The 281,500-nt window shown below is 38.4% G+C and overlaps 2 protein-coding genes and 1 long non-coding RNA gene across 13 annotated transcripts; 2 read left to right on the forward strand and 1 right to left on the reverse strand.

The window, feature by feature from the left end:
• The first annotated feature begins 1,115 nt into the window (after positions 1–1,115).
• On the forward strand, positions 1,116–4,335 carry rabl2 (RAB, member of RAS oncogene family-like 2). 2 transcript variants are annotated; one of them, XM_023955924.2, is made up of 9 exons: positions 1,116–1,198; positions 1,666–1,738; positions 1,854–1,883; positions 1,982–2,061; positions 2,348–2,427; positions 2,721–2,832; positions 2,970–3,067; positions 3,308–3,391; positions 3,495–4,335. In XM_023955924.2, exons 3-9 carry the CDS (start codon positions 1,858–1,860, stop codon positions 3,567–3,569), a joined length of 555 nt encoding a protein of 184 aa, XP_023811692.1. In that variant the 5' UTR covers positions 1,116–1,198; positions 1,666–1,738; positions 1,854–1,857; the 3' UTR covers positions 3,570–4,335. The 2 variants fall into 2 exon arrangements, with proteins under 2 accessions (XP_023811692.1, XP_004069734.1); XM_004069686.5 differs by having other exon boundaries at positions 1,169–1,738.
• Positions 4,336–6,913: 2,578 nt separating this feature from the next.
• shank3a (SH3 and multiple ankyrin repeat domains 3a) lies at positions 6,914–217,788 on the reverse strand. Of its 9 annotated transcripts, XR_002873416.2 has the most exons (30): positions 217,380–217,788; positions 133,000–133,203; positions 128,153–128,224; positions 99,457–99,565; positions 98,872–99,023; positions 97,462–97,629; positions 90,619–90,735; positions 83,069–83,146; positions 82,897–82,963; positions 81,349–81,596; positions 81,078–81,247; positions 72,393–72,574; positions 71,894–71,917; positions 70,097–70,135; positions 68,538–68,564; positions 68,018–68,080; positions 53,718–53,831; positions 30,539–30,614; positions 28,006–28,088; positions 26,104–26,228; positions 25,721–25,856; positions 21,962–22,042; positions 21,760–21,783; positions 21,336–21,463; positions 21,020–21,125; positions 19,140–19,666; positions 16,940–19,038; positions 16,564–16,611; positions 12,072–12,106; positions 8,226–9,785 (listed from the first exon to the last, which is right to left on the reverse strand). XR_002873416.2 is itself a non-coding variant. In XM_023955923.2 (29 exons), exons 1-29 carry the CDS (start codon positions 217,662–217,664, stop codon positions 9,765–9,767), a joined length of 5,019 nt encoding a protein of 1,672 aa, XP_023811691.1. In that variant the 5' UTR covers positions 217,665–217,788; the 3' UTR covers positions 8,226–9,764. The 9 variants fall into 9 exon arrangements, 8 of the variants coding, with proteins under 8 accessions (XP_023811686.1, XP_023811687.1, XP_023811688.1 ...); XM_023955923.2 differs by lacking the exon at positions 16,564–16,611 and having other exon boundaries at positions 17,481–19,038; XM_023955922.2 differs by lacking the exon at positions 16,564–16,611.
• A 19,514-nt stretch (positions 217,789–237,302) lies between these two features.
• LOC144992460 (uncharacterized) lies at positions 237,303–238,409 on the forward strand. 2 transcript variants are annotated; one of them, XR_013656433.1, is made up of 3 exons: positions 237,303–237,393; positions 237,819–237,933; positions 238,014–238,409. It is a non-coding gene; the product is annotated as an uncharacterized LOC144992460 (long non-coding RNA). The 2 variants fall into 2 exon arrangements; XR_013656434.1 differs by lacking the exon at positions 237,303–237,393 and adding an exon at positions 237,505–237,618 and having other exon boundaries at positions 238,014–238,152.
• The last annotated feature ends 43,091 nt before the right edge of the window (positions 238,410–281,500 follow it).

Here is a 281,500-nt window from a genome sequence, read left to right on the forward strand (position 1 = left end):
CCACTTAACCATAATGCAGCTTCTTTGATGTTATTATTATATTTAAGCTTAACTTCAAGTTTTTCAAAAGTGACTAAATGGAAGATGCTTAGATTTGGTGCATTTATTTTGAAAGCTCCACAAAGGCGTCAGCAAACCACTCAGTGTGAAAGCTGAGCCTTTTTTGATGAACACAGAGTTGATATTCTGGTGATAATAAATATTTTTAGATCATAGAAAATTAATAATTTCCCACAACACACCTGCCCCAAGTAATACAAATGTCTCCTTTTTGTTCTCTCAAGTGGCTAACTACTGCCCTCAGGACGTCCCCTGTGTGAATCAGTTACCTGTGTGTTGGAACCTCGCTGCCAATGTAGGGTCTGATTCTAACTGGTTTATCTAACCCTTGTGCTATCCTAGGCACTTTACCATTGGGAGTAGGGTCATCTAGACCCACTGGACATTGCGTTGAAGCTTTTTTCTTCAATGATTTGTGAGTTTCACTGGTGTACATGAAATCTTTCCACCTTTATCCACCTTTGTCATGGTAGGGAGAACACGTCAATGTAAGGGTGGGGTCATCTAAGATAGAACAAGGGTTATGGTGTAATGTGAGCTGCAGTGGTGTGTCTGCAGCTGGATGCAAAAAAGCATTAGGGAGGGGTCAGAAGGTCAATCTTTTTTCACTAAAAGTTACAGAATTAATGCAAAACTATGTTCTTTCACAGCTAAATTTCAAACAAGATTCATTTTACTGAAGGTTTGAACATAATTTATTAGGACTCCCTGCGTTAAAGGTGGGGTCAGAAAGGGGACCCACCTTTCCTTACGAGGAAGACATGTATTGAATACCTCATAGGAAAATAAAAATAATATTAAATACATAAAACGAAACAAAATAAAATAAAATAGTTTGTTGGCAAAGTGAAAGTATAGGTCCATAAAAAGAAATCACATGCTATCTGTTGCAAAGAACTAATAACTGGAATTCTTAAAATACTCTACTACTGCAAATATTTTTACGATACTGTAATACGTTGTTTTTACTTCCAACAACGACAATAATACACCATTTATTTTTTTATTGAAAATATCACTGTACGGTTTGACAATTATTTTAGACAGGCAACGAAAAGAACACCAAAAACTAAGGAGGGGTCCCGCAAGCGTCCCCGTTGCATAGAAACGCAAACTGGATCCTGGAGATTTTTCAAAGGTTCAGTGTTTACTTGCTTAGATAATTGAAGGATTTCGTTTTGTCCCTTTCCTTTTAATTAGGCAGAGTACACGCAGTTACTATTCACTATAACAGCACGCTACAGGAAAGGCTAATTCTTTTAGCGGCTATAAGTATCTGTTGTCCCGTTTTCAAAAATGAACCGTCACAGCACCGATTGATGAACAAACGCTAACAAACGACGAAATTATTGTTGTTTTCAGATTCAATTAAGGTCCAATTCTTTGATTTTAGTGTTTGATCGAGCTGTTGAGTAAGAGAATTCACAAAAAAGGCGAGCCACACGATGCTAATGTTAGCTAACCGGTGGCAAACTTGCTAACGCTCCTGCCGTCGGCAGCAAAACCCGCGGGGAGCGGGACTAGACCGTTCTCCGGTGCTTCTCCGAGAAATTTCCATGGAAACTGAGGAAATGGCTGGCGATGTTGACCATACTTTTGATTTAGAGAAAAAGAAATACGACGCAGAGGAAAACGTGAAGATAATATGTCTGGGAGACAGTGCAGTCGGTAAATCCAAGTGAGTATTAGTGATTCAACAGTGCTTTTAATTTGAATAAATAATTAAATATAATAATAATAATAATTAACATTTAAGTTTAGATTGACGGAATCTGTATTTTCTCTTTCCGCAGGTTGATGGAAAGGTTTCTCATGGACGAATAGTATCCTTCAGCAGCTTTAAGGATGCACATGGATGGAGCTTTTCTGCATTTCATTTGTCAAAAGGTCTGTTAGATAGTATCCTTAACACTTTTCTCAGTCGTCCTCAGCAGATGTCAACATATGCATTGACACTCTACAAGCACACTACTACTCTAGGGAATAAGAAAGTACTGGTTGGTAAGTATAACATGATGAGGCTGTCACATGGCACAATGGAGTATTCTTACAAATAAATCAGCATAAACCACAACTATGTGGTTATCGCTCTTTTATTTTGGCAATCCATGCAAAAATATGTTAAATAAAGACCAAAATGGGTACAGAATTTGTTGGCTGTAGCATCCCAGAATGTTATTGTTCTCTAGCACTCACCTTACCCTCACCTTATCTTATTTTCCAGAGGGAATTGGTTTATCCTGTTGGAAATATCACACATGACATTTCATCTGTTTTTCATCTACAGATTTCTGGGATACTGCTGGCCAGGAAAGGTTTCAGAGCATGCATCCTTCCTACTACCACAACGCACATGCATGCATCATGGTAAAGTCTTATCCACTTGTTAAGTTAGGGCAATCTAATCATGGATTCCCACATAAACATTTCAGGGTTGTTAAGCAATTTGGAGTATCTTGACTTCAAACCACCTGCTTTAGACATTTATTCTGATACTTCCTGCTGAAGATGAGGTGATATTGACGTCTGAACAATATATTGTTAATCAGTATGAAGGTATTTAAAAACAAATTGTTTATTTGGTGCTGACTTCTACTTGTGGAAATGATGGTTTACTGTGCTTTTAACACTTACGACCAAACTCACGTTTTTCCCCACAGGTTTTCGATGTTCAAAGGAAAATCACCTATAAGAATTTATCCAACTGGTTTAAGGAGTTAAGGGAGTACAGACCTGAGATACCCTGCTGTGTGGTTGCCAACAAAATTGATGGTTAGTGTGTCTTTGACACAAAACAAAAAAAATGTTATTTTCACATCTGTGTGTATGTGTGACTTTATTTTTTCAGGTTTTTACTTTAACTTCATGCTAATTGATCTGGGTGATTAAGCTGTATTTTTCACTTGCAGCTGACTTGAAAATAACTCAAAGAAGCTTCAACTTTGCAAAGAAACACGGGCTGCCATTCTACTTTGTCTCAGCAGCTGATGGGACCAATGTAGTTAAGGTTTGAGTGAAATGTTTCCTTTACTTTGATGTCAGAATTCACTTTTTTTATTTGGCAGGATTTCATTCATTTCATTTCATTTATTTATTTGTTCCTTTCATGAAAATTATTTATGCCCAAATGTTTACATGTTTGTTTTACCTATTAATAAGGATAAAAAAAACAATGTTATAAAACTCAAAAATCATCTATTAATATTACTAAAATGCTTTCAAATTTGTCTGTTTTTTGTCACCTAAGATGTTCAGAGAAATGATCAACAGAGCGTTGGAGTACAAACAAAACCCCAGCGACTTCATGGATGAAGTCATGCAAGAGCTGGAGGTACGTTGCTCTATTTTCAGATTTCTGTTTTCGATTACATTCATTATGTATATGTTTTCATATGATGACGTGTAATTAACCTTCCACTGTCCCCCACTTGCAGAATTTTGACCTGGAGAAAAAAGAGGAGAACTCGGATGAGGATGGACTGAAAGCAGAGAATTTAGAGTTGGTTTGAATGTTTACACAAAATAATTTTTCATTTTATAAAAAAAAATACATTTTACAGATTAATTTCAGCATCATACAGCTCTGACAGATAGTTAAAAATGATTTTTTTTCAATGTTTGGATTTGGATTCTCCTGCAGTACATTCTTGTAAGCATGTTTTATACACTTTATTTATCCAGTGACAGTAGGAGAGAAAAAACAGACTTTGTAATAATTAGTTTGTCTTGTTTATCAGGTAAACTGTTGATCTTTTTTTATCTATACTCTGGAACACAAGTCTGCTATCTTAAGAGTGCAATGTTTTCCCCAATGTGGAAAAAAAACAACTTTGTCTTATAATGTGAAGAATGAAATGCTGAGACATGACATAACATAACATGTGATTCCAACACATTTCCTGCTGTTGCCAGTGATTGTATGTGTCGTGTGCAGTTTGAGCAGGGAGCTGCATTGGTTAGCTGCTTTACTTGCAATAATTTTGTTAATTCTTTTTTTTAGCACTATTACAAATTAAAGCCTGATGTACAGAATGCCCAGCATTTATGGTGACTCCTTCTAACTTTCTGTGCTTTAGCAAAGTCTGCTAACTGTAAACATGAAATATTTGTTGAGAGTTCTCTAACAAAGTCACAGGTAATTCAGTTGTTTAGTTGCTCACCCCTTCAGGATTCCTGAATCCTTACAAAAAAAACTAAATGGAAATGGATTCCATAATTCTCTGTTAGCTGACTGTTATACAGTTTTTCCTCCAAATAAACAGTTAAAAACCGTCAGCTTGGATGTGCTTCCAATATTCATCTGGTCTGCCTTTTTACTTAGTCATTTCAGAAATGTGTCAATGGGATTTTTGTTTTGTTTTTTCATTAATTTTAGTCTGTCTCTCTAAAAGATGGTGAGCTAAAAACATACAGGGTTTCCAAAATCTCCGACATTTAGAGAAAAAAATATCATATTTTGGCAACACTATAGCTAAAACATGTTAAAATAGGGGCAGGGTACTTTTTGTAACAGCCGAGTGGACAGCCATTACAAATGAAAGGATGAAAACTATGTGCTTTTTCATTCATAATAAACAGAAATTCCTTTAGCTAAGGTACTAATGCTTGAAGAAGCTTGTATTGAGGATTTCTTAATTTTTGTCAATAATTTTACTAATATTGACGGTAAAAAATGAGGGGACAACGTTTTTTGCTGGGAAAAAAACTGCTGCCCCACGTAGCCCCACCCCTGTGCCGAGGCCTGCGGGATGATTGACTTTGAGTTTTTGCTGTTTTAACCACATAAAGACTGAATCTAAGATAACTACATAAAGTTAACCTGATTGATTTCCAAATCTAAATATTAATTTGCTTTTCACAGAATTAAAATGCAAATCGACAACTGTTCTACATTATAGTTAATGTGATTGTGCTGAAGAACAAAGAAATAAGAACCAAGTCATGATGAAAAAGCAGCACGTAGAAAATGTAAAGAAGGATTTTCTGTCTGGAACAAAACTCCACAGAGTACAGATTCTATGAATGAGAGAAAAATGGGACTCACTTCATGTTTTAATAATAAATTTATTACATAAGGTAACAAACATATATCTCTGTCGTAGACATATCCTGGGCAACATCTCAGATCTTGCCTCAACCTCTGTGATCACCTTTCAACTGTTTGAGTTGACGTCAGTTTTAATACATTTTTAATAAAACATGGTTTCAGTTTTAGGTTTTTAGAGAAATATCACAGAGGCGCCCAGTTTACTCATGAGACAAGGCTGAGGTGTTGCAGTGATATGTCCACCGTTTGAAACTTCACAGTGCAAACAAGGAAAAAAATTAAATAAAAACAATAACAACAAAAGAAAAATCTTTGATGATAAGATCACTGGTTCCGGTGGGTCGCTGGTACCAGTGTTTTTTTTTTTTTAGAAAGATCACACTCTTCCTCCTACGTTTTGTAGATTGTGCTTTGTTGATTAAGAAATACGACTGGAGATAAACCCTCCTCTGAAACAAACTGATGTGTATGTCTGTTACACACTGCTCATTTGTCCTGTTTGTCTGTAGAAAGCTTACACACCAATCCAAGCAAGATTCACTACAGAGCTGATTCCTCCAACCAGGCCAGCCTGTGTCTGAGATCAGACCGTACTTTTCTCTCTGGGAACAATAATCAAATCAAGCTACTGAGTTACTATAGAAATGTAAATGCAAGTAGATATACGCAGGCTATATATATGTTCATAAATATCTAGAGACATGCATATAGCCTGCTTCTTTACAAAGAAACAACAATGACTGCAGTTCTGCCTGCAGAAGGATGTAACAAATGTCTGTTCTTCTCAAGATTTCCAGGAGATGGCACCATATTGTCATAGTATCTAACAGCATAAGAAGGCTGCAACTAAGATAGTCCTAAAGCAAAGACAAATATACATTGGAAAGTTACGTTACTTTTTGGCACATTTTTCATTTGTTATGTTTGTTCCTCATTAAATCAGCTAATATAGCGTATTCAAAACTCAGAAACTGAATGTCTGAAAAAGGAAAAAGGAGTGCTGCCGAACAGATTTTGGAGGATAGGGAGCGCATCTGGGAATGGATGTACAGAAGAGCGACACCACATGCACGCTTAAAAAGTGAGTTTTTCTTTTTTTTTGTCCCTCATTTTTTTTAATGTAAGGTTTAAAATAAAAGCATTATTCTGAAAGTTCTTATCTAATTTCATTCTGATTCTCGCAGAAAAATTCACTTTTTCTAGATCTCACTATACTAAACTAGACTCCAGAATGATAAAGTCTTTGATTAAACTGACGTGTACACTTTTTTTCTGTTTGTGTGTAAATATGTGTGTTGTAACACAGCAACAACCGGCAATCTCTGATGGTACAGTAAGGCTATATTGGACTAACTCCTAAGATGTAAACCCTAACAACTAACCACACGCTCACTGTTTTCACGCGATCTCATTGTCTCTTCCAAACAAATACACAAAAATAGAAACAAACAAGCTTTTGCACACGTGGACCCGCAGCCATACATGTGTCGAAAAGGAAAAACCACACCGAAAGATTAGGGGAATCCAGATGCATGCATGCGCTTGGACGATGAGTGGCTTTTTATGTTAGCACCTTGTCACCTTGTTTTTGTGCAAATCATCCCCTAGTTCATTGTTCAGAGTTCAAAAGTTCAAGAGTTCATAGAAAGAATAAAATCTGCTCACCTTTTCCATAGGTGGTTAACTATGCATATATGCCAAACATTCATATATAGATCTATATACTTTTAGTTTTTCAAAAATTTATATGAAATCTATTATATTTACATTGCTTGTGATAAAAAACAAATATCATAAGTTTGTTCATTCTTCTTCTTTTTTTTTTTTTTTTTTTTACAAGTGTAGTAAGTATGTTCAGAACAAACAATATTTTTCTGTCATATTTTTTCCCCCCGTCACTCTAAAATTCGGAACAGATTTAGATTTCACGTTCTACACGCTACAAAATCTACCCAAGTGGATGAGGGTAGCGGGTCAGCAACAACAACAAAAGATAAATATCAACCAAAAGTTCACATAAATCCACGAAACAAAACACTGAAGTCAAAAAGTAAAATAATCAGTGAGGTCACAGTGAGGCAGTGATTGCTATTCCTACAACCCAGATAATAGCGATTTGTTCACCACCCGCTTTAAAACTGCAAAGAAACCAAACCAAACCAAAACAAAAGAAATTAAGCTTTAACTCTTTTTTTTTTTGCCACCCCTTGGCATTCTGACTGAAGGCTCCTGCTGAGCAGAAGTTTTCGAGGGTTTCAGAGATTTTATGGCATCCTGTCAAAAAAACAGTTCATGCCAAAATGCTTTGTTTTTACGCAAATAAAACTGTTTATTACTGCCAGCAGAGGCTACTCAACACTGAATACAATTACTGATTTCTATTGTTCAAGGAAAACTCCTTGTTTCATTTCAGAACCTGGTTCTCATTGTTAGTGCGCCAGTTGCCCTTGTTTCTGATAATATTTCAACTCACTGTGACAATGGCAGAGATAAAGGGAAGCAGCGCCCAGTGAGGCTGTAAAATACTCATTTTTTCTCTTTTTTTTTTAAAGGAACTTACAGTAGCTTTCCCATCCCCACAGCCTGAGTGAGAAACAATGTCCATATCCTGCAGGTCGTTTCACTTTTCTCACAACCTATCTGCTATTTGACTGCTATCAATAACAGAAATTGTGCATCTTGCTCAAGAAATCCTCATACCGGGTCACAGGGATGGAAATTTTACTAGCTGTGGAACATTTTCTAAAATAATTGTTGCCAAAGATGATTATTGAAACAGCCACCAATCTTTCCCGGCCCAAGTTTCCATCCCTGAGTATAAACAAGCCAACAATGAAAGAGCCCCTTTTAAAGCAAGTAGCTGGCTTTGTTAGCGGCGCTCGCAGGATATTGTGAGATGATGGGATCTGTAGCTGAGACAGTGGGGATAGGTGTCAGCTGGGTCACATTTTTCGCGTCACATTATAGGATACCTTTTAGAGTAACGGAAGACCGTATAGGTAAAGCAAAAAAACAAAACAGACAAACTGCCCAAAAACTATGCAACTAGTCATGCTACCGTTAAAGAAGGGGAGAAAATTGAGTACACATGGCAGATAACAAACAAACAAACAAAAAATGCTGAATCCATACACTTTTTCTTTTAAATATAAATATGTATCTACAGTATAATTATATGAACTGATACAAATTAGTAAACTATTGGCTGAATAACAATTTTCTGTCTATACTAAACTCCAAATACAACTGCAGATTTATGTTTTCCTTTATTTGTTTATTCTCTGCAACTCAGACTTTTTTGCTGTAATAATCTATATTTAGATACATATATATTGTAAATATTTAGATACATATAAACAGTTATATCTGTGATAAATCTATATCTATATATAGATATATATAGATATAGATATTTGTGTATATATAAAGCATTTAATTATTTATATATAACTCCCTTTAGAAAAAAAACAAAGAAATTTAATATGAAAAAAGCCACGAGTGTTGGTTAAACATTCTCCAAATATGTTAGATAGCACAGTCTGGGTACCAAGGCAGATGGGTTTTCTCCTTCTGTGGAGCTCCACCTCAAGTCTCCAGTTTAGAACTGACAGCAGGTATACAGCAGGCACACCTTGTTAGAGCCGTGCCGGTACTTTTTCCGTTGCAGTGTTTCTCACTGTGGATTTCTTAATAAATTATTTTCAAAGGCAACTGAGCTTTGTGTTTGAATCAGAAACACATACTCCTGCTCTTTTGCTTCAACTGCTTAAAGCTTGGAGGGCCTTTGTCTGAGTGGGTGAGAGATAAAAATGGTCAAATGAAAAAGAAAATAGCCAATTTTCAAGCAGCCAATCTTCTCAAGTAAACTGATCATATCAGACAATTTGATTCCTTTAAAAATATCCATATTTCAATTTTCAGCTTTGAACTAAATGTTATGTTAAGTGTTAAGCAGAGCATTAATGCAGAGTGACAATGTAAAAGTCTTTCATACTAAACATAAAAGCAGCTGGAGCAAAAGAGGAGCAGTCTGTACTGTTTTTCTCATTTTTTTCAGCTCTACACCTCCCCATCTTTCTTTTCTCCAACTGTTGCTCTGTCTCAGGGCAGGGGTCAGCTTTCCAGCAGCTGCTTTAGTGCTCGTTCGATGTTCATGCGGTGTCCAACTCGTGTTACTCCCAACTCTGCAAAGTCATCCTTGGTCAAAGCTGGGAGGTGAGAGCCTTCAATCTCGTGTTCCTGAAACCCTGCTCTGTGCTCCCCTAGATTGATGCTCTCCAGCCAGTCTCCGACGTCATACTTGTTCCAAAGGTGGAGGGGTTTCTGGTGGAAGGGTCGAAGTGCTAAAAGGGGCGAGCCTAACCCCGGGGAATGGGACGGGGATGGGGAGCGAGAGCGCGACCGAGCGCTTGAGCTCCTCATGACAAATCGCACCTCTTTGGGCTCCTGTGGTAAGCTGAGGCTGGAGGACTTGAGGATGGTTTGTGGTGGTGTCGTTGGTGATGTTGGAAGGCCATAGCCTGAAAATCGTCCAAGGGGATCACCCCGGTCAGGTGAGCCCGAGCTTGGGCTGGGGGTACGTCGCGTGACGGGGTAGCGGCTACCAGGGCGGATGGTGAATGTGGTTCCATAGCTTCTCTGAGAAATGGTGTGGAGTTCACCTAAGCTGCTGAAAAGTCTGTTAAAAACACACAGATTGTTTTGGAAATGTCAACAAAGAATACAAATGTGATCAAGTGAAGAAGAAGAAAAAGGAAAAAGTTTAGTATTTTATGTAAGCGTTAGAGCAAAGTAGCCCAACATTGAGCCGCACACATCCATGGATGTGAATAACATCTAAGGTTTTATCAGTGCATCAATTTAATGCATAATATTTCACACTCATGAATAATTGTCCTCATATATGAACATTATATGACAAGCACAGCATAGATTTCTACTTGTTAATAAAGTAAAAGTTCCTAATCGTTTTTTACTTATGAGAGAAAACAAGGTCTTGTGGTAATCATCTTTACAGTAGCATTTATGCCACCACCTTTTGCTCAATATCACTCTTTTGTGAGTTCAAAATTTTTGTGCCCCACAAATTTGTTTTAGTTTACAACAGTGTTAAGAAACATTCTCATTTATACTTTAGATACTTCGTAATTGAAATCATACGACTACAAATTAAAATAAACATTTAATCAAGCTTACAGATAGTCTTTGGTTTAAAACTGGATGCACAGTATTTTAACTAATAAAGAAAAGCTGTCAAATAAACTGAAAATGTGTGGAAAATATGATCTCAGTGATACAATAACAATGAAAATATGAAAAAAAAGGTTAATTGGAAGGTGAAATCCTGTTTTGAAGATATATTGTGTGCCGCAGTTAGTACCCATTACAAAAAGATGTATTAAAGTTACCCCCCCCCCCAATATCTACATAAAGATAAAACTTATGATAAAAGTGAAAATAAAGTTAAATCAATGCCCAAGAAGACAAATAGACTGAAAACCACAATAATCTCTGGCGTGCCCAAAATAATTCCATCCTTTATGGAATCCAGCGACACATGTTCAGAATAATCGAACAAAGAAAGATTTCATAATAAAATTTAGATTTGTGTTCAGCAAAACAGAAACCTAAAAGCCTTTTGGTTAATCAAAGTACATGTGTGAGAAAACTAAAAAATAAATAAAAGACTAAAGTAAAGGACTATTGTGGTTTTATAAAAGAAAAAAATAAATTGAATAAAATCGGACACCACCAAGAGTTTTTACCTTATGAATAGTTCGCTTTACGCGTTTTTGCCGATCAGGTGTTCCTAAATACCAAATTAAAGTGCTACAATAATAAATCTGAATCTTAACTATACAAAATAGCAATCTAAGCATCCAAGAAAAAAAACATGGAAAGTGTAATTCAATTTTTCCTGCTTAAAAGATCCAATACGAACAGCTTCTAAACTTTTAAAAGCGTGCTGAGTGGTTCAATTTTTTAAACCAAAATCAAAAAGCCTGTGTTGTTTTTTTCGTTTATGCAGAGCGGCAATAGTTCATTGGAAATTCGCCTCTTAGTTGTGGGGGGGGACTTTTGGCACAGAGGAGCAATCCCACCCCCTTCCCCCTCCCCGCTGCCGAGAAGTCGCAGCGGGGTGCTTGTGACCCGCCCATCTTATTTTCTACGTTACAAACAAGCTCTTTTTCAGACTGCATTTTTTAATCTGCTCCTGATTCACCACAATTTAAATAAATATTCAAAAATACAATTTTGAGCTGAATTTTCTTAATATATATGCCCTCCATCATGAGAAAATGCCACAATTTTATGCTTAAAAAAACAAAGAAACATGTTTTTTTTCTGAGGGAGTCTTTAAAACATTTAGGAAATGAAAAACTTTTAGAAACTGAAGACAAATCAAATGTTGAAGTACATTTAATTTTTCACCGGTTAAAGTTGAATTTTAATCAGATCAAATGCATTTAGAGAACTAGAGGTTTAGAACACTAATGTTCAGGTGACTTAATGTACCATTAAGTCTCAAATGCATAACAATAAGAACTAAGATGAGCTTACATTTCAAAACAAATTTAGAAGAAAGATGTTAAACCAGCTAACTTAAAGTTACTTGATTTTAAAATTTTATACTGGCATATAATGAGAATGCTTCTTTAGAATAGGTTCTTTTTTCAGCATTCTTTCTACTAGCTGAACTTAGAAATAAAAAGTGAAAAGCTATTTATGAAAAGAAGGGTATGCAGGTAATAGAACGATGACAGAAAAATGTAATATAGGAGTTTGTCTAGCTAGCAAAGCTGAGGCCTGAATGTGGTAAATGGTAGTATTAAAGGCTTCAGGTTTATTGTAAGTGTTGAAAACTTTTGACGTGAGGTGAAATTAGGACTAGAATATACACAGGCTGGAGAAAAATGATCTACAAGAAGCCAACAGATATGAGATGAGCTCTATGCACACTTACACAGTAGTCCTGCCCTCCTGGGCGCACAGGCAGTGCTAGACCAATCAGATCAGAGCAGCAGGGCGGAGCATGCAAGGTGAGCAGAGAGAGAGCAATGGGAGAGAATGTTAGCATCACTCCATGAGACGCAGTCTGCCAACCAGACTCAACATCTGCCTCAACCAACACTGCTGTCCCCGACACGCTCATTTGCATGATGTAAATGTGTCACTTGCACTGTGCTGATGTGCTTGCATGGCAAAGACAGCAGGGCAGGTTTCAGCATTGCTGGAAGGTCCGACCGGTGAGCTACATGAGAAAGAAATGAACACACTCTTCACATACTGCACAAAACAAATGAACAAATGAAGAAATATAAGGTCGGCATACGTCTCTGACCTTTAAAGCTGGGATTGTACTTCCTTTAATACATACAAATACATGAATAGAGTTTATGGTGATGTATGGACTGCACTGTATCCAAAGGAGGTTCATAAAATACACAACTACGATGTGCTCTGTTTAAAATACAGGTTACTAGATCTAAAGGGTCATCTAAGCAACACATTCAGGGACAATGTCTATCCTTATCACACAGAAAAATAAAACGTGATTTGAACAAATTTGTACAAACAACAGTTAACAAAACCAAATAAGAAACACGTTTCAAACCACTCAAAGTTGTCACACAAAGCAAGGTGGATACAAAAGACACGCAAAAGCTCTGAGGTATTGACGGAGGTTTGGAAGTATCGGATCTTAATGGAAGAAGGGATTGAATGATCAAGCATTACAATGAAGAGTGCTGGGCTTCCTATGGCACAGGTGAAATGCTGCACAAGGTGAGGAGAAACAAATACAGATGCAGTGAAACACACAGAGAAATAATGGTGTGAATGATCATCTTTGTCACAGCCAAACACAATTGACCATCAGGATGGTAACGAGAGTATGAGCCCAATCAGAGCTGTGTGTCAGATGGTATGTTATGTTCTCATTTCTTATTGTGGAACAAAGACTGATCCCTGAATTTCATTAAAAAAAAAAGGATTGTTGTCTTTTTTTGTCCACAACACTTAAATAACTGATAGGTCAAGTTGATTAATTACTGTTCCAAACACTGTTCTACCTAGAAACCTTGGAAATTTACGAATGTGTTGGTATTGCACTGAAAGCCCATCCATGCAGCTGGCAGTGCCATTTAAAAAATTAAAAAGATGTATCTAAATGGGACACTTAACCCGAGTTTGTGTAATGTGGGAACCCAAATAGTGGCTTACAGAACCAGAAGACTAAGAAGGTCCAATATTTTTCCCATATTTTTCCCACTACACATAACAATGTATGGTCAGCAAGGCCGACCATTGTAGACCAAGATTTACACATTGCTACTCTAGGTATGCTGTCTTATTGTTGATGATTGTTTAACTCTGACTGTAGTGGAATCCTCTTTTTTAACAAACAAACAAACTTTAGAGGTAACAGCTATACCAGGTCTGCAACCTGAGGCTCTGGAGCCACTTGTGGCTCTTTTACCCTTCCACTGTAACGCTCTGGTTAAAGAAAAATCGAAAGTCTACTTTGAAAATTAACTGTTAAAAAAGGGAAGTAAACAAAATTGAACTTAATTCAACTTGTTCACAAACAACTGAGAGATACGTATCACTCCACAAGATTCCTGACTATGTTTCAGAAAATCTCTAAAAATTTATCCATCCTTCCTAGTTGACCAAAGTTGTACCAAAACACTGAGATTTTTTATTTCAGTGTATCACAGAAAGTCTATCCGAGGTCATTAAGAACAACCATAATTCAAACCTAAGGGGCACCAGATTATAAAGCAGATTTTTTAGATTTTAAGATTATGATCCCACTAATACAGCAGGAGTCATTATATCAGCTCTGATTTAATATGAGTTTGTTTTCTGAATTAGTGGCTTGAGTTGCAACGCAAATAAACCTGTTATTTTTATCATTATTGCTGACAACACAATACCTACTTTTTTGCATTACGATGATCCTATGTGGCACAAAGTGTACCGATATTTTATTTTGAAAAGGAGTCATAGTAATAGCAACATGATACAAATTTGTGACTTTCTAAAGGGTGAAATAAGACTTTGTGGCTCCTACTGGGTTATGGTCAGTGAGAAATTGACTTGAATGGCTCTTTAAGGGTTGAAGGCTGAAGACCCCTGAGTTATACAAAGGAACAGCATACAAAGTTTCCAACAATGAGATAAAACGGAGATAACTTTTTTTTTTTGTTAAACGGGGACAACTGAACGGTAGTTTCACGTGTGGAGTTAGTTTCCATCTCCAGCAGATGCAAAATTTAATACTTTTCTAACATTGTCACTCAGCTTTGACACCTTAAAACAAAATTTAAAATGTAAATATGTGATTTCATGTTAAAAAATTGCCAGTCACAAAAAAATATAAATAAACAAAGTCGTCAAAAACTAAGAGAAAACCATCCAACATTTGGTTAGAGCTTGTTACGTACGTTAACAAGGCTGTTAATGCAAAGATCACGGCAGGAACATTTTTACACACCATTATGTTCAAATACTGTTACAGCTACATCCTTATATCTTTGAAGTCATCACTGATAACCTTATAATGAGTGATGGGCAGAAAACTGTTTTATGACGTTACTTTCAGTGATGACTGCAAAGGGTTTTGGAAAAGGAGATGCAGTGTATTTGAACTCTGGGGAAAGATTGCTTCAGCAGGGTCAAAGGTTAGAACTCAAACATGACTATGTGAAAGAAATGAGGAGAGTCTTTCAGGAAATGTGTGCCTTAAGCAACATCACCTTGTTTGCATCGGCAGATAATCTACACAATCTTGCATGGATGCGGTCATGTGAAAAATGAATGCACTGTGAATTTAATTTAAAGAGAAATTTTTGAATGAAATATCTTGGAATAATTTTGTATTTGGACCTAAAACATGCTCAAAAATATCAAAAATTGCAGCTTTCCATGTATACATTTGTCATTGCTTTCCCCCAAACTCTCTGGAATGACCTAGATTGGATTCAGCTGAACCCTTGATGGCTGAATCCCTGATGAATTTTTAGACTGTGGTAAGCCAAGCAGAGCACAGAAGGCGGCAGGGAATGTTGTCTGAGAATTCACCTGGTAAAATATTTGAGTCCGCTATACTTAGTTTGACCTTACAGAGAAGAGTGAGCGACCTTGGGAGCATTTTGGGCAGACAACTCGAGCAGAGCGTTTTAACTGGTTACTCCTCCCTAGGGCGGTTCAGTCAAACAACTCACCTGTTCAGTGTCCTATTTAATTCCATGCGTGCATGTCCATGCCTTCTCTTCCTTTACCGCAAGCGTTGCGTTCATCAACCCACTCCCCTCCCCAGCTTCCACCTGTGAGCTCCGTTAAAGGTAGTTTATTACCCAAACGTTTTATGGAGATATTGTCTTATGTAATTGAACGGAGCTTATGCCAAACTTAAAGAATGGGAAAATAAATTTCTTTACTGCATGAGTTGTCTGACTGAAATGTTTTTGGTGGACAGTGGAACATTTTCACATAGTCAAAGAATATTTGGATTGAGAGGCAATTTCCAAACTTTATGTACAAAACAAGCAGCCAAGTTACATCAGGCTGAACTGGCAGCGATATATGAGTCGTGTCCCTTTTAATTCACAGAAGTGCCAACCATCTGAAAATTGATCATGGAAGATAAGAGAACTGCGGTTCCTGCCCGGTTAGAGTTATATGACGGCAAGTCTTTTAGATATGGAGAAAGATTTGCGAGAATATCACTGGTTCGACATTTCGCACCAAGCCTTTTCCAACTGTAGGTGCCAGGCATGCGCTAGTAAACAGTAGAAAAAGAACAAGAAGAAGAGTTTCCTCCCTGCTTGTCCAATGCGAACACCATGGGCTAAACAATTTAACAATAGCACAATTTTAATGTCTGCAGTAGAAACATCTCTTAGTCATTTTGCAATAACTGTCCGCGTGGTTTGCCCCCTTTTTATATGTCATGCATCTGAATTTAGATACTTTAAGGAAATACTTAATGATTTTTTAACATTCAATTATTTTATTTTGTTCATGGATGTTAAATTTTTGAAAGAGTGCATCCTCTTTTCACATGACTTCATGCATAATCAGATTGAACAACTAGATTTATTGACTTCTGTTGTCTACAGCTAACAAAGACAAAGATTTATTAGTAGGACAAGAAATATGACCGTGACAAAGAGCAGTCTTGACCAAAGACCGGAGCCATCATTTATCTGCAGTGAGAGTTCTACACCCAATCCTTTCTCTAATGCACTGTGCTATAAATCCTGCTTTAAAAGATCGCCTAAGTAGCACTAAAGGAATGACACGATGCAAACAAGGTAACATTTTACATTTAAAGGAAAACACAAGAAAGGAGATGTATTTGAGGGATTTATATATTTCAAAGAGATTAGTTTGTAGGTTTTGTTAAGGAAAACCATTTATTTATTAAATAAAAAAAAGCTTTGGTTTACCCCTATGGTCTATAACTTTAGGGTTTGCTTTCTTCAGTGTCCTCACATCTGCAGAAATATATAGAGGGTTTTATTGTATTTTCAAGAGTTGGCTTTAAAAAAGAATCCCACAGATAAGAACAAAAACCAGTACTGTGCAAAAGATTGAAAAGATAAAATTGGAGCTCACTAGTGTTAAGTATTTTAATCCACTACTACAAATGATGGTTACCTCTGATTAATATTTTACATTTTACAGTGTAAATAAAAATAACTTTCCAAACATAAAACAGAACACATTTTTAAATAGCTGTTTTTTTAAATGAAAAATATTCCAAGTTTAGATAAAATGAGAGGACAGTTAAAACTTCATCTTAGGCATGCAACTCTGTCTTACCTGGCCCCTGTTACAGGTGACTTCCTCCCTGGGTCAAGTGATGTTCCCAGTGGCTCCTCACCCAGTGACCTAGTGTCTTTATTTAACTGCTGTAGACGTGAACTTAGCTCCCCTATTACAGAAGGTTTTGTACCTTCATCTGCACCCAGCCCAAGTCCCAGTCCACCAAGATTGCCCAAACTTCCAATGCTTAGCCCCACCCCTGGGCCTCGAGGCTCCACTGGGTCCCCCCACAGCTTGGACCTCCTTTGGAAGAGGTAGCGAGGCTTGGTGGGGCCTAGACCAGTCACAGAGGCAGAACCTCCTGCAGGGAGCCCAGCTCCTCCAGCTGCAGCAGCAGCCAGGGCAGCAGCCTGTTGTTGGGATAGCAGCTCACTGTCGGAGCTCTGCTTCAGTAGAGGGTCCCTGAAGGTGACGGGGCCTTTACTCCCTCCTATCTGGGACTTGAGTCGGGGCTTAGGAGGCACTGGTGGCTTGTCGAAAACAAATGTCTGCCCGTCGGCATAGGAGGTGTGCGTGGTGTGTGTGTCAGCAGGCTCACCGCTTTCTGACGACAGTGTGGACATGCTGGAAACCGTGGAGACAGTGCTGGTGGTCTCAAGATGATGATCTCTTTCTCGGTCACTTGAGCTACGTGTGTCAGCCTCCTCCACGCCTGAGTCAGCCGCAGAGCCAGACTCACCCACTGGTGGGGGCTCCAGAGGGTCAGATGGTTTCCCTGAGACAGCTGCAGCACTGTGTAGACGTGAGGGCTGCTGAGGCTGAGGCTGGGTGGGAGTCACAATAGGGGTTAACAGGGTTGAGGGAGTTTGGGGTGTTGGTGTTGTTGGGGTTCCAGGAGAGGTGGAAGCCTTAGCAGGGGATGCTGGCGTTGGATGTGCCTGTGCCAGCAACCCATTTGCAAACTCGTCTGGAGGAGGAACTACTCCGATCTTTCGTAGCTCTTCTCTTGTTTCCTCATCGCTGGAGGATAAAACAGCAGGGGGCAAAGTGACTGTGTATGTGTCCGCATCCTCCTCTGAACTTCCCTGAGCCAAACTCTTCTCTTGGCAAGGGGTGGCAGGATGCTGAGTTTGAGGTAAGACCTGGGACTGGGGTACAGTGGGACTAAGAGGTTTAGCCTGCGGACTTGGTGTTTTGCTGGGCTCCATCGAAGCAAGCACTGGTATCTGTTCAAGTTCTGAACCCATTCCAGCAGCTTGACCATTATTGGTGGCATGTACCATGATCAGTCCTGCTGTCTTCTGTTGTGATGTGTCCATAATGCTAATCAACATGCTCTTTTTATCCTCTAGTCTCTTTTCTTCTCTCCTTTCCTCTACTCTTGCTTCCATCTCTTGACGGAATGATATAGGCGATGGTGATGGTGCCAACTGAGGCTTGGTGGGCTGAGGAGCTAAAACAGATGCAAGGGAAGATCCAACTTCATATCCAGCTGCCTTGCTGCTTTTAGGTGAAAATGGAGGAGAACTAGTTGCACCATCACCTCGAGGAGACTCTTTGGTCTGAATGTCAATAAACATTACTCCCTGACCGACTCGGTCCTGTTTAGTCCGAGGTTCTGGGCTGCCAGTTGGAGACTGGCTCTGGGAGGTTAGTGCCCTTTCTCTTGCAGCCAGCGCAAGAGCCAGTGGAGAATTTGGGTCAAGAGGCTTTCCTGTAAGTGGATGGATAAAGGTGGTCCCACTAGGAGAGGGGCTAAGAGCCAAGGCAGGGGGAGGAAGCTGTCCCAGCTCTCGAGTCAGTATTCTTTCATCTATAGAATGAGACTGAGTCAAAGAAGGGGAATCAGGGCTTGTTGATGAGCCCTCCAGGGTCCCGACAGATAGGAAGACAGTGGATTTCCTTCTTTCTTCTAGACGCCGCTCACGATCTTTCACAGCTCCAGCAATTGCTGCAGCAAAGGGGCCCTTACCCTGAAAAATCATCTCTCCTTGGGCCCGCAAACGCTCCCGCTCAATCATCAGCTGCTGCTGGTAGTAATCTGCACGGCTGGTGTTAGTGTGCCCGTGGGTATGTGGGTGTCTTCCTGAGGGTGAGCTCTCTCGTGAGTGGGCAGCAGCTAAGGCTAAACTAGCTTTTTCTTGTGCATCTTCTACCTGAAGTGGACAAAATACATGAAGATAAATGCCACAAGCTTGACATACTGCAGAGAGAATAAAAAAACAAGACAACAAATCCACCCTAACTTGTAACGTACCTGCAGTTGTTTTACCAGAGGACTCTTTTTTCTTTGTGGTTTGGTGGGCGTGTACAATCCAATGCTAAACTGACCCACATTTGCGTAAGGGTTGTCAATAATCCGACCCTTTCTTTTTATCCGCTCAGGTGGCGTAGCAGCACAGGGACGAGGGATTTCTGTCGGCTCTACAGGTTGATGGGAAGAATCCTGCAGGATAATCATTGAGCAAGCTTTTTTCTGTCTCTCAATGTGAGTGGCCTGCCGCTGAGCGGCCTCATAAGGCAAGTCCAAGGAGGACGGCTTAAAGCTAGAACGTCCTCCGGGCTCATGGCTCTGACTCTGGGTCCTAGATGGGGGAGGAGGAGGGCAGAAAGGTGGAGGAGGACCCGTGTCTAGGTAGTAGGGAGGAGGGGGAGGCGCCGTTTGGGGAGGTGGAGGGATTGGATGGCCCTGTGAGTGGTCCCGGAGGCTGTCTGTCATTGAGGAACTACGGGGAAATCTGTGCTCGCCTGCAAGGGCAGATAGTCGATCCTCCTCAGTTGCACCTGAAGAGTAGAGGGAAACATCAGCCATGAGAATGAAACATTTTTCAACCTACATTAGTGCAGCACAAATATACAATGGAGCACATCCATTTGTTAAATTTGCCCTTTCTTAATCCCAGTGATTTTTATTAAAAAATACATATATGTTGAATTAAGATCAGGGGCTCAGTTACCTATGTTTATGTTTCATTGGTCCTCAGCCAAACAAAAGCTGTCATTGTGGAACCTAATTTGGATTCAGAGGTAATACGGAGGAGGATAACTAAACTAGTATGATGAAAGGTGGGGAGGCATTGCGCATATAACTTAAAAAAATAAGCAGCAAAAATTGTTTACATTAAAAATGTAAAGATTATCAGCTGACTTGATCAAATATGGCAGATTTGATAAAAATAGACAGTTTGGTAAAACGTAAAATTAAATAATGCTTTGGTGGGGGCATAAACAAGCAGCTTAACAGCGAGCGTGTCTTTGAAGTCTCATTCCAACCATCTTTTGTTGCCATTTTTAGTCAAAATCAAAAAACTTGTCCCTTTCTAGGACAGAGTTTCTGCAAAGCGGCAGGAGTAGCTCGCCCAGCGAATTTTCTACATAAATACGCTCTTTGTCAAACCGCACTTTTTTGTCTGCTCCTGATTCACAAGTTGAATAAAGAAATACTCAGAAACGAATTTTGAGCTTAATTTTCTTGATATATGTCCTCCATCATCAGAAAAATACCTAAAGAACTTGTTAAAAACACTAAAAACACAATTGTCATTGTCGTGGGTCCTTTACATGTCTGCTTCCATCTTCCAATAATGGCACAAACAAACCTAATGTTTCATTCAGTCTAGTATTACAGTTACAGAGAGGAAAAAATGTTCTCAGATTTTAATATTTAAAAAACGTGCACACCAAAAAGTTTGTAATAAAAAATGTTTCATCTATTACTATAAAATTGAATGTTAGAGCATAACAACACTATTAAATGTAATGATTAACTATAGCTGTGTGTTGGCAGTGGCATTTAGCCATGTTTTGACAAGCTTGCTTCCAATTCTCTTAGCAGATGCTAGGACAAGCAAAAGTTGGCATATATATCAAATGATTAGTCCAATTTTTTGCAAGTCCTTTCTGAAAAAATATGTGTTCAAATTATTTCCAAATTCTGCACATTTTTCTTTATCCAAAGACTTGGCTTGGGAATAACCAATATAGACATATCTTTTTTTGTGTAGATCATTATAATATTTGACTTTTCAAGTTTTAATATCCTCTACTGATCACATTTTCATGTTAATTCTTCTTGGAGGTTTAATATCATTTTATCACATTTGTTTTATATCTGGGCAGACTGGATGCATGTTTTACCAAAAGACTTGGTCCTGGACATTCCCTTTGGTAGTGGTATGTGACCTCTCTCAATCCCTGGGTGAAGAGCTCCATGGAAAGTCATCCCTTGTCTCTCAAAGAGTGACTGCAACACAAATTCCCCAATCACACATTTGACATGTGCTAAAAAAACAACAAAAATGACACCAAACTGATAATATATTAAAAAGTATCTCATTGTACATGTAGATTAGCTACGATGGTGAGTGAGCCAGGCTTTCTTGAGTATGCTGTGTATCAGACCAGGCTGTTATGTGTGCCAGCATGGTGCCATGTACTGAGTAGGTGCACTCACACTGATCTCTGCTGGTGTGATTCTCCTGCTGGTAGGCCGTTGTTTGACAGTAGCTGCTCTGTAATCTGCCTCGGAGGGCTGTGAACGCATCATAGATTCTTGCGATGCCAACATCTCATCTAGTCTTTCTGTGAAGAAAAATGGGCCAGAACTAAATACCCAGACATAGGATTGTAGAAATGTGTCATTATGACTGTTATGGACATTAAGGGCACAATAAAAAAGACACATTTATAATGTAACTACAGACAGCATTGTTAAATAGTGCGTTGTAGTGCCAAACTAAATCATGGTCTCAAAAAAAAGAAAAAGAGATGAACAGAAAAAAACAGAACAGAAAGAGTTCATGCGTCTGAATGTTTCTGTTGTAATGAATCTTCATTAAGATGCTCACAGATTTATCAGTTTCTTGTCTCACACTCACCTCCCCTTTTCCGCCGAGCAGAAGCTTTGTAAGAGAAAGATAGCATCAGCAGAGGAGGGAAAATGACAAGAACAAGCCAACACAAGTGACTACTCTAAAAGTCTGTAGATACAGCTGGTTTCAAGGACAAAGTAAATGCAGAACACTGACAGGAAAGGAGTAAGGAAGATCTACGTTTTTATGCCAGTTGTTTGGCACTCACCCAGTTCTTCAAGCTCAGCGGTCATGGACTTGGAGCGCAGAGTCAGGGTTGTGCTGGGAGCTCTTTTTGGTGGTGGGGGAGCTGTGGGGAAAAGGCAAGGAGTTGAGGAGGAAGTTGAGGGGGCTGAAAATCCTTTGGCTCTGCGGTTCAGTGCTCTCCTGGCACACTCCAGGCGACCAGCCCATCCCATCTTCACAGCTTTGACTTGGACAAATTCGGTTGAACTTGATGTCTCGCATTTACCCAAGACCTTACTCAGAGCACGGTCAGAGCCCAGCTTCTTCATGGTTCGTTTTCACTTTGTGTGACGACTGATCAGTAAGTCAGTGCGCCTTCAGGACTTTCATTTCTGCAGTCTTTATGATGCACCAGAATAATTCCACAGAGCAAAAGGGCAGCAAATGAACAAACAATCTTCTTTGTAGCATTGCTGTCTTTTTTTAGTTCACCACTTCAGCACAGAGCAGCATAATTTATTCCCAGCAGAAGCCAAAATGAGTAAAGCAAGTATTTAGTGGGAGACACTAATCTATCCTACCTTCATTATACCGTCTGTCTGGAGTTTAGCAAATGTACATCATACAGAAATGCAACACTTTGCTTTAACGCGCTCAATTATCTTTACTCAGAGAAAACCCCCCTAGGGAGCAGACACTGGCATGTGGGTTGACAGATTAAGAGAAGACAGTGAATCTAAAAAGTAAGAAAAATTATAAACTGCAGGCTTCTAGAGCACATCGGAGCCTTCCGATCCTTCTGCACTTACACAGCATCTGGGCTGTCACCATCCCAGTTCAGAGCAATAAAGCAGAAACTGCATGCTTCCAGAAAAACAAATAAAACAACAATCAGAAGCTTCAAAAAGACTGAAAAAACACTGACATCAATCCTACTGAAATAATATTGCTATTGTGATGTTTAATTTGCAGCAACAGTAAAAATGCCATGCATCAGAACAGTTATGATAAAGCCGCAGTCAGCAGTGGTCTCCACACGCTAGCCAAGTTTCCAGACAATATCCCAAAAGAGAGCTCCCGCTGCCTTAGATCAACCAGCAAACACTCAATGCACCACTGTGGAGCGATGGGTCTCTAAAGCCCACAAATGCCCCAGTGCCTTACTAGAGCATAACTACCAGGCTGTGGCCAGAAGCTGCACATCTGGTGTACATACGCCATCCTGGGTACTGTCCATATCAGACATCTTCATTTTCTCTCCAAGTTGCACATTGTGCTACAGAAGAAAGAGGGCTGAGGAGATGGAGGAGGATGGGAAAAGAGAGAGGAGCAGAGACTCTCTCAGATGGAGAGAGAGTGTTGCTGCTGCTGTAATGTAATGCTTAATTCAAACATGCAGTGTAGTCACCATGGCAACGGTGGCAGTAGTGAGGCCACGCATGGTGCAGAGAGTGTGTTTGCTTGAGAGTCTCTGTGTCAGCATGTACTTTTGTATAAAGGTAAGTGCAACACGCAGGGCTTGTCCCACCGGAGGTGCACGCGGTGCTCTACAACAGCCATGGATTCAAAGAAAAAATGAAGGAGGAGTTTGGACAAAGAGAATTGGGTTGTCTTTGAGCGCTGCAAAAGCAGCCACACCTCATCTACAGTAGTCTTCAACTCAGTCTGCTATGTGAGTCAAAAAAAAACTACAGGAATCTAACCAGCAAATGTTTTTCTCTAATCCTTTTATTTTCAAACACTAAATAAAATAGTTAAAAAAAAAACATGATAAACAAAAGAGTGGGTAGAAGAAAAATTTTAAATTCCTCCATTCTTCTATATATCCTCTATTCTATGAACTATTCTGCTGATGGTCATTTAAAATATTCAATTTTTTTTTTACATCAGGCTCAATTCTTTAGCCAATAGAAGTGTTAGTTAGCTTTGCTTCTGTCTATCATGTCTAAAAGAGAATTTTTATAAAACATAGAAACATGATAAATAAGGATTTTAACTGCACTCAAAGCAGTAATTTGAGGCATTAACAAAAATATTATACCAATTATGACAGCTGAGATTAAACTACTGAGACTTTTATTTTTAATCAAAACCTCTTTTTGTAACCAGAACAACCTTTTATTTTTAATGGTTATGGCTGGAGACTCAAAAAACAATTTGGTAAACATGAGTTTTAGTTACATAAGACACTATGAAAACAGAAGGTAGCTCTGAAATATACAATAGAAACAGTAGCCTTTTATTATACTTCACGCTTGAGTCAGACTGGGAAATGTATCTTGCTTGAGCTCCCAACTCCGGCTTGAGATAATGTTAGAAGAACATGTGGTGTCAAAAACCAATACATCACCTTAGTGGAAAATGTTTTCACAAAAGGTAAATATATAAATAAAACATTAACAGTTTTATGTAACTTATTTCAACATTTAAAATTCCAAATTGTCTGCAATCTGAAAGTGTGAACAATTGTAAAATTGCGCTATTAATGCAAGTTTTAAATACTTATCCCTGTATTTACTCATTTATTTAAATAGAAGCTTCAGTTGTGTTGAACTCATGTTGGTAACTCAAAAGTTGGAGACGGTAATCATCTGAAGGTCACAATGTGAAGCAAAACAAGAAATTCTGACTTTAGATACATCTTTGGTATTTAGTTGGCCAGGATTTTCAGAAGCGATAAAGAATTAAAATATATATCCTAAAATAAAATAAGAAGGACGCGTGCAGGAGTCAACTGAATGAAGGAGAGCTTTAACTTGAGAGCAAAACTGGAAGCAAGTCACACAGTCGTGATCTCTCCGGCAGCGAAGTGAAAAACAAAGGATCTTGCTCCCTGACTCAAATTGCATCTGCTTGATGAAAATACCAAGTACTACTAAATCTAAAATCATGTGTTGCTGCAAAAAATTTCAACAAATAAAAAGACATTGGATAAAAATCTCAATCTTGCTTGGAAAAAGAACTTCCTGGTATTTAATACGCAGAATTCTCCTAAAATGTTTCCCTTTTAGTCGCTTAGAAAGACTTGGTTTACCTGCAGTGACAGCTTTCCTGACAAACTTACATAAAATATTCATTTAACTATAGTGAGACACCCTGCTGTCTCCCAAAACACCTATAAACAGTGGACTGCAATGTTAGAAGATGCTCTTTTTCCTGTAGCACAGCTGCACGTGTATATCCCTTAATCCAGTCACAGGGGCTGATGTTTGATCCAGCCAGACTGAGAAAGAGAAGGTCAACAAACATGTTTTATGAAAAGGAAATGCACACAAGGGTCTTGTGGGGTCCCTTTGCCTGGACTCTTACATTTATGTTCACTGCTCTGTGAGACAAGCACAGACAGAAAGGAAGTAGCTGCTGGGATTCAGTTGATGGGATGCTGTCCCAATGAAACTCGGTCAGACTCATTTGTCTCTGGCTTTGTAACTCCATTACAATAGACGTGCACACACTATTGTGTCTATTTCAACGCACACAGCTGTACATGTCACTGTTCCATGCCTGTGTGGGAGATAACTAATGGTGAAATGTGGTTGACATGGAAACTACATGAGTTCACAAAAACTAGTAGAAATTCAAGGAAAAAAAATAAACACCCATTTTTCTTTCTTGATTAAACCAACTTACATGTTTTCATTACACAAATAAAGGAACACGCTCCATTTTAATTAAAGACTGAAATAACACGAATGCAAAGTAAAAAAGTTTCCATTTATTTCTTTTACATCATACAAGGACATCTGGTAATTTAAAGTAAAACCATTTTAAAAAGGAAGAATGCAAAAACAATGAAGTTTACCTTTTTTTCGAACAGCTTCTTCAGATTCTGGTTTGCGTGTGACAGAAACAACCTTCATCAGCAGTCTGCTGCCTCCTTGCCGGATCAAAGAAACTACCTGCTTATGGCCCACCTTCACCACATTCACCCCATTTACCTGCACACAACACACCAAGACAAAACGCAAACCTCTTATTTAATTAACAGCAATTGAAAGCATCCAAATATAACCACTTAGTCATTCATTCATTTATATGAAAGACTGTAAGTAAACAATAATAAACAAAATGTCAAAACCCTTAAAAAACTTTGCTTAGATCTGGAGTATTTCTCTTTCTGTGCTAAACAAGATCACCTAAATGTTCAACGATGACAAATAAAGAAGCAAGAATCTCTCTGATCACCTCAATCAAGAAGTCCCCCGTTCTGAGACCAGCCCTCCAGGCCACTCCCTCCACGTCCACTGACTCCAGATACTGTAGGGCCGGGAACGCTGGGGTGGGCGTGAACTCTTCAATGGGAGTCTCAGCTAAAACGAAAGACTGAAATTTTACAAACACCCTGAACAGCAAAACAAGACGTCCAGCTTTATTTTATTACCTTTACAGTGATTGAAATCACAAGTGAAAACAAAAAATAATTTGTATGGCTTTACAACAGGCAAAAGTTGTCTTTAGCCTTCCAGGCCCTAAAAGTGTCTTGTGCACCCCTGGGCAACCTTCCAGTTGTTCCAATGGTAAATTTGTACTTGGGAGGGGTGGAGCTAACACAATGACTGTATATGAGAATTGGACTGAGTGACCAATCTCCCCTGGCGTTCCAAATAAGAAGTACTCCCAAGAAGCCAAAATCCCATAGACTACTGTTGAGAAATAAACAGCTGTCAGTCATCATATATGTGTTGTTGCTAATCCTTTTTTTTATTTATATTGTTCATTTAGTGCAAGATATATAAGTTATAAACTGGCCAATCAGATAGCTCAACAAAAGTATGTGGTGCCCGCTGGCCTCCAAGGTTCGAAACGCTTGATTGACACATTTTTACATATGCAATTCGTCTGGCTCCAATATGGTGGCGCTCATATTGGGAAAGAATTACGACTAAATTGACACCATTGCATTTGAGCCAGAAGTGAGCCATTTCCTAGGGGTGATTTCATTCTCACTCGGTCCAGTTCTTATATTAGCTAACACCATTTGGAGGACACTACAGCAGCAGTACCATTATATGGATGTCTTGCTTTAGGTTGAAATCATCATAAGTTTTAAAATCTTTTGTTCCAAAGCTGACATTTCTTTGGACTGAAACCTTTTTTTTTGTCAATAATGCTTCTGTTAGTTGGTTTAAGTGTGAATTCTGCCTACTGACCAAAGTCTCCTTGATGTATGGTACAGTGTAGTGACTGTCATGAATACATTGCACACAAACATGTTTGTATGAAAAAAAGACATACAAGCACCTACAGTCTGGAATCTTGCAGGGATAAGTAAGGGCAGTTTTACAAACTCCATTTAATCTGGGCTGGACTTCAGCTCACGCACTGACACATGAGAGATCTCGGAGGACCACCAAGTGATCTGCAGTGGTGTGTGTGTCTGTGTGAGAGAGAGAGTGTTCAAGGATATTGGGGAGTAAACGACTGACTGAAAAAGAGAGTGGGGTGAGCCAAGATTCATAGTAGTGAGTGATGGAGCAGTAAAGCGCACTCAGACTTCCGCAAGCGGCCTGAGGGGAGTTGCCATGGAAACCAACCCGAGAAGAGAGTTGGCACATGCAAGAGTAAAATGAATTTGTGGTGAAGGAGACAAGCTGAAAGGCAATTTTAACTAAAAAAAAAAAAAGAACGGGAAAAAAAGCGGAAGGTATAAGAATGAAGATATTACACAGGAAGAACAGGTAAAGATGAAGAAAGGAGAAAAGAAGAACAAAGCAAGGAGGGAAGTGTAAAAAGATGAAAAAAAGTGAGGAAGGTAGAGAGAAGTGTTTTCTACTAAAGCTCAAAGCCATGTGTGAGGAACAGATGGGATAGCTAGCTGACAGCTCAGCCAAGGATGACGCCAAGAGAGGGGCTAAGTGCCCCCCCCCCCCCCCCCCCCCACGTGCACACACACGCCTGAGTACATCTGAATAAATAAGCTGAGTGTTGACCAAAGCTGGTTTTGTTGTTGACTCAAAAAGTGATAACGCCAGCTGAGCTGAGTTCAGTGACTCAGATCTTCTTGCAACTTATGAGATCAGAGCGCCTGAACACACTGAAATCAAAGATGCAATAAATGTTTTGGCAATGGCACAGTGCGTCGCTCACCTTTGGCTCCCCGAAGGACAAAACCAAAACCCTCATTTTCTTTCTTGTGTAAAACAGCGTTCTTCTCCTCTATGATGTAGTCACTGTCAAGGAAAGAGCAGAAGAGGTAAGACTCTACCGGCATCCCACACAGATTGAGTATGCGTGTGTGTGTGTGTGTGTGTGTGTGTGTGTGAGATAAAGAGACCCGCACTGAGATACACACTTGGCCCTTCTTAGAATTTTCTCAAGACCTCCTGTCATTATCAGGACATAAGTCATGTCAGGATTTCTAGACACTGTATATCAGGCATGTCCAAAGTCCGGCCCAAATGCAGTCCGTGTTCAAATTAATAATATTTGGCTCACAGCACTTTTTGAACCAATGTATATGATTTTTTGATAAAGGTTGGATAAATAATGCTTCAAGCCATCTTAAACACTGTTGTGTGACTCTTTTGTAACACTTTCTGGCTCATTTTTTAAATGTCCACTGGAAATAAACAAAAAAAAAAAGTTAACAGCAGGGGCTACCACTTCCAGGACAAGTGGAAATTGGCATATTTTTTGAGTGAAATATTAAACAACTGTGTCGGCTCAACATGCCAAGAGATTGTGGCTGTTTTCAAAGAGTTCAATATCAAGAGGCACTACCAGACGAGACATGCTATAGACGACAATTTTACTGGGAATGAACAGTGCAAAAAATTAATAAATTCACAATTTTGGTAAAAACGTATTTAGATGTTTTTGTTTTATATATGAACAAACGAAAAGTAGGTCAGTACAATGATATGTTTATTAACTAGTTAATTTGCATTGAATGGTATTAAAATAGTTCAAAGAATGTGAGGTTGGCCCTCATGCAGTTTCACCTCACCCAATCTGGCCCTTTCTAGAGACCCCTGCTGGAGATCAAAAACACACAAATAGTAAAAGGAATAAGATTAAGTGTGTGAGAAAATGATTGGGAGGAAGTAATTTTTCAGACAGAGGGATGAGCTGGAGAAGGTTATTAATTTCTGTTTGTAGTGGAATTTCTATCATAAAAGCGTCTTGGAAGATGTAAATTAATTTGACAGGAATGACGTGCAATGCTTCAAATGCAGGATTAATGCAGCAATTTGAAAAAGCAAAGCAAATGTCTGGTTTTTGGTTTCAAAAACTGCTCTTTTACTACCGCTAGTCATTTGAACTTGAAGCTGTATAATAAAGGTAGATATATTAAAAATCGATCGTAATAAAAAGTAAACAATCCTTTATTATTCCTGGTAGGTCTACAAATGTGGCATTTACTTAACTTATAAAAAAGAAGAAAAGTGGTTAAAAAAATGACAGCTTCCAAAAAAAAAGGCGCACGTTTTGTTTGAAATATAACAACAGTTTTAGCATTAATAGTCATATCATTTTACACATATCAAGAGCCGCTGTTTGACTTAATCAGTAGAATTCATTCATTCACCCAACACACAAAACCAACAGAGATCTTGGAGACCCCAATCTAACATTTAGTAAGAATTGGTGGAGTCGGGGGGCATTTTTGGCTTTTATAGATATTATTTAATCTATCTTAAAAATCTTAAAAACAGCATTAATTAAGTTTAATTAACTTAATGCTTTTATAAAAAAAAACAAAAACCTTGATCTATGGTCATATTAATGCAGCCTTAATATATTAAGTTCACTGGAGAACTTACTGTACCTTAAAAGCACCAAAGGGAATTTTCCACTTTACTGTAGTAGTTGAGTATGCTTTGTGCTTTGACAGTTGTGTTGCTCATACTCTGTAGTATTCAGCCCCCATGCACTTATCTTGGATTTCTTCTTTTTTTCCAGAATCCGTTTTTTGTTAAGAGTTTTTCCTTACCGCGAAGGAGGGTCAAAGGGCAGGGATGACCAGTTTAGTTTAGCCTGTTTAGTTGGTTCAGTTTAGAATTTTCCTATTGAATTCTATGTATTCATCATCCTTATGATTTTATGTTCAATTTACAATTACCGGAACGAAGCCCACTGAGACGACTGTTGTTGTGATTTCTGGGTATATAAATATAATTGAATTGAATTGAATTGAATAAAATAAATAAAATAAAAAAAGAACCATAAATGTTGAAGAAGCTTAAAGAATTTGTAACATGGTAAATACAAATCTTTGTCTTCAACTAATTAAGTGAGCAACACTGTCAGCTTTAGTTACATTACTATAAACTCAGTTTATTCACTGTTCTATTTAGACCACTAATGAGTTTTATTTTCAACAAATAAAAAACTTAAATTCCCTTCTTGAAGAAGAGACTGTGGCTGCATATGCACATCGTGTGTGTGTCACTCATCAGTCTGCACAGTTCACAGATGAAGACTTAAGTTTCCATCTGCATATTAGAATCTGCACTGACTGCAAAGGCAGTTTGGTTCCTTTAGATGGCAGCAGCATCACTGCACATCATCACCTTTCCAAAGGAACTTTTTAAAGCAAAAGAAAGTGGTACATTACACCTTCAGATTTGACTGTCACACCATATGTGGGTTATATAATGTGGTAACTCTGAGGCTGTACCTGTATGAGGTGAAGTTGTCGTAAGATCCCACAGTGTAGTGTCTGAACAGTCTTTTGTTGCGATCCTCCCGACTCTCTGCAAAAGAGACCAAAGAGCCTTTTATTCCAACAAGAAAAGACTAGAAATCCGAAGAGTACTTAATTGTAAGCTGACACTAGGCCTTGAATTTGAAAGAATACCTGTAATTTTTTTACAGAGCTGATAAAACTACATCAAGACTGGAGGTTAGTTATCCATTTTTTACAACCGATTTTGTTTTTGTAATTTACAGCTTCACTCAACAGTAAACGCATGAGCAACCTCAGCATCTTATTGTGTTTTACTTTAATTTGACACATGAAGGTCAGGATTTAAAGGTGAGGTTAGCCAACGTTTGTCTGCTGATTGGATTCAAGTAGCATTTGCAGGAATTAAATGTCTCAAAAAGGCAGTTTAGGAAGCTGTCAGATGTTTTTATTTTTTACCATCATAATGCCAGGGGTGCATCTGCCCCAGTTTTTTAGCACGTCAGTACAAAAATGCCAGTAATAATCGAATTCAGTGAGCAGAGAGGGGGAATAAGCTGGCATGAAGAAGCAATTATCATTAGCATGCTTCATTTATCATAACATATGAGAGTGTAATTGTACCGTGGTAATTCTTTTGAAACTGTAAAATATTGCACAAAGGCTTTTAAATCACTTTTTTCTTTCACTAACAGATGAGTTGGACACCAAAGCAGTGTTAGTTTCAGAGTACAGTGTGTGTGTGGTTAAAGTCAGCATGTGGATTTATCCCATGTGAGTGCTGATAGAGATCGATGCCATCTCTAATGCAGGCTGCATCTACGCTAAACAGTAACCTGCTGACAAAGCACCACATGACCTTTTGAAGTCACACAGCAACTCTTAATTGGAAGAGCTGTGAGTGCAGGAGCTTTGTGGTGGGGATATGAGATTCGCTGCATGTTGCTATAAAAATTGGTAATAAGTCCACCTTTGTTTCAGCTTTTTGGCTTTTTTCTGGATTCTGCAAGTGTAAAGCTTTTTTTGATTATTCAAAGAGTATTAAGAGTCAATTGTTTCTTCCAAACTTAAAAAAAAATCACATAGAAGATTGATGAAAATAAAAACAACTAAACAGGGGCGCTGTACTAAATCGACAGAATCAGCGAGTAAAAAATGTACCTGTCATCTATGTGCATTTGCTTAGTCTATTAGCAAAACAATCATCAATCATCCCCAAACTGGCAGGAATCAAAGTTAACACTGAGGAAGTCAATTACAGGAACTTTTACAGAGTAAAACCTGTAGAAAGATGAGGAGGCTGTGAGGAGGAAGAGCTGATAAAAGGCTAAAGAAACAACTTATACTGGTTTGTGGGGATTAAAAGACACACCTGGACTTTTTACTTAATCATAAAGGTATATGCTTGAAACTATTGAGCTTGCGTAATGACATAAAGATAACTTAAAACTTTAAAGTCCCACTCTGATCATCTTTTTAACTATTGTAAAAGCATTCCCAGTGGTCTTTTAATTATGATTGTGCTGATTGTAGCCAAAATTCAAAAAGCCAGCATTGTTTTTTAGGACATAATTTCTGCAGGAGTTTAGTAGAAATTCCCCTCTGACTTGTGACGCAGAGTAATCCCATCCCTGTGTACTATCATCCCTTTGTTTACCCTCTCTTCTGCTAGCTTACAGCTCCTCACAACCCCAACCTAACATTACTGGTGCAACAAAAATGGCGAGCAATATCGGAGCTATCCAGCCTTACAGGTTGGAGCCAGATTCCAGCTCAGATGGTAAAATGAAGACTTACATGGATCTAGTTGTCTACAAGTGCATGCATCAGAATGAAGCAGAGCAGGGAGCTTATGGCTCACCGACTGTAGTAACAATGTCACTGTTACAGGCTTTTTTCCAACTGCATTTTTTGTCTGCTCCTGATTCACAACAATTTGATTCAAGAAATACTCAGAAATGCAATTTTGCACTTAATTTTCTTTATATATGTCCTCCATCATGAAAAAAATGGCAAATACATGATTTTCATTGGAGTGGGTCATTAAGGCCTCAAAATGATGATCTACCACTTTAATATTTTTTGCGCTGCTTTCTTTACATGTAGTGTTTTCCAATAAATAAAACTGTAGCTATAGATTGTGAAGTTTAGGGGGTAACACAATGTTCATGTTAGTGTTCATATTTTTTTAAACTCTGTTATATAATCTTAAAGTTCTCACGTTTGCTCCAATTCATCTTCATATTACACACATCTAAAAGCCAAAATCTGAAATTCATTCATCCATTCATCAACTCAGACACAATGTTGTTCCTCTCATCCTCTTCGGCTGCCTTCACATTATAATTTTGTTTATGTGTTTATCATTTCCCTATCTTCAGCAACAATGAGTGACACTCAAACCCTTGGATTCCGAGATTAAATTTTTACAGCATGAAAGGTTGGCCATTCTTTTTCCATCGCCGAGCAAGCCGGTCTGACTGTCGGGACAGGCTAAAAATCTTTCTGGATGTCATTTCCAATTCAGGTGAGTAATAAGAGGAAAATTTGTAAGTTTTTCATTTGCTCCTTCTTTTGGATGAGGCAGATTTCTCTGGCTTTCACTGATGCTTTGAGCAAGCATGCACTTTAGATTTGAGGAGTGTTGAGGAGGAAGAAAAAGGTGACAACTGGGGAGACATTACAATGGAAAGGTCATCTATGGAGTTGAGATGGTGGACGCGTTTTAAATTCCTTCTTTTTTGCAGGTTTTAACTTTCCCAAAAATATTAAGAAAAACAGCAAATGAACAGAAAAGCTTTGAAGCGACAGAGGCGATATAAGATTAAAGCATATTGTGAGGGTTACCCTTTTGTTTGGTTTTTGTCAGTTATATCATGGTTTTGGTCATGTTGGGCTTTAAATGTCAATCAGTCACCAGTTTCATGTTTTATAATGAAAAACAGCTGTCTACATTTTAGTCATTTACCCTCAGTTAGTGTCTGGTTTTCAGTTCTTCCTCATCAGGTGATCTGCTCTGTTTTGTTCTGTCCCTCCTTGTTGCTCCCAGGGTTTTGCCATGTTTCAGTTCATTTATTAGATATTTTAAGTTACAGCCACCCTCTCCTGCATTTGAGGTCCTACACCACCCAAACTTGCAGTGCATAAGTACCTTTATTTAAATTGTGTAATCAAGCATGGATTTACACAACAGAGTCAATCCCCTTAAAAAATAAAAAGAACTGCTTAAAAAAGACTTATTCATAGAAAGGTATTTAGTTTCTGAGTGTCAACATGGATTCAGAATAAATCAATAAGACTATGAATAAAATAAGATATATTTGATTAAATGAGTGGAATTCTTCTTTATGGTCTGTTTTATGTAAAATAAGTGTTTTGTTCATATTATTTCTTTTATTTTTTTGGTGGGTGTTGTTTTACTTAAACTTTTCTTTTCTTTATCAATATCTTCATCAATTACATTTCTAACCCTCTAAAATAATGCACTACTGTTTTAATTATAGTCAACAATTTAAATCAATAAGTTGAAAATGTAGAAAATGAAAAAAGAAATCGTTTGAAACTGAAGTAAATGTAAAATTATTGAGTGTGGTTTTTTTTTGTCTTTTTATAAGACCATATTTTAATATAAAACATTGACGATTGAAAGCAATTTCATATTTTACATGTTATACTGAGATGGGATGTAACATACAATAATTGCACAGAGTATATTTTACATGAGCAATGTAATACTTTTAACCATAAACTTTGAATGAGAGGTCATCTTTTTGTAGTACTGGAGCATTTGTGTAAAAAGTTTAGTCTGAAGTCAGAACACAAATTGAAAATTATTTCTTTGAAAACGAACAAACAAAAATATATCTATTTGTACATACGTCTATAAAACGGATTTATTTGATATATTAGCTGAGGACTTTACTAAATAGCAAACTATAGTCTTGCAAAAGAATTGTTCTAATTTAGAAATGATATATAGAGACATGTGCAGATTTACTGTTACACGTCAATGCCTAGATCTGCCCATTATCGTGCACATGTGTATGCATGCTCAGAGTGATACCAGATACCATCCAAAAGGCTGAAATGAGGCTCGTTCATCACAACTGTCATGTATTTTGTCCTGCCCAAGAGCATCTATAGGCAAGACCCTGATAGCACAGATAACCTCAACTTTGCTTCCATCCATCACTTTCTCACTGGCACATGCACACACCCACACACACACGCACACACAACAGCAGGTTACAAGATGCTATAAGTAGGTTAGTGACAAGCATTATTACACCTTCTTCAGCTGATCTGAGTTAAAGAAACAAAGTTAGCTTTCTGCTAAATAAAGATATAAAGGAATAAAAAAAATCAAATGTCTAATGGTGATGCTGTTTGATTGCTTTACAGGTAAATAAAATGGTAAAACTTTATTTCTCAAACTTTAATGGAAAAAGGGCAATGCCTGATCTTCAAATACAATATTAGAAGATCCACTGAAAAAAAATATTTTCCGTTATCTGCAATAATTCATCCATGAAATTGATATGATGAATAAATTGTTTGTTGCTTTTTTCCAGGGAAGATGTGAGCCAGAACCGAAATGAAAGCATATTTAGCACGCCAAGCTGTGTGTCACGCTTGACATCACCCTCTCAACAGGTGACATTTCTGAGAGTTCAGCCTCACATACCTCGTTTTCACACCAAATGCTCTAAAAGAACTCATCCATATGTGAATTTACTTTTTTAACTCAATGACAGAAACTGCACTTGGGAAGTGTGTGATCCTCTCAGATCTGGTGGATCACAGGCAGCAAAGAGGGCAAAGTAAGCCTGGAACACAGTTTTTTAATTATCAGAACAATCCAGGGCTCTCTGGTTAAACATCAGTAGAGTCTCAAGTCTCTTCTCTGCCTCCAACTATTTGAACATGGAGCAGCTTCTTAGTTTTACCATCCACCATCACACAATTCCAGCCCTGGCTTTGTTCAACTGGCCTTCTGTTTGATTTAGATGTAGATAATTTAGATGTCTTTAAATTTAAATGTTTGGGAATTACAGCAAACAAAGTAGGGCTGGATGATAAGAGGGAACATCGCAATTTGCGATATTAATGATCAATATTGCGATGACGATAAAGCTTGTGATACATAAAACAAATAGTAAAGCAACCAAAAATATAATTTCCATTTCACTGCAACAGTGTAATTATATAAGAATCAACATAACTTAAATTATAATTCAAATGAAGCTAGTCTGCATAGGAGGCGAGCATCTAACATGAAAGGGCTCCATCCGATTGGTCAACAATGTGAAAGAGTCCATCCGATTGTTTAAATGCATAAATGGATTGATCTGATCCATTAAATACGTAAAAATGCCATGAGATTGTTTTAGTAGATTTAAGATGACCATTTTTTACATTTTGCTGACTTTTGCGATATGCGTATAGCATAGCTTGATATCGCGATAACGATACATTTGTGATTTATTGTGTAGGCCTAAAATAAAACATGCATGAGCATTTTTAAGCACTTCTTAAGCCGTATCATTACAGATAGGCTATCATGTCATTATAACCATTGAATATTATTATATACTATAATTTTAATATATCATATTATATCTTTCTGAGTATGTTCGTAACTTTAAGTTTTAAAAAACATACTATACAAATAAAACTAGCAGGTTTTTTAATTATTAATTATTCTCAATTTTTAAGAAAAAATGTGTCTTTGTTTGGTCACCTTCTGTAAAAAACACAAGTATAGAGACGTTTTTGTTGATAAAAAAAACTTTGCTTTAGTGCATCAAGTAATCAGAGCATTATGTCTGGAAATATATCTTTTAAGTGCAATTATACAAAATCTGACATAAACTTGTCATGTCAGACACTACTTTGTTCTTCTTAACATCAAATAGGCCTTTTATCACCAAACCACACAAGAAAATGTTGAACTGCTGACGCAATTGTTGAACCCTGACTACTTGTTCTACACAAAGTTTAAAATACAGCTTTTGTTTCCAATTTTTTTCTGACATTAAAAAAAAAATTCTTTACACAGACAGTACAGAACCCAAATATGGCAAATACATCAGAGGAATGAGCCGGAGAAGCATTTATTACCTTCATCTCTTTATCTAAATAAGGATAGTTCCCATTTGAAACAAAAAGTTATAAAAAAAACAAACACATCAATCTAACTGCTCACCACATCTTTTAAGATACAGCTTTATACTTTAAACAATCGTATCTGCAATAATCCCTGTGACTTGAAAAGTCACTTCATATCATTTTCCATTACATTTCACATGTAACTCCAGAAATAGAGATTTCACTACAAAGGTAAGAATAAAAAAAAAACTTATGTGAAGGCAGAGCTTGATAGACCTGATGCATATAAACCTAATGCCTTCTTTTTAGTTTGGGTATTCAGTCTAACAAGGTGCTTTGATCTAAGCCAATGATACGGCAGTAACATTGCAGATACCAGTGGTTCATTAAAGAGACAAGCTCTCAATATAATAGAACAGGAGACCTAACTCAATAATGCCTGCACTAAAAAAGCAGAGTTTATTAAAGCCATTAAGAGTGAGAGCTGAAGCCTTCCCCAAACCTTATGAGTCAAAACGTCTGATATGCTTGAGTCATTTTAGAACAATGGAGGATTGCTGGAGTAATGGGACAGATTCAGAACTCATGACATTTCCAATCGAGTGGAAAATCAGAGTGACTCTTGACTAACTTGGTAATCTGCGTTTCCACACTTGTGCCTGTTTCTGAAAATACATTTTGTCTTTATTTTTTTGTGGCTTTAAGTTAACACATAAAAATAATGTATTTCTTAATAGCCGTTAAAATTGAGTTCAAAGAAAACATGTTAGTGTAGGGGGTTTTCTGCAACAAAAAATGTCAAACTTGGTAAGTTAATAATGGTTCTAAAATGTCCGGTTGTTCAATTTCTTTGATACACTGATAACCAGCATGCATCAAAACGTCTGCAGTGTAAACAGTTAGAAAAACGACTTAGACCACAAAATACAACTGCCAGTGTTTTCAGAACAGAGATCAGATTAAGATCAGGATAATGTGAGGCTCATAAATAATGTGGTAAAGAACAACATTATTTCATCCCCACATCTGAAGCAGACTGACCTAAAGAGACATCCTTCAAAAAAAACCTAAGCAGAGGATATTCACACAAATATCTCACTACTGGCAATCACAACAGGTAAGGGGAGGGGAGGATTTGGAGCATTCTGCTAAATGAACTAATGTTTATTAAAAGTGTTTTGGGAACAAATGAGATAATATAGGTCTGATGACCAAAGCATGGCTGACACTGCAAATTCAGAAGTACAACAATTGCAATCACATGATGAGCAAAACAGATAAACAAGAGACAATAAAATAATTAATGTTGTAGTAAGTGTTCAAACTAAATTTAGGTTTAAAGCTGCTTCTATGGAGCTAGAAGAGAGCTGTACATAAACTGAATGGTCCAAACTTAAATGCACCTTTATGAATGGCAAAGAAGTCCTTCACATTATTGTGAAAGACTCATAACGTCATGTATATGAAAAAAAAATAAAAATAAAGAACAACACTGTCATAGTTTGTGCACATCTGCAAAAATGTTATTTATGATTAAAAAAGTTGTATTCACCTTTAAAAAATCCTGTGGGGGCGTGTTTACTTGCAAAACATGGAAAACGATGTCTGTTCTTGTGAACATTGCAGTATAGCTAAACAGATGAATCCAGTTTAAATAAAGATTTGTACTTTTGAATTCACTACCCGTCATCACAAAAGAGAAGTTTTAAAACTATCAATAAAGTTAAAAGCAAAGCAAAAAAACAAAAACAAAAACAGCAGATACTAATTCCGGTAGTTAAATATATAAATGTGATGAGTTTGGATTGAAGTTAAAAACCAAATCTATAACTATAAATAGCTAATAACTAACTAAGTAAATTGTTAAAATCTGTCATAAAGGTGTGGTGGTGATCATTCTCGCCTTCTAAACATGGAAATGTCTCAACACTGGCAGACAGAAGCTAAATTACTCCTCAGGCTGGATGATTTTTTTAAGTTAGTCATATTTATAAAAACAAGATTAGGTCAATTTTGGCTATTTGAACAATAAAATGTTTAATTTATAAAAAAACATCAATGTGTTTGTTTCAAATGGACTTAACAAGCTTCAAATTTCAAAACTGAAAAGATCAGCTGTCCACTCCATCAATCCTGCTGCAAATCACAGGCAGGATTGACACCAACTGTCCATTTTAGAGAACTCTTTCCGCTTTCTCTCTAGTTTTCATAAAAAATACTTTTTTGTTCTTGCTACTAGTCCATCTCTGAGCATAAATTCTTCAGACGACGGTTTCTCTTACATCTTCGCGTTGAGAGAATTAAAAGAACTCCTCAAAGGTGCCGTTTTGTAGCAGGCAGCCAACAAAAGGGGGGAAAAAATCCTCAGTACCATTTTTCTTATTTTTCTCATTCTCAGTGTGAGAACTATGTGTCACTGCCTCTGGCCTTAACATCCAATTCTGTTTCAGCCTCAAGCAAACAGCTCCATCACATAATTCATATCTCTGCTCTGTTTTGCTGCCCCTCTTTTTCCACACCTGCTTGGCTTTACAATGAACTTCCAAAGATCTTGTCTTTGTATTGCCAAAGCCGATAAAGATGTAAAGAAACAAAGAAAAAACATTGAGCTTGTCACTGTATCTCTGACTCTTTTCCATTAGTGCTTTGAGTTGCACTACAAAAAAAAAAGATTTAAAATTAATGTATCTTTACAGTTTATATAAAACTGCAACTCACAACATTATCAAATGTGACATAAAAAGATGTAAATGATTAACACAATATTTTATTGCTTGTGGGTCATTTGACGTACTGTTGTAGAAATAACTTTATTGCAGCTTAAAGGAGTTATGTCTGAACAGAATTCACTTGTTTTCAGCCAAAGATTAGAGCGATCTAAATGTTGCACGCTGTAATCTAGACCTCAGATGTGGAAAAAAGCCCTGCATGATGCCTTATTGTTCCTCTGTATCTCTTTATCACTGCAGAATTTTCCCAGATGGTAGAAATTAGTTATCAGTCCAGAGCAAGGCTACAGAAAAGACCCCCGGCCAATGTGAGGTGAGGATGATAAGAAAATATAGCAGTTCTGGTTTGTATGTGTCGCTGGAGCTTCTTTTATCAGGGCTGGCTTTAAAACTGCTTTTGACTTTTGGCTAAATCTATTAGCACAAAGAAGTCATTTTTATTTTTTTACTCTACAATGGTTTCACTTATGTATTTGCTTACAGAGTAAAGACGTTTGAAGCAGCAAACCTTTAAATTCACATTTAAGACTTAAGGAGGAGTTCCACTAAAGTGGAAAAGTAGATTGATAAAATTACACAATAAAGGTTCATCCTATTCAGGATTTAAAGTCATTCACCAAGTGAGCCAAACGTTTCCAAAAAAATGATGAAATAGGAGCCAACATGTGTCTATGGCATAATGTTATTATTCTGGTGAAACTGACCTAAAAAAACGTTGGAAGAGGAAACGGACTGCAGTAAAAAAGATGACAAATATGCAAATGTGGTTAGAGGTAACAAGATACATTTTAAAGAAAACAAGCTGACTGCAAATATATTGAACACTGGGCTTACATTATAAGAGCATGGAGCTGTAACAATAACTGCTTAAGCCACATTATTTGTATCTGGGTGTCTGAACAATTGATTCCAGGGAAAGCACATTTCCAAAAAAGAAAAAAAAAAAGCTCTTTTCAAGGAGTGACTATCTTTCGTTCTGCTTTTTTTTACCTGCAGAATTAATCTTGCAGGTAAAAAATCTAAAATGAGTGGATTATGATTTTAGTTCTATTTTTAGTTCCGGTGATGCTACAGGAAACAAAGACATGGAGCAGCTACTGGTTAACTCACTAAACTATAACTAAACGAAGCACATCATATAGTAAAAATGAATAAAAAATTAGTAAAATACGTTTTTGCAATTACAGTAATAACAACCTGTACCCTCACAAGACATGTTTTTAAATTACAATCAAACTGAACTGGTCAGCAATCAGTAGGGGATTTTAGTTTGTGAATTAGTGATTCAATTGAATTGCACTAAAATTCAAATCTCTGTAAAATCCTTAATTTTCTGAATCCTGAATCTCACAAAGGGACCATGTGGAAAATGTAGTTTGAAGTAAAGAAAGTGCAGACTGTAACATTTGTGTCACATATGTCATTGTGTTGTTTGGAAGAATCCTGACAGTTATCAAAAGTGGAAGTTTCAAACAGGACCACAGAACAAAGAAAATAGTACAGTTTTGACGATAACATAAATAAACTCATCTTATCTGAATCTGATGTCAAGATTATTTTATTTTAAAATTTCCACAAAAGCAGATATCTATAATTAGAGTTGCAAGAATTTGTAATTTACTTTTAAATTAGAGCTTAGCGATGCATGGCTTTAGTGTTTTACTTCATAGGATACTCTATTTAAAATGAAGGAATGACTGAGATCAATCAGATTATTCTCTTATCATTAAAAACACCCTCCAAGAAAAATCGTGTGTGTGTTTATATATATATATATATATATATATATATATATATATATATATATATATATATATATATATATATATATATATATATATATATATATATATATATATATATATATATATATATAAAACTAAGCTTAAAATTACATTTCTGAGTATTTCTTTATTCAGAATGTTGTGAATCAAGGGTAGATGAAAAGATGCCATTTGAAAAGCCAATAACGACAGTTGGGGCGCCACAAGCTCCCTGCTCCGCTCCATTTCGATGCATCCACTTACAGACAATAGATCCATGTACGTCTTTGTTTTCGTCATCTGAGCTGGAATCTGGCTCAGATCTGTACAACTAGATAGCTCCAAAATCGCTCGCTATTTTTGTTGCACCAGTTATGTTCCGTTGCGAGGGGTTGTGAGCTAGCAGGAAAGAGTGTAAACAAAGGGATGAGGTGCAATGAGGGAAGGTTTGCGCCACCAGTCCCACAATTTAGAGGCAAATTTCTAATGAACTAATGTCACTTTGCAGAGATTATGTCTTAGAATACAAAAGGTTTTTTCCTTTTGGCTAAAAAACAGCACAATCATAATTAAACTACCACTGGGAACCCTTTTCAGTCGATCAAAAGTTGATTGGAGTGTGACTTTAAAGCCTTCATTCATGTTCTTTTGAAAAGTGAGTGCCTTCACTTGACACAGTGGCACTCAGCAGCATGGAAACTTCAACAATAAGGTACAACACTGCAGAATGACAGGCAAGCACACATAGGCCTACAGCCTACCTGCCACAGCTGTCATGGCAGCAAAGGAGTTCATGCACACACAGAGATCCATCAAACTGTGTCTACACATGACTTGAAAGAACTACCGGTGAACATTGTCTGAAAGAACTCATGACACCGTAAAACAGACTGTGCAACCTGCCCACAAGCTTTAATATTCTTTGCGCTTGTGTGGAAGTGACCTCCCGTCCTCCAGTGCAGCCCCCACTGGAGGACGCTTCACTGTGAGACCTGCTTCAGCTTTGATTCTTTGCTCCTACAGTCCTGCCATCCATTACATTCTGATATAAATCTGTCTCCCACGGAGAGATGGCTCAGCAGACTTGACTGATTTTGATAAAAGGTGCAAGTAAGGCCATTAGTCAATGACAAACAAAGAAACAAAACCCACATCCACATGGAGAATATGTCACTCTATGACAATGCATATTTCTTCACAGGGTGATAGAGCAGGGCATACCTTGTTCTGTGAGTTTATAACACTGACTCAGCTAAACTTTAACACCAAAGACATGTTGTGCTCTCTTTTCCTTTCTCTCTTTCTCTTTCTAATAAAATGGATTAGTCGGCTATGCTAATCTATGTGCTGACTCCACACAGAAAATATATACAGTACAATAACTCAACTCTCTGCATGTGTAGAAGCACAGAGCTACATAAACGCCTTGGTATTTGTATACACATGCACCCTTTAGCGATGTTAGAATTTGCATACTCCCTTTGCATTTCCCCTGTCAGCACTGGAAAGTTACTTAGCGTTTAACGACTTTCTGCCTTTATTCAAAACTGACTCATAAATGTAAAGCTACAAAGAAGGCGTGCAAATATTTGTTTGGAGCTAAATGCTTGATGTTTACAGCCAATGTCCAAGCTTCCTCAAGTTTTTCTTTTGCAATGCCAACATGTAGGATAAATATTTTACTGTGTGAGTAAATTCAATTATAAAGCATGTCCGCTGTCATTTGCAGGTAGAGCTCAAGCTACATGTTTTTTCAGGGCTGATACGATACATATTGTTAGTATTCAATAAGGCCAATAACAGAAATTTTCATGTTAAGTCAACGATACAGCATATTTCTTATGATGGAGGACATAAATATATACATAAAAATTAATCTAAAGTATTTATTCAGGAGCAGACGGAAAAATGCTGTCTGATAAAAAGCATATTTGTGACATAGAAAATATGCTGGGCGGGCCATAAGCTCCCTGCTCTGCCCCATTTTGATTCATCCACATGTAGAAAACTCGATCCATGTTCGTCTTTGTTTTCCTCATCTGAACAGCCATTTGCTTAAAAACTGTACAGCTGGATAGCTCCCGTGTTGCTTGCCATTTTTGTTGCACCAGTAATGTTAGGTTGGGGTTGTGAGGGGCTGTAAATGAGCAGGAGATCATGTAAATAGATGGATGATGGGATGTGGGGGAGGCTTACTCCATGGCAACAGTCCTGCCAACAAATCAGAGGCCAATTTCTGATTAACTAATGCCGCTCTGCAGAAACAGATTTTTCGATTTTGGCTAAAAACAGCATAATCAAAACTGGTAACACTTTTGAAAAAGATCAAAATGTAATTGTATCGGGCCTTTAAACGCCTCATAACTATTTTACTATCCTATTTGTCTCTTTTATGATAGATTCTAGTCTGGACTGATAATCATAAACCTTCCTCACCACCAAGGTCAGCTGTGCATTTCCATTCACAAGAGCTGTCAAATTGTATTTGATTGGTGAAATTAAAAGTAAAGTTCAAGTAATTGAGCTTGTCAGATTTTCAAAATGTTTCAAATGGAGAGAATACCTTTACATTTTCTCAAATTTAAATCCAGATTTTGTTTTTAAAAAGTGTGTTTGCACAGAAGAACTTTTGAAACACTGTCTGACCATGAAGGTATTCCAGGTGACATTACCTTGGCTTCCAGTGCTGCTGTAAGGAATTTATGATTTAAGAGCTTCATTGCTTCATCTAAAACCTCTTTTTAGCCTAAGACCCACAGTGTTTATAAAAATGTAGAACATGGAGACTCCAAAGTGAAAACAAAAATGATTTGATAGGACAAAGGTTCCGTCTTAAAGTAACCAAAATAACACTTAACATTTACTATTCCTCGTCAGAGTGGCATCAAATCTACGAAGGGTAAATCTGCCCTTGAAATGTTGATAACATGAAAAAGCAAAAAAAAGAAAACACAGGAAGAGAGATACAAGATAAGAGAGGAGATAAGATAAGTAAAACAAAAGAAAATTAAAAGAAGATAGCAATTTCAAAAACTAAGAAGCGAACACTGTGATAAGAGCTAAAGCTTTTGATATTTAGGGGATATTTGAATATTTAGGAATATTCTCTTTTATGACAACCCTTACAAAACATGTCCAGTGTCCTAATCTTCCCTCATACATTCATACACATTTCCTTAAATAAAATAAATAAATAAAAACACTGTAATGATGGATGATTACACACCAGGAAACATATTTCCTGTCTAGTAGTATCTATTCGCTCCCACTACATCCTGTATCACAAAACTATTCAAACTAGTCAGCCAATTATGTATTTGAAGTGCACATGTATGTGCTTTAAAGGAGTTTCGGCTTTAAACAAACATTTTTGACACCAACTAGAACTTATAAACACAATTTTACGTCCAGGCTTTTATCAAATATAATGCAATACAAAACTCAATAGATATTGCTTTTTGGTTTCCTTTTATCTTCAAGTATTCTTCTGCGGTTTCCTGTTCTGGAGGACTTTCGGAACATGTAGCAGTCCCTTTTTCCGGGATATCCTTTGTTCATTTCTGTGCACTAGTGCTCCAGAAACACTCAGCTCCCAAAATGACATGATTCATTAATGATTCAGTCCTTTCATATTTCATCAAGCGAATTCATCACTCAATCATGAATCATTGCTAAATGTGTACAGATTCATCTGCAGTTCAGATTCGGGTATTTTAGTTTGAAGCTGACTGGTTTTCTTATGAGAATAAGACCTTCTTTTACTTGGACCATTCCTAAAAACTCACATATGGCTTTTATGTTCACTTTTTTGTTTAAAATGTTGTTACGGTGTGGCGCACAAAAAAAAAAGTTAACTAAAGTTTATAATGCCAAGAGATATATTACATTTATAAATCCACTGGATTTACAGTTTTCACGGGGGTCTAGAGACTCCCACGAATCCACAGAATCTGTGAATATGGAGAACTAACCTCCATACAAGTGTCTTGAGTTGTCTGAGCTTTTGTGATTAGTGCTGGGTCATGCTCGAAAGCAGTGATTCTAAGAACCGCAGCCTGGTACGGAGTCGGAAGCGTTGACTCTCAAATGATGGAATCCCATTCTTGACTTTGTTTTTGCTGCATGCTCTCTGCCTGTGTGTTCACATCAAACGTGGCTCGCGCATAAGGGGCGTCAAGTTTCAATGTTAAGTCAATGGTACAGATGGGATCTGAGGTCCTGCGGAGCATTTTTAGTGCCAGGCACGGCGTGTAATTTGAGCGGCGCAGCGAGAGTTCAAATATCTGAAATTTGGCCAGGTTGCCGCATCGCATCGACCAATCAGGGACTCGGCTTTGGGCATGTGACGCATTCAGTGACTCGATCAGCGGGTGATGGACATGGTTGATCTATCCAAGTGTTTTCATCCTGAACTGTGATACATTTTCTTATTCCGCCGTATTGGGGCATGTAATGGAATAAAAACAAGAAAATTGGCAATTCTAAGGCTTCTCGTGAATACACTACACATTAAAAAATTTTTAACATAAAAATTATTATTTTATGCAAAGTTATGATAAAAGAAAGGCTAGAAAAAAATAATTTGTAAAGAGTCGAGAGTTGAGAGTCGAAAGGGCCGATTCTTTACCGGGAGGCGAATTGAAAGAATCGGCTCCCGGGAACGAATCAAAGTGCTCGTCAGAATTTGTGAAGAACCCGAGTCATAAGACTGAAAAAAACAAATCAGCGAATATTGAAATGTGATAAAACGGGGAACACTGTATTACAACTGGACTACATTTTATCCATGCATTCTTCAATTTTCAAACAATGTTCCAATTAAATAAACAGTCACTTCATGTGAAATTAAAATATCTGATATAAACTTGAAATATAACTTTAAAACTACCAAATGTACTAAAACATCTCAGAATCACAAAGAAATTTAATATTAGGGTTATCATAGCTTTCAGGATCAATTTTTATAACTACTAGGCTAAATGTGCCCCAAGTTTCAGTTTAAAATTAAATGAGATATTAATCTTGGCAAAACCCCTCAGGTTGGTTTTAATCAATTCGGTGTAATTGTGTTTCTAGTCATTATTTTATTTATTTTTTTGTTAAAATTGGTCCAATTTAGCTTTTCTTTTTTTTGTTTGTTCTATTTGAGTTAAGTTTTTTTCAGTCTTTCTCTGTTTATCAGTTTTTGTTAAAAACTGTATTTTGGGCCCTCCATTAAAAATTTAATAATGACACCTCCTACAAGAAAGCATAAGGGAACTAATAATAATTAACCAAGTTGCAATGGAAGTCATCTATCAAACATTTATCAAAAAGAGCCAATATCTTCTTAGTATTTCTAAATTCTTCTGGGCTACAACACATTTTTTCTGCTACAGGGGTAACTAGAAAAGAGAAGACAAAATTGTAAATTCTTGTAAGAAATATCTATTAAAGGCAATCTAGTCGCACAGCAAACAGGTTAGCCCTTTGAAAACTAAATGATAAAATATACAGTGACATGTAGATATTTTATTTGGCTGTTATGGTGTCTACAGCATCAACTTATGAAGTTGTGAAGAAGATGTAGTATTTTTAAGGAGGACGGCTCGGACGGGTTTGCAGCTTTGCAGTTCCAGTGAATCAAACCACAGATTTCCCCCAAGCTACCATGGCTCATCATTCATGTGGTTAAGGATGCGGCTATTTAAATCATACTACTTTCCCAATTTTACTGGACCACAGCAAATGCATTTAGAAGTAAAGATTTATGTCCCCATGTGCAGATAAAAAGTGCAATGTGTCTTTTTGTCTTGATTTAGTGCAGAGTTTTACCACTTTGCCAAGACTTTCATCTCATGATGTTACAGAACCTGTTTTCCATGCAGAATGACACACTTTTGCAGTTTTTATTCAGGATCTCCCATTTTCTTTCACTGTTGTTCTTGGAGTTCATTTGTTTGCACCAATGCACTTTAATCTCCACCAAATAAATCATATCTCCTTTCAGAAGGATCTGACTGCAAAATACTAATATATGTTTTGGTTTTGGAAACAAGAATGTGAATTACAGTAAAAGGACAAGCAGGGTGAACCTGGATCAGTTTGTGCTCTAAATGTCCAGTATTCCAAAGTGCAGGTATCATTTTTACAGCCAGGACATGCAATAACGTTTTACCCTGTTTTACTTTCTGTCTCCATTACAATTCTGGATGAATCAGCTCTATCTTTGCATTTCTGGAAACATCCTGCACACTTCAAGTGGTTTCATTTCACATGTAATTTTTTCCTCAAATGCAATACAGATGTCCCCTAAAACATATTTTGTCAGTTATGATTTTTAACTTTTATGTACATTAATACTTGTGAAACAGACCTGAAAATACCTTATTATGTGGAAAATATATCCCAGTTCCTAAAGGAGTGAAACTGTCATTTCAGCTATAAATTAACTTTTTGCAAATATCCTGAGCTGTGAACAGTAAATAACATGAAAAATACCCAGAGATGATAATGTGCATTCAGGCACAAAGATAACTGTTGAGGGATCTTATTTTATGCACTAAAGTTGAATATGTGATTTGTGTATTGTTGCCAAATGAGATACAATGTTTGATTTTTGACACTAGCATGTGTTGGTTTGGAGGTCATTGTGTTCATGTTTATTGGAAGGATTGTTTGCTATATAGGAAGCTTTTTGTTCTTAATAAATCTACCAAGAGGTTAAAGATTATTTCCTCCACCACATTTTTCCCTTTGAGTTCATCGCTGGTGAAGCTGCATAGCTCAACAATAACACAGCTTTAGAAATCCAGCATCTTTTGCAGAATCTTGAAAAGCAAACGTAATGTAAAAAAAAAAAAAGATGTATAATTGAAAATCTATTAAAGAAGCTCAGTCTGGTCGATTAGATAGTAGGAAAAAATTACCTGTCAGCAATTTGGTTTTGTATTTTGCCAGACGTCGTCCAGTATTGTACTTAGAGATGTTATTTTTTAGGACGAAAGAAAAGTAAAAAGCTGAAGTGGAAATTAATTTCCTGTTCTGACACAATTCTAGCTGGTCCTCACTTAAAAGAGTGGAGTTTTTTCTTTGTGAATTACATGCAGGTCCAAAACTGTAACATTTGAAATGGCGGTCTACACTAAAGAACGAAAGAAGAGGCCACAGGAGGGAGAATGGCATCTTAATTATCTTTTCTATTGCTCTTAGTAATGGGATAATGGGGGGGGGGGGTTGTTTAGCATGATTTCTTCCTCCATTTAATCCCAGTTTGTTTGTATAAAGCAAATGTTAAAGTTTAAAGAAACTGTGCCAATAAGCAATGTAGAGCCCAAAATGGTGTTTCTGTTTATTGTATTGCGTCAATTTCTCTGTTGGGCTCAAATGTGGTAAGAAGGCAACAAAAGTCTCCAATATGGCTGACCCAAAATCAATTTAAGGATTACTGGTATGTCTTAAAGACACCTCAGCTCTCTTAAACCAGATGTAGCCAACTGTTAACACTAATGCTCTGTTTGCACCGGGCATGAAACGCGCGCTAAGTGCATTCTTTAACATGCGCTTAGCATAAGTTGTTTACTCTCACTACCTAATACTAGCGCATGTCTGCTACCAATAGCTGGAAGAGGCTTGGTGCAAAATGTTGAAAAGTTCCAAATCTTGTGAATATTGCTCCAGGTATTTTCTTTCACAGCTCTATTCCAATATTTGAAAGACTTGCTGTCATATAATTCCAGCTTGGCACAAACCGCAATTATTCTTTTTTTCCCTCCATATTCAATTTTCAAACGGTTGACACTAGAGTAAATAAAAAATAAAATAAAAAGCCATATATGCGTCACTACTAAATCCGAGTCCCTTATTGATCAAAGTTCAACTTGGTTTAATATTCAACACACATCCAATGTATGTGGGTTTTGTACATAGAGCCCAAAAATGGTCGTAGAAACTTGTGTAGTGATGCCTGAATGCAAGTCCATAAACGAGCATTTACGTGTGTTTACACATTTTTTATTGAAAATGATCGCATCAACGAAGCTTTAGGTTTTACTCCCATCTGATCCCCCAAAACAGTAGTGTACTAGTTCGAAGAGGACAGAGATCACGGCTGACTCTGAAATCGTACGTTTCTGGTGTCATTGAAAAAAGTGAGAACAGTCAGAACTCCATCACAATGTTAGACAAACTACATTCTGCACTCATTGTGCTCATAGACACACCGTCGAGGCAGAACGCTTGTATTTCCTACACAAAGTTGTATCCTGATAGCACAGGTACGTAAAAGCCATTTCTATTTATTGACAAATGATGAATATCAAAAATGCCTACTGCCATCTACTGGATCAACACTCCAGCATGGGTCAAGAAAGCAGAGAGTCTGTGGGTTGAGTAATTAAAAACCTATTGGGCCATCTGTGGCTAATATGAGGTCACCAAAAAACTTGACTGTTACAATTGCCCACCACAAAAATGTGTTACCACAAAAATGCGTTGCCCACTTTAGACAGTAAAAAAAAAGAAAAAATTGAGAAAAATTGCTATTTCTCAGCTGTACAAAAATGACATAACGGTACATACTTTATAAAACTAGAAATCAAAAAATCCCCAAACTCATCATATTGCAAAAGAGAATTTCAGAAGACCAGCTGATCTTCATGAGAAAGAAAGCAGGACTGGTGCAGAGCAGCAGAGGACAAAACCTGGCCCAGCAGCTGGATTGTTTCGTCTCCTGACAGTCCAATTACTTGACTGGCTGACCTTGTAAAGATTTAGGTTGCACCAAAAACCAGACAGGAAACAAAGGCAATTTTATGTTTTAAAATCTGACTCTTGCCAAAACTTGGTGAGTACATGTTTTATAAAGATTGTAAGCAAACAAATCCTACAGTTAATTAACTCATTAAAATAATTTCAATATCAGTAGTTAAAGAAAACAGAGTGCATAATGGTGTATATCACTCAACCTACAAAGTATTAAACAATGATGTTCATTTAATGTGTGAGATAATTAAATGAATTCGTATCGGTAACAGAAGTATACAATGAGCTGGCTGGTCATAAGTAGCAAAGATAAAAGCTAAGAGAATATTTGAAATTGTCTTAATAGTTCTACATTTGACTTTTTTTTGATCCCTCTATTGTGTCATCTTCCTACACTCGTCGTGCTTTTCTGCTTCCCTCCCCTCCAAAACGCTCTGTTCATGTCTGTCTCGGCTGCTGCAGCAACACTGATGCTTAAGCATTCAAGGGGAGTGCAGACACACTCCAAAACTTCTTAATGGACAGGCTAAAAATAGCCCAGGCTGGATCTGACTGGGCTGTTCATGCAGCTGTGAGTCATTCAAGTGCGCTGCGATGTGAGGAGAGTAAGGGAATGGATTAAACAAACTCAAAGGGAAAAAAAAGTTTGGATGGTTGTTTAGATATGAACACAAAGAATTTTAGGCGCCACTTTTTATGACAAAAAAAAGGTATTGTATGAGCGTGACTGATTGAATGCTCTTAAAGGACATTCTACCCTTCAGGACACTTAAAACTAAGAACAGCTGAGGGTGTTAACACAGAAATGTTAGCGTTTTTTTCATCTGATTATTTAAAGTTGTGTAGGTTTAGAAGAAAATGCTGGAAAACTACAGGTATCTGGAATAAAACAATCTTTTCAATTTAGCATCAACAGTTCTAATAGATTGGAACAACAGTGGCTTTTCTGGAAATGAGTGACACTGTAATTTGTTTGCATCATTAGAAAGGGAAGAGCAGTTCATACTCACATCATTATCCCCTCCATTACCATGAGTAAACATCTCCTATTAGCTCCCAGATACAGGCGCAGCAGCATGTGTGCTGTGTGCATATGTGTCAGGGAGTGTTAACAGAGTGGCTGAAGATACGTAGCATAACTGTGACAAGTACAGACCTTCTGTACATCACAAATGTAATAACATGTATTCCTGACCCTCTGCATGTGCTGCTTTGTCTTTTTAAACCCTAAACACTGAGGTGAATTTTAATAACTTGGATGCTGCGCACTCTATTAACACATATCAGTGCAATCCACATTGCTTTCCTAATGAATTCAATCAAGAGTCTTTGATGTGTGGCCTCATTTTCCATATCAGTGGCTTGTGTTTTTATTGTTTTGGTTTTAATTCAGTACTAAACTTTGTCTTTGTTTCCTCTCCTGTTTTCTGTCCCCTCGATCTGTGGCTGCAGATGAACTTCAGACTGAGAATGGCTCTGGCTGTGCTGGGTGGTAGCTTGAGGACATTCATGGTGACAGATAAGCACCAAGACAGTCAGTTTTGCTCAGTTTGTTTGTTTGGTCTTTTTTTTTTACCTTCTCTGTCTCTGAATGAAAAAGTGTTTTTTTTTTTTTTTTTTTTACTACAACCAGTACCCCATCATTCATACAATCCCATGTTATTTAAAGAAAACTAAAATTGAAAACCATGTTTAGCCTTACTTTTTGAGTCCCTGCGCCGATCCTTTTCCACAAAAAGCTCTATGACCCTGTTGTAAAAGTCTTCCTTATTTGCCTTTAGTTTAATGAGTCTCTACCTCTCAATGGAGATTATGGCCAATGAAGAAATACGTCCTTGGTCAGCTGTCAGCTCACGTCTGCCCCCTGCTGACGAGGCCCACCCGACCAGCAGCTTTTACTCCGCCCTTACAGTCAACACTCTGACCGCACATCATTGTTAAAATTGAGTCCTGCAGTCAGACATGAGGTGAAGGGTTCCAGAGCCTCACCCGGAGTTTCCGCTCCGTATATGATCGCGCAACACTCAAATTCAGCGGTTTTAACCTCAGAAACTGTGGAAAACGTGTCGAGTCAACTGAAAATGTATCTTTAACACGGATCAGTGGAAAATAATATTTACTCAATGTACGTTTTTCTATTTTATCACAATGACAGGTGAAGCCGAGCCTCATGTTGCATGCATGCGTGGGTTTTCTCCGGGGACTGCGGCCTCCTCCCACTGTCATAAAAAACATGCTTCATAGATCAATTGGTTACATACTGTAGGTGTAAATGTAAGTGTGCATAGGTGTGTGATTGTGGCCCTGCGACAGACTGCCTTCACCTGCAAGTGGTGATGATAGGGTCCGGCATCCCCGTGACCCCAAAAGTGAACAGACAGATTAGAAGATGTAAAAAAAAAAGAATTTATACAGTAAAGTGCTGACGACTTTTGATCATTTTTTGTAGATTTAATTCTCTGGCAAACTGTAAGACACAGAACGGTTTGCATCATAAAAACACGTGAGAGTTTAGTATTTTGTACCCCTTGATACATGTTGATCCAAATATCCATTGAACCACTTCTGCTCCAAATTTACCCTAATTTAGCATCGACTTGAAAGCCAAAATATAAGTGATTTGTTTTTAAATCATAGCTGGAAATAAATTCAGGCGTCAGGGGTTTAGATTTATGAGTTAGTGAGCTTCAGTATCACAATGATCTTTCCTAGCCCTCCCACCTTTGTAATTTTTTTTTTTACTCTGCCTTTTTGAAAGACGTGGACTACCATCTGAACTTTGCCGTCTCTTAGATTATGGCCCACCATCCATCTTTGTTACTATCACACCCTTTCCTTTTGCCATCTGAACCTTTGTCTTTATTCCTTTCCTTATCTTCTTCTGACAGTGCATTTAAATAGAGTATTTTCAGATTGTGGATCTCCTCACGGCTTCACACTCAGGTGACCCCTATACTTCAACGTTCATCTGAACCAGGACAATGCTCCCTAAATACACACAAGATTTCTGATATAAACACGAGCTGTAGGATACTTTAAAAGGTTTTCCCAGAGGTTGGTCACATGATTTTTAAGGACTTGGTAAAAGTGGTGCTTCACAAGTTGAAAAACTTCTTTAAGAAGACTTGATTCCCTAATTTAGACAACTCAAAAAAGTTGGTGTGGCATTTAAATTTTGTCAGCCAGTAAGTGTTTAAAAATTGTCCACCTCTGCAGTCTCTGTCTACATGTTCACAACCCAAGCTAAAAAGTTCGACCTTTCCGGTGCACCTGCATTTAATTACATTCTAATTAATTGCATTTAAAAGCTTGGCGAGAAACTCAAGACAGCCGGCATGAAGGCAAATGTCACCGGATAAAAGCAGGAAGCATGAATCCTGAGCGGGGCTGAATTCTTTTTATTTGCTTTTCTTAAAAATGGAAAACATTAGATGTGACTGTAGAAATGCTTTGCTGATAATAGAACAATTTTTGCTTCAAAAAGACACAGAGCTTTGTTCAATTTTCAAACTGATTTTATGAAAGTTTTGATATATTGAGTTATTTTTAACATTTTGTGAAATGACAGATAAAAGGTGAGTTTAAAACATTTGATTATTCAAAGCTTGAACAATAAACAGAGCATTTAACTAATTAGTGACCATCCATGGCTACGTGTATTTAAAATACTTTTAATGTCTGACCCCTTGGAGATGCAATATGCAACTTTCGAGACAAACTGAACCCAAGTGAGATTTCTGACGGTTTTCGTGAACAAAACATTTCAACAAAATCAAAAAGTCAAAACAGTATGCACTTGTTTGTGTGTCAGTGTGCATTCAGACACCTTACCTAGCCGTGGGTCATACTGCCTCATCTGAACTTCCTCCACACAGTCTGCTGGGAACCAGCCTGTCCTCCCTTTCACTGAGCCTTCCCAGAAACCTCCTTCACCTATGCTCAGCACTGACAGAGGGAGACAGAAGAGTCTTCATTAATAGAGTGCTGTAATGAAACAAAAGTGACTGTCATCAGATATTCTGTTGGCAAGATGCAGGAAAAAATGTCAAGATTAAAGATAAAAGCTTAATAAATTCTTTACTGCTTACATAGTAAAGTTGAAAAACATAAGTAGCAGAGAGAACAGGAAGTAAAAAAGTTACTTTGCATGCTCACACAATGTATGAAACAGAAAAGTCTTCAGGGTGTAGAGAAAAATATTTCAACTTTTTCTTTAAAATATAACCAAGAAATTCCTGAAAATTCCTTTAAAAAGGGAAAGTTTAAACATTGTCATAGTTTAGTTCATATTGATCCTTCCTACAGGAATAATCCACTACTTATTTTTCCTGCATTTATCTGTTTTCCCAGTAAGCTAACAGACACACCCACTCACACACTCCTCAGATATCACCAGCTGGAGCTGAGGTTTTACATGAGAGAGCCTCTCTTCTAAACTGGTTGCTAGGATACGCCAGTGTGATGTTGCAGCCAGCAGACAGCCTGTTAAATGATGTACTCTACTTCCTTTAGGCTATACTTCAAATCTGGCATGGAAACATTTCTAAGTGATGTGACCTGAGGCAGTGTGCAAACATCTTACTTTCATTCAAATTAAAAGATCAGAGAAAAGAGAATGTTGTATGGATATGAAAAAATAATAACAGTTCCTAACAAAGTAGATGTTCTTAATGTCCTATTTCAAACATCATCTGTTTCTCAAACCACATGCTTTGTTGACAGTGAGCGCTCAAGTTTCTCCTGGTAACGGAAACTTAACCTTTAACCTTAAAGTCAATTATCAGGTTCAAAGATGGTGCCTTTGTAATACATTTTTTTTCCACAGTGTTGCTCAATAACATGGATGACTTAATGTAAATTAAAAATATTTACATTCATGCTGCCTGATTAGAAATTACCCAAATTCAAATGTAGTTAGCTCCAAAATCCAGATGGATGTCTAAACAAATTACTTTTCTGATCATTTCATTCAGGCTCTGTGAAAAGAAGCTTTCTTAATGTCACACAGCAACGTCAGTCAGCTCTCCCAAAACATAAAATACTACACACCAAGAAATCAGGTTTATAGCTAATCTTCTACTCTAGTCAAAATCAAACCTGGTTTTCTTTCCTTTACCAGCCCATGTCAGCCACCTACTGTACAGTTGGAGAGTGCCAAATGTCTTAATGTGCTAAATTTAGCAAATTTCTCCTCCATGATCAATTTTCTATCCCTCGGGCCTTCCATAAATTAAATGGGATGTCATCCCCAGCCAGCAAGGTCATGTGGGCCCCATATGGTTTACAAGTGGGCAGAAAAGGCGGGCCCTGAATGGGTTCGTCTGCAGTTTCTGTGGTGGCCCCACCTGTCTTTGCCCACACTGGCCCTACTATATGAGTAGGGAGCCGACCATATAGGTTTAAACCACCCATGCCTCACTACCAAATCCGGTTCACTGATTGGTAAAATTCATCTGCTTTACCTTCAAACGCACATCAGTGTTCATGCGTATTGTGTGTAGAGCCGATAACAGTCGTAGAAACTTGCGTAGCTACACGTGAGCGCGAGAGTTTTAAATGTGGAAGCCCAAAATGTACATTTACATAGACTTCTTATTAAAAGTGGTCACTTGAACGCGGATTGCCGAGGGCCGTGTAAACGTAGCTTTAGGCAGAATCTGAATTCTTCCCCTACCCCTCCGGCTCTGACTTAGTGCAAAGTTTAGCACTTAGTTCTTCGGCAAGGGTAATATATATTTTTTAAAAATATCATGTTTTGTCCCAATTCTCTGACCTGGCTTCATACATTTAAAGGTTAGAAGAGGTGTTGTTTGTATGTTTGAAAATGAAGTCTTTATGAAATAAATGTCTGCGTTTAGGAGTAGTATTATAATCACCAGATCACCAGACGTGAGTCTGGCTACACATGTTTACAGTGAAATTGTTTTCCATTTGTCACAAGCTGCGTTTTTATATTGACTATGAAATCGTGCAAATTGGATTTGCGATAATAAAGTCGGCTAATGGCAACACGACGATTTTGAAAAAACTTGCATTTATTGAAAAAAAAGAAAGCTTTTTTGCCGCTACCATCGTACCGACTTTAAAAAGCTTCACTTGCAAATAGAAGTTGTGTAAAGTTGCCTACATCCAAGTAAAAAATTTAACAATGGTTTGGTTGGGATGGAGTGAATTGTTAAAAATAAATTCTTCCTTATTTAATTTTGTTCAAGGGCAAAGGTTTGTTTAAACACGCTACTAAAAACCCAAATTGTTTACTTTGCTATGTAGCACTGTCATTCTGGGGTGAATAAAGTGAGAGTGGAGTTCATATGGCAATCAACACCTCAGCTGGACAGCAGCGTTTAACAACACAGCCTGCAATTAATCATGCTGGGGTGTAATCACCTTCACAGGGAAGCAGGGTTTAACAAAGATTTAGCACAAGCTGACATGCATTCATACACAAAATCACACACAAAGTCTCACATGAAAACAACTCTTGGGCAAATGTTTCCACTGAGGAGATTCAGGCGTTTTTTGATATGGAGCAGCTCATTCGTTATGAGTGAATAAACTAAAGACTAAACTCTACAAAATTAATATTTAAGGGTGATGATAAGCAACTTTTCTTCACAATGAGTTTATGTTCAGCTTAAGAGATACATGAGACACTAATTCAGCGCTGCAACAGCATGCAATGTTTACTAATGAAACTTCATATCCAGTGATTTATGTAGCATGTTTTTTTGTTTTTGTTTTTAATGTGAAAGAATAGCGACAGCTAAATAAAAGAAATGCAGCATTTATCAAAACATTTTACATCTAAGTAGTCAGCATTGGTGAAATTTTGCGTCATCTTCAAAGTTATCTAGTAACAAAGATGGAGGTTTAGTCCACCCATCCATCCATCTTAGCCCGCTGTATCCCTTTTGGGGTGACTGGAGCCAACCCAAAAGCTGTTGAGTAAAGGTGGGATACACCCTGAACAGGTCACAGGTCCATTGCAGGGCCACACACTCATATGCACACAAATGTGCAATGAAGAGTTAGCAATTAACTTATAAAGCGTGCTTTTGGACTGTGGGAGACGGCTAGTATGTATGGGGGAACTCGCAAACTTCACACAGAAAGGTCAGAGCCGGGTTTCAAACTAGGGACTTCTTACGCTAACCACTGTTCCACTAGTTCGTTGGAGCTTTAGTGACTACTTAAAGGATATTTTATCACAATTTTAAAGGCTTTATAGCAAATAAACAACGAATCAACACATACTGACATCTGACATGGATATATTGTTATGGATCCGCCCATTCTTTTAACACTCACAAATCGGTCACATTAAAAAAAGAAAAAAACTATGTAAATCTATGTAGATGTTGTAAATTAACACTGCATGCTGATGTAGCACTGGATCATTTCTTTTTAGCTAAACATAAACCAATCACATTAAAAACAGTTAAGAAATAGACTCTTAATGTTTTTATATACATAAATGTGTGATAGATACTCAGCCCTTTGCTTCTCACACCCTGAGGATGAGCTGCTCCTTGTCGGCTCCACCTAGATGAATCCTTTCCATCAATGGTGTGTTCATGGTGTGATTTTTTGTGTAGGAATATATAAGCATATCAACATGTGGTAAATCTTTTTAGAAAAGGAAATTTAAAAAGTTAAAGAAGAAAAAACAGCAGATTTTTTTAATTAGTCAAATTAATTCGTTCAAGAAACAAAAAAAAAAGATGAGATGGAATAGTTTGGAATAAATTGACTCAACTAAGCATGACCACATTTGCAAATGTAAAGTGGATTAAAGCTCTTCATCTAAGAAAACTGTTAGGAGTTTCTCTTATTTTTATACTTTTTGACCATTTCGGATCAAAGGAACATAACAGATGCATTTTGAATGTACCTAGTGATGAATTTATCTGCATGATAAAGAAACAAATAAACCTACATCTATTTACATGTATTTTGCATAACAAGCTAAGGCCTCATTCACAAAAAGACATTGTGTGGGTTGCAACAGTGCAACAGTAAATCCGTGTTCTGCACACAAGCAGTACCTGGGAGTTTTCACGGACACCAAATGTAACGATTTTGTTTAAACCAAATATTTGAACATTTTTATTTATGCAAACAGAAAAAAAAACATTAAAACACTTCTTTTCCTGTGAGCTTTTACAGAAATGACAGTGAAGGGATGCATTTAAAATGCAAACACGCACAGCATACAGGGTACTTTCTGTCTTTGAAAGCCTCGCAAATTCTGTTGGAAACAGCTTGTTTCCCGCGGTTGACTGTTCAACATCTCACAGACCCATTAGAGGAAATGACACATGTTCCAAGCACAAGGTATGATCAGAAAGGGATGGAAGCATTACTGAATGAGACAAAGGGAACACAGCAAAAAGAGGCTCCCATTCAAGCGCTGACAGAGGGAGAGAAGAGAATCAGAGAGATACACAGACACAGCTGACAAAGGGAGAGATGTGTTTCAACAGATGCCTGGTTATTCATGACTTATCAAGACGCCAGCTGTCTTCCGAACAGTCTAGTACAGCATTGTTCTGTACCTGTGTGTTACTTCTTTGCCTTGCCCTTGCTTCAATCAGTCACAACTCCTGGTCTATAAATAGCATCAGTGAGGATGCAGAGCTATTTATACTCCTGGCACGCCCCGCCTGCACGCTTGGATGCTTGCTTGGATTTGAGTCCTTCATTCAATTTTCCCTTCTATCCGCACACAGAGCAGCTACACACAAACACACATGGGGATGACAACTGTCATCAATGAATAAATGACAGCTGCAGAGGAGAGGAGTCAACTTTTCCTAACTCACACCAGCACAGCAAAGCGCAGATGCATCAAACGCTCTTTGTTTGCCAGCAGACATGGAGACTAAAAGAAAAAGAAAAAAAAAAGGCTCTACCGAAAAAGTTTCATGGCTTTTTGCCACTGATGCACTCACACTGATTCAGGCAGAACAGCCATGGAAAATTTGCCAAATGCAGCTTAATTTCCACAAACTGCCATGAAAGGATTACTGCATATTGGAAATGCCGCAAGAAACACAGGGAAGCTGTGATGTGTCTGCTGCTATAATTAATGATTAATTACCCAGTGACAAATTTGCACTGCTAAAAGAAAACAATAATTTTTATTTAAAGAGTTTTAGAGACCACAAAATGCTTTAGCTAGTGGTGATATGTCTTTCTTCTCAATCTAAAAGGTATTTTGACACAAATTTTCCATCCAATAAAATTCTATTCTGGATATTTTGTTTGCCATAGTTTACAGTTAGTAACATTAACACTAAGGATGCTACAATTCTTGATTTAAAACTGAACCACATGTTACACCATGAAACCGAACCGTGTGGAAAGGGAACCATTGCATTTCTACTAGTATGCTTACATTTAAAGTGTCACGCGCGTATTGTGTTATTATTCATTGTTTCATTACATTACAGCAGGCTAAGTAGGCCAGTGCTTCTCAAATAGTGGGGCGCCGATGCCAGGGGGGACGCGCGGTAGTGGCGGTTTTAGACACAGGTAATACAGGCAATTGTCCGGTGCAAAAATTTAACGTGGGGGCGGTGGTGACAGCGGCTCAGTGCTTGGGAAAAAATCTGTGCCACTATTCGGTTCCTATTGTCTGTTAAATCACAGAGTTTGTAACAGCCTGAAACCTGTGAATTCCTGTCTCCTGTCACACGCGCGGCTGCGTGTGTGAGAACGAAAGGGGAGGGGAAGTGTGGGCTCAGTCTGCCAGGTGAAACAGGGCACGCGGAGCACTGCAAGCGCTGCCTGTTGCCCAACACCAGGATCACCGCGTGCCTTATGAGGACTCAACTCATGCTAATAATGTCATTCTTTATGAACTATTGTAGACATTTTGATGACGTGTCTTTATTTTCTACAAATGTATTCTTTGTCTGCTTGTGGTTTAGTTGGTGTCAGTATTTGACATAAAGACAGCAGGTAAAGCAGGAAAACAGCTGCACTTTATGAAATCATAAGTAAACAATCCATAATTTAGAAAAAAAATCAGCACAATGTTTTTACCTATTTCTTCAGACTAAAACGTTAAATATATTGGTGCTGCTGTGTTAATGTTTCAGACCAATTTACATTAAATATTTTTTATTGACTGAATTATTTTTCTCAGCATCAAATAGTTGGTCAAAATGTTTCTAGTTTAAATAAGGAATGACAGATTTTTTTATTTCAGGCACTTTAAGATTCTTTTCTGTTATAGACAAGAACAGCGTTTCTGTGGCTAAATAAAGTTCAGATTTGTTGAAAGTGGATTTATATTGCTTTTTTCTTTTGTTAATGTTAATAGATACAATTTTAGGCATACTTACACAATTTTTATAGATACTTACCTAATATATTGTCACCGCGCGAGTGTGTTTTTGGGTAGGGGTGGGGGTAGGGGGGCGCAGAACATTTCCTTTTTAATCGGAAGGGCCTGGCAAAAATTAATTGAGAGGCACTGGTATAGGCCATCTCAATGGTTTTTCTTAATTGTTACTTGTTTATTAGCAAATTAAAAAATGATTTTCCTGATTTTATTGTTTACTGTTGTTGTTGTTTTATAATACACAAATTATATGTTGAGCCAAAACAAAACTGGGACCCAGAAACTGAGGTTTAAAAGTGAAGAAAGTGCATCATTGCATCCCTGATAAACACTGTAGAAAATAATTTTCAAATATTTTTCAAATGACTAAAGCATATATTTACAAATGGACCAACGCATATGGTCGAGTATTTGTGCCCCCATTCAGTTGCTGCTGCTTTTCCCATTAATGCATAATATCCCCTTTCATCTGTCTCTTAGAAGTGTTCAACACAAGTATTCTCACTGAAAGCATTTAGTGATTATTCCAATAATATAAAAACTTAATTGACAAGTATTCCTTCTTTTAAACAGGAATGTGCAAACCTTTACAAAAATGCACCACAGCCTTATAAGGAATGTAATATTTTAATCTCACCTTAAAATAATTTAGAATAGAAAAATCTTTTTTTTTTTAAACCATCAGATTGTGCTTTTAGCATCTTTAAATTCATTACATAATTGATGTATTTGTTCATCTATTCAAACTGTTGCTATATTTAAATCTAAACTTAAACCATTCTTCTTTTCTACTGCTGTTGTTTAAAATACTGCACTCTCATTGTTTAATTTAGCACACTTCCATTCATTTTTATTTTTTCTCCTTTCATTCATTTCAATGCATTTATTCTTTATTTAATTTTCCTGTATCTTGTAAAGCCCATATAAAACTATTTTGCCATAATAAAAACATGGGGTGTCAGCTGCACCTACAGTGTGATGCAACACATGCAACTGTACAGAGGGAGAAATGTCAAGTAAATATTTTGTGAAAACAGAAATATATTAGCCTGCATATGAGTGTTAGTGTGTGTGCGCGGGAGAAGGGTTTAACACAAAGTGTGAGAAGGTGAGTGAGAGCATTGCAATAAGCAGAGTGCAGTTGTTATTAGATTTGGATCTCCGTAGTCCTTATTAAACCCCAGTTCAACTCAGTGTAATAGAGAGAGCAGTTGTTGGATCTTTATGAAATACTGTATAAACTGGTGACATGATAGCAGCTGTCGACACACACACAATAAAAAAGGGCGAACTATGTGCCTTTCATTCGATGCAACTAATGATGGTACAGCAAAGAAAACAGGAGAACGACAGAGTCCTCTACCATATCTAAACCCAACACTTCCCCCCCCAATCGTAGATATATAAAATGATTCATCAATTAATCATTACACCCTTAGTAAAAACCTATTTCCTTTTCATTAAAGTTCATTTCCCCACCTATTTTGCCTTGATTTAGAGTGAATTACTTTAATAACTCTTTTTGTCAAATTTTACTTTATATATTTTATGAGTGTCTTTTCTTTCCCTAGCTGGTTTATTTTACTACAACATAAAAACAACCAAGTGCATCTGAGCAGACAACACACGTGACGCCGCAAAATGTTATCAAGCCATCATTCCTGTCAAATGTGTGGAAACACTTTGAATTTTACAAAGACATGTGACCAGTGTGGTAGAATATTCTGATAATGTTTGTATTATTTTGATGTGGAAAAACACAACAGTAAGGCCCGTACACACCGGGACGAATATTCGCCAGCCGTTATTCGCCAGCATTTTTCAACACATTTTTTGTGTTCACACCCACTCGATTTTCGCTGACGATGAGCCAAGCGAACATGCAATTTCATTCCCTGACATGAGATGGTGCTTAATGTAAATCAGAAATACCCCTGTACACAAGGTGGCGCTGCGCAACTTTACGCTTCTTAAAGTCGCTTTTCACTCAGAAGAAGAGAGCAAGTATTTACGCGCTTGTCAGAATCAAACAAAGAAAACATGAATATTACCAGCACCAGTAGCTCTAGCTCCAGTTCCAGCGATGAAGAAATTATTGTTCTGTTGAATGATGAAAGACGCCGGAAAAGACGCCGATTTTGGGTACATCCCATAGTTACGAGAAGAGAAGAACATGGGGAGTAGTACTGGTACAAGAGCTGAAAATGTATCATGAGCGTTTTCGGGGATATTTTAGAATGTCTGTCAGTGAGTGCATCTTCTTCGTCTTATTTCTTCGGGGAAGTGTAGACGCTACTTGGCGTATATCTTCTTCGCCGTGATCTATGTGTGCTCAGCAAGACAGTTTTGTGTTTGAGCGCCCCCAAGTTGTGTTTTACTGTAACTTCAGAAGCTCCAGACACGTGTGCAAAAGCACCATTCTCATTGGTCGTATAGTTTTTGACACGGCGCGTCAAACCAAAAAAACAAACCCGAGGCGTTTTTACAAAAATGACGCTTTTAGATGCGGCGTTTTTCGTGTCGGTGTGCACACTCACATTGGTGCCCTTTGTTTAGTCACTAGCCGTTAAAAGTCGGCGAATATCGCGCGCGAAATTCGTCCAGGTGTGTACAGGCCTGTAAGCTGAACTTTGGGAAACGAAAATGTAAATTAATTTGCCATTCAATTTTGTTTGTACACATATTGAATTCACATTTGATTATCTTGCAAGAAATACAAGAAATCCGGAAAGCCTCACATGAACTGTTCAGTACCCAGGTATTTATCTCTGAGTCATACTGGTTGAAGTTTTGGCAAAAGATGCCCCGAATCGATTTTAGATCAGAAAATCAGATCAAATCGGATCGTTCAAAATGAATCAATATCGTCTATGAATCTTATCAGCAACCAAAAATTAGGATATGAATCAAATTGTAACCCCTAATTTATAATGAAAAGGGGAACTAAGGTGACAAGCAATTGATAAGTCTAGGTTGAAAAGGGCAAGAGGACTCCAGACACAAGACTGATGTACCCACATACCCGATACAAAAACAAGGAGGAGGAGCAATCTTATTACTCTAAGTCAAGTATGTACTGGGGATTTCTGCACGCTCATCTTCGAAAGAACGCCTTCAGTTAAAAGCGAGGGAGGGAGTGGTGCAGTCCCTGCCTCATCAGTATTCCAGTGAGAGAGAGAGTCAAATGAAAGGAGGAAACCTGAAGAAAAGAAGGCCTAACAAGGAAAAAAACAAAACAATGAGAGAGCTTTTTCTTTATGAACATCAAAGTCTAATGGAAAAAAGGAAGTGGAACAAAGAAAAATGCTAGTGGTGAAGAATAAGAGAAGGAAGAAGGGGCGTGGATGCTGTAAATTACAGTGAATGGAGGAGGAGGAGGCTGCGGGGGGAAACCTACGAGGCTGACTCATAGGATTCCCTTTTCACTTTTCATCTCGTTTCCTCCCTTCCTGCATCTTTACAGACTTGAGGGAAGCTACCCTACATTCCACTTCCTTTAATCCACTTTTGCCTTTTTAATCTGACTCGCCATTTATGCTTTTTAGGTCTTTCTTCCTTTACTAATTCTTATATTTTCCTTTTTCTTTTCCTTTACTAATTCTTAAGTGAACACTAAAAAATATTTTCTCACAATTTTCATCACAAGAAGCTTTGATTGAGCCTTTTTTAAAATCTTGGCAAGATAGCTAATCCACTGAGCAGCAGTAAACATTCTAAAAACCTTTTCCATTAAAGAAAGGCGTTGACTAATAGGTTTGACAAAGGAATCAATATCATGTCGCTGTTGCAGATAAGTTGGTTTAGAAATATCAATGTCAAATGAACGTTGATGGATTATTCTTTATTGTTTAAGTCTCACACCAATTATCGTTCAATCTTTTTTTGAAGCATTGCCAGTGGTCTTTTAATTAAGATTATGCTGTTTATAGCCAAAATAAAGAAACCTGTATTGTTTTCTAGGACATAGTTTCTGCAGAACGGCAGTAGTTCATTAATTACTTAGTTCATTAGAAGTTTGCCTCTGATTTGTGGGCAGGACTGTTGGCATGGAGTGAGCCTCTTCTCATTTTCCTTTGTCAACACTCACTCCTGCTAGCTTATAGCCCCTCACAACCCCAACATAACATTACCAGTGCCACAAAAATACTAAGTACTATTTAAGTTATCCAGCGGTACAGTTCAGACCCAGATGCCAACTATGATGAGGAAAACCAAGACGTGTATGGATCCACGTGTCTTCAAATAGAAGGAGTGGAGAGGGAAGCTTGTGGCCAGCCAACTGTAGCACTTATGTCAAAACTACAGGCTTTTTCCAACATAATTTTTTCCTCTGCTCCTGATTCACACGATTTGAATAAATACATACTCAGAAACACAATTTTAAGCTTAATTTGTTTTATATCCTCCATCAAGAGCAAAATGCTACAAGAACATCTTAAACACAACAAAAACATGATTTTTATTTGAGTGGGTCTCTAAGAATATCAATGTTAAATGAATGTTGATGTTGAAGGATACTTCTTAATTGTTTAATAAAAGGGTTGTTTGACATATTGTACAGCTGGTTAAGAACACTATCTTGCCCACAGACTATAATAGTTACTTATTAATAATAATATTATTACACTTGCCTTTTTTTAACTAAGAAACTTATGAGTGTTGGAAAAGCGAAAGTGCATTTTTGTTACAGTGAAAAGATACTTAAAGTAAGAAAGTCAGACCTTCATAAAGGATCAGCTCAGCCGTGTTACGACACAAGCTTTATCGCATTTGCTAGAATCCTTTTTTCGCTACCACATCACCATTCCAGACCAAACTTTAAGTACAAGGCTGCAAAAGAAAGCGGCAGAGAATGCCCGTTGCAAACACTCATCTGAACAGTTCAGGTCAAAAATTGTCCGTCCTTTTGTACCCAAAAGAACAATTGTTAGTCAGAAGCATTTTGGGGCTTCTGTTGCATAATTACCGGGTATCTGTATCACTTAGTGGGTACCGTTTATGCAGCTGTGTTGCTGTTCATGTTTATTCATACGATGATTAATTCCACAACTGCTGTGTCTACTGTGTTTCTAATTAGCACTTTGTATGACGCTACAGCTCAGTTAAGTTAAATGCATGCTAACTAAACACTGCATTTATCTTTGAAGAGAAACAAAAAACAAGCAAAATAAGAACAGGTGGTGTGGTCAGCATGGAGCAGGTAGATGTGTGGGCAGGACTCTGCACCCCGCTGCGACTCTGATTGGACAACAGTGTCCTTGCCTGAGGCCTGTGACCCTGTCCAGTATCAATAATGCAGTTTTGGGAATTGATAATTATCTTAAAAACCTTGAACCAAAAATATTCCTTTAAAAAAGGCCAATCACTCAGTTTTAGAAAGCGAGTTTGAAATGCAACATCAAGACCATTAGAAAAAGGGTGAAGCAGAAAAATCCACATTTTTGACACTTTACTGAGTACATAGATCTGGGAGGAAATTCAATAACTCAGCAAGAAGCTTCAAGGTGGGTCCTTGTGCCAAATTTAGACTTTAATCAAAAACTGACAATTTTATTGTTGGAATTTGAACAAATAACTTAGTTTATATTATGTTTTAATGTTTAATCTCTTTTAATAAATTTTAATACCTGATACATAATTGAAACATGGATTTTAAAAAGCTAGGATTTTTCCAACCAGAACTCGTCAGTAATCTCGTCACCAAAAGATCTGGGGGGAAATTAAATTAATAATCTCTTAAATAAACAACTCGCTCATTTATAGAACATTTAAGAAGGTTTAAGAAACAATACAAAGCTGTGGAATTGGAAATAATACTATTGGATGACATATTAATATCCGATCTCAAATCTATCTACAATATCAGTACCAAAAAACAACTCCCCCCCCCAAAAAAAATCAAAAACAACAAAAAAACATTTTATTTACATAATAATTGGTTTTCATCCATCTCTAAATAACAGAAAACTCCATAATAGTAATATAAACTAAAACAACAGTATATTTATATATAAGGTAGTGACACGACAGCAAGACAAATGTTAAAAATTGTTTTCAAATAATATTTTTTCATTCACAAAGGCAGAATTTCATCAAGGGAAATGTTGGAGCTTTAGCACCTGTTGCTTGGCAACGAATGGATGCATGTACAGTACATGACAGAGTAAACAGTAGCAATTGTTGTTATTAAAGACCGCTGAGAAAAAGAATAAAATAAAACACAACAATGTATAGGTTTACTTTCAACTGTTTTGCAAAAGAAAATTTTAAAACAAGAAAAAAATTTTACTTAATGGTTTCAACTCTTTGAATGAGCCGCTAACAACAACAGACACTCCCTAAGCATGTGCACATCTGTAAACCTTGGTCCTAATAGCTGGTCCAGGTATGCTCTATTTGCCACTGAGCTGTTAATATTCCACACATACCGGTTGCAGCCAAACACCATTAATCATGTTTGTGAATGTCTAATCTCAACATTACTTGCACTGGTTTCATTTTCATGGCTGTCTGCAAGATTTATAATGGCGTTTGGTGAGGGCATATGTGGTGTGTGTGTGTGGGTGGGGGACACACACACACACACAACGACTATAATACACCGTTATGGAAGCACGCTCTCAAGTGTGTTACCTTGTTGAGGAGGGAAAAAATCCCAATCCAGCAGTTAATAGCTCTCATATGGTGGGAAGGGAGGGCATGCTGACATCCACATCTGATCATTTATGTTTTTTCACATGTGAACCTGAATTTGTGAGTTTCCACAAGTTCATGTAATATGTAGTTTTTTATGTGTATGACAGGGAGTGTATTGTGTGTCTGTATGATTGCACACAAGTGGGCAAAGAACTTGACCTAATTAAGGTGGCATGTGTCCTTATTTGTTACCATGGCAACAAAAAGTGGACTCTGAAGAGATGTCCAACTGGAGGATAAAAATCAGATTACCGGTATACCAATGAAGGGGAAAGCAGGTAGCCATACACAGACGAGAGCAAGAAAAGGGAACGCAAGTAAAGGGAACGCAAGAAGCGGCGAGGAAGACCTCGAGAACTTATTCTTGAAGTCTACCAAAGAATGATCATAACACACAACATGGCACACCAACACAGTCGTGAAAACAGACGAATAATAAAAATTGAATCAACTTATTAAATAACAAATACACTCTCATGTGAGACTCCTGTGGTTCACTGACAATCAGAGAGTGCTAAAGGACCAACGAAAGTCATTACTGAGAACTAACAGTCTGCTTGGAGAGCAGAATGTGGATGACCCTTCTGAATTGTGGACAACATGGCTGTTCCTCTAAATGCAAGCTGCCTAGAGACATTGTTTCCAGACAAGACTGCCAATCACAGTGAATACTCATAGTTATATGCTAAAAATTTAGAAGGAATTAGTCAGACATGATTTTTTCACCACACCTGGACAGATTATTACATAAAAGTATATAAAACTGTTAGCCCATTCTTGCTGTATTAAACTGATCTTAAAGAACTAAAAGTGAAGATTTTTTAAATCTGAGAGCTACGAACAGTTGTTTAACAATCAACAACATACTGTATTTGTAGAAAATAATATTCACTAAGAAAGTCAATTTATTTCCTATAAAAACAATGACACTTCTAAGAAAATTGGCATATTCTAACTAAGTAGATTTATTGGACACAACAAAATACATGTTAGATTCACATCCTTTATATGCAGCAGGAGAAAAATCCTGTTTTCATTCAGCTTCTCATTTTTCTGCCTAAGTAAGAAACAAAAGTCAAAGCTTTACCTTTACCATATTCATCATCAATGTCAGAGTAATCTTCTGCATCTTCATTGCATGGTGTGTCAGCTATAAGACATTCATCAATATTAGTATAAAACTTTTTTTCAAAATACAGCTTTGGAACTGTACATGCTACAGGTGTAAAAGCATAGCAACTAAAGTTAAGGTTAAAGCTTCCACTTCTGAATGTAACTACTACATGAAACGCACATTAAATAAAGCTAGAATACAAGAGCTCTCTTGTCTTTTACAGGGAAACTGGACTACTAGGACATTTAGGTTATTGGACACTGCCAGAAAACTATCTTGAGAAGCAAAATAAGAAAAAAGGAGGGAAAGGTCTAGTTAGGCTTGAATAGTAGACAGCACACTTAAAAGGAAAAAATAACCAAATTAGGTCAACAAATATTGAAATTGATTTCTGGTCATTTATGATTTATATCTTGCAGTGCACAAAACTAATAAATCTGCATGAAACAAAGTTGCTACGGGAGTATTTACCACAAAAATCTTCAGTATTTACCATTTGCGATCATGAAGTTGTCTGTGACTAGAAGTAAAAGAAGAAAAAGAAGAAATCTCTTTTGGGTAATAGTGCAGCAAAAATGGTTAAAGCGACTGTGGAAACATGTTTATCCAAGAAAATATCTCTTAAAAACTGACAACTAGCCATTACTCTAGCCTGAAAAAACAAAATGAGAGCAGGATGCAGCTTGTGTAACTTGCAAACATCCACTGCGTTTTGTTGTAAAAATGTTTTACCTTCTAGTAATGTGTTAATTTACACTAAATTAGGAGTACCTTTTACCAAAACTCAATTTTTGAATATTTCAAAAATAATGCTGGTTTAAAAAGTGTAAGTTTTGCTTTCATTTGTTACTGCGGTTTATATGACACAAAATAAGCAAAATCAACATTAAAGGGAGCTCTTTCTAGACAGGAGACAGTAGATTCTAGCATCAAGCATTTCTCTTGAGGAGAGATTGTCTTCATGTGACACTGCTAACTCACCAGCGTTCCAGCTAAATTTTTCCCTTTTTCACCTTAAACCACTAACTATATATGAGAACTGGACTAAGTGACCTCTCCCTTTTGGCCTATCAAATAGGAAGTACCCACACTGGCTCAAGGACGCAAAAATTCCATATTCTACTGAGAAATAAACAGATGTTACTCAGTCATTCTAGAAGTCAGAATAATCATTCTTGCTCTGCTACATTTTTAACATGTTTTTGCTAATCAATTTTTTTTCATGACACGAAGTTCCCCATACTGCTTGAAAATAAAACAAAATTTTCACTGGTTACCCCAATGGTTTTGCCTGTTTTAAGCTTTAAATTAAGTTTTTCTTAAACACTTTTGATTTAGGGTAAGATTTAGGATTAGGGTTAGGGTAAGTTGTATAATTTCTGCTTCAGACGCCTTTCTGTCTCCAGCCAGGTCCCTCTCAGTTATTTCAGTTATAAACTGGCCAATCAGATGCCTCAATAAAAATATGATGTGCCTCCTGGCCCCCACTTCAAACGTTCAAAACATTTGATTGACAAATTCTCCCAAGCCCAGTTTCGACTGGTAGAGGTGTGGACTACCAAAAAGCTCACTTCTGATTGGCTAGAGTGATTGTGATAGAATTGTTGACTCAGACCAATCACTGCTTCCTGACAATGATTGGTTCCAACATGAGGGCTTCTATATGAAAAAATAGCGGCTGAACTGACTTCATTTTGTTGGAGCTGGAAGTAAGGCATTTTCTATGGGTGACATCACACTGACTTGCTCCAGTTCTCTCATCTACAGTCAATGCCTTAAACCACAAATAAAAGTATCTTTGATTCATCATATTTGTTTTAGTTTTTGTGGGGTCTGCTCTGTCAGGACTATATATTCCATATGCCTTTTCCACAGAGAATATTGTTAACCTTCAAGGGCACTGCATGAAAATATTGCAGCTATCCTTGCATTGTTGGAGTTGTTAACCCACAAGTTGTTCTTAAAGGAAATGTCTACCTATTTTACACAAGAAAACGAATCCAAGTAAAAAAAAAAAAAATCAAAAGATCTATCGTCTATTGTAAGATTTACCTATTTTGATCTCATCGTAGAGTTGCTCCTCTGGAAAAGCTGCAGATTAACAAGGTGGTGTAGACATCAGCAGGAAACACAGACATGAGTGTGAAGGTGGCTCAAGGTTTAGGAATGAAGGCACTGTTAGCTGGACAGTACAAGTAAACTTTTATTTTGCAGACATACAAGTTCACCTACAAGAAACTAGTTTTGAGTCCTCAGTTTCTAGATTTATGTAATCTTTTCTTTCATTTGCCTTCCATCCTTCTGTTCTCCTTCAGACTGATCCCCATTACTGTTATCAACTCAACCATTCATGAATGCAAAAAGACTGAATACATTATGAATCAAACCATGGCTTATTCATCCTTAAAGGAAAAAAGACATCTGTGCCTAGTTCTCCTTCTCACAAATGATTATAATAAACTAATTACAAAAAAAATGGTTTAAAATGTAGACATTTAAGAAAAATATGCTAGTTAGGCAGTAAATTTAGGCTGCTTGCTGACCCTTTCTTGAGGGATGTGCTTCTTAACCCTTGTGCTATTTTAGATGACCCCTCCCTTACATTGACGTGTTCTTCCTACCATGACAAAGGTGGATAAAGGTGGAAAGGTTTCATGTAATCCATGGACACCAGTGAAGATCACAAATCATTGAAGAAAAAAAGGTTCTAGTGGGTCTAGATGACCCAACTCCCAATGTTAAAGTGCCTAGGATAGCACAAGGGTTAATGTATATAAAGGTATAGAGTATGCAACAGAGTACCGGTAGTCATTATGTTGGTCAGTGTTGCATAACAAAGCCAGATGGTCTACTTGGCTCAGCCATGGCACCAGTAGCCATGACACTGTCAACTTGTCCCCTGCGTGGCAGACAGGAGAAAAGGGCTAAACTGTAAGAGTTCATATTTGTAACAGGGTTATGGGTTCAATAGCACCAACAGAAACGCTGATGTATCCAGGAGGCAGAGGGATGAGACGGCGCACTCAAATAATAAAATCCGCACTAACCCTGGTGTCAACATCAGAATACATCTCATTCACAGAAAATGTAATATTCTTCAGTCTACCTTAGGAAAAAGAAAATGTAGCTTTATTTAACTATTTAATTTTTCATATGTGATTTATTTAGGCATATGATTGGGGTTCAGTGAGGCTAAAGCAAATCTGTGATGTGCCTCAAAAAATATTCTAAAGCCCTACAGAAAAGGTAAAATAAACACTTAAAGGAATTAAAACAAAAACAGGAAGAGACTGTGAGAGAGTATGTGTGTGTGTTTATTGAGGCTATTTGTACAAAATCAAAATTCTAATTCCAATAATCTGCACATCCTGTTCCTCTGTAGATCTGAAGGCAACATACGAGGTCACAGCATGAGTGCAGGGACTCTAGCTTTTCTGAGGACATGAGGGAATTGTTTCCATTAAGCTAATGTGGATTTGATCCACAGTGGTGCATGTAAAGTGGCATGATGTAAGGGTGTGGGGTCAGAGTGGAACAGGGTGTCTGTGGACAAGTGATAAGAAGCAAGGGGAGGAAGGAGAATAATTGTATATGCAGGGAAGAAACACTCTTAGAAATAGGGAAAAACACACCATATGTATGCACAACTACAAACCATGAGCAAAGGAGACCTGTTTGAATATGCAAGACCTCTTCTTGCAGTAATCAAAGATTTGCAGTAAGAGCATACACATCTCACAGGAGGATTCAAACAGGGCCAAACACTAATTGCTTAACTGTAGGTGTGGGGTTGACACACAGAGGTGTGTGAGAGAGATACTGGGGTGAGAAGTATATTATGGAGTTTACCTTCTACGTCATTACAGTCAAAGTCTTGAGTGAAGCATGAATGGAGACAAAAGCACACACAAACACATGAAAGTAAAGCCGTTAAATAAAGGTGATAATTGCACATTTGAAAAAAAAAAATTGAATGAGGTGATAATCTGCAATGCCAAATTTGGACCGCATTGAAATGCCTTCCAGACTCCATAAGTGGTTTGCACCAAGTTCATGAAAAAGTCCTGTGGTATTTGCATCTTAACAACACAAAGCAAAGGAGTGTTTGTTTTTTCAATCTTTGCAACAAACCCAACTTTCATTTTCCTGTAGGCAAAACATTGCCATGGTCTTCCAAGGAAGTCCTAAACACTAGCAGGGAAGATGGACATTTGCTGGAATGCTATGAAACATAGATTACGCAGCGGCAACAATGTCCAGGTGTGGGACCTGCAACAGTAGATGATATGGAGCAAAAAATACAAGTTACACTAATAAGGAAAAAGCAACCCAACAGCTGAAAACTTACCTTTGACTCGCTCCCCACGGTTAAGCTGGATCTCCCCCTCCCCTTGTGGCGTATAAGGCTTGACTACAATGAAAGTACGTCCTGGGACGGCACTGTAGAGTTTCCTTTTGGGCCCACGCGTTCCCGTTAGAGCTGGAGGAGTGTGATGGGGTGGGCTTGGGTCTCGATGCACTGAGCCGGGGCTGTAAACAAACACATATGTTACTGTAGTGATTCCCGGGAGCTGGTAACTGAAGCCCGTGGTCACCGACATGTTTGTCAGTGGGACAGCAGCGTGGTGACAACCCCTGGTTATTATTGTAGCCAGGGAGGGATTCATAGAAAAGGCCAAGAGTCTACCAATCGACAGTCAGTGATGTGAAGAAAAGTCATGAGAGGAAATTACATTTCTCCGCACCAGTCTTTCCCCCTTTTAGTTTTCCCTGTTCCTCCCTCAAAAGCCAATTTTCCTTTTGCTCTCTGTTACCTTCTCCCTCTATCTCTTCCCTTTTCCTCGCATCCTATTAGAGGTAGGAGAAAAAAAATGTATTGGCAAATGGAACCGCACTATATCCTTTCTTGCGAGGGTCTGGCAGGTCCATCGGGAAGTGGCTTTTAGTTAAACACATCCTTAGTTTGGGCTCCAGCAAAAGTCCCCTGCAGAGACAGACAGAAATCCCCAGTATATCCCATGTTCCAGAAGCTCCAGGCTGCTTTACGGATCTATCCTCGTCCTTGAGTCCTGGTTCTCCAGCTGTGGAGGAGAGAGTTTAGGTCTGATCCCTAACTCCCGCTCCCTCTCCCAGGAGTCATGCCGCGTCTGCCTCTCCTCTCCCCTCCACCCCTCACACATATGCTGACAGACACTCACACACACGCTGGCAATGCTGCTGCTGCTGCGCACCGTGGCTCTCCTCCCCTTTGACTGCTTGCTCGCACTCAAACACCACGAACCCTCTGTGTGCATTCTAACTGTGCACAAACACAGACAGCCCCCTCAGCTGCCGCTAACATTGCACCTTCACAAGCAGGGCACACAGAACCAGCAGCATGTCTCTGACACACAAGTCCCACATCACGATCGATCTCCTTAAGCCTGTCTGCTCGACAGCGTGCATGTGCCACGGCTCCTTGAGGAAGGCTGAGTTTAGTATGTGTGCGGCATGGGGGGAGGGTGGGAGGCGCCGTGGCGGAGGGGTGGCAAAAAGCTCCATTATGCCTAATTGTCGCTGCTCACTCTCTTTCTCTGAATCACAGCCCTCTTTCTTTCACTCAGATCCATTTTCCCCCATGCCACTCATTCATCCCTCTGTTTTTCCACATTTCTTCGCACTGCATCTTCATCCTCTTGTCTCTCTGTCAAGCAATGAATTCTAATCCAGCGGCAGAGCTCCGCCTTGCATTCATTCATCTCCTCTGCGCTGTCCGTGTAAGTGGCGTTCAGTCTCATTCTGCTGTTTTTTCTGTTAAAGCTTTGAGTCATTTTTCAAATATTCATCACAAACTCATGCATTACCTTTGTTCATTAATTAATGAAAGCTATTAATTATGTTATTTACGCGTAGATAATGTACATGTTAGGGCAGCAAGATATGAGGAAAACTCGCAATTTTGGTATATTAGTGATCAATATTGCGATGACGACATAACTTGCGATACATGAACAAATAGCAAAAAAACTAAATACATAATATCCATTTAAATGCAACAGTTTAATTTAAACAAGAGTCAAAATAACTTAAATTACACTCCAAATGACCCTAGTCTACATAGGAGGCAAACATCTAACATAAAAGGGCTCCATTCAATTGGTCATCAACATGAAGGGCTCCATTCAGTTGGTCAAATGCATAATTGGATTTATTTGATTTGTTAAATACTTCAAGCTGCCATAAAATTGTTTTGACACATTTAAGGTTACCATTTATCACAATTTTTGCCGACTTTTGCGATATGCGTATTGCACAGCTTGATATTGCGATAACCACGAGTTTTTGATTTATTGTGCAGGACTAGTACACAGTACACATATCTATATTTTTGTCTGTTGGATCAGAACAGAAAATACTTAGATATGTCTGCCTACAAGGACTTGATTATGTGCTTCGTTAAATCAATTTTATGCAACTTTTTTCTATGTCTTTTCTGTCATTCATTTTGTATTGCTGATACTAATATTCACCTGATTCTACACTTCTGCCTCATATATCTTTCTGTCTACCTTGGTGTTAGTTATCCCCTTATCTTCATAATCTGTTTTTTGCCCTTTAAAATTTGTTACAGAGTTAGCCAACCCTTCGGCTGCGCTAGTCCTTCAAAACTTTACTTTGTTGAAACAGTTTCAGAATGACATTTGTTTTTTAGAAATGTGCACACAATGGTTGCTAAAATATGGAGGGTTGTTTTGCTAAGCCTATGTATGACTCAACACCACATACATGGATCACTGAATGCTTGGAGCTATACAACATCAACAGGACTCTAAGAGCATTCATTGCAAACTTAAAGAGATTGGGGAAAACCACTCTTGAGACTAACAGTAAGCTACTTGCACAAATGACAATTAAACATGACATAAACTAACGAGATACTCTGTGTCCACCAGTGTTTTGCATAGGTCTGAAACTCCTCTGCCAAATAATATACTGGTCATGGATACTGATCAATCACCTCCTCTACATGGGTTATATCAAGCTATCCTCTATGAGCAAAGGGGACATTGACTCCCTGATCCACACCACCAGAGTCTACAGCACTGACATGGGGATAAAAAATGCTGTCTGTGGTAGAGCCTGAGAGAGCAGATTTCCAGATACATGCTGACACGTTGGTAATGGAAAACCCACTAGACATTGTGGTAGTGGAGAAAAAAAACAGAAGAAAGCTGTTTTGATGGACAAAGTGGTGGCGACGTCAGGAAGAAGGAAAATGAGAAACCGAAGAATTACCAGGGACTCCGGAAAGAACTGGAGAAAGCTTGGATGGTCAGATCACTCGGGGTAGTAAACTCCAAACCGGAGGAGTGGCAGATCTTTGGAAAAAACCCTCAAACATCTCAGTCCAGAAAGGCGCAGTTCTAGGAACAGCTAAGATACTGGACATCCTCTGGTAGAGGATCCGATCTTGGGTGAGAAACCATCCAAGGAGGGTGAGAAGGAATCTTTTTTTTTTTTTTTATGTAAACCATGCACTCTCTACAGTTGTGTGATCAGCCTAATGTTTGCTGCTCTCTGAAACACAACTAGTTATAGCTGGACACGCATGGTTTTAAGTGTCAAACAGGATTGAGAAGGTAGAACTAGATTGCTTTTGGTACCTGTTAACAGTTTTTACTGAATGCAATGAGATGTTATTGTACTTTTTAAGCAGAGGTGGATATCACTGCCAAAATACTGAATCGATTCAATTTAAATTCACAATTTTATAATTTTATTAAAACATTTTTGAATAGGCTTTAATTTATTTGTCAAATTTCCAGTCAAAAAGTTATTTTGTTTGGTAATAAAAAATCAGCTTTCACATAATAGTGATTTAAACAGAGGAAAAGTGAAACTTGAATTCATAAAAGAAGACATTCTTAAGTTCAAACTGAAAAAAGAGAGCAATTTTTGCCTGAAAACTATACAAGTATTTGCTTTAAAGGAATAAAAATACATGGAGTTAAATAATCAATAATATATTTCAAAGTGAAAATTGATTTGATTTGATTTAAAACATTTTTTTAAAACCAGCCCCACTTAAAAGGTATAAACAACTTCATTTTGTCATTTTATGAAAATCAAATATAGTCCTTCAACAGGATTAGACCTCTGTTCAATTTTAATATCAAATAAAAAAATGTATCAATTGTCCCAAACAAAAAGTCCCTTGGCTCTTCACACTTTTATGTCCCCGCAGCAGGGATTAGTATCACAGCCATAAACGGGATCCTTTTCATGTTTATTTAATTATTTTATAGCCTCTTCTCGATTTCAGGGATTTTAAAATATAGTTTCCAGCGATTTTGTTCATTCTGTCAACGCGCCCTTTGAAATTAGACTAAATGACTGAGAGTGAAGACTCATTTTTATACCTGCAGTGACCACAGAGCAAAAATGCTGTCTAAGGATTTCTAATTAATTTTAATATCTCTGCTTTTGTTAAAGGTTGAACATATTTTTGAAAAAATGTCCAGCTTATTTGAATTGTGTTTTTGTGAGTTTTTACTATTCTAAATTTGATAGATTTTACAGCAGCAGGACTTTTATTTATTTATTTATTTTTCATAAATACTAGAATTTTGAACATTAAGTCTTTACGAATGCTGCTTGCTAGACGGATTAGGGTGATAAACATCTTTTCCTGTCACCTGCTTTTGTTTTGCCCTCTCCTTCCCTTAAGTGTGCCTCATTAACAGTGGCTCCAATGAAAGGAAGATGCAAGATCCAAACACACCATATTACAGACACATTCACACACAAACACACACACTTAAATTGGAATGTAGTCTGCAACAGGAGTGCCTATGTTTCCTAGGACACCATCCTTATTTCTGTAACCCTGGCAACAGACAACAAAAGAGCAGAAGTGCTCAACAAACAGACCAATTAACCAATAAGAGAAAATTATACAAAATACAATAAATACATTAAATTAAACATGTCATATGTTATATAAATGTTTTCTCTATGATCAATACAAAGAGTCGATTATTTTTTACTCTTATTAATAATTAATAATCTAATTTTTAATTAAAAGCACAAATTTGGGGAAGAAACAAAAAATAAAAAATAAAAAAATCATTCAACCAGTGAGGAGAAAAGGACATTTTCTGGATGTTGACCAAAGACTTGACCAAAAATTAACCTTCCAGCTGACAGCTGACAGTTTCACCTACTGAGTCCACAGCTGCCCAACTTTGTAAGTTTCACAAATCTAACAAGAACAAATTCTGCGGATGTGTAAAATAAATGAAAGGCGAATGTTTGTGTGACAACTATTAGATCACTAATTAGACCCTCAAAAATACATTTTAACATTTGCACAGCTTGTTAAAGAGCATGACTGGCTTGGTTTATTTACCTGTTGCTAATCAAATGCTCCCATAAATCTGAAGATGCACCTGCAAATGTCCCTCAATGCCATTTTCGCAGATGCAATCAAACCGCTTGACTGAAACATTTTCTCACATGAATGGCTTGGCTTCTCAGGTAAGTATCTCGTCATCAAGTAGCCCATCTCTCGGAGGTGAAATGCACTCAATATAAGTGCGGCCATAATCAGCATCACACTTTGCATTCTAATGATAATCAGTTTGTCCTTGCCTTGCTGCACATGGATGAATAAACATCCCCTTGTCCTTTCTTACGTAAAGTTTTTGCAGTTAATGAAGAGAAAGTACAATGTAAACTTCACTCAGCGCCTTGACGTTTTTGAGATAATGAACCTAAATGTTCAAAAAACACTTTAACAGCAAAAACCTGGGATAATCTTAATCTACTTGTTTTGCAGAATCATGGAGCAATGTGCACACCAATGAAGAAGGAAGTGTTGGTGAAATCAGCTTTTGCCTTGGCTCTTGACCAGCCAAGCTAATTTCACACTCCCCTGGCACCGCTCATGCCTCTGGAGTAACTGTGGGCACGAACAGAAGGTCAGGGAGAGAAATCAAGAAAAACAGTGGAGACATTTAAATGAAATATTCCAATCCCATTTGGGTGCAGGATCTGACCATGAAGACCATCTGGTCTATGTGGAATTATGGTACGCTCTTTTTATTTATTTTAAGGTTTTAGGCTGATCCACAGAGAGAGTAAGGCATCCTACTTCCAAGATGGGAAGGTATTTAGGCCAGAACACAGCAGTCATAGTAAGTTGAGTGTCTTTGTTTCCCTTTCACTGTTCTATTTTGTCCCCTTTTTGACTCCAAAACCAACCTTGTGCTGAGTAAACACAGCACAAAAAATATCAATCTGTCATGGCAGATAGACACAGCATCAAGGTTAACATTGTGAAGAACCTCCTTTTCTAGAATTATCTTTGAAGCAGGACATTTAAAAATATTGGACCTTATTACCGTTAAATCAATAGTTTTTTTTTTTTTCAAGCAATGAAGTGAATTGTAAATTAAAGATCTTCAGAACCCCTGCAGATGAGAAGTGAATCCAATGGAGTACCTTGCCTTTGTCTTAATGACCCACAGGGGAGAGATTATCCATATGGCTTACAGCTATTTGCACACACTGTATAAACACTAGAGGATGTTTGAAAAAGGGGCTGAAAATAAAGTCTTGATTTTATTTTTTAATCTATGCTATTCCTCCACACTTATTTAATGCACTGGGGGATTCCTGTAAGACATCCGTTAGTCAGACATCTGGGGATCATTGCAGTTAAGATGGGAAGTTATGTAACTGCATCTGCGCACATATTTGGCTTTCACTATGTTCACGAACTGGTAGAAAGCAGGTTATATGAACATGCAACAGTCAACTTGAAGAAAAAAAAAACGTGTTTGCCTTGGGCTCCTTAAGCTAATCTGGTATATTTATAGAGTAACCCCAATCTGTCATTTTGCTTAATTGTTACTGTTTATCAGGGTAGATGTTATCTATTAGACTTCATTAATTCACACACTAAACTTGGTTGATCTTTTTCAGCAACAAAAAAAGTTATGTCATACCTTTTCTAGAGCAACATAACCTCAAAGGAGAACAGACAGACCGAATAAACTTTACAGTTGTGATTAAGCGTGGACGTCCTGCACTCACGCTGCACAAATGAAATATCTTACAATGTCTTTTTCCTATTTTAGTTCAAATTAACTTTTTTTATTTAATAAAATTACTTCAAAGGAAATAAATTACTGATACATTAAGAGATTTTTTTGCCCACAAGTTGCTTAATCTTGTTGCGTTGGCAGATTTTTTAGTCCATTTCAAGTAAAAATTTTACATATTTACAGTGTATTTTACAAAAGATCATGACAACTAACTGAGTTTTGACATTATTGTGTCTTAAATATGGTAAAGTGAGTTATTTAGACTAGAAGCTAGACAAATACTCTTGGTTACATTTAGAGTTTTTGCAGTGTACACATTGTGTTCACATTACACAGTGAGAGGAAATAAACTTTGTGCGTGTTCAGGTAAAAACATATAAGACATTGACCTCAAGTTTCACCTGATTTATCAGCGCAGTAAGAAAACAGCTTTGTAAGCTGTCTCAAGTCTTCTTCTGACAGTAAATGTCTCACAAAAGTTGCTTCTACTAGAATTTACAAAAATATTCTTGTGTTTTCAGAAAAGTTATCAAAATCAAGACGGCAAGAGGAACAAACCCAAAATCCCACTGTGATGAAAATGGTGTTTTTGGTGTTTTTAACATGTTCTTCTGGCCTTTTTCTAATGATGAAGGACATATATCAGGAAAATTAAGCTCGAAATTGCATTTCTGAGTATTTCTTTATTTAAATCCCTGTGAATCAGGTGTAGATGAAAAAATATAATTTAAAAAAATTACATATTTGTGACATAGGTGGGTCATAAGATCCCTGCTGCAAATTCTCGGCAACGGAGAAGGGGGTGGGGTTGCTCTATGCCAACGGTCCCGCCCACCACTCAAAGGAGCATTTCTACTGAACTACTGTGGCTCTGCAGAAACTATTTCCCAGAAAATGACAAAACGGGAACTTTTTTAAAGAAATAAATCAAATGATGTGATCAGAGCGAGTCTTTAGAATTTAAATGCTGACATTATGCGACTGAATCAATAAGCATGTCAAAATAATTTAAACACCAAAACAGACAATGCATATGAGAGCAGTGTCCGGAGTATAAATCATGCATGAGATTCACACACGTAAGCATCTGATGGGGATCCTTTGCCAACATACATTGTTAACAACTTGTTTAACAAATCACGTGCTCATGATGGGATTCATCTTTTGCATGGCGATGTGATCACTGCACAACCCTGGTCTGCCTGGCAGTTTTTCTAAAGACCAAGTGACAAGCTGTTTTAAACAGAGTGGGCTAATCCAATAGCCTAAATATCAGAATGTACCCACTGTCTGTCTCCTTTCTCACACACACAATCACATACTGGCAGACTTCAACAAGTCCCAATGGTGATTATTATTAGACCCTAATCCATCTGTCTACCTACAAACAGTGCAAGAAGCCACAGAAGGAGTCTGGCTACCATAAAACAAACAAAGATGGAGATTTACCTACATTGCATTAGGTGTTTTTTTTCCCTAGCCAGTTACAAAAACACATCACACTGAGCCTTTGTGGCCTAACCAGAGCATGGCTGCTAGACTATTAGTATAGACCTGCATAAGTTTACAGGCTCAGCTTACACCTAACACACGCGACTTTTTAGAGCAGCTTCAGGGTGAAAACAGCTTTCAACGTGCATGTGACTGATGAATAAATAATTATTGTGCTCTGGCTGATTTCATGTCATGTTTGTCCCAGCAGCAGACGGCAGCAGATGGAATAGGAGGCAGTGATGCTTGGTGACTAACAAGTGAGTCAGAAACATCGCATGGGGCTTGTAGCTTTTTGAAATATGGTTCAACAATCAAAGGAAGTGCAAAGCTAATCATAGATTATCTACTTGGAGTAAATAAAAAAGAGGGAGGGATGACATGAGCCAAAAGCAGAGAGAAAATTGGAGATAAATAAAAGAACTTGTGCTGAAGTGAGAGTAAATCTTCCACACCTGAGTCTTCCGCGAGGGCTGTATCCATGAGGGTAGCCGTGGCTTTGGGACCGTCTGGGAATTGGTTTGTCGTCTTCATGCATGTGACGTAGTGAAGGAGAACGGGAATGGGAAGATCTGGAGCTGCCAGTACTCTGAAGACTGCTGTCGGGGATCTCACCGTGACGACTCTGACCCAAAAATATGAAGTATTGTTGAATTAAAATCATTACAATTCTAAACATTACACCAATGATTTATTCTTTTTTTTTATATGTTAAAACATCCACACCTTTTTAACATATCTTTCTTCTCCAAGGCTGCTGTGCTGTTGCCCAAAGGCTGGGAGGCTGCGCAGCGAGGGGACAGGAGACGGGCCCTGGCGACCACGGCTCTCTCTGGGGGGCTGACTGTGAATGTGATCGTGGTCACCGTTCAGGTTGTTGTCACTCGCAGAGCGAAGCAAAGACCGTGGTGAGGGCAGGGGGCCGGTTGTCAAACGTCGACGGTTGGTGTAGGAGGGGGTCTCCCTGAAAGGCACTGGGGAGGAAAAGAGACACAGACAGATGGAAAAGCAGACACTAGCAGAATGACAAATCAACAAAGAGCTCTGAAAAAAAATTCTCATGACAGCGAAAACCTGTTCACACTTTGTTACCAGGTTGTGTTAATCACAGCAGGCAGCAAGAGTGAGCAAAAGCAAACAGCCAGACGGTTTTATAGAATTTTTTGAAAACAATAAATCCTTGTTAAGGTGCTACATTATTCCTGGGCAAAGAGAAATGACCAATTATGAAACTTAATCATAAAAAAAACATTGTGTTTACAAATATTGATGAATGAAATATGAATGTGATGCATTATATTACAGTTTACCTCAAACAAACTAGAAAGTTTTTCATAAAATATCAATATTCCAAAGTGGGAGTACTACATCATTATAACACCAGATGGCAGAGTTTCCATGTCTATTTTCTTTCAGAAAAACTACTCACCAAATCAAGACCTCAACGTCTACATCCTTTTAAAATTAATCACATTTAACATCGTCATTTTTTATAATAACACTTCTTTCCTGTTATTTCTCAACGTTTCAGGCTCAATCAGTATTTTTATCCCAAATCACATCAATAAATCACCCAATGCAGAAACATTAAGGATAAGAATGACAATTAAAAAGCAAAACAAGTAATAAGAAAAAACATTTACATTTTAAAACGATCAAGAATCTAAAAAACACCAGATATCACTGACTTGATGATGACGTTTGAGTTTTGAAGAAGAGTGAGAGCAAAAGGATATTTTGCCTGAACTGTAGTAAAGAATTGAATCGGTTAGTTCAAAAGGCATCAATTTTTCAAAACAAAGATATTATATGTTTCATGGTCTTCAGGGTAAAAGCTATCTGATTATGTGCAAAAAAGTCCCAAGTCCGTTGTAATGTGTTGACCAAACTTTTTCAGTGGCTGTGCCCAGAAAGCTTCAAGAAATGTTGTCTGTCACAGGATATCGCCATGACAAATAACTTCCCATTTCAAAGGGTGAGCAAACGTCATCATCCAATTGGTGATGTCCATTGACGTCCTATAATAACTAGCTCTTGAGGTTTCTTAGTTTATTTAATTTCTTTGTCCTGATTTCTGAAAAGTATTTTTTGTTTTTCAAAACATTTCCTTTTAACTTTGTTTAATTCTTTAGTAATTGTGTTCTGCTTTTTATTAACATTTTGGTATCTGGAATTTTATGTTTTTGCTTTGAGTGATTTTTTGATATGATTTGAACTTCAGGGATACTGTAGTTATCCTAATAGTTGCTTTTTTTAAACTTGCCATTAGCTTACCAACATCTGATGCTTTGTGCACCTTGATGATTTCTGCCAGATCAAAGTTTCCAGCGATAATAGCCACCTGACAATGGAAAAGGCAAAGAACAGATGACATTTAAAAGGACAGAAATGTATATAAGTGGCACAAGGTGGAGCAGAAATACATTTTGTAATGATATCCTCATACTTGAAAAGCAGTTTGGCTGTTGTAGTTCTTGATCTCTTTATTGGCTCCGCGGAACAGAAGAACACGTGCACAGCTTTCCTGAAAGAAAGCAGAGATGTCTCTGTGTCAGGCTTTTATCTTAAATCAGATAATTTTCTTCAATAAATGCTTGTTTCAACCTTGAGCATGGAATGTCAAACTACCAATTTATATTTATACATATATATATTTGGACATGGTTTTGAGAAAGACAAATATTAAGTGAAGTTTTAATATTTGTGGCTCGTGCAGAGGGACAGTTTTGCCGCGGGTGGTGTCACAACCAAGCTCTTTGATCCACTCTGAAAGAAACAGCCTTGTGAGCCTGTTTGAAAATCATTTTGACAGAGGTGACAGTGCAAAATGAACAAGTGTCTCTTGAAAAGCCCCCATGGCTGAGCATGACTTTTTGTATTTGGAAAAAATGGACCGATTTGTGAGATGCTACTGCAAATGATTACCTCACAAAACACAGAACATTTTTTTACTAATGCAATTGTAAATCTTAAAAAAAAGGAAAATTTGTAAAAAATAAAATAAAAAAATAAAAAAGTGCTTAAAATTTTTAGTGTCCAAACATCCAATCCCAATCACTTACAGAGAAACAGGAACAGACACAGAATTTTGTATCTGTGTGTGCAGCAAAGATTTTGGATAGCGTAAAAAAAGAAAATGTAAAAATATTCTAAAATTAGTTACAAGCCTACATTATATGGCACAATACACTAATATATGATTGACTATTGATTATAATAAAATTTATTACATGATCATTATTTTCATAAAATTTCATGTTGTTTGAAATTATTATTATTTTTGCTGTATATTGATGAAGATGGACACATTTATGATTACTGATAATAATTATTTTATTAATTATTATTATTATTTTAAAAGTACACTTAAAAAATTGCCTTGTCATTGTAATTCTCATCATAATTGTTGTATATTGATGAAGATGAACATGTTTATAATTGCTGATTATGACGTAATACTAATAATCGATTTGATTTTTCTGCGCTTTTCCAGAAGCTCAAAGCGCTTACAGTGTGTATCCATTATTCATTCATACTTGGTGATGGTAAGCTACTGATGTAGCCACAGCTGCCTGTATGTGCCATGCTTCTGTCAGTAATATTTAACACTACTATCATTATCTATTAGTTTGTATCATACAGATTGTATTCTAATTATTGACGTGTTTGAAACATAAAATAAAAAAAAGAAAACATGTAAACACAAACGGTTTAACACGACCTACTGCATAGGACTGTAATGATTGGATGGATAAATGCTATCATCTTCATATTATTTATGACTGTTTCACACCGTTTCTTCATACTCTCAAATTGTTTGAGGAAACACCTTTGCCCTCATTTATGTTTGGATGCACATCTAAAACTGTGTTGCAAAGTATAACATTTGTGTGACTTTTTTGTAAAATGTTCTGGTTTTCTTTGCATTATAAACATTTTTTATACTAATTTGGATTTATTTAATACACAACTGTAACTCTAGTAGACATTCATTTTCATTTGGGGATTCTGGAGCTCAGTGTCATTCAGTGAATGAGGATCTGCTTTAAAACCTCTGAGCTTTATTATCACATGAACATACTTTGGACAACTAAATTTGTGGAAAAAGTCGCCAACAATTCTTTTAGGACGTGTGCCTTTTTTCAACAAGAACAGTATCCTTCTACCATTTAGCCTGAATTTTAGCAAGAGGGACATTTGCATTTCAAATTGGATACATAGTGTTTGTGAATAAATAAGCAGAATCCCGGACCATTTGTGCCTGGCAGACACTTGTGAGTGTACCCCTGTGCTGACTGCCGGGGAGTCGATATGTAATTTAACACATCAAGACCAAATTATAGGATCTGCCTTTCTCCGCTATCAGCACATTGACTTTGGTGATTCCTGTCACCGCTCAGCTTCACAGGCAGCAAAATGTGGGCATGCAGTGTAACATAATGTAAATGTGCAAATCAACTGAACTGAGGAGTTCAGTGAGTAACAACTATGCATTTTTTAATAAGCTGTCCAAAAGGAGAAGCCCTGTAAACAAAGGAGTGTCGTCCTCTGGAAAAGTGCATGAGGGTGGGAGTGTTAAGAAAGATTGGGGTGTTTGAAAGAAACAAAATACGGTATCTCCTTTTGACAAACAGCAAAATTAAAAACACAAACAGGACATTACACTGCACACAAGCTTCTTCTGTAGCTCAAATACCCACTCCAACCAACTTTTGAACGACAGGTATCTTAAAAGTGTTTCAAATGGTCTTTTAGCAAATAACTGTGATGTTTTCTATTAGTTAACTTTTGCAGAGCAGCAGGAGTTTATCATAAATGCGGGCGGGACAGTTAGTGCTGAGCAACCCCGCCCCTTGCGCTGTTTCTGAGAGCTCTCTGTTTACACGCTCTCCCACTAGCTTACAGCCCCTCACATCCCCAACCAAACATTATCGGTGCCACAAAAATGGCGAGCAATATTGAAGCTATCCAGCCATTCAGTTTTGGGCCAGATCCCAGCTCGGATGAGGAAACATAGTTGTACATGGATCTAGTCGTCTACAGGTGGATGCATCAGAATGGAGCAGAACAGGACGCTTGTGGCCTGCACATCATCTTTTCGACGTAACAAATGAGATAATAATCTTAAGATTTAAACTGCATTTTTTTTGTTTGAAAAAGGAAATAGGAAATAAACAGAAATGTAAATTTTTTCAGCTTAATTTCCCCTATATATACGTTCTCCATCATCAGAAAAATACCACATGATCATGTTAAAGCACTAAAAACACAATTTTAATGCAATTTTTAATTACAGCCTATTCCATGTCCTAACTTTAACTTTGGCTATCATAACTTCAGCTTATCCTCTCTTAACACCTTCACATCATCAGGAGAATGAACGAGAAAAAATATGCATTCTCTCACGTAAGACCTAAAAAAATGTCAGCATGAGGTTTACAGGTTGATGATTACATGGAAAAAGATCTAAACAAATCTGCACAAACAATGACAAAAATCAAATCCTTTTCAAAGGTAATCTAAAAGTGAATTGTGAGTTATTTTCTGCCTAATGAAGGTAGAATTTTATGATAACAAAGCAATTGCCTCTTACAATTATATTGTATATTTGCGTATAATTTTCTTTGGGTTAAACTGGCCAATTGTATAAAAGTATCGCCTTAGTTTAAAAACAATGTTAAATTTCAACAATCGTTACATTAAAGGTCCAAAAGCTATTTCAGTTTTGTCAATATGACAACAATCATAGCATATATAGTCCTATAATAACAGGCTGCTGGTCCAAAGCCAGTTTTTTTATTGGCACGTTTTATTTTTTTATTTATAAATGTTCAATTGTGAGTAAAGCAGCAACTGACAGATGTTAATATTTAGCAGTGCAGCTGTGTTCGATGGGGTGCAGAAATAAATACTCTCCAGAGAAGAGAACAGTGCATCATTAATGACAAAAATGACACTGATTCAGTCACAGTATCACTTCAAAATGGGAAACTGGTGGTGCAGGGATAGAGGCGGGTTGGAAAAGAGCCTTTCAGAAGAAACAAATGTACAGTTTTTAGCTGTTTTCACACAATAAAGGGCTCTGGGAAATCCATTGATGCAATGTGTACAGGGAAAAAAGCTGATTTAAATGGGTTGGCTCTGACTTAATGTAATAGTTACTACGGTAAAAAAAATAATCGGCTTTGTCTGAACACAATGTGTGACAAGTTAGATAGACTGATAAATTTATAGGATTTGATTTTTTTTTTCCACCTTTCCCAATTTTTTTTTCTGAAGCAGAGTCGCAATACACAAAAAGTGCAAACAAGAATAAAGAGGCCAATTACAGCATGGCCCATTTGTCTTGCTCTTCTCTCAAAGGCTTCCTATAGGAATTCATTACAAAAACCCTCCCTGTCCTCACCAGTTTCCCACTTGTGGTTGCTTTAGCTTAAAAACAGCAAGCAATTGCATAAATACTTTAGCATAAAAAGCAACGCTGCCTTGTCACACCTATGATTTGACTGGTTTACACAAATCTTAGTGTCTCTTGCTTAAATTTCACTACCTAACTTCGTCCCCATTAGCCAAAACCACCAGTTTTGTCTGTCTCATTCTTTTATTCGGCCAGCAAGTTCCCACAGAAGTGTCTGCCAGACAAAAGATACCCGCCAAGTCTTCATCCACTGCAACACATCACATCTGCTAAGCTGATAGGCCAGTAAGTAAAGGCTAAAGACTAGCCAGATCCATGGAAAGCGAGTTGCATTGAGCAAACATACAGTGTTAATGATTATGGAAAGCTATCTTGTCATTAATCCCCTCTTCCCTATCTTCATCTATCACTCTTTCTTTCTGTCACGTTCCCCTCTCTTTGGGTATGGATCTATTGATCTTCACAGTGGACAACGCGCTCGCTACCAGTCGATTCAGAGAGTCCCCTCTCTTACTGTCATTGTGGATAATCATCCAAGCCAGGTCTTGTTTCAGACTTTTTTTGGATTCCTGCTAGGATGCACAGTGTCTCGGATCAATCAGCTCAACGTGATGTTGGCTCTCCACTGACTCAACTGCAGCCACAGAGCTGTGAAAGGGTCCATTACCACACAAAAGACTTGGAAGAAGAATTAGCTAAACATTCAAATATCTTTTATTTCTGTCCAACCAATCATATTCCTTTAATTTTGGAAAGAAAAAAATTGGAAAAAAATTGGTACGATACTAAGGGGAAACTTTTGAAATAGAACTTAATATAACCACAGCTCAAAATGATCACACTTAAGGCCTCAAAGCTAAATGTGGGTTCAGTAATACAAATGCAGACCCACCTCTCCTGACAAGGTGAACATGCAATGACTTAAGTCACGTGTGTGTTTTTCAAATAAGAGTATTAAATATTGATACTCTGCTTGGCAAACACACACAACGCTACAGCTTTCTCCTGAGAACGCGTTTCTCCAGTCGGGCTGAAGCAGGTCATTCATCACAACTGAAATTAGCTGTGCAGAACATAGTTAAATATCACAACACATAGGGCAAAGCACGTTTCGCGTTTATTCATTCATGAGATTAAAAAGAAAAAGGGGGAGAGCGAGGAGGAAGAGAAGGACTCATTTAATGTTCATGAACTGAACGCCACTCTTTATTTTCTAGTGAAGCATCAGAATGGGATGTTGCCTGGCATCCTTTTTCATCTTTCTCTTTGAGCCGCCTGAACACAAGTGCATGTGAAGCCACAGCACTGACTTCTCCCCCAATGTTTTCCAGCACTTATCCCGATATGGAACATGTTCATTTATATTGAAAAGAGACTCTCTGCATATTTCATTACCTTTGCATGACTTCATAGAAACCTGAAATATAGGCTATCCAATACGGGCTACTGTACTTTAATAGTATTACTGTAATATAGGACCATAGTCACCAAAACCTCTAACAGGTTCACTGTCTTTCCTTCACACGAACAGAAAACGACAGAAAGAAAGTCGTTGACTAAATCCCTTAAAAAATCCATAAACATATGAAAAGATATATATATATAGAGAGAGAGAGAGAGAGAGAGAGAGAGAGAGAGAGAGAGAGAGAGAGAGAGAGAGAGAGAGAGAGAGAGAGAGAGAGAGAGAGAGAGAGAGAGAGAGAGAGAGAGAGAGAGATAGATAGATAGATAGATAGATAGATAGATAGATAGATAGATAGATAGATAGATAGATAGATAGATAGATAGATAGATAAACTTTAATAAGATAACAGATAAAACAATATAAAGAATGTAACTCCAAACTAATTGTTTTGATCAGTTACCTGAAACATTCTAAAAAGTCTTATAAAGTATGCAATTAGTGATTATTCATAAAATCGACATGGACATCAGTCCTGGAAAATTATACCAACATATTAGAAAAAAAACCTAAAAATACAAATTTGAGCTGAACTTTTCTTTAAATATGTCCTCCAATTTCAGAAAAATGCCACAAAAACAAAAATACACATTTCTCCGAAGGGGATGTTTAAAAACAAACAAAGAATGGCCATTTGCACAAGTAGAGAAAAATTACCTTCAAATAGACTTTAAATATGTAGTTGTAGAGTTAGATTAGCTAATTCTTCTCTAAGAGTTCTGTCTGTTACTGGTACTACTGTCCATCCTGGGGGAGGATCCCTCCTTCATGTGGGCACCCATGGGGTTTCTTTGTTTTTAGGGGTTTAGGGGTTTTTCCTTACCGCGAAGGGCAGGGATGCCAGTTTAGTTTAGTCTGTTTAGTTAAAGTTTTAGAATTATCCTATTGCATTCTATGCATTTATGATCCTTTTTGATTGTATGTTTACCTTCCAAGACTGACGAAGCCCACTGAGACAACTGTTTTTGTGAATTTGGGCTCTATAAATAAAATTGAATTGAATTGAAAGAACCTTTGCCTTTTATTCTTACAGCTACACCTTCTGCGTGTGTGTTTATAAAAGGAACATGTGTAAAATGCAGAAATTGAAATGTATCAACTGGAGACAGCAAGACTTAGCTCACTTCTCCTCCCTTAAAATCTACAAATATACTGAAAAGCTTTTAACAAAATAAAGATTTGTGAAAAACAGTGAACTGTTTTTGTTAAAAAGAATAATGAGACAATCTCTCCAGGGCTCTTTTCTCAGTTGGTTTGACTGTCAAGCTAAGCACTGTTTGATTAATTACAAATAACACAAGAGTGGATTCAGAAAAGATGTGAACATTACTCCCTGAACAGCCAACAACAAGACTAGAAGGTGGCTGTGAAAATTCCAGCTCTAATTACTCCCATCAAATCTGTTGGACTTGAAAGCGTGAGCAGAGAAGAATGGACTTAAATTTCCCAAATTCAGACATGCAAATTTAAACACTTAACAGGGAGGATTCAAAGCTGCAGTGCCTATCAAATCTTTTAAAATTGACTGACTTAAGAGCCTGAATACATTTGCAAATGAGAGATTTCAGTTTCAGATTTGAATACATTTGCAAAAGTCTTTTCTCTGACAACATGTTTTCAATTTCCTTTTACGGGTTATCAAGTGTAGATTGACAAGAATAATTTACACTTTGATCTATTTAAACTTTAATCTTCATTACAAAATGAAAAATGCAAAAACCAAAATCCTTCATAGCCTACAAAGGGACTGAACATGTAGAGCAGCCTCATAATTGTTTCTAAAGGCTCCCTGTGAGCATGTTTGTTGTTTGCCATAAAACTTCCATGAATATTTAACACCTGATTAAGGATACCCAACAAGAACCAGACAAAAAATATTCAAGATATTGTAAATTATTTAAAACAGTCACCTCTGTGTGAAATGGTTTCAGCACCGCTGACCCAGAAAATAAACACGTAATGTGACCACCCTTTCACCTGACCTCACACATGTTTTCACCCTTTGTCATCCTTTGATTCTCTGCTAACACTGAATATTTTTAAATATTGTCATGCACTGCAAAAAACAAACAAAAAAAATGCTATAAAGCACTTTTTCTCATTTAATGAACCGTACCTGGTTGTAGAGAGCACACACGTGTAGGGCGGTGTTTCCAGATGCATTCTGGGCACTCATGACAGCTCCATAGAACAGCAGGTGCTCCAAGTGCTGCACATGGCCATATCGACACGCCTAAAAGATAGCAAACATTTATTTACCCTTACTGCTGAAGTAAAATGAACTTTTTAAAAGAGTAATTATCATGCAAAATCAACTTTTTATAGCTTTTTAGTGTATCATAATGCTAATTCCTCACCAAAACAACCCCAAAGAGATATTCGGATTCATTCACGGATTTCTGAGCATTCCTCTAAAAACCTGTCCTCCAAATCCACTAAAACAAGTGGGTTCTCACATTGGGACATAGATAAGTGAGGAACTGCCCTTCCCAGGAAGAGTCTTTACTGCCAGCTCCGCCCCCAGGCTAACACATACACGCAAAATTTTTCCAAATGCTTTAATTTTAAATGCACAATATGCACATCCATCTTTGCAAAAGTTCTGATGTTGTTTGTATTTGTGGGTGAAATGCAGACACTCTGCCGAGACCCTAGCTTGACATCATGCAATAGGCGGCACATACAAGGAGTGAAAGCCGGTGCATCAGAGAATGGATGATCTTACTTCTGGGTAGGAAAATTAGCTGTAAAAATAACTAATATTTCATTTAGAAAATAGGTAGTATACCAAAGTTAATATATTATCATATATATTGACGTCGTTTACTCTGAAAGGCTTAAGTAAAGCATGGTTTAGGCTCTTTAAAATGAAATAACAATAGTGTTGACAGATCAATGCTGGATGTCCTCCAGGGATGCATGTATATCTTTTATAAATCCTACTGACCAAAGATTACCAAAACACTAGAGCAGGGGTCGGGAACCCATGGCTCGCGAGCCATATATGGCTCTTTTGATGGTCACATGTGGCTCGCAGACAAATCTTTAATTATAGTAATTTTTTTTTCATTAGACCAGTCCTTCTCGGGCGCAATGCCAGAGGCGCGCAGTAGTAGCAGTGCTTAGAGAGAGAAATCTGCGCCAGCGCTATCAGTTACTATTATCTATTATTTCACAGAGTTTGTACCAGCTGGAAACCTGTGAATTGCCGTGCCTAAAACTACGCGCTCCCGTCTCTGAGAAAGAGCGCGCAGATGCGGGGACGGGATGTGTGAGGAAGAAAGCAGAGGGTGGGGGTGAGGGGTTGTGGGGACAGGCAGCAGGTGAATCGCGCAGGGATTGTAAAAACGTAAAACCCGCTTCCCGTCACTCACTGCAGCGTGTGAGTGTGTGTCTGGCTCCCCGTCTGCATGTGAGCAGTCTTTGTCACATCTACAGAACATTCAGACCTAAGATCACGTTTAAAGTCTCAACGCCTGAACGAAGCAGAAACTCACCACGTATCAACCAGACTAGACCATCAGCAAAACTACCACGAGAAATACTCATCATTTATTAGCAACAGAATAACAATGTTATTAAAAAGAATCCACAGACTTATTGTACTTTAAAAATGTTAAAATTAAATCAAATGCACACATTCATTTGTATATTTAGTTTTAAACAAATTGTCGCGGACTGAGTTGGGTGGCTGTTGGGCCGCGTTAAAAGTTCTGGAGTTCATTGAACGCGTCAAGCAGAGATCTGATTGGCCCTCAGTTCTGTCGCTCAGCCTGTTGTTAGGTAGTTTGGACCAATGGGGTTCAGCTATGGGCCGAATAAGGGAAAGGGGAGGGCTGCAGCGGGAGCAGGGGAATATAAAGTTGGGAGAAGCGCTCTCGTGTCGGCGGGAGAGATTCAGGAGTTGCTGAATTATTTGTACGGCGTTTGTTGCGGTCTACAGTAATCGGAATAAAGAACTTTAAAAGAGGTTAAGTCTCCGTGCCTCAGTGTGGGGAAGGGACACTACATTATTGTATGGCTCTTTCGAAATTACATTTCAAAATATGTGGCATTTGTGGCTCTCTTGGCCAAAAAGGTTCCCGACCCCTGCACTAGAGCCTTTATTCCATCTTCATTAGCCTGTCTTGGGTAAGCATATGTTACAGTGACCTGCCTCTTTTTTACACTTCAAAGCAAGTCGTCGGTAAAGGTACTCATTCAGCCAGGTCTGTCTTGACGTTGAGTCATAGGACTTGGATGTAAAATCTGACTAGCGGCAAAATGTTTTTAGGATCAGTTGCCATGATTTTAAATAAGTCTAATATCTTAATTAAATGTGAAGATGTACAGTTGTGTTCCGATGAGCTTCTTTCCTGTTTTGCCATTTCTGATAACTTGGAGCTAAAAACGCTTACACTTTCTGCATGTTCTTACTTTCTTCTTGCCCCCTATAACTTTGCAGCTTTGTCGTTGACAAAGAAGCAAACAGCTCTCTCCAGCAATTGTTCTCTCACTCCAGTGTTTTGTCTCAGTAAGAGTGCGTGACAGCAGTGAGACAGCTCATAAATGGTTCTGGAATTGTTGTTGGTTATCTGCTCTTCTGCAGCGCAGCCTGTTTCAGACAATACATACACAAGGAATGCTAACGATGAAAAAGACACAGGAAAGGAGGAAGACAAGGAGAAGGAGCACGAAAGCTTAAAATGGATTACTTTATAATTTCATAGCCAGGACAGGATTTCAAAAAGCGACAACAAAATCCTACAAAAGCACCATCACTCATTCAATTTGAACCTCCACTCACCCTAGTAAATGAAATAATAGATAATAAGATTTTATAAGAATGACCAGTTTTTTTCTTCTCCAACAACTTTTTCATGGTGTTCCCTAAGATTTACACACTTTAGCAAGTATTCCATAAACAGTTGCATAAGGGCTAGAAAAAAAACGTAGTCAACGGTAGCACATTTTAAAATGTTAGGTGCAGCAATAAAGGCAGCTGTCATAGCGAGGACATGAACAGTTTTTTCACTGAAGTATGAGGAATGACACAAAATCTTTTAAAGACTTGTTTGTACAGTATCCATTTCTTTCTGGGTTCCTTTTTCTGAAGAGCTTTGACACTTAAATGTCTTTTAAAAAGAAGCTTTCTACAGAAGCTGACACATTTGTTCAAGTATTGATGAAATGTCAACACACCACATGTTTACACTTAGAAAGGGGGAATTTTTTTTTATTTCTTATAATAAATAGTATGTAGTTATTTGCGACAGTTGTCACCACACTTTCCTGCAGAAGTGCTGCTTTTTAACCCTTTTGCATTGGAGCTTTGGCCCCAGTGTAGACATTCTTTCGACTACCCTAACTTTTCAACCCTTGACGCAATGAACAGAATTCCAATAGATTCTGAAGCGGACAAAAGCATCCTTGCACTTTATGTTTATAAAATGTTACATAACACTACAAAGCCCAAATAAAAAGGGGCTTTTCTCCTTGTCAGAATGAGTGGATTCCCACTCATCATGTAAACGGTCAAAGAGATACATACACCATGTCAAAGAGTTTGTGTTATTTAGGCGTTGCCGGCTTCTCAGGTGTTAAAGGTTTAAAATCTTTCAGCTTTGACCTGCCTCAATGAAGTGCACCACAGGGAGGTCAGTCACCTCCCAATGCTCATTCAATAAAGATAACTTAAAAATGTCACATATTAACAGAGCCCGTGTTTTAATCTTACTTACACACATGGTTTTACTTAAAGTTGACAGTCAGTACTTTAAAGATTAAGACACAGGCTCTGGTAATATGTCAAAAATAAAAAGATTCAAAACCTTCCTACTAACTGCATGCTATTAATAATTCAGTGAAATTGTATTATCTCGTTGATATTTAACGTTTCTTCTGAATGTTTTCTGTCTCTCGGCCTGCAAAATTCATTCCTGGAACTACAACTCACACTTCTGTGGTTTTGTCACGGCCAAAATATAAGCAAGAGAGTTCTGTGACATCAACCTACACTTCGAAAATGGCACAGCAGTGTTTGCAGATAAAGGCGTGCCTTGAAGTTTAATGTAAAATGCCCAAAAGACGATGGCTTTGCTCTGAGATGAAAATGGAACGATATTTCTGTTGCAAGCTTAGATAAGGACCACAACTTGAACCATTGAGTAAAAGGCTTGGTAAGACTCACAGTCTGACAGCAGAAGCATTTACTTATTCATGAACTCTGAAACTCCCATTTTCTAGATATCTGCTAAGCCAAGACACATGTGTTTACGGGACAGGAAAAGAATTTGAAGTGACTTTGGTGTTTCTGCCTTATTTACTCCATGTCACTTAAAAGTGTGCGAAATGTTTGTTTAAATATCACATCTCTATCTATGTGTAAAGACTTGTTTTAGAGGAGGAAGATTGCATGTAACCCCCTCCCCCCACCCTTATCTCTGAATTTGTATTTACTGCTGTTTAATCTCTGCCCAAAGACTGCACTTTAAAACTGCAGAACAAATAAAAGCAAAGCCAATCCAAGCAGTTGTTATTGTTGCAGGAACAAAATATGCATTTTTACTGGATATTTATGTTTGACATTTGAGTTTTTTTCTTTATGATTTCATTCCCGTTAATGTACTTCTTTACAGTAGCCCTGAATGGTAATATACATCAACAAATTACCAACGCAAAAAGATATTTTAGTTCATAACGGAAAAAGCACAAAAAAAAAAAAAAAAACAATAATAAAAAGTATCAAGTATCGTATTTTGTTTCATTTTTTAACATTTTAGTTTACAGAATTTTGTTTTTAAATCTAAAATTAACTACTGTTTTTTTTTTTTGCTTCATTAACTGTTGTTGTGATCTTCGATATGTTTTCGAGTTGAGTGATTTGGTGTGATATGCACTTCAGGGCCACCGTACTTATCTGTCTTTCTAACATTTGTTTTGCGATTTCTCTAGAAATCCAGCCCAGACTTCAGACTTTTAAACATAAAGAAATTCAAGTGATGGGTGCTCTTTCTTTTTGTTTAAAGACACAAAAATAATTTGATAACTTGAAAGGGCTGCTCTATCACTTCAATGACTGAACAGGTCAGCACCATGAAAAACTTCAGACAGGCAAGCGGTTCGGGAAAGTTGACCTCCTCATTATCTGCACCCCTTTCTCTGAAACAAAAACTAAATTGTCTTCACGGATCACATCAGAACACCTGGAAGAATAACAAGGAGTAAAAAAGCTTCTGAAAAGTGCTTTTGGTTCTAACTAGTATGGTTTTATGCAACCTTGTTATAAGAAAATTATATTTTTTTTAGGATTAAAGTACAAAATAAATACTAAATTGTTCTGCTGTATTTTTTTGAACTTTGGTGGTTGTTTTGTCATTAATCATTGTTTTATTTAACCATTGCCCTTTAACTGCAGCATGTTGTTAAAACATAGCCTACAACACGTATATAGAAGTTATCACATATATATGCATGCTTATTTGTGCTTAACATGGCTAATGATTTGGACATTGTTGTGGTCCCTTTGTGTTTTGCTTCAGGTGTTCAACACGGTGGCTGCAAGTCCTTCACCACTTCATTAACACAGGGACGTGATCTGGGCATGAAATGGAATGACTGGTTATGTGTGCAACATCACATCCTCCTCAAGAGTTATGTCCTCTAGCACTTAAAGCATCTAGCTACCATAGAAGTAGACACTGATGACCTGACCACTCATGTCTTATAGTGTTATTACTCTGGTATATGCAGATTTATTGTGCAAAAGTTGCATATGACACATACACACATACTAACAAATCTGCATGTTTTTCTCTTTTAAAATATCACATGTGATCAGTTTGTTATATTGCACTGTAGGTTATGTGTGATATGCCATTTTTTTAACTGTGATTTCTGACATTGGTTTATTTGTTCCTATTTGAGATCAACTAGACCTTTTAGGAATGAGATTCTCAACCAGGTGACACCTTATCATCTGTGCAGCAGCAGGAACATTTGACAAAAGCTAAACGTTGTTGTCTTTTAAATTCTGTAAATAATCCAAGCACTAAAAGACAGGATTAATGGAGTTATAGCTGTAATCCAATTATTATTCTTTTACTTAGATCCGGAAAATATATTTAACAATGATCAACATTTATAAAAGAAAAAAACAACAACAATCTTTTGATTTTAAAGTGTTTCCACATTATCAGTCATAAACCGATTAAAAGAAAAGTATTTTTGGCAACCACAAACTATTTCAACAGCCAAAATCACATTGTTTTTATCTAAACATGTTAGCTAATATGAATTTAAAATACATGAGTTTTGTTAAAATAGGATGGGCCTTAAGTAAAATGATCATATTCACTAATGGGAAATGAGAAAATTCTATTGAGAATAGTGGAATAACGTATAGCGGGACTCACAACAATGGGCCCTTTGAGCCAGAAGCAGCAACCCCTAACTTCTAGATAAGAACAAAAACAACTGGAGCCAAAACAGATACAAATCTAACACTAAATGGCTGTTGTACTAGCAAGAAAAACCCCATAGACAAAACACACATAAGTTTCAAATGTACTTGGGTAGGCTTTATCTTCAATTAAAATAGTACTATAAGGAAGATAATCTACTTTAAATTCAACGTTAAAATTGTACTAAAACCTTTTTAATATTGTTAAGCGGCTTCTTACGTCATCAGTTTCATAATGCTCTTACTAGACACGCCCAACAAATAATAGGATAATTTCACCTGTTTTTTAAAAAAAAAGCGGATTTTTAAGACTTTATTATATTGTGCCAGAAAGGCAACAACCTTTAGGAGCCTCAAAACACTCTGGCAAGTGTAAGAACTCCAAGACTCCTCTTTTTTCCCCATTACTTTTATAGCTCCTTAGTTTTTATTTTTTTATTTTTCATATTTATAAAGAGTAAGACATGGATGGGACAAAATAAAATTCAGGGTGTGCATGTATGTGTGTCCTTACATTACCTGATGAATCTCCTGCCAGCCGTTCTCGTCCACACAGCCGACTTGTGCGTGATCGTGCAGTAACAGTTCACAGCAATAAGGGTCTCCTCCGACCATAGAGCAGTGGTAGAGAGGAGTCAGCCCCCTGCTGTCTTTATAATCAGGTGATGCACCCAAATCCAGGAGGGTCTACAAGACAGAGATGCAGTATGAGAGTCTTTAGTTGTCTGCCTTAATTGAACTTTTATCCTCCAATTTCTAAAGGCCCATTAAAAAAGACAACTAAGTAGTGATGAAAATGATGGTAATACAGACAAGATAAACACATTTGGATTTTTTAAACTCACAGCCACAATGGCAGAAGTAATTATATGGTCCTGTGACATTAAATGGTCCTGTGACATTAAATGTTGCAATAATAGCACTGACAGAATTGAATGGAAATCAATTCAACTTCGAACAGGTCTGACTCATCAGCAAAAGAAAAACTGGATGATTCATACAACCCCTTTACCAAAGGGTACTCCGGCCCATTCAATCAGGCCATGGTGAGCCTCACATTTTGAAAATTTGGTCAAGCACCCTCTGCACTTCATGCCTAAGCACCTCCTGTAACAGTTCAGCTGACACCATGATTCATTTCTGTTTCCAACAGGAAAGTCCAAAAGAAGCTGATTTAGCAGAAAGAAAATACAACAGCGAATCAGCTAAAGTTTAGTTTGGAAATATTTTAAAAAGCCAAAAAGACGGAGGCAAGTAAATGATTTTCACTTTAACTTAGCAGACAATAGGAACCCATTTTTTCCTCCAACTCAATTTCATTGAACAGTATAGTTATAGTTCCATTTTGCATTTGGGCCTCCAGCTTTGCACAGACTGCAGCTTTGTAGAAAAGAAAAAGATTCATCCTTAAAGAATTAAGTGCTGCTTGATTGTACTTTTCTGCAATAATCCTGTTTTCACAGGTGTGTGTTTCTTTTTTCAGGAGCAATGACCTTACCTTTTTTTTTATAAAGCTTGCCACCTTGCTTTAGATTATAGAATTGCCCCATGTTATAAGAAAATAAGTCAATCTTTTATAGTCTCTCTTGGTTGAAAATTGTTTTTAAACATTGTTTCAATTTATTTTTCCATTTGCTTGAAATTAATATATATTCTGGTTTCTCTGGTTTATCTTTATTTATGTATTTATTTTCCACTGGTGTTTGTCTTTGCGTATTTTATTGTGTGGGGCTCATTTAATGTATCTTATTGTATTTTATTGCATTTGATTTTGTTTTTATGTACAGCACCTTGAGCTGTCTTTGCTGTCATGAAAGGTGCTATATAAATAAAATTAATTTGAATTTGAATTTATATGTATATTTATATATTTTTTAAACAGTCTAAATTGTTTGTGGGGTAGTAGAAGTAGTGGTGCATTGTACGCACAATAAGAGCTGTGTGGTTCTTGCTGCGCACGGCCTTGTGCAGGGCTGTGATCCCATCCTTTGTTCTGAAGTCCAGATGTGCCCCTCCATTTTTTAGCACTTTGATGAGGTCTGCACATCCCTCCAGCTGAGCTGATAGCGTTAGTGGACACTCTGCAAAATCCAAAGATGAATTAGCAAATTGCAAACTTTCCGTGACATTAATTACCATTGTTATCATTAGATTTAACATATAAAAACTCTTGATATTCGATTATACACCAGATATTGCAGATAAAAACTGAAGGTTTCAATTTGACTAACTCTATTTTTGAAACCTGCTCAGTCACAGATGACATGTGGCTGCTTCCTGCTGATTTGACTGAAATCGTCTTTTAACTCACTGCTGTTAACAGGTCACCCAGCAGGAAATTTCCTACTGTAGTCAAACATCAGAAGATAAGTGGCTCCAGCTTTAACCAACAAGCTGAAAACTCCTTCCACAAATTTTAAATAATTGTTTTTTTTTTTTAATCCGTCACAAAAAAAACAAAAGACAAGTTAGAAAAGAGAGCCAACAACCAGAGACAGCTTGGTGTTTTCTCACCTCCTGTGTCTGGATCATGGAAGTTTGGATCCAGGCCTTTATCCAGGAACCTTGAGACTTTTTCAATGTTCCTCTGCTGCACATATTCCATAAACTTTTTCAGGTTTGCCTAATGGAAGGAGACAAGGAAAGAAAAGGGAAAAGGAGGAAGATGAGGAAGAGGCACATGTGAACGGATGATGTCAGACTCATGTCGATGGAGATGTTTAATAATGCACCTCCGAGATGAAAGCTACAGTTGGAGCTCTCTCCTTCTGTGTTTAAAACTTTTATTTCTCGCAGGAAAATCAAATGGACCAGAAAATATGTAAACTATTACAGCACAGTCCACAAAAGCTAAAGGGGTAAACCTTTCCAAAAGAAATTAAGGGTTGTTTGCCTTGGACATTGCAACAAAATACTTTTGTCAGTTTCATATTTTGCTTTTGGATGTATTTTGCCACAAATTTTCGGTATGGGAAAACAACACAGTCCAGGGTCTATCGTACATTATTAAACGCTGTTTCATAACACAAGCACAAACTGAGCCTGCAAATCTACTATATTTATTTATTTAACCATTCTTTTTTAACATTAAACAATCAATCAGGTCAACTAAAACAGGTATGAGTCTAGAGTAAAACATAAATACTTTTTTTTTTAATTACCCGGCTTCTATAATGCAGCAAAAAATCTTTCTAAATCATGGTGTTTTCATATTAAAAAGGAAGATATTAAAAAAATAATTTACTGCATTTTTTGTACAAAAAAAAGAGACACTTAAAAGTGCCAACGAAAACATAAATTGGTAATACTGCAGCTTTATGTCTGACTTCCACCTTTAATTGTAATGATGCAATAATCCAAAAAAAGACTCACATAGAACTTTCATTACTTTTTCAGCTTCTCAAGGACTCTCAACCTCAAGCATTACATAAGACTTTCATGTGCAGTATCTGAAAAGGCTCCTCACACACAAGCACAGCTTCTGATTTGCATAGGTTTAAGGCATGTAATGTGACAAATTTACAGTCGCTTCCCCTCTGCCCCTAAAATCATCTGCATGCACCTGCAACACAGGAAACACAAGAAAGCCGCTCACCATGTGTGGAATCATAAACAGGCTCGTTCCTGTTCCAAAAAAGTCTGACTGGCCAACATCTTCTGGTTTTACATCACACCCCACCTTCCGCTCCCAACAAATTCATCTGAAGCTTATCTGTCCGAGTTCACGTCTTCTTCAAGCACACTCGGGAGAGATGATGAGGGGACCTGCAGAGTGCTGCGCTCACCATCTCCGAATCGAACTGAATGAGTGAAATTCACTTTCCCTTTTTACAGCTGGGCTTTCAGGCAGTTGTTATGGTGATGAAAAGCAAAGACAGCCTTGTGAGCCAATGAACACAAGAGTGGGATGAGCATTGTGGATTTGGTTGTGAGCATGTGTGTCTGTGTGAGAAGGAGAGCGTTTGTGTACTGTATAATACTGCAAACAATATTCCACAAAAAAAGGGGGGAAATAAATCAATCAGCATGATTTTCCAGCGATCAGCTAGACTTGATGTGGGTTTTACGGGCGGCCGTGGTGCAGCGGTAGGGCGGTCAACCTCTGATCCTAAGGTTGCAGGTTCGATTCCGGCCTTGCACGCCGATGTGTCGAAGTGTTCTTGGGCAAGACCCTGAACCCCACCTTGCCTCTGGTGGGAGGTTGGCGCCAGTTTTTGGCAGCGGAGCCGCCATCAGTGTGTGAATGTGTGTGTGCATGGGTGAATGGGACTGTGACTGTAAAGCGCTTTGGGCCTTCGTAAGAAGGTATAAAGCGCTATATAAGTATACGCCATTTACCATTTTATTGCCTGTTAGGCAAAAACCTTACAAACAACCTCTAAAAAACATACATTTTTTGGAGGAAGTTTATGCTTTATCTTTATCTTTCCTGATCTGTGAATGTCTGAAACAGAAGCAGAGAAATTCTAACAGAAATTAATTATAACTTGCAGACATTCTGGCAAAAAGATGTTTATCTAATGATCAAAGAGAATGAGGATCTTCAATCAACTGAATTTAAAAGGGAAAACACTCATCTGTGCTTGTAAAGACAGGATACAATTAATGTAAGGTCCAACTAAAGTTTAAATGATTAAGAACAAAGAAGTTCATGTTGAAGTTCATCTTCAGCAATGAGGTGTTGGCTTCACTACAAACTTGCTGACTTGTGATAAGTTAAAGTGGTAAAATCTTTAGCATCTGAAGCCCTCCTCGTCTGATGATCCATGTTGCCACTACTATTTTTAATTTTTGATGAAACTAACAAAAAAAGACAATTTAATTAATCTGTGAAGGAAAACTGGATATTACTTTTACAACTGTCTCATTAAAATGCACAATTGAAAAGAGAAACATCTAAATGGTAAAATGGTAAATGGCGTATACTTATATAGCGCTTTCTACCCTCTTTCGAAGGCCAAAAGTGCTTTATAGTCACACTCACAGTCCCGTTCACCCATGCACACACACATTCACACACTGGTGGCGGCTCCCCTGCCAAAATCTGGCACCAACCTCCTACCAGAGGCAAGGTGGGGTTCAGTGTCACTTCGACACGTGGGCATGCAAGGCGGGAATGGAACCTGTAATATCACGATCATGGGTCAACCGCCCTTCCACTGCACACGGCTTTGCAAAAAACAAAGCAACAACAGAGCTGGACATCCAGTCAGTTGCCAAACTAATATGGCCAAACTAATAGGGCGTTGATGCTGAAAAAGAGACTTGGCTTCTCTGCCTATTTCTTCTCTCTGAGACTGTCCGGGGTCGAGTGGTGTATGGGGCACGGACAGCTCTCCAATGAAGCCACTTCATTAGCAGCTTGGCTTTTGCTTCCCCGCTAAAGTGACGTACCAGCTGGGTCGTTACAATATGTAATATAGCCACAATAAATAAAAAAATTAAAAAAAATCAAAATAAAAGTCTTAAATGATTAACCAAATTAAACATATTCAAGGCAACTTATTTCTAGATTCTTGAACGTCTACTGCTTGCTACAAATCGTTTGACACTAAGACCACTTCAGCTAAAAAAAAAGATTTCAAGGATTCTTTATGAACTCGTAAAATCCAAGGATAGATCTCTATATCTCTATTAAATCCTATACCCAAATTCTTTGTACTGAATATGTTGAACAATAACATAAGACTGACTTTCCTTTTGTAAAATTACAGTTCAATAATGTCTGTGACATAGAAGGAAAAACATGGCAGATTGCGAGCACCATCAATCCTGGAGGTAGATGAATAGCATCTTGGTTTAAAAAAGCAATTGCATGGAAAAATGCTTGATAAAAGCACTACATTTAAAGCATGGGGGAAACATCTTCAACATCTGACAGCATTTAAATGAAAAACACCCAAAAAAATGAAGACGAGAACATGTTTGAGAGTGATATTTCAGTACTAGACTCACACTTCAGTGAATCGTCACTTGCAGCTGCCTGGACTATAACTGAAATGCCACACTATTGATGGTGAATGAACAGTGTAACAATGTAACTGCCTTGATGTTAATTTTCAATATGAGGATCAATCATTTTAATAATGGACACAGTTAGAGTTCCATTTGGCTTTGCAGTAGTTTGTAAAACTATTTTAGAATCAACCAAAACTGTTTTCAAATTTAAATAATACCACACTAAAAGGGCATATGCAGTATTTGTATGGGAAACCCCACAGAGCCTCATGAATCCAAACCAACAGATGCAGCAAAGTGGATGTGAAGTTCAGCTCCAGTCATCATGTTAACCTTACCAGCATGTGTCCCCCCCTACCAGATGACTACTCCTACTTCTTCTGTAAAACGATCAGCACAACCTGATTGAAAAACGTTAAAAATAAGAAATAAATCAACGTCTGAAAGAGCCACATTTCATAAATCCTGATATTCTGATTGCAGAAACTGAGTTAGAACTTCAAATCCGATTAGGAGCCTGTGCAATCCTGCTTTAGAAGACTTCACAAAACTTTATTCAGTACAAATCACTCTATAAACACTGCAACCTATTTCTATATCACTGCAAGTGTTTCGGTAAAAACAGAAAAAAGAAGACATTTATTTATGTTATAATAATCAAGTTGAATTTAAAGCTTTCAGTCTAACAAGAACATTAATTTCACCAGCCATTAAACATGCTAAATATCACAGGAGGACAGTCCTTTATACAAGATGCCCTTTGTTGGAAAATGGCTGACAAAACATGTCGCTCAGGATCATTCAGAGTGCTTCACCTCTATTTCACCTTGAGCTGAATGCTTTTTTTTTAAGTAAATGAGTTTCTGGGTCTGCAGCTACAAAAGGAAAATCCCCTGAATTACTAATAACACACAAAATGGGATTTTCAGATACAGACTCAAGTAAAGTATGGAACATTTGTTTAGATCACAGTTCACAGGATGTATTATAATTGTGTGAACAGCCCTAAAAGCTGCAGTTTTGTGTTTTTTAAACTTTGATCATCATTAAACAAAGGGATAAAACGTTTATCTACATCAAGGACGATATTGAGGTTTTATGCGAAAGTGAGGAGAACAAAAGAAGGCAAATAAAAATAGAAAAATCTGAGTGGCTCAGCAGCCTCGTGACCCCGAAAGGGACACATGGCTTTAAAAGATGAATGAATAAAAAATTTGGAAAACAACCTAATTTAATTTGGGAGCAAGAAAGGGGAGGACACAATACATTTTCAAGCGTTTACCTAAATCACCTATATGGCTGAAAAGATCACTAAAGGCTTTTTGCTTGTTTACCTGTTGTTGTTGTTTTGTTTTTATCGTTTTCTACAGTAATCTGACAAGCATAAACATTTAAGTATTCTGAAGAATCTTGTTTAATAAGTGAAACATGTGAACTTTGATTGGAAAAAAACAAACATAAAAACATAGAAAAACTCAATAAAAGCAACATATTCCTTATGCAAAAATTAAAAAAAATACGTAATTTTCTACACATACTAATGTTAGTAAACTATTTTCTATTTCTCACCTTGTATGAACTTAAAAAAATATTCTAATGCTAATGTCACAAATATATGAACAAAGATGGACAATTTGCACAATCACTTCTTACACGTGCAGATTCAGGAAATGCCATGTTGTATACTCTGATGCTAAACAATAGTGCTTCCTTAAAAAAAAAATTCTTAAAATGTTTTAAGTAATTTTATTTACAAACACCTAATTGTTTGCAGAAAAAAATTCTAATAAATAATAAACCTATTCTTTATTTTTAGCCAAATAGATCTGAGCAACAATGCTAATGTTGTACTATCAAAAAGATATAGCATCAGCTGTGTCAATACTGAAGCTGGGTTTGGAAATGCAAGTGACTGCTTTCAAGTCATTTTCTACTAACGAGTTCCCCTACAGTTCAGCTTAAAGCACTAGTTATGTGAAATAACTTTTCCTAACCAAGAAAATCAATCAAAAAGTATGAGTTGAGGCATAAATTGAAATGAAAATAATTAGGTATTTTGGTAGTGATGGTTATTTCTGGTCATATGAACTCTTTGGGTCCAACAGTGTTTGATTAACAGAAATAACAGCATTCTAGTTACTGAAAAGTTTAAATCTTTTTTCCGGTTTTCAGCTCCAACAGGTTTTACTTCAAGCAACCTCACTTTTAAATGAAAACATTTACAATTTTTTTAACAAACTGTAAATGATATCTGCTGAGTTAATGTTATTAATATAATTATTATTATTACATTATTCAGCTGCAGGCAGCATGACCTGGTTCATCCGTTATAGCAATTACTGACTTATTTCTCGACCAAAAATACAGTGACAGCCATTGCGTTTATAAGGCTGTATCTTCCCAAGAGTCACGCATTTGCTTGGGAAACATTTACTTTTTCAGTGTTTTATTTTTGTGAAATTTATCATCACCTACAAATAATATCACTGTAAAATGAGCTGCTGAAAATGGAGATCCTCCCCTAAAGTCCGCTCAGTATTCTTATGAACAGCAAGAGAATGTTCTGGGAAACATTTTACATAAACAAATGTGGTATCGAGCAAATATTTATAGATTTGCTCTAATATTAAATGCATGTGTGTAAGACATTATCACTCCCCCTCTGTTTGCAGGCTGCAGAGCCCCCAGCCTCTCACAGCTGACCTACACTATCGTTTGCTGTGGATGAACAGTAATTGCAATGCTCGCCAACAAGCTGTCTATTCGGGAGGATCACATGCTGTACTAATGTGAGCTGGCCCATAAAATACACACATGCTTTAAACCATCACAGCTGTTTAGGCGGTCTACACAGAGGCAGCGGTGGGTCATTTATGGGGGCGCACTGTCAGCTTTCAGGATAATGGAAGCAAAATCTAAACAGGGCAGCAAAGAAAACGTTTCATGAGCAGCCACACTAAAAGAAAGTTCCAGCTTTTTGTTTACACTTTTCAGTGACATTTTGTGACACAAACAGTCAAAACATGGGGGGCACAATCATATTATAATTCATTTTTTGTTAATCATTCATGAATGATGAATATTATAATAAGATTTAAAAATGTTAAAAACAAGCAAATATCCATGGGACTTTTTTATTTTATTTTATAGCTGGAACCCTGATTTTATTCCTTAAAAAATAAAAGTGCAAATGTCTATAAATCACATGTATCAACAAATATATCTTTTGGAAATCCAAAATTTTAGAGGTGATTTAAGCAGTAATTTTTTATTTTGAAAGAATTTTATAATTTTGTTATTTCATTTATTTTCAAAACAAAGTTTTTTCTTGTTTGTGTTTTTTTTCTTGATGAATAAAATTACCGTAGAAAATCCCAATTTAAATTCTTTATCTTGCGGCAGCAGCTTGCTGATAATATGGTTTTCTTTTGTGTCTAACGTAAAAGCAAATGTTAGAATTCCCAATTTAACCTGGATGTCTATTCATCTTCTTACAAATGAATTTCTGAATGACCAACTTCCATCTTACTTTAAATATCCTAAAGCTTCCTATTTCCCCAAAAGGCCACTTTTCTCTCAGACTGTAAGATTACTCATTGTCCCTCCAGCTTTCAAAAGCAGAATAGGACACAGACTCCTTTCTTTTGAGCAGATGCCTGCTTTGCTTTTGAGGGTCAGACAGTCACCCACTCAGTCTTCAGAGGCCCTTAATGCCCTACAAGATTCATTTTGACAAGGCAGTAAGAATAACGACTAAGTTCCTCCATTACATTTTATCTTTATGAAATTATCAAGCAAATATCTAACAGGAGGTCCTCACAAAATGTCACATCTACTAAACCTAATCACAGTAACATAATGTTGGATGGTAATTTTCTATTACTATAAGCAATTGCAGAGATGAAAAAAAACAACAAATGAATATAAACAATGTTAGATCCATGTCTGATAATGCCACTTATCACACACGAAAATCTATTTTCAGGCTCCACTTTGAGTTTTTCACCAATCACATAATGGTTATGGCTGGAAAGTATTTCAAACATTTTTTGCCCAGTTGATTGTGAGACCTCCAAAGTCATTATTTTTGTCGGAGCCTTGGGGTAAATGTGTTTCTCCTCCCTGTTGTTGGGGGCTGCAAACCGACCTTAAAGCTGCACTTAAACTTTACCTTTTTAATGAAATGTATAGTTCAGGCTGGCCTGGGTGACCCAGAGCCTCTCAGGTTTAGACTGCTGTGGTTGTCCCATACAGACATCAGCTCTCACTGTTCAGCTTGCCTCTGCTCTCTCTACTCACCAGGTTGTAATTTTTAGAGTCACTAAATAGCTTCTCTTCGTCTTTCTTGAAGCAGAGGTATTTTTCGTGTTTGTCCTTTCCAACCTCAGCTGGTGGAGGCAGATGGCCTCTTGTCCTGAGACTGAATAAGAAGGATGTTTTTCTCTTTAAGGGATTTTGTGATTTTGTTCCTCTCCAGTGCATGCACAGATATTGGGTTAAAAAATATGGCTTTTTAACTAGAGTACTTTTAAAAAGCAATTTGCTCTGAATTGAAATGGATTGGGTTATACCAGTTGGAGATGATGTGATTTATTCATCTTCTTGGGTTTCTCCACATGATGCCTTAAGAAGGCATTTGTCATAAACTGCTGTAATTCAAATAAACTGAACTTGCATAGAAATGTTAGCCCCGTCAGGTTGTCTAACCACATTTTTAAAAAGTCTTTAATGCTTCCATTTGTTTCAAGAACCTTTTACTACAGTGTCAAGGTGCTACAGTACTTGCTAACATTAATTCAAACAAAATCACCGTCTGTCAACTCATAATAAACTGTCACATCAGCATGCACATTATAAAAAGGCAGCTATGGTCTATACACTTCTGCAAACAGTCAGTTATGTAAAGCTGGAAGGCAAAAAAGCAGGCCTTGACCTCTGTCAAACAGTTCCCGCTGCAGTTGAGCATAAAAATCATTCACTCTAGCTGTGTGAAAAATTATTTCTAAATGACTACAGACACAGGTTTAAATCAATATTTCATATCTCCACTAATTAACCAATCTGCACATCAGAAAGGAAAAAATACTACTTCATTATCGGAAAAACCATGTTCACTCTTGCACTTTTTTCTTTGCTTCTTCTATACAGATACATCTAAAACAATCAGATTCATTAAATAAGTCAATTCAAAAGTAGATTCTAATCTGTTCTTTTTTTTCTATTTATAAACCACTTGGGGTTTTAAGCAATGTGGATTCTCTGCTTTTCCACTCTTCCTCCAGACTCTGGGGTCGCGGTTTTTGTTAATCAAATACAACATTTCCAGTTGATTTGAGCAACAGTCCAGTTTTTCGTTCTCGTTAGCTGCCTTTGTCTCTGGTTCTTGAGTGGCGTTCTGTGTTGGGGTTCTTGAAGCACTGACTCCTCACCTTGTGATGTTCAGCTCAATTCTAAAATTGATTTCACTTTAACAACCGTACGTTTGCCATCTTTATGAAGTGTGCTGATGACTGTCTTCTGGACATCTGTCAAAGCAGCAGTCCTCTACTTTTCAAAGTTGTGCTCCTTAAGGCTGTGAGAGCATTTAAAGGCTCAAGAAATCTTTATAGATTGTTTAAGTTAATTAGCTGTTCTGTATGTAGCACCATGGGTCTCCAACAATGCATTTTTTCCCGCAATATTCACATTTTCTAAGATACTGAATATTGGGTTGCCCTGTGTAAGGCTAAACCTGTTCAGGTTCTTAGTTTATGAATTATATATACATTTCAAGTATCATTGTTTTAATTGATTAACAAAAAATATTACACTTTTTCACAATGTTTTAAGTTTTTGAGCTTCAAGTACTTGAATTTATTACAAATACAAATTGTTTACCATCTGGTGAAATACATAGAAAAGAGGAGAGAGCAGTGTTCTGTCAGCATCGACTGGAGATAAAATCTAAAATGTTCCTCAAGTCATTCGTCAACCTGTAGACAAACACTGGAGAGAATAAACTGAAAAAGGGGCTGAGAAATGGAAACATTTATTTGACTTAAGTTCATTCTGAAGGGTCTTTTTTGAACCTCTCTTTTGTTGTTGCTTTTACAAACAGTGTGAAATAAACTGTGTAAAAGATAATTTAGTACATTATCTGAGGGGTTTAGGCTTTGTTTTCTTCATAATGACATCAATGTATTACAAATGTGAATTAAAAATATGAAGAAATTTGAAGACTGCAACACTTTAAGTTTAACCATGGCAGGTTACTGCAATAATGTGTATTTTTATAGAGATAAGTGAATCACTTTTTTCATATTATTTCAGGATATAATTTAGCAGTTAAAGTATGCACTGTTCCCTATGTTTTTTTTTTTTTTTTGTTGCATGTGGAGGTCGGTATCACAGTGCGTGTTTGCATGTGGTGGTCTGTTGATCCATAGGGAGTATACCCTGCAGTCACGATGAAACGATGAAAATACAATCAGACACACCCCATGATCCTAAAGAGAACCAAGCAGGTATGGAAAATTGATGAATGAATGCTGATTATTGAGGTCACAGTGGGCGGTGGAGTCACATCAGGGTACATTTTATTCAAAGGTCATAGTGGTGTTTGTCCCACTTATTCATTTTCAACTACCAGTCAATAACCTGCCTCTGTGCTGTGTGGGAGTTCCTGCCAGGCATAATATGGTACCAGATCATATAAATATTCAGCAAATAGCAGAATACCAAATAGGCTGAATAAATGCCCTTGACTGTTAGAAAAGAGAAGCTAATTGATTAGAACTAAATAGGCTTTACATTCAGAAGCCAGCATAAGTGGAACACTAAGAGCGGATAAATAACTTCTGTAAGAAAAAAGACTGACAAAATGCTTTCACTTTCTTAATGTTTAATGGATATTTTGCCTTTTTTCTGATATATTTTTTATATTTACATTTAGTGACTTAAAGTAACTAAATATGGGAGCAGCCATTATGCTGGATTAGAGACATTGGCTTTACATTTAGTGATTTAAAGTAACTAAATATGGGAGCAGCCATTATGCTGGATTAGAGACATTGGCTCTTAGAAAGAGCCACGAGGCAGAGCTGAAGATGTTGAAGTTCTCTTTGAGAGTGAAGAGGATGGATAAATTAGGGATTAATACAGTGAAGAAAGTTCGTACAGCAGATATTTCCAAGATAAATGCCAGACTGAGAAGATTGAGGTACATTCAGAGGCGGGAAAGTGATCATGTTGGTAAAAAAAAAATGCTGAGGTTGAAGCAACCAGGAAAGAAGCCTAAAGTAAGACCAAAAGGAGGTTTGTGGATTAGATGGGAAGTAGAGGATTTCTGTGACGACCCCAAGAGGCAAATAAAAACTTGAAACTAACCTTTGAAAAGGGGTAAAAAACAATGAATTTCTATCTCAATCCATTTAACTAGTATTTCACCATGAAAATTAACATAGGCCCAGAATTAAGTAATTGTTACGGTGCCTCTGGCAGATTCCTCCCCCTCGTCAGCTACACCTGGTACCTCCAGCTGCGCCTCCTCAACCTCGTCAGCCGGCAGACTCTTAAGGAGACCTCGGACCTGTAATTAACGCTAGTTCGTTGTACTCCCACGGTGCATCTCCTGGCCTCATCTAGATTCTTGTTCATGCCTTTGTCCTCGACTAATTACCTTGTCTTGTGTCACTCCCGGATCTCGCCCTCACGAGTTACTCCACTGGTTGCTGTCCACCTCTCGCTCCATCGCCCTCCTGGCTACCATCACGGATCATACGGTTGTCGCCGCCAAGACCCTCCAACCAACACCTCTGGCCTCCACAGAAGAACCTGGGACTCAATATTATTCCTGCAGTTAAAATTAAACCTTTTTCTACTCACCTCAGTGTCTGTCGAGTCTCCTTACGGGTTCCAGCACTTGGGTCGGCTAAGTCAGCTAAACCATGACAGAGCGAACTAGCCTAACTCCCGACCCAGCTGACCAGGAGGGCCTCCGACATGCCGTAAAACAACAAGGTATCTTTTTGGGACTCCACTCCAACGCACTCACCCGCATTACGTCTGTTCAGGAGGATCTGGTCTCCCATGTCAAGGATCTTACTCGGACTATTACCAATTTAACTGATCAAACCTCAAATTCTACAGCCTCTGTTTCACCTCCTGCTTCCGGCAACACTCTGGCCGTCACTTCCTCTCCGTCAGACGAAAACATCCGCCTTCAACCGGAGCCGTTCCACGGAGATGTTGAAGCCTGCAGCGGCTTTTTGCTATAATGCCGGCTCCTATTCCTTCAGGCACCCAGGTACTATCAGTCCGATCAGCATAAAATCTCTCTCATTGTCAACTCTCTTCGCAGTAAAGCTCTCCAGTGGGCCCAGGCCTTCCTAGCCTCTAATCCCCTCACTCATCTCCCCTTCGACCGGTTCATTGGTGAGTTTCGGCTTGTTTTTGACCAGCCGCGCAAACAGGAAGAAGCGACCCGGCGGTTACTCAGCCTCAAGCAGCGTAACCGTTCGGTGAGTGACCATATCGTTGACTTCCGCATTTTGGCAGTAGAAGCAGGCTGGCCAGACATAGCCCTCAAGGGAATTTTTTATCAGTCTCTTAACGAGGGGATTAAGGATCATCTATGTACCCAACCTGAAGCGGATAATTTTGAAGAACTAGTGTCAGCGGCTCTCCGATCGGATATTCGGCTTCGTGAGCGCCAGACCAAACGAAGTTTCACTCCTCGCAGATCTTCTCCCGACTTTTTTCCCCGTCCTCATCTGGTTTCACAACCAGCGCCTGCTGGCACCAGCGCCCCTAGTCCCCATTCTGATGAACCTATGCAGATAGGACATTCCAAGCTTTCCCCTGAAGAAAGGCTTAAACGCCGTACTAATAGTTTATGTTTTTACTGCGGAGACGCCAGCCACATCGTCTCACAATGTCCAAAACGATTAATCTCCCCCATCCCCTCGCTAAGTGACAGGTCACGAGGGAACTTGGCCGAAGGTTCCGTTAAGCCCTTCCTTTTCATACCCGTCAAGTTTTTCTAGTTTTAACCAAGTCCATGAATTCAAGGCCCTTATTGATTCGGGTGCTGAACACAGCCTTATTGATGCTAACCTCGTTCGTCAACTTAGACTACCAGTTGAAACCCTCGACACTCCTATTAAGGCAGCTGGTTTGGGGGGTACTCAATTATCTAAGATCACCTCACGTACTGAACCCATCCAGCTAATTTCTTCTGGCAATCACCGCGAATACCATCAGTTTTTTATTACTGACTCCCCCCAAACCCCTGTCATTTTGGGGTATTCTTGGTTACGTTTCCATAACCCCCAAATCGACTGGACTAATTCTCGGATTATCAACTGGAGTACGTATTGCATGGCCAATTGTCTGCACTCTGCTATTCCTTCCACTACTATTGCTAATCCGCCAGAAAATGAGGATATTGATTTGTCAAGGGTACCATCATGCTATCATGACCTTAAAATCGTGTTCAGTAAATCGAAGGCTTGTGCTTTACCACCTTATAGGCCTTATGATTGCGCCATTGAGCTCCTCAGTGGAGCCTCCCTCCCCAAAGGGAGATTATTCAATCTTTCGGGTCCTGAAAAACTCTCCATGGAGAGTTACATCCAGGAAGCGCTCTCACTCGGTCACATCCGACCCTCATCATCTCCAGTCGGTGCAGGGTTCTTTTTCGTTGAGAAAAAGGATAAGACCCTGAGACCTTGCATCGACTACCGCGAGCTCAACCAAATAACGGTTAAAGATAAATATTCCCTTCCTCTTATTAATTCTGTCTTCGACTCTGTCCAGGGTGCCAACATTTTCTCCAAGTTGGACCTTCGCAATGCTTACCATCTCGTAAGGGTCCGAGAGGGGGACGAATGGAAAACCGCCTTTAATACCCCCCTCGGACATTATGAATATCTCGTCATGCCCTTCGGCCTCACCAACGCCCCTGCCGTGTTTCAGCGTCTAGTTAATGACGTCCTGCGCGATTTCCTCAATCGCTTTGTTTTCATCTACTTGGATGATATTCTCGTTTACTCCAGCAACGCCGCCGAACATCGCCACCATGTTCGTTTAGTCCTCGAGCGTTTGTTGGAAAACCAACTTTTCGTTAAGGCAGAAAAATGCGAGTTTCATGTAGATTCTGTCTCTTTTTTGGGTTACATCATCGAGGCTGGCAAAATCAGACCCGACCCCTCTAAAATCCAGGCCGTTTCTGAATGGGAGATTCCTGTGTCACGTAAAAAGCTTCAGCAGTTTTTGGGCTTTGCAAACTTTTATAGAAGGTTCATAAGGAACTACAGCAGCATCGCTGCTCCTCTCACTCAGCTCACCTCCGTTAAAGTGCCTTATGTTTGGAACCCCGCAGCAGACTCTGCCTTCCGGAAACTCAAAGAACTGTTCACATCCGCCCCCATCCTCATACAACCGGATACTCACAAGCAGTTCATTGTTGAGGTTGATGCCTCTGATTCTGGGGTGGGAGCCGTGCTGTCCCAGCGTGAATCTCCATCCAGCAAGCTCAAACCCTGTGCTTATTTCTCCAGGAAACTCAGTCCCGCGGAACGGAACTATGACGTTGGCAACAGAGAATTGTTGGCCATAAAACTGGCTTTGGAGGAATGGAGACACTGGTTGGAGGGGGCTGAACAACCATTCATTGTGTGGACAGACCACAAGAATCTGGCCTACCTGCGATCGGCTAAGAGACTAAATTCTAGACAAGCCCGCTGGTGTTTATTTTTTGACAGGTTCTGCTTTACAATCACCTACCGTCCTGGCAGTAAGAATGGCAAACCTGACGCCCTGTCACGAAAATATAACACCACGGAGGGGAGCTCTACGTCCATCATTCCAGACTCCCTTTTCGTGGGCAACCTCACGTGGGATATCGAGACGAGGGTGCAACAGGCCCAAGGTGAGAAACCGGCCACCATCAATTGTCCCCCAGGAACTTTGTTCGTTCCCGATAACCTCAGGTCTGACGTCATCACCTGGGGGCATTCATCAAAAATCGCCTGCCACGGTGGGGTTCATCGTACACTCACGCTTCTCAAACGACGCTTCTATTGGCCCTCCATGGAGGACGACGTGCGTGCTTACGTCGCAGCCTGTACTACCTGTGCTAGAGCTAAGTCATCCAACTCACCGCCTGCTGGTCATCTGCATCCGCTTCCCACACCCGGTCGACCTTGGTCCCACATAGCCGTTGATTTTGTCACTGGACTGCCTCCTTCTCAGGGTTTCACTGTCATCTTCACTGTTGTCGACTGCTTTTCTAAAGCAGCTCACTTCATTCCCCTCGCTCAACTGCCCACAACCACCGAAACAGCCAACATCCTGGTTAATCATGTTTTCCGGCATCATGGAATACCTACCGACATCGTGTCCGACCGTGGGCCGCAATTTATATCGCAGGTTTGGAAGGCCTTCTGCTCCGCCCTCGGAGCCTCCATCAGCATCTCATCGGCGTATCACCCCCAATCCAACGGCCAGGCCGAAAGGGCCAATCAGGAGCTGGAGGCCGCTCTGCGTTGTTTGGCGGCCCAAAACCAGGGTGACTGGTCGGACCATCTCATCTGGATTGAATACGCCCATAACAATCACCCATCAGCTGCTACGGGTATGTCACCCTTTGAAGCCTCTTTGGGATACTCACCACCCTTGTTTCCTTCTCAGGAGCTCGATCTGGTAGTGCCCTCTGTCCAACTCCATCTTCAACGGTGTCAGGACGTTTGGCGCCAGGTTAGGGCGGCTCTCCTCCGCACCAAGGAGAGCAACTGCCAGATCGCCAACCGTCACAGGGTGGTGAGTCCCTCCTATCAACCTGGTCAACAGGTGTGGCTTTCCTCAAGGAACATTCCCCTCCAGGCCACTTCCCGTAAGTTGGCTCCACGCTACATTGGACCCTATGTCATTGAGCGAGTTATTAACCCCACCTGTGTCCGCTTCAAGTTGCCTGCCGCCCTCAAAGTGCATCCTTCCTTTCATGTTTCCATAGTCAAGCCTGTCCGCCAGAGCTCCCTTTGCCCGCCGTCCGCTTCCCCACCGCCCGCCCGGCTCATCGACGGGGCCCCGGCCTTTACGGCTAGTCGGGTTTTGGACGTGCGGCGCAGGGGCCGCGGTTTCCAGTATCTGGTCGATTGGGAGGGTTACGGCCCGGAGGAGCTGTCGTGGGTCTCCCGCTCCCTGATACTGGACCGCTCTCTCATTGACGATTATTTTTCCGCCCATCCTGATCGTCGCCCTGGCCCGCCTGGAGGTGGTCGTTGTGGGGGGGGGGGGGGGGGGGGGTACTGTTACGGTGCCTCTGGCAGAATCCTCCCCCTCATCAGCTACACCTGGTACCTCCAGCTGCGCCTCCTCAACCTCGTCTGCCGGCAGACTCTTAAGGAGACCTCGGACCTGTAATCAACGCTAGTTCGTTGTACTCCCACGGTGCATCTCCTGGCCTCATCTAGATTCTTGTTCATGCCTTTGTCCTCGACTAATTACCTTGTCTTGTGTCACTCCAGGATCTCGCCCTCACGAGTTACTCCACTGGTTGCTGTCCACCTCTCGCTCCATCGCCCTCCTGGCTACCATCACGGATCATACGGTTGTCGCCGCCAAGACCCTCCAACCAACACCTCTGGCCTCCACAGAAGAACCTTTGACTCAATATTATTCCTGCAGTTAAAATTAAACCTTTTTCTACTCACCTCAGTGCCTGTCGAGTCTCCTTACGGGTTCCAGCACTTGGGTCGGCTAAGTCAGCTAAACCATGACAGTAATACTACTTTGGGGTATCATCAATAAACTTATGACACTTGCAAATCAAGAAATCCCTCACTGCTAATTCTTACACTATTTCCAATATTTTGTATTTAATGTTTTTTTTGTTACAGTTTTTCTCAGTTGCTTTAGTACAATTCTCAGATCAGAATGAAATTCCCAAAACTATTTGTTCAATCTTCACATCATGATGTCACTTGTGCACATCATATAAGCAGTTTCTCACTTCTTTGAACAAGTTGCAATTGCTTTGGTACATCCATGCAAATGAGTATGTACAATTCTCTGGTCTTTGCTACTTTATCAATTGTTTATGTCATGTTGATCAAAATATATCATATAGTTCACTCAAAACACCTAGTCATTAGTTCATCGTATAAGTCATTAACTGCAAAATGGTTGACCAAGTTGTCATAATGTGACAAACATATTTCGCTGCATTGCAAGAGAGGATATTCGCTGTGATGTGGATGAGAATTTGTGGCCTAACATACAGGAACGACAAAAGGTGTAGGAAGACCACACCAATTCCTACTGCACTGCCTGTACTGTTGTACAGAATATTGTCCTATCTTTTTTTTCCTTTGTGTTACTGTTCGCAGTGGGTTTTTTCTATGTTGGTATGGCATGGTCTGTCAACAAATTACAATATGAACAATAAAAGTGTAAATGTGAATCTTGTCCAGTCTCTTGCAATCAAACAAAAAAGGTGTAACTTACATTTTACAATAATTGTCATCAAAACTTTAGCCATAGTTTACATCACAACCTCCCTCTAAAGTACACAGTTATATTGACAACATGACTAAGTAATTTGACTGTCTTGTTCGTAGATAATGACACAAGGACTTGACATTCTGATGGCACTGACATGTTCAATGACATAAAGACTTAGTTTTGAGAAATGAACTAAAGATTTTGAGCAAGTTACAGGCTTTTCCAAGATATCCATAGTGTTTTGCTGTTTGTACAAATTGTTTTGAGAAATGCACACACGTATTTGCAAACTTCAATTCTGATCTGAGAATTGTACTAAAGCGACTGAGAAAAACTGTAATTGTTTGTCATACCTTATTCTATCATTTTCTTAAGGTAAATAATATAAATAACTAACTCTTGGAATGCATCAGTGTCTAGCTGGTCTAATTATTGTATTTTTCACATAAAATCAATGCATTCATAATTTAAGAGACGGATGTACTTGTCTTGGTAACCTCAACAACCTTATTTTCTATGAAAGCTAATTTATCAAAACACAGTTCAGTCTTCCATTGAGTTCTAGAAAGTGTCCAATAACCTGTTTAATGAAGTGCAATTTCAGGCATGATCATGCATTTCTTGTAATCCAGTGTTCCTTTTCTATATTGTGGTATTACGTTGTTTTTTTTCTTTGTCTGTGCATTGTGTTCTGCATCTTGATTGGCTGTGGACCTTGTGAATCAATCTCCTTCTTGCCGTGTCTCCTGTACAGAATGTGTTCCGTTTGTTACATTTGCATAAATCTTTCATCATGAGTTGATCTTTGTTTTCCTTCTTTAATACTGGACTCATTTTTCATGCGAAAGTTTGAATTCTAAGAGTTTTGACAAGGGAGAAAAATCTGAAAATGTTAGTGTGAGAAAAATAAAGTGTGTAGTGACCGGTGTTACAACCTAATAACATCTGTAATCCTACTTCATGGATTTCCCCTATCATATTTTGGAACGTAACTCCCGCGATAAACAAGAGAACACTCGTCTTTCAAATAAAATGTCCCTTCCTGTCTGGTTTAGTTAAGGATTTTAACCCAAGATACTTATTTAGAGTTGTCAATAAACTAACATTTTGAAGTTAACATATAAAATGCATGGACAAACAGACAACAAACAACAGTATGTATGGCCGTGTCTAACCTCTGTAGCCCAGCTCCTGGTAGTTTTCTCTGAATGCAGCAACATGATGCCTCTTTAGTCCTTTTCAGAATGACTGGAGTATAATGTTTGAGATGCTGTCGTATCCGGTGTTCTTGAATAAGTTGTTTGGGGAGGCGGTACAGTAAATGTTTTCTAAACGGGTTGGCTAAAAATTGAAACAAAGCAGAGTAGAGCCACAGTCCCTTTCCCTTTCAGCAATACTCACAAAGTTGCAGAGCACACACCTATTGTACTGCACCCCACAACACATTGTGTAGTACAATCAAACTGAACCAATTTGATTCGCTGCTGACCATACTGCAGGAACCTTCTGCAAACCATTGCCTCTTCTGCCAAAATAAAATATAATGTTTTCAAAGACTATAAATTTAAGTTGAAAGAAATGTGCATTAGTAGAGAATGACAAATAGTATTTTACACACCCAAATTATTTCTAGAGGAGCATTCAATGACAATTAACGTGTCATACAATCCTAAACTGTCCCTCAATAAAAACTCTAAGAATTTACTGTCAAATTCATGCACTTTTCCAACTTATAAGAAAAGACTGGTGATTGAACAACAGACACAAACAAACAACCCAAAGTTCTTCACATTCTGCACCAAAGATCCATGAAAATGCAGTGAAGTGCTCGTCTAACCATTATGCCACAAAATAAGACTTCAGCCATTAAGAAATAAGTGTGATTTCTAAGGTAAAGCTTGTAAATGTCATCACATAAAGCATGACAGCAAAGCTCCACTCCTGGTTTTTTTTAGTTTTTTTTTTATCAATGCTTGTCTTTTTGTGTGTTTGTGTTTGTAATGGCATGATTGGAGAGAGGATAATGGGGAATGCCTGCTGTCATCAAAATCAAAGAGTCCAGAGAAAGAAAGAGCTGAATCAGGTTCAGTCATGTGCTTCCAACCCAACGCTGAAACACAGAGGGGCGGAGAGGAGGGGAACAAAGCAGGAGAATAAAACACAATTTAACAGACCAGAGGTAAGCTTAAACTCTGCCAAGTCAGATTTCTCGCAAAGCAAAGCTGAAAATACAGCAAATAAATATCTGCTCTGTTTTTTTCTGTGGCTACAAGCATAGATACAGAATAAAGGTTTTGACATGTGAGCTGTTAGTTTGTCAGTCTGAGGACTCAGAGACTCCACTGATGTTTCATTTGGTTCGGTTTACTAATCATGCTTATAGAGTCTAACCAAAAGTGAATCAGCCAGATTCACAGAAAACTTTTAAAGACCTGTCTGCATTTATTTTTTCAAAAATGTGTTTATATTTTTATAAATATTATGCTTAAATGATTTATATGTAACAGTAAAGAAGTTCTAAAGGTCAAATCCATAAAACCATGTTTTGTCGGTTCCTCTCCCTGAGCATTATTAAGTTTTCTTCTGAAATGCATACATTCTGCAGTGGACTGACTGTTGAAGTGTAAATATGTTTGGAGAGTTGGTAGAGCTTGACCTGAAGCTGCAGAACAATTTATGCCAACAGTCTGTCTGTCTGTTTACAATTCTTCCTACACTCATATGTGTTTCTGTGCATTGAGAGGATGTTCTTTGATCTTGTAATCGGCAATACATTACAATGGTTTGAAGTTTGCAGACGACACCACAGTCATTGGGCTCATCCGAGACGGTGATGAGACTGCGTACAGAGGAGAAGTGGAGCGGCTAGTCCTTTGGTGCAGCCAGAACCACCTTGAGTTGAACCCAGTTGAAATGGTGGAGATGACAGTGGACTTCAGGAGGAACCCCACCCCCCTACCCCCCACCCCCCTCACAATTCTCAACAGCACTGTACCCTGAACCGACTCACACAGGTTCCATGGGTCCACTATTTCATGTGACCTTAAGTGGACCTCTCACATTGACTTACTCCGGAAAAAGGCTCAGCAGAGGTTGTACTTCCTGCAACAACTCAAGAAGTTCAACCTGCCGCAGGAGCTGCTGACCATCTTCTTCACGGCAATAATCCAATCTGTCCTGACCGCATCTATCACAGTCTGGTTTGGATCAGTTACCAGACACGACAGACACAAACAGACTACAGAGAATCATCAGATCTGCTGAGAGGATTATTGGTTCCACTCTTCCCTCCATTCAGGACTTTTACCGGTCAAGGGTCAGGAAGCAGGCTGGCAGAATTGCAAAGGACCCCTCTCATCCCGGACACCACCTTTTCAGTCTTCTCCCGTCAGGGAGGCGCTTTAGGACTATGCGCACCAAAACTACTCGCCACAAAGACAGCTTCTTCCCCCGAGCTCTCAGTCTAATGAACTCCTGACTGCAGACCACTTAAGAACACGGAACAAAACCACAGAAACTGTCACACCGGAACTACTGCTGCATTTTTATTTAGTTATGTTTAAATATTCCTACATCTACCTCATAGTACTTTCTTCTTATTAATTATCCTCTCTTGTCTTACTCCTTTACACTTTTTTATATCTTTCTAGTTTGCACGAGAGCACAATACACCGAAGCCAAATTCCTTGTAAATGCACTGTACTTGGCCAATAAAGCTGATTCTGATTCTGATTTTGATACCACGAAAATTTATTTTTTTCATCACAGAAAAGCCTATTAAACATTAACTTCCACAAAGCTAACTTTGTGTTATGAAAAGCCTGGGGCAATGGCTTCCACATGGCCTGGTTTTAGACCATTTGCAACAAAACACAATCAATTTCTATTTTAATCCATCCCATCAATGTCTATCTCTTAAATATTCAAAGTAAAAGATTAAGGTTGAAAATGAGATAAACTTGCATTCATCAAGAAGAGGAAAAGGCAAAATGTTTCAAACCAAATGCAGGTGGCAAAAATAACAATATATTATATCATTAAAAAAGAAAATACAGCACAGACCCAAAGTTTAGACACACTTTCCCATTCATTTGAATTAGAAGGTGTGTCCAAACCTTTGGTCTGTACTGTATATACTGTATATATAAATATTCAGTGACAAAAAACTAATAGAAAAGAAGGGAAATAGAACAACTCGCACATTAGAACACTGACTGAATGTAGGCCTGGTTACAAATAGCTTTAAATTTGCAAACATTTCATTATACAACCCAGTGGAAGAACACATCAGTATGCCCAGAAGTTAAGTAACTGATGCCACTGGACTGAAAACTTCAAGGATCTTAGCAAAGGGCCACGAACAGAAAGTCAAGTTACAGCTTAAGGGGTTTGCACAGCGTAGCGGAATTATAGCTCAGACTTTCTCAAATTCTCACAAGAGGTGAGGTCATGTTGATCAGCCAACAGCTGGCTAAAATGATGATGGGACATTTGTAATCCATGTCAAAAGCAAACAGTGAAGATCATAAGGTAAACACTTGAGCACATCAACAAACCCATGCATCAGTTAATCTTAGACTAGATTAAAAATACCAGTAAGTAACTTCAAAGCTGAATGTCTGCAAAACAGGCCACAGCTGCACATAAATATCCACACATTATAAGACATGCCAGACACACAAACACACCTAAAAAGTTGATGGAAGAATAACTGACCCAGAGCAGAGAAAAATATTAGTATTCAGTCAAGGTTTCAGATAAGACTGCAGCAGCTCTTCACGCAGCCAACATGCAGCAGAGCATAACAACAGAACCAAAGCTCCATCAAGAGGAAAAGCAAGAGCTTAGACAGGTAGTAAGGGATGTGGTGAATACTCACTGTCACAATGTAGAAATAGAAAGTGAGAAAAGCTGTTAAACAAAGGGATAGAAAGTACTCCCCCCCCCCCCCCCCCCCTGGTTAATGGCCAAATTGAATCACAGGCTACAGTTGTATACCTTGCTATGGATCCTCCTCCTCCTTCTGGCTTCTTTCGCTTTTCGTTCTTTTTCTTCATCTCGTTGTCTTCTACCCAAAACAGATCCCATCTCATACTCACTGGACAAAGTGTAGTCCCCTAGGTCAGCTATAGTTCAAGTTCATCAATTTCGTCCACATGGCCACATGCATCCCCCTTCCTCCCCCTCTACTCTCTTCTTCTCTGTCTTCCTCCTCTTCTTCTCCTCCTCCCCCTCGTTTTTCACTTGCTTTTTTCTTGCCAAAGTAGCACATCCAGACTCTGATGGTCACTTACAAAGGCAGTCCAACACTAAAAACAACAGTAAGAAACACACTAACTCTTGGGCGTGCATAAGCACACAATAGTGTTGATAGGGGCGATTCTCCGGGATGCTGGGGAGAGCACACAGACAGAATGGTGGGAGCGAGGCAGCAAAACTAGAGGGAGGGGAAACAGAGGAGGGAGGGACAACCAGATGAGAAAAACTGAGGGAAAATAAGTGGAGTGTTCAATCTAGTGAGGATATTAACATCTACGGTGAAAGGTAATGTAAAGGACATAAATGATAGCCATGGCTATAGAAATGGGCATCTGTGGATTCAGTTATTATGGTAGAGCATAGAAACTGTAGGGGAATTGTTATTTTACACATGGTTTTGTTTCTGTATTCAATCGTTCCTGAAAATACAAAAAATATTATAAAATGCACAAACCATGTGGACAAACGGCCGCATGTGTGCAGCTCTGTAGTCATCATGCACTAATGGCTCATCAGTTTATCAAAAACACAAAAAAAGAACTTTTATTAAAGTAATACAGCCAGCTTCAACAACAAAATATCCTAGGTTTCATGTCATGTTTGTATGTGTACTTGAATAAGAAGTAAGAGCTCTTCTGTCTATTCTGGCGGTTCTCTGGCTCTGTTCTCTGTCCTCATTCTCTGCGTTCGAATGAGGTCTGTTTGCGTGTGTTTGAGTTCAGAGACACTTTCTACATTCTTAGATTCCATTCTAATGATAAATAATGAAGGTGAGAATTTCAGCTATGAAATCTGATTTCACCTACAATAACTTGGTGGGAGAGAAACAGTAATCTAAAAGGAAACCTTGTCAAAAAAAATGGGTTTTATTAACTCGTGTGAAATAGTACAGTGTGCTAACTGGAAATATATTTTTACAAAATATGTTGTTGTCTACAGACAAGCATTTTTATTTTTTATTTTATATGGGATGCTTGTCATATAGGTTGTGCCCTTAGTGTGCATCTGTGGCCATACGAACAAATAGTGCATTACTAAATGCTCTTGAATGCTGTTTTGCCTCAAGCTTCTGTGTGGTCTTCCCTTCAACCGAATCTTACAGCATATCTATACTGTATACAGTGGTCCCTCACTATGTTGTGGTTCACGTTTCACTGGCTCGCTGTTTCTAGGATTTTCTTGGTGTCATTTTGCATGTTTTTTTTTCTTTTTAACACAGTGCACTGTGTTCTGCTTTTTGATTGGCTGTTGACCTTGTCAATCAAACTCCTCTGTGCAGTGTCTCCTGTACATAAGCCATATCTATCAAAGTTTTGCATTCTATAATACTTGACTTTTTTTCATTAAACAAGAGAGACAAATGTGAAAGTGTTCACAGCTGTCTCAGAAAAGTGTATAAAGTGTGTCGTGATGGAATTTACAGCCCCAAATCTGTAATCCTACTTCAAGGATTTTACCTATCGCGGGTTATGCATGGAACGCAACCCCCTCGACAAACAAAGAAACACCGTATTCAATAAAGTTAACCATAGACCCATCCTTTTATTCTTTAAATTACCCATTTGTTCCTCTTTAAGAGATTAAAATGGAGTAAAAAGTCAACTTTGAGCTTTTTGACAACATTTTGCATGTGTAGAATTTCTCTGGGCTCTCCAGCGTCACTCCAAAAAACCTGTTTGATTGTTTTATTGGTGACTCTAAATGAGTCTATAGCTGTATACGAATGAGGTCTGTGATGGAATGGGCTCGTTTTCAAGGTGTTCCCGTCATTTGCTCTGTAGCTGTTCCACTGAGCCATGTTAACCTACACAGAATGAAAGGAGTAAACATACTGTATGTATGTAGTGTGGATTTTTCTACTCTTCATCACAAAAAACTCTTTTTGTCTTTTCTTTGCACTAAAAGAAAACATCAATTTCCACATTTACTAAACACCCACATGCATAAACTAGTTTTTTTTTCTTCCTTTTTTCCTGTTGTCTGTGAAACATTAATGTTTGTTTCACCAGAACACTTCCAGAGTCTGAAACAGTCTGTCAAGGTGAAAAATGAATGGGAAAAACCTATCAACTATGACCCACTTTTAAAGTTAGCCTGCAGCTAATGAACTCCATGGGAGCAAAATAGGCTAATGCTTGACCTCTTACATGAACAGCACTTGCTCAGGGATGAATACTGTACATGCTGACTCCCAAAGCTAGAAGAGTGAACCGATGCTGGTTTTCTATTACAGCCACTCCAGTCATTATCAGACATTGCGGTTTTGCCATTCGGAAAGAAAAGAGTGGGATGAATGAGAATTTCCTATTACCTTTCCACATCTGCTTAATGAAGCTCAATGAACAAAAGCAAGAGAATATCAGAGCTGCCTTGAGTTGGAGCTGCAATATAAGATCTCCAGCTTTCTTCAATCTTTTTTTTAAGATTATGAGCAGGTAGTCAAACAATTCATCGACAACAATAGAGCAGTTTCAGGAAACAAAAATATCATCCCACTCACCACAATGGTCAGTTCATCCTTTAGTCTAACAATGATACCTCTTGCTGTCTTCACTTATCCACTAAGAGTAGAGAAAAAAGTGTCAACTGGAGCTTATTAAGTCTAACTGCTTCCATTATCTTCCACACCTTTTTTTTCTCTTTTGATTGGTCTTTGCTGGAAAATAACAAGCTCTGACAACCTCACACTGTAAGAAGCCCATTAAATTTACAGTTTTCCCTGTTTTTGGAAGTGTATTGATTGTACAGAGATGCCCTTTTTTCTTACATCCTAAACTTAGGGACCAGTAAAGGCTGACCAGTGACAACAAATTATTTAGAGAGATAACAGCAATTAGGCAGTTGGTACTGTGACAGTACCTGCAATTAAACAACTGAACTCCACGAAAACCAAACACACGACTCTGAAATCAAATGAAAGTGGATAGATTATCTAAAGGATTAAAATAAATTGCAGGCAGTTCTACCATGAATTAAAAAAGAAAAAATAAATCACAACGATTGTCAAAACTTGGAAAAGAAAGGACGCTCATCATCACAGATGAGAGTGAAAAAGATTTTACCTTTGTTATAAGAAAAGTCATGTGTTTTATGGTAAAAAGTTGCAAATTTACTTAATAAGTGTAATGTAGAAAATTATAAAGGTTAAAATCAAAGGATAACCTAATTTTAACTTCTTTTATCAGCACAAGCTTTGATTTAGTTTTGACTTCACATGAAACTTACTAAGAAATAAAGTTCATACTATTTATTTTCGCCCACAATCCATAGAAGTTTGGAAGAAAAATTGTTTTTTTCTGCTCTACTCCACTTATGAACACTCTCACAGACATCCTTTTTTTAAAATGTCCTTTATTGGAGTAGACAGGACTTAATTCAGAACATTCTGAATGCACTGATGGCTCACCGACGCCCCCACTTAGTTCAGACCTGCAGCTCTCCTCCTTGCCCCCAAAATTCCCCAGTGAGCCTCTGTTCATCGGAATAATGATTAATCCTGAGATTGATTAACTTCAGAGGTTAACTGAGGCTGATGTTGATAAATGTGCATTAAAGAAAAAGAAAAAAGAAAATTTTGAATTTTGGCCAAAACGTTCACAATAGAAAAAAGGCAGTTCAGACACAAACCAACACAAATAAATGGTCCATTTGTTGTCTTGGTTATCAAGAAATGTATAGAATATTTCTACAAGTTGAGTCTATTGAAAAAAATCTAAAATTGTTGTTTGCAAGCTTTATTAGCTGAAAACGGCAAAAGAGCAACGTAATCAGATTCTGGAAGTCAGTCAAAGTTTAGGAGCTGAGAGATATGAAAAACGACAACAGCATGCTCTCTGTCCAAATTAAAAAAGGCCCACTAATATTCAGAGTGAGAATAATTCACTGTGGCACAGGGGCCCCTTTGACACCCAACACCAAAGACAGCCTAATTATTTAAACACAAATACAAAGACTTTACAGTAAATATTCATTTGCAAAAGCAATGTTTCTCTGAAAAAGAAGATCTCTATACACTAAATAAAAAAACATTCTAATATTTAGTAGTCAATTTATAATTTACACAACATTCTGCTGGACTAAAAAGACAAGAAAGCAACAACACATAACATAATTTAATTAAAGGGCTGTCCCGTTTGCCTTCCTAATGCTTACCAGTATGACATTGGTCAGGACATACTTAAAGACCCACTACAATGAAAAGTGTGTTTTTGTCTTTTTAATATGTTATTATAGCATTTTTCTTATGATGGAGGACATGTATAAAGAAAATTAAGCTAAAAACTGCATTTCTAAATATGTTCTTTATTCAAATCGTGGTAAATCACAAGCAGACGAAGAAAAGCCATTTGAAAAAGCTTGTAGCTGTAATAAACAAATTACTACCAGCAGGCCACAAGCTACCCACTTCGCTTCATTCTGTTGCATCCACTTGCAGACAAATAGATGCATAAACATCTTTGCTTTTCTCCTCTGAGCTGGAATCTGGCTCAAAACTGTAAGGCTGGTTATCTTCCATACTGCTTGCCATTTTTGTTGCAGCACTAATGTTAGGTTGGGCTGGTGAGGGGCTGTAAACTAGCGGCAAAGAGTGTAAACAGAGAAATAACGGGAAAGAAGCACAGGCTTTCTCTGCATCAAAAGTTCCACTCACAATTCATAGTCAAATTTCTACTGAACTACTGCCGCTCTGCAGAAACTATGTCCTAGAAAATGACAGTTTTTATGATTTTGTCTAAAAACGGCATAATGCTACTTAAAAAAACCACTGGGAACGCTTTTAATCAATCAAAAGATAATGGAAAAGGGACTTTAGGAGCATCAGAATGGCAGCGTGCTTTACATTGTATGTATTTTTTTTGTTGGAAACAGTTGTGGGTTTACTATATGTTTTAGCATGTACAGACTTTCAGCATAGATCAGGTCCCTTTTTTCCTGTCTTGTCCCAGTCTAAGGTAAATTAAAGTTACAAATTACATCAGGATACAATTGTTTACTCAAGTTGGTCACCAAAGCAAAAAGACCAAATGTAGGGCCTTTTCTGACCAACACCAACTATTTTGGAATATAAAACAGGACAAAAACTATAGTACGAAAACGGTTATTTGAGTATTTTGCTATTTGACAGTTTGACACCGTCACATGATGTTTTTTCACCTTCCAAAGAAACCACGGCCTAGTGCCAACTCAGTGTGGCTTGGTATGACTTTAAGCCTTTCCACGTGGTGGCGAGCAGCGCTGTGGTCTTAATTTTTGGAATCTCCTTGCATGCAGTCCCAACTGAATCAAGGTGGATATACTGTACAGTTATGGATTGCCTGGGCCTCTTGTGCTGTCAGAAAACAGCAGGAGACAGCTGTAGGTGTTTGTTTTGCCCGCTTTGCTACAACAAGCCCGCCTACATCGAAGTGGTTCCAAAGTGAAATGGGATAACAAATAAGAAATGGCAAGTCAATGGAAGACAAGTCCAAAATGGCTGATGGAAATGTGACAAAAAAGCACAGCTGAGGCTCTTCAAAATAAATAAATAACTTTAGCTGGTGCATCTGATCTGCCTGATCGAGTCTTCCAATATCATGACACAGCCAATCACACCACTCCACAGTTCATCACAAACTTTGTTTTCAAGGCAAATCAGTATACTTTATAAGCCTTTTAGCCGCCCACTTTTTGATTATGAAAAAATAATTCAATAATTCAATTAGGCTGTTTTGTCCAGTTTTTCCAGCTCACACTCCTCCAGTGCATAAAGTCCTTCAAATGTGTGTGGATCTTGATAAAGCAGCTTTCCCTCAAGTTCGTCCTGGAACAAGATTTGCAACTCTCTCCAAATTCTGCACCCATTTCCCTGAGTAAATACAAAACTTACCTAAATTGTAAAGAGACTGGCTTTTTTATCATTTGTAACTGTACGGTATTTATGGCAGCTTTTGCTCAGTAGTTTCTTTTTTTTTTTTTTTTGATGAATGTTGCAATGATTGAGCCACTTGGCTGCAGGTTTCTATTACAGTGGAGGGTCACTCTTAAGAAATATCCTGATACAATAAAGGCTGATGAAAGTCTGATGTTAAAGAGGCAAAGTCTTTTAGCTGCTTCCCTGAACACAAACAGAAAACTACATTTAGAGAGATATTTAAATATCTCTCTAAAGGATGTGATGACCTAAGATTTTGGATTATTGCACTTTACTTTTTGCCACAACCGCTTTTATATAAGGATGTTACAAACCTTGAAAATTATAAGGCAGACCTACCATTAATATACAAGTGATCTGACTTTTCAGACTCTTTTTTTGAGATTCTGCATAGTTATTCTCTGAAATCTAAAACAAACTTGCTACGTGACATTTAAAACACCTAAACTCAAACGTATTTCTCAAACATCAACCTCCTAATTCAAAATTGAAAATAAGAGGAAATACTTTTTAAAAAACCTCCTGAATTGTATACAAAACAGATTTAAAAATATCTGCCACTGAAGTGATGTGTAGCCATCATGCACTGCTCAGACTTACCTTGGTGTGGAGCTTGGACAACTGCTTTTCATCAAGGTAGGTCTGTGTGTAGACACGTCTTTTATAGCGGAACTGTAGCAAAAAAAAAAAAAAAAAAAACATACATATTAAGTTGAATTTTTACCTTTTTTTCCTTGTTTGTGCCAAAAGTAAATAAATATATAGTGTTTTTTAATTAAAGTCATTCTAAACTAATTTGTCACACAGAATCAGCTCCTCAGAAAAAATGGCAAAATATTAAATTACTAAATTAGTTTATCCTCTGTGTGAAAAAGATAAGGAAGTAGATATAAAAATGATTTGAAAAAAGCTTTAACTCTTTAATCACATTAGGGGAATCTCATTTCAATCTCATTAGACCAAACAACTCCCTGTAAGCTACTGTCATCTCTTTCCAGCGTTCCCACTTGTGATGTTTTCCACATAATGATCTTGGTCGGAAAACTGATTAACGCTTCGTTGAAGCTTGAGTATAAAACTTTAATTGCAAATCAGTGACAACAGCAAGGTTTTTCATTTTCGCTTGAACAAATGTACTGTAACAGCACAGCATACATATTTAAAATTATGCAGAATTCATGCAGAATGGCTTAAATCTTGAGTTGAATTATTAGAAAAAAATAGTAAAACAGACTCATGTAATGTGGGAAGTACTAATACCAAACTGGAAATTGCAATAAATAGATCAGAATCAGTTCATTTAAGTTTCAGTGTGCACAGATGCTGTGCAGACTCAACAGGTGAATATGTATGTCTTTATTATAAGTTGGAAAGGTATTAATAGATAAACCAGTCCCTGCAGGAATTTGTGATGTTGCAATCTTATCAATTTCTGCAAATTCAACTGATAAACACACATTTTTTCAGACACATAAACTCCATCCAAGCACCACAACTTTATCAAAACGTTGGCTAATCGCTCCCAATTTGAAAAAATTCCACCATTAAACGCTCTCTGCCAATTACCTTGTGAACACTCAAACATTTACCAAATAAATCTAACCAATCAAATGTGCTCCTCCATTGCACTCCCCACTTCCTTGTAACGGTGATGCCAACTTGGGCAACAAAGTCTCTCAGTTACAACGACATCCCAGGTAAAGGTCTTGCTCAGCGACTCTAGAAACGGGGAGGAAAACGGTTTTCTTCTTGCAGCTCTCAAATGAATCTCAGCAATTGAGGAGCTCTTTCCAACTGCAAAACTTGGCTGCAAATCAGGAATAACAGATCAGACAATAAGAGAAACTGACACGCAAGTTAATTTAAAATACAGAAGAGTTAAACTAAGTAAAGTATTGTTTCTTGTTTCACATAAAAATTTGTATTTTCTAATTTATTTTAATATTCATGACTTTGCAAGTGTGGAAATTTACTGAATTGTTTTTTAAGAAACCTTCTTTCCTTTAGATTATTTAGGTGAAATATGAACTAATTTAATGTTATCAGATAAAAAGGACAAGTCTTTTTTAATAAAACACCTAATGATGTGTTGATAAAGAGCTCTAAGCAAAAGCATTACATATATGATGTATTAAAACGACTTTATTAACAGGCAAAAATGATCTGTCTAATTGAACCAACTGTTTTTAAATAATTTAAAATGACAACTTTAATAACAGACTTCAAAAGGGCACAAGGGAATTAAAATTAAACATGGGAATAACAAAATAAAAGACTAAGCAACCAATAGCCACATTTAATTCATAACTAAACTGAAACAATGCTTTTGTTTCTTCCTGTAACTTTTTTTATAACGTTTCTGCCTATTATTGAGGCTTTTTGTGTCTCAATAATGATGAAAAAACCCCGGCTATTACAATGTTTGCATTCACTTTATTTTCTTTATATCCTTATAGAAGTGCTCCCCCCCTCCCGGGCTGCGTGGGTCCGGTCGCTGGGGATGCTCCTTGCATGGGGGTCTATCCCTCCCCCTCTCCTGGTCTGGCTGGTTGGGCTGGGAAGGATCTGGTTCCCCTTATGAACACACGGTTCAATTGGGCAGCATGCATGTATCTCCACCCCAACTTGCAAGTGCACACCCACAGTGTATTGATGGACAGATGTCTTCCTCTCATCTTCGTGTTGGAATATCACCTTCGGATGTAATATTTATCGTCTCAGCAGATCTGGTATAATTGTTACACAGCTTATAATAATAATTTATTCAAATCAGCGCTTGTATCCCCCACTTTCTCCACCTCTCTTCCTTTTATTCTCTTCCGACACCACCCCCCACCCCCCACATTCTTCCCCTCTCCCTCTCCACACACACTAAATGTAACAAATAAATAAAAAATATTTAAAAAAACAAAAAGTTTACACTCTGGTTTTTCGAAGATATATAAGCTCTTTTTGTAATAGTAAAATCTGTATGCTCTAATCTCTAATTTGTTTGCTCAGTTGTTGGACAGAACAAAAGTGCCAGTGAATTTACTTTGACTGAAAACTAAAAGCTGTCTGTTGCATATTTTTATCATCGCACTCTGACCACAATCAATTCTCTTGATTTCTTAAATCAATGAAGAAAAATCTTTTTTCTCCAATCAGGCGAAAAACATTCTTGACTTTTTTTTTACACATTTGCTAACTAAATGAAAACTCAGACTGATATAGATATTTACTTTAAACAACCTTAAGACTTAGAAAATATCATTTTAATTTACCTGCTCGAAATTTCATGTCTATTCGGAGGGATTATCACAGATAAATACTCTCATTTAATTGAATATTCATATTTTATTAGAGTGAGGTAAAAAGATCTGGGGTTTTTCCTCCAATTTCGGTTACTGTTGTCCACTTAAACCGGCTGATATGTCTAATCAGATAACCTGCATCAATGATGTCTGTTGGGTCATCTCTCAGGGTGAAAAACATTACAGTAATCCAGAAAAGAGCGGAGGGTTTTGACCTAATCCAAACCTGTCAATCATCAGCTTCAGTACACAGACCCATAGAGTCCACTTTTATTTCACATTTTTAGGACTTATTGTACATTTTTGTAAATACAACAGGGAGGAAGTAAACAAGAGTGAATATGTAGAACAAACAGGACCTTAATTTAATAATTTTAATTATGTGCCTGTATATTAGTCTATCTCATCTAGTCTTCTCAATGAACGTGATATTAATATTATATAACATTACATGGCATGTTATGGTTTTAATGATTAAAACTGCCTCATGGTATTGACAATAAAAAAATCTCCAACCAAACCAATGCAAATCAGGAACAAAGCAGAGACATTTATATGACACAGAGAACCATTAATTCTCTTTACTCCAGTACTCAACTCTTGACACATCCCAAAATGAAATAAAAAAAAAAGTAAAGACCCCCAGTCAGAACAGAACCTGACATCTATACAGCACTATCTGTGAAAATGATTTGATGTCCCTGCAATTTTCTCAGATCACAAGCTATGATGGACAAGCACTGCAATTATGTCTAAGAGATGACAGCTACGGCAGGCAACACCCTGTCATTCAGCGCAGTGTTACTGCCACGCTTTGACTCACAAACCATGACAGCGGGATTTTCCACACAAAATTAAGATTTGCTGGCTCTCCATCCACAGACACACAAACATATTTAGATTCCATCCCACTTATATTGGTGTTTAACTTTAGAACATATTGAACTCTGGTGCTATAAAGCTCTATTAGGATCTAGTCCTCTTTTTCTGTTGCATACAAAAACATACAAACTCATTACATAACTCTTAACACACAGAATCAATGTATAGTGATCTGCTGAAGGAATTCTCTGAACTGCTGTGAAGAATATTTCACAACAGTAGAGCAACTTTTAGAAACGTTTCTTTCAACCAAAAAATGATTTTTTTAGTAATGAATTCATGAGTTTTTGTCCTTCAGTCCGTTCCTTACTGCTTTCTTTGAGCACAGAGAAGAGACCTTCTGTTCAAGCACTGCAGTGGCTGTGAAAGATTTAAATGGAGGATTCAATTCTAGACTTGCACACATTCTCATTATAAAACAAGACATTTCAACTACGATGTATTGCAATTACACTCAACAGTTCAATTCAATTTTATTTGTATTGCCCAATTCACAACAACAGTCGTCTCAATGGGCTTCGTACCGGTAATTGTAAGGTAAACATACAATCAAAAAGGATCATAAATGCATAGAATTCAATAGGACTTGTTCCAAGGCGCTTCTTTGTCTAGAACACCTTAGTGCTATGGAGCCATTACATTATGTTTAGTTGTGTCTCCTTTTGGTTTTCCCATTTTGTTTAGTAGAGTTTCTCTTCATTGTGTTTTTGCAGTTTTTACTTGATGCCTGTGTGCCATTGCTGATTGTCATGTCAGCATTGCTTCATTAAATATGTAACCACCTGCCTGGTCTTTGTCAGCGTGTTCGATCGCTGTTTTCTTTATTTTTTATTTTTTTGGGTTTGCTGCATATTTAGTTTGTTTGGACTAAGTTGATTAAAATAAACAATACATTGTTTTCTAAAGCTTCTCTCCATATAAAAAAATAAAAACACAGGTTAAAAACCCCTCAACTCATCACTGTTCATAGTTTAATCTACTTTTCACTACTTTGCACACCTTTTACAGCATTTGTCTTAATAAGGGATTACCTTTTATCTTAAACCTTTTATGTTAAAACAAAACCTTTCTGCTGATAGAAGCAGGCGAAATGATGTTTAAAGTCCCACTCCAATCACTTTTATGTCTTTATCTATTTTTAAAGCGTTCCCAGTGGTAAGAACATGTTAAAAACACCAAAACATGATTTTCATTGGAGTGGGTCTTTAAAACGAATGCAAAGAAGGTAAAACCTTACATGTGTATCTCTTTACAGATTTGAACCAAACCTACCTCGAGGTAAGGTACAGGAGCGATGGATGGGAACGGGTATTCCCTTAGCTGTCGTTCTTCATCCAGAAATTTCCCGGCCTTGCCGTTGTAAGCTGGCTGGAACAGGCCATAGTTGAGTACATCCTTCAGGCTCTGGTTGAGAGTACACAGGATTTGCTGCTTGGACAGCCAAATTGGAGCATCCACATTGAATTTCAAGCATTTCTGAAAGGATAAAAGTGAAAGTGGAGGAAGATTAAGCCTTTTTTTCTTTTGAACCCAAGTTCAGCACAACAGAAATGTTAAATTATGGTTTTTCTAATTTTCTTTTGCTTAACATTTAGCCATAAAATGTATTGTAATGTGGTCTACAAATGTAATACTTTACAGACAACTCTACTAAACTGGAAATTACAGTCCAGGTTCAGGGAAAAAGACTTATTCATAGCTTTCACATATTCCTCATTTTTCTAGCATTTCCACATCAAAACATCTAGAAAACACCTTTCTAACACAAACACATTTTTAGCTAAATAAATGTGTCCCAACAAATCAATCTACATTATTTATTAAAGCAAAATTAAGCCAGCCAATATATCACCATGGCACCGTAGGCGCAGCTTTGTCTTCTGTCAAAAACACAACAGTTCAGAGGCCCTTGGGGAAAAAAATAGGAATTCAGTAAATTAAATCCTGAACTGTTTTTAAAAAAATGTTTTCAGAGCATAGGGCAAGCCTCCCCAAAGGTTCCAAACTCTTACAGGGTAAAGTTATTGATTGCAGAAATACATTATATTACAGCAATAAGGCAGTTGAAAAGTTCAGACAAATTATTCCCGAAGGAAAGTTGAAAATGTTTATTTAGTTAAGTCTGGATTAACAACTCAAATTAGCAATTTGGTCCTTGTATCCCCTTACTTTCTCCCCCTCTCTTTTTTTTCTTATACCCCACCCCTTTCACTCTTTTCTCCTCTTTCTTCCCTCTGTAAAAAAAAGAGAAAGAAAATATATATAAAATGTAATAAATAAATGAAAAAAACAGACTCATCCAAATATACACCATGGCTATCCGAAGATACATGACCCCTTATTGTAATAGTAAAACCTGTCTAACATAAAAGGCCTTCCGCTGTCATCTGTTTGTTCAGTTATTGGACAGAACAAGTTAAAAAAAATCTGGATTAACAAGTAGAAAAATGTGGTTAGAATGACGTTATAATTGATCACAAGAAAACTCAACTTTCGGGTGTAGCCACAGTGTTTTTTCCAAACTCAGACATAAATTCTGATTCCTGTTCAGCAATACGTAGAGTATGGTTTTCATGCTGTCAGTCTCTCTTATGTGAAGAGCTCTGGTTCATATAGTAAAGCTGTGCACCCACTCCAGTCCTCCACATTGATGCTGCAGATGGCAGCCATGGAACAGAACAAGATTTTAAAAAAGCATCATGTTTCCTTAATAATCAACTAAAAACTCTATCCTGTTCACGCAGATACAACTGTTAAAAACATTCCATCTTCCTACAACAAAACAACAAAAGTATTAGCCTCACACTGAGGCCCACATGTAGATGTGCAGCTGAGCATCTCTAAAATTAACTTAACCTGTTTTGATCAAAGAAGTGGGTACTGGTGAAACACGGTGAAGAATATTGTCTCACGGCACTACAATGGATCAAAAAATAAAGTTCAATACTCTGCACTGATTAAGGCACAATGCTGCAGGCATAGCTCCAGTCAGAAAAACTCTGATTTTTTTTTTAAATTAAAATATGGAGTTTGGAGCTGTATCTGACCCTTGGAACCAGTCACTCAACAATTACCCTAATTTTTACGTAGTGAGTTATAATGATAGTAAAAACTAGCCAGAAGATTGCAGCTGTAGGTTGTGGGGCTAAAACAGTTTCATTGTTGTTAAATCAATACAATCAGCTGGGATGCTAAAACAATTAACAACTCTGAAAAACAAACTCAACTGAGAAGATGAAGTAATTTCCCCACTGCTGCATGGCCTTTACCATCTTAGCTTTACCAGATTTTAGTGATGTTCTCTCCAAATATTAACATCAAAGTCAGAATTTAATATTAAATATTGTCATTTTATTTACTGATTATCCGATTTTTAGGAAACGTATCCCCTCCCAGCATGGAATAAACCCTGCCTACTGAGGTGAAACAAATGGAAATGCAGAGGTGCCACTACACAATATTTAAAAGTACATTTGAAACATAAATTGATATTTCGAAGTTTATTCTATAAACTATCACATATGGAGTCTCAGTCAATGTTCCAGGGATTAACCAACTATAACTGTAGTCATAAATGTTTAAGGGTATTTTTCTCTGCAGATGAATGCTCAATGAGCAACGTACAATATCAGTTCAGATCTAATGTACAACACGATCTCTGAATATCTGTATGATTTGATATGATTTTGTCGAGATAAGCCATCGCAGTGGATTTTGTCATTTGTTTCTGCTCTGCAAAGAGCACAAACCCTACAGAGAAAGTTAAATAGAGACATATGACCATTTTTATCTGAACAAGATGTGCTATTGAAGAAAAACACAGAACATCTATAGCAACAACTGTTTAATGGCAGTGACCCAACTTAATTACATGGTAACTGATTGCATCGATCTGTGTAGAAAAACATCTCAAGGTCCTCTTAAAACATTTTCTTTGGCTTTAAACATTATTTAAAGTTTTTGAAAAGAGAAAAAAAAAATTAAATAGCGAAAGAAATTGTGGTTATTTATGTAACGTTAAAACCCAGCTGCAGTGTATTTTTCTATGTTTACCAAGAAATCAAAGTGTGGCGGTTTTGTAGCCTGGAGGAAAGGAATTTAAATAAAGTAAAAGTGGAGCAAAAGAAAAAGTTTTTGCACTGACATGATGGCTTTAAAGCCATGGAAGCCAACAACAAGGGACAATCTAAACGTATGCAAGTGTCCAAAACAGTGGCATTTTGTTCCTTTTTCCCACATTTTTTGACTCCACTTATTCCATTTCAAGGTTTAATTTCAAACATTTGTCAGCAAAAACAACAAAAAATCAACTAAGTTGTTACATGTTTTTTTCTGCATTGTGGTCATTCATCTTCATGCCACTGCCATTATGAAGCCCCAGTAACTTCTCACCTTTGAGTTGTCAAACACAAGATATTTTATGCAATTCAACCTCGGAAAAGTCTGTCTAAGTTCTTTTATAGAGGATAAAAACTGATTTACTAGTATCAACTAGTATCTACTAAATCTAATCTGCTGTGCTCATCTGCTTAAGAAAGGCTTGGGTTTTATTTCCATCACAGCTTGTGTCTGTTTACTTACAGACATGACAAAGGCACTCAAGTTTTTGCTAAAGTTTAACAAAACATGTTTTCTTCATCTTGCCTTTTACAGTGTTGCAAGTCTTTCCAATCTGTTTCCTGCTATCCTGCAGAACCTGACCTTACCACGTTGCCCCTTCCTTTATTTTAACTAAAAAAGCTTTTGCTTTGGACTTCTAATGAGAATTTAATGTCAACCACTGAAATCGGCTTCACCTTTGGACCTGAACTTTAAGCAGCAAAAGTGCTACAAATTCTGCAGAAAATAAACACAAGTTCGCCATTGTTTTGCTAAAAGGCTCCTAAATGTTTGATGAATCCTAACCTACACTTGATAAGTGCAAATACGATTTATTGAAGACAGAAAACACGTCTGCATAAATATGCTAGCAAGCAATAAAAAATAAAATAACTTGAAATAAGAACACATATGCTTGATGAATAACAAATCATTTCAAAGGTGCACAACATCCACACATCCACTGTGGGGGGTTTTAAGGAAAAAAATCAACACCCATCTTTTTAGTATATGTTTTAAGTCGTTTTTACTGTCCACATGGTTAAATTGGATTTCAACATTTCAACATTGATTTTTTTGTATTCATCCAATGTGTTGATATTTACAAATTTGTGTTGACCAATAAAATTATCCCATAAATTAACTTTTTTAAACTCAAAGTCACATGTCTAAACACCTGCCAAAAGAAAAATCTGACTTTCACAATAAAAGGATTTTGACTTAGGCCATTTTCCTGTTCAAACCTACAGCTCAAGGGTTTCACTTCAGTAGTGGCTGAGAGCAGCTTTTGCTAGGCAAAACTCAGCATAGCAACTGGAAGCTGTGAGCAAACATCAGCATTACAGGTTTGTTTCTGATGGTAAGTAAAAATAGTGAAAGGAGTGTTGCTTGTTTATCTTTATCCTGCAAACGACCAAATGTTCTGACTGTCAAAATGTTAAAGTTGATCCTGATCATCACCAATGTACGGCAGAAACACAAAGGCTAACTCAAGATAAACCTTGTCTTTGTGAAAGTGTGAAGCATCCTCCTGATGGTGCTTTTAAATACCGTACACACATATTTGAGCTTTGGAGACTGAAGTCTTCTCACGGTGCTCTTATTTTTAAGCACCACTGAGAATAAAACTGTGTCAGACACTAATGTCTGGGACACTACTGTGGAATCTCCTGGCTCTGTGGCTGTGCCTTCCAGCCAAACTGGAGAGCCAGACTGCATAGAGCATGCAAAGCATGAAAGCCTCATCTTGAAACACCGGCTTACTGTGCACTTATATAGAATATGCCGTAGTGTCTGCTGCCAGCCATTCTATGAAGGTCTTTGAATATTTATTATGAAAAAAAATCAAGAATGCACATTCTAAACAAGACCAGAATGAGCTAACAGACAGCAAAAACAACCAGTGCTTTTCTAACACTGCAAAAAAAACAACAAGAGACAACTCATACATGAAAGCTGGAAAAATGAGATCATGACAAGAAAATGACGCTTAGGCTTAAGTTGGTCAGTAATTCAGGGAAAGACAGCACTACAACAACTACAGCCCATTATAGCTTGAATTGAATTAGTTCATTGAAGTTAGCAGCTGTTCCTTCATGGTTTTGAATAACATCCAACTTTTTAAATAAATGTACACATATAAGTTAAATATTACTTGTGCTAATCTTGTTGAGTTGGATGAGGTCATAGAGAGTTTTCCCAGAGGAGAGAGAGTTGTTATTGGAGCAGACTTTAATGGGCATGTTGGTGAGGGCAACAGAGGTGATGAAGAGGTGATGGGCAGGTTTGGTGTGAAGGAAAGGAATCTGGAGGGACAGATGGTGGTGGACTTTGCGAAGAGGATGGAAATGGCTGTAGTCAACACTTACTTCCAGAAGAGAGAGGAACATAGAGTGACATACAGAAGTGGAGGTAGGAGTACTCAGGTGGACTACATCCTATGTAGACGAGGTCATTTGAGAGAGGTTAATGACTGCAAAGTGGTGGTAGGAGAGAGTGTAGCCAGACAGCACCGCATGGTGGTGTGTAAGATGACTCTGGAGGTCAGGAAGAAGAAGAGAGGGAAAACAGAAAAGAAGACCAAGTGGTGGAAGCTACAGAATGAAGAAACTTGTGAGGAATTTAGGCAGAAGTTGAGGCAGGTCCTGGGTGGTCAGGATGAGCTTCCAGAGGACTGGGAAACTACAGCAGAGATTATCAGGGAAACAGGTAGGAAGGTGCTAGGTGTGTCACCTGGAAAGAGGAAAGACGGTAAAGAGACTTGGTGGTGGAATGAGGAAGTACAGGAATGCGTCCAGAGGAAGAGGTTGGCTAAAAGGAAGTGGGATGTAGAAAGGACTGAGGAAGGTAGACAGGAGTACAAGGAAGCGCAGCGTAGAGTGAAGAGAGAGGTGGCAAAGGCCAAACAGAAAGCTTACGATGAGCTTTATGACAGGTTAGACACAAAGGAAGGAGAGAAGGACTTGTACAGGCTAGCCAGACAGAGAGACAGAGATGGGAAGGACGTGCAACAGATAAGGGTGATTAAGGACAGAGATGGAAAGGTGCTAACAACCCAAGAGAGTGTACAGAAAAGATGGAAGGAGTATTTTGAGGAGCTGATGAACGAGGAAAATGACAGGGAAAGAAGGGAGGAAGATGTGGTTGTTGTGGAGCAGGAAGTAGCAGAGATTGGAAAGGATGAGGTTAGGAAGGCTCTGAAAAGGATGAAGAGCGGAAAGGCCGTTGGTCCTGATGACGTACCTGTGGAGGTATGGAAGTGCCTAGGAGAGACAGCAGTGGAATTTCTAACAAGGTTGTTCAATAGGATTTTAGAGAGTGAGAAGATGCCTGAGGAATGGAGGAGAAGCGTTCTGGTCCCGATCTTTAAAAACAAGGGTGACATGCAGAACTGCAGCAACTATAGAGGAATAAAGTTGATGAACCACACAATGAAGCTGTGGGAAAGAGTAGTGGAAGCCAGGCTTAGGAAGAAGGTGGAGATTTGTGAGCAGCAGTATGGTTTCATGCCCCGTAAGAGCACCACTGATGCCATTTTTGCTTTGAGAATGTTGATGGAAAAGTACAGAGAAGGTCAGAAGGAGCTGCATTGTGTGTTCGTAGATTTAGAGAAGGCGTATGACTCTGCTTACTCTAAGGGTTATCTGGGTTAATATTCACATCTAGTACCTTTTATTAGCGAATTCACCACTGTTAAACCGCTTGCTGTTCACTTTTCTCATTTTGCTAAATAAACCACTTCTCTTTACTTAAACACCGCTAGCCTTAGCTTAGAACCTAGTATGGCCACCACCACTCCTTCCGCCTCTCCTCCTCTCTCCTGCCCCATGTGCCATATGTTTAGTGATGATCCTGCCTCCTTTAGTGAAGATAGGGGTAGGTGTGTTAAGTGTAGTCTTGTGTTAGACTTGGAGGCCAGGCTGGAGCAGTTAGAAGCGCGGCTCCGCACAGTGGAAGCTAAGCCGGCTAGCCAGGTCGTTACTCGTAGCGCGGGCCGCGCTACCAGGGCTAACTTAGTTAGCACCCCAGCGCCCTCCCAACAGCCGGGAGACAGTCAGGGGTTTGTACCGGTTGGGAGGAAACATAGTGCTAAACGCAAAAACTTAGAGCACCCGAGACTCCACGTTAGTAATAGGTTCTCCCCCCTCGGCGACACACCCGCTGAACACTCAACTCTGGTTATAGGCTCTTCTGAAGTTAGAAACGTGGAGCTCCCAGCGGCTACTGTCAGGTGTTATCCGGGGGCCAGAGTTGGTGACATCGAGGGGAACCTTAGGATGTTAGCTCAGAGTAAGTCCAGGTTCCGTCGAGTCGTGATTCACGCAGGCGGTAATGATGCCCGACGGAGACAGTCAGAGGTGGTTAAGTTAAACGTAACTTCGGTGTGTAAACTGGCTAAGACGATGTCCGACACTGTAATTTTCTCTGGTCCCCTGCCGAACTTAGTCAATGATGAAATGTACAGCCGCTTTTCATCATTTAACCGCTGGCTTTCTAGATGGTGCCCAGAAAACGGCGTTGGTTTTGTGGATAACTGGAGCGCGTTTTGGGGGAAGCCCGGTCTCATGCGGAGAGACGGCGTCCATCCCACCCGGGACGGTGCCGCTCTTCTTTCTAGAAACATTTCTGCTAGCCTTAGTCTGTTAACCTGACAATCCAGAGACGAGACCCGGGCGCAGAGCAGCAGTGTAAAACGCTCCTCTGAGCCTCCCTTAGGGTTAGTGCCGGTGCAAAACCCATGCAGGGAAAGTCAAGCAGGTCCTAGCTTTAGCTTATGTGCTGAAAGACAAATGAAAGGAGCGCGTCTTAGAAACCTTAAAGTGACAGACAGCAGTTCTCACAAGCAGAATTATGATGTAATTAAATGCGGTTTATTAAACATTCGATCCATTTCCTCCAAGTCCCTCTTAGTCAACGAGTTAATTACTGATAACAATCTTAGTCTTTTAGCCTTAACAGAAACTTGGCTCCATCAGGATGACTATGTTAGATTGAATGAAGCAACCCCCCCCAATTATGCTAACTATCAGAAATCCAGGATTTCAGGGAAAGGAGGTGGTTTGGCAGTAATATCACAGTCTAGCTTACTTCTCAGCCCTAAAGTTAAAAATGCTTATAATTCATTTGAAAGCATCATATTGTCTTTAAGTCACCCAAACAGGAAAACTCGAAAACCTGTTTTACTCATAATTATTTATCGCCCCCCCGGCCCATATTCAGAATTTTTAACTGAGTTTTCCGACTTCCTATCGACTATTGTCTTAGATTCTGATCAAATTATAATATTAGGGGATTTTAATATTCATGTTGATGACCCCAGTGACTGCCTAGGAAAGGCTTTTGCAGCTTTATTAGATGATGTTGGTTTCACCCAAAGTGTGAATGAACCCACTCACTGTCATAAGCACACCCTGGACCTTGTTCTAACCCATGGGATAGAGATCAGCCAGCTGAGTGTCCTTCCTCTTAACCCCATCATTTCTGATCACTTTCTGATTACCTTCCAGTTTACACTGGAACATCCTTCTGCCCCAGTGAATAAGAAACAGCTTAGAAGAACCTTAACTGACCGTTCTATGTCTGAGTTTAAACACACAGTTCAGCCAGTACTTAGTGATATTCTGAGAAAATACTCTGAGACCAGCTCCCATAGTATCAGTCCTAGTATAAATGACCACTTTGTTAATGATGCCTTACAAGCCCTCAGGAGTACACTCGATGTTGTTGCCCCCTTGAAACCTAAGTTCGTCAGACAAAACCGAGTAGCACCGTGGTTTAACGCTGAAACTCGTTCTCTTAAACGAGAAACCCGTAAGTTGGAAAGAGAATGGCGCCGCTCCGGTTCAGAGCAGTCTCTGGATATCTGGAAACATAGCCTATTAAATTATAAAAAAGCTCTGCGTAGAGCTAGAAGCCAGTACTATTCAACCTTAATATCAGAGAATGGAAACAATCCAAGATTTCTTTTTAGCACTATAGCTAAATTAACTCGCAGTCAGAGCTCAGTAGAACCACATGTTCCTGTTTCTCTCAGCTCTGATGATTTTCTTACATTTTTCGATAGTAAAATCTCAAATATTAGACATAAGTTAAATCAAGTTATTCCTACTATCAGCCCAGAACAGGCTGAAGCGGTAGAAATGGAGGCATCCATAGAAACCTCTGTAACATTAGACTGCTTCACTGCTGTGGATCAAGCGGAAATAACATCAATTATTACGTCCTCCAAATCCTCAACGTGTCTGTTAGACCCAATTCCCACTAGACTTTTTAAAGAAACTTTTCCCCTAATTAATGATCCCATATTAACAATGATAAATGCCTCTCTGGAAACGGGTTACGTGCCGCAGTCTTTTAAATATGCAGTTGTTAAACCTCTTCTGAAAAAGCCCAGTTTGGATCCTAGCATCTTGGCCAGCTATAGACCGATATCAAACCTGCCCTTTATTTCTAAAATCCTAGAAAGAGTTGTAGTTAAGCAGCTTTACTGCCACCTACAGGACAACAGCCACTTTGAAGACTTTCAGTCGGGGTTTAGACCTCACCACAGTACGGAAACTGCACTAGTTAGAGTCTCTAATGACTTGTTATTGGCCTCAGAAAAGGGACTACTTTCTATTCTGGTCCTGTTGGACCTCAGTGCTGCCTTTGACACTATCGACCACGGTATTTTACTCCATAGATTAGAGCAGGACATAGGGATCAGAGGATCTGCTCTCCAGTGGTTTAAATCCTATCTGTCTGATAGGTATCAGTTCGTTAATGTAAATGGCCATTCCTCTCAGTGCACTCGAGTCAACTATGGAGTCCCACAGGGCTCAGTCTTGGGACCGATCCTGTTTACGCTTTATATGTTACCCCTAGGAAACATAATCAGGAAACACAGCATTAATTTTCATTGTTATGCCGACGATACGCAGTTGTATTTATCCATGAAGCCTGACCAGAATGACCAGATAGAGAAACTGAACGCCTGCATCAGTGACATCAAGACCTGGATGACAATTAATTACCTCCTCTTGAACCCAGAAAAAACTGAGGTCATTATACTTGGTCCTAAAAACCTCAGAGATGCTCTGTCTGCTCAGGTAGTCTCCCTGGATGGTATAAGTATAGCCCCCAATTCCACAGTTAGAAACCTTGGGGTTTTATTTGACCAGGATTTATCATTTAAGGCTCACATATCTCAGGCATGTAGAACTGCCTTTTTTCACCTGCGGAATATTGCTAAGATCAGAAATATACTTTCTAAGAGTGATGCTGAAAAACTCATCCATGCATTTGTTACGTCGAGGCTGGATTACTGTAACTCCTTGTTAGCAGCGTGTCCTAAGAGTTCCTTAAGAAGTCTCCAGCTTGTTCAGAACGCAGCTGCTAGATTGTTAGCTGGAACCAGCAGAAGAGATCACATCACTCCTGTGTTAGTTTCGCTCCATTGGCTCCCAGTTGATTCCAGAATCAAGTTCAAGATCCTCCTGTTAACCTATAAGGCCTTACATGGAATGGCCCCGTCCTATATTAAGGACCTCATAGTCCCTTACCAACCAATCAGAACACTTCGCTCGCAAAATGCAGGACTGCTTGTGGTTCCTAGAATTAGTAAAAGTACGGTTGGAGGTAGAGCGTTTAGCCACCAAGCCCCTGTCTTATGGAATAAACTCCCAGCTCATATAAGAGAGGCCGACTCAGTTTCTACATTCAAAGCTAGACTGAAAACATTCCTCTTTGGACAGGCTTATTGTCAGACTAGTTAGTATTCAGAGATTATTTAACTTAATGTTAGTTTGTTTAAATTAAACTTAATAATAACTAGAAGGAGCTGCATTTCCAGAAGAAAATGCAGGGTTGAATGCTGTACTGCTGAATGAAAGCTGAATTTGCTGAAGAAATGGCTGAACAGAGCTGAAAGAGCTCAACATTTTAAAAGTACAATGGTTAAAGTAGGTAAAAAACTGTGAAAGAAGTTAAAAAAAAAGATTTCCTATGTATTTTAATGAAGCAAAAATCCTGGGAAATCCTGGAATATCTTTAAAAGTTAAAAGATTTGAAAAAAAAGTCATAGCAGGAATAAGCTGAAAAAGTTGAACATTGTAATAGTAGAATGGCTATAATAAGTCAAAAAATGTAGAAGGAGTTAAGCATGAAAGCTTAAGTTGATGAAAAAAATGGCTGAACTGTTGAAAATTTGAAGATGTTGCTAAAATTGTTAAAAGTGCTAGCATTGGAATCAGCATCATCAACTGACTAAAAAAACACATTGTTTGAGAGTATCATATTGGTAAAAGCTACATGTTCTAAGTTGACAGAAAATCCACTTTTTTCAAAATGGCGGCTTTTCTATTAATTTATTTCCATAGCAACCATTTTACGTTTGGGTCGGCATGGGATGAAGAACAAATCGACGTCAGTTTCAGACAAATCGGAAAAAGTAAACCTTTGGACGTCCTTAGCAACGAAGTTTGTTTGTGAACCACGCCCACATTCCTTATATGTCCAGATCCAGTGAATTTCAATATGTTCAGTTCCAGCCATGGATGAAGTTTATTGCAACATTTGCTTCAGATTTTGTCAAAAAATGCCCAGCAAACAGTAGGCTGTGTTGCCATCCCATAATAATTTCAAAACGTATGTTGAAGTCCAAAGCCTTGTGAGCATTTCAATGTTTGAACGGTGCCTCTAGCTGAAAGCAAGTTATAATGCTTGAAAGCAACAAAGGTTTTCAAGGATTCTCCATGTATTTAAATGAAGCAAAAATCTTGGAAAATCCTGGAAAATCTTGGAATATCTTGAAAAGTTCAAAGATTTGAAAGACTAAAAGTCGTAGCTGAAAGGAATAAGCTGAAAAGGTTGAACATTGTAATAGTAGAAGGATTAAAATACGTGAAAGTTTGAAGAAGTTTAAAATTGCCTCACATTTTGGCACAAAATGGCCGCCAAACTGTAGGTGGTGTTGCCATCCCATAATAATTTTGAACCTTATGTTGAAGTCCAAAACCTTGTGAACATTTCAATATTTGAACGGTGTCTCTAGCCAAAAGAATGTCAAATCAAATTCAAATCAAAATGTTAAAGTTACAATTTTTTAAAGAAGCAAAGGTGTGGCCAATGGAGCAAAAACATTGGAAAATCTGGGAATCTCCGGGAATATCTGGAAAAGTTCAAAGATTTGAAGGACCAAAAGTCATAGCTGAAAGGAATAAGATGAAAGGGTTGAACATTGTAATAGTAGAATGGTTAAAATAGGTGAAAGTTTGAAGAAGTTTAAAATTGCCTCACATTTTGGCACAAAATGGCCGCCAAACTGTAGGTGGTGTTGCCATCCCATAATAAGTTTGAGCCTTATGTTGAAGTCCAAAACCTTGTGAACATTTCAATATTTGAACGGTGTCTCTAGCCAAAAGAATGTTAAAGTTACAATTGTTTAAAGAAGCAAAGGTGTGGCCAATGGAGCAAAAAGATTGGAAAATCCAGGAATATCCGGGAATAAATGGAAAAGTTCAGGGATTTGAAGGACCAAAATGTCATAGCTAGAATAAGATGAAAGAGCTGAACATTTTCATAGTCGAACGGTTAAAATAGGTGAAAAATTGTAGGAGTTTAACTGTGAACTTCTGAACGAAAAATTCTCCATGTATTTCAATGGAGCAAAAATTCCCGGAAAACCTGGAATATCTTAAAAAGTAAAAGGATTTGAAAAACCAAAAGTCATAGCAGAAATAAGATGAAAGAGATGAACATTTTAAAAGTTGAATGGTTAAAATCGGTTAAAAATTGTAGAAGGAGTTAAGTGCCGAAAAACGGCGGAAGATAGCATAAGAGGAAAACAAATGTAACACTAGAAGGAGCTGCATTTCCAGAAGAAAATGCAGGGTTGAATGCTGTATTGCTGAATGAAAGCAGAAATATGATGAAAAAGCTGAACATTGTAAAAGTAGAATGTCTAAAATAGGTCAAACATTGTAGAAGGAGTTAAGCATGAAAGCTGAAATTGTTGAAAAAATAGCTGAACTGTCCTGGAAAATCCTGGAATATTTTGAAAAGTTAAAGGACCAAAAGTCAAAGGTGAACATTGTAAAAGTAGAATGACCAAAACAGGTCAAAATTTGTAGACGGAGTTAAGCATGAAAGCTGAAATTGTTGATAAAAATGGATGTACTGTTGAAAATTTGAAGATGATGCTAAAATGGCTAAAAGTGCTAGCATCAGCATCATCAACTGACTCAAAAAAACACTTTGTTTGAGAGTATCATATTGGCAAAAGCTACATGTTCTAAGTTGACAGAAAATCCACTTTTTTCAAAATGGCGGCTTTTCTATTAATTTTATCTCCATAGCAACCATTTTATGTTTGGGTCGCCTGGGGATGAGGAACAAATCGACATTAGTTTCAGACAAATCGGAAAAAGTAAACCTTTGGACGTCCTTAGCAACGAAGTTTGCTTGCTAACCACGCCCACATTCCTTATATGTCCAGATCCAGTGAATTTCAATATGTTCAGTTCCAGCCATGGATTAAGTTTATTGCAATATTTGCTTTAGATTTTTTCATTAAATTGCAACCAAACAGTAGGTTGTGTCGACATCCCATAATGATTTCTAAACGTATTTTATAGTCCAAAGCCTTGTGATCATTTTAATGTTTGAACGGTGTCTCTAGCTACAAGTATGTTGAAGTTATAATGCTTGAAAGAAACAAAAGTTTTCAAGAATTCTCCATGTATTTAAATGAAGCAAAAATCTTGGAAAATCCTGGAATATCCTAGAATATCTTGAAAAGTTCAAGTATATGAAGGCCCGAGATTCATGGCTGAAAGGGATAAGCTATAAGAGTTGAACATTTCAATAGTAAACTGGTTAAAATAGGTTAAAAACTGAAGGTTAATATCGCCTCACATTTAGGCACAAAATGGCCGCCAAACTCCAGGTTGTATTGCCATCCCATAATAATTTCAAAACATATGTTGAAGTCCAAAGCCTTGTGAGCATTTCAATGTTTGAACAGTGTCTCTTGCTAAAAGCATGTTAAAGTTATAATGCTTGAAAGAAACAGAGGTTTTCAAGAATTTTCCATGTATTTAAATGAAGCAAAAGTCTTGGAAAATCCTGGAAAATCTTGGAATATCTTGAAAAGTTCAAAGATTTGAAAGACCAGAAGTAGTAGCTGAAAGGAATAAGCTGACAGGGTTGAACATTGTAATAGTAGAATGATTAAAGTAGGTGAAAGTTTGAAGAAGTTTAAAATGGCATCACATTTTGGCACAAAATGGCCACCAAACTCTAGGTGGTGTTGCCATCCCATAATAGTTTTGAGCGTTATATTGAAGTCCAAAGCCTTGCGAACATTTCAATGTTTGAACGGTGTCTCTAGCTGAAAGCATGTTGAAGTTACAATGGTTAAAACAAAAAAGGTTTTCAAGGATCATCCTTGTATTTAAATGGAGCAAAAATCCTGGAAAATCCTGGAATATCTTAAAAAGTTCAATGATTTGAATGACCAAAAGTCATAGCTGGAATAAGTTGAAAGGGTAGAAAATTTTAAAAGTTAAATGGATAAAAAATTTTGAAGTGTCCAAACCGGGTTTCGAACCGGCACCTCGTGCACCATAACTTCCCAATGCATTTTAATAGGGTAAAAATTCCCAGAAAAACTGGAATATCTTAAAAAGTACAAGGATTAGAAGTACCAAAAGTCATAGCAGTAATTAGCTGAAAGAGCTGAACATTTTAAAAGTTGAATGGTAAAAATCGGTTAAAAATTGTAGAAGGAGTTAAGTGCCGAAAAACGGCGGAAGATAGCAGAAGAGGAAAACAAAGGGTTGAATGCTTTACAGCATTCAACCAACTAGAAGGAGCTGCATTTCCAGAAGAAAATGCAGGGTTGAATGCTATAATGCTGAATGAAAGCTGAATTTGCTGAAGAAATGGCTGAACAGAGCTGAAAGAGCTCAACATTTTAAAAGTAAAATGGTTATAGTAGGTAAAAAACTGTGAAAAAAGTTAAAAAAAAAGATTTCCTATGTATTTCAATGAAGCAAAAATCCTGGAATATCTTTAAAAGTTAAAAGATTTGAAAAAAAGTCATAGCAGGAATAAGCTGAAAAAGTTTAACATTGTTATAGTAGAATGGCTATAATAAGTCAAAAAATGTAGAAGGAGTTAAGCATGAAAGCTTAAGTTGATGAAAAAATGGCTGAACTGTTGAAAATTTGAAGATGTTGCTAAAATTGTTAAAAGTGCTAGCATTGGAATCAGCATCATCAACTGACTAAAAAAACACATTGTTTGAGAGTATCATATTGGTAAAAGCTACATGTTCTAAGTTGACAGAAAATCCACTTTTTTCAAAATGGCGGCTTTTCTATTAATTTATTTCCATAGCAACCATTTTACGTTTGGGTCGGCATGGGATGAAGAACAAATCGACGTCAGTTTCAGACAAATCGGAAAAAGTAAACCTTTGGACGTCCTTAGCAACGAAGTTTGTTTGTGAACCACGCCCACATTCCTTATATGTCCAGATCCAGTGAATTTCAATATGTTCAGTTCCAGCCATGGATGAAGTTTATTGCAACATTTGCTTCAGATTTTGTCAAAAAATGCCCAGCAAACAGTAGGCTGTGTTGCCATCCCATAATAATTTCAAAACGTATGTTGAAGTCCAAAGCCTTGTGAGCATTTCAATGTTTGAACGGTGCCTCTAGCTGAAAGCAAGTTATAATGCTTGAAAGCAACAAAGGTTTTCAAGGATTCTCCATGTATTTAAATGAAGCAAAAATCTTGGAAAATCCTGGAAAATCTTGGAATATCTTGAAAAGTTCAAAGATTTGAAAGACTAAAAGTCGTAGCTGAAAGGAATAAGCTGAAAAGGTTGAACATTGTAATAGTAGAAGGATTAAAATACGTGAAAGTTTGAAGAAGTTTAAAATTGCCTCACATTTTGGCACAAAATGGCCGCCAAACTGTAGGTGGTGTTGCCATCCCATAATAATTTTGAACCTTATGTTGAAGTCCAAAACCTTGTGAACATTTCAATATTTGAACGGTGTCTCTAGCCAAAAGAATGTCAAATCAAATTCAAATCAAAATGTTAAAGTTACAATTTTTTAAAGAAGCAAAGGTGTGGCCAATGGAGCAAAAACATTGGAAAATCTGGGAATCTCCGGGAATATCTGGAAAAGTTCAAAGATTTGAAGGACCAAAAGTCATAGCTGAAAGGAATAAGATGAAAGGGTTGAACATTGTAATAGTAGAATGGTTAAAATAGGTGAAAGTTTGAAGAAGTTTAAAATTGCCTCACATTTTGGCACAAAATGGCCGCCAAACTGTAGGTGGTGTTGCCATCCCATAATAAGTTTGAGCCTTATGTTGAAGTCCAAAACCTTGTGAACATTTCAATATTTGAACGGTGTCTCTAGCCAAAAGAATGTTAAAGTTACAATTGTTTAAAGAAGCAAAGGTGTGGCCAATGGAGCAAAAAGATTGGAAAATCCAGGAATATCCGGGAATAAATGGAAAAGTTCAGGGATTTGAAGGACCAAAATGTCATAGCTAGAATAAGATGAAAGAGCTGAACATTTTCATAGTCGAACGGTTAAAATAGGTGAAAAATTGTAGGAGTTTAACTGTGAACTTCTGAACGAAAAATTCTCCATGTATTTCAATGGAGCAAAAATTCCCGGAAAACCTGGAATATCTTAAAAAGTAAAAGGATTTGAAAAACCAAAAGTCATAGCAGAAATAAGATGAAAGAGATGAACATTTTAAAAGTTGAATGGTTAAAATCGGTTAAAAATTGTAGAAGGAGTTAAGTGCCGAAAAACGGCGGAAGATAGCATAAGAGGAAAACAAATGTAACACTAGAAGGAGCTGCATTTCCAGAAGAAAATGCAGGGTTGAATGCTATAATGCTGAATGAAAGCTGAATTTGCTGAAGAAATGGCTGAACAGAGCTGAAAGAGCTCAACATTTTAAAAGTAAAATGGTTATAGTAGGTAAAAAACTGTGAAAAAAGTTAAAAAAAAAGATTTCCTATGTATTTCAATGAAGCAAAAATCCTGGAATATCTTTAAAAGTTAAAAGATTTGAAAAAAAGTCATAGCAGGAATAAGCTGAAAAAGTTTAACATTGTTATAGTAGAATGGCTATAATAAGTCAAAAAATGTAGAAGGAGTTAAGCATGAAAGCTTAAGTTGATGAAAAAATGGCTGAACTGTTGAAAATTTGAAGATGTTGCTAAAATTGTTAAAAGTGCTAGTATTGGAATCAGCATCATCAACTGACTAAAAAAAACACATTGTTTGAGAGTATCATATTGGTAAAAGCTACATGTCTAAGTTGAGAGAAAATCCACTTTTTCCAAAATGGCGGCTTTCCTATTGATTTTATCTCCATAGCAACCATTTTATGTTTCGGTCGCCTGGGGATGACGAACAAATCGACGTCAGTTTCAGACAAATCGGAAAAAGTAAACCTTTGGACGTCCTTAGCAACGAAGTTTGTTTGCTAACCACGCCCACATTCCTTATATGTCCAGATCCAGTGAATTTCAATATGTTCAGTTCCAGCCATGGATGAAGTTTATTGCAACATTTGCTTCAGATTTTGTCAAAAAATGCCCACCAAACAGTAGGTTGTGTTGCCATCCCATAATAATTTCAAAACGTATGTTGAAGTCCAAAGCCTTGTGAGCATTTCAATGTTTGAACGGTGCCTCTAGCTGAAAGCATGTTAAAGTTATAATGCTTGAAAGCAACAAAGGTTTTCAAGGATTCTCCATGTATTTAAATGAAGCAAAAATCTTGGAAAATCCTGGAAAATCTTGGAATATCTTGAAAAGTTCAAAGATTTGAAAGACTAAAAGTCGTAACTGAAAGGAATAAGATGAAAGGGTTGAACATTGTAATAGTAGAAGGATTAAAATACGTGAAAGTTTGAAGAAGTTTAAAATTGCCTCACATTTTGGCACAAAATGGCCGCCAAACTGTAGGTGGTGTTGCCATCCCATAATAATTTTGAACTTTATGTTGAAGTCCAAAACCTTGTGAACATTTCAATATTTGAACGGTGTCTTTAGCCAAAAGAATGTTAAAGTTACAATTGTTTAAAGAAGCAAAGGTGTGGCCAATGGAGCAAAAACGTTGGAAAATCTGGGAATATCCAGGAATATCTGGAAAAGTTCAAGGATTTGAAGGACCAAAAGTCATAGCTGAAAGGAATAAGATGAAAGGGTTGAACATTGTAATAGTAGAATGGTAAAAATAGGTGAAAGTTTGAAGAAGTTTAAAATTGCCTCACATTTTGGCACAAAATGGCCGCCAAACTGTAGGTGGTGTTGCCATCCCATAATAATTTTTAAACCTTATGTTGAAGTCCAAAACCTTGTTAACATTTCAATATTTGAACGGTGTCTCTAGCCAAAAGAATGTTAAAGTTACAATTGTTTAAAGAAGCAAAGGTGTGGCCAATGGAGCAAAAACATTGGAAAATCTGGGAATATCCGGGAATATCTGGAAAAGTTCAAGGATTTGAAGGACCAAAAGTCATAGCTGAAAGGAATAAGCTGAAAAGGTTGAACATTGTAATAGTAGAATGGTAAAAATAGGTGAAAGTTTGAAGAAGTTTAAAATTGCCTCACATTTTGGCACAAAATGGCCGCCAAACTGTAGGTAGTGTTGCCATCCCATAATAACTTTGAACCTTATGTTGAAGTCCAAAACCTTGTGAACATTTCAATATTTGAACGGTGTCTCTAGCCAAAAGAATGTTAAAGTTACAATTGTTTAAAGAAGCAAAGTTGTGGCCAATGGAGCAAAAACATTGGAAAATCTGGGAATATCCGGGAATATCTGGAAAAGTTCAGAGATTTGAAGGACCAAAATGTCATAGCTAGAATAAGATGAAAGAGCTGAACATTTTCATAGTTGAACGGTTAAAATAGGTGAAAAATTGTAGAAGGAGTTTAACTGTGAACTTCTGAACGAAAAATTCTCCATGTATTTCAATGGAGCAAAAATTCCCGGAAAACCTGGAATATCTTAAAAAGTAAAAGGATTTGAAAAACCAAAAGTCATAGCAGAAATAAGATGAAAGAGCTGAACATTTTAATAGTAGAATGGTTAAAATAGGTTAAAAATTGTAGAAGTAGTTAAACGCCAAAAAACGGCGGAAGATACTATAATAATAATAAATAAAGAGAAACAGAAAAACAAAGGGTTGAATGCTTTACAGCATTCAACCAACTAGAAGGAGCTGCATTTCCAGAAGAAAATGCAGGGTTGAATGCTGTACTGCTGAATGAAAGCTGAATTAGCTGAAGAAATGGCTGAACTGTACTGGAAGAACCATGAAAAGTTAAAGGTGCAAAAGTCCTAGCAGGAATAAGCTGAAAAAGTTGAACATTGTAATAGTAGAATGGCTGAAATAGGTCAAAATTTGAAGGACTTAAGCATGAAAGCTGAAATTGTTGAAAAAATGGCTGAATTGTTGAAAATTTGAAGATGTTGCTAAAATGGCTAATAGTACTAGCATTGGAATCAGCATCATCAACTGACTCCAAAAAACACGTTGTTTGAGAGTATTATATTGGTAAAAGCTACATGTTCTAAGTTGATAGAAAATCCACTCTTTTCAAAATGGTGGCTTTTCTATTGATTTTATCTCCATAGCAACCATTTTATGTTTGGGTCGCCTGGAGATGAGGAACAAATCAACCTCGGTTTCAGATGAATCGGAAAAAGTAAACTTTTGGACGTCCTTAGCAACGAACATTGTTTGCTAACCACGCCCACATTCCTTATATGTCCAGATCCAGTGAATTTCAATATGTTCAGTTCCCGCCATGGATGAAGTTTATTGCAACATTTGCTTCAGATTTTGTCAAAAAATGCCCACCAAACAGTAGGTTGTGTTGCTATCCCATAATATTTTCAAAACGTATGTTGAAGTCCAAAGCCTTGTGAGCATTTCAATGTTTGAACGGTGCCTCTAGCTGAAAGCTTGTTAAAGTTATAATGCTTGAAAGCAACAAAGGTTTTCAAGGATTCTCCATGTATTTAAATGAAGCAAAAATCTTGGAAAATCCTGGAAAATCTTGGAATATCTTGAAAAGTTCAAAGATTTGAAAGACTAAAAGTCGTAGCTGAAAGGAATAAGCTGAAAGGGTTGAACATTGTAATAGTAGAAGTATTAAAATACGTGAAAGTTTGAAGAAGTTTAAAATTGCCTCACATTTTGGCACAAAATGGCCGCCAAACTGTAGGTGGTGTTGCCATCCCATAATAATTTTGAACTTTATGTTGAAGTCCAAAACCTTGTGAACATTTCAATATTTGAACGGTGTCTCTAGCCAAAAGAATGTTAAAGTTACAATTGTTTAAAGAAGCAAAGGTGTGGCCAATGGAGCAAAAACATTGGAAAATCTGTGAATATCCGGGAATATCTGGAAAAGTTCAAAGATTTGAAGGACCAAAAGTCATAGCTGAAAGGAATAAGATGAAAGGGTTGAACATTGTAATAGTAGAATGGTAAAAATAGGTGAAAGTTTGAAGTAGTTTAAAATTGCCTCACATTTTGGCACAAAATGGCCGCCAAACTGTAGGTGGTGTTGCCATCCCATAATAATTTTTAAACCTTATGTTGAAGTCCAAAACCTTGTGAACATTTCAATATTTGAACGGTGTCTCTAGCCAAAAGAATGTTAATGTTACAATTGTTTAAAGAAGCAAAGGTGTGGCCAATTGAGCAAAAAGATTGGAAAATCTGGGAATATCCGGGAATATCTGGAAAAGTTCAAGGATTTGAAGGACCAAAAGTCATAGCTGAAAGGAATAAGCTGAAAAGGTTGAACATTGTAATAGTAGAATGGTAAAAATAGGTGAAAGTTTGAAGTAGTTTAAAATTGCCTCACATTTTGGCACAAAATGGCCGCCAAACTGTAGGTGGTGTTGCCATCCCATAATAACTTTGAACCTTATGTTGAAGTCCAAAACCTTGTGAACATTTCAATATTTGAACGGTGTCTCTAGCCAAAAGAATGTTAAAGTTACAATTGCTTAAAGAAGCAAAGGTGTGGCCAATGGAGAAAAAACATTGGAAAATCTGGGAATATCCGGGAATATCTGGAAAAGTTCAAAGATTTGAAGGACCAAAATGTCATAGCTAGAATAAGATGAAAGAGCTGAACATTTTCATAGTCGAACGGTTAGAATAGGTGAAAAATTGTAGAAGGAGTTTAACTGTGAACTTCTGAACGAAAAATTCTCCATGTATTTCAATGGAGCAAAAATTCCCGGAAAACCTGGAATATCTTAAAAAGTAAAAGGATTTGAAAAACCAAAAGTCATAGCAGAAATAAGATGAAAGAGATGAACATTTTAATAGTAGAATGGTTAAAATAGGTTAAAAATTGTAGAAGTAGTTAAACGCCAAAAAACGGCGGAAGATACTATAAGATACGATAATAATAAATAAAGAGAAACAGGAAAACAAAGGGTTGAATGCTTTACAGCATTCAACCAACTAGAAGGAGCTGCATTTCCAGAAGAAAATGCAGGGTTGAATGCTGTACTGCTGAATGAAAGCTGAATTAGCTGAATTAGCTTGAACGGTGTCTCTAGCTGCAAGTATGTTGAAGTTATAATGGTTGAAAGAAACAAAGGTTTGCAAGGATTTTTTTCAATGTATTTCAATGAAGCAAAAAATCCTGAAATATCCTAAAATATCTTAAAAAGTACAAGGATTTGAAAAACCAAAAGTCATAGCAGTAATAAGATGAAAGAGCTGAACATTTTAAAAGTTGAACGGTTAAAATAGGTTAAAAATTGTAGGAGGAGTTAAGTGCCGAAAAACGGCGGAAGATAGCATAAGAAGAAAACAAATGTAACACTAGAAGGAGCTGCATTTCCAGAAGAAAATGCAGGGTTGAATGCTGTACTGCTGAATGAAAGCTAAATTTGCTGAAGAAATGTCTGAACTGTACTGGAAAAACCTTGAAAAGTTAAATGATCAAAAGTCCTAGTAGGAATAAGCTGAAAAAGGTGAACATTGTAATAGTAGAATGTCTAAAATAGGTCAAAATTTGTAGAAGGAGTTAAGCATTAAAGCTGAAATTGTTGATAAAATGGCTGAACTGTTGAAAATTTGAAGATGTTGCTAAAATGGCTAAAAGTGCTAGCATTGGAATCAGCATCATCAACCGACTCAAAAAAACACATTGTTTGAGAGTATCATATTGGTAAAAGCTACATGTCTAAGTTGATAGAAAATCCACTTTTTTCAAAATGGCGGCTTTTCTATTAATTCTATCTCCATAGCAACCATTTTATGTTTGGGTCGCCTGGGGATGACGAACCAATCGACGTCAGTTTCAGACAAATCAGAAAAAGTAAACCTTTGGACGTCCATAGCAACGAAGTTTGTTTGCTAACCACGCCCACATTCCTTATATGTCCAGATCCAGTGAATATCAATATGTTCAGTTCCAGCCATGGATGAAGTTAAATGCAATATTTGCTTCAGATTTGGTCAAAAAATGGCCACCAAACAGTAGGTTGTGTCGACATCCCATAATGATTTCTAAACCTATTTTATAGTCCAAAGCCTTGTGATCAATTTAACGTTTGAACGGTATCTCTAGCTAAAGGCATGTTGAAGTTACAATGGTTGAAAGAACCAAAGGTTTTCAAGGATTCTCAATGTATTTAAATGGAGCGAAAATCTTGGAAAATCCTGGAACATCTTGAAAAGTTCAAAGATTTGAAGGACCAAAAGTAATAGCTGAAAGGAATAAGCTGAAGGAGTTGAACATTGAAATAGTAGAATGATTGAAATAGGTGAAAGTTTGAAGAAGTTTAAAATTGCCTCACATTTTGGCAAAAAATGGCCGCCAAACTGTAGGTGGTGTTGCCATCCCATAATAATTTTGAGCCTTATATTGAAGTCCAAAACCTTGTGAACATTTCAATGTTTGAACGGTGTCTCTAGCCAAAAGAATGTTAAAGTTACAATTGTTTAAAGAAGCAAAGGTGTGGCCAATGGAGCAAAAATATTGGAAAATCCGGGAATAACCGGGACTATCTGGAAAAGTTCAAGGATTTGAAGGACAAAATGTCATAGCTGGAATAAGATGAAAGAGCTGAACATTTTAATAGTTGAATGGTTAAAATAGGTGAAAAATTGTAGAAGAAGTTTAACTGTGAACTTCTGCACGAAAAATTCTCCATGTATTTCAATGGAGAAAAAATCATGGAAAATCCTGGAATATCTTAAAAAGTTCAAGGATTGGAAAAACCAAAAGTCATAGCAGTAATAAGCTGAAAGAGCTGAACAGTTTAATAGTTGAATGGTTAAAATAGGTTGAAAATTGTAGAAGGAGTTAAGTGCCGAAAAACGGCGGAAGATAGCGTAAGAGGAAAACAAAGGGTTGAATGCTATACAGCATTCAACCAACTAGAAGGAGCTGCATTTCCAGAAGAAAATGCAGGGTTGAATGCTGTACTGCTGAATGAAAGCTGAATTTGCTGAAGAAATGGCTGAACAGAGCTGAAAGAGCTCAACATTTTAAAAGTAGAATGGTTAAAGTAGGTAAAAAACTGTGAAAGAAGTTAAAAAAAAGATTTCCTATGTATTTTAATGAAGCAAAAATCCTGGGAAATCCCGGAATATCTTTAAAAGTTAAAAGATTTAAAAAAAAATCATAGCAGGAAAAAGTTGAAAAAGTTGAACATTGTAATAGTAGAATGGCTAAAATAGGTCAAAAAATGTAGAAGGAGTTAAGCATGAAAGCTTAAGTTGATACAAAAATGACTGGACTGTTGAAAATTTGAAGATGTTGCTAAAATGGTTAAAAGTGCTAGCATTGGAATCAGCATCATCAACTGACTCAAAAAAACACGTTGTTTGAGAGTATCATATTGTTAAAAGCTACATGTTCTAAGTTGACAGAAAATCCACTTTTTCCAAAATGGCGGCTTTCCTATTGATTTTATCTCCATAGCAACCATTTTATGTTTCGGTCGCCTGGGGATGACGAACAAATCGACGTCAGTTTCAGACAAATCGGAAAAAGTAAACCTTTGGATGTCCTTAGCAACGAAGTTTGATTGCTAACCACGCCCACATTCCTTATATGTCCAGATCCAGTGAATTTCAATATGTTCAGTTCCAGCCATGGATTAAGTTCATTGCAATGTTTGCTTCAGATTTTGTCAAAAAATGCCCACCAAACAGTAGGTTGTGTTGCCATCCCATAATAATTTCAAAACGTATGTTGAAGTCCAAAGCCTTGTGAGCATTTCAATGTTTGAACGGTGCCTCTAGCTGAAAGCTTGTTAAAGTTATAATGCTTGAAAGCAACAAAGGTTTTCAAGGATTCTCCATGTATTTAAATGAAGCAAAAATCTTGGAAAATCCTGGAAAATCTTGGAATATCTTGAAAAGTTCAAAGATTTGAAAGACTAAAAGTCGTAGCTGAAAGGAATAAGATGAAAGGGTTGAACATTGTAATAGTAGAAGGATTAAAATACGTGAAAGTTTGAAGAAGTTTAAAATTGCCTCACATTTTGGCACAAAATGGCCGCCAAACTGTAGGTGGTGTTGCCATCCCATAATAATTTCAAAACGTATGTTGAAGTCCAAAACCTTGTGAACATTTCAATATTTGAACGGTGTCTCTAGCCAAAAGAATGTTAAAGTTACAATTGTTTAAAGAAGCAAAGGTGTGGCCAATGGAACAAAAACATTGGAAAATCTGGGAATATCCGGGAATATCTGGAAAAGTTCAAAGATTTGAAGGACCAAAAGTCATAGCTGAAAGGAATAAGCTCAAAGGATTGAACATTGTAATAGTAGAAGGATTAAAATACGTGAAAGTTTGAAGAAGTTTAAAATTGCCTCACATTTTGGCACAAAATGGCCGCCAAACTGTAGGTGGTGTTGCCATCCCATAATAATTTTGAACTTTATGTTGAAGTCCAAAACCTTGTGAACATTTCAATATTTAAACGGTGTCTCTAGCCAAAAGAATGTTAAAGTTACAATTGTTTAAAGAAGCAAAGGTGTGGCCAATGGAGCAAAAACATTGGAAAATCTGGGAATATCCGGGAATATCTGGAAAAGTTCAAATATTTGAAGGACCAAAAGTCATAGCTGAAAGGAATAAGCTGAAAAGGTTGAACATTGTAATAGTAGAATGGTAAAAATAGGTGAAAGTTTGAAGAAGTTTAAAATTGCCTCACATTTTGGCACAAAATGGCCGCCAAACTGTAGGTGGTGTTGCCATCCCATAATAATTTTGAACCTTATGTTGAAGTCCAAAACCTTGTGAACATTTCAATATTGGAACGGTGTCTCTAGCCAAAAGAATGTTAAAGTTACAATTGTTTAAAGAAGCAAAGGTGTGGCCAATGGAGCAAAAAGATTGGAAAATCTGGGAATATCCGGGAATATCTGGAAAAGTTCAAAGATTTGAAGGACCAAAAGTCATAGCTGAAAGGAATAAGATGAAAGGGTTGAACATTGTAATAGTAGAATGGTAAAAATAGGTGAAAGTTTGAAGAAGTTTAAAATTGCCTCACATTTTGGCACAAAATGGCCGCCAAACTGTAGGTGGTGTTGCCATCCCATAATAATTTTGAACTTTATGTTGAAGTCCAAAACCTTGTGAACATTTCAATATTTGAACGGTGTCTCTAGCCAAAAGAATGTTAAAGTTACAATTGTTTAAAGAAGCAAAGGTGTGGCCAATGGAGCAAAAAGATTGGAAAATCTGGGAATATCCGGGAATATCTGGAAAAGTTCAAAGATTTGAAGGACCAAAATGTCATAGCTAGAATAAGATGAAAGAGCTGAACATTTTCATAGTCGAACGGTTAAAATAGGTGAAAAATTGTAGAAGGAGTTTAACTGTGAACTTCTGAACGAAAAATTCTCCATGTATTTCAATGGAGCAAAAATTCCCGGAAAAACTGGAATATCTTAAAAAGTAAAAGGATTTGAAAAACCAAAAGTCATAGCAGAAAAAAGGTAAAAGAGCTGAACATTTTAAAAGTTGAATGGTTACAATCGGTTGAAAATTGTAGAAGGAGTTAAAGGCCGAAAAACGGCGGAAGATGAGCGTAATAAATAAATAAAGAGAAACAGGAAAACAAAGGGTTGAATGCTTTACAGCATTCAACCAACTAGAAGGAGCTGCATTTCCAGAAGAAAATGCAGGGTTGAATGCTGTATTGCTGAATGAAAGCAGAAATATGATGAAAAAGCTGAACATTGTAAAAGTAGAATGACCAAAACGGATCAAAATTTGTAGACGGAGTTAAGCATGAAAGTTGAAATTGTTGAAAAAATGGATGTACGGTTGAAAATTTGAAGATGATGCTAAAATGGCTAAAAGTGCTAGCATCAGCATCATCAACTGACTCAAAAAATCACATTGTTTAAGAGTGTCATGTTGGTAAAAGCTACATGTTCTAAGTTGACAGAAAATCCACTTTTTTCAAAATGGCGGCTTTTCTATTGATTTTATCTCCATAGCAACCATTTTATGTTTGGGTCGCCTGGAGATGAGGAACAAATCAACGTCGGTTTCAGATGAATCGGAAAAAGTAAACTTTTGGACGTCCTTAGCAACGAGCTTTGTTTGCTAACCACGCCCACATTCCTTATATGTCCAGATCCAGTGAATTTCAATATGTTCAGTTCCAGCCATGGATGAAGTTTATTGCAACATTTGCTTCAGATTTTGTCAAAAAATGCCCACAGAACAGTAGATTGTGTTGCCATCCCATAATAATTTCAAAACGTATGTTGAAGTCCAAAGCCTTGTGAGCATTTCAATGTTTGAACGGTGTCTCTAGCTGAAAGCTTGTTAAAGTTATAATGCTTGAAAGCAACAAAGGTTTTCAAGGATTCTCCATGTATTTAAATGAAGCAAAAATCTTGGAAAATCCTGGAAAATCTTGGAATATCTTGAAAAGTTCAAAGATTTGAAAGACTAAAAGTCATAGCTGAAAGGAATAAGCTGAAAGGGTTGAACATTGTAATAGTAGAAGGATTAAAATACATGAAAGTTTGAAGAAGTTTAAAATTGCCTCACATTTTGGCACAAAATGGCCGCCAAACTGTAGGTGGTGTTGCCATCCCATAATAATTTTTAAACCTTATGTTGAAGTCCAAAACCTTGTGAACATTTCAATATTTGAACGGTGTCTCTAGCCAAAAGAAAGTTAAAGTTACAATTGTTTAAAGAAGCAAAGGTGTGGCCAATGGAGCAAAAACATTGGAAAATCTGGGAATATCCGGGAATAAATGGAAAAGTTCAGGGATTTGAAGGTCTAAAATTTCATAGCTGGAATAAGATGAAAGAGCTGAACATTTTCATAGTCAAACGGTTAAAATAGGTGAAAAATTGTAGAAGGAGTTTAACTGTGAACTTCTGAACGAAAAATTCTCCATGTATTTCAATGGAGCAAAAATTCCCGGAAAACCTGGAATATCTTAAAAAGTAAAAGGATTTGAAAAACCAAAAGTCATAGCAGGAATAAGCTGAAAGAGCTGAACATTTTAAAAGTTGAATGGTTACAATCGGTTAAAAATTGTAGAAGGAGTTAAGTGTCAAAAAACGGCGGAAGATAGTGTAAATAATAAAGAAACTAGAAGGAGCTGCATTTCCAGAAGAAAATGCAGGGTTGAATGCTGTACTGCTGAATGAAAGCTGAATTAGCTGAAGAAATGGCTGAACTGTACTGGAAGAACCATGAAAAGTTAAAGGTGCAAAAGTCCTAGCAGGAATAAGCTGAAAAAGTTGAACATTGTAATAGTAGAATGGCTGAAATAGGTCAAAATTTGTAGGACTTAAGCATGTAAGCTGAAATTGTTGAAAAAATGGCTGAATTGTTGAAAATTTGAAGATGTTGCTAAAATGGCTAAAAGTACTAGCATTGGAATCAGCATCATCAACTGACTCCAAAAAAACACGTTGTTTGAGAGTATTATATTGGTAAAAGCTACATGTTCTAAGTTGATAGAAAATCCACTCTTTTCAAAATGGCGGCTTTTCTATTGATTTTATCTCCATAGCAACCATTTTATGTTTGGGTCGCCTGGAGAGGAAGAACAAATCAACGTCGGTTTCAGATGAATCGGAAAAAGTAAACTTTTGGACGTCCTTAGCAACGAGCTTTGTTTGCTAACCACGCCCACATTCCTTATATGTCCAGATCCAGTGAATTTCAATATGTTCAGTTCCAGCCATGGATGAAGTTTATTGCAACATTTGCTTCAGATTTTGTCAAAAAATGCCAACAGAACAGTAGATTGTGTTGCCATCCCATAATAATTTCAAAACGTATGTTGAAGTCCAAAGCCTTGTGAGCATTTCAATGTTTGAACAGTGCCTCTAGCTGAAAGCTTGTTAAAGTTATAATGCTTGAAAGCAACAAAGGTTTTCAAGGATTCTCCATGTATTTAAATGAAGCAAAAATCTTGGAAAATCCTGGAAAATCTTGGAATATCTTGAAAAGTTCAAAGATTTGAAAGACTAAAAGTCGTAGCTGAAAGGAATAAGCTGAAAGGGTTGAACATTGTAATAGTAGAAGGATTAAAATACGTGAAAGTTTGAAGAAGTTTAAAATTGCCTCACATTTTGGCACAAAATGGCCGCCAAACTGTAGGTGGTGTTGCCATCCCATAATAATTTTGAACCTTATGTTGAAGTCCAAAACCTTGTGAACATTTCAATATTTGAATGGTGTCTCTAGCCAAAAGAATGTTAAAGTTACAATTGTTTAAAGAAGCAAAGGTGTGGCCAATGGAGCAAAAACATTGGAAAATCTGGGAATATCCGGGAATATCTGGAAAAGTTCAAAGATTTGAAGGACCAAAAGTCATAGCTGAAAGGAATAAGATGAAAGGGTTGAACATTGTAATAGTAGAATGGTAAAAATAGGTGAAAGTTTGAAGAAGTTGAAAATTGCCTCACATTTTGGCACAAAATGGCCGCCAAAGTGTAGGTGGTGTTGCCATCCCATAATAATTTTTAAACCTTATGTTGAAGTCCAAAACCTTGTGAACATTTCAATATTTGAACGGTGTCTCTAGCCAAAAGAATTTTAAAGTTACAATTGTTTAAAGAAGCAAAGGTGTGGCCAATGGAGCAAAAAGATTGGAAAATCTGGGAATATCCGGGAATATCTGGAAAAGTTCAAGGATTTGAAGGACCAAAAGTCATAGCTGAAAGGAATGAGCTGAAAGGGTTGAACATTGTAAAAGTTGAATGGTAAAAATAGGTGAAAGTTTGAAGAAGTTTAAAATTGCCTCACATTTTGGCACAAAATGGCCGCCAAACTGTAGGTGGTGTTGCCATCCCATAATAATTTTGAACTTTATGTTGAAGTCCAAAACCTTGTGAACATTTCAATATTTGAACGGTGTCTCTAGCCAAAAGAATGTTAAAGTTACAATTGTTTAAAGAAGCAAAGGTGTGGCCAATGAAGCAAAAAGATTGGAAAATCCAGGAATATCCGGGAATAAATGGAAAAGTTCAGGGATTTGAAGGACAAAATGTCATAGCTAGAATAAGATGAAAGAGCTGAACATTTTCATAGTCGAACGGTTAAAATAGGTGAAAAATTGTAGAAGGAGTTTAACTGTGAACTTCTGAACGAAAAATTCTCCATGTATTTCAATGGAGCAAAAATTCCCGGAAAACCTGGAATATCTTAAAAAGTAAAAGGATTTGAAAAACCAAAAGTCATAGCAGGAATGAGCTGAAAGAGCTGAACATTTTAAAAGTTGAATGGTTACAATCGGTTAAAAATTGTAGAAGGAGTTAAGTGCCGAAAAACGGCGGAAGATAGCAGAAGAGGAAAACAAAGGGTTGAATGCTTTACAGCATTCAACCAATAAAGAGAAACAGGAAAACAAAGGGTTGAATGCTTTACAGCATTCAACCAATAATAAACTAGAAGGAGCTGCATTTCCAGAAGAAAATGCAGGGTTGAATGCTGTATTGCTGAAAGAAAGCTTAATTTGTAAAAGAAATGGCTGAACTGAGCTGAAAGAGCTCAACATTTTAAAAGTAAAATGGTTAAAAAAGGTGAAAACCTGTAAAAAAGGTTAAGCACAAGAATTCCCTATGTATTTAAAGGAGCAAAAATCCTGCAAAATCTTGGAATGTCTTAAAAATTTTAATGATTTGAATGACCAAAAGTAATATCTGTAATAAGTTGAAAGAGTTGAACATTTAAAAAGGTGAATGGTAGAAAAATTTCAAGTGTCCGAACCTGGTGTCGATCCGGGAACCTCTTGCACCATAACTTTCCAATGCATTTTAATAGGGCAAAAATTCCCGGAAAAACTGGAATATCTTAAAAAGTACAAGGAGTAGAAGTACCAAAAGTCATAGCAATAATAAGCTGAAAGAGCTGAACATTTTAAAAGTTGAATGGTAAAAATAGGTTAAAAATTGTAGAAGTAGTTAAGTGTCAAAAAACGGCGGAAGATAGTATAAATAATAATAATAATAATAATAAATAAAGAGAAACAGGAAAACAAAGGGTTGAATGCTTTACAGCATTCAACCAACTAGAAGGAGCTGCATTTCCAGAAGAAAATGCAGGGTTGAATGCTGTATTGCTGAATGAAAGCAGAAATATGATGAAAAAGCTGAACATTGTAAAAGTAGAATGACCAAAACGGATCAAAATTTGTAGACGGAGTTAAGCATGAAAGTTGAAATTGTTGAAAAAATGGATGTACGGTTGAAAATTTGAAGATGATGCTAAAATGGCTAAAAGTGCTAGCATCAGCATCATCAACTGACTCAAAAAATCACATTGTTTAAGAGTGTCATGTTGGTAAAAGCTACATGTTCTAAGTTGACAGAAAATCCACTTTTTTCAAAATGGCGGCTTTTCTATTGATTTTATCTCCATAGCAACCATTTTATGTTTGGGTCGCCTGGAGATGAGGAACAAATCAACGTCGGTTTCAGATGAATCGGAAAAAGTAAACTTTTGGACGTCCTTAGCAACGAGCTTTGTTTGCTAACCACGCCCACATTCCTTATATGTCCAGATCCAGTGAATTTCAATATGTTCAGTTCCAGCCATGGATGAAGTTTATTGCAACATTTGCTTCAGATTTTGTCAAAAAATGCCCACAGAACAGTAGATTGTGTTGCCATCCCATAATAATTTCAAAACGTATGTTGAAGTCCAAAGCCTTGTGAGCATTTCAATGTTTGAACGGTGTCTCTAGCTGAAAGCTTGTTAAAGTTATAATGCTTGAAAGCAACAAAGGTTTTCAAGGATTCTCCATGTATTTAAATGAAGCAAAAATCTTGGAAAATCCTGGAAAATCTTGGAATATCTTGAAAAGTTCAAAGATTTGAAAGACTAAAAGTCATAGCTGAAAGGAATAAGCTGAAAGGGTTGAACATTGTAATAGTAGAAGGATTAAAATACATGAAAGTTTGAAGAAGTTTAAAATTGCCTCACATTTTGGCACAAAATGGCCGCCAAACTGTAGGTGGTGTTGCCATCCCATAATAATTTTTAAACCTTATGTTGAAGTCCAAAACCTTGTGAACATTTCAATATTTGAACGGTGTCTCTAGCCAAAAGAAAGTTAAAGTTACAATTGTTTAAAGAAGCAAAGGTGTGGCCAATGGAGCAAAAAGATTGAAAAATCTGGGAATATCCGGGAATAAATGGAAAAGTTCAGGGATTTGAAGGTCTAAAATTTCATAGCTGGAATAAGATGAAAGAGCTGAACATTTTCATAGTCAAACGGTTAAAATAGGTGAAAAATTGTAGAAGGAGTTTAACTGTGAACTTCTGAACGAAAAATTCTCCATGTATTTCAATGGAGCAAAAATTCCCGGAAAACCTGGAATATCTTAAAAAGTAAAAGGATTTGAAAAACCAAAAGTCATAGCAGGAATAAGCTGAAAGAGCTGAACATTTTAAAAGTTGAATGGTTACAATCGGTTAAAAATTGTAGAAGGAGTTAAGTGTCAAAAAACGGCGGAAGATAGTGTAAATAATAAAGAAACTAGAAGGAGCTGCATTTCCAGAAGAAAATGCAGGGTTGAATGCTATAATGCTGAATGAAAGCTGAATTTGCTGAAGAAATGGCTGAACAGAGCTGAAAGACCTCAACATTTTAAAAGTAGAATGGTTAAAGTAGGTAAAAAACTGTAAAAGAAGTTAAAAAAAAGATTTCCTATGTATTTTAATGAAGCAAAAATCCTGGGAAATCCCGGAATATCTTTAAAAGTTAAAAGATTTAAAAAAAAATCATAGCAGGAAAAAGTTGAAAAAGTTGAACATTGTAATAGTAGAATGGCTAAAATAGGTCAAAAAATGTAGAAGGAGTTAAGCATGAAAGCTTAAGTTGATACAAAAATGACTGGACTGTTGAAAATTTGAAGATGTTGCTAAAATGGTTAAAAGTGCTAGCATTGGAATCAGCATCATCAACTGACTCAAAAAAACACTTTGTTTGAGAGTATCATATTGTTAAAAGCTACATGTTCTAAGTTGACAGAAAATCCACTTTTTCCAAAATGGCGGCTTTCCTATTGATTTTATCTCCATAGCAACCATTTTATGTTTCGGTCGCCTGGGGATGACGAACAAATCGACGTCAGTTTCAGACAAATCGGAAAAAGTAAACCTTTGGACGTCCTTAGCAAAAAAGTTTGTTTGCTAACCACGCCCACATTCCTTATATGTCCAGATCCAGTGAATTTCAATATGCTCAGTTCCAGCCATGGATGAAGTTTATTGCAACATTTGCTTCAGATTTTGTCAAAAAATGCCCACCAAACAGTAGGTTGTGTTGCCATCCCATAATAATTTCAAAACGTATGTTGAAGTCCAAAGCCTTGTGAGCATTTCAATGTTTGAACAGTGCCTCTAGCTGAAAGCTTGTTAAAGTTATAATGCTTGAAAGCAACAAAGGTTTTCAAGGATTCTCCATGTATTTAAATGAAGCAAAAATCTTGGAAAATCCTGGAAAATCTTGGAATATCTTGAAAAGTTCAAAGATTTGAAAGACTAAAAGTCGTAGCTGAAAGGAATAAGCTGAAAGGGTTGAACATTGTAATAGTAGAAGGATTAAAATACGTGAAAGTTTGAAGAAGTTTAAAATTGCCTCACATTTTGGCACAAAATGGCCGCCAAACTGTAGGTGGTGTTGCCATCCCATAATAATTTTGAACTTTATGTTGAAGTCCAAAACCTTGTGAACATTTCAATATTTGAACGGTGTCTCTAGCCAAAAGAATGTTAAAGTTACAATTGTTTAAAGAAGCAAAGGTGTGGCCAATGGAGCAAAAAGATTGGAAAATCTGGGAATATCCGGGAATATCTGGAAAAGTTCAAAGATTTGAAAGACTAAAAGTCGTAGCTGAAAGGAATAAGCTGAAAGGGTTGAACATTGTAATAGTAGAAGGATTAAAATACGTGAAAGTTTGAAGAAGTTTAAAATTGCCTCACATTTTGGCACAAAATGGCCGCCAAACTGTAGGTGGTGTTGCCATCCCATAATAATTTTGAACTTTATGTTGAAGTCCAAAACCTTGTGAACATTTCAATATTTGAACGGTGTCTCTAGCCAAAAGAATGTTAAAGTTACAATTGTTTAAAGAAGCAAAGGTGTGGCCAATGGAGCAAAAAGATTGGAAAATCTGGGAATATCCGGGAATATCTTGAAAAGTTCAAAGATTTGAAAGACTAAAAGTCGTAGCTGAAAGGAATAAGCTGAAAGGGTTGAACATTGTAATAGTAGAAGGATTAAAATACGTGAAAGTTTGAAGAAGTTTAAAATTGCCTCACATTTTGGCACAAAATGGCCGCCAAACTGTAGGTGGTGTTGCCATCCCATAATAATTTTGAACTTTATGTTGAAGTCCAAAACCTTGTGAACATTTCAATATTTGAACGGTGTCTCTAGCCAAAAGAATGTTAAAGTTACAATTGTTTAAAGAAGCAAAGGTGTGGCCAATGGAGCAAAAAGATTGGAAAATCTGGGAATATCCGGGAATATCTGGAAAAGTTCAAAGATTTGAAGGACCAAAAGTCATAGCTGAAAGGAATAAGATGAAAGGGTTGAACATTGTAATAGTAGAATGGTAAAAATAGGTGAAAGTTTGAAGAAGTTTAAAATTGCCTCACATTTTGGCACAAAATGGCCGCCAAACTGTAGGTGGTGTTGCCATCCCATAATAATTTTTAAACCTTATGTTGAAGTCCAAAACCTTGTGAACATTTCAATATTTGAACGGTGTCTCTAGCCAAAAGAATGTTAAAGTTACAATTGTTTAAAGAAGCAAAGGTGTGGCCAATGGAGCAAAAAGATTGGAAAATCTGGGAATATCCGGGAATATCTGGAAAAGTTCAAGGATTTGAAGGACCAAAAGTCATAGCTGAAAGGAATAAGCTGAAAAGGTTGAACATTGTAATAGTAGAATGGTAAAAATAGGTGAAAGTTTGAAGAAGTTTAAAATTGCCTCACATTTTGGCACAAAATGGCCGCCAAACTGTAGGTGGTGTTGCCATCCCATAATAATTTTGAACTTTATGTTGAAGTCCAAAACCTTGTGAACATTTCAATATTTGAACGGTGTCTCTAGCCAAAAGAATGTTAAAGTTACAATTGTTTAAAGAAGCAAAGGTGTGGCCAATGGAGCAAAACCATTGGAAAATCTGGGAATATCCGGGAATATCTGGAAAAGTTCAAAGATTTGAAGGACCAAAATGTCATAGCTAGAATAAGATGAAAGAGCTGAACATTTTCATAGTCGAACGGTTAAAATAGGTGAAAAATTGTAGGAGTTTAACTGTGAACTTCTGAACGAAAAATTCTCCATGTATTTCAATGGAGCAAAAATTCCCGGAAAACCTGGAATATCTTAAAAAGTAAAAGGATTTGAAAAACCAAAAGTCATAGCAGAAATAAGATGAAAGAGATGAACATTTTAATAGTAGAATGGTTAAAATAGGTTAAAAATTGTAGAAGTAGTTAAACGCCAAAAAACGGCGGAAGATACTATAAGATACGATAATAATAAATAAAGAGAAACAGGAAAACAAAGGGTTGAATGCTTTACAGCATTCAACCAACTAGAAGGAGCTGCATTTCCAGAAGAAAATGCAGGGTTGAATGCTGTAGTGCTGAATGAAAGCTGAATTAGCTGAAGAAATGGCTGAACAAGGAATAAGATGAAAAAGTTGAACATTGTAATAGTAGAATGGCTGAAATAGGTCAAAGTTTGTAGAAGGAGTTAGGCATTAAAGCTGAAATTGTTGAAAAAATGGCTAAACTTTCGAAAATGTGAAGATGTTGCTAATATGGCTAAAAGTGCTAGCACTAAAATCAGCATCATCAACTGACTCAAAAAAACACATTGTTTAAGAGTATCATATTGGTAAAACTACATGTTCTACGTTGACAGAAAATCCACTTTTTTCAAAATGGCGGCTTTTCTATTGATTTTATCTCCATAGCAACCATTTTATGTTTGGGTCACCGGGGCATGACGAACAGATTGACGTCAGTTTCAGACAAATCGGAAAAAGTAAACCTTTGGACGTCCTTAGCAACGAAGTTTGTTTGCTAACCACGCCCACATTCCTTATATGTCCAGATCCAGTGAATTTCAATATGTTCAGTACCAGCCATGGATGAAGTTTATTGCAACATTTGCTTCAGATTTTGTCAAAAAATGGCCACCAAACAGTAGTTTGTGTCGACATCCCATAATGATTTCTGAACGTATTTTATAGTCCAAAGCCTTGTGATCATTTTAATGTTTGAACGGTGTCTCTAGCTACAAGTATGTTGAAGTTATAATGGTTGAAAGAAACAAAGGTTTGCAAGGATTTTTTTTCAATGTATTTCAATGAAGCAAAAAATCCTGAAATATCCTAAAATATCTTAAAAAGTACAAGGATTTGAAAAACCAAAAGTCATAGCAGTAATAAGATGAAAGAGCTGAACATTTTAAAAGTTGAACGGTTCAAATAGGTTAAAAATTGTAGGAGGAGTTAAGTGCCGAAAAACGGCGGAAGATAGCATGAGAAGAAAACAAATGTAACACTAGAAGGAGCTGCATTTCCAGAAGAAAATGCAGGGTTGAATGCTATAATGCTGAATGAAAGCTGAATTTGCTGAAGAAATGGCTGAACAGAGCTGAAAGAGCTCAACATTTTAAAAGTAGAATAGTTAAAGTAGGTAAAAAACTGTGAAAGAAGTTAAAAAAAAGATTTCCTATGTATTTTAATGAAGCAAAAATCCTGGGAAATCCCGGAATATCTTTAAAAGTTAAAAGATTTTAAAAAAAATCATATCAGGAAAAAGTTGAAAAATTTGAACATTGTAATAGTAGAATGGCTAAAATAGGTCAAAAAATGTAGAAGGAGTTAAGCATGAAAGCTTAAGTTGATACAAAAATGACTGGACTGTTGAAAATTTGAAGATGTTGCTAAAATGGTTAAAAGTGCTAGCATTGGAATCAGCATCATCAACTGACTCAAAAAAACACTTTGTTTGAGAGTATCATATTGTTAAAAGCTACATGTTCTAAGTTGACAGAAAATCCACTTTTTCCAAAATGGCGGCTTTCCTATTGATTTTATCTCCATAGCAACCATTTTATGTTTCGGTCGCCTGGGGATGACGAACAAATCGACGTCAGTTTCAGACAAATCGGAAAAAGTAAACTTTTGGACGTCCTTAGCAACGAGCTTTGTTTGCTAACCACGCCCACATTCCTTATATGTCCAGATCCAGTGAATTTTAATATGTTCAGTTCCAGCCATGGATGAAGTTTATTGCAACATTTGCTTCAGATTTTGTCAAAAAATGCCCACCAAACAGTAGGTTGTGTTGCCATCCCATAATAATTTCAAAACGTATGTTGAAGTCCAAAGCCTTGTGAGCATTTCAATGTTTGAACGGTGCCTCTAGCTGAAAGCTTGTTAAAGTTATAATGCTTGAAAGCAACAAAGGTTTTCAAGGATTCTCCATGTATTTAAATGAAGCAAAAATCTTGGAAAATCCTGGAAAATCTTGGAATATCTTGAAAAGTTCAAAGATTTGAAAGACTAAAAGTCGTAGCTGAAAGGAATAAGCTGAAAGGGTTGAACATTGTAATAGTAGAAGGATTAAGATACGTGAAAGTTTGAAGAAGTTTAAAATTGCCTCACATTTTGGCACAAAATGGCCGCCAAACTGTAGGTGGTGTTGCCATCCCATAATAATTTTTAAACCTTATGTTGAAGTCCAAAACCTTGTGAACATTTCAATATATGAACGGTGTCTCTAGCCAAAAGAATGTTAAAGTTACAATTGTTTAAAGAAGCAAAGGTGTGGCCAATGGAGCAAAAACATTGGAAAATCTGGGAATATCCGGGAATATCTGGAAAAGTTCAAAGATTTGAAGGACCAAAAGTCATAGCTGAAAGGAATAAGCTGAAAGGGTTGAACATTGTAATAGTAGAATGGTAAAAATAGGTGAAAGTTTGAAGAAGTTTAAAATTGCCTCACATTTTGGCACAAAATGGCCGCCAAACTGTAGGTGGTGTTGCCATCCCATAATAATTTTGAACCTTATGTTGAAGTCCAAAACCTTGTGAACATTTCAATATTTGAACGGTGTCTCTAGCCAAAAGAATGTTAAAGTTACAATTGTTTAAAGAAGCAAAGGTGTGGCCAATGGAGCAAAAAGATTGGAAAATCTGGGAATATCCGGGAATATCTGGAAAAGTTCAGGGATTTGAAGGACCAAAATGTCATAGCTTGAATAACATGAAAAAGCTGAACATTTTCATAGTCGAATGGTTAAAATAGGTAAAAAAATTGTAGAAGGAGTTTAACTGTGAACTTCTGAACGAAAAATTCTCCATGTATTTCAATGGAGCAAAAATTCCCGGAAAACCTGGAATATCTTAAAAAGTAAAAGGATTTGAAAAACCAAAAGTCATAGCAGAAATAAGATGAAAGAGATGAACATTTTAAAAGTAGAATGGTTAAAATAGGTTAAAAATTGTAGAAGTAGTTAAACGCCAAAAAACGGCGGAAGATACTATAATAACTAGAAGGAGCTGCATTTCCAGAAGAAAATGCAGGGTTGAATGCTGTATTGCTGAATGAAAGCAGAAATATGATGAAAAAGATGAACATTGTAAAAGTAGAATGTCTAAAATAGGTCAAACATTGTAGAAGGAGTTAAGCATGAAAGCTAAGAAATTGTTGAAAAAATGGCTGAAATGTCCTGGAAAATCCTGGAATATTTTGAAAAATTAAAGGACCAAAATCAAAGGTGAACATTGTAAAAGTAGAATGACCAAAACAGGTCAAAAGTTGTAGACGGAGTTAAGCATGAAAGCTGAAATTGTTGAAAAAATGGATGTACTGTTGAAAATTTGAAGATGATGCTAAAATGGCTAAAAGTGCTAGCATCAGCATCATCAACTGACTCAAAAAACCACATTGTTTAAGATTGTCATGTTGGTAAAAGCTACATGTTCTAAGTTGACAGAAAATCCACTTTTTTCAAAATGGCGGCTTTTCTATTGATTTTATCTCCATAGCAACCATTTTATGTTTGGGTCGCCTGGGGATGACGAACAGATTGACGTCAGTTTCAGACAAATCGGAAAAAGTAAATCTTTGGACGTCCCTAGCAACGAAGTTTGTTTGCTAACCACGCCCACATTCCATATGTGTCCAGATCCAGTGAATTTCAATATGTTCAGTTCCAGCCATGGATGAAGTTTATTGCAATATTTGCTTCAGATTTTGTCATAAAATGGCCACCAAACAGTAGTTTGTGTCGACATCCCATAATGATTTCTAAACGAATTTTATAGTCCAAAGCCTTGTGATCATTTTAATGTTTGAACGGTGTCTCTAGCTACAAGTATGTTGAAGTTATAATGGTTGAAAGAAACAAAGGTTTGCAAGGATTTTTTTTCAATGTATTTCAATGAAGCATAAAAACCTGAAATATCCTAAAATATCTTAAAAAGTACAAGGATTTGAAAAACCAAAAGTCATAGCAGTAATAAGATGAAAGAGCTGAACATTTTAAAAGTTGAACGGTTCAAATAGGTTAAAAATTGTAGGAGGAGTTAATTGCCGAAAAACGGCGGAAGATGGCATAAGAAGAAAACAAATGTAACACTAGAAGGAGCTGCATTTCCAGAAGAAAATGCAGGGTTGAATGCTGTATTGCTGAATGAAAGCAGAAATATGATGAAAAAGCTGAACATTGTAAAAGTAGAATGTCTAAAATAGGTCAAACATTGTAGAAGGAGTTAAGCATGAAAGCTAAAAAATTGTTGAAAAATGGCTGAAATGTCCTGGAAAATCCTGGAATATTTTGAAAAATTAAAGGACCAAAAGTCAAAGGTGAACATTGTAAAAGTAGAATGACCAAAACAGGTCAAAATTTGTAGTCGGAGTTAAGCATGAAAGCTGGAATTGTTGAAAAAAATGGATGTACTGTTGAAAATTTGAAGATGATGCTAAAATGGCTAAAAGTGCTAGCATCAGCATCATCAACTGACTCAAAAAACCACATTGTTTAAGAGTATCATATTGGTAAAAGCTACATGTTCTAAGTTTTCAGAAAATCCACTTTTTTTCAAAATGGCGGCTTTTCTATTAATTTTATCTCCATAGCAACCATTTTACGTTTGGGTCGGCATGGGATGACGAACAAATCGACGTCAGTTTCAGACAAATCGGAAAAAGTAAACCTTTGGACGTCCTTAGCAACGAAGTTTGTTGGCTAACCACGCCCACATTCCTTATATGTCCAGATCCAGTGAATTTCAATCTGTTCAGTTCTAGCCATGGATGAAGTTTATTGCAATATTTGCTTCAGATTTTGTCATAAAAAGGCCACCAACATTAGGTTGTGTCGACATCCCATAATGATTTCTAAACGTATACAATAGTCCAAAGTCTTGTGATCATTTTAATGTTTGAACGGTGTCTCTAGCTACAAGTATGTTGAAGTTATAATGGTTGAAAGAAACAAAGGTTTGCAAGGATTTTTTTTCAATGTATTTCAATGAAGCAAAAAATCCTGAAACATCCTAAAATATCTTAAAAAGTACAAGGATTTGAAAAACCAAAAGTCATAGCAGTAATAAGATGAAAGAGCTGAACATTTTAAAAGTTGAACGGTTCAAATAGGTTAAAAATTGTAGGAGGAGTTAAGTGCCGAAAAACGGCGGAAGATAGCATAAGAAGAAAACAAATGTAACACTAGAAGGAGCTGCATTTCCAGAAGAAAATGCAGGGTTGAATGCTATAATGCTGAATGAAAGCTGAATTTGCTGAAGAAATGGCTGAAAAGAGCTGAAAGAGCTCAACATTTTAAAAGTAGAATGGTTAAAGTAGGTAAAAAACTGTGAAAGAAGTTAAAAAAAAGATTTCCTATGTATTTTAATGAAGCAAAAATCCTGGGAAATCCCGGAATATCTTTAAAAGTTAAAAGATTTAAAAAAAATCATAGCAGGAAAAAGTTGAAAAAGTTGAACATTGTAATAGTAGAATGGCTAAAATAGGTCAAAAAATGTAGAAGGAGTTAAGCATGAAAGCTTAAGTTGATACAAAAATGACTGGACTGTTGAAAATTTGAAGATGTTGCTAAAATGGTTAAAAGTACTAGCATTGGAATCAGCATCATCAACTGACTCAAAAAAACACTTTGTTTGAGAGTATCATATTGTTAAAAGCTACATGTTCTAAGTTGACAGAAAATCCACTTTTTCCAAAATGGCGGCTTTCCTATTGATTTTATCTCCATAGCAACCATTTTATGTTTCGGTCGCCTGGGGATGACGAACAAATCGACGTCAGTTTCGGACAAATCGGAAAAAGTAAACCTTTGGACGTCCTTAGCAACGAAGTTTGTTTGCTAACCACGCCCACATTCCTTATATGTCCAGATCCAGTGAATTTCAATATGTTCAGTTCCAGCCATGGATGAAGTTTATTGCAACATTTGCTTCAGATTTTGTCAAAAAATGCCCACCAAACAGTAGGTTGTGTTGCCATCCCATAATAATTTCAAAACGTATGTTGAAGTCCAAAGCTTTGTGAGCATTTCAATGTTTGAACGGTGCCTCTAGCTGAAAGCTTGTTAAAGTTATAATGCTTGAAAGCAACAAAGGTTTTCAAGGATTCTCCATGTATTTAAATGAAGCAAAAATCTTGGAAAATCCTGGAAAATCTTGGAATATCTTGAAAAGTTCAAAGATTTGAAAGACTAAAAGTCGTAGCTGAAAGGAATAAGCTGAAAGGGTTGAACATTGTATTAGTAGAAGGATTAAAATACGTGAAAGTTTGAAGAAGTTTAAAATTGCCTCACATTTTGGCACAAAATGGCCGCCAAACTGTAGGTGGTGTTGCCATCCCATAATAATTTTTAAACCTTATGTTGAAGTCCAAAACCTTGTGAACATTTCAATATTTGAACGGTGTCTCTAGCCAAAAGAATGTTAAAGTTACAATTGTTTAAAGAAGCAAAGGTGTGGCCAATGGAGCAAAAACATTGGAAAATCTGGGAATATCCGGGAATATCTGGAAAAGTTCAAAGATTTGAAGGACCAAAATGTCATAGCTAGAATAAGATGAAAGAGTTGAACATTGTAATAGTAGAATGGTAAAAATAGGTGAAAGTTTGAAGAAGTTTAAAATTGCCTCACATTTTGGCACAAAATGGCCGCCAAACTGTAGGTGGTGTTGCCATCCCATAATAATTTTGAACCTTATGTTGAAGTCCTAAACCTTGTGAACATTTCAATATTTGAACGGTGTCTCTAGCCAAAAGAATGTTAAAGTTACAATTGTTTAAAGAAGCAAAGGTGTGGCCAATGGAGCAAAAACATTGGAAAATCTGGGAATATCCGGGAATATCTGGAAAAGTTCAAAGATTTGAAGGACCAAAATGTCATAGCTAGAATAAGATGAAAGAGCTGAACATTTTCATAGTCGAACGGTTAAAATAGGTGAAAAATTGTAGAAGGAGTTTAACTGTGAACTTCTGAACGAAAAATTCTCCATGTATTTCAATGGAGCAAAAATTCCCGGAAAACATGGAATATCTTAAAAAGTAAAAGGATTTGAAAAACCAAAAGTCATAGCAGGAATGAGCTGAAAGAGCTGAACATTTTAAAAGTTGAATGGTAAAAATCGGTTAAAAATTGTAGAAGGAGTTAAACGCCAAAAAACGGCGGAAGATACTATAAAAATAAATAAAGAGAAACAGGAAAACAAAGGGTTGAATGCTTTACAGCATTCAACCAACTAGAAGGAGCTGCATTTCCAGAAGAAAATGCAGGGTTGAATGCTGTACTGCTGAATGAAAGCTGAATTAGCTGAAGAAATGGCTGAACTGTACTGGAAGAACCATGAAAAGTTAAAGGTTTCAAAAGTCCTAGCAGGAATAAGCTGAAAAAGTTGAACATTGTAATAGTAGAATGGCTGAAATAGGTCAAAATTTGTAGGACTTAAGCATGAAAGCTGAAATTGTTGAAAAAAATGGCTGAATTGTTGAAAATTTGAAGATGTTGCTAAAATGGCTAAAAGTACTAGCATTGGAATCAGCATCATCAACTGACTCCAAAAAACATGTTGTTTGAGAGTATTATATTGGTAAAAGCTACATGTTCTAAGTTGATAGAAAATCCACTCTTTTCAAAATGGCGGCTTTTCTATTGATTTTATCTCCATAGCAACCATTTTATGTTTGGGTCGCCTGGAGATGAGGAACAACTCAACGTCCGTTTCAGATGAATCGGAAAAAGTAAACTTTTGGACGTCCTTAGCAACGAGCTTTGTTTGCTAACCACGCTCACATTCCTTATATGTCCAGATCCAGTGAATTTCAATATGTTCAGTTCCAGCCATGGATGAAGTTTATTGCAACATTTGCTTCAGATTTTGTCAAAAAATGCCCACCAAACAGTAGGTTGTGTTGCCATCCCATAATAATTTCAAAACGTATGTTGAAGTCCAAAGCCTTGTGAGCATTTCAATGTTTGAACGGTGCCTCTAGCTGAAAGCTCGTTAAAGTTATAATGCTTGAAAGCAACAAAGGTTTTCAAGGATTCTCCATGTATTTAAATGAAGCAAAAATCTTGGAAAATCCTGGAAAATCTTGGAATATCTTGAAAAGTTCAAAGATTTGAAAGACTAAAAGTCGTAGCTGAAAGGAATAAGCTGAAAGGGTTGAACATTGTAATAGTAGAAGGATTAAAATAGGTGAAAGTTTGAAGAAGTTTAAAATTGCCTCACATTTTGGCACAAAATGGCCGCCAAACTGTAGGTGGTGTTGCCATCCCATAATAATTTTGAACCTTATGTTGAAGTCCAAAACCTTGTGAACATTTCAATATTTGAACGGTGTCTCTAGCCAAAAGAATGTTAAAGTTACAATTGTTTAAAAAAGCAAAGGTGTGGCCAATGGAGCAAAAACATTGGAAGATCCTGGAAAATCTTGGAATATCTTGAAAAGTTCAAAGATTTGAAAGACTAAAAGTCGTAGCTGAAAGGAATAAGCTGAAAGGGGTTGAACATTGTAATAGTAGAAGGATTAAAATACGTGAAAGTTTGAAGAAGTTTAAAATTGCCTTACATTTTGGCACAAAATGGCCGCCAAACTGTAGGTGGTGTTGCCATCCCATAATAATTTTGAACCTTATGTTGAAATCCAAAACCTTGTGAACATTTCAATATTTGAACGGTGTCTCTAGCCAAAAGAATGTTAAAGTTACAATTGTTTAAAAAAGCAAAGGTGTGGCCAATGGAGCAAAAACATTGGAAAATCTGGGAATATCCGGGAATATCTGGAAAAGTTCTAAGATTTGACGGACCAAAAGTCATAGCTGAAAGGAATAAGATGAAAGGGTTGAACATTGTAATAGTAGAATGGTAAAAATAGGTGAAAGTTTGAAGAAGTTTAAAATTGCCTCACATTTTGGCACAAAATGGCCGCCAAACTGTAGGTGGTGTTGCCATCCCATAATAATTTTTAATCCTTATGTTGAAGTCCAAAACCTTGTGAAAATTTCAATATTTGAACGGTGTCTCTAGCCAAAATAATGTTAAAGTTACAATTGTTTAAAGAAGCAAAGGTGTGGCCAATGGAGCAAAAACATTGGAAAATCTGGGAATATCCGGGAATATCTGGAAAAGTTCAAGGATTTGAAGGACCAAAAGTCATAGCTGAAAGGAATAAGCTGAAAGGGTTGAACATTGTAATAGTAGAATGGTAAAAATAGGTGAAAGTTTGAAGAAGTTTAAAATTGCCTCACATTTTGGCACAAAATGGCCGCCAAACTGTAGGTGGTGTTGCCATCCCATAATAATTTTGAGCCTTATGTTGAAGTCCAAAACCTTGTGAACATTTCAATATTTGAACGGTGTCTCTAGCCAAAAGAATGTTAAAGTTACAATTGTTTAAAGAAGCAAAGGTGTGGCCAATGGAGCAAAAAGATTGGAAAATTCAGGAATATCCGGGAATAAATGGAAAAGTTCAGGGATTTGAACGACCAAAATGTCATAGCTTGAATAAGATGAAAGAGCTGAACATTTTCATAGTCGAACGGTTAAAATAGGTGAAAAATTGTAGAAGGAGTTTAACTGTGAACTTCTGAACGAAAAATTCTCCATGCATTTCAATGGAGCAAAAATTCCCGGAAAAACTGGAATATCTTAAAAAGTAAAAGGATTTGAAAAACCAAAAGTCATAGCAGGAATAAGCTGAAAGAGCTGAACATTTTAAAAGTTGAATGGTTAAAATGGGTTAAAAATTGTAGAAGTAGTTAAACGCCAAAAAACGGCGGAAGATACTATAAGATACGATAATAATAAATAAAGAGAAACAGGAAAACAAAGGGTTGAATGCTTTACAGCATTCAACCAATAAAGAGAAACAGGAAAACAAAGGGTTGAATGCTTTACAGCATTCAACCAACTATTTCTTTTAAAAGGCTGCTAGAAGTTGAAGCTGGGGTAACTATGGTACACTGGGGTTCTGTCCTCTTTCCTTTTTTACTTCTACCCTTCCTCTCCTCTATTCTTGATCATAATTTATCATTTAGTTCTCCATGCCTCTGTTTGGTGCAGTGCGATTCATGTATTGTCCCTCTTTTCCTCTCCCCTCCTGGGGAGTGGGAGTGCTTCCAGACTCCTGTTGGCTCATCCGTGCTCCAGTTCCTGACCGTTTACCTCGCCTTTGCTCCTGCTCCTACACCTGGCTGTGGATCCTGCCTCTGGCTCATCTCTGGCTCGTCTCTGCTCTGTACCTGACCGAGTACCTCGTCTCTGCTCCTGCTCCTACACCTGGCTGTGGTTCCTGTCTCCGGCTCGACTTGCGCCTTTGACTGTCCCGATAACCACGGCTGGATGAAGCTCGTCTGCTGGACTTTTATATATGTAGTTGTAGATTTAGATAAGTTAATTCTTCTCTAAGATTTCTGGTAAATCGCCTGTCCGTCCTGGGGGAGGATCCCTCCTTCATGTGGGCACCCCTGAGGTTTCTTCGTTTTTTCCGGAATCCGGTTTTTTTGGGAGTTTTTCCTTACCGCGAAGGGGGGTCTAAGGGCAGGGATGCCAGTATAGCTTAGTCAGTTTGTTAGTTCATTTTAGTATTTTTCTATTGAACTCTTTGTATTCGTGATCCTTTTGATTTCATGTTTTACTTCGAAGCCCATCGAGACGACTGTTGTTGTGATTTTGGGCTATACAAATAAAATTGAATTGAATTGAATTGAATGACAGGGTGCCGAGGGAGGAGCTGTGGTACTGTATGAGGTCGTCTGGAGTGGCAGAGAAGTATGTCAGAGTAGTTCAGGACATGTATGAGAGAAGTATGACGGTGGTGAGATGTGCTGTAGGTCAGACAGAGGAGTTCAAGGTGGAAGTGGGACTACACCAAGGATCAGCTTTGAGTCCTTTTTTGTTTGCTATGCTGATGGACAGGCTGACAGACGAGGTAAGACAGGAATCTCCCTGGACAATGATGTTTGCGGATGACATTGTAATTTGCAGTGAGAGTAGAGAGCAGGTGGAGGAACAGCTAGAGAGGTGGAGGTTTGCTCTGGAAAGAAGAGGTATGAAGGTCAGTCGTAGTAAGACAGAATACATGTGTCTGAACGAGAGGGATCAAGGTAGAAGCGTTAGGTTACAGGGGACTGAGGTGAAGAAGGTGCAGGAGTTTAAGTACTTGGGGTCAACAGTTCAGTGTGATGGGGATTGTGGAAAAGAGGTGAAGAGGCGAGTGCAGGCAGGTTGGAGCGGTTGGAGGAAAGTGTCAGGAGTGTTGTGTGACAGAAGAGTGCCAGCAAGACTCAAAGGAAAGGTGTACAAGACAGTGGTGAGACCAGCTCTGCTCTATGGGTTAGAGACGGTAGCAGTGAGACAGAGACAAGAGGCTGAGATGGAGGTAGCAGAGATGAAGATGTTGAGGTTCTCCCTAGGAGTGACCAGGTTAGACAGGATAAGGAACGAGTACATCAGAGGGACGGCTCATGTTGCCTGTGTTAGCGACAAAGTCAGAGAAGCCAGACTGAGAGGGTTTGGACATGTTCAGAGGAGGGATAGTGGATATATTGGTAGAAGGATGTTGGAGATGGAGCTGCCTGGCCGGAGGGCAAGAGGACGGCCAAAGAGGAGATATATGGATGTCTTAACAGAGGACATGAAGTTGGCTAACGTTAGGGTAGAAGATGTTCATGATAGAGTGAGGTGGAAAAAGATGATTCGCTGTGGCGACCCCTGATGGGAACAGCCGAAAGAGAAAGAAGAATCTGTTTAAGAGTTTTTTTTTATCTATTATAAAAGCATTACTAGTGGTCTGTTAAAGCAGTGTTTTTCAACCTTTTCTGAGCCACGGCACACTTTAACCTTAAAAAAAATCCCGCGGCACACCAGCATCCAAAAATTAAAAAAAAAGGAGAAACTCATAGTCTGTATTGATCTACAGCCCCTCCACAATCTCACATGTATTTTTGAGATAATTGTTGCAGAAAAAGCTGGAAACTGCAGCTGTTTTTTTCTAAAAGATGCAATAAAAGATAAGTTAGAAAATTTAAAAACAGTTTGATGTGTGTTCGTTGGTTTCAAGACGTTTAACAACAGATCTCCGTATGCGCTGTCACTCTCACAACCCAATGCATCATGGGAGATGTAGTGCGTAAAACGGCCGGAGATTGCTTTCGGAGCTTCATTGTTTTGTTCACTTGTTCCACGGTCTGATACCGGATTCTGTGGGAAGCTACACCGCTAAGGACGAGCTTTAGCTACTATTTTTTTATAACTGAGCGACTTTACGAGCTAAATCGGGACAAGGAAGTGAAGACTTTAACCACTTCTGATTGGTCAGAATTATGACATGTGATTAAGCCTTCAAGAATGATTGGTGGAGACAGTTAAAGGGACGGGACGTTTCCAAAATACAGCCGAAGGTGCAGCTGAATCGCGGTACCTTATCAAAATGTCTTTAATAAAATAAAATAAACGCAAAGAAAAAGTATTTTATGATCTTTTATATTCCTAACTCCTCAGTGTTTTATCAGGGCCTGTTTGGATGAACACAGAGCTAAAATCATGGAGATGGAAAATGTTTTTAGATCAGTTAATGAGGGCAATTTCCCAAGGCACACTTGACCATCTCTCACGGCACACTGGTTGAAAAACACTGTTTTAAAGTACCCCTCTGATGAAAATCATGTTTTATGAGTTTTTGACAAGTAGGTGTGGCATTTTTCTTATGAAAGAGAACAAATGTAATAAAACATAAATATCATTTTTGTATTTCTTTTTTTTTTTTTTTTTTTTTTTTTTTTTTAACTTGTCCTGTCCAACAGCTAGGCAGACAGATGAGAGCTGAGGGCCTCTTGGGTTGGACATATTTTACTTTAACAAGAGGGGTTATTAATCTTCAGACAAACCAAAGGTATGTCTGAATAAACCCCTTTTGTAATTGAGGCCAAACTTTATTAATTTTAAACATGTCTGAAAATCTTTGGTGTTGGACCGGACGGAAAAGGAAAGAGGGGAAGAAGAGAGAGGGACGTTAGAGAGAGGGGGGGTAGGGGGTGATAATAGGAGGGAAAGGGGGATAAGACCATGAAGCAGCATAAAGCAACAAGTTTACTGGTTGTTAATCATTATGGTAAGGTTCAAATGTAAAAAAAAACAAAAAAAAAAGGGCGGAGCCTGTCCACACACACACTCAAATGTTATAAACACACCTGTTAGTTGCAAAAATGTCCACCTGTCGACATGTACACAAAACAGATAGTGTTCACACGCATACTTATGCCTTAAAACCAACTAGTGTGAAATATTTCAGTCATTCAGTCTGTTGAGCTAACACCTGTGCTCAGGTGAGTGTTTATGTTCTTCTAAAATGGATGGTGGAACGTGAAAAGAAGGAGGGAGAGTGCCCAGCCATCCCCACCCCAAGACCCCCACCGCACCAGCAGCGGCAGCCGGAATCCCCCCAACGCCACACGGGAACCGGCAGGGAACAACCGCCGCCCGGGCGACCAAGCCCGCCACCCAGGCCAGGGCCAGCAGGGCCGCCGCAAGGCCCCCAGAGCCAGAGAGCAGGGAGGCACGGAGGGAAAGAGGGTGCCGCCCCAGCCCAACCAGGAGAGCAGCCCCCCCGCCGGGAGAACCCAACGCAGGGCCCCACCGGAGAAGGACGCCCACAGCCCCAGACGAGCACCCCACCACCACCCAGGAGTTCCGGGCATCCCCCCGCCCCAACCCCAGGTACGAGCCAGGACCCCCCAAGGGAGACCCACTCCGCACTCCAGGCAGCCATCCGCCCGGCCCACGGTTGGTCCAGGGAGGAGCGAGGCAGGGGCCCGCCGCCCCCGCCCAGAAGGGGGGAACCCCGGGGAAAAAAGAGGGCCCACAAGGGGTGTTGTAAATATGGCCCGACCAGGCTCGGCCACAGTTGGAAATTTGGCGGGGCCCAGCACTCAGGAGCAAGGACCAGAACCCACCCCCCAGGGACACGAACACCCCCGCTCAAATGTAATGTGAACCCCCCCACCGCGCGGAGAGAGCACCGCCGGGCCCAGGAAGCCGGCACCCCGGGGACACAGCCGCCGTTGCCAAGGGGCCCGTACCCCCCACCAGGGAAGAGGCAGGGGACAGATGGTCCTAGGTCCCACCTTCCTTGCAAAATGTGTGTGCGTGTATGTGTGTTTGAGAGAGTGTGTGTGTGCATGTGTGTGTGTTTATGTTGGGATGTATATATTGAGGGGGGAGGGGTGTGTGTACTAAGGGGGGTGCGGTTAAAATTGGCGGGTAGGGCACTAAGGGGACGTCTCCTGATTACTCACAGTGACGTCCCCTCACCCTCCCCACCAAGGGGCCCTAAATGTCTAAGGTGCGGTTAAAATTGGCGGGTAGGGTGCTAGGAGGACATCCGCTGCTTGCTGGCAGTGATGTCCAAGCACCCCCCCTACCAAGGGCCCTACATGTCTAAGGTGCAAATAAAACCGAAAGAGGGGGGGCCCACTCCATACGGCAACCACAGGAGGGGGGTCACTGCCTAGTAAACCCCCCCCCCCAAGGCTCATCGCAGGCTAAGCCCCCCACCCCCTCACCCTATTATGAGGTTATATGAGGAAGGGGGTAAGTTGGGGACAGATGATAGACTGTCCCCCGGTGGTCAAACAGCCGTCCCCCGCCCCCCCCCCAGCAAGGGGGCCAGGCCCACCCAGCCCCGGGGCCCCACCCCCGGAGGCGCAGACACCCCAGGCCCAGCACCACCACCCCCACACAGAGAGAGGGGAGCCAGAAAGCGCCGCCCCCCCCCCCCGGAGCAAGCCCAGGCCCCCACCCCCAAACGCCGGCCCTAGAAGAGCTCTGGTCAGGCCTCGACGGGACCGAGGCAGCCAACCGGCCGGGGAAACCGCCGATGGCCTCAGCGGAGACCCCGACCCGTCAACCCCCCCTGCCCCGTACCAATAGTGCCCCCCCCTCCCCCAGAATGCCCCCCCACAGGACAGGGCCGACAAGACCCCCACCCCATCCCTCCCCCAGACCCCGCAGCCGAAGCGGACGACACCCAGAGCGACCGGGGGCCCCAAGAGGGTTGTCCCGTCCCGCCCCAGAGCCAGGGAAGGGCCGATCCCAGCCCCAGGTGTAGACGGGAAGCCCATCCAGCGCCGCTGGGCCCCCCCCCCCGAGCAGCGCCCCCCGCCAACCCCCCCCAGCACAGGCAAAGGGACCACCCCCCCAAGCCAAGCCAGACCACCACCCCACCCCCCCACCACGCACCCCCACACCCAAGCCCAGAGGATCACGCAGCGCCCCAGGCCGCCCCACCCAGGCGCCGGACCCGACCCCCCGACCAACGGAGCCCCCACCACCCCCGGCCAGGCACCGGAAGCCCCGACCCCCACCCCGGCCCACGGCAGAAGGGCAAGGAGCAGCGACGACCATGCCCCCCCCCACCCCCTAAGTCACGGAGTTAGCTATGGGAGACCAGAGAGACCGAATTCTTTCAAAGTTACTTGAACTTTGGGCTGACATTTTTTCCAAGCTGATAAGATGAAGCAGCAGATTTCTGTGTTGACTTATATTTATATTTTTTTTGCTTTTCCAATTTATTAAAATAGTTTTTTTAGCAATGCAAAGAGTTATGAAAATGATAGAGCCTAATCCTCCTTCTACATCGATGGCACTCATGTCACCAAGCACACAAAGTGACGGTGAAGCTGTGATTGAAACCTTAAGCCAGACTGATAGATCGGCACATACCTGCTGCCAGAGAGCCTGGACAGGCGTGCAGAACCATAGTGCATGCATGTAATTGTCGGGTAGATTACTGTCACAGTGCTGACAAATGTCTGAGTTACTGAGACCCATCTTGAACATCCTCTGTCCAGTGTAGTAAATTCTGTGAAGAGTTTTGAAATGGATTAGCTGCAGATTTGGATTTTTTGTCATTTTAAAGGTGTTTAGACAAAGTTCTGACCAAAAACTTTCATCTGTGCTGATGCTCAAATCCGCATCCCATTTTGTTGTCGGAAGTGAAATATTGTTATCTAAATTACATAAAAGTTTGTATATTTTGGAGAGAGTTTTATTCATTGAGAAATTGATCAGAGTGGTAACTACATCTGGTAGCTTTGAATCGTTGTCTCTGTATTTAAACTTTTTAGTAATAATTGATTTAAGTTGCTGATATTCCAAGAAGTTATATATTCCATGTTTGTCTTGAAGTTCCTGGGGAGTTATGAATCTTCTATTAATAATTATGTGCTCTAGTTGTTTTATGCCCCCTGCTTGCCAAGCTGGGAAGTGGATAATTTTTTTGTTTATGAGGATGTCTGGGTTGTTCCAGATGGGTGTCATTTTGCACGGTTGAATTGATGATTTTGATATTTTGAGAAATTCCCACCAGGCTGTTAAAGTGGCATTTATATTAATACTTTTGAAACAATCCTGTTTTTTAACTATTTGACTAATAAATGGAAGATCTGACAGGTTGATCTTTCCACATAACGCCTGTTCCAAGTCTAACCATGAGTTGGTTTCTGGATTATTTTTTAACCATTTTAAGATGTATTGTAATCTATTTGCAAGAAAGTAATTGTGGAAGTTAGGTAATTCTAATCCTCCACAGCTTTTTGCAGATTTTAAAGTTTTTAGACTAATTCTACATTTTTGTATTTCTGAGTATTTCTCTTTTGAAATTGCTGTCAAACAGTTGCAAAGACGCTTGGTTTGAAAGAATGAGCTGTTGTGATGTCACAACGGCCCAGGAGCACATGCCCTTTGATCTGCCCCATCCAGCGTGGAGAAGAGAAGATGCCACATTGCTGCATTGCCCACACATATTTTAAATCCGTCCAAGGCTGGATTTTTTGGTTCATTGCACGTTTTTAAAATTAAACTTAAAAACACATTTTCATTAAGGTGGGTCTTATCCGACACATTTAAATGTAATCTAAGAACTACCAGAGTGAAAAAAAAGGAAGAAAAAAACCAAGGTGACCGATAATTTGCTGGAGATTCTGCATTTCTGACTAACTTCTGGATGTTTCAAACTACAGGATTATCAAGTCATTTTCAGGCTAATTTTATTTATCTATTTATATTTCTTTTTTCCAGTCTTATTGGAGTCTCAATCATCTTAATAATACAAATAAATATCTAGGCATGTGCTCATGCATTGGAATTTAGCATATATGAGCGAAACTGCAGCCTCTCCAACCCTAAATCTGAAATATTCTGGATGGGAATTATGACCTATTCCACCTCCAACAGATTTGGAAGTCCTGAAATTAGACAGGCCATCTTTACTAATAGGTGTTGTGCCATATGAGAAAGCGTCGTTTTACATTTCTTAAAGATTAGTCACTTTACGCCTAGTTGGAATAAATACTAACAGAATGTAAAAAACAACAGCACACAATTGATGCTGAATCATGCAGCAGAAACTCACACTTCTGCGTCTTTTCCTTTTTAATTGGACTCTAACAAAAATCACTCTGCATAAAAAAAAAAACAATGTCTTTCTCGATGTCAGCTGAAATTCAGACTGCCTGGCACTGTTTTCCGTCACTTTGGAATAAAATTATGCAAACTTCACAATCAAACCTGGTAAATTGTATGTTTCTAATCTATCTTCTAATAGTCTTAAAATATCCCAGGAATAAAACCAATTTTCTTCTTCATCAAATTATTAACTGAAGTCATTCTGATGGTCAAATAAAAACAAAAATGAACACAAAAACACATTAAGATGCAGGAAAAAATGTTTTCACTCTAACGCAAAAAAAGAGGCAGCAGTCCAAAAAATGACAAACAAATTTGATTAAAAAAATGAAACAATTTGCGTTAATATTAGAAGCACTATTAGAAGCACTTCAGAATGTGATGCAGGAACAGCAAGGTGCAAACATGTAGCTGCTTTTCTCACAATACACCGGTAATTACAGCTTCAGCTTAAGAAATCAGTGATTTTAAACGTTCAACTTACTATTGAGTCACCAAGTAAGCGGCATCCACCAAACCCACACAGCACACAGGAACTTATCATCAATGCAACAAAAAAAGCCATTTAGGAGACGACGGAAGCTCCTGCTTTAAAGCTTCATTGTTAAATTTGGAAAAAAGAAAACGTTTTTTAATATATTCAGTTTCCGTTTGCAGCAACATGTTAGAATTTTATAACTGTAACAAATACAGAAAAAAAAGGTTTGACGCCTGAGAGGAAATTATCAGATGAAAGAAGACATTTGTGTGTCAATTGGCTAAATCCTTACTGTAATCCACTCATGATCATCTGTTCCAGCATGTCATGATCACTCATGTGTAACTGCATTCCCTTACTGTCAAATCTGGGTCATTAACCAATAAGTAAAACTCATAATGAAGGCTTTAGAGAAAAAAAAGTCCTAATTTAAATACAGAGAAAGGACATAGTGAGAATGTATATAATATTTTGTGTTTTGATTTATTTATTAAGAAAAAATCTGTCTTTGAATGATATAATTTCACGTAGTGATGCAAGTGAAATTACATATTCCACTTGCCTGACCATTGAAGAGAATGAAAGGGGATGAAAAATAGTAGCTGAGAAAGGCCAGATGGGGTAGAACTATATGATGAGTTTATAAACCCAGAACACTAAGAGGGAGCAGAAGGCAAATATAATGGGAAGAGAAAAAAGGTTTTAAGGTGCCTTGGTAGCCAACATAGATGCAGCAACAACATTTGATTAGTCCAGGTTCCCTCAGAAATGACTGTTGAATTTTTCTACCAAAGTGAGGTTAGTTAAATCCCCATTAGTTTAATGTGTGATCATGCTAAACTCATTCACACCTCAGCTGAGATTAGACTCCTTGATCTTCACTTCGTCTTTCTCTGGTTGTTACAATGCTTTGACTTCAATTAAATTCTTTGATTTTATGAGAATATAAGTGCTTAATATCTAGAATCTAGCCACAGGGGTTGCAAGCCAGTTGCCTCTGTGCCGGTCCCAAGCCCGGATAAATAGAGAGGGTTGCGTCAGGAAGGGCATCCGGCGTAAAAATTGCCAAAATAACCATGCGAATCATCCACAACACTTTTGACATACCGGATCGGTCGAGGCCCGGGTTAACAACGACCGCCACCGATGCTGTTAACCTACAGGGTGTCGGTGGAAATTTGACTACTGTTGGTCGAAGAAAGAGGGGAGGCAGAAGGGTCCGTGGCCAGAGAGAGAAGGGAAAAGGCAGGAACATAGGTTTGAGAATAGGGACTCTTAACGTTGGCACAATGACAGGGAAAGGCAGAGAGCTGGCAGACATGATGGAGAGAAGGAAGGTAGATGTACTGTGTGTGCAGGAGACGAGGTGGAAGGGCAGCAAGGCACGTAGTATTGGAGGAGGATACAAACTGTTCTATCATGGTGTTGATAGGAAGAGAAACGGGGTAGGAGTGATTCTGAAGGGGGAGTTTGTAAACAGTGTTCTAGAAGTGAAAAGAGTCTCAGACAGGATGATGAGCTTAAAGTTAGAAATTGAAGGGGTGATGGTGAATGTAGTCAGTGGGTATGCGCCACAGGTTGGCTGTGAGTTAGAAGTGAAGGAGAGATTCTGGAGTGAGTTGGATGAGGTCATAGAGGGTATCCCCAGAGGAGAGAGAGTTGTTATTGGAGCAGACTTTAATGGGCATGTTGGTGAGGGCAACAGAGGTGATGAGGAGGTGATGGGCAGGTTTGGTGTGAAGGAAAGGAATCTGGAGGGACAGATGGTGGTGGACTTTGCGAAGAGGATGGAAATGGCTGTAGTCAACACTTACTTCCAGAAGAGAGAGGAACATAGAGTGACATACAGAAGTGGAGGTAAGAGTACTCAGGTGGACTACATCCTGTGTAGACGAGGTCATTTGAGAGAGGTTAATGACTGCAAAGTGGTGGTAGGAGAGAGTGTAGCCAAACAGCACCGCATGTTGGTGTGTAAGATGACTCTGGAGGTCAGGAAGAAGAAGAGAGGGAAAACAGAAAAGAAGACCAAGTGGTGGAAGCTACAGAATGAAGAAACTTGTGAGGAATTTAGGCAGAAGTTGAGACAGGTCCTGGGTGGTCAGGATGAGCTTCCAGATGACTGGGAAACTACAGCAGAGATTATCAGGGAAACAGGTAGGAAAGTGCTAGGTCTGTCATCTGGAAAGAGGAAAGACGGTAAAGAGACTTGGTGGTGGAATGAGGAAGTACAGGAATGCGTCCAGAGGAAGAGGTTGGCTAAAAGGAAGTGGGATGTAGAAAGGACTGAGGAAGGTAGACAGGAGTACAAGGAAGCGCAGCGTAGAGTGAAGAGAGAGGTGGCAAAGGCCAAACAGAAAGCTTACGATGAGCTATATGACAGGTTAGACACAAAGGAAGGAGAAAAGGACTTGTTCAGGCTAGCCAGACAGAGAGACAGAGATGGGAAGGACGTGCAACAGATAAGGGTGATTAAGGACAGAGACGGAAAGGTGCTAACAACCCAGGAGAGTGTACAGAAAAGATGGAAGGAGTATTTTGAGGAGCTGATGAACGTGGAAAATGACAGGGAAAGAAGGGAGGAAGATGTGGTTGTTGTGGAGCAGGAAGTAGCAGAGATTGGAAAGGAGGAGGTTAGGAAGGCTCTGAAAAGGATGAAGAGCGGAAAGGCCGTTGGTCCTGATGACCTACCTGTGGAGGTATGGAAGTGCTTAGGAGAGACAGCAGTGGAATTTCTAACGAGTTTTTTCAATAGGATTCTAGAGAGTGAGAAGATGCCTGAGGAATGGAGGAGAAGCGTTCTGGTTCCGATCTTTAAGAACAAGGGTGACACGCAGAACTGCAGCAACTATAGAGGAATAAAGTTGATGAGCCACACAATGAAGCTGTGGGAAAGAGTAGTGGAAGCCAGGCTTAGGAAAGAGGTGGAGATTTGTGAGCAGCAGTATGGTTTCATGCCCCGTAAGAGCACCACTGATGCCATTTTTGCTTTGAGAATGTTGATGGAAAAGTACAGAGAAGGTCAGAAGGAGCTGCATTGTGTGTTCGTAGATTTAGAGAAGGCGTATGACAGGGTGCCGAGGGAGGAGCTGTGGTACTGTATGAGGTCGTCTGGAGTGGCAGAGAAGTATGTCAGAGTAGTTCAGGACATGTATGAGAGAAGTATGACGGTGGTGAGATGTGCTGTAGGTCAGACAGAGGAGTTCAAGGTGGAGGTGGGACTACACCAAGGATCAGCTTTGAGTCCTTTTTTGTTTGCTATGCTGATGGACAGGCTGACAGACGAGGTAAGACAGGAATCTCCCTGGACAATGATGTTTGCGGATGACATTGTAATTTGCAGTGAGAGTAGAGAGCAGGTGGAGGAACAGCTAGAGAGGTGGAGGTTTGCTCTGGAAAGAAGAGGCATGAAGGTCAGTCGTAGTAAGACAGAATACATGTGTCTGAACGAGAGGGATCAAGGTAGAAGCGTTAGGTTACAGGGGGCTGAGGTGAAGAAGGTGCAGGAGTTTAAGTACTTGGGGTCAACAGTTCAGTGTGATGGGGAGTGTGGAAAAGAGGTGAAGAGGCGAGTGCAGGCAGGTTGGAGCGGGTGGAGGAAAGTGTCAGGAGTGTTGTGTGACAGAAGAGTGTCAGCAAGACTCAAAGGAAAGGTGTACAAGACAGTTGTGAGACCAGCTCTGCTCTATGGGTTAGAGACGGTAGCAGTGAGACAGAGACAAGAGGCTGAGATGGAGGTAGCAGAGATGAAGATGTTGAGGTTCTCCTTAGGAGTGACCAGGTTAGACAGGATAAGGAACGAGTACATCAGAGGGACGGCTCATGTTGCCTGTGTTAGCGACAAAGTCAGAGAAGACAGACTGAGATGGTTTGGACATGTTCAGAGGAGGGATAGTGGATATATTGGTAGAAGGATGTTGGAGATGGAGCTGCCTGGCAGGAGGGCAAGAGGACGGCCAAAGAGGAGATACATGGATGTCTTAACAGAGGACATGAAGTTGGCTAACGTTAGGGTAGAAGATGTTCATGATAGAGCGAGGTGGAAAAGGATGATTCGCTGTGGCGACCCCTGATGGGAAAAGCCGAAAGAGAAAGAAGAAGAAGTGCTTAATATCTAGAGCAGTGTTTTTCAACCTTTTTTGAGCCACGGCACACTTTAACCTTGCCAAAAATCCCACGGCACACCAGCATCCCAAGAAAAAAAAAAAGCATAAATTCATGGTCTTTATTGATCGAGCCCCCAACCCCATCTCAATAAGGCAGAAATTATACTGGCTCCCTCCACAGCATATTCATTGTGTAAAGCTGAAGGGAGCTTCAAATGCTTTGCTGAAAAAAAGCATCAGGTGGATGGTTCCATTCCACAGTCCTGAACTCTAACTTGTTTTCAAATAATGCAGCTTTTTCATGTTTTATTAAATCAGAAATAAATCAAGTCTAAAGTTTTTTCTTTTCTTTTTTTTCTTATGTCTTTTGTTCTTAAATAACAGAGCTGTGTAATGTTTCTGCATCAAAGCTGTCCCAGAAGATCCTTTTTGGCTTCCTTTGTCTCTAAGATTATAGTTGTTAGTTAAAATTCTGACTTCTGGGATGTTTTCCATCAGAATGCCACTAAACAGAATTTCCATTGTGTCTTGGAAGATCAGTTAGGTTGACAAATTGAAACTTTCATTTAGAATGACACATCGCTGCCAATGGATTTCTAAAAGAAAAATGGCCACCAGCTTTTAAGTTCAAGTCATTACAAATAGGTTAACTAAGTGTAAAGACAAACATGGTACATCATTTTACACCTTAATTAAAACAAAGTCTAAAAGTCCACTAATGAAGACAGATTGCATGTCTTTATTGTGATTAAGCAAAGCCAGGATGACGCATGGAAAAAGATCACTGCAGTATCTCTAAAAGCCCAGACGGCATCAAGTCTCAAAAGAAAATGAGAAGGCATTGTGGTTGCTTTCTTGCACAAAGTAAGGCATCAACTGAGAAGAGAAAGAAGTGAATGGCAGTAGTGGAGTGAAGGGAAAGAAGAACAGAGGAGTGCAGGGGATGATGGAGTGTAATGACTCTCCCGCAGCCCTGTCTCCATCTCCCAAGACCTCTGGCTGTCGCTGCCCAGATGACATATGCGCTAATTAACACTTCTGAGCCTCCTACTACACGTGGGGGGAGCAAAAAGTCGTAAGCAAAGCCCTAAAGGGGTATAATAATGCAGATCATTAGCAGAGCTAACATGTGTTTGCTGCTTTCTAAACTTGATCATATTGCAGGTGAGTTTAATAAGAAACTTCTGTCTCACAGCACAACTATATAAGGACTCCCCACAGGTGCAGAAACCCATTAAGACCAGGAAACTACTTGTCAGGGTTCCACTTTCTTTCCGTAAGAGGCCACTTTTGGTCTAATTGGATTATTATTTAAACCCAAATTATTTTGGGCAAAAAAAGGAAGTTTTCTTAACCTGCAAAAAATAATAATGACTCATGCTAACCGACTAAAGATGCAAATATAAACCCAATATTTGCTTTAAAATAAGACAATGGTCATTCTGCTGATGGCTCAAAAAGTAGTTAGAAAATTAGTGATAAAGTAGAATTTTTTTATCGTTTCAACTTAAACTTGAGCCAAACACTTTTGGACTTTTTTTAGACTTTCTTTTCCTACAATCAGTGTTGAGATTATCACTTTCAAAAGTAATTAGTTTCAGTTACTCACTATATAACCCAAAAAGTAACTGACTGAATAACTAAATTACTGGACAACAAAAGTAAATAGTTACCAGGAAAAGTAACTATGCAGTAAAAACAATTTGAGATACAGTGATCCCTCGCTCTAACGCGGTTTACTTTTCACGGTTTCGCTACTTCCCGGATTTGCATCGTGCATTGTGTTCTGCATTCTGATTGGCTAAAAAGTCACTGCGCTTCTTCTCTACCTGTGCGTCAATAACGTTGCAGTTTAATATGTACACGTACGTAAAACAGCTTGCCAAATTTACAATACATACGTGCAAATTCTCTTGCAATTTCGAGTTTCTCTAAAACCCATAAACAGACAACAACTGCCTATCACTATGTTCTTCCCCAGAACAAACACACCTGCACCGCGGGCTTCAAAAGAAGAAAACACTGCAGAGTGGAGTCAGGATGCAGCGGCTCAGTCTGAAGAGCAGTGAACTACACCTGAGTCACTATTTGTCCCACTGTACTTTGTATTTTTTTCATGATCATATTAAATTTTCTCCCGTTTAATCCAATTACTCCGGTCGCAGTGGGCGGTGCTTATCATAATCTCCGCAATTTGAAGCCCTCTGTTCACATTGATGACTAAAATTATTATTTGACAGTACAGTACAGAAGTTATATGTAACAATGTATAATAAAGTATTTAATTGTATAATAATTGTAAAAGAAATAAAGGTTTCTACTTCACGGATTTTGCCTATCACGGGATCTTTTTGGAACGTAACCCCCGCGAAAAACAAGGGTTTACTGTATATAAAAAATAGCAGGGAATTATGGGTAGAATATTGCAATGTGGGCTCACAGCGAGAAGGCCGTGGTTCGAATCCCGGCTGGTACCGTTCTGTGTGGAGTTAGCACGTTCTCCTCGAGAATTCATGGGTTTTATTCGACTTCCTCCAACAGTCCAAAAACATTTTTCATAGTGCGGTTGGTGGTTCTAAGTTGTCTCTTGGAGTGAATGTGAGTGTATGTGTGAGATTAAGTGGCCCTGTGAGGGACTGGTGACATATTCAAACTAAAAACAGCTGCATATGTTATGGTTGACTAAGATAACACTGTCACTAATAAAGACCACCAGATTAACCAATCACAGCCTTTCAATTTGATGCCAGTGATGAGCAAACTGGCTTTTATTTTTCAGTCTTTTTTCAACTGTACAGTGTCCTTGAGCGACCTGAAAGGCACTTTAAATTAACTTATTATTATAATTAGGACAAACGCACCAATCATGCTCTTACTAAACTTGACATACTGGAAGTCTTATCAGAAGAGGGACACTTGTGACAGAGGGACTCTCTTCTCTCTTTTTTGTTTTCCTCATGCCTTTTCTTGTCTTTTGTGCCATTACCTGTACTTTTTGGAGAATACCCATGAGCATTGCAGCTCTAAACCTATAAAATAAATCCTCTTTTAGAATCTGGAGGAAAAAGGCAGGAATCGTTTTTATTTATTGTAGGGTGCTGAGACACACCAAACCCAGATGAAAGAAAACCTCACAATGCACTTCAAATTTCATCTTTGCGACAAAAGTAAACAGTTAAAGGTTACAAAGTGAAGATTTAAATAAAAGAATGTGAGTTTAACTCTGTAGTTCAAATTAGATAGATAAAATTTAAACTTATTTAATAAGTAAATATTCAAAAACATGAAATGTCCCTGCAAAAACTGTAGATATTTAAATACATTAAACTCTCACAAGCTGAGACAGTAGTCTGGAAGTTGTGCTTCTGTCTTCATCTAGAAACATTGGGCTGTTCAACACTTAGTGTTTTTGCAGTTTTCTTCCTCCTGCTTGGAGTTTGTGTGCGTGTGCAGGATGAGCGTCTTGGCGTGTGTAAAACAACGTTGGCTCCAACAGGCTACCATGAAACATGAAATGGTTTTTGCCAGTCATCATTTAATCCTTTTGATAACCCACTTTCCCTTTCTAAAATAAAATCACCTCATAGCACCCCAGTTGGTGTTGCATTTGGTTTGCATAGTTTATTAAATCAATTCTCTACACATTGTAACAGTCAGTAATGGTGACAACGCTGTGAAAAAGAAAACAGTAATTAGTCAGATTACCCTAATACTGATAAAGTCAGAGCGATAACTAATACAGCCATTTTAAACTGCAGTATTACAAACACTGTCTACAAGCTGTCAAACAGGTGAACCACTGAACCTCCAAAACCCACTCTGTATATCAAACATGATAAGAGGAGGGATTCAGAGCAGGGGCATTTTTTCTAATGATGGAGGACATATATAAAGAAAATTAAGCACAAAAAATGCATTTTTAAGTGTTTCTTTATCCCTTGTGCTATCTTAGATGACCCCACCCTTACATTGACGTGTTCTCCCTACCATGACAAAGGTGGATAAAGGTGGAAAGATTTCATGTAATCCACGGACACCAGTGAAGATCACAAATCATTGAAGAAAAAAGGTTCAGAGCACTGTCTAGTGGGTCCAGATGACCCAACTCCCAACGGTAAAGTGCCTAGGATAGCACAAGGGTTAAACTAATACTTGTAAATCATAAAGGCTAAAAAATGCAGTTTGAAAAAGAGCTTCTTTGTGATGTAGGGTGGCGCACAAACTTCCTGCTCCACTCTGCTTCACCACTGTGAGGGAAAGTGGGGCGGGCTTGCTCAGCACCAACGGTTCCACCCACAATTTAAATTTTTTTAATGGACTTCTGCCACTCTGCAGAGGCTATGCCCAAGAAAACAACACAGGTTCTTTTTTGTTTTGGCTAAAAGATGTAAGATCATAGTTAAAGGCCACTGGGAACGCTTTTAAAAGATATTAAAAGATGAACTAAGGGGGTCTTTAACACATTTTTAAGTGAAAAAAAAACAAAAGAACAAGACACCAAAGTGTGTTGACACCTCATGAAAACTTCTTCCATACTTGTATAAATGATAAATGCACTCACATTTTATGTCAAACAAAAAAACAAAGGCTTATACTTGATTTCACTTTTTTCCCCCAGAGAACTGTGTCTTGCTACTTACTTTTCTCAGTTCACCGGTTTATGCTGCATAACTTGTTTCAATCACAAGTCTCCATCATTTGGAGGTGAATGCTAATATCACATTCAAATGCTGTCCTCTCTGTTTAGCCTCGTTACCTAAAAGCTGAGCAGTGGGTTGCAGACAAAATGTCCCTGCTTGTTTCAAATGGCAGCTGTAGCTCACACACAACTTCTACAATGTCTTCTTCAATGCATATATAATCAACGTCTCTGTCTAAAATATTAAAATTGAGAACAATAATAAAAATGTTAAAACTATATTTATTTTTAACTAAAAAGCACTGCATAAACTTTTGGAAGACAAAGATTTGTGGACACGGATTTCTTGAGAAAATCATGTTCTGTCAATATTATTGTTTCTTAAATGATTTTCCAGCATTTTACTGGAGCCAAACCCATTAGTACTTTTTTTTTTTTTTTTTTTTTTTTTTTTAACTTGTCCTGTCCAACAGCTAGGCAAACAGATGAGAGCTGAGGGCCTCTTGTGTTGGACATATTTTATTTTAACAAGAGGGGTTATTCATCTTCAGACAAACCAAAGGTATGTCTGAATAAACCCCTTTTGTAATTGAGGCCAAACTTTATTAATTTCAATCATGTTTGAAAATCTTTGGTGTTGGACCGGACGGAAAAGGAAAGAGGGGAAGAAGAGAGAGGGACGTTAGAGAGAGGGGGGGGTAGGAGGGTGATAATAGGAGGGGAAGGGGGGTAAGACCATGAAGCAGCATAGAGCAGGCAGGTTTACTGGTTGTTTATCGTTACGGTACGGTTCAAATATAGTACAAAAAGGGCGGGGCCTGTTCACACACACTCAAATATTATCAACACACCTGCTAGCCGCAAAAATGTCCACATGTCAACATGTACACAAAACAGATAGTGTTCACGAACGCATACCTATGCCTTTAAACCAACTAGTGTGAAATCTTTCATTCATTCAATCATGCAAACTATTAGTGCAAAGGTGAGCTAACACCTGTGCTCAGGTGAGTGTTTATGTTCTTCTAAAATGGATGGTGGAATGTGAAAAGAAGGAGGAGGAGCGCCCAGCCACCCCCACACCCATACCCCCGCCGCAGCAGCAGCGGCAGCCGGAGCCCCCCCAACGCCACACGGGAACAGGCAGGGAACAACCGCCCCCCGGGCGACCAAGACCGCCACCCAGGCCAGGGCCAGCAGGACCGCCGCGAGGCCCCCAGAGCCAGAGAGCAGGGAGGCGCAGAGGGAAAGAGAGCGCCGCCCCAGCCCAGCCAGGAAAGCAGCCCCCCGCCGCGCCGGAAGAGCCCAACGCAGGGCCCCACCGGAGAGGGACGCCCACAGCCCCAGACGAGCACCCCACCACCACCCAGGAGTTCCGGGCATCCCCCCGCCCCGACCCCAGGTACGAGCCAGGACCCCCCAAGGGAGACCCGCTCCGCACTCCAGGCAGCCACCCACCCGGCCCACGGTTGGTCCAGGTAGGAGCAAGGCAGGGGCCCGCCGCCCCCGCCCAGGAGGGGGGAACCCCGGGGAAAAAAGGGCGGCCCACAAGGGATGTTATAAATATGGCCCGACCAGGCTCGGCCATGTTGGAAGTTTGGCGGGGCCCAGCGTCCAGGGGCAAGGACCAGGACCCACCCCCCAGGGACACGAACACCCCCGGCTCAGGTGTAATATGAACCCCCCCACCGTGCGGAGAGAGCACCGCCGGGCCCAGGGAGCCGGCACCCAAGGGACACGGCCGCCATCGCCAAGGGGCCCGCACCCCCCACCAGGGAAGGGGTAGGGGACAGATGGACCCAGGTCCCACCTTCCTTGTAAAATGTGTGTGCGTGTATGGGTGTTTGAGAGGGTGTTTGTGTGCATGTGTGTGTGTTTATGTTTGAATGTATATATTGAAGGGGGAGGGGTGTGTGTACTAAGGGGGGTGCAGTTAAAATTGGCGAGTAGGGCACTAAGGGGACATCTCCTGATTACTCACAGTGATGTCCCCTCACCCTCCACACCAAGGGGCCCTAAATGTCTAAGGTGCGGTTAAAATTGGCGGGTAGGGTGCCAGGAGGACATCTGCTGCTTGCTTGCAGTGATGTCCAAGCACCCCCCCTACCAAGGACCCTACATGTCTAAGGTGCAAATAAAACCGAAAGAGGGGGGGCCCACTCCATACGGCAACCATAGGAGGGGGGCCACTCCCAAGTAGCCCCCCCCCCAAGGCGCATCGCAGGCTAGACCCCCCACCCCCTCACCCTAATATGAGGTTATATAAGGAAGGGGGTAAGTTGGGGACAGCTGGTAGACTGTCCCCCGGTGGTCAAACAGCCGTCCCCCAGCCCACCCCCAGCAAAGGGGCCAGGGCCACCCAGCCCAGGGGCCCACCCCCGGAGGCGCCGACACCCCAGGCCCGGCACCACCCACCCCACACAGAGAGAGAGGAGCCAGAAAGCGTCGCCCCCCCCCCCGGAGCAAGCCCATTTGTACTTTTACTAGCACATCTGCTAGCAGGTGTACTCCTCTAAGTAATGCACAGCAGCACAGAAAAAGAACATCATATAAAAATGTCAGAAAAGGCATGATTAAACGTAACATAAACACAACATGTATCAATTTGTATTCACATCGTAGCAGAATTAGAGCCTGACATGTTTCTGTTGTCATATGTTACATCAAAGCATGCAGTCTGTAGTTTTGTCAGGCTGTTCTTCCAAAATATGTTTGCAAGCCAGTTTTAATTTGAAATCTAACAGGTTATTGTGATTCTTCAGTGCATCCAAACCCCCCTAGCATAAAATGAACTCACATCTGAGCGTTTGCAGCTGAACTATTACAACCCCTGAGAGAAAGACGAGGGAAAACGGCATAGATTCAATTAACTCAGATTAATAGGCTACTATCAAGATTCAAACACCTTGAAAGACACAGCATGTATCCTCAACACACACTCTTTCCGCAGAGAAAATGCTGAGACTAGACTTTTCCTAATTATGGACAAAAGGGCTTGATGTATGCTGTCCATTTGGTACGACTAGTTGAGTTTAATTTGTGTTAAGGTGTTGCCGATTAAGCAAGTGCGCACTGCGATGTTTGAGCAGAACTCTTTTACAACAGACGTCGGTTACCAAAAAACAATTATAATGTCTACGTTTTGCACTTCATATGCAGGCAACAAGCCTCTGTTTACAACAACAGCAAGAATTGCTTCGATTCTACTTGAATTTTAGAAAAGTATTATTCTTAAATTTGCGTTGGATGTCTCTCTTTCGACGCACGTCAAATTCGCTGCTCGACAATTGTCCAAAAAATGTTTTCATAAACTTGACGTTCCAGGTGCGTATGGGAAGAGCTACCACCTAAAGTTTTAAGCCTCACCGCTACATGGAATCATTGAATGTAAATCTCATTTACAATGAATGAGAGACACAGATTATGTTCAGAGGTCTGGTTTATTTTTGTTGAAGAGCTCTGCAGAAGCATCAGTAAACACATCTCCATGTCTGGGTTCATGAGATCATTCAGAGACTGTCCTAGAACAGTGAGGTTCACCATCTACTGAAGGGGCTGTGTCTGAGACGGCTGCTTTTAGCGCTACTTCCATCTCTCTGTGACCCAGTTTGATGACTTGTTGTCCCACAATAGTCCGAGGAGGGATATAAGAAAAACAAGAATAAAATTAAACAATCTTTTTATTGTTGTCTCAGTGGAAAAAAAAAATTACAAATCTTAAGAGTAGAACAATTGGATTATCTTCCATGTTGGTTTTTTGAACATGCCAAAACGGAGTCCCTGATTGGTTGATGCGATGTGTCTTCTTTGCCCAAGTTCAGATTTTTGAAGTCTCAACACGCACTAATGCCACAAATCGTACTGCTGCCAGACTGACATGGCAGGCCTAGCGCTCAAACCGCGCCACTGGGCCTCTGATCCGTCTGTACATAGACTTAACATTTAAACTGGACGGCCCGATGCGTTAAGTGTGAACCCAGTTTTGGTCTCCACAAGCACTTGTGTTACAAAAACATTCCAGGTCTGCACACATACAGATATAATCAAAGTTCAAAATAAACAATGTTTGTAAAATAAGTTAAGCATCCCTTAACTTTAAAGTTACGATACCGAGATTAACCGGAAAATGTTCAACAAAGGAGATTTCCTGAGGTTAGTAAAATATTGAAGCAGAGAAAACAGAGAAAAAACAATTATCAGGCAGCAGACAGAAAAAAAAAGAAAAATGTGTTAGTGAGAAGGGGAGCCAAAAAGTTGCAGATGCTCAGAATTGTGAAAATATGCAAATGTTCCCAGAGCAGAAAGTCTAAACAAAAAACAGGCAGTGATCTTAAGTGAGTAGCCATTGGCAACTGTGTCAAATTCTAGATCTGAATGACAGTTTTTTTCTTCATTTTAGACTCTATCAGCAAAATAATATTTCAAACACCTTAGTTTCGGGTCACTCATTGCTAAAACCCCATGGGATAGCCAGCAAGAAAAAGCACAATCACAGATTGAATTAAAAAAAAACTATGACTGAACCATGAAATAAAAGCTTCCAAGCCATATTTCCAGCATTACGAAAAACAAATACAACTTTCAACTGCAAGTTAACAAACCAATGAGCTGTTCTTTTATAGCTCAGAGAATTCAAACTACTGTATTAGTCCAGACCCTAAGGTAAACTTATCCTTTTATTTTTTTTCATAAATTGACAGCCAGCCTTATAATCTACTGTGCCTTATATGTTCTGGTAGTCCTTATAGACTTTAAAGCGATTTTAACTGGTGCAGACCTAAAAAATCTGTCAAGATGTTTTAGTACGACTTTAGTAAACTAAAAAACACACACTAGTAGGGGGATTTATGAAGTATTCCAACTACCATAGTCAGGAGACTCTTGGAGTAATATGTGCACTTTTTGAGCTCAACATAAGAAACTGAAAAAGTATTATTTTGCATTTAATGGTATAACTGGCCAAAGTTGAGACATTGTGAAGGAAAAAAATTTGACCTTTTTTTGCTGCACTTTCTGCTAAGGCTGGTTATTGCAGATAAAAGAGGTGATCGTGACAATACTGCTCGCTAGAAAACGTACAGAACCTCCCATCAACCACTCTGACAATTGGCTGACTTATGACCTCTAAAGCATTCTGGGTAGTGTAGTCACCCCATTATATGACTGTTTTGTTTCATCTTTGTGCCCTCTAATCAAGTGCAGCTTGATTTGTATGAATATAAACCAATTTATTTTTCATGTATGAAAACTGTAGCTTATACTATGGTGTGCCTTCCTGTCCTAGAATACAGTATATTACCAGCTCAGTGGTCTAATGACTGGGAGGTTGTGGGTTCAAATCCAGGTAGAGTCCCACCAAAGACTTTAAAAATGGGACCAGGGGCCTCATTTATAAACGTTGCGTGCGCACAAAAGAAGGCGTACGCCACTCTCTACGCAATAATTGAGATTTATAAAAATCAAACTTGACGGGAAAATGTGCGGTCCTTCACGCAAGCTCTGACCCAGGCGTACGCACAAAAACGGGGGAAATGAGAAACGGCGACGCTGTCGGCAGATGGAAGAAACACGTGAACGTGAAAATGACAATACTGACTATGACTGCCTCTCAGAAATTACATGACGACTTCACAAAGCAAGTCTTACAATTAACAGCCTACACGAACACCCGTTTGATCGATCAGCAGTGAAACACACAAAAAAAATCAAACGAAAATTACAACAGAAATTCAAATGAACACTTATTTGCAAAAAGAAAAGTGAAATATGTTCTGCAATATTGGCATGTTGTTTATCCTCATAAATAATATAGTTAACAGAACAAAATAATGTACAAAACTGAGATTCTCGTCAATGTGTCCGTCTGGCGGAGCAGATAGAGGTGCAATTAGGCAGACAGACGGACGGACGGTTGAATTAATTGTCCACTGGGGAAAGTTGTTTTCATAGTAAAACATTTCTTCATAAGCTGCAGAATTATGGTATTCATGCATATGCCTTTAGTTTGTTTTATTTTTGATAAAACAATGTATGGCGTATGTCTCAACCATTCAGAAAGCAACAAGAAATTACATTTGCGCTGATCAATTTCCCATTTCCACGTCGATTATTACCGACATCTGTAGCTTGTCAGATGCAATTAAATGGATGGAAATAAAATGCTCCATCACAATGCGTAATGACGCACAATGGCTGATCTTGCGCTCTTAGAAGATGTGGCAAATGGAAGAATTCGGAGTGAACGCATCTTTAGACAGCAAGAAGACTTGCTGGCAAACGAGGACGAGTGGCTTATGAGCCGGTTCCGACTTCCTCGAGCCGTCCTGTTGGACCTCTGCGGGCTTTTGGGCCCGGCGTTACAGAGGGGCACTCGGAGGAACCACGCGTGTCACCCGGTCCATCTGGTGCTCCGGTGCCGCCCCCCCCCGTGGCAGAGACACTCTGGCGATGGAGCGCTAGACGTTTTTTATGCCTCGACTTTGATTTTCGACCATTTCTTTTTTATTTCGGCCACAGTCCGAGGTTGTGAGGCTACAGCATTTTCGGCGTCTGCCACCGTTCGCCACTCAAGTGCCTTTTTGGCATTAATAATCCCCACACTGTGCCCTCCAAACAACATTTTTCTCCTCTTTTCCACCTCGCCAACGATAACTTCTACTTCACATTGAGTGAAGTTACGTTTTTTTGATTTCCTCTCTGTGTTTGCCATGATCACGCAAGACATGAATATTATTTGTAGGCGTTTCACGGACTATTTATGGGCAAGTATAGGCGTGTCATGAAGCCGCAAAAGCTGCGCAGCATTTAGAATTGGTTGTGATTTATTAAGGGAAAACTCCGTAGGATGTGCGTGCGCACGGTTTTATAAATCCGAATATTTCTGTGCGTACGCACGTCCTATGTTTCATACATACGCCACTTCTGACGCAAATCCTACGCAAAGTTTTATAAATGAGGCCCCTGATGTCTCCCTGCTTGACCTCCAGCATTAAGGGGTTATATTTGGGAGTTAAACCACCAAATGGTTCCTGACTGCAGCTGGAACTACAGCTCACTGCCCCCTCCTAGGGGATGGGTCAAATGCAAAGAAGACATTTTGCACTCCCAGGTGTGTGACAACTTATGGAACTTTAACTATTTATAGCTTTTATTTTAAATATTAAACTAAAACAATCTAATAATTTAATCAAACAATTTAATTTGGGCGTTTTCTTTGTTGGTTATTTCTGTTTTTTATTCTGTCTGGAATTCTCTTTTGGTATCTTATTAATCAAGCTTAAGGGAGCAATGATCAAAGTGATTTATATGAAAATGCCTTAGCAGCTATCTAGAGCAATAAAAAGGTGCACTATGGAAGAACTGGATAACAAAAAAACAGCAAAAATACACACATTGCAGCCCACAGTTAGCTGTGGTATACAGGTAAACTGAACTTTCTGTCTGCTTCAGCTTCTGACATAATTAAGCCTCTTCTGTTGTTGATTTTTTTTTCAGTTGTTGTTTCAGGATTATTATTTTTTACTTGCTTATTATCAGACAGTTGAAAATCTCTCTGAAAAGCCTCCAACTGGGGATTTCTGCAGAAAGAGTTCAGCTGAGAATTGGTAGAAAATATATTTCACCAATTTTTGCTTCTCATAATTGGCTGCCTTTTTGAATGCAAAATGAAAAATCCGGGGGGAAAGGGTCTACTTAGATTAAAAAAAAAAGCTCTTAATAACCGTGCTCCATTATATAAAAGAAACCTCACATTTGCTCTTTTTTTTAATTGTACCTGGCAGAACACCTACTTCAGCCTTTTAGTTTTGGAGTCCTAAATGTGAAACAGTACTCAGATATTTCCATTACTAAAATTGTTTAAATGTACATATAACTTTGATGACATTTCACATACAAATTAATCCTATCAAGGTTAACTTGGCTTCTTTTTTTGTTTTTGTCACTTCACATTCTTCATAAAGCAACAAGATGACTGTTTTCTTATTTTTTTAAATTTCAGACTGTATTCTTTCTTTTTTGATACTTCAAAAAATTCGGTTTCCTATTTTTGAAGAAGTGACCAATGTGGTTCTGTGTGGGAGAAGACAATCCAAGACAAAATTGCTCTTTTGGTTTTACGCAACCCAACTGGAACTATCAATTTTGTAAAGAATTTTTCTGTTCTAGACCAGTGAGCTGTGCCCACTGCCATTGGCTCAGTTCATTGACAGTGAGAGCATTTCCTCATCTCCAGAAAGAGATCCCCCTTATTTTTTTCAAAACACAAACATTATGAAGTGCTTATTCTTCTGGGTTTTGTAGATGGTAAAAAAAAAAGAATCTGTTGGGATGTCCTTTAGTCATTACCCAGTCATTCAGCATTATCAAACAAAGCAAAATCCATTGTTTTCAAGCCAAGAGAATTAAAATCACTTTTCTTACTTTACCAGGCCCTTTCTTTATTTTGTTGTGTTGTAACTGAGATTACATTTATCTGCAGCAGAAATTGAATGCATCCATTTGAAAAGACGTGGCATGAAATCTCTTTTTAGAGGAAAAACTGGGAGACTTCACCATGGAGGGTGCAGTAATCTTTGTGTCACACAGCGAATCATTTTGTCAGTCACTGAATGAAAGGTCAAATTAATCACATTTTAATTTGAGCCGATGATGAAATAAGATGAAAATCATATGCAGAATAGCTAACAAAATATGCCTTCAACTTACTACTTTAAAGGGACCTCTCACCTCACCACTTCAATCAATTTACATATGGAACATAGCATAAATAGAGCACATTAATCTTGAAGTCAAAGTCAAACTGCCCACTCTTTGGTGTTACATGAACTGTTATTTAAACACAAAAACTTTAAAGATCCACTCCAATGTTTTTGCTGTTTTTTACATGGTCTTGTGGTATTTTTCTCTTGATGGAGGACATGTATAAAATAAATTAAGCTTAAAATTGCATTTCTGAATATCTCTTTATTCAATTTGTCGTGAATCAGAAGCAGCCAAAAATTGTGTTTGTGACTTGGAAAAAAAACTAGGCTCCCATCTCTACTTCATTCTGATGCATCCATTTGCAAACAAGTAGATCCGTGTACGTCTTTGTTTTCCTCATCTAAAGTGGCCTCTGGTTCAAAACTGTACAACTGGATAGCTCCAATATCGCTTGCCATTTTTGTTGCACCAGTAATGTTAAGTTGGGGGAGTGAGGGTCTGTAAGCTAGTAGGAGAGCCTGTAAACAGAGAGCTCTCAGCAACGGGGGGAGGACAGTGAGGTCTATGTCCTAGAAAACAACAGAGTTTATGTTTTTTAGGCTAAAAATGGTATAGTCATAGATAAAATATCACTGGGAATGCTTTTAAAATGGCTCAAAATTGATCGGAGAGAGTCTTTGATAATGCCAATTAATATACTTTCTTAAATATATGATTTTATACAATAAATATCTTACACAAAGCTCTTTAACAATTCCAAAACTCTTCTTGTTAGACTTAGAACAAGAAGAGCAAGGCTGAGCAAAATTCTTTGAATATTTTTGCATGCCGAAAAATCTCCTGGGAGGGTTTGAGTCCTGCTTGCAAAAATTCATTATAGAAGCGCAAAATAAAAAAAAATACCAAAACACTTTGAACAAGGAAGAAACTTGCTTAATGAGGTCCTTTGCAGGGCTGTTGCATTAGACCATTTAGGTTTCAGCTGGGTGTACCTTGCAGTTGGGACATGTGGTTCACTTTATTATTTTTTATCCATAGGAAAAAAAGAAGAAGAGGATTACAAATGAATATATAGCTTGATGAAGCATTTATATAATGGTTCTTCTCATAAGCTACATCTAATGTGTGTGTTTCCTCCATTTTTATAGTTTTTATGACAGCGCTGAGGAAACTAGTGACTGCTTCATAACTACTTCTTGTTACCAGTCAATAAAGCCAGTACCACAGTCAAAGTTTGGGAAAATACGTAAATACTTTCTTTTAAACCCAACTCTGTTTTTTCAGGCGCTGACACCAGAACACAACATTCCATGTGATCTGACTAAACTGGCATTAATCACATAACATGAAACTAAGAATCCAAAACACTATTTCTGTCAGTGAATCGGCAATTCCTGTGGGGCAAACTTTGGTTTAGTCACAGGAAGATGCAAGTTAGAAAAAAGAAAAAAAATGACAGTGGTGCCTGTGGTAATTGGAGCACTCGGGGCAGTAACCCCAAAGCTGGAGGAGTGGCTACAGCAGATCCCTGGAAAGACCTCAGACCTCTCAGTCCAGAAAAGCGCAGTGCCATGAACTGCGCAGGACCCTCAAGCTCCCAGGTTACCACATCCCCGCCTTCCACCAGGAGCTAAGAACATATATAGATAATGTAAAGCCTAATTTCACCATAATGGTGAAAATGTAAATAATCTCATTAGATTAGGCATTAGTTACTTTGTTACCTGGTGGCCAGAAATGTATTTTAAGTCATCTTCTTCATCAATAATAGAAAAAATGAAAAACACAAATACTTGCTACTGTTCTACTATAGACCCATTGTTAACATCACAAAATAAACAATAAAAGAAAAAACACCAGCAGAGTTTCACACAACAATGTGCTTCAAGTTTTAAGTTTACAAGTAACCTATTTTAGGAAACATGCTTTTATAGGAAAAAACATTCATTCATTCATTCATTCATTCATTTTCTTAGCCGTTTTATCCCTTTCGGGGTCACGGGGCTGCCGGAGCCTATCCCGGACACTTGTGGGCGAAGGCAGGGGGGACACCCTGAACAAGTTGCCAGTTTGTTGCAGGGTAGAATGTCCTCACTCACACACCCATTCACTCCCGCACTCACACCTATGGTCAATTTAGAGTTGCCAATTAACCTATGAAGCATGTTTTTGGATGGTGGGAGGAAGCCGGAGACCCCGGAGAGAACCCACGCATACACGGGGAGAACATGCAAACTCCACACAGAAAGGTCCCCCACTGATGTTCTGTTTTTCATGTCCCCCAGCCGGGACTTGAACCGGGGGCCTTCTTGCTGTGAGGCAGGAGCGCTAACCACTGCGCCACCGTGCAGCCCTCTAGGAAAAAAAAAACTTTTTTCAACCTTACTGCACATATGACAAATAACAGATTATAAAATTTATATAATCCCCACAGACACACACCTACACAAACTTTTTTTTTTTTCCATGCTGCATCAATAGACACTGAGCAACGCCAGCAAACACAACAAATCCTGATTAAAGTCCTCTTTTTGATTACTGTTGGCAGGTGGGACCAAATTTGCCAAGAAGATTTAGAGTTAATGTCAGTCACCGCTGAGTTATGAACACTCAGTAGCAAAGACAGCTACACACACACACACACACACAAATATTTGAAAAACAAAATAAAAAATATATGCAAAAAGTCTGGAATATTTGGGAAAAAATTGATCTTAGGTTAACATAAGATTTGAGGGTTTTTTAAACAAATGAAATATCACCATCAAGCCCTGCTGTGACTTCCTGGTATCAAGTACAATTCAAAGACAACATAATTTTATATAAAATTTAACATTCTGTATATTATTACTTACAAATTGAAACTATATATATAGTCCCCCTGACCATTGTGCTTTTCTTACGAAGAGGAAAAGCCTAACTGGAACTTCCTGTTGTCTTTATCTTGAAAAGTAAATACTGAATAAGGTCCTCCCAAGTTTGACAATAGGCACAATCTTCTGTTCATGCTCTTTCCTGACTCTCAAAGAGGTCAGCAGGAGCTGTCATTATAACCTGGACAGCTGGACAGCATTTGGAATTTTAAAAAAGCCTCTAGGCTGACACGAAAACGTTTGGACTGTGATGGCACACTCATGCATACATGGATGGAGGCTTAAAACTTTAGTTAGAACTTTGAAGTTGACATTAAAACCTGTCTTTGCTTTAAAATGACGGTGCCAACTTTCACACTACAGTGCACCTCACAAGCCGTCCACTTTCTGAAGCCCTTTGGTCTCTCCTGACTGGCTGTAGATAAAATATAACAGTGGAATGCTATGTTCTCCCTGAACAAACATAATTAATACAAAGACCAGAGCTCTGACAAAAGGGTCAGTCTGCCTGAGCTGATATTAATATCTCCATATATTCACAGGCTCCTCTCAGACTTGACTCACAGAGATGAAGGAAAATAATGGAGGGCAATAACACAAGGAATGACAAAAGAGACCACATCCTGCAAACCACAAGATTACAACAATAACTTTCATCTTCCTAACACTGATATATACACACACAAAACTGTTTGGAAAAACAGTTCTCACATAAAAGTCATTTGCACAACCTGAAAAACTTCATAATGGCTAAATTGAATCATGTTAGGGCCATAAAAAATATTATTCATTCTCTGTTTCACCATAGGAATGTAAATCAAACTTGCATTCAAAGTTGCAAATAGGAAAAAAATAACAGCTATTCAAAATATTTACATATTAGATAAGCATACTGTGATAAGCAAACTTCAGATTAAAAGGATCCTGAGCTGAAAAACGGACTGCAGACATTTTGAACAGACAGAAAATTTTGTTGTTTTATTTTCACAACCACAAAAAATATCTGACCTAGTTTTTTTTTAAATTTGTCTTGGAGATTACAATTTAAAAAAAATACAATTTATGAATATTTTGTTTATTCCGAGAGGATATAAACATGATATGTCCTTTTTTTTAAAGAGTTATAAAGAGTTACGGAGTCACTGATCCATATGTTTTCTCAGACACTTTGGGTTCCTCCCACAGTCTAAAAACATGTTTCACAAGTTTATGAGTGAGGTGGTGTGGTCTTCTGTCTGTATGTGGCAATAGACTAGCAAACTGTCAAAGGTGTACCCCACATTTGCCCTACAGTATTTCATATAGGCTCCAGCAGCCTCTGTGATTCTATAAAGGAAAGATGGATGGATGGATGGATGGATGGATGGATGGATGGATGGATGGATGGATGGATGGATGGATGGATGGATGGAGCATCCTCAAAAATGTATATACAAATTGAAAATCTTTTAGAAACAAGAATGATGACTTATAAGACCCTTGAAGGGCTTTTTAAGATAGAGATGAAGAAGATCACACACCAGATAGTTATCAAATTGGTTGAGTTGTGGCAGATCTTATTAGATATTTGGTTGTATTTCCATTTCTGCCAGAAATCAATACTACAACAGGAGAAATATTACATTAAATTACTCTTGTGATTTTAGTCTGCATTTAAACAGAGATAAAGTTGTTACAGAATCTAAAAAAAAAATTGCAATTTATTTTATTTTAAAAACATTCATACTAGCAAGGTATGAAAACAGGTTTTCTGAATATGACTGGCATTGTGGCATTGTAAGAGAACTAGAGAAATGCTCAAATTATTGAATACAATATCCACCAATGAGGTCAGCCATGCCTGCTCACTAAGATAAAGGTTTTTTGTCTTTTCATTGTGCAAAGAAACTCTGAAATTGGTCTGGAGGTTAAAAACTGTGTGAGAGGATTCTGAGAGGCTGAGTTTAGCCCCAGGAGTATAATGTCATTAATTTTGGAAACAATGAAAGAAATACATTGTTAAAAGAACCTCATCTGCAAACTGAGTTGACTACAAAGATAGTTCAACTTTGACTTTGACCTTTTTTTTTTCTAAAACAACATGTGTGCTATCTGTCAGGCATGGAAATGTGAGAAAAAAAAGATTATCGTGGCCTGCAGTTTTTATCGCTCTCTGCTTTTGCTTAGTTCGGGCAGGATCTTGTGGCAAAAGGGCATGGGGACCAGGAAGGAAAAGAAATGAGTGCAAAGTGAGATGAAAATAAAAGAAATAGAACCACAGCCCCCTCACTCTGTCTCGCTCACTTTCCCTTGATGGGTGTTGTTACCAGATGGAGGAAAAGAATATGCTAGCCACGTCTTGAGTCCTGCAGCCACTGTGAATGGAGCCGAGAAGCAACAAGAGATAAGAAAAGCTTTCCACAAACAATCATGGATACAACAGGGAATGTAAATGTAACTGGGAAGGTGCTTTGGGCCAGTGTTAAGCCAAACATATACTTGATCCTAATGAAGCTTTTCTGTTGATCACCTTAAACATCTCAATATTCTAGATTTGAAGGCCTCAAATAGGGTTGTGCCGATGGACGATATCATCGTCCATCGTGATGGGTGACTGACATCCCGATGGAGAGACCACCATCGTGATGCCACACCCCCGCCACGTTGCGCGTCGACATCATAAGCCGCGGTTACATGTACAAAATATCTTGATGGGATCAATGGTCGGATTAGTATCCAACCGTGTACATGGGCCCAGAAAAATGTTTTCAGAATATAAAAACGTTCACTAAGGTCACACTTTCCGTCGGAATAAATCATTCGCACACGCGCAGTATTCGCACATGCGCAGTTTGAAAACCGGAAGAGGATACAACTTCCGCCGAGCGGCTTTTTTTCCAAACTTTATTGTATGTAACAATTCAATACAAAACGATAACAGCACCGAGCGGCTATATATATTGACATGTCAGCTCGGTAAAATACGAGATAATCTTCTAAACGTGCTTTTAATAATGTTACGGTTATTATGAAACACCTGTTCGCTCATCATTTGAATTTTAATCCGTGTGGTCAGTGCTTTTTCTGAACGTAGCCAGGATTAGCAGTATGCTAACACGGGCTAACAACATTAGCTTTGGGTGGCGCTGCATCCTGTGAATAACATCAGCCTTTATTTAGTCGGGACACGACTGGAAACACAAATCCACGTGATTGATTGAATGTTTTCTAAGGACTGAGCGACATTTCTGCTTTGAAGCTCAAACCGCTGTGTGTGCTGACGATCCGAACTGTGCTCAGACACACGTTTAGACCCGGTTCTGAGTTTGATAGATCGTACCCCTAGAGCTGCGGGACGGATCGCAGTCTTAAATCTGCCTCACATACCCCCCCCCCCTTCCCATCAAACATAAAGCTGTAAATCCGCCCTCCGCCGGTCCACTTCGCTAGTTAGGTGCGGGAGCGGACCACTTCTTTTCTATTTTGCTTGTTACTTTTTCTGTTAAAGTCACTTCCCTCAGTTTATACTGGATCATCGCAGATTAACCATTAGTTGGGAAATAAAATGAAAAAAGCAAAATAACGAATAGCAGTTATATAAGAGCGAAAAATTAAAAAATACCCCCCCCCCCCCCCCCCCCCCCCCCCGGACGATGTCATCGTCCATCCCGATGGTTGACAGCAAACATCGTCAACGGCCAAATTAGGGGACATCGCCCAACCCTAGCCTCAAATATCACAATTTCCACCCCCAACCGAGTCATCAAGGCGTCACTCCACATTTTCTTTTGCAGAAACATGAACTTCCAAAAATTCCTCTTTTAAACCATCTCAATTAAATCTCAATAAGGATTGGGGGGGGGGGGGGTACCTCCACGCTTTGCTGAGGGAAAGAGTCTGCTGTTAATAAGAAATGGATTAAGTCCTCTAAAGCAATACATGGCTCTTTGCACAAAACATCCTCCTGAAGAAAACCATAAACTTTACCTTCACAACTTTTAACCATTCAAAGTCACCATGACTTTCAAAGATCATAAAATTTACCCTATCTCTCATGTTCACCAGCTTAGGCAGCAGGCCGCCGGGATTTGTGCTCCCCACCCAATTGCATCCACCAAGACGTTTTATTGAAACTGGATTCACCATGGATCCTGTGTAGATGAAAGGCTTGCATCAAACCCATCCTCAAAGCCTTTACTGGTACTGAAGCTCTCTTTTCTAGTTGTTTTGCTACAACATTGAACACTCTAAGATCACAAATCTACAAAGCTCAGACTGTGGCCAAATCCAACTTGAGTTTTTGTGTTTAGGTTAAGTTCAGTCAATTTCCTCTGAGTCCAAGACTTTACCTTTATAGCAGTTCTTCCAGAAAGAATTGAACTATACTTTGCACCTCAACTTGAAATAATTCACAGTATGATATGTTTATTAAAAAATAACAAGTCTGTATTTTTCTTTCTTTTTTTTAAGACGTTTTTAATTTTTTATAAGTAGGAAATTTCTCTGTCAGCCATATTTGGACAGTGTTCTTTTCCAAACTACAGATCCTTCACCAATCGAGCCTTGGTAATCAATTGAAGGATTTGTTAAACCTCTTTAGTTTTTCTCTTTCCACGCCATACATTACTTATGTAAAAGAAAAAAAAACTTTTGAACTGTGTCTACTAATTCTGCTAAAATGCCACAAGTATAGCTTTGACACCAAACTAAAATATCGCCTGAAAAGTATATTTGCACCTTTTATCTAAATCTTTATTCTATCCTTAGCTGAAATGCATGGATCCTACTGGAAAATTCACGAGAAATCAATGAGTACCAGTCGTCATCGCATGAAGCTATAGACTTCTATGCTTCATCCCATGTTTGGCACTTTTTCCACCTCTACCCTGTCAGTCCCCCAGATCTAGCTGAACTACCCTCCAAACTTCATGAATATCACATGCTCAGTGCAGTTTTCAATAAAACAAAAGCCCCATCTATCTCCAAACAAAGACCATACAATTGGACCATTGATTTATGTCGTAGAGCCCTCATATTCTAAAGCCACCCCCACCGTCCTACCAAACTTAAGTGAAAATCTATAGAAACTATTCTCTTAACTTGACTCAGTTCTTCCTTTGGCAAGAAAGAATAAAACAAAAGTTCCTACATTAATTAAAAAAAGTCCTGAGAATGTAACTTTTGGAATCAATAAAAATCAATGGACAATAAAAACACTGTCTCTAGTCACAACTTTCAGCTGTAAAAAGCAAGAGTTTATGCCACTGATCGCACTATCAGGAAACCTAAAATGTTCCCCAGATCATTTTATTTTAGCATAAAACTGAATGAAATTCTAACTTGTTTGTACTGTCAAAAACAAAACTACAGCCATTATGTCTATGTGGTGAACACGCCGCTTGAAACATAAAAAAGTTAATCCCACACCTGATCTCAGGAAAGTATTTTGGGATGTCTGCTGGCAAACAAGCACAAGGCAAGCCGTTATTTTTCTGGTCTTGCCCAACTTTTGACACCTCATCAGTAAAGTCAGTGAGATGTAGCAGCCATTACCCTCTTTAAGACTCACATTCAAGGGTAAGCAGATCTTAAAAGAGCATTTCATCAAGCCTTTAGAGGAGATTCCAATTTGCAGACACAAAAGCTAGAGATCCCTGGTCCACTAATTCTTGCAACGATAATCAATAGTTAGTAACACCAGCTAGACACAACAGAGAGTTAATAGTTGGGTTACAGAAAAATGCACACTTATCTTCATTATCTAGCTGTACATGGAGGTGGCAAGTCTACTTAATAAAATAAAAAATGTGTCCTTTTTGCGGTTACATCTGTATGCAAAACCAATATAAATATGTTCAAGTGACAAGAGAGATGAGCACAAGAACCTCACAGCAGTGGACAGAGATTTACAAACTTTTCTATGGGAAGGTTTTTCATCTCTCAAGACTCAACATCATTAGCCTACTTTTACAAAAAAAAAAAACTATCATAGAAAAATATCTTTTGTGAATGGAGAAGCTGGTAGAAAAAAAACTAGAGCAGACTATTTTCCTCTCCTCTGTGTAAAGATGAATGACATCTGTTGCGGGCAACCATTAGCAGCATTGGGAAACTGCCTCTTTTCGCTCCAATCACATGTATACTGTTGTGCTGAAGAAAGATATGAAAAAAAATCACAAATGATATCGCTGATGCAGAAAAACCTGAATCTGTATCTATATAAGTGCAATTTTTAGGATGAATAAAAGGCAGCTATGACCTAACTGTTTTACTTGATTCACATCAAAATACTTTATGAAAGGGAAAGTGAAGACTCAATTGAACTACCGGTATACATACCAAAACCTGTAGTTGATCTTGGATCGCAAAAATCCTCAAAAAGAAAAAACAATATAATACCAAAAAATTTAGGTAAATGCTGAAAGTCAACACTACAATAATCCATCCATCCATCCATCTTCATAACCCTCTGAATCCCTTTCGGTGTCACTGGGCCGCTGCAGCCTACCTAGTTAGTGTTAAACAAGGCAAGGTACATCCTAAAAAGTTGTAGGGCCACACACTCTAACACAATTCCACATGCACACATAAGGGCAATTTAGAAATACCAATTACCCTAGCAAGAGGCATGGTTTTGGACTGTGGAAAGAAGCCGGAGAAAGCCCACGTATGCGTAAGGAGAACACACAAACTCCATACAGAACAGTCCCAGGCAGGATTCAAGCGGCTCAGTGTGAGCCCACATTGCAATATTTTACCCATAATTCCATGCTATTATTCAGCCCAACCAACACATTAACTGAACTCCAGTCTTGATGCTGATCTAATCTTGGACCACTCTCTCCAAAAACAAAAAAATATTGCCAATACAGTGTACATAAAGTAATTTATGGTACATGGCACATTCCTTTTAAAAAGTACTATGACATATAATTTATACACATAGCTAAAATTATTAAAACTATTCTTCAAAAGTTAAGTCCCAATATATTTAGATATTATGCTTTCTTTGTGGCTGTGAGCCATCTTTATATTGAATATGAAGGCCCATCATAACTCAGAGTCCTCACACTTTCTTTGACAGATCTTTTTTTCTTGGGTGCATGTATTTTAAGGACAACATCTTACAAACATAAACAGCAAACATGTCTGCTACTGCAGAAAGCATTTATTTGTCATTAAGTCACACTCAAAACGAGACTACAATATCTAAAAAAAAAAAAATAATAATAATGAAAAGGAGAGGCCAGATATGAAGGAAAAGAATAGTTAGCCATGTTCATGCTGGCTTCACAGCACACCTGTTACAAAAGGTAAAGAACAGCATAGTTTAATCAGTTCAATATTCTTCATTATCTATAAACACAGAAGGCAAAATGTAAACCTACTTCAGTCAGACTTTTCTCAAGTCAATCTCTTTTCCACTCAGTGTACACACGTCCCTTTTGACTACTCCATAAAAGATTCAAGCTGTCAGATTCCAGGCATCTGTCATCTGTCTCACTGTTTATCTGTCAGACTTTCAGCCTGTCGCTCTGTTTGTCCTTTCATCACCACTTCACCTGTTCGTTGTCCAACTTTGGGGAGAAAAAAAATGCGATTCCTTTCAAGGGAAGCTAATGATCTGGTGAGCATCTCTACATTATGTAAGAACATTAAGGTAAGTCCCCCGGCAATAGGATTAGGACATGTGCATGTGTGCATGTCAGTGTGTGAACATGTGCATGCGAGCAGAGTATGGCCGAGTGTGCTTCTGTGCAATTGTGTATGCATTTGTTAAGAGCTTGGCTGAAAAACAATGTTGTACACAGACAACTATTCTGCAGTACCTTCAGGGAATTCTCTGCCTTCTTTTCAACTGCATTTCCTTTTATTCCCTGTCTTTATTCCCAACATTTAGAGCTGGAGTCTTACGAAGATATAACAGTAATTCAGCCACCAACAAGGAAGTAACCAACAATGCAAAACACACAGGCAGACTCTTTCTTAACTTAAAATGACAGAATAAAATCCAATTCAACTAGACCTCAGACTAACTCCAGGACATTGCCAACAGTCACATGAAGTCAGAAGCTAAAGGTTATTGGACACGTCTCACACAGGAATATGAACATGATGCAAGGATTTCAACGTTTTTCTCCATGAAATGGGATGACATGGTAAACAACCAAGTAGCAATGCAAGTGGACAAAGAAGACCAGTTCACGATCATCCACATCCTGTGTAAGTGCTCCAACCTGTTCCGCATTTTAGCCTGTAACTCTCCAAGAGCACTTCTCTGTTCACTTTTCAGCATATCCATTTAAGGGTTGTCACTGCAAATCAGCTTTCACTGATTCGCACAGGTGCTTTGGCAGACATTTTTACACCAGAAGCCCTTCCTAACACAACCCTGTCCTTTCTCTGGGCTGGGGACGGGCACAAGGAGACCCAGACTTGGGCCCCCGTGAGGCTACATAGTTAGGTTGTAGTGTGAAGGGTCTTGCCCAAGGACCCATTCTGGATGAAGCTTAACACGCCCCTGGGAAACTGGGGTTTCCCATGGAAACCAAGTAACTGAGCCATCCAGCCAGTGGCTTTCCAAGAATACCAAACCAGGAAAACTTCAGTCTGTGTATGGAGGGATTTGTGCCAGTAGTCCAAGAGCAACACTCACTGTTTTGAGCATAAAACATTGAAAATATAGTGTGCTCAAAAAGTTACTTTGTACTTGAAACAAAAAAAATATGTGCAATCAAAACAATTTTCCCTCGAGAAAAATTCTGGATCTCCTACGCTTAAAACAGAGCGGGGCATCGTATTACAAATGTGCCACAAAAGCCAGCCAATCACAGACATGGACATAAAGGTTGATGCTGATTAGTCCGAAATTCTTCCAAGCAGCTCGTAGACTGGATCAGGTTTGTGCTGGATTGGAAGAATTTGTGACTAATTAATATGAGGTAAGAAATCTGTCAATAAGAAACATATTCATACAGAAAAAGTTGTGTATTTATGTGTGCACACCTATGAAGAAAAAATATAAATAGAACATTATGATTTACATTTTAGATGTCTGTTGAGACTTAAATTTGTCTTTGTTTTGAATACAACTTTTTTTGTCTTGTCTTGAATACTGTCAACTGTTAATGCTTTTTGAAATGTATTTATTAAAGTAAAATAAAATAGAACTTTTTAGAATGCTATTGATCCCATAGTGGGGAAATCCTCTTGTTACTTTAAAGCTATTTTGAAGACGAATAAAACAGATAACAATACAGTGATCTCCACATTTTGTCTGTTCCGGGCGTTAACACCTGATAGTGTAAACAATGCACCAGTGGATAGTTTCAGACCCAGAAGTGGTGGAAAACAGTCCAGAAAGCGGTAGCAGACATGCCACTCAACTATTTAGTTGTAAATAAAAAAAAAACATGTCTTTCAAAATTGGTTGATATTAAGATGATACCAAAACAAAAACAGCTAAGGAATCTCGGAGCTAAAGTAAGCTAACTGGCAGCCGACTGTTGTTGCAGTGAACAGGATCAAATTTAATGAATAAACAAACGTCAGTAGAATCAAAATACACCACTTTCCTTTTTTTTCATTTTTAGCTATTGTTACGGTCAGCCACCAGTTAGCCTACTTTACCTCTGAGTAGCTTTCTGATTTTGCCCACTTTTTATTTTGTTTCATCATTCTCTTATTATTATCTCTTTTATTGATGAACATTGACTTTTTTACACCTATTATGAGTGATGTCTGCTGCTCTTTTTTTCCCACCACTTCCGGGTCTAGTGCAATATTTATTCGATCAGCTGTTGTCGCCTGACAACAAAAAATGTGGCAGGACATCGCTGTTATAGCCTGTTTTTTTTTGTATTCAACAGAGCTATGGTATCAGGATAATTTCCCTTCCAGGCCATCAATAAAAAGTTTAATTCTGTTTTAGTTTAATAAATGAGTCTAAGTGTGCATGCACACTCAGTAGACTCGATGTTTGGAGACTTGATGCACACACCTGTGACCCTACTAACAAGGGAAATTTTCTATTCAAGACAAGCAAAAGTCATATTCAAAACAGACATGTCAAACATGAAACTAAATGTTGTATTTATATTTTTTATATTACGTCGTGCACAAAGTATTAATTTGTGCACAATTTCGTTTTTAAGCCTGCGTTTCTTATTGACAGTTATCTTACCCCATAAATGAGCATTAATATTCATGTCTGTGATTGGCTCTGGCTTTTGTACATCTGCTCTGTTTCCAGTGCTGAAGAGAGAATTTCTCTCCCAAATTGTTTTGTTGCACATATTTTTAGGTTTCAGGAGTAAAATTGTTTTGTTTGCACATATTTTTAGGTTTCAGGAGTAAAATTGTTTTGTTTGCACATATTTTTAGGTTTCAGGAGTAAAATTGTTTTGTCTGTACATATCTTTGAGTTTCCAGGGCAAAAACATTTTTTTTTTGAGCACACAACATTTTGAAAGTTTTACGCTCAATACGGTGAGTAATCTGCTTGGAATAATGACACAAAAAAAATCACTCCATATTCTGTGCCACAGACTTTAGATTTTCCAGACTTGTCGAGACAGAAAACAAACACTTCAGACTAAATTCACACAAATTATGAACAGCTAATTTAAATTCAGTATGTGAGGACATTTGCTCTGACTCATTACACCTTCTGCTGCAGTGAACAACTGTCAAAATGCTGTTGGTCACAGTGAATTTGCTTAGAGATGGTAGCCACAAACTGAAGTGATAAATGGAGAAAGTATTCGGACTTTTTTTTTTTTCCTTTGTGAATGCCACACTCTCCATTCTCAGACTGCATCTTCTAAGGGATGGAGGGGGCTGGAGAGACTGTAGGTTCGGGCCAACACGGGGATTAGAAGACATGTTTCAGGTAAAGTTTCACAGTCGTGATTCTTTCCTCCTGTGGATTAGCTGCCTTTATCCGCCATGCGTGCTCTCCCCCTCTCCGCTTCTCACAGTTGTCAAAGTCAGCTGAGGACTAGTTAATGAAGAGGCAGCTTTATTAGGGGTGGAAGGGGGCGTTGACCCCCCCCCCCCCCCCCTCCAAAATATCAGCAAGCACGTACAACTGCCAAGTCTACGTTAGAAAAAGCAACAAAATAAAAAAAAAGATGTTTTAAGCAGTGAGTTGAGGTTGGAAGCCCCCTGTCAGGGTGGAAAGAGGAAGGCGGGCTCTTTTCTGTCAGCGGTTGACACGAGCCGCACTGACTTACCGTCTGTTGCAGGTCTGGGATTCCGATGCGGATGACCACCGTGTTGCCCGTCGGCTCCTCCATGGGTGCCCGCGCGCTGGAGCCTCGCTCTGCACCGGGACGGAAAGCCAGAACGCCGCTGTCCTCCTCTTCCCGGGAGCTGCCGCTGTCGGTGCTGCCCCACTGGCTGCCGTTGGCTGCGTGCGTGTGCGGGCTCGTGAGTGTGTGTGCGTGTGTGCGCGGCTGCTGGTCCTGCCGCGCAGAGCTGGCTGGCTCATGTTTGCCGGCTGCCGGACGCAGAGGCATGCTCCGTGTTTGGGGCTCAGGCTGTCTCTCTCTCTTTCTTTCTCTCTCTCTCTTCTCTCCCCAGCTCTACTTGCACGCACGCACGCGCGCACACTTGCCTCGCGCTCACTTTACACACGCTGACCGTTTGCAGCATACATCACTCGCCTGGGAGAGAAAAAAAGAGGGTGGGGGACAAAGACAGGGGGAAGGCAAAGGGAAGGAGCACAAATGGAGGGTTAAAAATACACATAAGTGCAAAAAAAGTTGTGATTTTTTTAAATGCAGATAAATATATGAAGACTCTCTCATCTTAAGCTAAAAATCACTCATAATTGAACCAGAAATTCTACACATAAATCCAAAAATTGATTTAAACATATCAAAATCGCACATAAATCAAAATAACATGGCTGAACTGCATTGATGGCAGCTCCAATGCTTATACACCATTTGATGCTGCAACATTCCTAATGTAATGCTGTTGCTGTCACACACTGTTGCTCTTACTGTAGTATATTATCATGGTGGGGATATTAGGACACCACAAGCATGTTTGAGTTAGAACTGGGGGGGGGGGTTGTTTGTTCAATCAATGCAGTGCAGTTTGGCCTTCATGCTTCGTGTATCTGTGGGTGGCGTCACTGATCAAAAGCTTCTCTGGCAAACAGTGACACGCAAGCACGACAAACTGCTATATAAATGCAGCTGAAAATGTTCAAGGGAGTCTTTTTTTTTCTGAGGGTCATTCTCAGGGGGTCAGGGGCCATGTGAAATCCTGAAACTATGGTAGAACAAAAACCCTTTTATTTAAGAAATCCTTCCCAGGAATCAGACATTAACTAAATGTGTCATTTAACAACTAAACTTGTTGGTTCATGGGAAAATAATATTTGCACAAAGCTACAATTTGTGTGGTCACCTTAGTAAATATTGTGTATGTCTCTATGTGACTAACGAGCATGTAATGGATGGTTTGAACAGGAAGTATGAGTGCATTTCAATCATTATAGTCTTTTTCTTGGGTAAAACTCTATCAACTCCATTGCATTTTAGATTTTTAGATCTTTGACCACAAATGAATCTTAATTTTGTAATTAAAAGTGCATGGAAGTTCCAGAGACACATTGTGTTGCGTAGTTCAGCCCCTTGAAGACCTCATAAACAGAGTTTTAAACAGTAATAACACTTTTCACTGTTTTTCAAATTGTTTTGAACAAATTTATTAATACGATAAGATAGGATAAGAGAAGATAAAGATACTTTATTGATCCCAGCTTGGGAAATCCAGTGGTTGCAGCGTCGGCGTTAGGCTCAAGATACAAACATACACACAATAGACGACAACCGAGAACCAGAACAATCAATCAGAAAGAAACATCAGTGGAAAAGAACAGTTGTATTGCGTGCCACATCAGGAGAGAAAAAGAGACAGACCATAAATGACTTTATCTATTGCACATGGATGACAAGTTATAGAGTCCAATGGAGTGAGGTATGAAAGATCTCCTGAAACGGTTTGTGTGACAGCGAAGCTGCCTTAGCCTGTTGGAGAAGGAGCTCCACTGACCATCCATTACAGGATGGAGAGGGTGCTCAGGATTATCCATGATGGATACCAGCTTATTTAAAGTCCTCCTCTCCATCACAGATTCAAATGTGTCCATTTTACAACCAATTACAGAGCCAGCTCTTCGGATCAGTTTGTTCAGTCTATTACTGTCCCTAGCAGATATGCTGTCCCCCCCAGTAGACCAACGAGAAGAACAGAGTGCTGGCCACAACAGACTGGTGAAAAATCTCAAGCATCTTGCTGCACACGTTGAAGGACCTTAGTCTCCTCAGGAAGTGGAGTCCGCTGCTGGCCTTCTTATACACAGCCGTGCTATTGCTCTTCCAGCTCAGTCTGTTGTCTTGTATTACAAGTCATAAGTTGTACTAAAAAACGGAATCACATTTTGAAATGTTTACAGGTGTTTCTAAGCATTACAGACTTTTTCCTTTGTTATCCTCATCCAGGCATTCTTATCATGCCCAAAAGTACTTAAAGTACAGGTTGCCTCCTTGTTCTTGAGCTCCATAATTGTATAAAATTCCTAAGATTCCTTGAACACCATACATTGTAGAGAGACATTGGGGTCACGGGGCTGCCGGAACCTATCCCGGTCACTTGCGGGCAAAGGCTGGGGACACCCTGGACAGGCCGCCAGTCTGTCGCAGGGCGTCTTCTAAATTTATTGAGAAAATAGAAATTATCACATTACTTGTCTTCAAGTGTTAATACCTGTAGCAAATTGACAAAATTGCTTGAAGAATTTTTTTTGTTGTTATTCTGACATCTAAAAATCCACCTCTGCAACTTTTTTACTAGCCAGTCTAAAAATATGGTGTAACAGAAGTCAATGTTGTTTCTTGTTGGCAGACACATGCATGAAAAAAAATGTATGAACAAGAGACTCAAAGAGTTTAGGTGTGTTACTCAGATGATGGACAGTAAGTTAAGATGTAAAAAGTAGAAGAAAAAGTTTCCAACATACATTTTCACTGGAATAACAATGTTTTTACTATATTTCTTCACAATAGTGAAGACATTTTAGAAAATTAAATATTTAAAAATAATAGAATATTTCCTCATGAAAATTGTTGGAGCAGTGCTCCAAAGGTGTAAGCCTTTTTGGTTCAGCTTTTGCTGAACAGATGGACCAATCCTCAGCAAAGACACTTATGTTGACATATATAAAATATAACAGCTAGGAAAAAAACATATTAAAAAGAAGAATTACTATTGTTACATATTTATCCTTTTCAAATAATATATTTTTTCTAGTGTAATAAGTTGCTAATATTAAAATGTTGTGTTACGCTGCCCCTCCAGTCTGATCAAAATGGATCATCATGATCATAAATACTAAATAGGGCATGCCCTATTCAACAAAATAGCTCTGCATGAAAATTTTTAAATGGGTATAAATTACCACAAACACCCTCAATAAATATTCATTTGCATATTTCATCATTAATAATATAAAATACTTGTATTACGCATTTGTTACAAAGTTCAATTTGTTCCAAACTTCAGCTTTGAGAATATGGCACAAGACCTTTAAAGGTTCGCCAATAAGCAATAATGATTCCCCTAGATGCACCAGAATGGCAAGGCTGGGATTTCATTGCACTTGCATCATGCAATAATAAACACTGTGGGGAAATAGCACTAGAGATGTCTACATGCTCAAGAAAAGTTCTCTGTTTTAATTTTGGAATGAAAGGAAGGATTTGGAAAGTAATGTGGTCATGTTTTTTTTAGTTTTCCTTAAGGTTTTTCTGGCATGAACCTCTTTAAATTACACGTTTAAATGTAAACGGTGTATCAACAAATTTCTCAGAAAAATGGTCAAAAAGGCATTTCAACTAAAATAACTAGTAAATGTAATTTTACTTTTTTACATGAACACGATCGTAAAAGGTCATTTTCTGCAAAACAAGCCTCAAAGCCCTGGCAGAATCATGTGTATCTCTAAGTGCATGTTACTAGAAGATAAACAAGAGGAACGCCAAAAAGAAAAAATACTTAATAATCAATTTCTCACAGCGTATTGTGTAATGTAAAAGAGTATTTTGCTGTTCTGGCTCTTAGCAATAAGCCCACATTGATCAGAATGTGAGAGCCACATGCATTGCAGATAAAGACGAATGAATCCTATAACCATTAGCATCATTTGTGATACACAGATTTCTGAGACCCCTATCTCATTAGGATTATCAAAAGTTCCTGAAAAACCTATTGCTTACCAAATTACCCATTGCTTTATAACTGATAATATCCATACCTTGTGAAAAAAATATTGAACTTTTTTTTGTGGATGTCATTAAAGTCTATAAAAAGCCTCTTGATTCCAAAACTTCTTAAAGACCCACTTCAATAAAAAAATAGTGTTTTTGGTGTTTTTACCTTGTTTTTGTGAAATTTTTTCCCATGATGGAGGACATGTATAAATAAAATGAAGCGTAAAATTGCATTTCTGAGTATTTCTTTCTTTAAACCATTATGAATCAGAGGCAGATGAAAAAATGCTGTTGGAAAAAGCTTGTAGCAGTGACATAGTACAGTCAGCGGGCCACAAGCTCCCTGCTCTCCGTCATTCTGATGCATTCAATTCAGACAAATAGATCCATTTACGTCTGAGATCAAAACCGTACGGCTGGATATCTACAATATGACTAGCAATTTTTCTAGCACCAGTAATGTTATGTTGGGGTTGTGAGGGGCTGTGAGCTAGCAGGAGAGCATGTAACCAGACGGATGATGGGAAATGGAAGCGGGATTACTCTGCGCCAACAGTTCAATAACAACTCAGGTGAATTTCAAGTGAACTCCCGTTGCTCTGCAGAAACCGATTTTTACCAAAAAATGGCATATTTATGATTAAAAGTCCACTGGGTACAAATTTTAAAATAGATAAAAAGATGCTCGTAATGGGACTTTAAGAGGAAAATAAAAGGTTGAAGTGTTTAGTTGCAACTGAGATGCCTCAAAAACACCTGGAAACTTAAAACTGTGGTCCAACAATTCCTGTTTTTCCAACATCAAGAGAGTGCACAAGAATTCTAAGGAGAGGACCGCTAATACTTCAGCCAAAGAAACGAAAGCCTCCTCTGGGCTCCGAACTCATTTACCCCACCCCCTTTCACAGCAATCTTTTGCACTCGAGTCCAGTGAAAACAAAGTGAATAATTCATGACCACACAGAGCAGTGTTAGCATGGATCCAGTACAACATGTATGTATCTGAAAGATCTGCAAGACTTGAGAAGACACCGGCGTGGACTTTTAAGCAATGACATTAACAATGTCTTCTGAAATCCTCAGCAGGCCACGAGCCAGCCTTATACCTGCAATCTTCTTAAGAATCCACACACACACACACACAAAGAGGAGGCGGTATAGAGGAAAGGAAAAAAAGGTGAGCAGTTGCAGACAGAGCATGAGTTAGAGAGGATGTGGCTGAAGCAGTCAGTGAGCTGACACAAAATAAAAAAGGATGGAGGAAGGGCACAAGCAAGAGAGGGAGAAACACCAGAAAGGGGAGGATAGAAGGAAACACAAGAAGGTGGGAGAGAAGGAGGAGATTACATACAGTCAGCATTGACAATCTCGCTGCATCGTCCACGGCCTGGAGTAAATGTGATAACTGTTCACAGGGCCCATCAGAGTCGACTTCACGCTCCTCTACACCTGGTAAAGCAAATGTCATGGCCACTCACAAACTGAAATCACCCAGGGCCAGGTTTACCCACACACCCTCAGAGACACAAACACTTCATCTTTCTGAAATATCAACATGTTTGCTTCGCTTTTATTAATCCAGTTTATGTTTTTACCTCTGAACTTCACTCTTGAATGAAAACTATTGACCGATGACCTGAGAGCCATCAAACAGAAAACAGGAGCTTTAAGGTTTTTTTTTCAAAGAAAAACATATTTCAGAGAGGATAAAATTAGAATACTAGTCTGTTTTCTTCTACCCACTCCTTTTTTGAACACTTAATTATTTTGTTTGTTTTTTATGTCTTCTTCTTCTTCTTTCTCTTTCGGCGCTTCCCATCAGGGGTCGCCACAGCGAAACAACCCCTCTTTTGAGGATGAGTTGCATGGTTAACTTGGCAATGTTTTATGCCGGATGCCCTTCCTGATGCAACCCTCTCAATTTATCTGGGCTTGGGACTAGCACAAAAGCAGAGAAGGGAAGGGGGAGCAGCCCGGATTCGAACCCTGGTTTCACGGACAGACGGTGCCACAAACCAGCACAAGCTAAACTGGCTCCTGTTTGTTTTTTATGTCTAACTAGTTTATTTTGTGTTTGAAAGTAAAATAATGGGCTGCACGGTGGCATAGTGGTTAGTGCACTTGCCTCACAACAAGAAGGCCCCAGTTCAAGTCCCAGCTGGGGGACCTGAACCAGAACATCAATGGGAATGGGGGACCTTTCTGCGTGGAGTTTGCATGCTCTCCCCGTGCATGCATGTTTTCTCCGGGGACTCCAGCTTCCTCCCACCGTCCAAAAACATGCTTCATAGGTTAATTGGTCAATCTAAATTGTCCCTAGGTGTGAATGGGTGTGTGATTGCAGACACTCTACCCTGCAACAGACTGGCAACCTGTCAGGGTGTCCCCTGCCTTCGCCCATAAGTGGCCAGGATAGGCTCCGGCAGCCCCGTGACCCAAAAGGGAATAAACGGTAGAAGATGAATAAATGAATGAATTAAAATATTATCAAATCAAATTTAAATATTCAAACACCAGAACAGAGTATTTTTTTAAAATACAAAAAAACAAAACAATCAAGAGTAGGCTGGATTTTCTTGGTCAGGTTTTTTAACCCTTGTGCTATCATAGATGACCCCACCCTTACATTGACGTGTTCTCCCGACCATGACAAAGGTGGATAAAGGTGGAAAGATTTCATGTAATCCATGGACACCAGTGAAGATCACAAATCATTGAAGAAAAAAGGCTCAGAGCACTGTCTAGTGGGTCTAGATGACCCAACTCCCAATGTTAAAGTGCCTAGGATAGCACAAGGGTTAAGCAACAATAATGCAACCCTTTATCTTAAAATGTTCTGAAGTTGCAAAAATGTTTACCTGGCAACATCTTATGCCTACAAGGAAAACAAGAATAGGAGCTTTTGAAGAACAAAACAATGAGGACTTCAGATCTGCACAATTCTTGAATTTCTTCAAAATTGTTTCTAAAGATGTCTTCACCATACTTTATTCTGAACAAATTTTTTTTATTTTTTTGGACACCTAACACTGACTAAAGACTGAAAATTGACAGAACAGGAGATGGGAAGTGAAGAGCAGAACCAACGTTGGATCAGTTTTAGAAAGTCAAGGAATGGACTAAAAATGAATGAAAAACAAGTCATCTTCAAATAACCTTGCTTACTGTCCTTCGTGAATTATTCAATGAATTACAAAAAGTTCTTGCTCATTTGAAGCAAAATGCAGGAATTAAATGTGCTGAAGGCTCTTTCAGCACTGAGTTGTTTCCTCCTGTTATACCACAGACAATTTTCAATCACTATGAAAAAGCACGAGACAAAGACAGCTTAAACACTTGAAAAAGATTCCCAAGAAAGGGCCCTGGATGTATGAGAGCAAAGCCAAACAATTTTGTACCCTTAACTGTTGGCATTTCAATTCTTTAACATTGGGTGTTAACAAATGTTTATCCTGGATTCTGGTTTAGTTCTCCGGCTCACATTTGTAAGACAGAAGATTTAGCCAACATTTCTACTAATTCGTATCTTTGAGTCTTTCTTTCTACAATTCTTTCTTCCGTTACTGAATCCCTTGGATGTGTGTGTTTATAAGGAATGTTTTCTTACAACCACACAAAGTTTTAGATTTACAGAATGTGTACTTCAGAGTGCTACCAGGGATTTTGCTGGAGTGACAGTGGATTCTTTGATGCAGCTTCCCAATTAATATTCACCAGGGCTCCCATGAGAGAACATCATAAACCTGCCAGCCAATTAGGACAAGTTTCCTACAGTACACTGCATTATTTTGCCACACACAACCAAACAGACGCTCCTACAAGCAAGCTGGGGATGATGGAGAGGTCAAGGGGTGTCAGTGTGCCAAGTTATAATTAAAGGAGACCCACCATGATTTGCTTGCTATAATGCTGTCTATTTACAATAAAAATGGTCAGGTCATATGGTTTTTTTGTCCATTAGTATGTTTTCTTCTGGAGAACTTTCTGAATCAAATCTCTGACTGAGTCAGAGGCCAAGTAGGCCACAGGGAGGCAGTGCAAAAAGCAACACTGCTGAATGTCTTAACATTAGGAAGTGTTTCTATAGAAAACTGGAAATTCTTTCTAGATTCTAAAGATCTGTATTAAGTTCTAAAGGTCTACAGGTTGTTTTACCTTCAAAATGCATTTACGCCAAGCAGCAGTGGATGCTGTTTATTTTTCTCCAAACAGAAATGGTGCTGTGAAGTTAATTTGTCTTTGCTTTACTTTATTAAAAAAAAAACAAATTCAAGTTTATACACAGTTCTACCGGTATTTAAAATAAAATTACCTAGTGGAAGATAAGTGTGAGTTGTGTTTTTTTTTTATTGCTAAAATTGATTAGAAGAAATGTAATGGAGATGGCATGTTATTTATTGCTAGACAGCTACATGCTCACTTCTACAATAATACCTCATAATACAATAAAACATTCTCAGTCAACGAGGGCTTGCACCAGGTTAAAAATGCATTACCTTGTCTTTTTTGTAAGGTACCTGTCTTCAAAACTAGGATTCATTTGTCTTGGGAAAAACAATTACCCTCCCTGATGGGTAATCCGTTATAACCTATCAACTTAACATGTTTTTTTTTTGTTTTTTTGCTTTGTGGGAGAAATCAGAGTATCTGTTGGGATCTGAAAAAGACCCTCCTGGCAGGGCAAACCTTCACAGCATGTAGCACAGCATCAAGACAAATCCTAGCAATAGATTTGAAAGCATAACATGTCCTGTTGTGAAGCATTTAGTATACTGTGTGCAGAAGTCATGCTCCGACAAGCTGTTCTTCCTGCCGGGGTATTTTGTGCCTCTGAATCAAATCACATCTTTTACACTGACCAGATACTTTTGACTAAAAGGGACAGCAAAACAAACTTTCATTGTTAAGGAAAAAGTTACATATGTCAGAATCAGAATCACATTTATTGTCATATGCATAGCTTACACTGACCAGTGTGTAGCCAGTTTAACCAATGGTCTTTTTTTCCACAGTTGTGCTGAGTCAGAAAAGTAAAAAATTCTTACCATGTTTTCTGGAGTTTTGACTTCACGTACATTGGAAAAATAGAGCAGAGTACCTGTGTTGAAACTGGTGCATGGTCTCTGCACTGGCTGCCTTCATTGAAGACAGCTGAGTTTAACCCTTTAACACCATGGATGTCACCGGTGATACCTAAATAACACACGCTCTGACATACCGTGACTCTTCTTCAACCGTTTATGTGATTGATGTGAATCAACTGATTCGGATGTGGAGAAAAGCGGCTTTTCAAAGCGGCTTTGTGCCCTTATGCAGAAGCGGCTTGTCTCTGCATCAGAATCAGCTGATTTACTTTGTTTCTGAAACTACTTTACTACTGTAAAGTGCCGCATCAGTGTAAGGATTCCTTTCATTCCCCACAAAGTAGTTTTAAATATCCAAAAACGTTTTGGGGGTATTCACAGTCATTCAGCTCAGACAACTGGGTTTACTTTTCATAATACTTGATTTTAAACTTGAAACGAACAGAATAGTTTCAAACATTTTGCAAGCTAATTTTTTGTTTATTTCTGTTTTTTTAAGTTCCAAGTACTTGTTTTCCAGCACTAATGCTTTGACTGTTGCACACAGACATGGTGCTGCTCAACCTTCCTGCTGGAGGTTGGTGCTTATTCTGAGTTCTGGTTAGTTTAACTGCCACTGTGAGCTGCATCTAACCCAACAAAAGTCAATAATTGATGGATGTTTGTTCATTTCAGATGAACCAATGTTCATTTTCCATTTCTCTTTAATGCAATAAATAACGATAATAATAATGAGCCAAAATAGCTTTTGTAAGAGATATCACAGATTTCAAAAAGAAACATTTGGTGTGTTTTTTTTCAGCCAAAAGAATATTTTCTGGCTTGTTTACTTTTAATTATCATTGAAAAGTTAAAAGCACTTCACATTCATAAGAAGGCACTCAGACAAGCCACTGCCTCTGTTTTATTGCAGGGCTTTCCATAGACCCTTCAATCAGTTTTGGACAGTGTTTACCATTTTAAAATAAATAAATACTGGTACCTTTCCTTCAAAACACCCAGTCCTTCTTCCACATCTGTCTTTTCTTTTAGATATACCCTCCATTCACTTTTATTCATCTGTTATCGACGCTTCGTGACTGTCTGCCAAGCGCAGTAATTACAGTACAGCAGCAGAAATTGAGCAGTATGGAGAGAAGCAGCATATCAAAGGAGACTGTGCAGGGCATTGGGTATTAAAAAAAACGTATTCTCAAAGCCACAGCTTGGTGCATGGCGAAATAACAGACTACAGCTGTTAGTTTCTCCGTATCGCCTGATGTATTTTAGGCTGATGTCAAACATCCAGTAAAAATTGCTGCAGAACTACATTTCCTGCAGGTTTAATATGAAATCCGGTATATGTTATGTCTATATTAGATGAGGTTTAAGCCCCAATGAATTCAATGATCAGATACTGTCCATAACTCTATAGACTATTCCTGGTGTCTGGCACTGTTACGTCTACTTGAACTGCATTTTTTTTATCTTCTTTAAGGGCCAAAGTACTTTACAGTCTCAGTCTCATCCAAACAGACATCCATACAACGATGGCGGCAGAGCTGCTGGGCACTGGCACAAGCCACATCACATGGAGAAATATGGGTTGAAGCGTCAAGCCTAAGGACTCTTTGACACGTGGACATGCAGAGTAGGAATCAAACCCATGATCCTTAGACTGACCACTCCACATCCGTTTCACAGCCACATTATATGTGTATGACAAATGAAATAGTATTTAAAAGACATTTTACATGAGAAGATTTTCAGCTGTTGTAGATATTTCAGCAAATATCTACAAGAGGAAACCTTTGAAACTTTCTTTCAAATCAACAGGCAAGCTGTTATTCTCAGGACGGTCTTTGGAGCAGCAGCCTAGACTGTTTGCCATTAAAACACCATAAAGAAGCACAAAAGACAAGCAGAGATGCGCTCACACAGTTAAGCTAACACCTGCAGCTTTTAAACTGTACCAGAGTGCAGGGACACTTGGACAGAAAATAAACAGGGACAACATGCCATCTCCAGTCAGAAAAACCTCAGCGGGCATTTGAACCACAAACCTTCCATGCTGTTACCTCATCACTAACACCATTTGTCAGCCAGCTACTATGTCTGTACTATAAGGCTCACATTGGTTGGCTTTAAATGTTTTAGCCATGACAACTTTATTAACTTGTGAAATAAGTTTATTTTTGTTTGAGGTGCCAATATCATAAAGTTAAAACATAGACATGTTTTGACTTTGAAGTCCCACTCTAATCATCTAGTGGTCCATTTAAAAGCATTTCCAGTGGTCTTTTATTATGATTATGTAGTTTTACCCCAAATTAAAAAAAACTGTCCTTTTCTGCAACATATTTTCTGCATACGGAAAGCAGTTCATTAGGAATTCACCTCTAATTTGTGGGCAGGACTGTTGGCACAGAGCAACCCCACCCCCTCTCCCTGTCACCCATAACTGAGCTATCTATTTAAACACTAGTTTACAGCCCCTCAAAAGCTCATTGGAGCTATCCAGCCGTACAGCTCTGAGCGATGCCAGCTTGGACATACATGGATGTGGTCGTTGACAAGTGGATGCATCAGAACGGAGCAGAGGAGGGAGCTTATGGTGCTGATCCTATGTTTTTCAAACATCATCTTTTTGTCTGCTCCTGATTCACAACAATTTGAATAATGAACATTCAATGAATATTGAATATTGTGTCTTGTCAAATAGAGAATTGCCATTTACACTTTATCATAATGTGGGCACGTTTTTTTTTAACAATTCCTTTAATGATAAAACTGTAATGATGGATGTATGTACTTTCATTTTAAAGTCTTAATGGCCAATTTATCAGCATCAAGCCACCCACAGTCCTGTACAACAGAAAACGCACAGGGATGAATTTAATGTAGGGCCTCACTGATGAATAAATGACTCAAAAAGCTATTTGAAATATCAATATAGACTCATTAACATATGGATATGGGGTATGTCCATGTTTCCAGCCATCTCACATAACCCTACAAAGAAAGCTTCAGCACAAAGGAGCAAATTTGTATTAAAATGCTCTTAAGTGAAATCACTTTTAAGGCTGCAAAGGATTTAAAGATGAAAAACGAGGGAAAGGAAGATCAGCCTGAGGAAGAAGCCAGAAAAGTCAGGCAACTGCAAAAATCAATCAGGCAGCAGTTCCCAAATGCTGCAATGCTAGCATGCTATAATGTTATTAAAGTGTTTTATTAACAAATATATTACTTTATGACAGTCAGCTGCCCTTTGGGTAGGTGCGCTGGGCAAAGAAAGCCTGAACAGATTCCTTCACAGTTTTCAAATAAATATATTTATAGCAATTACAGTCATTCCATTACCTAATGGATTCAATTGCCCACACTTTTATAATGCTTTAAGCTTTAATTGGGCTCTACAAAGCACTTAATACTGTTTTTTTATTTCACCCATTAAGTGCAAACTCTTTTTCTATAGGAGCCCCATGCTCACTTCTTTATTTGACGTAAAGTCAAACAATAATGAGCAAATTAGAAATAAATGGTGTTCAGTACCTTGGAAATAGAAGCATCAGTGCATAGGAGCAAAGGCGTGTAGGCTTTTAACATTCAATTTGGAATATTACCTTTTTTTTCACCTGAGTTTATTACAACCCATCATGAAAATGATCTCCCATTGTTCCATACAGGTATGAAGCATCTGATCAGGACATTCAGTTGCTGATGTTTGATTTGTTATGTGAGCTGCTGTAATCCTGGGAGGGGGAACATAAACCGCCAGTCAGGCTCACGTACACAAACCTAATGTTGAGGCAGTTTTTAATCTTGTAAACATTCTCTCTCTGATCTCTCATTAATTCAGTGGCAGGGGCTGATGAGTGTAAGAGTTGGAGAGGAAGAGACAAAACTGCATTTGAAATGGAGGGCATTCATTGCCTCAGTCATGCCAGCTTTTTCCTGCCTTCCTAAAAAAAAAAAAAAAAAAAGAGAGAAATACTCTGCCTCACTTGCCCAAATCTCAACTCTTAATGGAAAACTTTAGATGATTTCATTTAATTTATGGTAATTGCTATATGAAATATTCTGCAGGAAGCCTATCAAATGCTTGCAAATGCAACACTGCAGAACTTCATTCATCAGCACCTGCAGCAAATTATGGAGTAGCCTCCTGTTTGTTTCTCATGCTTACAATTTGTCTGTCTAGGTTGTTGATAAATATGTCTGTAAACTCATGAAAAATACCACACAAATGAATTATCCATAATTTCTGTCGAGAAACCAGCCGAAAAAGGCAAATAGTAAATAAGATGATGATTGAAAATGTTACTGAAAACCAAGATTATTTATTACAATTTGCAATGTCTAGTTTTATTATAGAGTCAAAGTGGAAATGATGGGACTCTGTTAGGAAAAGGTACACCAACATTTAAAATAAATCTTCTTTGCATGCAGTTATTTTCAAAGTTATGTATCTAATAAAATGATTTTCAAATAAAAACAAAAACAAAAAAGTAAAAATAAAAAAGGCATTGGTGAGAGTCCTTAACTGGGGCTTTTAATGGACTCAATCATAAAAATGGGAGAAAACGAGTTTCTGTCTCTGGATCTAAAAACATCAAAGGACTCTAAGAGCAGAAGAATCCTAATCTTATAATAAAAATTCAAACCCACACACAAAGTTCTTTCTTTGAATTCTGCAGAATTTTACGATCCTGGATGGAGCTTGATCATAAGAACTTGACAAGCATTTTCAATTCAAATCGGAATGTCACATATTCTTAAAAATTATTCCAGAAAATGAGAATAATGACCTCTGCTCATTTAAGATTTTGTTTTCACGAAATACAAGTGGAAGAATATACTTCTATGTAAAGGAAGCTGTGCCAGGTGTCTGCAACATCAGCGTTAATACCTACAAAAGCTTTGATAATAACTATGTTGCTATTGTTAGTGCAAAAAAGTCCAAAAGATTATTGTTATTAATATTATTATTAAAACTGTGGTGATATACTAAATGTATTAGGAATTTGTTTCTTGTTGCTGTTCCAAACACACAACCATGAAGATCTCTGTAATAAGTTCACAAGGAGAAGAAACTTTGGTAACGCTGTCTTGAAATACAGATTTTTTTTAAGTATGACTTGAATTGGTCAAATGTTATCAACTTTTGGCTCACAAAATCTTATGAGTATCAGTAAAGACATGATATAAAAGAACTTGATGTAAATTCCTTCAACAAATTATTAATTTCTACTGCGTAGTTTTCTTTTTTTTTGGTAAAAGCTTTTTCCAATATTGTATAAACATACTCAAGATTAGACATAAGTGCCTATACTATTAGATGTTACTGTAGGATAAACCACAGAAATAGCACTGATAAATGAGGACTGCAGCATTACAGTTATCTGTGAAAAACTATTGAGAAATTAACTAATAGACAAGTTTTGGTTTTAAATGATTGTCCTCCAGGTAATGTATTTATTTTACACTTATTCACACTGTTATTTTTCATTGTTTCTCTTACTGCAATATATAAAAAATGTAATGTTAAGTCCATGGCAAGGCATCAGGCTGCTTGCAAGTCAGCACATCTTCCTGGCACAAAAAAAAACTCTGAAATGGTTTCAGAGGTGAAACAGACACAGAAACAGATGGTAATTTTACACCAGCATGATGAAAGAAATAGCTTTTTAACATCAAACCTCAGCAAATTTCTTTGAAAGCAGCTGGCCAGACACAAGAGGGAATCCCAAGTCTGGGGAGGAAGCCAGACTCCTGAACACAGTCTGTCTTGGTGCACCTTTATACATCAGCTGGATTTCCTTTGACCATAAATAGAAGTGTTTTTGTTTTATTCACAAATAAATTGGGTATTGCTCTACAATGCCTTTTCATTCAGAGTTACCATGTAAAAGCTAATCTAACACTTTTTTTCTTGACCACACCTGTGTGACCCAAAGCTACACTTTGTGTGATGCTAAATTAAGAAACTGCTTGTTGCCACAGCAGTCCTTGTCATGAATGCCTTTAACAATTGATTAAATACCTGGAACTCTTATTAAGGTCTCAAGTTAATATGTAAACTTGAGGAAGAATAATTCCTAAGAATGTGTCTATCAGTTGTAAACATTGAATGCCATTTATACCTATTGATTCCACATTTTTTAAAAAGTTGACTGACCTCATACAACTTCACAAGTCCGGGTGTATGCTGAGGAGACAGAGGAAGCTGACTTTTCTGTTGTTAATGTTAACAACTGGTGTAACATTGAAGTTATATCCTATAACGTTTACATTTTTTTCTTCTGCTGATTTTTGAAATAGCTGCACACAGATTTTTTTTCTTCTTTTGAGGCTGTTAAGCATGATTTATTGAGTTTATGAGAGTCATAAACTGAAGAATGTAACAAACTACTGTGTAGTTTCTGTGCTACTTTAGGAGATTTATGGACTATACAACTGTTGATCCTTTTAATGTGGTTCACAGCGGGTTTCCATATGACTTGCCTGCAGTTGCATGTAACTTAAATGTAGATGATAGATCAGTGAAAAAGCCTTATTAAGGTAAAATTGCCATTCAAGGTTTCAGTCAGTTAATTGAATTGTGGGATTGATTTCTTGCTCATTTCAGAGCGATTTTCCACTGCTACATGTTCCAAGGGTCAAACCACGCAACTACATTTACATTCCAATGGAAGACCAAAAAAGTCCATCCTAAAAAAATGCTGCACTCAACAAAACAGAGAGTTGGAATGACACAAAGGCAGGATAATTGGCATAAACTATATATATATATATATATATATTTTAATGTAAGATCCTGCCTCTTTAATGAACACATTGTTCTGTAATTTGAGTCTGTGTAATTTTAGTCAATAACAAAATTCCTATTTTTAGAATTAATGCAAAATCAATCATACATTTCTTAAACTTGATCATTGGTGAGCATATGTTGTTCAAATTTCGTTAAACAGTTTTTTTTGCGTTACAAAATTTGAGCTATTATTATTACATAATGCCAAATTAGTAAATTTGACATTATGTCCAATTAATAAAAAATATTGTTTACTCTTTCCAGTTGAAAATAACTATTTAATTTTAGCACAAAAGTAAAAGTAAAGGGCATTTACTGAAGTGAAAAATGATCTGTGCACCAATATGAATTGTGGGACTTAAGCATTTGGGGGAATGTCATTTTTCTAGCAAAGTAAAATAGATAATAGGATTTCAGTTGTCTGTCTGTCTGGATCACAGAGGATACATAATCCTGCAACTATACCACAAACAATGTTGATTCACTAACTCTATACTTACGCTTGAAATTATTCATTCTTTAACAAAATGTAAATAATCTTTTTTTCTGCCTGTTTAGTATTAACCTTGGTGCTTTCTTGTAATTATTTAGTTGAGTGGAAGCTACACCAGAAAACCCTCAAAATAAATTTAAGAATGTTTCTAGACTACATATACAAGTCATCTGAAGGCTTCAAAGAGCCCGGCCTACCTCTGCATCCTCATATTTTTTATTGAAGATCATGATCTTTTTTTTCTTTGTTATTATGCAAAAAAAAAAAGTTAACAGGTTCTCATGCTCACTTTTTTGTCATGGAGAGAAAATGTGTGGGAGAAGACTATTGGCGCAAACCCTGGTGACAGGGGATCCTCACTCTGTTAGCCCAAGAGAATCATATTTTTTTATGATAATGATGCGGTTGAGGCTGCACGGTGGTGCAATGGTCAGCGCTCCTGCCTCACACCAAGTCCCAAGTTTCTGTGTGGAGTTTGCATGTTCTCCCTATGCATGCATGTGTTCTCTCCGGGGTCTCCGGCTTCCTCCCACTGTCCAAAACCATGCTTCATAGGTCAATTGGCAACTCTAAGTTGTCTCTAGATGTGAGTGTGAATGGGTGTGTGATTGCGGCCTTGTGACAGACTGGCGAACTGTCCAGGGTGTCCCCTGCCTGCGCCCACAAGTGGCTGGGATAGGCTCCGGCAGCCCAGTGACCCCGAAAGGGATAAAACAGCAGAAGATGAATGAATGAATGAATGAATGAATGAATGAATGAATGAATGAATGAATGAATGATGCTGTTGGATAACTTTCCTGTAAATACAATGAAAAAATGTTGTGATTTCACATGTTAACAAATCTGCTGATAACAGGAGTCGCACACCATATGCTCCAGAGCCATGTGTATGAAGCAGGCGGCCAGTCATTGGGGCTTATTGGAGCAATATAGAGGCATGCCAGGTAACTACCAGCTTGTTACATTGCGTGCTTACTTTCCGTAGAAGGAACAGCACTGCAAGAACGTCAACTACAGAACATTAAAAATATGTAACTGCTTGCAAAATCAAATCATAAAAAGATGTAGCATTTGTTTTTTGATTGAATTTCAACTGATCACCTTCATCCAGCCTCAAGTTTGTCAATAACCTCAAACACACTGAAATTAAATTAGGGATTTCGTAAGTGAAAGGTTTAAGGAGGTGCAAAAGCTAGCACTGAGCAAAAGGGGATCCAGTGAAAGCATGGCTGTGAGAGGGAACTGATCTGTAATGCTGCCAGAGTCTGCATGTCAAATGCCAGTGCCTTCCACAGGAATATGATAACGAGGGCTGAGCATAGAGGGAATGCTAAATGAGATATCAAACACAGAGGAGAGCTCAAAAATATACAACACAGAGCCATTTAATAAGACATGGTTAGAAAGGCTGTCTGCCTCCATTGTTCTCTCTGTAGAAACACAAGACAAAATAATCATGAGAAACACAGATTTCAAGCTTACTCATTTACCAGAAACATGATGCTGCAATTATGTAATCAATCTGAAAAGGAAAAGCTCAATGTGTCAACTCAGGAGTACGTCAGGTATGACGCTAATTTCACACCAGGCAAGGAAATGTGCGTTTGTGCAATGAAGGTACATACACACCGGCCGCCTAAGCTCGTGTTCAAGCGGCCATTTTCAATAAAAAAAGTCTACATCAACGCTCATAAACCCTTGTTTCGGGCTTCCTCGCACATAACTCTCATGTTCATGCGTTCCTATGATGTTTTTAAGTCTGGTCAGTATTTTGGGCTCTACGTATAAAACACACAGAAATTGAACACACAGTAAGGGTTTTGGATGTGGACCCCAGGAAAACCGACAGGCTAAAGCACATAAAGACTTCTTTTGAGACTCAGGTAGACATGAAGGAGCCTCTGAGAGCAACATGGTCGTAGGTCAGCAGGTGGAGCAGCAGCCTCTGCACAAGAGAAGAAAGTTATTATATGTCCAACCACAATAGTGGACAATGACAGAGGGCTTAATTTCTTGTGCGAGGGATGCCCTTGGCAGCAGGAGTCAAAGGCAAGAGAAACTGAAGGACTGTATGAGGCCAGACCACAGACTGCGAAGGATTATTTTGTTGGGGTTTTGCATGACATCAGCAAGTCTCTCCTCTTCAAAACCAGTGGAGAACAAAACAGATTGACAACTCCAAACACTCCTGAGAGAGGCAACAGGTCAGCACTGGTGGAAAGCAAACTTGGAAGAGGAAGTGGAAGTAGAAGGCAGCTCAGAAGCATGAGACTTTCAGGGCTTGGCAACAGGACAGAGCCGAAAGTGAGCACATATAGGTGGAGTAAGAAAATCAGCTGATTGCACAGCTGAAATGAGCTGCCAGGGTGGAGTGGCCCAGGATCATGATACACGTTGAAAGTTAAACCAGTTGAACCTCGACTAATCAGGGACCCAGATTTGGAGGTGACGTGTGGGTAGCGTCTTTTTTAAAACACAGAAGTGCCAACCGGTGGAAAATCGAACATATATATATATGACGACTGAATTAATTCTGTGAACACCTTCATTGTTAGACAGGCTTCATAATTGTGAAAATAAATTTTACCTGGCACGTTTTCTTATTTTCATCGGAGACAGACGCGTTCTCTCATTACAGCGGCATCACTGGCAGGACATGACCCACACGAAAGCCTAAATTTCAAAGCTTAACAGTGGAAACTTATTCTGCAGTGGAATGAAGAATTTATTATCTGCAATGTGGTTTCAAAAGGTTTTCTTTCCCCATCACACACTGATTGTTATCAAGAGATGTTTCCTATTCAGGCTCGGCTGAAGGCTATTCCAGCTGCCATCAGTACGGTGGCCCTGAAGTGCAAAGCATTCAACAAATCACTCGATACAAAAACATTTTTAAGATCACAACAACAATTAAAAAAAAAAAAAAAATTTAAAAAGCAGCATTACATTTTAGAAAACAAAACAAAATTTCAGAAACCAAAACTTGAAAAACAAAAATGACAAAAAAAAAAACCATTTCAGAAAACAAAATTAATTTCCAGGGGAAAAAAAAAATATTAAAAAATGAAAACATTTCAGAAAAAAAAAAATCCAGAAAAAAAATGAAATATTAAAAAATGAAAAACATTTCAGAAAAAAAAAATTCCAGAAAAAAAATGAAATATTAAAAAATGAAAAACATTTCAGAAAAAAAATGAAATATTAAAAAATGAAAAACATTTCAGAACACAGAATGAATTTCCAGAAAACAAAACGAAATCTTCAAAAATGATAAACATTTCCAAACCGGAAGAGGCAGGTACTATGGGACAACGCTGATTGGATGATGATTTTTGTCAATCATTTGAACTGAAAAGTATTTTAAATGAAGCGATGACGGGTTTTATCGTCCAAACAACAATGTACTATAATAATTCACGTATTTCCCATTTATATATCAAATAAAAAATGCAGCAAACTGTTAATGAACTTTAAAATTATTTTTTTAACATTTCGCCTGACACACGGTCACCCGGAAGTAGTTTGTGAGCACTTTTACTTTGAACGCTGTGCGCTAATGTCTACGGCTGCAAGGTTCACGCTGTCAATCATCTTTAGGTAAGAATCAATTCTGTGATCTTTTCTTTTGTCAGTCACATGTCTCTAAGGATGTTAATTTTAGGATGTTAAAGTGCTGCTTTGAAAAGATAATTTCTTTTTATCTTGCGCATGCGCAAAAAGAACCCGATGGAGACGAACCGTCTTCACATGAAAGCCGTTCCCGTTTTCGGTGACAACATGAGAGAAAAAGCTCCGAGCCAGCCTGATTCTGTGATTTATACAGTAATTACAGTAATTATATGGCATCAGTGTTGCTAAAAATCGACTTTAAGACTGAAATCAGTAAACAAGTTCTTATGGGAAATAATATTTAAGTGCATTGTATATTTTTGAACCGTGCATATACACATATACTGAAACTTAAAAATGAACTTTAAAGTTTATAAAATACTTAATTGAATTAACATGTGATATTTCTGCAGGTGAAGTTACTCAAAGCGAAGTTCCAGAAAGGTTTGTGCTGCAGAAGAACAGATGGCAGCTCTACATGGGAATACAAGAAGACTAAAGTCATTCATATCATTGTGCAGTGTACAGGCAAGTCACCATGATTTATGTGAAATGTAATCAATAAATATTATTTAACCTTAATATCTAATTTTTTTTTTAAATTGCAGGTCCTTTAAAAAAACGTCTTTAACCTGCTGCATAAGCCTGATTAGTTGTAAATGATGCAGTGGGGAGTGAAAGACGAAGCACAATTCCTGGCTTTAGCGTCGGGCTGATGATCTGGAAATCACATCTATGAGGAATCGCATCAAACACTTGTACAACTCCAAACAACTTAATGTTCCTTTAAGCCAAACTCCAGTTTAAAATGTTCATATTAGGCTTGCTTCATTTAGGAGTTTTTCCATGTTTACCATTTTAGGTTTTAAAGCTTTATTAACAAAGATGATGTTTGATTTTCAAAGCTGTTGTTTAGAAATGTTTTTTTGTCAATGAAAAAACTGAATGCTGATGTGAGGATTGTAATAATGGATATGAAAATAAACAAATTTGTTTCATAGCAATGCAGTATATTTATTGAAAACTTAACATGAATACGTTATTCAGTAACAGAAACAAAGAAACAGTTGTGGATTTTCCTTTAAGGGCTTCTTCATGCAGTCAATCAAATGTTGCGCTTACAATCAGCATTTACTCAGCGTACCTGTCAGTCACATTTATTAGAGGAAAAAATGCATCTGGGAAAAGTCTGTTTGTGCTTAACAACTATATCAAAAAGAGTCATGTCAGGGAAGGTTTGTCCACATTGCTGCTCAGCATCACATCCAGAGGAAGATGCACAGGTAAGAGACGCCATTTCCTGCTCGTACATGCTTGCAGCTTCCTCTGCCCTGGACTCCAGCTCCATTGAAATCCCTGACAGAAATAAATTAATAAATTAAAAATCCCTGACAGAAAAACATCAGCTGCCGTTCATCTTTCATTCAGGAAAAAGTTGAGTTCATCAAAATGAGGAGAAAATGGGTTAAACCAGAAATTCATTAGGGAGGGGTCAAAACACCAAACTCAGAATAAAATACATTATTTCAGTCTTATAAAAAATACATTCTAAAACAATTTGGTATTCCTCCTCTGCCTGAAAGACTAAAACGTTTTTTTTAAAGATTTATTTTACACTACAGACTTTGCCACCTTTAGTTACACACCTGTACATGTCTGATGATGTGCACATCCAGTCATTTACTGTCATGTTTCTGTGCACTGACACACTCTAAAGTCACAGATCTTAATAGTGTGAATAAGAAGCATTCATAAATGTTATTCTGAGACACAAACTGCTGCAGTTTACCTGACAGCTTTGCTGATTTATGCTGCTGGTACACCTGTCTGAGAATCCTGCCCACGTGACCCCCCCCCCCCCCCTCTCCAGCTGATGAGGTAACCTGTCATTAACGTATGACTGAAGGATCTTGGATCTGTCTGTAAACACCCACCTAGAAATCACGTTTAACGCTACATTTATTAGATCAAACAAATGTGCCTCCATACCTTATCTGTGGATGGCGGGACTGCATTTCCTGATGTGCGCCGTCTTTAACACCCGTTTCTTCGCAGCTGCTGCTTCAGACAGAATCCTCTCACGACATTTTGAAACATTTGTAAACCTGGTTGGTGTTGATATTTCTGCGTGCGTTCTGTCATCACATCCGCTAAATATTCAAAGATTAACGTTTATGTTAACGTTTTACCGTCCCTTTCTTTGTTTACCTGCAGAACGGACGTCATCCACACAAACTACTTCCGGGTGACCGTTCTGCTTCAGACGAAATATTCAAAAAATAATTTAAACCTTCATTATCTGTTTGCTGCATTTTTGATTTAATATGTAAATGGGAAATACGGGAATTATCATGGTACATTGTTGTTTGGACGATAAAACCCGTCGTCGCTTCATTTAAAATACTTTTCAGTTCAAATGATTGACAAACATCATCATCCAATCAGCGTTGTCCCATAGTACCTGCTTCTTCCGGTTTGGAAATGTTTTTCATTTTTGAAGATTTCGTTTTGTTTTCTGGAAATTCATTCTGTGTTCTGAAATGTTTTTCATTTTTTAATATTTCATTTTTTTCTGAAATGTTTTTCATTTTTTAATATTTCATTTTGTTTTTCTGAAATGTTTTCATTTTTTTTTATTTCATTTTGTTTTCTGGAAATTAATTTTTTTTCTGAAATGTTTTCATTTTGTAAAATTTCTTTTTTTTCCTGGAAATTAATTTTGTTTTCTGAAATCTTTTTTTCTTTTTTTTCTTTTTTCTTTTTTATGTTTTGGTTTCTGAAATTTTGTTTTGTTTTCTAAAATGTAATACGCTTTTTAAATTGTTGCTGTGATCTTAAAAATGTTTTTGTATCGAGTGATTTGTTGAATGCTTTGCACTTCAGGGCCACCGTACATCAGGCATGAGGAACGACAACATGAGCGCATTCTCAGCCCATCACACGGTCTCACAGACACTAACAAACATTACTACAAACACTTTCGCCTGCTGACATTCAAAGACCCACACCATTGAAAACCGGGTTTTTGGTGTTATTAACATGTTCTTGTAAAATTTGTCTCATATTGGAGGACATATATCAAGAAAAAGTAAGATTAAAACTTTATTTCTGAATTTTCCTTTATTCAAACCATTGTGATTCAGGAGCAGACCAAAAAATATGTAATTTGAAAAAGCTAGTAGCTGTTCCACCTACTGCAATCGGCGGCCCATTTCTCGCCAACAGTCCCGCCCACAACTCAGCGATGAAATGGAATTACTGATGAACTGCTGCCACTCTGCAGAAACTATGTCCTAGAAAATGACAGATTTCTACACAGATTTATCTCAAATTATTTGTCTTCATAAATCTCCATTAAAAGGCTGCTGTTTTAGGAAAATAAAAGCATGGTGACATTCACACCTTTAATTTTCCACTTCATTTTAATACAGAAGGATTTTTAAAGGAATAAAAGACTGAATGTTAATAAGAGAACCGCTGTAAAACAAAATAGAAAAATGTCAGTGTTGTTTTAATTATAATAACACAGTAACAAATGAATATAGTAATCCTTTAACATGTTACTTTAAAATACAACTGCCCCCTGGTCTGTAATTTTAAAGTTAAAATTTTAATTTGTTGCTTTAATTTTTGCACATCAGAGCAGAACAACAGAGACGATCGTCCTCAAGTAAAATTATATTAACACTGTGGTGGCTTTAGTCTTCACCTAAGGTTATTTATCCACTGTTATGTATCCACTGGGTCTAACGGCAGCCAATAGAAAATAATACCATTTAAAAGCTATCATGGCAACATGCACAACACACTTTAAAAGCTCATAGCTGCGGAAATAATTGAAATGCGTTTTGGTCTCCATTAGTGTGCCAAGCCTTGAGCGCTCAGCTGAACTCTGGCTCCCCCCAAAAAACCCTGTAAAGAAAAATAACTGACTTTCCAAGAGGTGAGTTGCTAACCAGTGGGATGCTACGGTGTTTGGGGACAGATGGCTATTAGGGTCAGCTAGCAGCTTTGGTGGCTGAGCCTCAACAAAGGATATGAGATGTTGCAAACTGCTCATCTGCTACTTACACACACGGGACCTCCAACACAAAAAGACTGGTGCTGAGGCGGGAGCAACATTGATCTTTACACTTCTTTTGACCTCACATTTTTCTTCCTAAAAGCCTTAAAACAACTTTAAAGCAATAGTAAAAAAAATATGTTCAAGACGGTAGATAAAACTCTGAAAAGAATAATGGGATCTATTTTAAAAAATAAATGACATTACCCCATGTTTTACATATTGTATGTTATCAGCTATTAGACTCTACAACACTTCATTGTTTTTATTTCATTGTATTTAAGTGTTGTTTATTTATTTTGAACTGTGGTTACAAATAAGTTGTGAGATCAATTCAAGTTCTGTTCCTATTTTCATGTATTAAAATACAAAAAAATGAATGGTTGTCTTTCACACTGCAAAATTTCAATCTTAAGAAAGTAAAAAGAGCTTTGTTTTAAGAAAAAATGTCTTTTTTTCTTTCTTCTTAAAGTTTTTTAACAGCAAAATAGTCTTGGTTTGAGAAAATATGTCTTAGTGGCTAAACATTTTGTCCTCAAAAAAATAGTACTTGGTGAGACCATTTTTCTTACCCCATTGCCAGATCTATTTTTTTATTTAAAGAAAATAAGGGGTCTGTTTTTGCTGAGAGAATAACCATTTTTTCAATATTATTATTTATATGCGCCCTGAGAATTAAACTTCTGAACAGTCCAATCTTGAAGGTTTTTATGAATTCATTTTTGTTTAACCTGAACCCTTTCAGCTGATATGAATAAAATACCTTTAAGTAGCATGTTCGACACATTTGTCAGTGATCATTCGGGATGTTTCATTTTACAAGCTCTTTTTGTAAACAGAATAAATTGTGTGGGATCCCTTATTGATCTGTGAACAAGAACGAACCAAAAAAGACAATCTCGGTGATGAGTGGCTGTCCTGAAGATATTGATCAGCTGGTATAGCAACAAGCATATGCAACATAATGAGGCACATCGATCAAATCAAGCAGAAGGACAGTACCACGTGTATCCCTGCTTTACGAATTCTTCACAAATAACACAGGAGACAGACCGACTGAGAGAAAGAAGTGGGACCAGCAGGCAGATGAGAGGAAGAGAGGTAAAGAGAAACACATTACTTGCATACATAAGGACACTGCTTTTGCAATGGGGGAAAAAAAAATCTAAACAGGCAATGAAAAGGAAACATCTGAATCAAAGGAGAAATAAATTGATTACATGAACAATACCTCCCTCTCTGGCTGCAAATATGTGCTTTTAGAAGCAGATAAGAAGATGACAAATAAGAAAAATGTGTTGGCAAAAATGTAGAACAGAGCAGGGGGAGCTGAAGGATGGGATGTCATGGAACGGGACGTCGAGCAAGAGAAGGGGAAGGCTTTGGGAGCGAAGGATAACGAGCCAAATCAGAGTTCATCTCCCAGCTTTAAAGCAGTCCAAAAAGTTTTCCTCTGTTAATCCATCATCAGCTGCTCTCCCATCCCTGCTGTCAGGCTGGAATGTGTGGACGTCTGGGTGAATAAACAGCCCAGCATCAAAAAGTCACCGTTAAGTTGACACTGTTGGGACAACTGGGGCTGTGAGCTATCCATTAACTTACCTGCAGTTTAGCATATTTGCTAGTGGCTTGACTTCCTGTTTCTCCTGCAACTCTCTGGTGTAATGGAGTTTTATTTAGTTTCGTCACAACTCAAGATTCTGATTCCTATCTACTTTCTTTTAGGTGTGTTTTGGAAACACACTTTCACAGGTATGAACAGCTGGTACAGCAAAAAAAAAAAAAAGTGAATCCGACTTTGTTTTCCTGAGTCCCTGGATGTGTGCATTTAGCAAAAGAAAGGCACATATATCAGGCACATCTGTTTGGCACTAACCTCAACCATGAAGAAACATTAGAATCAAGAAGAAAGTAAAAAAAAGAACCCCAGTGACACCTGCTATCACACACCAGCTTGATTTCAGTGTGCAGCTCACATCGAGGATTTACTATGCAAATAGCTCTGGCAGCATGTGGTTAGGCATTAATAAAGGACACTCATTTAAGAGGATGTGGGTTTAGTAAATACCACAGAGTTACCCTGCCTGAAGTGACATTTTGAAGCTCAGAAAATGAAGTCATGCTCTGTGGTCTGCACATTCGTTTTTTCTAAACAATCATGCAGAACATGAATCAAAGTGAATCAGGAGCAGAAGAAGTTTAGACAAAATTGTAGTTGTTACATAGAAAATATATAGAACACACGCTCCCTGCTCTGCTCCATTCTGATGCATCCACTTGCAAACAACTAGATCCGTATACGTCTTTGTTTTCCTTGTCATTCAAAACTTTACGGCTGGATAGCTCCGATGTTGCTCACCATTTTTGTAGCACAGATAATGTTTGGTTGGGGGTGTGAAGGGCTGTAAGCTAGCGGGAGAGCGTGTAAACAGAGAGCTCTCAGCAATGGGGGCAGGGTGTCTCTGCTCCACCCATAATTTAAGGGCAAATTTCGAATGAACTACTGCCGCTAAGCCAGTGCTTCTCAAATAGTGGGGCGCGCCGGAGCGATGCCAGGGGGGGCGCGCGGTAGTGGCGGTTTTAGGCACAGGCAATAATACGGGCAATAATACAGCCTGAAACCTGTGAATCACCATCCCTGCAGCCGCGAGTTCCCGTCTCCTGTCACACGCGGCTGCGTGTGTGAGAGGGAAAGGGGAGGGGTGGTGTGGGCTCTGGTTGCTAGGTGACAGGGGGCACACGGAGGAGCAGCAAGGCTGCCTGTTCCCCAACACCTGGATCTGGATCATCGCGTGCCTTCATTCTAGTACGCCGTACTTCATTCTAGTACGCCGTACTAGAATGAAGTGTAATTGCACATCCACTCAGTGGGTGGCAGTGGCGCGCTCATTTTCAGAGTTCGCGCAGGGAGTTACGGTATTTTTGCACCAAACAAGAGCACACAGCACAGAGCGGGAGATGTGAAAGTTCAACGAACAAACTCTTCAGCAACACAATGAAAAAATATTTGACAGGGGTGAAAAGAAAGGCGGAGAGGGACGCAGATAATGAGACAAACGTAAGTCTCCCGAAAGCCAAGACGAGGAAATATGACGAAGCGTATGTAGCGCTTGGCTTCACTGTTACTACGGTGGGAGACGAGGAAAGACCGGTATGTTTACTGTGTCTAAAAATGTTGGCAGCGGACAGCATGAAGCCAAATAAATTAAGGCGGCACTTACAGACATTACACCCCAATCACGCTGATAAGCCGCTTGAGTTTTTTCAGCGAAAACGTGCCGAATATTGCCAACAATCGTCCCGCTTTGTGAGTGCTACTTCAGTAAACCAGCGAGCACTGTTAGCATCATATAAAGTGGCATACCAAATTGCTCAGTGCAAAAAACCCCACACCATAGCAGAGGAGCTGATACTGCCTGCAGCATTAGACATGGTCTCTGTCATGCTGGACGACGCAAGCGCTGCAAAATTAAAAACTGTCCCTCTGTCCAATGACACTGTCGCCAGACGTATAAATGACATTGCCAACGATCTCAAAGAACAGCTGGTAGAGAAACTCAAAGACAAACGTTTTGCCTTACAGTTTGATGAAGCAACTGACAGCAACAAAGACTGTTTGTTCATTGCTTATGTACGTTTTGACATGACACACTCACTGTGCGAGGATCTACTTTTTTGTAAATATGTCAGGGACAGAGCCACAGCTGAAGAGCTATTCAAAATGCTGGACTGCTTTCTGACTGAGAATGGGCTTAAGTGGGAGAACTGCATTGGTGTTTGCAGTGATGGTGCACAGACCATGGCAGGGATGAAAAAAGGACTTCGGGCACTCATCAAGAAGGCATCACCTAATGTTGAGTGGACACACTGTGTTATACACAGAGAAGCTCTGGCATCAAGGAAACTTTCCTCTGAATTAAGTGAGGTCATGAGTGACATTGTAGGTGTTGTCAATTTTATAAAGACTAGACCACTAAAAACAAGAGTCTTCTCTGCTATCTGTGAGGAGATGGGGGCTGAACATCAAGCTGTGCTGTTTCACAGTGAAGCAAGGTGGCTGTCACGAGGAAAAGTCTTGTCCAGAGTTTTTGAGCTCAGAGAGCAGATAAGAATGTTTTTGGAACAGGAGCACAAGCATGAAGTCGCAGAAAAATTTAGTGATGAGAACTTCCTGGCAAAACTGGCCTACCTGAGTGACATATTTGGAAAGCTAAATGAACTAAATCTACAGCTTCAAGGGAAAGATAAACACCTCCCTCAGGTCACAGACAAGATCAGCTCTTTCACTCGAAAGCTAGCAATGTGGGGCAGGCGACTTGATGAAGGAAATACTGATTCATTCGAGAACCTGCATGAATTTGTTGCCACTACTGACTATGATGCCACCTCAGTGATTCCCCATATTAAGGAGCATATTTCTTCACTGATTGGATTCTTTAAAAAGTACTTCCCTGAAAACAGTTCCCAATATGATTGGGTGAGAGATCCTTTCAACGCACCAGCTCCAACTAGTTTCAGCTCTGCAGAAGAGGACCAGTTCATTGATATGACGTCTGACTCCACATTGAGACTGAGGTTCACATCACAGACACTGAGTGAATTCTGGCTGAATGTAGAGAGGCAGTATCCACTCTTAGGCCAGAGGGCTATGGGCATTCTTCTTCCTTTTGCAACATCTTATCTTTGTGAGACTGGCTTCTCTGCTGTTGCTGCTCTAAAGACCAAGTACAGATCCCAGCTAAACATTGAGCAGGAGCTGAGAGTTGCAGTATCATGCTTCAAACCCCGCTTTGAAAAGCTGTGCACTGCAAAACGTGCTCATTGTAGCCATTAACCCTGACTTCCTCATTTTGATTTACAAAAAAAATCAGCACAAATTGTTTTAATTTTTGTTTTGTTGGTCAAATTGTTTGTCATATTGTGCTCCTGAGTTAATGTTGCTGATGAATTTGATTTATTATTATTTATTGATTTTATTTAATTTTATTTTTCAATATCAAATGGTCAAAAAATGTACCTTGATCCAGTGTTTACAGTTTGAATAAGGATGTGATTTTTTTAAAAAGTTTCAGGCAAATTGATGCACTTTAAGTCTTCTCTGTTACAGACAAAAACAGTGTTAATAAAGTTATTCTTCATTGTAAGTTGATCTATATTACTTTCTTTTTTCTTGCCTTTAATGTTAACAAGGATACAATGTTATGCAGAGGTGTACCTATAATAATTTTATAGAAAAATGATACGATTTACAGTGGTGGGCGGAGAGTTGGGGGGCGCGAAACGTTTACTTCTTCCTGGGGGGGCGTAACAGAAAATAATTGAGAAGCACTGCGCTAAGCTATGTTCCTAACAATCCAGTTTTTTTTATTTTTATTTTAGCTATTAATAGCATAATCATAACTAAGGGATCACCAAGAACACTTTTAAAATAGTTTAAAAGATGATCGGAATGGGACTATAAGGATAATTTGACCTTTACCTAACTGTCAGATCAGAAGTTTTGAAGACATTTATGTAGAAATCTCCCACTAATTAAATCTGGGTTATTATTATACAGTTTGTCTTAGCACAGCCATTACTGCTGAAGTGAACCAAGTCTGACACAGCTCGAACTGACGTGAACAACCAGACAGATGTCAATGTGTTAACATCCACAGAAACACCCTGACTTACTGCTATACACACACCCACCCACCCACCCACACACACACACACACACACACATATTGCTTTTTTTTTTCCTTTCTCCACACTGTTAATAATTGCTGATTAGACCTATCAGCATCATCAGACTTCAGCACTTCACTACAGGGTAGATCATACAGACAAGCATAGGCAAGATGACAATAATGGAAATGGATGGGGCTCATCATCCGGCATGAAACATAAGTCTGATTACAGGCTTTCTTAGTTGAGATAATTCAAGCCTATTATTAATTTTTATAATCAAGTTAATCAGTCGAGGTGAATTGAGAATGCTAGCTAGCAAACAGATTTTTCTTTTACTTTGACTTGTTTCTTGCAGTCGTTCACACAGTGTCCCTTTCAATGTGTCACCCACTTGAGAACTTGCGAGCACGCGGCACGCACAAGCACGTCTTGGTTCCATACTACTGATAGATCGTAAAACAAGCAGACCCAAATGAGGCGCTTCCTCATTAGCCTCATTATGCTGAAGCCTTGTTTTGTTAATTGACATAAAAACAAACGCTTGGTCATAAAAGAAGAGCTAATGGTAAGCCACTGCTTCCGCCCCCTGTTTTCTGTATTACTGAGTGTGAATCATAGCCAACAGATGGATAATTCAGGTTTTAAATGGTTTAAATGGATGCTTCATTCATCCCAGCTTTGTTCATTTTGCTTGCTCTTCATACATGGTTACACTCAGTGCAACAGGAATAAAAAGTATGACAGACACACATTTAAATGATAGTGAGGGAACTATTTTTCCACACATGAATTGAATGTGGAAGATGGATTTGTTGATGAAGCAAATTAAAAATGACACACCCAATGAAACACCAAATTTGAAAAAGTATCTACAGATATTATACCACAAGTATGAAATGATACTGAAAGTAAACAATAACAAAAATTATATCTTTTTGCAAAAAAATTTTGCAAACAAAAAAAGAGCATGCAGTAGTCCTGTCAGGTGGTTGTCTTTTTCATTCCTGAACCCCCTTCAGAGGATCTCTTCCCACTGAACATACAGTAAGAGTGAGAAACATGCCTCCTGGTAACCATGGAGACCCCACAACATTACAGAGGGCAAAGCTTTTGTGAAGAAAATTTCACTTTAATTGAACTGACTGCTTAGGCGACCAACTGCTTTTTAAATTCATTCTCAGACACACAGAGAATGCCAAATACCAACAAAAATAAAACAGACTTTCACAGTTACAGTAAATTATGAACAATAAAAAGGTCTCTAAGAACTATTAAAAATGCAGAAACATAACAAGAACAACTGAATATGCTGATATGCAGGGAGATTTCCCTCCTTACCACCACTGATGGCAGTATTTTATGCTTCACACATTTTTGTTTTTAAATCCTCAGCACATTATGGAAATGCTTGAACATTGAAGCTGGTATCATTTTGACCTGTTACCTTTTGTTCTCACATTTGAAAATGCTCTGGTTTTAAGAGAATATATCTTTATGCACAAAAAATGAGGGTCACCTTCTTTTGCCTTTTAAATGGAAAATGCAGACACATTAACACAACCATCCAATTTTGTTGTTTTGCAAAATGTTTCTTTTTTTAATTCATTTTGAAAAGAAGGCTTTATGTTTGCATGTTAAAGAAAATACACAGATGCTCATTGAAAAGATGTTACTTTGGAGATAACAAACGTGCTTGAAAATGTAAAAGGTCGCAGAAATGTTTTTGATTATTTTTTTACTGTAACAGCTGATCTTCTAATCATAGTAGTGGCATCTTAACATTCAGAAAATTGTCAAAAAAATCTGCATTTTATTCTATAGAAAATATTTGGAATTCTGATGTGCAAAGTACGATGAGTTTCCCTTTACTTTTCTGTGTTATATTTATTTCCTGGATCTCCTGGCATTATTTGCTAATGCTCAACACATGTATTCACAGGACCCCTTAACCATAAAAGTTAAGGTTAATTTATTCATACAACTATTTATCTCTCTATTTATTTTATGTATTATGATCCTTTTAAATTTTGTTTTAACTCAGTGTTTTCCGCGGAGGGATTCTCCACACCAGTGATTAGGCCTCCCCCGCCTCTTCAGTGAACGGGGTCATTGCAGTGGGATCTCCTGGCTCTTTCTCTGTTAACACAAATGGGGCAGGTGCTGATGTGGACAGGTCCAAAAACTACAGTTTCCTCCCTGCAGTATCAAGCCAGATTTCTGTTTTGCATCTTATTTATTTATCATTTAATGTTTCATTATTTTGTGTGCATGGGAGTCAGTGTAAACCGTTATGTTACATATTTGTTCTTTAAAAATAAAGTTTGATTTGATTAAATTGGCTCTGTCTGTATGCAGATTCTTAGAAATCCCAAAGATCCATTTAGGATTGTTCTACTGTCAATAAAACAACAAAAACTTACCAAAATAATTTCATTTCTTGTCATAAATATATAAACGCCTTGGCATCTCTGATTAAAAAAAAGTTAAACATTGCAGTAACATCTTTGCTTAGCACCAAACACATTTATATCCCAATGGACAAATAGAACCAAACAGAATCTATAGTCTTTTTTTTTTACCACATTTCTTGTCCTCTGTACAAATGTCTATCCAACCTATGAGATTACGTTCTAACGGCATATAATTAAACACTCCACTAAAGCAAACTTTTGAAGAGGTCTTTTATGGCTTTCTTCAACTAGACAAACACACACAGGCACAAGCTGGAAATGCAGGCCCTCACTGGGACTTGGAACAGCAGTGTTTGATTTGTTGCGATGGTGAATAATACTCAGTAAAAGCCCATGAAAGAAATTAGATTTTGCTGGAAAATGTTTAATCTCTTTCACACATGGTGCCAGATGACACTACGCAAAGACAGGAAAGCTCACATGCACACAAACACACACACAAATTGGTATGACATGAACTGGCAATCTCTCCAAAACATGCAGAGATTGAAAATGATTTATTAACTGTCCACCCTTGCCTTGGTAAAAGGTGACTTTCTGTGACTTAATACGGTAAATTTGAAGGCAGAGAATCATGCTGTCCAAGCTTGAATATGAAAGATATTTCCTTGGCCTGAGGAGAACTTACAGGACAGACTGCTTTGGAAATGTCACCAACACACGCACGAACAAATAAACACAAAGTCTTGGGGCTAGTGATGGGGGATTGTTTAAAATAAACGATAATAAAGACTGTTCCACTGTTAAAAACAGCTTTTCGATGTTTGTCACTCATATGGTCCTTGCTAAAGGCAGCTTCCAACAGTCAGCTGAAGCATCATGCAGGGAGATCTAAAGGTGGGAGTTGTTCTGGCAGCTTTGCTAATCCTGCCAAGAGTCAATCTTTTGTTGTATCTCTGGGGAGAGACACACAAAGCCCAGAACAATCCCAGTCTTGAACACAGACAGATAAACCTCTGTATTTGCAGTTATGTGACTGCTGAGTGTATGCCCCCCTGACTTGTAGCTGTCACATATTCACAGTCTGTGGATTCATGTGTGTGTTAGTCCCTGACTTGCTTTAGTGTTATGTTACATACACTCTCCTGCCTCGCTCAAGAGTGGGGTAACTGGTGCGTTTAGGCAAGTGGCAGAAATGATTAGGGTCAAGATAAGTCTCAGGGAAATGAAGTAGAACAATGGAGGGATGAAAGCACATGTATGTTAGTGTTTGCGTGCATCTTTGCATCCATGATCCTCTTGATTTTCAGTGGTGGAACTCCTACCTATCTCCAAGATGGTTAATAAGCTTATTAAAGTCACTGGCTGTGGTACTCCAGCTCATCAAAGACAAGCAATTACTCTCCCCAACACAATCTCTGTACTCTTTAAAATGGGTGTTCAGTTCTGCCTCGTATCGGCACGGATTGCAGACGATGAAGTTGTGCTCTGATGAGCCTAACAGTGCTTTGATTAACTTATCTTGGCTTCAGTAATGAAAACGAGCAAAAAAGAAGAAAATTATTCAGGTTATTCAGAGAAACGCAACATAAAAGATGCATTGATGCAGCCCGTCATGTGCTTCCGACAGACACTTGGATTTCTAAAACCAATGCTTTAAATGTTGTTACAGAGAAACGATTCAATGACACAATAGCTCAAGGTCTCCGCTATTCTTTTGCTTCTTTTCTTTTGTGCTCCTTGCTGCAGCTTTCTCCTGGTAACTATGGTAACTTGAGTTTCCTGCCAAGAGCACTTCCAATGCACCAGACGTGACGTTCCCCCCCTTCTCTAATTCGTCCTCTCCCCTGAACTGTCCATCACTTCGTTTTCCCCGTGCTCTCACCTGTCGGTGAGTCACCTGGCAGTCAAAGAGCAAAAGGCACTCCAGTGACCTACTTTAAACTCTGATTCCTGTTGAGCTGCAGGTAACCTTCGAAAGTCATCTCTGTCTTTTGTCAACATGACTCACAAAATAAATCAGTCATCTGTGACTTATTACTGTTTGAATCACTTAGAAGTGTTCTCTTTACACATCACTTTGCAAACTGCTCGCAGACTAAAACTTTTTTCTAAATATATGTATTTAAAGAAAAAATAAAAATGTTAGTTTACCTCAGTAAAATATGGATTATTTTTCATTTTTGCGAGTCCTTGACAGAGTTTAATTAACTGTGTTAATGAGTACAATCATGTCAGGTGTTCTGGGAGTAGGGCTACAGTATAAGCCTGGTTATTAAGACGTTCCTGTTCACTGGTTTTCCAGGTTTGGAACTCTTTAGGGCCCGTACTTCAAATCACTAAAACCCCTCATATCGGGGCTCCCCTGAAAACGAACGCCCTGAGTGTCAATGATTGCTTTGGGGAAATATAATAATTTATATTTGTTGTTCTTTATCATATTAGTGTAGGACTAATATGATAAAGAACAATATAGAAAACTGTTATTCTTTGTGAAATCAATGACTGACTTGAAAGTGGGAAAAAGGAAAAGCACTTTTTTTTTAAACTAATGTATTTTTACGTTTAACGTTGTCATTTATTGTTTTATAATTTCCTTCTTCATAAATGCTGGTGTGAAGAGAAAGCGAAGAAAAAATTCACGAAAAGGTTAAAAAAATGACAGCTTCAGCTCAGTCTTTCAAGTTCCACTCCAATCCTTTTTGATCTATTGTAAAAGTGTTACTATGGCTATTTAATTATGATTGTGATTTTTTTTTTAGCCAAAATAAAAAAAAACTGTTTTATTTTCTAGGACATAGCTTCTGCAGAGCGACAGTAGTTCATTAGAAATTCGCCAGAGCAACCCCACCTCCCCTTCCTATCACCCATAACTGAGCTATCTGTTTACATGCTCTCCTACTAGCTTACCGCCCCTCATACCCCCAAATTAATGGTGCAACAAAAATGGCGGACAATATTGGAGCTATCCAGCCGTGTAGTTTTGAGCCAGACATCAGCTCGGACAAGGAAAACAAAGACGTTCATGAATCTTTTTGTCTGCAAGTAGATAAATCGGAAAGGAGTGGAGCAGGGAGCTTGTGGCCTGCTCAGCATATTTTCTACGCAACAAATACAATTTTTTTCAAAAGACTTTTCCTCATCGTGTACTTTATCATGACAAAAATGCCACAAGAACATGGTAAAACATCATAAACAGGATTTCCATCAGAGTGGGTCTTTAATGTTTTTATATATCTTTGGAATCAAAACATTTAATCTTTGTGATGGTCAGAAATCTAATCAGCAAGTATAAATGATTTAGTGCTAGTATGTGAAGTTTCAGGACAAGAAAGTTTTTAGGAGGGGTTGTTTTTTGACCTCAATGTCCAATGCTGTCACTTTGCCACACATGCTGTTCTAGGCATTTAGGAGGGCAGATTCAAGTGAGGTATGTAACAAAAGACACTGCAAGGACAGAGCCACAGGTTCACCTAAACTTTTCAAGAGACATCTGCTCTGAGAGCAAACTTCCCACTGACGTCAAAGTTTAAAGGCACACAAGTTTCTGCTCATATACATTTACTTAAAAGGCCTGACAGCAACCATCATCGCTCCTGCATGAATTGGATAAACATTTTTTGACACTCTAAGCTCAATTCTGAGTCATGATAGTATCCTTATAAAAATTCTTTCTTAACCCTTGTGCTATCCTACGACCCCACCCTTACATTGACGTGTTATTCCTATCATGACAAAGGTGGATGAAGGTGGAAAGATTTCATGTAATCCAAGGACACCAGTGAAGATCACAAATGATTGAAGAAAAAAGGTTCAGCGCACTGTCTTGTGGGGTCTAGATGACCCCACTCCCAATGTTAAAGTGCCAAGGATAGCACAAGGGTTAAACATAACTGTAACATTTTTCTTTTTGTTTAAGATTCATTATTTCACAAGGAGAGTTTTTCCCTTTATTACTTAAACAACAAAAACAGGGGACATATTTTTTGTTTAACCTCTAGAAAATAAAAAAAGATAAAACTTCTGACAGGGCTGATAATGATCTGAGAGAGTTGACGAAATGATATTTGCATATAATAATAATAATAATAATGCAATGGATTAATCTGCACTTTTCCAGACGCTCAAAGCGCTTACAGTGTGCATTATTCATTCACTCCTCATTCTGACCGTCACCGGGATCATTCATGCTGGTAGGCAATTGCGTTAAGGGTTTTGCCCAAGGGCCTTCACTGGCCTTTCTATTAGCACTGGGTGATGTTAATTGCTCGCCATCGTTACCATTGTTCATTCCCCTCCGGAAATCAAACCCTGGATTCCTGGATGGCAGCGTTTCACCTTACCAACCGAGCTACCCAGCAAGTTTCTGAACATTTCTGAAATGGATGGAGGAACCACTTGCATGAGAAATGTGCAGTTCAGTTAATGTATTTTTTCATTTTGAACTATTTTTTTTTTCATTTGCAATGAACGAATTGTAAAGACTTTAATTTCTCTTATCTTTGAATTGACACAAATATGTTCACATCTATAGAGGTTTTTAATGTTTATCAATGCTGGTGACTATTGTGACGCATTGCTGAGAACAAGAGAAACAACATGGAGTGTCTAACAACTGCTTATACAGTTAAGTAAAAATACCACCCAAAAGTGATTATCTTTGCTAAAATACAACAGCAGAGTTCACAATTCCATTAGATGTTATTTAGTGAGCAATCATTTTCAATTTTTTTTAAATAAATAAGAATGAGAATCAGTGCCTTAAAAAACAACAAAAACAACATTTTGAAAGTTATCTCAAAGACCATTTCCCTTTATTTACATCTTGTGAAACAGGCCAACATGCTCACAGACAGGCAAACATGATCTCTTTGAGTCGTTTTGCATCCCCCTCCCAACCAACAGCAGGGTCAGAGGAACAGTAATGAGTTTTCCTGTCTTCTTTGTTTTTGGCCAACAGCAGAATCCTGATCAGTGCGCTCACAGAGCATAGAAAACAAACGGCAAAGAGAGGCATTTTTCCAAGTCTATGCGGAGGGCAGGACTTCAAAGACCAACCCAGAGAACACAGTCTCAGCGCTGTTAATTAACTGAGGTCACATTAAACAAAGAAGCACAATAATTCAATTAGAAAACGACTGCAATTATGAAATTACCTTAACTGCAGCACTTGTATCCCATTTGTAACACTGTTGAAATCAATAGTGTAACAGCAGTGCTGTGGCAAAGCTCTCCAATGGCTCTCTGTATTTGCCTTTACATTAAATCGTGTTTGTGTGCAGATTCATAAAGAGCTTGTTGTGCCTTTCTATTAGCAATTTAACTCTCACATCCATTTATCAAATCTAACCTTTGCATTACGGCAAAAAGACTGTGTTATCTTGATGTGTTAAAAACCATCAGGACTCAAATTTAAAGTGAGTTTAAGTCCAAATTTGTCAGAAATTTGAATCTTTAGAAAAACCCTGAACTCTCCTGTCTTTCTTCAAACCCAACATGCTGAGACTGGTCCATCCTGACTAGTTTTTCCATGTAAACCACACAAACAGATGGGACTGTGCCCTCATTCAGAATCCCCATGGGCTGACGCTCCAGCTCTGTTTGATTGGAATGGAGCTACTTAATTTAGTTAACCACTACTGAGTGCCCAAAGGCTGCTAATAAGAGCAAACTAGAAAGTTTTCCAAGTAAAAACACCACTGGCTCTTGTTGCCAAACTAGCTTTGTTCACACTTTAAGCCAGAGATGAAAATGGATAATCTCGGCGCTGTGGGAATTTCCCTATTTTGAGAAAAACGCTGGGATTTGTTTGTCTTGACAGTAAAATTTATAGCGCTTGATTGAACTGTATCATGTTGACTACCTCTTTTGATGAAAAAGAAAGAAAAACAACTACCATAACAGCAATAATACAGTTTTATTGAAATTTACCTCATCAAAGTTTAATTAAAACAGTCCAAATAACCCAGTTTATTACAGCATCCGAGTAAAAGACACGACAACAGTACAAACACTTTATATTTGTTTTATATTTTGTTTTTTCTATTAATTTTTCTCTTTTTACTAAGGCATAGCTTTTTGACACCTAATACATGTGAGAGACATGTCTTAAAATTGAACTTTCAGAACAGTTTAATCAAACAAGCTTATACTGATTTGTTTTTGTTTTTTAGTTGTGTCCAATAGTAGCTGGATTGGCTCCTGTGACCCTGAGAGGGATTCATCTGGTTCAAAAGATGGGTTAATAGACAGACTCTTGTGTCCACTGATCATTGCAATAACTACAAGCAAAATAACAACAAGCCACCAGCTTTTGTTTGGCAATTCAACAGGTGTTTTCATTTTTGTTTTGCAGAATACTAGAGTAAAAATGACATTTTTTATTTAGATCATGTTTTTCAAAAGTTGACAATTTTGTAACACAGCTGTACTGCTGGTTTTGTAAAAAATGTAACTATTACATTTTTTTTTTAGTTTGCAATTAAAAAGCTATAGAGTACATTTTTCTGAAAGAAAATGTATCTTTTGCTGAAGTTCCACACACCAACCAGTGACCCTGATTCAAAAGGTCACACTTGTCACACACAGACCAGGTCATGTCGCCTTTTGATTATGAGCTGAACATCCAGGACACAACAAGCCACAGTGTCAGCTATGTTCTGGGTAAACCGCTGCACAGACACTCAGCAGAACAAAGCAAAAGAGCAGAAGAGCACAGAACAATTTACATTGTGCCAGAACAACCAATAAAACATAAATAAATAAAAAAATGTAGCTGAAGGATGCACTGAGGTTAAAGGAGAGAACAATCCACTGGTCGACCATCACAGCAGTGACCCAACAGATTCATTTCCAACACGGTTGTCTGTTCTTCAAGGTAACTGGAGTTCAAAGGTTCACAATTGTTGCTCATCCACATCAGATCAGGTCTGAAGAACCTTTGAAGTCCCTGAAGAAAAGGACCATGTGATAACATGACCTGAAGGACCAAAAATCTCCACAGAGACATTTTAAACTGAAGGGATTTTTACTTTGAAATGTGTAAAAAGCAACAGAACTGTGGTTCTACTAAAACTCTTGTTCTATTGACTACTGCACACAAGTATTTACCTTTGCGAATGTAATCACCTGTTGGCAGCTGTATTTGTCTATTTATGTGGGGATTACTTTTCAAATTGGCTTTTCCTGTTTAGGGGCAACGAAAAGCAGAAGAATACTGACCAGAAAAAAAAATCTACTTATCTATTATTTTCTGCTGAATGTATGTGCATTTATTTATCTGTGTTTCATTTTAGGTTGAGTTTTTTGTTTTCTCTAATTTATTGGTCTTAAGGTTTATTTTGGTAGTTGGAAATTTTGGTTTGTTTCATTCATTTAAAATAGAAGTTTGTTCTATTTAAAATGGAAAAATCAATAATCATTCAAAAATGTTTACACTTTAAAGCCTTTTTTCTAGTTACTGTAGTTGAAGGACATTTCCTGCCTGTCTTTGATACTATAGTTAATTCACAGCAGGTGACCATCAGCTTTAAAAACCTCTAAAACCACCTTCTTTATGTTAATTCTATTCAAGTTTTTTTTTTAAACATTCTTTCATGTTTTCATACATTTCTTCTTCATTCTAAATCTTCTTTTGCTCATCGTCCTTCTGGTAAGAGCTAACTTTCCACCTGTCTGCCTTCAACCTGCCTCCAGGGTCTTGTGAGGATATCACGCTGTTTGCTTTGTGCAGAGCAGAAAACAAGCCCTCCGGCACCCAGTGTTTACCAGTTCCCCTTTACTCTGCCTTTATGTGCTGGGAAATCATCATTCCTTGCAACTAGAACTCCAACCTTATTGGCAGGAAAAAGATTAACAATAGATTTGATAAAAAGCTTCAATAATTTGTTGAAGACGAGAATGTTGTGTTGCTAAATAACGATAGGAACAACTGAAACATAGCATTGCTGTAGCATTTATGAAGCTATCAGCATTAGGAACATGTTAATTGATAAATATATTAAAGCCAATTTTTTAATTTTTTGTTGCTCTAGAGTCAGCCTCATCCTGAATGCTTTTAAAATTCTAAGATGACATGAAGATCCACTATTTCTGAACAGAAGTTATATTTAGAGAGGAATTTTCAAATTAAGAGTTCAGTGGTTCTTGTTTTATAATCCTCGATTCTCTTGTTGCATTCCTTTTAACCCTTTGATGCCTGAATTAATCTCCAGCTATGAAAAAAATGCACTTTTTTTTTGCTTTTGAGTAGATGCTAAATTAAGGTGATATGGGGTTTGCTATTTTAACATATTCATTTATGAACACCGTCTTTCTTTTTTATGGGATACAATGTCCCATAATGACAACAATTTGAAATCTGAATTTCTACTCTTGTAAACATATTATATATGTTTATATTGTATAACATATCCTATATTATAAAGTCCAAATTTAAAGTCCTATCAGTTGTCAGACATCTGAAATTTGTATTCAACATCTCCTGGGGGAGTGGTCGACAGCAGCCAGCTTGGTTGGTTATATTAACTAAAATCATACTTAAGTACATTTATTATCACACAAAATAATTATGCATGTGTTGAAAAATACCCATTAATGTTTGCGCCTTAGCAGCTTTTTTCTAAAACCTAGATACCGGGGTTTTGCCTAGCTCAAGGAGTTGTGAAGGAGAGATTTAAAGAGTTTGAAAAGGAAGTTAAATTTTGAACTATGAGAGAAACTGACATGTCTTATTGATGTCCACAATGGTGCACTTATATTTGATTTGAAAGATTTTAATACGTGTCCCTTTTCCTGTCTTGTAGAACATTGTTCAGCTAAATAAAACAAACAGATGAGTGGTGTTTTAACCGGAGGGGATAGTTTGGGTCAAACCACTGTTGGACGCTGCATGGCTAACACCTTGAGGAAGCAAAGGATGGAGCCCAAAACCGCGACAGAGATGTAAAGATAAAGCAGCGGTTAAAATTAGAGAGACAGCTGAGCCTGCAGCAAAGTCGACTCTGTCATTACAGTGACTATTGCATCAGGCAGAGGTGTGAACAATAAGGAAGAGACATTAAACACCTCAGAACACAGCTGGAGGGCTCTGATGTGACCTGGATAAATGAATCACTCGGTCCCCGTGTGACCCTGCAAAAGTAACACTTAAATCAATGACATAATTACACTCATAACCCAAGGTGAGCAGCAGTGGCATAAAATGCTTCTCCAATATCTAATACACTGCAAATATATTACATATTAGAGCGAAAAATGGCCTTTTTAACACTTTTTGTTTCAAAAAAAAATTTTTTAATTACCCACAAATTATACGTGTTATGTGTTTTGGTCAACTGCACAAGCAATACTGATGCTCCAAATTTTAATTATTTTTAACACGCCTACCTTCTGTAACACCATCTTACCGCCTCTAGTTTAGAAGAATATCACTGCCACCTTAGCTTCAACAGTCATCTCCTCATATCAGACAATTTCTGAAGCTTAATGTCAGACAGAAAATAATAAAAATAGGCCTTCTTAAATAGGGAAGCTGTACACTATAGCTGCACTGCATAGTGGAATTGTATGATAGAGTGTTATCAAAATGAAAAAAGGGGATAATTTTAATAATTCCTTTATGCTCCAGCAAATGTGTTTACCTCTGAGCTCTGTTGCATCTCTAATAAGTGTTTTTATACTTCTTTTACTATCATGTAGACATTTTTGATGCTATATTCATTTTTTTCTAATCTCTTGAAACTATTTGACTAGATAGGTAAACTCTTGGTGGCTCTCACCTGCATTGAAAGTCATTCGATTTTTGCTGTTTTCAGTCTAATCAAAAATAAAACAATATGATTTAGTCAACGTGCATTTGGGTTTTGAAGAAATGTTTCTGGAAATCACCAAAAAATCCGTCATACTTCCATATATGAATTATTTTGGTATCAGATAGTTGTCTGAATAACTAGTTTTTGTCACCCAGTCGCATTTGTTGCGTATAGTTTTATATTGTTTGATTGGTTTTGCATTTTATTAGGGAGATTGTGTCAGATGTAAAGATTTTCTATTATGACTATGTTGTTGATCAAAGGACAAGTGGAGCTCTACATCAGCAGATGACAAAAACATGTTGTCTTTTTCAACCAGCAGAGAAGAGGTGACAAGCAGATATGGAGAAAAGCAAAATATATATTTCTCCTTTTCTACTCTGACAAAAACCTTTTTGCGTAAAATAACAGTAGATGGATCCAAAAGGTATTGGGCTGGAAGAGTCTAACATAAAGAGACAAAACTAGAGCTGAGGGTTTCTTTAAGCTTTAATAGCACCTTTATTCTTTTCCTGGATCTATGTGCTCTGCCTCTCGCTGTGGACTCTCAGTTACCAGACGCTTAGCCTTCATCCCAGTTTTGAATTTGGAATTATTCCACAACAGGCACCAGAAAATGAACCCACTAGGTACACTAGGTACAGGTATTTTAATTATTTGGAAACAGTGTTTTCATTTTTGTTTTTTTTTAAGTCAACCTCTTAGCTATTGAAATAAATAAATAACAATTAAAATTAAAAATTTTAAAAGTCTTTTGAATATGTCACAAAGTGCCAGGCTAAATTTGACAAAAAAATAAATGATATAAAAAGAAACCACATTGTAAACACAGAAGCAGAGCTTGTACATGTGTAAATGCATTTGTACAAGTAATTGGAAAGAGTTCAAAGTCATTTAGTTCTGTATCTAATTGTATGTCAGGTCAGGTAAGAGTCGAAGGTCTAAAGTGAGTCAAGTAGGTTTTGTTATTGGCAAGAATAAAGAGCAATGGAGAACATTTATATCAATAGAACGACTGCATATGTGCTTGTGTTTGCATGTTACATGGTAATTTTCCCAATCATGAAATAATTCTCAGAGGAGGAAATTGTAATAAACCCAATAGCTCTGCTGTCTTCATGAACAAAGACAGATATTTGTTTGGAGGCTGTGTGATCTGGGTAGGCATATTCCTGTGCCAACACCCAAAAATAAATAATTAAAACTGAAATGCATCTAGTTTACAGCAACAGCTCAAGAGCTTTATTTTGTTGTTTCTCTTTAATAGTTTTTTTTTTAAAGCATTCTTGCTGCTGCTTTTTTGCTGATAGCTGATCGGATCAGTAACGCTTTTATTTCACAAAGTGTTTTGAATTTAATTACGGTGGTAAAAGGGCAAATATATAGTTTTTAGGGTAAAACATTTTTACTGTTTATATTCATCAAATGTATTTTTAATCTGAATATTAAAACAATAAAATTGAGCTGGAGTTTACAATATTCTTGTATTTTGTACTTTTGTCATGGGAAGAAAAGTATTTGTTTTCTGTGACTATTACTATTAGAAAGCATGTTTATAACTGTTGATTGAGTTTGGTGAAGACTAGTCACTTTGATTTAATAGGATTTAACTGCCAGCTGAATAAGATCATTAGTGGCTTGCTCGTTTGCTTTGCTGGGACATTTAAACATCCACTCAACTGAAAATGGCTTTTTTTGGTGTTTTTTCTTACATGTTCTTGTGGCATTCTTCTCATGATAAAGTATATATACATATGAAAAAGAATTACACTTAAAATTGCATTTCTGAGTATTTCTTTATTCAAATTGTTGTGAATCAGGAGCAGACAAAAATGCTCCGTGCTAATGGTCCCCGCCCACAACTCAGAGGTGAATTTCTAATGAACTACTGCCGCTGTGCAGAAACTATGTTCTAGAAAATGACATGAGTATTTTTATTTTGCCCAAAAAACGGCCAAAGAAGACCACTGAGAATGCTTTCAAAAAAAGATAAAAAGATTATTCGAGCGGGACTTTAATAAGTTTTGACTGTGAACTGAATTATTTTCCCAGTAAAGGCAGTAATTAATGATTGTTAAAAAAAATCAATGTTTTTTAGATGTTTGTGTTTTTTGCAGAGCAAAGTTAAGCTAACTGAAGCTACAAACTGCAACCGTTGATCAAACCTGAATCTTTCAAATAAGAAAAGGTCAAATTGCCATCAATTTTCCCCAGCAGATATTCAGGTTGTTTGCAGAACATGGATTTATCTGTGAACTTGCAAGACCCTGAAACTGTGCCCCCCCGGCATTCTAGGAAACATCTTGTTGGACTAGTATGAGATATAACAAGCTGTCTGCAGGCTTGCCACTGACCACAGGGATAGAGAGTCATTAGTGTTTCTCTCTCTGTGCATCCTCAGTTCTTCAGGGAGAACGCCATTAACATTTCTCCCTGGGTCTGACAAGGAGTCAAGAGAGCATGTGCCTCTATTCTGCAAGGATCATGTCCTCTATCACTCATTCCTGGAGGCCCTCAATATTACCGCAACATTGGCTGACCTGACTGTCATTCATTAGTCTTATCACAAGCTTAGAGGTGCTCTGCTTTGCTTCAGTGGCGATGCAAGTGGGTCAAAGGCTGACTCTTTAGGAGGATGTGGCACTGACACTTGTGTGGTGGTACACATGTGGAGGTTTAAAATGGCCTTCAGAGCTATATCTTCAACAATGTGAACACCTTTACCAAAAACTAGTGGTGTAACAATTAATCGATGAATCGATAAATATTTCTGCGATCCAACCAGATCAATCTGTTTGAGGCAAGTTGTTAATCTGACCTGCACCCTTATAAAATAAATAATTACATTCATTTATTAAAAAATACCATTTGGATTGAGACGTGGTAGATTCATTATAACGTAAAAACAACCAAGTGCATCACAGTGGATAACACACGTGAAGGCAACAAAAAAATGATCAACCATCATTGCAGTCCAAAGTGAGGAAACACTTTGAATTTTGCAAAGACTTGTGTCCATACTGTGTGCTAGAATGTTCTAATAATGTTCCATTTCGATTATTGTTGATGTGGAAAAACAACAGTGGCCTGAACTTTATGAAACTAAATGTGAATGGATTTGTCATTAATTCTTGTTTGTTTGTATAAATATTTGATTTACATTTGATCATCCTGCAAAAAACACAAGGAATCTGGAAAACTTCACCTTCACCGTTCAGTGCTCAGGAATTCATCTCTGAGTCACACTAGTTGAAGTTTTGGCTAAAGATGTCCTGGATCCACTTTATGAAAGGGAATTGGATCGTTTAAAATGAACTGATCTTGACTATGAATCCTATCAGGAAACACAAATTATAACATGAATCGCATCGTTGTTAAAATGAATTATTGCTCCCCTACCGAAAACCAAATGTCTGAAATTATGTCTCAAATGCACACATTGTTCACACAAAGTGCCTGAAAAGCAATAGATGGTGTATTGTTTTTTTTCCATCTGAAATTGGAACAAAACTGAAACCATCAAAGCCTTGATTATGAAAGTTTCATTGATGCAATTATGGAAATGAGTCAGATCCTACCTGTGGAGAACAGGTGATAGTTTGCTTTTTTTCCAACCAAGGTATGTCTGTTGGTTTCTCTAATTCCAGTTTCCAAATACCAACTGTCTCTGCATATTAACCAGAACTCTTTTCCTGTTTTTTTCCCCCTTACAAGATAAAATATAAAGTGTTGTGTTTGTTTTAATAATGTATTCTGAGCAACATAATACAGAATTTATGAACTTTTATTTGGTTTCTTATATTGATTTTTTTAACTCTCTATTTCAGATGAGCTGTTAAAATTCTGACAGTTGCAGATGTAACATTTTTAACAAATTTCTGCTTCTGAAAGCGCAGCCATGGAACCAAACCTACTCAGTCCTTGCTGCATGAAAGAAGACGTTCACATGCCAGATGTTCTGCGCTTGAATAGAGGGGCATCAAATTAAGAAGATGCAAATGGAACAAACTCAGTGGCAGTGCTGTGAAAATGACTGCAAAATGTAAACTCAGCATGTAGCACATGCTATAAAGAGATGCAAAGGGAGCTCACTCAATGAGAGATGGAGCAATACCCCCAAAATTGTCTTTGCAAGGTCCAGTTCATTCAGCACTAATGGATAGAGATTCACAGCTGTCCTAAAAGTGCAGGTTGTATGACCAGCAGACCTGCTGAAGTCTAGTTTGAGAGGATAAAAAAGGGACAAGATGAGCAAAGGGAAGGTTGATAATGCACTACATGTGTGATTGTCTCCCTGTGATATTTCTTAAGCTGTGCCTGTCACTCTCTGTCAGTTTCTGTGAGCCTAAAATCATCTGGGCTCTCCTCAGATACTCTTGGCAGATCCTTTTCAGCAGTGACAGCTTCACGCTCTTAGCTGTGACATGTGGCCCATAACAGGCACAGAGGGACTCCTGTTTGTCTACACCGTCTTAAACTGTGGGTACACCTGTGGAACTGAGTGTGTGTGCCATCGACCTCTGTGTTTCACCCTAAACTACAGTCAGCTGAAGTAGATGGAGGACCAGAGGAGGGAGAATAAAAGCCATGGCGGCAACAAATATAAAGAGAGAAAGGGGGTACAGATCAAAATGAGCTCATGAGGAGAGAGGAACTAGTTGACTTTTCCAATTAACTTTGACTAAATTTGTGTTTTTAGAACTTTTTTAAAGTGGAATTTGCTCTTCTTGCTTGATTTTGCTCACCTAAATACAAAAATGATCTTTTTCCTGGTAAACTGTCAGATAGAAACCCCGGCGGAGTATAGAACACAAAGAAAGATGAAATTCTGGATATGGTTTAGGGTGCTCTGACACTGGGATGTTTAGTCTGAACCGCAGTTTGTTTGGTTAGATGGTGCGTTTGGTTTGGCAGGTGAGAAAACTCTTTGGAACTTTGGTGTGGTAAAGAACCCTGGTCTCCTTGTGATTAAGGATTTTGATTCACCTCTAGCTGAATCCAGTTACTGTAAACCTATTTTTATGCATTTTTAGAACACTTTTATAATAGGGAGGCAATAATCCACTTTCCCCACAATTCAGGTACAACCTTAATTTTAGGGTAACAGTCTTCTTTCAGTGAAATCTATTTGGATTAATGTATTTCAAAAAAAGACCAAAAAAAGAAAAATTCATTAAAAAACCTTCTTTAATGAGCTAATCAACAAGTAACAATGGAGAAAACCTTTCATTTGGCTGATACCAAGCTTGGTGTAGTGTCATAAAACATGATTACACATGTTATATTTAGCTCAAACCTTTCCCCACGATTCTGTTCAATGGTGAAACATTTGGTGGGTTTTAAGTTGTGGCATCCCTAATAAACGCATCAACATTTTTTATCTGTGTCTTTTTGAATGTTACAGATCATGTAGTGTTTAGCTATTCTTCCTATTTTTCTGTTTTTTGTTCTCAACTTAAGAAAACTATATAATAAAATGAGATCAAGTAGAGTTAAGTTCATTTTTTTAAGAAAAAGGAGGGTTAGAGTTAGAGCAACCCTTAAGTATAAAAAAATGATTTTTTTTTTAAGGTGAAGCTACAACTCAAACGAAGAAGTTATTTCATGTCAAAGTTGATACTTAATATGATTATCTCAGTATTGAAATTCCAAATGAAAGCAAAAAACTCTGAAATTGATACAAAAGAATACAAAAATGACAACAGTCGATTTTCCGTTTTTCTGTCCTACCTGAAGTAACGGCCCCACGCAGCAGGAGGAGGAAGCACAGCTGAGTCCCACTGATGTTCTTCCTTCAGAAATGCAAACAAATTAAAGCCTGAAAGGATTCTGTGTTGTAAAAAAAGTTGCAAACTCCAGCTACCATGACAAAATGTTGCTTTGGAAGCGCTGGGGAGAGCATGAGTCCAATCCACCTTTCTGGGAAGACACCTGGGGAAATGCTGGCCAGTTTTCTCAAACTTTACACAGCAACTATGTTTGTGTGTGTTTGGGTGCGTGTGTTTGTGTATGTGGGTATGGGGGTGGTGGTGCAGGGGTCATGTGACAGCCTCTCTTTGTTGTCCACGGTAAGAGGATCCAGGCTGCTGAAACCATACCTGGCCATTCAAAAGGAGATGGACAGACTTAACTCAGTCACGTTGAGCCAAGCTAAGATTGCCAGACAGGTGTGTGTGTGTATGTGGGGGGGGGCTGAATACCTCCTCTGTGAGGAGAGAGGGGGGACACAAGCCTCCTTCCAGCTGGCCAGTCATTAGCTATTAGGGTGTGTTTGTGTGCACATGTTTCATCATGGGATGAATTCAAAGGTTCTCTTGTGGAGTCAGATTGAGATGATATGGCTGAGGGCTCTGATGGAGATGAAAGTAGAAATAGGAAATGGGGTATAAAAGGTGAAATAGATCACTCTTTACCTGTGTGTAAACTCTCCCTCTCTGTAGAGGTAATCCACACCTGCATTAATAATTGAGGAATTCTTTCAATGTGTGCCTAGGAGCAATCCAGTCATTTTTAATCTGTATTGTGCAGCAATTAAATGCATCTGTTTTTTTTTCTCATCTGAACAGCAGCAAAGCTTAGTTACAGTATTCTGATCAGCAGTTTATGCTAAGTACACCTAATCTGTGGGTCACAATTTTAGCTCTCTACTTGCTGCATGACATCATGACAGCAATCTGCACACTGTCACATGTTCAGGGTTGCTCAACTGGCCTAATATTGCTCTCACTCTTGCACCTGAGATGGGCAGAGGCTGTCACTTAAGTCAGTGAGATTTCCAGGTATTTAACAGTCAGTGAGTCAATCCTCCTCAGCCTCAAATTGATCTCATCTCAAAAAGAGCCAAAGAAGACAATTTACATATTCATGGTGAAACGGAACAATGCTGACGAAATCTGGCGAGGGTCACCTTCAGGGAAAGCTACCGCCTGTGTCAGCTGATTATTGTCAAATGACAGTAAAAGCATGTGAGTGCAAAAATGCTGCTATTTTAAGTGGCAAAGTCACTTCTCTTTTTGTGTCTACTAGGCAGCGATCCTCAAAGCAAGTTATGAACAAAAATCCAATACTTAAAAGATAGCCTAGCTTAGGTTGGACAACAGAGACAGTTTTAAAGTTTCAGGAACGTTCACAATCAATAAAAAATTGATTTTAGTAAAATGCCACCACTAAGATTTCGTTCTATAAAACTGTACGGCTGGACAGCTCCAATATTGCTCGGCATTTCTGTTGCACTGGTAATGTTATGTCAAACTGGGGCCCTGTGATGAACAGCTTCCTTCTGGTGCTTTACCTGTAGTTGCACCGCATAGAATGCAAAAAAGGGCAGTTAGACAGTCCAATCAAAGAAATCTAGTTCATATCCCCTGCAAGAAGGTTTTGACCAGTCCCAAGGAAACTAATCTCAAACTTGCTGCACTCAATGTCAGATCTTTATGCAACAAATCATTTTTAATCAATAATCTTATCTCTTCTTTTAACCTTGATTTTATGTTTTTAACTGAAACATGGCTTGACAAAAACACAGGAAACATAGTTCTAGTCGAATCAACTCCCCCCAACTACAAACATAAATCGGAAATACGAGAAAATAAAAAGGGTGGAGGCGTTTCTGCACTGTTTAGAGAGATAATATTGCAACCCGCAGACTATCATTTGGTGTGTTTTCATCATTTGAGTATGTGTCCTTTAAGATTGAGTTAAAACAAACTCCTCCCTTACTCTGCATAGTCATGTACAAACCTCTTCAGCACAGCCAAAGTTTCATTGATGATTTCACTGAAATGCTCTCAGTTGTGTGCATGGACTTTGATGGTCTAGTCATTACAGCTGATTTTAATGTTCATGTTGATAATGTCAATGACAGAAATGCAAAAGAGCTCAATGATGTCCTTGAAACCTTTGATCTAATTCAGCATGTGAGTTGCCCCACCCACAGCAGAGGGCACACTCTGGACCTGTTCATCACAATGGGGGTTAATATTTACAATGCCAATGTGGTTGATGTCGCCCTCTTTGATCATTTCTGTGTATTCTTTGACCTGTCTGTTGCTCCTAAACCACCGCCTGGCCCTGCAGTTGTCCAAAGGAGACAAATAAATGAGAGCACTAGGGCACAGTTTGTAGAAATGATAAACCCTGAAAACGCCTCTGGTGCCAATGTTGATGAAATGCTGAATTCTGTTACTTCTAGCATCTTGAATGTTCTGGATGCCATTGCCCCTATGAAGGTTCAATTGAGAAAACATAGACAGAAAGCTCCCTGGAGAGCTGAGCGAAAGTGGCGCAAGTCAAAAACTCCAGGTTCATTATGGCAGTGTTTTTCAACCTTTATTGAGCCAAGGCACACTTTAACCTTGACAAAAATCCCGCGGCACACCAGCATCCCAAAAAAAAAAAAAAGCAGAAATTCATGGTCTGTATTGATCGACAGCATCAACACTGCATTATGGAATGTATAAATGGTAAATGGCGTATACTTATATAGTGCCTTTCTTCCTACAAGGACAAAGCGCTTTACAGTCACTGACCCATTCACCCAGTCACACACACATTCACTCACACATTCACACACTGGTGGATGCTCCGTTGCCAAACACAGGCGCCCGCCTACCACCAGAGGCAAGGTGGGGTTCAGTGTCTTGCCCAAGGACACTTCGACTCATGGGCGTGCAAGGCGGGAATCGTAACTGCAATCTTACGATCATGGGTCGACCGCCCTACCGCTGCACCACGGCCGCATAAGGGGGAGTTGTACGCTTACAACCAGATCTTATGCAGAACAAGGGAAAGGTACTTCTCTGAAATCATTGGAAGTTGCAGCAGCAACTCTCGTGTCCTGTTCACAACAGTAAACAGATTAACTAACCCTCCAACCCAGCTACCAATAGAACTGGCTTGCACACCTAAATGTAATGAGTTTGCTGTATTTTTTAATGACAAGGTTCAGGGCATTAAAAAAGCCATCAACTCCACAATACATATAACTATCCAACGGCCACCTACTCACTCTAAGCTGACTCACTTTGTACCTGTCACTGACCAAACTGTCCAAGAGACCATCACCCGTCTGAGCTCGTCTACATGCTGCCTTGATGTGCTACCCACTAGATTTCTAAAGTCATGGCAACACACTGTTCAGGAGTTGCCATTAATTACTCAAATAGTTAACATGTCTCTTCAATCTGGAATATTTCCAGAGGCCTTAAAAACTGCAGTCATTAAACCTCTCCTGAAGAAAAGCAGTCTTGATCCCACTGTACGGAATAATTACAGACCTATCTCTAATCTGCCATTTTTAGGAAAAGTCCTTGAAAAAGTTGTCTTCCAACAGCTCACTAACTTTCTCTTATTAAACAATTCATTTGATGTTTTCCAGTCAGGTTTTAGACCCCATCATAGCACAGAAACTGCTCTTATCAAGGTAACCAACGACATCCGCCTGAACACTGATGATGGCAAAGTCACTGTCTTAATCCTGCTAGACCTGAGTGCTGCCTTTGATACTGTTGATCATGGGATCCTTTTGCACAGACTCCAAGACTGGGTTGGCATCTCTGGATCTGCCCTAAGTTGGCTCAAGTCTTATCTGGAAGACAGGAAATACTTTGTTGAAATTGGGAGTTGTGTCTCAGACTACATGGCCTTGACTTGTGGTGTGCCCCAGGGATCGATCCTGGGACCCCTTCTGTTCAACCTCTACATGCTGCCACTAGGGCAGTTAATACGCAGTAATAACATATCTTATCACAACTATGCAGATGACTCAGATCTATGTGTCACTGACAGCAGGTGAATATGGGCCGGTGGATTCACTCAGCCACTGCCTCCAACAGATCAGTGCGTGGATGCAGAACAACTTTCTCCAGCTAAACTCAAACAAGACCGAAGATATTATTTTTGGCCCACAGAAACAAAGAGAAAGTGTCAGCAGCTACCTTCATTCTCTGTCTCTTAAACCCTCAAATCAAGTCAGAAATCTAGGGGTAGTCATGGACTCTGACCTGAACTTTAACAGCCATATTAAGTCAGTAACATCAGCGGCATTTTACCATCTGAAAAACATTGCCAAAATCAAAAACATAGTGTCAAAGCCAGACCTGGAGATGCTTATTCATGCATTTGTCTCCAGCAGGTTAGACTACTGTAACGGCCTGCTCACCGGCCTCTCCAAACGAGCTGTAAAACAGCTTCAGTACATCCAGAATGCTGCTGCTCGAGTCCTGACCAGAACCAGGAAGTATGATCACATTAGTCCTGTGCTCAGGTCTCTGCACTGGCTCCCTGTACCTCAAAGAATAGACTTCAAAGCAGCTCTGCTTGTGTACAAGTCTCTCCATGGCCGCGCCCCAAAGTACATCTCTGACATGTTAGTGCCATATGAACCATCTCGTACTCTGAGGACCTCAGGGGCCGGCCTCCTGTTGATTCCCAGAGTCAGAACTAAACAAGGGGGAATCAGCGTTTCAATATTCTGCAGCTAAAATCTGGAACAGCCTCCCTGAAGTCGTAAGACAGGCCTCCTCTGTGTTCATGTTCAAATCTAGACTTAAAACATTTCTGTTTAGCCGTGTATATGACTGAAAGGTCCTATCTGCACTTTTCTTTCCTTTCCTTCCTTTATTTTTAAATCAATTTTCAAATTTTTCTTTTCTTTTAAAGTAAATTTTACGTTGATTATTTCTATGATGTATTGTGATTTTAATACATTTTTCTGTTTTGTGAAGCACCTTGAATTACTTTGTGTACGAATTGTGCTATACAAATAAACTTGCCTTGCTTTTCCTCGCCTAATGTTAGGTTGACGGGTGTTTGGGGCTTTAAGCAAGCAGGAGACCGTGTGAACAGATGGATGACAAGAAATGAGGGCAGACTTTCTCTGCACCAACAGTCCTCAACTCAGAGGCAAATTTCTAAAGACCTACTGCTGCTCTGCAGAAACTATGTCCTGGAAAATGACACAGTTTTTTAGATTTTGGCTAAAAACAGCATATTGATAAGTAAAAGACCACAGGTAACGCATTTTCACAAAAGATGATCCAAGTGGGAAGAATATTGACTGCATTTCAGTAATGGGGAGTACATGAGCAAAATGCATACCAGTCATTCCTAAAATTATTTGTGTTCTCTTTCCAGCACAAAGAAGCTTTTTCATGAATTATGGAACCTGAAACTGGATCCATCATTCAACACACATTCATATCATGCCAAAACAGGAAATGAAAATGACTACAGGTATTGTTTGAAACTGTTGTGGTTGAACCGTTGCAGGGCAATGGTTGATCCAATTCTCTTCAAGCTTTGTTCAGACCGTGACCTTTGTTCAGGGCTATGGCTCATGTGTTCAACCTTGTAACTAGAAAATATTTGGCCTTAAAGCTGCCTGAATAATGACCTTGCCCTTTTCCTTCCTCATTTACTCCTTGCTGAAAATTGGTTGGCCTTGGACAGCATAAGGTTTACTGTTAACCCCTAACCTTAAACCCTCTCTGAAAAGCTCTGCAAAGTTGATCAGTGCAACATATGTATGTGTAAACCACTTTATTATTAGAAAAAGAATGTCAAAAATATGTTTTTGTCATTTTTATGCAAAAATACTAATACTATAACTGCTAAAAAATGACACCCTTGTTCTTCCAAAAAAAAAGAACTCATTTTAATTAGCAAACACTCACTAAAAGGTGGCTTCATTTCTAATAATTGGTAATCCTGACAAGAACAATTGAACTGATAATTAAAGCTCTGCAAAAGAAAAATAATGAATTTCTTAAGACACACTTCTCTTAAGAACAGGAGAGGAGGCTCTAATGAAATAATTTGCTAAAAATGTCAGTAGTTTGTTAGGACTTTAATGTGGATAGAGCAAAAAACAAAACAAAAAGGATTCACAAGGGATTTGAGCCCCAGCCACTTCTTCAAAACTTTTTTGGGACTGAAGAGAAGAAGAAATATTTCTGACAGTCCTAAATTGAATTAATCTTCAGTTCTTTTTTTTGCAGGAAAAAAGGTAAGTTCTACCTAGAAATTTGCTGGTGAAGTCAAAATTGCAAACGATCAAAACTGTGGGACTTATCTTAGTCTGGTTGAGGCTCTGAAATGTGAAAAAGGTGACAATTTAAAGAAGCAAATGAATAGCAGGTTCAGTGCTGAGAGACAGAAAATGCAGAAAGACAGGGAATAGGTTTTATCGAGCGTGACACACAGAAATAGGATCTGGGTTTATGGGCACTGAAGTGGTAATTGATTCAAAAGTCTAAATCTGCTTTGGGGCTAACCCAAAGAACATGGTTGTACAGAAAGTGATATTCAGTGTGATAGCTTAAACACATACTAAACAAACAGTCAGCTCTGTGAGGAGTTAGTCCTCGGAGCAATTTAGCTAATAGCCTGCCATGTAAATTCAGTAAACTGTAATTAAACACTTTGTGTTGTTGCTCTTGTTCACTCATTCCCTGCTCCCAACCTTGATGTATTTCACATGATCCCAGCAGGCTGCCATTTCAGCTAAAAATCTGGCTCCAAAAACTGGGGACAGTTTGGGAGCTGTCCCCAAACTTCCCTTTTTTCCCTCATATGAGGATGCTTGGGGAAGGATACAGCCTGGGACACACCTTGGGGGTTAGTGTTCTTGGCAGTGATACCTCCCCCCTTGGTTGCTGTGCGGTTCTGTGTCCCTTCCCTCTTGGTTTTTTAATTGCACATTAGGCGAGTTTTGGGGCCTTTGGTGGGAGACACCACTGCTAACAACGGGGGCGGGGGGGTCTCCCCCCGGTGACCCCATCCGGCACATTTTAATGACACTTTTGGTGGATATTCTGGCTATTTGTGTAAAGACAGACATGAATGATTAGTAACTGAAATCGACAGAGGGAAAACACAAAACCTGAAATAATAACACAACTTGAACCAAGAAAACAAACAAAACATGAAGTGACATGAAGGGGGACTGTCACAGTGACCAGAGCTTAGTTTTTAAAAAGGGACATTGAGTGGAAAAAAATAAAGTCTTGAGGTCTGGTGGGTCCACCCATCAGCCAATCAAAAACAAACACGCCTCTAAATTTGCATCGATTTGCACTTTAAAGAAATAAATATCAATAAAAAGTTATGCATCCCTGAAATCTGACTGGAAATAAGTTTTGTTTTTGCTTAAAATCTGGTAGGGGTTTATGGAAAATTTCCCCTTTCCGGGAACCTGTCTCCAGCTGTTTTTGAAAAAACTGCAATGTTTAGTACTTCTCTGTTTGAATCAAATCGGCACTTAAAACGCATATTCAAAAATCATTGCTCTGGAAAAAAGTCACAGTAAAGCTTCAAAATAAAAAAAGAGTAAATTTCAAAATGAAAAAACAGAAAAGAGGGCATTTTAGGGTGAAGGACCATATGACTGGTGCTTGATTTTAATTAGCCACTATTATTTTTTATCAGTTCTTCCCTTGAGAAAGGAGGAGCTGAAGAGGAAGCCACTGCTGCCAACACCCAATCAAGATAAACCTCTGATGATTAAGTCACTGCGCCGTCTCTTTTGCATCCTCACTTTAACTGTGGCTAGAAAGTCACCAGGGGGAAGTTTGCTTGCATAACGTGAACTTGGAAGCACCGGTGCTGCAGTGGAAAGGGATGAAATCCAAACAGAGCCTACTTTAAGCAGATGTCTTTGCTTTGATTTTGTAGTGAAATTTGTGGAAATATATACAAAACAAATATTGATTGCATTATTAAATATAAAAAGAGGAAAGTTGACTAATAAATAAAAATGGTTTTCGCAAATGTACAAATGCACTATTCAAAAAAATCAAATGCATTAAAATTTGCATGCATGTTAAATGTTGAAAATCTTAATTTTGTGCTTTTAAAAGTATTTTGCCCTTAAGAGGTTATTCATTTCTTAATAGAAGAGAGTAACAGTATAATTCGGGAGGTATTTTTAGGTTACAGTTAAAATGTTAAATAATTGGTTGATACTAGAGAAATTGTATGGACCAGAAAAAATGGTTAATGTTGAATAAAGTTTAAAAGTAGTAAAAAAGAACCAAATAAACTTCAAACAGAATTTACCCAGTAATAACACAGAGCTTGTAGTTGAGAGTCACTGAAATTGCACATTAAGATGAAACATCTGAACACAGAGATGTTCTTTTACTGTATGTCTGAAGATATTTTCTCCTGCATGACATGCAGGAGCAAAGGTGATGCAGGAAGCAACCTCTGGGATTTGATGAAGAAGCTTTGCTCCATGGCAGCAGACAACAGCTAGAGGCCGGCCGGATGACAGTGGGCTTGAAGGCAAAACCAGACTCCTTTTCTTCACAATATTACTGGTCAGTGGAGGAGGAAATGCTTCCAAGGGCATGACATGTTTACCGAAAGCAGTGCACCAAATCATCACCTCAAACAGACAAAATACAAGCACAGTAGCTGGATGTATTTGTCAGTCTTTGTCTATGTGTTGAGAGCAACACTTACTTCAGACCTCAGTTTGAAATCTTATGCCTCTCTATTATTTCGTGCACAGCCGACATAAAGAGAACATTTGATGAACACTTAGTACGATGAGGGTTTCTGCCTGAGAGCCGAGAACATCGCCAAAGCGCATATTATCCCGCCAGGTCTTCAAACATTTATGAGTTCTTCGGTTCGTGTTGCTCCATGGAGACCTGTTAGATTTCATTGCATAATTCTGTTCTCTAATCCAGTCGCTCTTGAACCAATGAAACTCTGTTTATTCGCCAGCATGTTTTCTAGCACTGCTCCCACAGCTCACAAACCAGAACAACAATGACTTTTTGATCACTGAAAACAATGGCTGAATCCAGCTCAGGCAGCAGATTATTTTTAAAAAACAAAAACAAAAAAACAGGTTCACCATGCAGTCGTTCCCTCATGGTGGGCTAAAGGAAATACTTCCATAAAAGCAAATAAAAAATTCTTATGTTCAAATTTCATGATAAAATACATAGTAACTATAATTCATCACTATGAAATGTGTGCTACAGCTATAATGAAACTAAAGGATATGAATTAGCTTTGGTGCCTTTTGGAATATAACCTAATTCATCATCACTGTGACTTGTCCAAAGAGGGGCTATTTTCAAAAATTATGTTCTGATCCGTCATAATCTGTACTGCTTTGGTCAATGCATGAAAAACAAATTTCAGGAAGAGGCATAAATGTGGGCATAAAAGATGTACACACAAAATTCTGTTCAAATAAATTAACAAAAATGTATTTTTAATTTTCCTTATTTTGTTAATGAAATGATAAAGTACAATTGGGCAGATGGTGGCTTGAATTCAGTGGGAAAAAGTGTGATCCAATGGCGCCCACTGGTGTGAAAACAGTTTTCCTGCACAGAGTGGTGCTGATCTCCACAAACTCTGCTGCAGTAGCCTTCACAGTTTAACTCACCACCTCAGACTGCTAATATTGTGTGAAATTATAGGTGGAAAGAAAAGGAGGAGAAGTGTTTTTCACAATTTCTTGTTAGGGTGAGAGTAGCTCTGGTCTTCTCCCGAAGAATACCTGCTGGGTGTCTAACCAAGCAGAGCAGAAAGTGCAAAAAAATACAAATAAAAATTTAAAAAAAGCTGGCTGTGGACACTCAATTCGTAAAGCTCCATCCCGGTTTATGTGTTGGAGGAGATGATTTAGAGGGTGGAATCCATTTTCTCTATCAGCTCTGCGGGGCTGATTTGTACCCACACCTCCATCTGCCAGGTTGTAAAAACAGATGTTCACACACATACACACAGATACACAAAAACAAATATGCAGCACCCTCTCAAACAAAATCAAAACACCAAAAAAAAGGAGGAGGAGTGGAGACACAGACATATAGATCCATCTAAACTTTCACACCCAAGAAGGGTTAAGTGCTTCAAACTGCTTGTTCTGCAGTAATCTTTTTAAAACACCAACAGCTCTCATTAGCTGGCAATAACATGTCAGAGCAGTGGTACAGACTAAATGCAGAAAGGCTTTTTAGCCACACTGTTATCCAACCGCAGTGGCTCTCCTTGTTCCTTCAATTGAGACACCCCAAACTGTTACTAAAAATGACCCCTACAGCTCATTAGTGGCCTGCCAAAAGTCTCAGCAAGTATCCAGTGTTTGCTCCTAATGGCATCTCAGCGTATTTCAGCAAAAGCTGCTGGGAAGTGACTGACTCATTATTTAGTGGAACGGAGAATAGCACCTTTATAAAGAGGCTTTTAATTTAAAATAAAACCAACTATGGGGACATTTTTTCTGCATTTCAGCAAAGACGTTTTTATAAGAATAGATCTTTAAAGGATAAGATGAAGGAAGTTCCTTCAAAATGCTGCAAAAATGGTGTTGTTTGTTTTGCGTTTAATATTATCCGTTTGCTCATTCCTGCCTCCGTCAGGAAGCCTTTTGTTTCTGTTCCACCCTGGTGGGAACAAAACCGCACACAAAGCACTGAAGATGAAATGTTGATGACAGTGATTCAGGCATTGTTGGGCATGAAAAATGCATATCATCAAAGACAAAGAAAAACAAATCCTCATTTCTCTTTCCAGATTATTTTTGCTCTGTCTGCCACACGCAAACACATGACAGCAGTGTAAGCTGAATCTAGGTCAATGTTATTGAGGGTTGTAAAGCTGAATGTTAAATCAAAAGTATCTATTTCCCTGAGGCTAGACTGTAGCATGGACAGCGTGTAAACTACCTCAAATGGCATACCCTCTACTACACACACAAAAATAAACTAACTCACAGCTGCAATTCTTATAATTCTTTATATGTTCTATGTAAAGTTCTTATTTTCTATTTAAACTTCTTCATGTAATACGATTTAGATTTAGAATGCCATGTCTCAGTCTTGCCCTTCATTAAATATTTCAGTATAGAATTATAGGTACAGGTTTCTTCTTCTCCCCAAAAAGCAGTTTTAGCAAAACATAGAAGAACTGGTTTTCTTCTTTTAAATCATATGACTGACACCCATTTTACATGGGACGTTTCACCAGAACCGCTTTGGTGATTTATTTTGTCTACTGTTTCCACAATTGACCATGTGTCAGCTCCAATCAGTGGCACTAAAGGTTGCCAAAGAGGACAGAGACACAGCCACAGGCTCTGAAACGAGCAACTTTAATCAAGAGACTAAAAAAAATCTGATGGACAGGACGAGACAGCAGGGAAATCCTGACAACTATGTACCGCCACAGCAGGAAACATTCTGAGAGCCTATTCATTTGTAGGTTCTTTCAATCTGTTACATGTACGCCGCTCAAAACAGCTTGACACTGATTTTTAAAACTTGAATTATAAACGTGGTCAGTTTGATAACTGACATATGAAAGCAATTTCTAGTTAGCGCTATAAGTGGGATACATTTTTAGCCAGTAAATATGATGCAAAAATCACTTTTTTGTTTTGGGAAATAAAATATTTGCAGATTTTATTTTTTTTTTACAGTGGTTGCTTGCCCTAGAATTACTATTTTCATTAAACAGCATATAAACTAAACTGACTATGTATTGATGAGAGAGTTTTTTTTCTACAACAGATCAGGCAGAGTGACATGTTTTAAGTTTTATCAAATAAAAACGCTTGTATATGTATGTATTTACAGTGGTGGACAAAATTGTTGGTACCCCTCAGTTACAGAAAGAAAGTCCACAATGCTCACTGAAATGACTTGAAACGTTCAAAAGTAGCAATAAATTAAAATTTATTGAAAATTAAATAATCAAAATCAGCCATTACTTTTGAGTTGTTGATTAACAGAATTATTTAAAAAAACAAACTAATGAAATAGGTCTGGACAAAAATGATGGTACCTCCATAAAAGGCTGAGAACTAATTGCCCAGGGGGTCATGATGAACCCAGGTATGTTCTATAATTGACATCACAGTTGTTTTTAAACCCATAATCAGTCAGTTTGACTATTTAAAGGGAGTCAAATAGTCACGTTGCTGTTTGGTGAAAAGGTGTGTACCACACTGAACATGTACAACAGAAAGCGAAGGAGAGAATTGTCCCAGGACATTAGAAATAAAACTATAGACAAACATTGTAAAGGTAAAGGCCATAAAACCATCTTTAAGCAGCTTGAAGTTCCTGTGACGACAGTGACACATATTATTCAGAAGTTTAAGACCCACGGGACAGTAGCCAACCTCCCTGGACGTGGCTGGAAGAGGAAAACTGATGACAAATTGAGGAGACGGATAGTTGGAACTGTATCCAAAGAGCCCAGTTCAACCTCCAAAGACATTAAAGGTGAACTCCTAGATGAAGGTACATCAGTGTCAGATCGCACCATTCCTTGTTGTTTGAGCCAGAGTGGACTTTATGGGAGACAACCAAGAAGGACTCCACTGTTGAAAGGAAATCATAAAAAGCAAGTCTGGAATTAGCAAAAATGCATGTTGACAAGCCACAAAGCTTCTGGGAAAATGTCCTTTGGACAGATGACACAAAACTGGAGCTTTTTGGTAAGGCACATCAGCACTATGTTCGTAGACTCAAAAATGAAGCATACAATGAAAAGAACACTGTCCCTGCTGTAAAACATGGAGGAGAATCAGCTCTGTTTTGGGGCTGCTTTGCTGCATCTGGCACAGGGTGTCTTTAAGTTGTACAAGGTCAAATGAAATCTCAAGATCATCAAGGCGTTCTGGATAGAAATGTGCTGCCTAGAACACAAGATGGCGCCTGTGTGCACGGCCTGCCGTCTGTCAGCGGTATTTTTGTTTGTGTTTGTGCTACTTCTGACAACTGTCATTAAAAACATCAACTCTTTACTGGTGTATGATCGCCAAACGCTCCTGGATCTGAGCTTTTTTCCACCAAAGCTGGTGCAGTTTAGACACGATGGTCAGGAGACGCCGCACCCGTTGCTGTCCGAGGTGCCTGTCTACCTGTGCTGCACCTCAGTGACGTTTCAGCGGAGGAAACGCCGTCGTCGTCGTTATCGGGGAAAACGCGGGGGTAAGCTGGCGAATCTGAAGCGGATGCTGACGACCTGTCTGAGGCGCTCTGCGGTGGCCTCGTTGGATGACTTTGGACCGGTTCATCGACTCTTTCCTTCCCGGCGCTCATTGGAGCCTGTCAGCACCTGGCTGTTACCTGTCGCCGGCTCAGAGCAGCTGTTCCAGCCTCGCGGTCCCTGTTCTCCTCGCCCCAGGCAGCGCGGGGTGAACCTGGAGAGCTTACGGCCGCTCCCCCGGGCCAGCCGGACCATCAACACCCCGGCCCCACCACCCCCCGCCAGATTTGGCCTGGTGAACACTAGGTCCCTGGCAAACAAAACTTTCATCCTGAAGGATTTTTTCGCCTCTCAGGGCTTGGATTTCCTTTGTCTGACGGAGACGTGGCTGAACGTCGGTGAGTCCAGCGCGTTTTCTGAACTTTTACCGCCGGACTGTGATTATTTCAACTCCCCGCGCACATCAGGCCGAGGAGGAGGAATCGCCACCAGTTATAAATCTGCATATGTCTCCCTCCGTCTCTGCTGGTCTCCTTGTCCAGCTTTGAACTTGAACTTTTTGAACTGGGCTGCTCTCCACCGGTGCTGTGTGCAGTGGTTTATCGTCCACCAAAATACAACAAGGACTTCTTAAATGAATTCTCTGGGCTGCTGGCTGAAATCCTGCTTAAATATGACCGAGTTCTTATTGTTGGAGATTTTAATATACATGTGTGCTGTCCAGACCATACAATGTCTAAGGACTTTTTAAGTCTTATTGACTCTTTTAATCTTGTTCAGCATGTGTCTGAACCGACGCAGGAACGTGGACACACACTTGATCTGGTGCTAACATATGGACTCTCTGTTTCTAACCTGGTGATATGCGATGCAGTGTTTTCAGATCATATGCCTGTTTTATTTGACATCACTCTGCCCTGTAGCCCCTGTAGGCCTCCAGCTCCGGCTCGGTGGGTCCGTATCATCAAACCTTCCACTGCAGCTCTTTTCTCTTCTTCTTTTAATCAAACCAGTGTCATCCCTCAGTCCACATGTTCTAGTACAGATGAGCTCAGCTCCTGGTTACACTCCACCTGCCTGACAGTACTGGATGCAGTGGTTCCACTTAAATCCAGGCAGCCAAAAGTTAAAACTGAGCCGTGGTTGAACAACGTAACTCGTGCTGCTAGACGTGAGTGCAGAAAAGCTGAACGGAAGTTTAAAAAGGACAAGCTACAGGTGTCACTACAGATGTTGAAGGCCAGCTGGTGTCATTATCAGGCTACTGTAAAAGAGGCAAAAAGGGAGCATCTGTCAAATGTTATCCTGTTAAACCGACACAAGCCCCGTGTCCTGTTTAGCACCATAGATGCAGCTCTCAACGCCCCCAAGTCTGTCTATGTCCAACCTACGCTGGAGACATGTGAAACCTTCCTTAGGTTTTTTGTGGACAAGGTGAATAATGTCAGGGCCCTCATATCACCACCTGGATTTGACCCCTCTGATGTTGTGTCCTGCCCTGTAACCTTTGACCAGTTTGAACCAGTGACTCTGTCTGTTTTATATGAGACTGTGAAACACCTGAAGCCCTCAGGTTCCCCCTCTGATGCGATTCCACCCCGATTATTTAAAGAGGTTATCACTACTCTGGGACCTGCAGTTCTTGCTGTTGTAAACGGCAGCCTTTCCTCTGGTGTGTTTCCTGTAAACATGCTACAGTACAGCCATTGATAAAGAAGCCTAACCTGGATCCCTCTGTGCTGTCCAATTTTAGACCCATTTCTAAACTTCCTTTCCTCTCAAAGATTCTGGAAAAAATTGTGTATGTTCAATTGAAGGATTTTTTAGATGAAAATGGCAACCTTGAGGTTTTCCAGTCTGGCTTCAAATCTCTTCACAGCACCGAGTCAGCTCTGCTTAGGGTGTTTAACGACATCCTCTTAGCTACAGATGCTGGGGACCATGTGGTTCTGGTACTACTGGATCTTACGGCTGCCTTCGACACACTGGATCACAACATCTTGATCTCCCGGTTACAGCAACTTGTAGGCATCCGTGGCACTGCTCTGCAGTGGTTCAGGTCATATCTAGAAGATAGAACATTTTGTGTAAACCTCAATAATGTTCAATCTTCCTCTGCTCCTCTACAGTATGGGGTCCCGCAGGGTTCAGTCCTTGGGCCTCTGCTTTTCTCCCTTTACTTACTCCCCCTGGGTTCCATTCTTAGAAAGCATAACTGTGCTTTTCATTGCTATGCAGATGATACCCAGATATACGTCCCAATAACAAAGAAGGATGCCCACTCCATCAGCCCTTTAATTAAGTGCTTGGAGGAATTGAAAATCTGGATGGCTCTGAATTTTCTCCACCTCAATGAGGAAAAGACAGAGGTGATTGTCTTTGGTCCCAGTGGCAACAGTGAGTCACACCCAATAGCTCTGGGCTCTCTCACTCAATCGGTGAAATCCACAGTCACAAATTTAGGAGTGAAGATGGACACTGGTTTTAATTTGGACAGGCAGATCAGTTCAGTGGTGAGATCCAGCTTCTTTCAGTTAAGGCAGCTTGCCAAAGTCAAATCATTTTTATCAAGAAAGCACTTTGAGACAGTAATCCACGCCTTTGTTACAACTCGGCTGGATTACTGTAACTCCCTTTACTTTGGTACCCCTCACTCATCCTTGTCCCGTCTCCAGCTGGTGCAGAACGCTGCTGCACGCTTGTTAACTGGAACGTGGAAGAGAGAGCATATTACACCAGTTCTGGCTTCTCTCCACTGGCTGCCTGTCCATTTTAGAGTTCGTTTTAAAATTATTTTATTTGTTTTTAAGTCTTTAAATGGTCTGGCTCCGCCCTACCTCTCTGAGCTGCTACACCTGCATTTCCCTTCCCGCTCACTTAGATCAGCTGACCAGCTGCTCCTAGATGTGCCAAGGACACGGCGGAAACTCAGAGGGGATAGAGCATTTGCTGTTGCTGGCCCCAGCTTGTGGAATGCACTCCCTATGCAGGTTAGGCAGGCCCGTTCACTGAATGATTTTAAATCCAAGTTAAAAACTCACCTTTTCTCCCTGGCTTTTAACTCAGTATGAGTTGATGTTTTTATTGGTTTTATAAATTTATTTTTATTGGTTTTATTGGTTTTATGTATTTTTATTTAATGTATCGATTTCTTATTGATTTTATTCTGTTTTAGTTTG

Source organism: Oryzias latipes, chromosome 6 (assembly GCF_053564925.1).
Source record: "Oryzias latipes strain Hd-rR chromosome 6, Olatipes_Hd-rR_3.1".
Lineage (NCBI taxonomy): Eukaryota > Metazoa > Chordata > Actinopteri > Beloniformes > Adrianichthyidae > Oryzias > Oryzias latipes.

Excerpts from the sequence above, each read along its gene's own strand:
- shank3a (XM_023955918.2), bottom strand. The coding sequence starts at position 217,664 with ATGCCTCTGCGTCCGGCAGCCGGCAAACATGAGCCAGCCAGCTCTGCG. Across the intron at positions 97,630-98,871 it reads AGAACCACACAGCTCTTATT|ACCCTCCTGGATTTGGGTGC; the intron begins GTGCGTACAATG and ends TCTGTCTTGTAG. Across the intron at positions 81,597-82,896 it reads GCACAAAGCATCAGATGTTG|TGCCTTTCAGGGAGACCCCC; the intron begins GTAAGCTAATGG and ends TTTCCTCCCCAG.
- rabl2 (XM_004069686.5), top strand. The coding sequence starts at position 1,617 with ATGGAAACTGAGGAAATGGCTGGCGATGTTGACCATACTTTTGATTTA. Across the intron at positions 1,884-1,981 it reads AGGTTTCTCATGGACGAATA|TCGTCCTCAGCAGATGTCAA; the intron begins GTATCCTTCAGC and ends CACTTTTCTCAG. Across the intron at positions 3,392-3,494 it reads AAGTCATGCAAGAGCTGGAG|AATTTTGACCTGGAGAAAAA; the intron begins GTACGTTGCTCT and ends CCCCACTTGCAG.